At 42.1% G+C, this 288,358-nt stretch overlaps 4 protein-coding genes and 1 long non-coding RNA gene across 21 annotated transcripts; 3 read left to right on the plus strand and 2 right to left on the minus strand.

The window, feature by feature from the left end:
* The first annotated feature begins 17,342 nt into the window (after positions 1–17,342).
* On the plus strand, positions 17,343–24,034 carry LOC122459384. The gene is made up of 3 exons (XR_006280038.1): positions 17,343–19,576; positions 20,931–21,121; positions 22,993–24,034. It is a non-coding gene; the product is annotated as an uncharacterized LOC122459384 (long non-coding RNA).
* A 4,283-nt stretch (positions 24,035–28,317) lies between these two features.
* On the plus strand, positions 28,318–176,157 carry AKAP12 (A-kinase anchoring protein 12). Of its 5 annotated transcripts, none has more exons than XM_043511201.1 (5): positions 28,321–28,659; positions 116,067–116,184; positions 159,999–164,227; positions 164,525–166,347; positions 172,336–176,157. In XM_043511201.1, the coding sequence occupies exons 1-4, from the start codon at positions 28,525–28,527 to the stop codon at positions 166,337–166,339; spliced, it is 6,297 nt and encodes a 2,098-aa protein (XP_043367136.1). In that variant the 5' UTR covers positions 28,321–28,524; the 3' UTR covers positions 166,340–166,347; positions 172,336–176,157. The 5 variants fall into 5 exon arrangements, with proteins under 5 accessions (XP_038252380.1, XP_043367136.1, XP_043367135.1 ...); XM_043511200.1 differs by having other exon boundaries at positions 159,999–164,080; positions 164,171–166,347; XM_038396452.2 differs by having other exon boundaries at positions 28,318–28,659; positions 159,999–166,347.
* Positions 176,158–194,353: 18,196 nt separating this feature from the next.
* ZBTB2 (zinc finger and BTB domain containing 2) lies at positions 194,354–204,325 on the minus strand. 3 transcript variants are annotated; one of them, XM_043511202.1, is made up of 3 exons: positions 204,193–204,325; positions 199,464–199,650; positions 194,354–197,321 (listed from the first exon to the last, which is right to left on the minus strand). In XM_043511202.1, the coding sequence occupies exons 2-3, from the start codon at positions 199,634–199,636 to the stop codon at positions 195,959–195,961; spliced, it is 1,536 nt and encodes a 511-aa protein (XP_043367137.1). In that variant the 5' UTR covers positions 199,637–199,650; positions 204,193–204,325; the 3' UTR covers positions 194,354–195,958. The 3 variants fall into 3 exon arrangements, with proteins under 3 accessions (XP_043367137.1, XP_038253046.1, XP_038253047.1); XM_038397118.2 differs by having other exon boundaries at positions 199,464–199,646; positions 204,190–204,325; XM_038397119.2 differs by lacking the exon at positions 204,193–204,325 and adding an exon at positions 202,822–203,678 and having other exon boundaries at positions 199,464–199,646.
* A 15,539-nt stretch (positions 204,326–219,864) lies between these two features.
* Positions 219,865–270,604, minus strand: RMND1 (required for meiotic nuclear division 1 homolog). Of its 8 annotated transcripts, none has more exons than XM_038394373.2 (13): positions 270,430–270,552; positions 260,955–261,455; positions 249,802–249,910; positions 243,487–243,562; positions 242,320–242,359; positions 231,863–231,963; positions 230,967–231,212; positions 230,529–230,635; positions 229,918–229,982; positions 228,759–228,835; positions 227,463–227,583; positions 220,301–220,417; positions 219,865–219,953 (listed from the first exon to the last, which is right to left on the minus strand). In XM_038394373.2, the coding sequence occupies exons 2-13, from the start codon at positions 261,444–261,446 to the stop codon at positions 219,921–219,923; spliced, it is 1,584 nt and encodes a 527-aa protein (XP_038250301.1). In that variant the 5' UTR covers positions 261,447–261,455; positions 270,430–270,552; the 3' UTR covers positions 219,865–219,920. The 8 variants fall into 8 exon arrangements, with proteins under 8 accessions (XP_038250301.1, XP_038250300.1, XP_043367139.1 ...); XM_038394372.2 differs by having other exon boundaries at positions 270,423–270,552; XM_043511204.1 differs by having other exon boundaries at positions 260,955–261,460; positions 270,430–270,550.
* Positions 270,592–281,189, plus strand: ARMT1 (acidic residue methyltransferase 1). 4 transcript variants are annotated; one of them, XM_043511207.1, is made up of 6 exons: positions 270,704–271,497; positions 272,657–272,731; positions 275,346–275,451; positions 276,240–276,481; positions 278,135–278,300; positions 279,898–281,189. In XM_043511207.1, exons 2-6 carry the CDS (start codon positions 272,727–272,729, stop codon positions 280,663–280,665), a joined length of 1,287 nt encoding a protein of 428 aa, XP_043367142.1. In that variant the 5' UTR covers positions 270,704–271,497; positions 272,657–272,726; the 3' UTR covers positions 280,666–281,189. The 4 variants fall into 4 exon arrangements, with proteins under 4 accessions (XP_038250307.1, XP_043367142.1, XP_038250308.1 ...); XM_038394380.2 differs by having other exon boundaries at positions 270,719–270,763; XM_038394379.2 differs by lacking the exon at positions 272,657–272,731 and having other exon boundaries at positions 270,592–270,763.
* The last annotated feature ends 7,169 nt before the right edge of the window (positions 281,190–288,358 follow it).

A 288,358-nucleotide genomic window follows, 5' to 3' on the forward strand; every position in this document is an offset into this window, starting at 1 on the left:
GGCAACAACTCAGTGATGCTCCTTAAAAAACAGTATGTATGGTCATTCGGGCTTTCTTCAGTCTGATTCTGCCTTATATCAGATTTCAATAACCACTGTTGAATTATTTATTGGTTTCATTTTTTCAAGTGCAGAGCTGTGGATTCTCATATTCAGTCTAGACATAACCAGGAGAGCTGGCACAAACTGAGTAAATATTTACCAAATCCACCCTGCCCTGAGAATTATTCTTCTAACAATGACAGGATATTAAAAGACAAGCATTCCCAGACACCTACCCTTTAGCGTCTATCACCTGGGTAAATTTCTTTGCAGTACAAAAATTAACCAGCTTAATAGGATTATATTTAGTGGTAAGATTCTCTGTTAATTTTGGTCACACAAGTTATGCGGTATGTAAAGTTGAGGAGGGAGATTTTCAAAGTCACAAAATGGAAGTTAGGTGCCCAATTCCCATTAGCTTTCAGTGAGAACTGGATATCGAAGTGACCTGCATGTCTTTGAAAGTCTCCCCTACACCTATTTATTTCTGGGTGTGAATGATCAAATAACTCTGGTTCAGGATACACTGAACACTAGAAATGGAGACATTGTAGAACAATTCTGGACCCAGAACATGGTGGCATTGAAACTAAAATGATCAAAAATGAAAATAAAATATATTTGCAACGTAAAATATCCCTATGTACTGCATTAGCAACAGAATGATCTCTCAGTTTGGATAAGAAATTAGTGTGTGATTCAAAAAGAAACGTTGAACATAGCTGCACTCACTAGAGACTCTGTATTTATGGGCCTGTCAACATTTCCAGTATAAACACTAATTCCAAGAATTTAAAGTTCAGCCCTGAAAACAGGCTGCAGAGTGGAATGCAATATCACATTCAAAATCATAGGGTTTGGGGACAACTTTTATTTTACTTTGACTTTTTTCCCTCTCCTTGCCTCCCAAACATGGTTTAAATCAGCCTGGCCATTTTTAAAGTTCTGAGAGTGTTTAAAATTAAATAAATAAATAAATTGCAGTTTTGGACACAGAGTTTTTATAAATCAAAGTTAGTTCAATATAGATTTAGGTTATGCAAATAATACAGGCTGCTGCTCCAGGAAGTAGACTCATGGGCCCCTCCCCTTTTTAAATTTTAAGACGTAACTGTTTTGTTAAGAGTAAGTCCTAGATTGTCTTTCCTTTGCACAGGTGCTTGGGAGAAGAGGGCATAAGGGGCCTTTCCTCTCTATATATCCGCCACATAAGAATCAGGGACAATAACTTTACTTTTTTATATACTCTCTCTCTCTCTCTCTCTCGGCCACCTTACTTGTTCATTCTTCATTCTCTGCCAGTTTTATCGACCTTGATCCTGCAGTGAGATCTAGGTGGGCAGACTGTTTATAACCATGCAGAGTCCCACTGAAGTCAATGGAGATCTGCACACCCACAGGGGTCCACTCAAGTAGATCTGAATGCAGGATCAGGGTTTTGTCCAAATTAGGAAAACAGGTTTTGTTTAAAAATATGTCAGCTAATGTATTTTAACTAACATGTTTTTAACCACTAGGGTAGACAGGGTTTAACACCTTTAAAACATGTTCAGGAGTTGAGGTCAATGCTAGAGGGGAATAGAAGCTGGGCCTAGCAGAAAATCTGCCCTACTGTCTCGCTAATTGCTTGGGCAGTTTTACTCCTCAGCTTAAGTTGCAAATCATCCTCCTGAGCTTTCTTGTTTCCATATTTATCTATTCACAATATGAGTAGAGGTGCTTATACAAGTTTTGTTTGCAATAAAAGTTTGGATAAGCCTCCATTCACGCAGGAATCTGAAGTGCTGAAATACAGTCTGTAGATTTCCAAGGAATCTTTTACACTACAGATTTTTACCACAATGTTAATCAGCTCAGAGCATTGTTGATTCTGCACAAAGTTTGAGTATTATTGTTAGCACCTTCCTAAGTGCTGACAATGTACTCCATGCTGTACCAGACACAAGATACACACAGGACCTACTCCAATAAGCTTTCAGTCCAAACAGGATAGAAATAGACTGGCCTAGATGCAGTAGGAAATCCATTGGAGGGAATGACTAGGATTTTTTAATTATTAGGCATCAAACATTGTATTAATATTTCAATTATTAAGTATTTATGAATAATGATTAATATTTATATGATTACTAGGGCTGTCGATTAATCACAGTTAGCTCATGTGATTAACTAAAAAAAATTAACTGCAAATAAAAAAATTAATCATGATTAATCACACTATTAAACAATAGAATACCAATTGAAATGTATTAAATATTTTTGGATGTTTTTCTGCATTTTCAAATATGTTTATTTCTATTACAACACAGAATAGAAAGTGTACAGTGCTCACTTTATATTATTTTTATTACAAATATTTGCACTGTAAAAATGATAAAGAAATAGTCTTTTTCAATTCACCTCAGACAAGTACTGTAGTGCAATCTTTTTCTCATGAAAGTTGAACTTAAAAATGTAGATTTTTTTTGTTACATAACTACATTCAAAAACAAAACAAAATGTAAAACTTTAGAGCCTACAAGTCTACTCAGTCCTACTTCTTGTTCAGCCAATTGCTAACACAAACAAGTTTGTTTACATTAACAGGAGATACTGTTGACTGTTTACAATGTCACCTGACAGTGTGAACAGGCATTTGCATGGCACTTTTGTAGCCGGCGTTGCAAGGTATTTATGTGTCAGATATGCTAAACATTCATATGCCCCTTCATGTTTCGGCCACCATTCCAGAGGACATGCTTCCATGCTGATGATGCTTGTTAAAAATACAACATGTTAAATAAATTTATGACTGAACTCTTTGGGGAAGAATTGTATGTCTCCTGTTCTGTTTTACCCACATTCTGCCATATATTTCATGTTAGAGCAGTCTCGGATGATGACCCAGCACATGTTGTTCGTTTTAAGAACACTTTCGCTGCATATTTGGCAAAATGCAAAGGAGGTACCAATGTGAGATTTCTAAGGATAGATATAGCATTTAACTCAAAGTTTAAGAATCTGAAGTGCCTTCCAAAATCTGAGAGGGATGGGGTATGGAGAATACTTTGAGATGTCTTTAAAAGAGCAACACATCGATGCAGAACCTACAGAACCCAAACCACCAAAAAAGAAAATCAACCTTCTGCTGGTGGCATCTGACTCATGATGATGAAAATGGACATGCATCAATCCACTCTGCTTTGGATTGTTATCGAGTAGAACCCATCATCAGCATGGACGCATGTATTCTAGAATGGTGGTTGAAGCATGAAGGGACACATGAATCTTTAGCACGTCTGGCACGTAAATATCTTGCCAGGGCTGTCCCTAGCTATTTTGGTGCCCTATGCAGCCACCATGCAGAGGGCCCCAAGTCTCCATGGGGGTGGGGGGCTGGCCTCAGGCCTCTGCAGGGGGGCTGTGTGTGCCTCTGTAGGGGTGGGGGTTGGCCCCAGGCCTCCATGCAGGACGGGGGGACTCAGCCCCAGCCTGCTCAACTGGGAGCCAGGGGAGCGGAGCAGGCGGGGGCCAGGTCACTCTACTTACCATGCGGTAAGTGCAGGGTTAGGCCTGGCTGCAATCTTCAGGGGGGTGGGGACGGGGCTGGGGCGTGGAAGGGGCGGGGCTGGGGGAAGAGCCGGAGCATGGTCTGGAACAGCATGCTGGTGCCCTACGCAGCTGCGTGCTTTGCATATGGGTAAGGACAGCCCTGTATCTTGCAATGCTAGCTACAGCAGTGCCATGCAAATGCCTGTTCTCACTTTCAGGTGACCTTGTAAACCAGACGTGGGCAGCATTATCTCCTGCAAATTGTAACCAGACTTGTTTGTCTGAGCGATTGGCTGAAGTAGGACTGAGTGGACTTGTGGGTTCTAAAGTTTTACATTGTTTTATTTTTGAATGCAGTTATTTTTTGTACATAATTCTACATTTGTAAGTTCAGCTTTCATGATAAAGAGATTGCACTTATATTAGGTGAATTGAAAAATACTATTTCTTTTGTTTTTTACAGTACAAATATTTGTAATAAAAAATAATATAAAGTGAGCACTGTATACTTTGTATTCTGTGTTGTAATTGACATCAATATATTTGAAAATGTAGAAACATCCAAAAATATTTAAATAAATGGTAGTCTATTACTGTTTAACAGTGAGATTAATAGTGATAATTTTTTTTAATATTGCAATTAATCGCAATTAGCTCTAATGATTACACTTGGTCCCTAAATTTGTAGATGGCCAATGTTTCAACCCAGCTTGTGACAAGAGCTTTATCATATTTATCAGAATGTAGCTGAGTTATAGTATGATACTTCTGCTGTGTGGAAAGAACAGCCTAACTCTGTGTATCCCGGATAGCTACTTTCTGAACTCAAAGATCTCTCTGTGTGAGGTTATCCTGAAGTCTGTTGTCCATGGAGAAAATGCCCTTTTTTCTCCCTTAGCATCAGCATTGTAGCTGATACAAATACAGTTGTGTAGGATAGCATTCAGCCTAGCCCATGTGTCCCTGACATGTAGCTGTGCTAAGAAAAAGCCTACTATGTTACTGCAATGTTCGTTGTAACCATGAATGTGTTGGAGCCTGCTTGTACTTAACAGGTCTCTGTAATGAAGGTTTTTAATCAGTGCTTTAATTACAGCGGGTTTTGGGGTGGGGAGAGGGCCCCATTACTACTTTTAGGGGCTATATCACTTCTGCCTTCTCAGTTGCGAGAAGTAAGTGAGTCCTCTGACATTCAGGGCCCTCCTACCTTTTTCCTCTTAATTTAAGCACTGCTTTTAATTATGTTTCATAGCATGTTCACTTTGGCATCATGCACAATTTATATAGTTACGAATAGTTTACAATCACATTAAGGACTTGTCTCCAAGGGGAAATGGAAAAAAGGGCTCTTATTCCAGAATCAGTGTATCCAGATGGGCACTGCTACCAGCTCTACCAGTAATAATCTGTACAACTATGGATGATACTTGTATGTTTGTTCAGAGTTTACAATCTAGCTGCTCCAGATGTCCATTAACTCTAAATTTTGGGACCACATTCACTGGGATTCTTTTTCACTAGTGCCTTGCATAATCACAGGTTTCAGAGTAGCAGCCGTGTTAGTCTGTATTCGCAAAAAGAAAAGGAGTACTTGTGGCACCTTCGAGACTAACAAATTTATTAGAGCATAAGCTTTCGTGAGCTACAGCTCACTTCATCATCCGATGAAGTGAGCTGTAGCTCACGAAAGCTTATGCTCTAATAAATTTGTTAGTCTCGAAGGTGCCACAAGTACTCCTTTTCTTTTTTCACTAGTGGAGGCTCAGCATAATTTGTTTCGTATGTTTATGTTTGTTGGAGTAAGGAGGAAAATCAATTATGACATTTGCCCCATAATATATATCCTTGTCTTTTTAAAATCACTTTTCAGTCAATCAGAAAAGAAACACTGAAGTACTGGTTCATTAAATCACCACCAATTTTAAACTATTCTCTTATTTTTAGTACAATTACCTATTTTCTTAAGGTAAGGGCTTGTCTGCATAAACTAAATTCAGACAATATTTTATAATGTCTAAGACTGACCAGCCAGATTGAAACAGTGATTGGGATCTTTGACTACCTGACAAATGGGCTTGTGTAACATATATAGTGGTAAGGCTGAATGTCTAGTTACTTTCCTTTTTTGGGATGGAAATGCAAATGTTATATTCCTGTCACTTCTCAGCTCTCATGAAACAGAGCCATAATTTTTACATGAGATGCACTGTGCTGACAAAAGCAGTAGCTGTATCCGGTACTAAAAGGCAACTCTTGCAAGTGACAAGACAAGCTCTTTGTATAGGCTGTCTTCTCTCACTTTTAATGTTTTGTGAATGTAATGTCTCCATACTGTTTATGCTCAGATGAAGATTGTTTGGGGCTGATCTCTATCAGCAACATAGCCAGGAACTGGTGCAATAATTGATTTCTTTATTTCTTTCATTCTTAACAAGAAAAAATACAAAATAAAAAAGCAACAAAAACAGTTTGAGAAAGCTGTTTTGTTGTCTATAACACAAAGAGATCATTGTTCTTTTGCTCCCTCCTAGAATCAAATTATCCACCTCCAGTATTCCCTCTTAGCCAGTGACTCCTATTCACAACTATACCTCTTTCTACTTACAGCTTGCGCGGTGTCCCCCACCTTGCCAACTCCAACAATGTTTGTCTTTTTTTTTTTTTTTTTTAAAGCTTCAGATCCTGGAATCGTGTTTTGATGTGAGAAGCTGAGTTTGCATTTTAAAAGAAGTACAACAGAAGAAGTTCTGGTCCTCAATTTTGCAGAGAAAAACTTGAAAGAGTAAGCCCAAAAGGCAAATACAAAGAACCCAAATCTTACTATTTTTGAAAATCTCATGATTTTTAAGGCCAACACCATGATTTTTGAGAGTTTGACCCATAGTTTTTGAATTAGGTCTAATAATACTGAAGGATAAGCATCCACTGTTTATAACAAAGTAAATGCAACATAGCTTTACAAGTGTGAAGACAGGATAATTGCAATATTATCTCATTAATGCAACACCCTGCGTCATATGAATACCATTCACTAGCAAAAAGCAGAATACAAAAAAGGTTCTTACAGGACTACACTACCCAGAAAGTTTTGAGCTAGGGTTAAAGTTCACACATTAAAAGCAACAGGTCCTGTTTCACCTTCCTGCTATGCAGGGCTCTCCAAGTGCAAAGAGGACCCCCCAAGTAACAGGTTTTCAAGCAGTCGTTACCCATATTGTTACATAAGCAAACAAAAAAGACAGAAAATAAAATTACCTTCTTAAACAGCACAAACATCTTGTACATTTTAATTATCAAACCTCACAGGGTACATACAGGCTCCAATACTCCTCTTAAACAAATGTGAGCTTTCTATAGTATTTTTTCCCAATATGCCTGCTCGTATAGCATTCAGGTTTGTGTGTCAGTGCAACTCAAGGATACAAACAGAAACAAAGAAAATCTTCTAAACAACAAATTAGTAAACTACATTCATGCTCACCCATCCTCATGCATCCTACATTCAGTGTCTCATGTTCATAGATTCATAGATACTAAGGTCAGAAGGGACCATTCTGATCATCTAGTCCGACCTCCTGCGCAGCGCAGGCCACAGAATCTCACCCACCCACTCCTATGAAAAGCCTCACCCATGTCTGAGCTATTGAAGTCCTTAAATCATGGTTCAAAGACTTCATGTTAACTCTTTCATGCAACATTAGCCTATATCTAGGGAAGATATCAGATAACTGAAATTCTCTTATCTCCTAAAAATACCAATTGTTCTTGCAAAGGTCGTAGGCCCCTATAAAGATTCCCAAAGAAAATCTACAAACAAATAACACATCTGGAAGCCTCTAGCTGGGTAGAAGTTTCAAAGCCACAGAAGGAATTGCCAACATAAGAAGGTGCCTTATTTAAGATCCCATCTACACTGTAATTAATGATGTGTTGGGGAATCTGATTATAACTCAGTAGACCCCGGAGGTGGTTAAAACTCAGGCCATAGGAGGGGACTTTTGGGGGGCAGTAATTGATTCCCCTGCGTTATCCTATTAGGGTGGCAGAATTTCTGCCTCCCCACCAGCACCCACCCATGGAAAAGCTACTCGCAAACCTGACTGATCCCCTGGGATCCACAGGAGGCCAGGGTTAGCCATGTGGAAAATCTGAACCCCTGTAGCCCCATGGGGCACCATGTCATACAGGATCTTGGGGCAAGGGGAGTATGCTGGGTGTCTGCTTGCTTTTATAGTGTAGATGTCTAGACAGGAATCAATTATTTCACTATCTTCCAGCCTTGGCATTTTTGCAGAGCTATTGTACAATTTAAGAATATGGTTACAACATGGCTCATGTTATTATTATTATAGCACGGCAGGTAGTCACAATACTGCAGGCTCCACAGCAAATGGCAGGCAGACTGGGACTTAAAAGTTATTTGCAAAGAAGCTTAATATAATTTAGCAGCCAAGGAAATAAAAATTAAAATGATAAAACCATCAACTTTAATACAGGGTGAATAAAATCTGGAAGATTTAACCACCTTTTCTCCAACAGACTTATTTCTGGCATTGCAAAAATAAAATTAGGCCATTCTTCACATATATTTGTATTGGCCTAAAATGAGGTTTAAAATAAACATTATATAGGTTAAAAAATAAATAAATGAGCAATATAAACTAGGGCTGTCAAGTGATTAAAAAAATTAATTGTGATTGATTGCACTATTTAAAAAATTAATCACGAGATTTATCGCACTGTTAAATAATAAAAGAATACCATTTATTTAAATATTTTGGATGTTTTCTACATTTTCAAATATATTGATTTCAATTACAACACAGAATACAGTGTACAATGCTCACTTTATATTTATTTTTATTACAAATATTTGCACTGTAAAAAACAAAAGAATTAGTATTTTTCAATTCACCTAATACAAGTAGTGTAGTGCAATCTCTTTATCATGAAAGTTGAACTTACAAATGTCGAATTATGTTAAAAAAAAAAAAAAACACCTGCACTCAAAAATAAAACAATATAAAACTTTAGTATCTACAAGTCCAATCAGTCCTACTCCTTGTTCAGCCAATTGTTCAGGCAAACAAGTTTGTTTACATTTTCAGAAGATAATGCTGCCTGTTTCTTGTTTACAATGTCACCTGAAAGTGAAATAAGCATTTGCATGGCACTGTTGTAGCCGGTGTCGCAAGATATTTATATTACAGATGTGCTAAAGATTCATATGTCCCTTGATATTTCAACCACCATTCCAGAGGACATGCATCCATGCTGATGACAGGTTCTGCTCAATAACATTCCAAAGCAGTGCGGATCAACACATGTTCATTTTCATCATCTGAATCAGATGCCACTAGCAGAAAGTTGATTTTCTTTTTTGGTGATTTGGGTTCTGTAGTTTCCGCATCAGAGTGTTGCTCTTTTAAGACTTCTGAAAGCATGCTCCACACCTTGTTCCTCTCAGAATTTGGAAGGCACTTGAGATTCTTAAGTCTTGGGTTCAGTGCTGTATCTATCTTTACAAATCTCACATTAGTATACCTTCTTTGTATTTTGTCAAATTTGCAGTGAAAGTGTTCTTAAAATAAACAACATGTGGTGGGTCCTCATCTGAGACTGCTATAACATGAAATATATGGCAGAATGTGGGTAAAACAGAGCAGCGGACTAATTCTCCCCCAAGGAGTTCAGTCACACATTTAATGAATGCATTATTTTTTTAACGAGCTTTATCAGCATGTCTTCTGGAATCGTGGTTGAAGCATGAAGGGACATATGAATCTTTAGCACATCTGTCACATAAATATCTTGCGATGCCAGCTACAACAGTGCCATGCGAATGCCTATTCTCACTTTCAGATTGCTTTGTAATTAAGAAATGGGCAGCATAATCTCTCGTAAATGTAAACAAACCTGTTTCTCTTGACAATTGGCTGAACAAGAAATAGGACTGAGTGGACTTGTAGGCTCTAAAGTTTGACATTGTTTTGTTTTTGAGAGCAGTTATGTAACAAAAAAACCTACATTTGTAAGTTGCGCTTTCACAACAAAGAGATTGCACTACAGTACTTGTATGAGGTGAGTTGAAAATACTATTTCTTTTATCATTTTGACAGTGCAAATATTTGTAATAAAAAATAAATATAAATTGAGCACTGTACACTTTGTATTCGTTGTTGTAATTGATATCAATATATTTGAAAATGTAGAAAAACATCCAAAAATATTTAATAAATTTCAGTTGGGATTTTATTGTTCAACAGTGAGATTAGTTTTTTTGAGTTAATCGCGTGAGTTAACTGTGATTAATCTTCAGCCCTAATATAAACCCTTATTCTTCAAGGCATAAACCAACCACTAACTGACAAGGTTTAGGAAGAAATTTATTCTATGGGAAAGTTATTCCATAATCTTCCACTATTGATTTATTCTTCTGAAATATCGGGTACTGAATGCTGTCAGAGACGAGACTAAATGGACTTTGGGTCTGCTCCAGTATGACAGATCCTCCATTCCCATAATTTCTGACCTATGATTCATCAATTGATGGAGAGTTTATCAATTTAGAGCCCAAACTATAATTTCCTCCACACAGACTGACCTTTGTACCACACAGTGACCAATGTAAGTCAGTTGGGCTGTGTGTGAGCTTAGGCTTTAGCCCACACAGTCACTTGGGGGTTCAGGGCCTTAGTTTTATTGGTATTTTTAAGATCTCAACAAAACGGACAAATTCATACTATTTTTTTCTTTGTGGTGTGCCTAACAAGCTAGAACTGAAAAATATAACTTGATTTTTAAAAAGGCCTTCCTCAGAAAATAAATAACCTCCAACATACACAGGCTAAAATTACCACTCACAAGAAACCACAAACTAAAAAGGAAACCACAAAGTCATGAACTCCCATTGGAAGGATGTCTCAAGATTTACACTTGAGCATGCTGAAGGAGAGAGCATTCCAGAGTTAGATGCCTGTCCTTCCAAGAGTACATCAAGAGAGAGAGTCAGCAGTTTTAACCCTCCCAATTTCAGTAGAAATAGAAGATAAGGCAATAGATGGTACCTCAAGTCGACTGTCCAATATCATATGAGACCTTATCTACTAATATTAACATATTAAGAACTTCATGCTAGGCATTAGGCAATCCAAAGCAGGGATTCCAACAAAACAGGCACAGGGACTGTCTCAAAATAATTTGTGGGGTGGAGAGTGACCCCCATGAAAAGGTTAATTTGAGAAGCTGGTAAGTGCATGTCATGCTCTCAGAGTGTGAGCTGCAAATGAGTCTGGTCATCTGATGTAATGACTCTAATAATGTGTCATTGGCTTCCACTTTAAATCCTGCATTGGAAACCTTACATACGTGCTTCCCTATTGTACAACTCAAGTAAACTCTTAGGATGGAATTTTCAAAATCACTCAGCATTGGCCTACCTCTATCCACACTGAAATCAATGGGAGGTTTACCATTAACTTCAATGTGAATAAAGTTAGGCCAGTGAAAATGTTTGAAAATCAAACACTTACAAAAGCCCAGTTTTATTTTTCTTACTACCTTGTGGACTTTGTATTGCCATTACTCCCAACTCAATCATTTGTAAATTATCAAACTGGGCAAAGTGATTTATTGTGCTTCTGAATTATGTATTTGATTTATGAAGAGTTGGCTGATGCTCAGCAGAACAGTTCCGGATGATGACTGATAATAGCTTTATCACTGCTGTGACATTGTGCTGGACAGACTTTTTTTTTTTAACTTCACAATCACAGGATGGCTCTCTAATTTCTTCCAAGCACTGACAAATGCAACAGTGACTTGTAGACAAGCAAAGCCACTGTTTCTCTGGAAGTAAATTATAGAGTAAAAAGAACAGGAGTACTTGTTTTTGTGTTTTTTTTCCACCAAATGCATCCGATGAAGTGAGCTGTAGCTCACGAAAGCTCATGCTCTAATAAATTTGTTAGTCTCTAAGGTGCCACAAGTACTCCTTTTCTTTTTTAGGAGTACTTGTGGCACCTTACAGACTAACAAATTTATTAGAGCATAAGCTTTCGTGGGCTACAACCCACTTCATTGGATGCATAGAATGGAACATATATACATACACACACATACAGATAAGTTGGAAGTTACTATACAAACTGTGAGAGGCTAATTTGTTAAGATGAGCTATTATCAGCAGGAGAAAAAAACTTTTGTAATGATAATCAAGATGGTCCATTTAGACAGTTGACAAGAAGATGTGAAGATACTTAACTTAAGGAAATAGATTCAACATGTGTAATGACCCAGGCACTCTCAGTCTCTATTCAAACCCAAGTTAATAGTATCTAATTTGCATATTAATTCAAGATCATCAGTTTCTCCTTGGAGTCTGTTTTTGAAGCTTTTCTGTTGCAAAATTATAGAGTGACATCCACACCCCAGAGAGAAATTGTTTATCTTTCCTTAGATGGCTACTTGTGTACTTTGAACACACATTTCTCTGCAGAAGTTTATTGCTTTGTCATAAGTTCTAATCCTGCTAGTAGTGTAGCTTTGCATAATGTGAATGTTAGCTATAAGTGTGTCAGTGTGTATGATAAACCCATTGTTTCATGTTCTCTGTGTGTGTGTGTATATAAATCTCTCCTCTGTTTTTTCCACCAAATGCATCCGATGAAGTGAGCTGTAGCTCACGAAAGCTTATGCTCTAATAAATTTGTTAGTCTCTAAGGTGCCACAAGTACTCCTTTTCTTTTAGCTATAAGGACACACTTCCCAAATGTGGGAGTACAGTAGGATGACCAGTTGTCCCGATTTTATAGGGGTAGTCCCGATATTTGGGGCTTTTTCTTATATAGGCTGCTATTACCCACCACCTCATGGCTGAGATGTGTCTGTACATAGCTGATTTCTGGTTATGTAACAGCCTGTATGGGGGCTCTACTGTATGCTGCACTCTGATATGGTGCCTGGACAGCCACAGGATCATGGGAGATGAATGGATCATGATCATGATGATGGTTTAAAGCAACTTTTGCCCCTCTCACTCTGGACTTTTGCCAAGCAGTCCTTTGGTTAGACTGGAAAACTAGAGTCGTTGCCCCTAAAGTAGCCTTCCAGAAATATACATACATTTGAATCTAAGCGTGCATGTTTTGAATGACCGTGACAGTGCCCAGGATAAACCTGTGTAGTTGGATTTGCCTCACCAATCATTGCAATGGCAGCTTTGAATTGCTAATTGCACCTTTAGTGGCCCTAGCATCTTTAATATTAATAAAATTGATACACATAGGCTTGTAGCCAGCCAGATAAAACAGAATCGATTTCTGTCAGCAATGCTTCCACTCCTCTCCCTGCCCTGACACGCACTCACACGCAGTGAGAATTCGGTCTACTAATCATATTACAAATTGCAGGGACAGAGGCAGACCAATGATTAGCAATTCAACCTGAAAGTGAACACTGGCACAGCATCAAAAGAGATAATCAGCAAGACTGGTTAAACCTCTTCAGTTTACTTTGCATTAATTTTACAAAGCAAATTACGGTGTATTTGCAAAACCCTATGAAAATGACCCCCCCTTCCTCTTTATCCTCCTTTTCCTCTCTCTCGCCTTTCTGTTTCTCTCTGCTTCCATTTCCTGCCTCCCCGACTGCTGCCATATGTCTCTCCTCCTGCCCCCCTATCCTTCCTCATATTTCCCTCTCTGCCGATTTCTTCCCTTCTTCATACTTCTCGGCCTCTCTTTGTACCTCACCGCCTCTTCTCTTCCCTCTCTCCTCAGTAATTCTCCTTCTCCACTGGAGACATATAAAATATTGACTTCCAGCTGAGTGAGGCTTCACACAACTGCTGCCAGTTAAAGCAGGGAAAGCTTCCTGTTGGTTTACCTGCTACAAGGATGCCAGGTTGAGTCTTTACCTTCATAACAAAGGTCAGCTGCACTCCTAAGAAGTCCAATAACCAAATGGGAATCTCTGTTTAATGTTAATCTGCTGTAGCATGTGATGTTCGCACCAGTTGGTAAATAAAATTGTTGTCTTCCCTTCTGTGCTATTGCACATCTTTCCCCAACCACCTCTGATGCTCATCTCTCTCGGCCTTATCTACATTAGAGGTTTTTTGTTCAAAATATCCCACCACTACTACCAGCACTTCAGTTTCACTGCTGTTAGTATTGTCGGGAGCCCAAAAATATACGGACTGCTTGCTGCCCAACAATGTTTTAAGCACTGTGCTGGTAAGATCGGTGCTTAAAACACAGGTCTCCCAACACTGGCTCCCAACACTGGTGGAGCTGGAATTGGTCTTGGCAAAAATGGGAAATTTTTATAAATATTTTCAAATGCAAATAAAGCCAGAGTCAGGATATTTGGCTCTATTCACAGGCTTTAGCACAAATTTCCTTTGTGACCTTTGGCATGCCTCTTAACCACAGTGTCTCAGTTTCATCATGTCAGTGTTCCCAGGCTTTGTTTATAAACCACCTCAAGAGCCTCTTGATTTAAGATGCTGTAGAAGAGCAAATTGTTGTTATTTTTATTCTTTCCCTGTTTCTCTGCTCTATTCCCTGCACCGCTTCTTTGCAGCTATTGGACATTTAAAGAAAACAGCTTCCCAGTGAGCAAGCTCTCTACAAACATGGATTAGATTAAGAGGTAAGAATCCTGAGATTACTCTCAAAGCCAAGTACCCACCTGGCTTCATGTAATGCTGTTGCTGCTGAGTTCCAAGGTTGATTTAGAAAGGAAAAAAAATACATTTTTTTCTAATTAACATAAAAACCAGTGAATTCTGATGATTGTGAGAAGATCATATGGTTTTCCAAATCCTGCCTTTAATTAATAGTGTTTTCAGTTGTGCTTTTAGACTCTGCAGTTTGAATCAAAGCAAGAAAGGGTGGTGAGGAGAAAAAAAAAGATTATAGAAAGAAGATGACCTGCCGGGGCAAATGTTAGTTAATACAGAGAGGCCTTGATGTGTCCCATTCCATAGTTGGTTGAGAGAGACAGAAACTTTTTTTCCACTTGGAGTTCAGGGAACACCCCCAGTTTACAAGGGAGTAATATTTCTGACAGATATGAAAGTAGCTTCTAATCTGCTTTGACCTTGCTCAGAAATTCAAGTCCAAATGTAGTAACATAGAAGCTGACAGGTCAACCAAAATAATTTTCAGGGGGAGGAGGATCTTACCCCATCTTTCTTTTTTCTGCCCCAACACCCGCACTCCTGCTTGAACTCTTATCAGGGATTGCTTGAAATGCAATGGTGGCTCAGCTGGCAGTCGAAATAACACCAGCTATGTTAATTTTTTTTTAAAGCAAGAATAAATAATGTGGAGGGCATTTATTGGATTGATCCAAAATGTACTCCTGCTCTTAAAAGCCATGTACATTTTTACAAACATGTAAAAAAATTACCTTTTTACATGTTAAAAATTGAGAAGTTGAATTGCACATTATTATTGTTACGATGAGTTAGCATCTACACTGAACCATAGCTGTGCAGGATGCTTTACCAGTGAATGGACATTGCCCCTGCCCTAAGGAGTCTATAATCAAAGTGCCTGACGCTGCAAACATTTATGACTGGTTGTAGTGGTTAATAATGTGAATAGTTCAGTGGGATTTACTGCCTGTCATGGTGAAGTCAATCAGGCTACTTATGATAGTAAGCACAATGTCTAGTGTTTGTAATGCTTGAAGCCTTTAGCTGGATGAAACATAACATGACAGAGAAATGGCATCAGGCAAGGGAGGGAGAGTTAGGTTTATACAGTATTCAGTTAGTACTTCCTCCAGCCTTGTATGCAGTGTTTGTTCCATTTTCTTTTATTAAGTGGACATGGGAGTTTGAGTCAGTGCTAGAATCTTGCCATCAACTTTGAGTTCTGTTAACAGAACTAGGTTTTTTGTTTCTCTAGTTAAAGACCAGTTTAAGAACCGATGAGAAAGTAGGAGATCGTTCTCATCATTCCAGTAGTTTTATAATAATAAATAAAATGGTGGCTTCTTCTTGGACTGTCTTGGACAAATAATTTGGGGGCTGTAGAAATAATCCACATATGCCCCCTCTTCTGCTTAATTCCTGTATCATCTACACATATGCACATGCATATAAATACACACACACACATTACATTGGCCCTAGAAACCAAATTTTAATTTACTTAACTGTCACCTTGACACACTAAATTATAGATTTGCTTCAGTAATAATAATTTTAAATGTCTGGAGGTTGCGTCTTCTCTTTAAAAATGATAATAAGGCAGCCCTTTTTACTTCTGCAGATAAACATTTTGACAAGTGATCAAAGGCTGTAAGAGCAGAGGGGAAGACTGGGTGCCTGTTAATGCTTTACCAGTCAGTAATGGTGGGACTGTGCTTTTTGCTAGTCTGGAAAAAACTGTAATGTGGACTACTTCCTCTTTGTTTTTTTTCCTCACTCCCTCTGTCTTTTCCCCACTCCAGAAAATGCTTTGCTGTTCTCCACTAACCTACATACAGCTTGCTGTATCCACTTCCCAGATGATTCCATTTAAGGTACTAGAAATTCAGCAAGTCTGATTCTCAGTTTCCACCACATCAAGAACAGAAAGGAAGATTGGGCCCTTAAAGCCGAAGATACCAACTGCTTCTGCATGGACTGCAGAGCTCCCCAATGCTCTCAGTCCCCAGGACAACACGGTTCCAAACAGTCTGCATTGCCAAAGGCTCTCTCTCGATAGCCACAGTCCTCAGAACCCCACCTCAACGGATTCCACATTTTCAGACAGGGACAGTATTAATTTACCTGCTAAAGTCCTGTGGGCTTGGTGGGGTGATGACATTGTTGAGAGCATTTCCCTGCTGCAAGCCCTCCTTTACCCTGAACCTGAATCCCACAGAGCACCTACTGAAGGGCTTATATGGGGGAAACTACGCAATAGAGAACTCCTACCAACTAGATTCACTGTTCCTCTGGAACAATGTACCAGTGGTTCATCTGTCTTTTCCTCAGGAACAATAAGAAATTATCTTATAGATTAGGTCCAGGACCATCCAACCTTTCTAAGTGTAGTTCCAAGATGCCAAATGATGTCATCTGAAAACTCGCATAGCGTAGAGATGTTTACAAGATGGCACATCAGTTATTCAAATATACAGCCTCTACCAAAGGAAACTTCCATTCAGGCCTAAAATTCAGCTAATACTTCTCTTTAAATTGCATACTTATGGTCAGAATAATTTATTCAGTAATATGTCTCTTCTCTTGAACATTTCAGGAGCTGAAATTAATTGGATTTTTTTTTTAAACCTCTGAAATTTATCTGCAGTAGTTAGATCAAATGAACGAATGGATGATTATCTCACATCTTGTTCTCCAATTTTATTCCTTTCCAGTCATATCCTTCACATGGTTTTGGAGAGTGTTGGCTGCAATCAGATCTTTTATTTTTCTTCACTTTCTTCCATTTACATATTTAAATTCTGCTTCTCAGCGTTTTTGGTTGGATTAACAGACACTTATCAACTTCCTAGGTGCATGTTTGTTTCTCACAGCACTGCATGATTTCTTACCACAACTGGCAATGTCTGCAGGCACCCAAAGCTAACGGTTAGTTGTTTATGACAGATTTCAGAGTAGCAGCCGTGTTAGTCTGTATTTGCAAAAAGAAAAGGAGTACTTGTGGCACCTTTGAGACTAACAAATTTATTAGAGCATAAGCTTTCGTGAGCTACAGCTCACTTCATCGGATTCATTTGTGAGAAAAGTACTCCTTTTCTTTTTGTTTATGACAGCAGATGATCTCTATATTCTGAATCCACATCCATGGTCTGCTCCATTGCAACTTCACCTTTCTAGGGAGTACTTATATGTTATATCTACATCAGACTTTTCTGCCAAAAATATTCCAGTGTCAATACCACCAGTGCAGGTTCACTGTGTATACCATCAGTGTAGATAGGGCTTCAGGCAGCTGCAGGAGCTTTAAGCACAGCGACCCTGATTCTCAAAGGTATTTAGGCCTCTCACTTCCACTGATTTCAATGGGCGTTGAGAGCCTAAATACCTTTAAGGATCTGGGCCAGTGTCACCTAACCTTGCTCATAGACAGTCTAGATGACCTGGTGCTTCAAATGCAGTCAGTGGTTTGTCTTGTTTACAATAGTGCTACCACCATTGCTACCACCGGTGGAGTTGCACAGGTGAAACTCTTAGGAAAAAAAAAGCTGGTGTGGATACATCCCTGTCTGCAATACCCTAACTTTTAAACTAGGTTAAGAAAAATATCATGCTATAGAAGAGTTTATATCTACACTATAAGCTCTAAAAATTTGTTTTCAGTTGTGTGGCAGAGCTATGTGAACCCTTCCATGGGAGTCTTCTGACACATGGGTAATTTGAACATAATAGCGCTTACAATGTGGATTGTACTTTAATTATTATTTCTCTGATCTTCTGTATTACAATATTTGATACCCCTGCCTTTATTTATCGTTTGACCATTTTATTATACATCTCTACTCCAGTTCCTGTATATCACTCAAAAATTTCATTATTCACAAAACTGAACATCTGCTTCCTCACATAAAAGACTTTTATTAAGTAATTATGTTGTGTATAGTTTATTTCTCTCTGTTGTCACCTAAAGTGAGACTGCTCCACTTAAAATCTGCTTTGCCATATATATCAACACAGATATGAGGAGATTAGCGTTATTCAAGACAGAGAAGCCATATGTTGGAACAAAAATGCAAAGATCCAAGGCCTTTAAGAAAATCAAATAATGTGGAAAACATATATGTCTACTTATGGCAAGACCTCAGCTCCATTTAAGATACTTTAAATATTCAAGTAGCAAGGGGTGAGAATAAATTAGCTAATTTGTAAGTAAACCTTGAATTATTTTATTTGGTTTAAACTAGCTCGCTAAGGGATTATAGCTGAAATAAGAAAGGCAGAAAGACTGGGGTTTTAAGACGTATTTTTATTCACAAAATTGTTTTTGTCTGGGGTGATGGAAGCTTTGGAGTGTTGTCTCACAGAGTGTCCTTTAGTAAAGAGAGTCATGGAAGAGCTTGCCAAGGGGATAGTACTTTCTGTTTTGTTAGGGCAGGGCAGACAGAACATTTAGTCCATTATATTTAGGATAAATTGTCCCATCTGAAATGTGGGGACAGACAGTAATATTTAGAAAAGGCAGGTCAAAGGTAGAGCTAGAGACATATAAGGATTTGAGCATCATGTGGTGTTATCTGGTTTTATGGAAAAGGAGCACAATCTGATCCACATTAAAGAGACTCCTCTTCCATACAATGGCCCTGAAACTCTTACATGTATGAGTAAGAATTACTTCCTTGAATGATGACTGAAGGATCTGTTATGTCATGGCTTGTTATGTGAGCCGTCTGCAACATCATCCATGGAAAAAGGTCATCACCAACAGAAACAATCGGGAAAATGTACTGTTGTTAATTTCAGTGCAAAATAAATTGTATACAAATAATCTATGTTAAAAATTGTTGTTTAGATTGCAAAATCAGGAATTAAAAAGTTGGAAAATGCCATATTTACTGTAGCCCATGCAATGTGAAAGCAATTCTTTCCCTTCCAGTTTCCCTGACAAGGCCTTGTGCAATGTCCCACCAATTAGAATGTAGCAGGTTAATGCATATAAAACATCTCCCTTTAAAATATGCTGCTGACTTTTGGGGCCTGATCCTGCATCACTGAAATGAATGGGAGCTTTGTTATTGACTTCAGTGGTGCAGGAACTCCCAATGGACTGAGGGAGACCTTGCTGACATCGCAATGGGCCATCATGGCAATCAGGCTGGAGAGCTCTGTGAGAGCTGTAAAGAGCAGCAGAAGATGGAGAGAAAGCAGCAGTAGGTGGGGGAATAGCGTCTTCCAGCTCCTCCACCCCCAGTGGAGTTTGAGGACAGAGTGTAACCAACAAAAGCAGGCAGGGAAACAAGGTCTGCCAGCTCCACCGTCACTGGTGTCACAGCTGTTTGGGAGTAGGTAAGTGTTGAATTAATTGGATATTGATATGTTCTTAGACTTAATGAACTAACAGGTCTTTCTCCCCCCTCTAGCTTCTATGATCCTAAATTGAATAGGAAGGTCTGATTTTCCATTACTTTGCACCTACAGGAGTCATCCTGCACAATTTGGATGTACGACATTGCCAGATTAGAATGGTGGTGTTTTACATCCACCTTGCACCTTTACACCTTGTGTAAACAGCTGCACAAGGCATAGTGCAAGGGAGAACCCAGAGAATGAGGTTCCCTGGTAAAAGGGGGAAGCAAAAAGTACCTTGGAAAACAGTGATTAAATCACAGAAGAAGGTAGTCTGTGCGTTTTGTTAATAACAATTAAGGGCCCAATTCTGCCCTCACCCACATACTCACATTAATTAGTACCTTCCTACAAGAACAGTGCCACTTATTTCAGAATTTTGTTTCAGACTTGTGCATTAAAGAACTCAGATTAGGCCCAGTCTACACTATTAATATCCATCATGTTGTGCAGTATCTACTTAGAATATCTTAGTGCCTGACAGTTAAAACAAGGGTTCAGCATCTCTCTTATCAAAGGCTCTGGGTTCTTTGCAGTTTATTAGAACTAGGTTATGTGACACATAGGCACCAACATCTCCTGGCGCCGGTGCTCGATCCCCTCCACTCCCAACCCCACCCCGACTCCCCCCTGCCCCCTCCCCTCTCGCCCCTGCCCCGCCCTCATTCCAACCCCTTCCCTAAAGGCTCTGCCCCATCCCTGCCCCATTGGACTCCTTTCCCAAATCCCCGCCCCGACCCCCTCTCTTCCCTGCCTCCTCCCCTGAGCACACCCGTTCCTGCTTCTCCCCCCTCCCTCCCACAGCTTGTTACGCCATGAAACAACTGTTTTGCAGCGGCAAGCACTGGGAGGAGAAGAGGGGCAGGGAGCTTGGCTGCCCACCAATTTTTTCCCATGGGTGCTCCAGGGCTGGAGCACCGATGGAGTCGGCACCCATAATGTCACAGGGATTCAAGCATTCAGTGGTTTAGATACCTTTCTCCAACCCTTCTCCCTGCCTAATGTTCCTGTGTGGCTTATTTTGATGCATGTTGTGTGTGCGTTTGGGGAGTAAGTTGTGAGTCCCAGGGTTGGATGTGTGCTGACAAACACCTAGAAGGGGCTGCCCTCCTGTTTCTCCTTGCTGATTTGTCATTGGAAGCCATCTCCTGTCCTGTCAGCATGTTTCACTGGAAAGTGGCCTTTAAAGTTCAGCAGTACACTTCCCTCTATCATTGGCAGTGCACTTGATGCCATCAGCCTGCCCCATCAAACAGAGAATTGACACTCTTCTCCTCTCTAACTCCCACAACAGCTTCCTTGATCTGCAGTCTTGGAAGAAGAGAGGGTGATGGTAAAAGATTGTATGAGCCCAAACTGTTTCAGCAACAAAAGCTGCTACATCTAAACTACAACACCTATATCTACCATGGGAAGTGATTCTGGCCCCTGACATCACTATTAGGATGACTGAAGGGCATACCCACTTAAAATCAGGAAGAAGAGGTTAGTTTGAAGGGGAAAAATGATTACGGTAAATTAAAACATGGAAACAAATAATTGTTGTTGTGGGGGGAAAAGACCGTGAAAAGCACGGGGGGAAAAGCATAGATGTTGTTGTGGGGGGAAAAGCATAGATGTTTTATGCTATATAGCCAAGTAACATATCTCTGTAGAGGTTAGGATCTACTGAATCTATTAATCCTATTTGTATACATGTATCATTTTTTGTATTCGAAGTTATGAATATTGGCTGTATACTTGTCTGATTCTAAGTAGGTTTTAGTGAAGCAGTTGGTCAGCTTCCTGAGAAAAGACTATTCTCAATAAGTGCCTAGTCAAGAAGCCCTTAAGCCAACAAAGAACTTGGAGACACCAATCCACATCTGAGCTTTCCAAGGAATGTGGCTTGGCTGGTAAGGAACTCAGTCATGCATGGACATTTGACTTGCCCAGGTGACTCCAAACTCCATTTTGTAGCTGGACTTTGCATAGGAGAGAGGAGGGGGTCTCCACCCACAAGAGAAGGTCTATTTAAACCCCTGGGAAACCCCTCCATTTTGTCTTCAGTTGGCTAAAGAGAGAGCCTCTCCACCCCCCAAGGATACCTGAAAGAAACTGGAACAAAGGACAGTAACTACAGGGGGTGTGAGTGATTACTGGATCCAGACTAGAAGGAGACTAGTCTGTAAAAGGAAGCTTACTGGGTGAGGATTTTATCTGTATTCAGTTTTATTACTGTACTAGACTTAGACTTGCGGGTTTTATTTTATTTTGCTTGGTAATTCATTTTGTTTGGTCTGTTACTACTTGGAACTACTTAAATCATACTTTCTGGATTTAATAAAATCGCTTTTTTACTTATTAATTAACCTAGAGTATGTATTAATACTTGGGAGGGGGACAAACAACTGTGCATATCTCTCTATCAGTGTTATAGAGGGTGCACGATTTATGAGTTTATGCTTTATACAGGGTAAAACTGATTTATTTAGGGTTTGAACCCCATTGGGATTTGGGCATCTGAGTGTCAAAGACAGGAACACTTCTGTAAGCTGCTTTCAGTCAAGTCTGCAGCTTTGGGGCATGTGGTTCAGACCCTGGGTCTGTGTTGGAGCAGACTGGTGTGTCTGGCTCAGCAAGACAAGGTGCTGGAGTCCCAGGCTGGCAGGGCAGGAAAGCAGGGGCAGAAGTAGTCTTGGCACATCAGGTGGCAGCCCAAGGCGGTTTCTGTGATCCAACCCATCACAATGGTGTCCCTTGAATAGATATGCAGACAGATTTGGCAATGGGGTTTGTTACAGGGGTTGGTTCCTGGGTTACTGTTTCTGTTGTGTGGTGTGTAGTTGCTGGTGAATATTTGCTTCAGGTTGGGGAGCTGTCTGTAAGCAAGGACTGCAACAAACCCCCTAGCCAACTCTGTTCACATATCTATTTATAGGACCCAACCACATCAGCCACACCTGATGGGCTCGTTCACCTGCACATCTATCAATGTGACATATGCCATCATGTGCCAGCAATGCCCCTCTGTCATGTACATTGAATTGGCCTCGTTAGCACTGACCCCCCACTTGGTAAGGCAACTCCCATGTTTTCATGTGCTGTATATTTATACCTGTTTACTGTATTTTCCACTCCATGCATCTGATGAAGTGGCTTATATCCCATGAAAGCTTATGCCCAAATAAACAGGTGCCACTAGGCCACTAGGACTCCTAGTTTTTTTTAATATATAATCATTCATGTTGTACTAAATGTTGGTCTCCTGCCATTCTGTATAGTATTTCAAATACAGAAAGATGACAGGATAGGATAAAGAGCTTGAGAATGTACATGTTACATCTCCCCTTTATTCCGTCTGTTAACACACACAGGTTCCCCCTCTACCCTGGGGGAACCCCACCTCCCTCCACACACTGAAGGAAGTGCTGGGAGCAGGAATACAGGAGCCATCCTGTCAAGGACTGCCACAAAGTTCAGGTGGAAGTACAGCATCTTGGGAACTTCAGTGAGTTTTGGGGACTGGACTCCCAGTAACTACCTTGGGAGCAAACCTTGAAGGAAACTCCGAGAGTGCTAGGTGTCTTGTTTCTTGCACATAGGAGCATTAAACCCATTAATTTTAATTCTCAAATGCTTTGGGATATGAGTTTAAATCCAAATCCCACACCAAGACTTGGACTCATCATCCCCAGTGCTGACACTTCAGGAGGGTTAGTGTGAGAAAGGTGGACCCTTCACAGTTATAGTAAGTACTGTAAGGGCTTGTTTCTTCTCTAGAAGATGGTCACATCACAGACCTTAGCTCTCTCAATCTTTTTCACTCTGACTGGGGCTGGAGGATTTTGTACGGAGACAAACTTTTTCAGGTGTTGGCCCCTTTAAAACTGGCCAACAGAATGTCGTCTCTTGAAGAGCTGAGGGTTCCAGTTCAGTTGAGACAGGTGGATCAGGCAGTGTCGGGGGGCGGGCTGTGGATCCCTGATCCCACCTTCCCCAGGGGAAACCAGGTGGGGGGGGGGAGGGTGGGCAAGGCTTGGAGCAAATTTACAGTGAAAGGAACCAGAACAAAGGCAAAGTGATAAAGAGAATCCTCAGAGGAGGAAAGACCAAGGAGACGATAGAAAAGGTGACCAAGAGATGGACGGAGAAAGGAAGGCAGGGAAGACAGGTGAAGTGAAAATGTAGATATTATTGCTAGACAAATCCTGTTCACTCTTCTCTAAATTATTAGTATTTATATAATATAAAGTTGTGACCTTGATCATTGCTAAGTTCTGGTCCCTGCTCTGCCACTTACTCCTTGTGTAACTTGGGCGGGGGGGATCAGCCTCCTTATAGTTCAGTTTCACCACCAGTAGAAATGGAAATAGCACCTCTCTGGCTCACAGAGTAGTTGTTAAGGCTGTTTGTAAAGTACTTTGAACTCTTCAAAGTAAAAGCACTATAAGTTTTCATGGTATTATTATTATTGCTATTACATCTGAATCCTTATGCAAACAAAAATTAGTATTTTTATTTACTATCATGCATATTTTATTCTTAATCAATGGTAAATAGATAAAGGAAAATTAACAGACCAGTTACTCATGTTTTAAAAATGGTATTTAGTATTAAGAGTATTTAGTATTATAGTAATCAAGTGTTACATATTTAATAGTTATTTTGAATATGTCTAACTTCTAATGAAAAAGCTGTCTTTTTAGCCATTTTGTCTCATCCAATTGTCAAGATAGCAGATTCCTTTTTGTTAATTATTCTATAGCATTATATTTAAGACATTTTAAAGTAATAATTTAACAATTAGAATATATTACACTTGAGTTTCTCTTAATATCAAGGTTCATGTTGCCCATTTCTTGTTGCTGTGTACACGTTAAAGACTCCTTGCATGACCCTTCTTGAAAATAGTAAAATAAATCATTGCTCTCAGATGAAACAGGTACTAATGTCTAAGGTTCTATTGAAGGGCATGTAATGGCTACTGTGTTTTCTTACACAGTCACTGCAGTGCTAGTGTTTAATTAATTATGCAGTAAAGCACTTTGACGTACCTTGAATATGAAAGGCAACTCTGTAAAACCAAATTCTGTTCTGTTGAATCCAGAGCAGATGAAGAGATTTTTTTTTACTTTCCCTTCAGAACTCGTGAACACAGTTGAGATTAGTTTAATAAAATGTCCCCCTTCCCCATGCATTGTAAAACTAGGGCATATCATTCTGATGGGCTATTTAATCTGAAAAAAGAACTTAAAACAAAAGGAAAAATATATAGGTGCCCTGCCCTCCTCTCCCCCAAAAGCCTCTCATATTCTTGGGAAAATGACAATGCACTGTTACAGTGACACAGTCACTGGGTGCTAGTAATTAGGAACAAAGTGCTGTTAAAAAAATTAGAAGTAAATTTTAGGAGGTGTGGCAGATTTTATGTCCTCCTACATGGCACATTTCACCACCAATGTTATTTCCCCTTGACAGTTGCTATTATATATGATAAACGATCCAATACTAATCCCCTGTTGCCAGAAAAAAAAGGAGAATTAAAAAAAATACTTAATGGAATCAGTTGACGGCTCAGCAGCACAATGAACTCTTGCTACCATATACAAATGTGGAAATAAATGTTGGTATGAAGTGGAGAGATTTTAGTTTGAAAACAGGAGATGCTGATCCCTTTGTGATGATGTAAGACAATTATTTTATTCTATTAAACTCAAATGAAAAGACTGATGTAGATTTTAATGATTATCTAATGGGTGTTGATGCAGTGAAGTGACAGTTGCTTTAGAGATCCTGTACATTGTGAATGATTAAAAAAAAAAAGGACTAATAGGCATATTAATTCAGAGACCAGCTTACTCATAAAAATAGTTTTAAAAATGTATGCCTTGTTTTTATGACTAAGCTAGGATTTAGCTGAAAGAAGATTGTTTTTAACTTTTTACACTGAATAACTTTATACTTTATTCGGTTTATCATTTGTCTGAGTTGGGCAGTAAACTCTTTAGGGGAGTGATCTTGTCTCATATGTTAAAACAGGGCATATACTTACTGTGTTCTATAAATAACATTAATAGTGAGTTTATCCAGCAGGCTATTTGGCAGATTCCATCTGGTATATTTTAATATAAGTATTGTTTCTCTTTTGATATTGATACTTTTTGAAAATACTGAAAGAAGGCATGCTTAAGTATTTAATATGCTAGTCTAGCTGCTGTTGAATGGGAAAGGAAGTTGTGTTTTTTTAGTATCAGGACAGAAAATCCCATGCTCCTTGTTTTGTTCACTGCTGCAATTTTACCTGGCATGAATTAATACAAGAGAACCTGTTCTGCATTGAAAAAAAAATCTGTTTATATTTGTTCTGAAGTTGTATCTAAAGGTTTGGGACCTTGCTTTGTTGGATTTGTTACTAGCTTTCAAAGAAGTAGCAGTTTGTCAACATATCAGGAGAAATTTTACTGTTTTTTTTAAAAAGCTGTGCTTTACCTTTCAGAAGCTCAGCAGAGGCAAGCAGAAAAAAATTGTCTTATTTCAGTAGTTTTCAAAATTTTGTACTGGCAACCCCTTTCACATAGCAAGCCTCTAAGTGTGACCCCTTTTATAAATTAAAAACACTTAATATAGTTAACATCATTATAAATGCTGGATGCAAAGTGGGGTTTGGGGTGGAGGCTGACAGCTTGCGACCCTCCATGTAATAACCTTGCGATCCCGACCCCCATTTTGAGAACCCGTCTTATTTCACTGAAAAATCTTAAAACCGTGAGATAAGCAAATCATGGCTATCTTTATATGGAGTCCCTTTTCATTTACACTGCTTTATTCTGCACAAAGCATGATCTGGCAAGCTGACCCACATGGGTAGATCTCTGCAAACACAGGGAGCCCCTCTGGCTTCAGTGGGGCTCCACATGGCTATAAAGGGCCTGTGCAGATCAGCATATAGGATCAGAGGTTAACCTACTGTATACTCCCTCATTTGATAGCCTATGTTTAAGTTTATGTATTGAAACTCTCAAATGACAATATATAGAGTAGGTTAATTACTATCCAATGTTAACTCACTTTGACACTTTAAAATCAGCAGAAGTTTGGAACTCCTGACCAAGCATCTAGCTTTTTAAAAATACTGCGATAGCACTGTTTCCTTAGCTAATAAGAAACTGAATAATCCCCATTGCAGCCACTGGTTTCTATTGCTGATATTCTACCACAGCTTCCCCCACCCCTTCATTTTTCTGATGTGAAGGGCTTGGTTCAAACTAAAAGCAGCTTTCCCATGGTAGAGGGATCCACTGCCAATTAGATGCAAAGATCATGATTATGTGTCTTACTGAAAACATTATGAATGTGGGATTCCTTCCCTCCTTCAAAGTCTGCAGCTTATTTCAAACCATGAGAATAAAGTTTTCCAAACCCCGATGAAAGGTTTGTTTCCTTTGAACTTTACTCTCCAATTACCTAGTATTTATATTACTGTAACTCCTAGAAGCCCCAGGTATGGCCCAGGACCCTATTGTGCTAGGGTCATCTCTACAAATACCAACTGACATTTACTTACATGGTGTTTTTTCCCCCCAAAGAGCTACCAAAATGGGTCACTGAACATTGTAGTGAGATCACTTCACTTTACCCACTGCTGAAATGAGGTGGAACACAGCAACCATTCTGTGCTAACAGCACAATGCTCCATCATTGTACGTGGAGTACTTTTTAAATTGAAAATGCAGCAGAAATTCAGAAAAGTGTGTGTGTGTATGTATGTGTGTATATATATATATATATATATATATATATATATATATATATATATAATTACTCTAACTGGAATTCAGTCAACACATCTCAAGTGTCAGTTCCTACATTATGAAAAGTACCAGGGGATCTTTTACATCTGCAAGTGAACAAGGTCTCCCTTTGAAGTCCCATCTGAAAGACAGCCTTACCAGCATCATATCAGTAGTGTCTGCTGAGCTAACAGTGCTACCACTGTGCAATTAATCTTTCAGCACCTACATTTTCTTTAGTAGTCTCTCAGCTATTTAATGAGCAGGCCTGATGCAGCATAGTTCAAGGGGCTCTTAGATTGTAAGCCCTTTGGGGCAGGAACCATGTCTTCATATGTGATTGCACACATCCTAGCTCAACTGGGGCCCTGCTCCTGGATGGGTACATTGCAACACAAATGTAAAACAACAAATCATCTGCTAGGATCACAATTTATTAACGTCTCCATGGGCTTGACTGCCTCAAGCTGGTCGTGATCTTCTTGCGCCATAAATTTAGTGCCCCGCTGGCTGATGCCTCCAAGAGAGCAGCCACCTTTTCTTTGCCTTGTCCTTGCTGGAGGGAAGATAAGAAAGGCTCAGAGACCAGGGGCGGGAAGGGGGAGCTGTATGCTTGTTTAGCTGAGAGCCGAAGGTCAGGCACACTCCCCAGCCCCTTTCCTTCTCCTCTGGGGGATGGAATTAAGGCCCCCTACCCCAGTGCCATGGGGGGGGGGATCTTTCATCCCCCACCTTCGCCGCTCGCTGAAGCGATGGCCTAGGAGCCCTGGCTAACCTCGGCGCTGGGGAGCAGGGGCTCGGCCACGGCTGGGTCTTGTCCTCCTTATCAGCCAGAGTGGATGCTGCAAGGCGTGTCCGGGGCTCTGCTCATGTGATGGAGCCAGCGGGAGAGACGGGCGGGGGGACAAGGGAGGAGGTGATTTTTTTAAAGGAGTTGGCAGGAAGCTGGGCTGGCTCCTTCATTCGCAGGCTGGGCTCACCCTGAGTAGGAGCGGCCGGAGCCCGCCGGGGACTGGCCGGGCGGACACCCCCATTGTTACCGGTGCTGGGCGGGCTGCCCCGGGGGCGAGCGGACAGAAGCGGGGCGCCGGGAGAGCCGCAGCCGCACGCACCGACATGGGCGCGGGCAGCTCGGCGGAGCAGCGGAGTCCGCAGGACGCGCCCACTGCAGCAGCGGAGTCCGAGCCCGCCAGTCCGGAGGCGGCGGCGGCGGCGGCGGCGCCGCTTGAGGAGCCCGAGGACCCCGCCAAGGTACCAGCCTCGTCCCTTGCAGGGCGGCGCCGGGCTGAGCCCTCGGGGGGGGGGGGAGGCATCCCCCCCTTAGAGCCACCCGCCGGGGCAAACTTCCCGCCCGCGGCTGAACACCTGCCTCCGGCACCTGCCCCTCCCGCGCGTCGGGGCGGCCAAGTGTGGGGCGCGGCGCGGCGCGGCGCCCGAGGCGGCTCTGGGGCGGGGAGCTGCGCAAGCGGCGGCCTCGGCCGCAGCCCTTAAACTAGCCCCGCGCCTGATGCGGGCCGCCAAGGGGGCCGGGGGCGCGAGTCCCCCTCCTCCCCGAGTCTGCTGGTAAACTCGGGCGGGGCCCTGTGCCGCACGGCCCCGCCCCGGCAGGCGCCTCTCTCACCTTCGCACGCTAGCTCCCGCCCATTGCGTCGGCTGCCTGCAGTGCCGCCGGCTCCGCTCAGCCCGCGGGGCAGCCTCTCCGGGGGAGGGGTTACCACCGAGCCACCCTTCTTCAGCCCCCGCGAGTGTGCGCGCTTGGGGGGGCCCGCGAGTGTGCGCGCTTGGGGGGGCCCCCCCAGTCCCCGCGCTTGGGGGGGCCCCCCCAGTCCCCGCGCTTGGGGGGGCCCCCCCAGTCCCCGCGCTTGGGGGGGCCCCCCCAGTCCCCGCGCTTGGGGGGGCCCCCCCAGTCCCCGCGCTTGGGGGGGCCCCCCCAGTCCCCGCGCTTGGGGGGGCCCCCCCAGTCCCCGCGCTTGGGGGGGCCCCCCCAGTCCCCGCGCTTGGCTAGAGCCGCCTGACTGCGGTGCGCTCCTGCAGTCAGCTCGACGTGGTACCCCGTGCTCGTGCTGCTGCTCTCCGCAGTCTCCTCTCCTCCCCACGGAGGATGCAGGTGGGAGGCGCCTCTGGTCTGTGCGAAGGAAACCGCTACATCTGTGGCTTTTCCAGGCTCTCCTGGGCGGACAAGTTGCTCAAACTCGCCAGCAGCCCTCCCTGGCCTCCCCTGTGTTATGACCGCATCGGTGCTGGGTAAACACCCCTTTGGGGATTCTCCTGCGGTGTCAGACGTGTGTGCGACATGTACAATTTTTGAACGAAAAACAAAGTTGGCCATAATAGTTAGTCCCTAACGGTAGTTTCCATAACCCGTAATGTATTCCCATAGGAAAAACGTAGTAATTAGCTAAGGGCGAACCAGCACAGATGAGAATTTAAGTGTCTTAATAGATGTGTTGGAGAACTGCAAGAAATTATTTTAATGTGTTTGCTGTTTACAGTAAATTTTGAACGACTACATTTTCCCTGTGCTGGAACACTCTCTTGGTTGAAAGGATGATGGGGGCAAGAGGGAAATTATGTGCATCGAGGATGTTTTCATAACATTAGCTTCGTTTTTATATTGTTCCATATAACAGAGGGGAAACAGTACTTTATTTATGCAGAAGTTGTCCAACTTTTCCCGTTCTTCAGAACTGGGGTCTTTAAAGTATGAGCATTCAAAAATTCTTTTAATCTAATGTGTGGGTGTGAAAGCTTGAGAACTGGTTGTGGCTTGGTTTCCTTGACCTTGCGATTCTGATTTTAATTTTCAGCTACAATTTTCCATAGTTCCTGGCCTCCAGGAGATCTTGTTTGCATGTTTTGACAGATTCAGTAGCGCACATTAAACTTGAATAGCTTTAAAATCAATGTTAGTTTATAAGATATTGTGGGTTTAGCGACAGTAGTTTGGTATTCAGAAGCCAAAAGTTACAGCAGGCAAGATGATTGTTGTGAACCTTTTTGGTTGACATTAATGGCAGAAATCATTAAATATTTCTGAAATATCTGACAAAGGTGATTGAAGATAACATTACTTTCCTCTGGAAAGAGGAAAAAAATCCTGAGACGGTCAAGACAGTATCTTTTCAAATTATGTGAAAAATGTGTTTCACAGTCAAGATAATGTTAATATCTGAGAAAGGACATAACATTCATAATCATCATATAAATCCAATTATCAGAATAAAGACAGGATAAAATCATTTTAGGTAATCTAGGTAATGCCCTTTTTGTGGATGGCCCAGGGCTACCTAAAAGTAACTTTACATATATTTTTTAAAATGGTGTTTATCCATTTTTCTCCTTAAGAAAAAATTCTTTCTAATTAATAGAATTAATCTTGTTGTCATTTAGAAAAAGCTATGCAAAAGGAATCCTCCTTTATACTTTTAACTGTTTTTATTAATAATAGTTTTGTTTTATTGATAATAGTTTCATCTCTGTAAAATACTATTTTTTTCAAAATTTAATTTGGGTTTAATTTAACAGCTTTGTCTTGCTTTGTTTTCCATGGCCTGATGGAAGATTTTTTTCATGAGGTTTAGCTTTGTTCCCTTTTGTAACCTCACTCCACTAAAAATCTCACCTACAACATCTTGTTCTGTGCTTATTACAATATAATAGTGTACACTTTTGTACAGTATACAGAATACTACAGCAAAGTAGTATATAAGTGCATAGAACATTTTTTTCATATTCATTCCATTCAACCCTTTCAAACTGGGAAATTACCAGACTATTATGCTTGTATTTCCTTTTGGTTACAACCTCTTTTACTGTTTAAAAATTCATAACTACTAGAGAGCTAGTTTGTTTACTGAAGAGCTGCTAATGTGACAACTTTAAAGGAACGATATTTTTGAGTGTTTTTATTGAAACACATCAACTGATATTTTGCAAACTGCTTTTCAAACTAATCCAAATTGAGTGAGACTTGGCAGGTCAATTACAGGGCAAAGCACTTGGACAGTCAACTCTGAGATCCTGGTTAGGACCCAATATTATTTCAAGATCTGACAGAGGTTTTATTTTAGTTCTTCCAACACTTAAAACGACCCAGAACATTAAGTCATACTTTGTCAGAATTTAGTCTGGTCCTGTACTAGATCAACATTTATCTTGCTCATTTCTAGAGAGTGCCACAATTCATATTCTGGGTTGGGTATATTGTTGCAGGCACCACAGGATATCAGTTTTCACAATATGCTAATATAATAATCTTCAGCAGTGCAATTCAGCCAGAACATGAGTACAAAACCATTATATTGTTTTCAAATGTTAGAATTATAATTGAAGAATTAATAATTAATGCAAATATCATCACTCAGGTCTTCAGTAAGATTTCTGTCCAGTCAAGTAAGTAGTAACATGATAGTGGATGCATTCATCAGCCAGTAGATATTTATTTTGTGTCTTATCACATCCATGTTTTGCATATATTTGTTGATGAATGTAGGAATTTATGGGAACAATTTTGAAGTATTTTAAATGTAACTATAAAATATTAATCTTCCAAAGTCAATAGTTCCATTGTTACTGTGTTTATTTGATACAGTACATCTGCAGGACAGTATAGAGCTATAGTAGCAAAATGTTTGACAGCATAGACAATAAAAAACAAAACCTTTTATTGTCTGTAGTATCCAAAATTTTGCAACTATGACTACATACTAGCCTGTAGATGTATCAAATAAACATGCTACACTATGTGTATGAGGAAAGAGTTTTTAAAATTCTCAAAGGCTTTCTTCCCTTTTTTCCTCCTCCTTCCTTTTCCCTCCCACCTGCTTAGCGGTAGCAAGTTTTTAAAAAGAATCTGCTGCCAGTGGTATTGCTCAGCTTAGTTTTTTGGCAGTAGTATGTTTTCTTGCTGTTTATTCTTTGAATCCCACTACTATTGCCAAGTGGCATAATGTGATCATCAACAGTGAGTTCTCTTTTGAAGTCCAACTATTATCCATTGTTCTGTTTTATAATTTCACTTACAGAACCATGTGCCCATCGCTTATGCCTCATTTATATCACTAAAAGAAAAGGAGTACCCGTGGCACCTTAGAGACTAACAAATTTATTAGAGCATAAGCTTTCGTGAGCTACAGCTCACTTCATCGGATGCATTTGGTGGAAAAAGCAGAGGAGAGATTTATATACATACACACACACACACACAGAGAACATGAAACAATGAGTTTATCATACACACTGTAAGGAGAGTGATCACTTAAGATAAGCCATCACCAGCAGCAGGGGGGGGGAAAGGAGGAAAACCTTCCATGGTGACAAGCAAGGTAGGCTAATTCCAGCAGTTAACAAGAATATCAGAGGAACAATGGGGGGTGGGGTGGGAGGGAGAAATACCATGGGGAAATAGTTTTACTTTGTGTAATGACTCATCCATTCCCAGTCTCTATTCAAGCCTAAGTTAATTGTATCCAGTTTGCAAATTAATTCCAATTCAGCAGTCTCTCCTTGGAGTCTGTTTTTGAAGCTTTTTTGTTGAAGTATAACCACTCTTAGGTCTGTGATCGAGTGACCAGAGAGATTGAAGTGTTCTCCAACTGGTTTTTGAATGTTATAATTCTTGACGTCTGATTTGTGTCCATTCATTCTTTTACGTAGAGACTGTCCAGTTTGGCCAATGTACATGGCAGAGGGGCATTGCTGGCACATGATGGCATATATCACATTGGTAGATGCGCAGGTGAACGAGCCTCTGATAGTGTGGCTGATGTGATTAGGCCCTATGATGGTATCCCCTGAATAGATATGTGGACAGAGTTGGCAACGGGCTTTGTTGCAAGGATAGGTTCCTGGGTTAGTGGTTCTGTTGTGTGGTGTGTGGTTGCTGGTGAGTATTTGCTTCAGATTGGGGGGCTGTCTGTAAGCAAGGACTGGTCTGTCTCCCAAGATCTGTGAGAGTGATGGGTCATCCTTCAGGATAGGTTGTAGATTTATATCACTAAATCACAATTAAGCAAAGTTAATGTCTTGTGTTAGTTTTGCCATTGACGTCAATAGGTTCAGAATTTCACCTTATGACACACTGGTACCGACAATCTCATGATTGCCTTGGTTCCCCACCCATATACTGCCTAGAATATGCCTACACTAAAATATATATATTTAAAGGATACAATAGTGGGGAAGACCAGTTAACTCAGCTTTTAACTCATGTTAGCAGTGCAAGTAAAAGCCTGTAGAGGAAACCTGAGGTTGAACTCAAACTGCTCATCTGAGTTGAAAACTGAGTTGCCATGTCTTCACTGCTATTTTAAACTGGATTAGCTAAACTGAGTTAAGAACACACCTGTCGTTGATGTACCCCTAGTGTAGACAAGGTCAAAGTGAACCTTTGCACCTCACATTTAACAAAACTCTTGCTCTGTTGGACCAAGTTGGGACGTGAATTCCAAAGTCAAAGACTTTCCACCATGAAAGCTCAGCCTCTGGAACACTCATATCTAGATGCTATTGGCAAGAATACCTTTGCTGGTTTCATGGTACATCTACACTATGGAGACTATACTGCCAGCATAATTGCATAGTGTAGATGCAGCCTGCACTGACAAAAGTTTTTTGTTGTTGTTGGTGTAAGAACACCACTTCCACAAATGAAGTTAGCTGCTGGAGAGACAATATCTTTTATTGGACCACCTTCTGTTCGTGAAAACTTGTCTCTTGCACCAAGAGAAGTTAGTCCAATAAAAGATAGTACCTCACCCACCCTGTCTTTCTCATATTCTGGTACCAATTCTGTAAACAGTGAAGCATTCTTCCACTGACATACTACATCTATACTGGAGGTTAGGTCAGCATAGTTGTGTCATGCAGGGCTGTGATTTATTTACACCCCTGACCAATGTTGCTGTGTTGACCTAACTCTTTAAGTGTAGACCAAACCTCAGTTGTGGCAGAGGTACAGAGCAGTGTTTGTTAGAGTACTTGTGTAATGTGCTCTGTATGGTCAATCCCACTAACAAAATGAGCCATTTCACTTTTTACCAGTGGTTTTTAAATGTAGTGCCTTGCAGAGTGCATTACTTAATCCAATTATCTGTTAAATGTGGAAGGGGGAGACACTCAAAGAGATTTTAAATTTCACACATTATAGTATTTGTTTTGATACCACTTCAAAATTAAAATTTAGAATTTACCATTTAAAATGTAACTATTGTTAAATAAATGGTTAATTAAAAATACCCAACTATATGAACGTATCATAGTGATTTGGCTGACTGTGGCTGTATAGTCCAGATGTACATTGGCTAGGAGAGTTACATGGTTTTCAGGACCTTCATCAGCTAACCAGACAGTAGCATTCATCCAAACTGCTGTATAAATACCAATGAAGTAAAACCAATAGGATTATCTTTGGTTATTAGGAATCCTATTAAACAGATCAGTATAATATCAGAAGGTTTGAGTGAAGCCTGTTATAAATCTATTACATATATTGGCTTCTATATTTGAACTGTGTTTTCTGACAATTTATATAGTAAAGAGAGAGAATGCATGTGAAAATATAGGTCTTGTTTAAAATTTAGTCTAGTAATCTCAACTAATCTTGGTGATATGGAGTGTAAAGAATGGGGATTGCAACAGTTTCCTTGGGCCTAAAAGGGTCACTGTGTTGCTCTTGAAATTCAAGCTATACTCTCTTTATATCTTCCATGTGAGTGCACAGTAATTTCTCCGCAAAGCAATTAAACTGTGTTTGAAAGAAAAGTGTATTTTCGTTTCTCTTCATTTTCTTAGTTATCAGACATCTACAGAATTTTTTTTTTTGTTGAAGTGGGATTCTTTGTGGTATAGACTTATAAAACCATTGATTTATGTGAGGCACTCAAGTGGGAGAGGCCAAAAAGAGTAAGAATAGAATTATGTAAACAATTTTTCAGCCTGTTGAGTAGTAATGGAACTTTTTGGAAATTTTAAACTAAGAATATATTATCTGAAGATAAGATAATAATACCTATGTATATTTTCTATCTACAGAGTATATCTTATTTTTATGAACAGTATATTTTGATTCTTTCAAGAAGAAAGAAGGACAAAACTTAAGTGAACTTCATGGGGTGTTATATTCCCTTCACTTCTGAAAAGTATGAAAATAAAGTTACTGAAAAGACTGGAGACTTAAGATGCTGTATGTACTGGAAAAGTATGCAAGCTTAACTATAAATAGATTTAAAAACTGATCTAGTTAAACTGATGCAAACTCCTAATGTAGACTCACTTAAATGGTTTTAACCTTTGCTTATATCAGTTTAGCTTAAGTGTGTCTGTGATAGATTAGTTTTTTTTAAATTGGTTTTAGTTAAACAGGTGCACTTTTCTATGAAGGGCAAGCCCTAAAGGATCAGATCCTCAACAGATGTAAATCATTATGGTTTCACTGAAGTCAATGGAACTACACTGATTTATACCATCTGAGGAGATAGCTTATAAGGGTCTGTTACCCAGCAGATACACAAAACTCTCCATTGATTCGGAGATTAAATTATTTTAAAAAGGAATTTTAACACTACAGTGGCCTTAGAAAAAAAGTCAGTTTGTTTATTTTTTAAAAATATACTTATCTACTATTACTCTGTATGCCACTGGTGTAAATGAGGTGAAATTGTTTTGTATGTGAGATAAAGTCCTTAATCAAAACTTGTTGTTCTTGATTTTGCAGTGAAATAATAATTCTATGTTTGACATTTAAATTATTGTGATGTCACTAACAGAGTTATGACTTACGAATGGATGTATTTTTATGTCAGAAATGTAAAAGTTATTTTCCTCCACAATGGACATATCTTATCGGCCTCTTCCCTGAGCATTGCAACACATAACTCTTAGTCTTCTAGAAAATCACTGGAATGACAATGGGATATACAAAGCCTGAGTTAGGCACTTAGGCTCCCTATCCAATGCAGGGGAGAGAGCGAAGCACATAAAATGCAATTTGAAAAAGCCAGCACGCTAGCCACAGAAAACAGCAAGTACAGAGGTTGGTGGTAGTGCCCACCTTATAACTTTCAGCTCAGTGATTAGAGCACTCACCTGGGACCACGTTCAATTTCCCCCTCTGCTGAAGGGGGAGAAAGGATTTGAAGGGGGTCTCCCACCTCTCAGGAGTTCTAACCACTGAATTTTGTGATATTCTGATGCAGTTCTCTTTCAGTCTCTCTTGTTGAAGCTCTTCCTTTTTGGATAAATAATTAAAGAGTGATTGGAGCAGGGGGACTGGATTCTGAGTCTCCCATCTCCCAGGTCATTGCCTTAAACATTGGGCTGTAGAGTCATTCTCACTGCCTGAGCTACTGACTCTTTAATATTTATACACAGTGGACAGAGTGGTTTTTGGAGTGATATTTTTTCTATTTTGGAGAAAAGATGTGCTTGTCAAAGGCTCAGCATCCTGACCCTTCAAGGTTCTGGACCTCTGCTCCTTGAGCTAAGTTGTAAGAAATCCCGTAAACATTCCTGAGCCCCAGAGAGGCCCTGCAGCAAAATTCCTAGTGGTGAAAAATAAGGAAAATAATTATTAACAAAAAATAAGGCCAGGTCCTCTCCTCCCCTAGGTCTTCGCTCTACATCATAAAAAAAAAACCAAACAAAAACAAGCAAGAGCACAAATCTAAATTTAAAAAAATATTTTTCAGTTTGTCTTTTAAGGTTCTGATCTGAAAAGTGACTAAAGAAAAATGGTATTATAGATTCCATATTTATAGTCATCACTGATTCTGGAACAGGACCAGTCAGTTAACAAGGAAAGAGATTTGTTTTTGTAACCACCAGCCCTGTAAACTCTACCTATCAACATCATTCCTTTGACATCATTACATTTGTGCTGGGCTTTCCATCTGCACACATTGGTAATGTACCCTCATCAGATGCCCTTACCCACTTGATAGGTAAGGAGGCTTATATCTCCAGCAGTCACTCCCTAAGGCTGTGTTTTTTAATTTCACAATATTGCTTTCTCATTTTGGGCCCTTGTTTTCTGGGTATATTGTAGTAGTTGACTTCCTCATTCACCCTACCAAAAAAAATAAAATAAAATGAAGGCAAAAAAAAGTGACAGAGAAAAGAACAAAAAGAATACTGATTTGTACATAGTAAATAATTTGCCATTCCTGTTACAACTATAAAAATAATATGCACAACCCCCCTCCCATTTGGGCACCCGTAGCCACCTCCAAGGAAAGACATGGAAGAGAAAAGAGAGCGTCTGCTCTAGGAATTCCTCTTTTAGGGACCCTCAAGTATAAACTAAGCAGCCTTTGCTCTGAGTGATAGTTCTCAACTTGAAGATCACTTTCTAAATCGCTCACAAATTGCCCTGTTCCTAATAATCTTTCTTTCTCTGTCTAATCATGAAAGGGAGATATAGCCTTCATAGTTCAAAGTTCCTTCATTGGCTTTGCATTGATGTAAATAATAGGTCTTCCTTATGCAGGAAGAAACAGAATCTAGTTTACTACCCCTTGGCTATGTTGGCTAACCTGGAATTGTGGGTGGAGTTACGATACTGTGTCATTGCTATTTTTTCCCCCACTATGTCTTCTGTGCTAGGTAATAACTGTTTCTGCTGGTATTTTATAGAGATGTGTGAAACCAAAACAATTTGAACAAAAGCTCTTCTTCCTCTGAAGAAGAAAAGGAGTACTTGTGGCACCTTAGAGACTAACAAATTTATTAGAGCATAAGCTTTCGTGAGCTACAGCTCACTTCATCGGATGCATTTGGTGGAAAAAACAGAGTAGAGATTTATATACACACACACAGAGAACATGAAACAATGGGTTTATCATACACACTGTAAGGAGAGTGATCACTTAAGATAAGCCATCACCAACAGCAGGGGGGGGAAGGAGGAAAACCTTTCATGGTGACAAGCAGGTAGGCTAATTCCAGCAGTTAACAAGAATATCAGAGGAACAGTGGGGGGTGGGGTGGGAGGGAGAAATACCATGGGGAAATAGTTTTACTTTGTGTAATGACTCATCCATTCCCAGTCTCTATTCAAGCCTAAGTTAATTGTATCCAGTTTGCAAATTAATTCCAATTCAGCAGTCTCTCGTTGGAGTCTGTTTTTGAAGCTTTTTTGTTGAAGTATAGCCACTCTTAGGTCTGTGATCGAGTGACCAGAGAGATTGAAGTGTTCTCCAACTGGTTTTTGAATGTTATAATTCTTGACGTCTGATTTGTGTCCATTCATTCTTTTACGTAGAGACTGTCCAGTTTGGCCAATGTACATGGCAGAGGGGCATTGCTGGCACATGATGGCATATATCACATTGGTAGATGCGCAGGTGAAGGAGCCTCTGATAGTGTGGCTGATGTGATTAGGCCCTATGATGGTATCCCCTGAATAGATATGTGGACAGAGTTGGCAACGGGCTTTGTTGCAAGGATAGGTTCCTGGGTTAGTGGTTCTGTTGTGTGGTGTGTGGTTGCTGGTGAGTATTTGCTTCAGATTGGGGGGCTGTCTGTAAGCAAGGACTGGTCTGTCTCCCAAGATCTGAGAGAGCGATGGCTCGTCCTTCAGGATAGGTTGTAGATCCTTGATGATGCGTTGGAGGGGTTTTAGTTGGGGGCTGAAGGTGATGGCTAGTGGCGTTCTGTTGTTTTCTTTGTTGGGCCTGTCCTGTAGTAGGTGACTTCTGGGTACTCTTCTGGCTCTGTCAATCTGTTTCTTCACTTCAGCAGGTGGGTACTGTAGTTGTAGGAATGCATGATAGAGATCTTGTAGGTGTTTGTCTCTGTCTGAGGGGTTGGAGCAAATGCGGTTATATCGTAGCGCTTGGCTGTAGACAATGGATCGAGTGGTATGATCTGGATGAAAGCTAGAGGCATGTAGGTAGGAATAGCGGTCAGTAGGTTTCCGATATAGGGTGGTGTTTATGTGACCATCGCTTATTAGCACCGTAGTGTCCAGGAAGTGGATCTCTTGTGTGGACTGGTCCAGGCTGAGGTTGATGGTGGGATGGAAATTGTTGAAATCATGGTGGAATTCCTCAAGAGCTTCTTTTCCATGGGTCCAGATGATGAAGATGTCATCAATGTAGCGCAAGTAGAGTAGGGGCATTAGGGAACGAGAGCTGAGGAAGCGTTGTTCTAAGTCAGCCATAAAAATGTTGGCATACTGTGGGGCCATGCGGGTACCCATCGCAGTGCCGCTGATTTGAAGGTATACATTGTCACCAAATGTGAAATAGTTATGGGTCAGGACAAAGTCACAAAGTTCTGCCACCAGGTTAGCCGTGACAGTATCGGGGATACTGTTCCTGACGGCTTGTAGTCCATCTTTGTGTGGAATATTGGTGTAGAGGGCTTCTACATCCATAGTGGCTAGGATGGTGTTTTTAGGAAGATCACCAATGGACTGTAGTTTCCTCAGGAAATCGGTGGTGTCTCGAAGATAGCTGGGAGTGCTGGTAACGAAGGGCCTGAGGAGGGAGTCTACATAGCCAGACAATCCTGCTGTCAGGGTGCCAATGCCTGAGATGATGGGGCGTCCAGGATTTCCAGGTTTATGGATCTTGGGTAGCAGATAGAATACCCCAGGTCCTGGCTCCAGGGGTGTGTCTGTGCGGATTTGTTCTTGTGCTTTTTCAGGGAGTTTCTTGAGCAAATGCTGTAGTTTCTTTTGGTAACTCTCAGTGGGATCAGAGGGTAATGGCTTGTAGAAAGTGGTGTTGGAGAGCTGCCTAGTAGCCTCTTGTTCATACTCTGACCTATTCATGATGACGACAGCACCTCCTTTGTCAGCCTTTTTGATTATGATGTCAGAGTTGTTTCTGAGGCTGTGGATGGCACTGTGTTCTGCATGGCTGAGGTTATGGGGTAAGCGATGCTGCTTTTCCACAATTTCAGCTCGTGCACGTCGGCGGAAGCAGTCTATGTAGAAATCCAGGCTGCTGTTTCGACCTTCAGGAGGAGTCCACCTAGAATCCTTCTTTTTGTAGTGTTGGCAGGAAGGTCTCTGTGGGTTAATATGTTGGTCAGAGGTGTGTTGGAAATATTCCTTGAGTCTGAGACGTCGAAAATAGGATTCTAGGTCACCACAGAACTGTATCATGTTCGTGGGGGTGGAGGGGCAAAAGGAGAGGCCCCGAGATAGGACAGATTCTTCCGCTGGGCTAAGAGTATAGTTGGATAGATTAACAATATTGCTGGGTGGGTTACGGGAACCATTGTTGTGGCCCCTTGTGGCATATAGTAGTTTAGATAGCTTAGTGTCCTTTTTCTTTTGTAGAGAATCAAAGTGTGTTTTGTAAATGGCTTGTCTAGTTTTTGTAAAGTCCAGCCACGAGGAAGTTTGTGTGGAAGGTTGGTTCTTTATGAGAGTATCCAGTTTTGAGAGCTCATTCTTAATCTTTCCCTGTTTGCTGTAGAGGATGTTGATCAGGTGGTTCCGCAGTTTCCTTGAGAGTGTGTGGCACAAGCTGTCAGCATAGTCTGTGTGGTATGTAGATTGTAATGGATTTTTTACCTTCAGTCCTTTCGGTATGATGTCCATCTGTTTGCATTTGGAGAGGAAGATGATGTCTGTCTGTATCTGTGCGAGTTTTTTCATGAAGTTGACAGATTTCCACTCTATACGGCTAAATTCAGTGCCTTGCATAATCACAGGTTTCAGAGTAGCAGCCGTGTTAGTCTGTATTCTCAAAAAGAAAAGGAGTACTTGTGGCACCTTAGAGACTAACAAATTTATTAGAGCATAAGCTTTCGTGAGCTACAGCTCACTTCATCGGATGCATTTGGTGGAAAAAACAGAGTAGAGATTTATATACACACACACAGAGAACATGAAACAATGGGTTTATCATACACACTGTAAGGAGAGTGATCACTTAAGATAAGCCATCACCAACAGCAGGGGGGGGAAGGAGGAAAACCTTTCATGGTGACAAGCAGGTAGGCTAATTCCAGCAGTTAACAAGAATATCAGAGGAACAGTGGGGGGTGGGGTGGGAGGGAGAAATACCATGGGGAAATAGTTTTACTTTGTGTAATGACTCATCCATTCCCAGTCTCTATTCAAGCCTAAGTTAATTGTATCCAGTTTGCAAATTAATTCCAATTCAGCAGTCTCTCGTTGGAGTCTGTTTTTGAAGCTTTTTTGTTGAAGTATAGCCACTCTTAGGTCTGTGATCGAGTGACCAGAGAGATTGAAGTGTTCTCCAACTGGTTTTTGAATGTTATAATTCTTGACGTCTGATTTGTGTCCATTCATTCTTTTACGTAGAGACTGTCCAGTTTGGCCAATGTACATGGCAGAGGGGCATTGCTGGCACATGATGGCATATATCACATTGGTAGATGCGCAGGTGAAGGAGCCTCTGATAGTGTGGCTGATGTGATTAGGCCCTATGATGGTATCCCCTGAATAGATATGTGGACAGAGTTGGCAACGGGCTTTGTTGCAAGGATAGGTTCCTGGGTTAGTGGTTCTGTTGTGTGGTGTGTGGTTGCTGGTGAGTATTTGCTTCAGATTGGGGGGCTGTCTGTAAGCAAGGACTGGTCTATCTCCCAAGATCTGAGAGAGCGATGGCTCGTCCTTCAGGATAGGTTGTAGATCCTTGATGATGCGTTGGAGGGGTTTTAGTTGGGGGCTGAAGGTGATGGCTAGTGGCGTTCTGTTGTTTTCTTTGTTGGGCCTGTCCTGTAGTAGGTGACTTCTGGGTACTCTTCTGGCTCTGTCAATCTGTTTCTTCACTTCAGCAGGTGGGTACTGTAGTTGTAGGAATGCATGATAGAGATCTTGTAGGTGTTTGTCTCTGTCTGAGGGGTTGGAGCAAATGCGGTTATATCGTAGCGCTTGGCTGTAGACAATGGATCGAGTGGTATGATCTGGATGAAAGCTAGAGGCATGTAGGTAGGAATAGCGGTCAGTAGGTTTCCGATATAGGGTGGTGTTTATGTGACCATCGCTTATTAGCACCGTAGTGTCCAGGAAGTGGATCTCTTGTGTGGACTGGTCCAGGCTGAGGTTGATGGTGGGATGGAAATTGTTGAAATCATGGTGGAATTCCTCAAGAGCTTCTTTTCCATGGGTCCAGATGATGAAGATGTCATCAATGTAGCGCAAGTAGAGTAGGGGCATTAGGGAACGAGAGCTGAGGAAGCGTTGTTCTAAGTCAGCCATAAAAATGTTGGCATACTGTGGGGCCATGCGGGTACCCATCGCAGTGCCGCTGATTTGAAGGTATACATTGTCACCAAATGTGAAATAGTTATGGGTCAGGACAAAGTCACAAAGTTCTGCCACCAGGTTAGCCGTGACAGTATCGGGGATACTGTTCCTGACGGCTTGTAGTCCATCTTTGTGTGGAATATTGGTGTAGAGGGCTTCTACATCCATAGTGGCTAGGATGGTGTTTTTAGGAAGATCACCAATGGACTGTAGTTTCCTCAGGAAATCGGTGGTGTCTCGAAGATAGCTGGGAGTGCTGGTAACGAAGGGCCTGAGGAGGGAGTCTACATAGCCAGACAATCCTGCTGTCAGGGTGCCAATGCCTGAGATGATGGGGCGTCCAGGATTTCCAGGTTTATGGATCTTGGGTAGCAGATAGAATACCCCAGGTCCTGGCTCCAGGGGTGTGTCTGTGCGGATTTGTTCTTGTGCTTTTTCAGGGAGTTTCTTGAGCAAATGCTGTAGTTTCTTTTGGTAACTCTCAGTGGGATCAGAGGGTAATGGCTTGTAGAAAGTGGTGTTGGAGGCTCTATATGCCACAAGGGGCCACAACAATGGTTCCCGTAACCCACCCAGCAATATTGTTAATCTATCCAACTATACTCTTAGCCCAGCGGAAGAATCTGTCCTATCTCGGGGCCTCTCCTTTTGCCCCTCCACCCCCACGAACATGATACAGTTCTGTGGTGACCTAGAATCCTATTTTCGACGTCTCAGACTCAAGGAATATTTCCAACACACCTCTGACCAACATATTAACCCACAGAGACCTTCCTGCCAACACTACAAAAAGAAGGATTCTAGGTGGACTCCTCCTGAAGGTCGAAACAGCAGCCTGGATTTCTACATAGACTGCTTCCGCCGACGTGCACGAGCTGAAATTGTGGAAAAGCAGCATCGCTTACCCCATAACCTCAGCCATGCAGAACACAGTGCCATCCACAGCCTCAGAAACAACTCTGACATCATAATCAAAAAGGCTGACAAAGGAGGTGCTGTCGTCATCATGAATAGGTCAGAGTATGAACAAGAGGCTACTAGGCAGCTCTCCAACACCACTTTCTACAAGCCATTACCCTCTGATCCCACTGAGAGTTACCAAAAGAAACTACAGCATTTGCTCAAGAAACTCCCTGAAAAAGCACAAGAACAAATCCGCACAGACACACCCCTGGAGCCAGGACCTGGGGTATTCTATCTGCTACCCAAGATCCATAAACCTGGAAATCCTGGACGCCCCATCATCTCAGGCATTGGCACCCTGACAGCAGGATTGTCTGGCTATGTAGACTCCCTCCTCAGGCCCTTCGTTACCAGCACTCCCAGCTATCTTCGAGACACCACCGATTTCCTGAGGAAACTACAGTCCATTGGTGATCTTCCTAAAAACACCATCCTAGCCACTATGGATGTAGAAGCCCTCTACACCAATATTCCACACAAAGATGGACTACAAGCCGTCAGGAACAGTATCCCCGATACTGTCACGGCTAACCTGGTGGCAGAACTTTGTGACTTTGTCCTGACCCATAACTATTTCACATTTGGTGACAATGTATACCTTCAAATCAGCGGCACTGCGATGGGTACCCGCATGGCCCCACAGTATGCCAACATTTTTATGGCTGACTTAGAACAACGCTTCCTCAGCTCTCGTTCCCTAATGCCCCTACTCTACTTGCGCTACATTGATGACATCTTCATCATCTGGACCCATGGAAAAGAAGCTCTTGAGGAATTCCACCATGATTTCAACAATTTCCATCCCACCATCAACCTCAGCCTGGACCAGTCCACACAAGAGATCCACTTCCTGGACACTACGGTGCTAATAAGCGATGGTCACATAAACACCACCCTATATCGGAAACCTACTGACCGCTATTCCTACCTACATGCCTCTAGCTTTCATCCAGATCATACCACTCGATCCATTGTCTACAGCCAAGCGCTACGATATAACCGCATTTGCTCCAACCCCTCAGACAGAGACAAACACCTACAAGATCTCTATCATGCATTCCTACAACTACAATACCCACCTGCTGAAGTGAAGAAACAGATTGACAGAGCCAGAAGAGTACCCAGAAGTCACCTACTACAGGACAGGCCCAACAAAGAAAACAACAGAACGCCACTAGCCATCACCTTCAGCCCCCAACTAAAACCCCTCCAACGCATCATCAAGGATCTACAACCTATCCTGAAGGACGAGCCATCGCTCTCTCAGATCTTGGGAGATAGACCAGTCCTTGCTTACAGACAGCCCCCCAATCTGAAGCAAATACTCACCAGCAACCACACACCACACAACAGAACCACTAACCCAGGAACCTATCCTTGCAACAAAGCCCGTTGCCAACTCTGTCCACATATCTATTCAGGGGATACCATCATAGGGCCTAATCACATCAGCCACACTATCAGAGGCTCCTTCACCTGCGCATCTACCAATGTGATATATGCCATCATGTGCCAGCAATGCCCCTCTGCCATGTACATTGGCCAAACTGGACAGTCTCTACGTAAAAGAATGAATGGACACAAATCAGACGTCAAGAATTATAACATTCAAAAACCAGTTGGAGAACACTTCAATCTCTCTGGTCACTCGATCACAGACCTAAGAGTGGCTATACTTCAACAAAAAAGCTTCAAAAACAGACTCCAACGAGAGACTGCTGAATTGGAATTAATTTGCAAACTGGATACAATTAACTTAGGCTTGAATAGAGACTGGGAATGGATGAGTCATTACACAAAGTAAAACTATTTCCCCATGGTATTTCTCCCTCCCACCCCACCCCCCACTGTTCCTCTGATATTCTTGTTAACTGCTGGAATTAGCCTACCTGCTTGTCACCATGAAAGGTTTTCCTCCTTCCCCCCCCTGCTGTTGGTGATGGCTTATCTTAAGTGATCACTCTCCTTACAGTGTGTATGATAAACCCATTGTTTCATGTTCTCTGTGTGTGTGTATATAAATCTCTACTCTGTTTTTTCCACCAAATGCATCCGATGAAGTGAGCTGTAGCTCACGAAAGCTTATGCTCTAATAAATTTGTTAGTCTCTAAGGTGCCACAAGTACTCCTTTTCTTTTTGAGAATACAGACTAACACGGCTGCTACTCTGAAACCTGTGATTATGCAAGGCACTGAATTTAGCCGTATAGAGTGGAAATCTGTCAACTTCATGAAAAAACTCGCACAGATACAGACAGACATCATCTTCCTCTCCAAATGCAAACAGATGGACATCATACCGAAAGGACTGAAGGTAAAAAATCCATTACAATCTACATACCACACAGACTATGCTGACAGCTTGTGCCACACACTCTCAAGGAAACTGCGGAACCACCTGATCAACATCCTCTACAGCAAACAGGGAAAGATTAAGAATGAGCTCTCAAAACTGGATACTCTCATAAAGAACCAACCTTCCACACAAACTTCCTCGTGGCTGGACTTTACAAAAACTAGACAAGCCATTTACAAAACACACTTTGATTCTCTACAAAAGAAAAAGGACACTAAGCTATCTAAACTACTATATGCCACAAGGGGCCACAACAATGGTTCCCGTAACCCACCCAGCAATATTGTTAATCTATCCAACTATACTCTTAGCCCAGCGGAAGAATCTGTCCTATCTCGGGGCCTCTCCTTTTGCCCCTCCACCCCCACGAACATGATACAGTTCTGTGGTGACCTAGAATCCTATTTTCGACGTCTCAGACTCAAGGAATATTTCCAACACACCTCTGACCAACATATTAACCCACAGAGACCTTCCTGCCAACACTACAAAAAGAAGGATTCTAGGTGGACTCCTCCTGAAGGTCGAAACAGCAGCCTGGATTTCTACATAGACTGCTTCCGCCGACGTGCACGAGCTGAAATTGTGGAAAAGCAGCATCGCTTACCCCATAACCTCAGCCATGCAGAACACAGTGCCATCCACAGCCTCAGAAACAACTCTGACATCATAATCAAAAAGGCTGACAAAGGAGGTGCTGTCGTCATCATGAATAGGTCAGAGTATGAACAAGAGGCTACTAGGCAGCTCTCCAACACCACTTTCTACAAGCCATTACCCTCTGATCCCACTGAGAGTTACCAAAAGAAACTACAGCATTTGCTCAAGAAACTCCCTGAAAAAGCACAAGAACAAATCCGCACAGACACACCCCTGGAGCCAGGACCTGGGGTATTCTATCTGCTACCCAAGATCCATAAACCTGGAAATCCTGGACGCCCCATCATCTCAGGCATTGGCACCCTGACAGCAGGATTGTCTGGCTATGTAGACTCCCTCCTCAGGCCCTTCGTTACCAGCACTCCCAGCTATCTTCGAGACACCACCGATTTCCTGAGGAAACTACAGTCCATTGGTGATCTTCCTAAAACACCATCCTAGCCACTATGGATGTAGAAGCCCTCTACACCAATATTCCACACAAAGATGGACTACAAGCCGTCAGGAACAGTATCCCCGATACTGTCACGGCTAACCTGGTGGCAGAACTTTGTGACTTTGTCCTGACCCATAACTATTTCACATTTGGTGACAATGTATACCTTCAAATCAGCGGCACTGCGATGGGTACCCGCATGGCCCCACAGTATGCCAACATTTTTATGGCTGACTTAGAACAACGCTTCCTCAGCTCTCGTTCCCTAATGCCCCTACTCTACTTGCGCTACATTGATGACATCTTCATCATCTGGACCCATGGAAAAGAAGCTCTTGAGGAATTCCACCATGATTTCAACAATTTCCATCCCACCATCAACCTCAGCCTGGACCAGTCCACACAAGAGATCCACTTCCTGGACACTACGGTGCTAATAAGCGATGGTCACATAAACACCACCCTATATCGGAAACCTACTGACCGCTATTCCTACCTACATGCCTCTAGCTTTCATCCAGATCATACCACTCGATCCATTGTCTACAGCCAAGCGCTACGATATAACCGCATTTGCTCCAACCCCTCAGACAGAGACAAACACCTACAAGATCTCTATCATGCATTCCTACAACTACAGTACCCACCTGCTGAAGTGAAGAAACAGATTGACAGAGCCAGAAGAGTACCCAGAAGTCACCTACTACAGGACAGGCCCAACAAAGAAAACAACAGAACGCCACTAGCCATCACCTTCAGCCCCCAACTAAAACCCCTCCAACGCATCATCAAGGATCTACAACCTATCCTGAAGGACGAGCCATCGCTCTCTCAGATCTTGGGAGATAGACCAGTCCTTGCTTACAGACAGCCCCCCAATCTGAAGCAAATACTCACCAGCAACCACACACCACACAACAGAACCACTAACCCAGGAACCTATCCTTGCAACAAAGCCCGTTGCCAACTCTGTCCACATATCTATTCAGGGGATACCATCATAGGGCCTAATCACATCAGCCACACTATCAGAGGCTCCTTCACCTGCGCATCTACCAATGTGATATATGCCATCATGTGCCAGCAATGCCCCTCTGCCATGTACATTGGCCAAACTGGACAGTCTCTACGTAAAAGAATGAATGGACACAAATCAGACGTCAAGAATTATAACATTCAAAAACCAGTTGGAGAACACTTCAATCTCTCTGGTCACTCGATCACAGACCTAAGAGTGGCTATACTTCAACAAAAAAGCTTCAAAAACAGACTCCAACGAGAGACTGCTGAATTGGAATTAATTTGCAAACTGGATACAATTAACTTAGGCTTGAATAGAGACTGGGAATGGATGAGTCATTACACAAAGTAAAACTATTTCCCCATGGTATTTCTCCCTCCCACCCCACCCCCCACTGTTCCTCTGATATTCTTGTTAACTGCTGGAATTAGCCTACCTGCTTGTCACCATGAAAGGTTTTCCTCCTTCCCCCCCCTGCTGTTGGTGATGGCTTATCTTAAGTGATCACTCTCCTTACAGTGTGTATGATAAACCCATTGTTTCATGTTCTCTGTGTGTGTGTATATAAATCTCTACTCTGTTTTTTCCACCAAATGCATCCGATGAAGTGAGCTGTAGCTCACGAAAGCTTATGCTCTAATAAATTTGTTAGTCTCTAAGGTGCCACAAGTACTCCTTTTCTTTTTGAGAATACAGACTAACACGGCTGCTACTCTGAAACCTCTTCCTCTGAAGGTGTTTGACAGAGGACTCCCCTTCACCCAGTGAAAGAATCCAGAGACTGTGTTAAGAGGCTTCTGTCTTTACCAAGCCTATACACTGAGAATTACCATATATACTTGTTCATTAGCCCGCTTGTTTGTAAGCCGACCCCCCCAAGATGGATAGGTAAAAATAGCAAAACCTGTATGATCTTTCATAAGCCGACCCTATATTTCAGGGGTTGGCAAACTTTGGCTCCTGGCCCATTAGGGTAAGCCGCTAGCGGTCCTGGATATTTTGTTTACCTGGAGCGTTTGCAGGCATGGAGCCCCTCAGCTCCCAGTGGCCGTGGTTTGCCATTCAATAATTCCATAGAGTTTAAAATAATCAAATTTTGGTGTAGACCCGTTTATAAGCTGACCCACGCTCTTTGATGCTTCACTTTTTTACCAAAAATATTCGGCTTATGAACAAGTATATACAGTAATCTTTTTTCTATCCTTCATTCTCACTACCTCTCTTGAGGCCTTCAAACCTACAATTCTCGCCCAGCACCCAACAGTGATCTAAGAATGTCCTGTCCCCCTTTGGAAGGATGGGCTTTAAAGCGATATCTACATTAAGGAAGCTTTGCAAAAAAATTCCTTCCCATCCTAACACTGGTTCAACTTCACTACTATTAGCAACATTGGAAGCCATAGTATAGATGGATCAGCAGCTGCTAAAATTATTTTCAGCAATGTGTCATCTAAAACTACTTGGAGCAAGTCAAATTGACATGATACTTAAAATGCTGGTAATTTATTCTAGGGCTCCCAATGTTTTTAACACTGGTGGGTTGAACTAATGCTAGCAAGAGTGAAAGATTTTTCAAGGCTTACCTAATAGATCCTTGTTTAAACTATATTTTTCTTGGACAGGGATTTTTCTGTTTATATTGAATATCTTTCTTTGAGAAGATGACACCCGAATTTACAACTAAAAACTCTCGTCGGAGCCAGGATATGGGACAATGTGGTGTCTTCACATATAGTAAATGGACACAGTATAGTTACTTGTAAGCTGTGTTTTGCTGAAACGAAGATGGGTGCTCATTGTAAACTTTAGTACATATGCACTTCTTGAATCAGAACGAAAGAGCCTTCTGTTCTATGTGGAGTAGACAAAAGAACAGGATAATTTTCTTGAATCTGCGCTGAAAGTGTGGCTAGAGATTCCCAGCCATTTGTGTAGTTGCGCCTGATAAACAGTCTTCCATGATGGGGAGGAATGCAAGGAATGCTTAAGTGCTCTTGGATGTAGGTCATGGTTTAATAAAGCTTTGCTTTAGTGAATAAAAGTTCCTCAAAAAGTTCTTGTGATCCTTGAAGCCTGCTATTATCCCTAATCTATGAGACTAAATTATAAATCTAATTGGGGATTTAATAAACTTTATCAACCTCTAGGGATTTTTACCATGAAATAGGAAAATCTGTAATAGGTTACTCTGGTTTTATTCTGCTTTTGCTAAATAATAAATTAAGAGGAATGGTGATTCTCTTATTTCTATTATTTACAAAATAAAAGGATTGAGAACTCTTAGCCAGTATAGAAATGATTAATTTGTTTTGGTGTCTTTTTAAAAATAAAATTACTACTATGCAATAAAAAATAAATCTAGAATGTTCTATAGAATGGTACTCAACTGGGGAAAAAAGACTGTGTGTGTGTGAGAGAGAGAGAGAGAGACAGAGAGAGAGAATGAATACAGGACTGAAAAGAACTGAGTATGTTGGATATGCAAGATCAGTTTGTCATCTCCACTGCAATTCCTATACAATCTTATATTTCCCAGAAGAAAGAAGCAATAATTAGGCCCCAGTTACAAATTACTAGTATCGAATTTACCTTTTAATTTCAACACTTTTATTGTTTTTGTCTGATCTCTTCAGGAGTTTTAAGAAGATACTCAACAGAAGCATTCTCGAATGTTTGTAATGCTTGTAACAGCGCAGCAAAGCTACTCCAAAAATATTTCACTTTTAATGTTTTCAACTAGTGATGTCTTGTCAGTGAAAGTTAACCAGTGTGGTTTTTATCTATTCTGGGGGATAAAGGGAGGCATGGAGGAAGTCAGGAAATCAGAAATGCAAGAACAAGATCTAATGATCTATAAGAGCAGTTTATCACCACCTTTTACAGTCTTAATTTTTAGAGCTAAACTGCTGAGCAAAAACTACTATATCCTTTCAGACTTTCACTATTTATAATCTTAACCATATTTACTGCAGCCAAAGACAATAGGACTACTGTGGAGTTAAATGCTGAAATTGATTTTATTCCCAAACTCTTTCCAGATTCTGCTATGAATACTAGTTGTATTGTAACTGTATCTGAACTCTAATAAAGAGCTGGGTCAGGTCAAATGGCATTTGCATGATCAGAGTTGAAAATTCTTCTTCAACCAAATATTAATGTCATCCATTAGTTTGGATTGTTTGGGCACTTTTTGTTTTTGTTTTGTAATGCTCATGAAGCATAGCAGCTTCGTGGTTGGATGTGATGAGAACACATTCCCTTCCTTAAATCAATGCAAGCGACCATGTCTCTGAATCTCTAATCACTATCTTTTCTGGTAATCAAGCTCATTGGGGTAGGCTTTTAAATTAACATTCCATAGATGCTGTACTAAAGTGCAACAAAATCTGGCAATAAAAGTGTGTGTTGCTTTGGGGAGGGGAAAGGATGGAGTACTTTGGAGGATATCCCATTTTCTTTTAAAGTAAACTGTTAAACTTTATAAAACTTGACTCTTAGGGCTTGTCTACGCTTACATTTATAGCACTCTAACTTGCTGGCTCAAGGGTCTGAAAAATTTCCCCCCTGAGCGCAGCAAGTCTGAGCCCTTTAAAGCGCTAGTGTAAACAGGCTCTGAGCGCTGGGAGCCATATTCCCAGCTCTGGGTGCTAATCACCTCATGGAGGTGGATTACCAGGAGTGCTGGGAGAGCTCTCTCCCAGTGCTCACGCCTGACCACACTCACACTTCAAAGCGCTGCCATGGGAGTGCTTTGAAGTTTCCAGTGTAGCCATGCCCTTAGAAAACCTATATCTTAAGCCTAAATTAACCTACTCTGCACTGTATTTAACTGGTGGTATAAGATAGTTCTTCCCTTGAATGCCAGAAAATGGCTTTTCTTTTTCAGAAGCATTTGTAGGATTTCTAATGCTTGTAATATGTAAATTTTTTCCATTTTTAAGAGGGCTGGAAGAGATCATCAGGTCTTGATGGTTTTAGAATTTTGACAGGTACTACAGAATGATCAAACCACCTTGAGATTCAGGTTCCCATCTTGTCAGTGGCAAATGGCTTAAGCAGCTTTATTACCAATAGAGAGATTAACTACAATGCAATTGCTTTCTTTGTTCAAATCCATTTCAGTTCCTTTCAATCCCTGATGAAGAGTCAGCCTGTAAAGCTACAGGAGTTGTTCCCTTGCTTTTTGCCAGTCAGCCTCTGACTAAACACAAATGTTCATTATGACCAAAGTCATGGTGGCAAAAAAATGAGATTAAATGTTGCTCTCAATACCTCTGCATTTAATGCACATATATTGAAAATTAGGAGATATAATCAGGTATTAGAGAATAATAGGTGATTTGAACTACCTGAATGTAAACTGGTCAAATATCATAACGGTGCAAAGTTTAGAGAAGCAATTTCCCAACACCTTAAACAATTGTTTCTTGGAAGAGTTAGTGCTAGAGCAAACAAGAAGAGAGGTTATTCATTACTTAAGTAATATTCAGGAGTTGGCTCAAGGAGTAACAACAGTTGAGCCACTAAATAATAACAACAGCTGGCCAAACCCTTAGCTGAGCCAGAGATCCTCTCTTTTTTGTGTGTGTGTGGGGGAAAGGGGTCTGAGGAAGGATGTAATCATTGTTGGCTACTGCTGCCACCTGAGTATTCAATATCTAACAAGAACTCTAAAATGTGGATCTGCTTTGCAGTGAGTGACATATACCATCCCAGTCTCTTGTTTCTGCATTTTACACAGAGCTCAAACTCCAGACAGGACAGACAAAATGGATGCTTTTACTGCTCATCAAAATAATTTTTGGCCTACGGAAACATGTGTTGTGGTAGGAACCAGGTGACCATTAATTCTACACTTACTACTTCCATTGACAGGTGTTAATTCTGTACTGCTTACAACCCTTATTACTAAACAAGGCCTTATATCCCACCAAGATGTTACATAAGTTTGGACTAGATCCTGCTCTCTCATATTGCAACCATTAAACCCCAAGCCATTTAGTCACGTCTTGCAAGAAGAACCTGCCATTTCTTTGCCCTTGGCTATGCTGTCTGTAAAATGAATCTACTCATGTGCATTAATCCACTGTTATGCATCCTCCTTCTCTGGCTGGTTCACATGAAATAAAAAACTTCTTCTGGTGCCAACTAACATTGTTAAACTTCTAGTGCAAAGGGTAGAACTGTGATGGAGTGTAGACATGAGGAAGGTGGTTCAAACTCTGTTAAAGATGCAGGAGTGGGTGAATGGTTACATGTAATATAATTTAAAAAGGGTGGGCCTGTGGCTGTCACCTGGGAGAACTTGGTTCTGTTCTTGTCTCTGCCACAAAGTGCTTATAAGATGCTGTGTTGTTAACACCCACAATGTTGCAGGTTGCTGCTAACTGTATATTCTGTAACATGCCCACACAGAAAGCGGCAGAATTAAAGCTGCATGAGCAACTGTAATTCTGGTATTTTCTAATTTTCTAGTGTTTATGACTTTGTTACCTAAATCATTTTCCTTTTACATATGAATGGGGGTTTTAGTGTATATGTAATATATTGGCTGGGCACAGTGGTTAACCAATATTCTGGGCCATGTAGATTTGTTTCCATTAGGAAGAGAAATGGATGAGACGAATAAGGTATTTCTAAAATGCAATCTTGTTTATTTACAAAGAATGTACACAAAATCATGTATCACAGAACTACAGTAGAAACAAACAGCAGGCAGTTTCCTTGCTCAGAAATCCAAATGTGCCCCAAAAGAGCTCTGTCCCTCTGCTCTCTCTTTGGGATGCTCTGTTGTCTCTCTCATTGTCTTTTGGGTTCATACACAGGTCTGCAGCAAATCATCCACTCACCCCAATGTTTGCAACTAGTCCCAGGAAAACCTCTCAGGCAGCTCTTTTATAGAGCACTTCTATAACAGTGGTTAATTTTTTGTAGAATAAATTAATTACATCCATGTTTACAGGCTGACAATTTCTTATTGGTTGAACTTGTGCACTTATAAAAAAAAAAAAGTAATTTAGTTAGCAGATGCATATTTTATCTTGTCAGTTTCTTGATCAATCAAGACATTTTGGAATCCAAGAATGAGTTATTTTATGTCTCAAGGAAATTAATAGATATACACAGTCTATGCTATTCTAGTCTAATTTATGTACATATTATGGCAAAAAAAATGTTAAAAGAATGTTAAGGTTTCAAAGTTTAACACTAGCAACAGATGCCACTAATTTAATTTAAATTATCTGAGCTGTGAGTTAGGAGTTCTGGGTAAATTGTGTATTGGCATTTTAAATGTTCACAGATAAGTTTTAAAGTCAATGGCTGTTAAGCTGATTGAATCGGTGATATTTAGATCACTAATATTTTAATTGTAAGAGCTAGAAACATAGTTATTAGAAATCAAAGAGAGCCTGGACTTGGAGAACTACAGGAAAAGCTGTCTAATTGCATTAAAACTGAAGAAATGGTATATTTATCATGCCAATAGACTTAGATTTTTCAAGCCAAACGTAACAAAAAATTTGAGTGACCTTGTCCTTACATTAGCACTGACAGATTATCAGTCATACTATTAAAAAAGTATGATGGAAGGCTAGTGTATTTCTTACTCCCCATTATGATTCCTTTTATAATAACCATCCTTCTAACAGCACCTCTTCTGAAGACTGACTGTCTGACTCCCACAGATGGTGTTATGATTAGTATGCAGTTAAATGGTTGTGGTCAGATAAAGGCTTTGATTAAATGATGGAACTATTTTCATAAGAGCTGGAAATGAATACAGACAAAAGTGTGCTGCTGATTAGTGCCAATGAAGGTCACCTGTCCCATTTGTTCTAATGTTGGGATTAGTTTCAAAACAGTTCTGATAGCCGAGACTTACTTTTATAAGCATTTTAAAAAATGTACTGGCAACTACTGTTAATTAATTTTTTGTTGCCTAAATAAAGACATTAATTGGTATACAATTTGTTATATGCATGAACAGTGAAATTGTCCCACTATTGATTATATATTTGACAAAGAAGTTTACACTGTTGTGCAAATCTGGTTATTAAAGCCATACTAGGCACATCTTTATTTGCAAGGTAATAGTTCCTGAGACTAATTACAGTTCAATGCACTGTTATTGCACACTAGTTCACTAATAGTTTGTTTGAATATAGCACTCAATAACATTTATTGCTTTTAAGGACTAAAAGCTACATAAGTTGGTCAACATATTCTCTTCACTTCTCCGAACCCCTTTGAAATAAAGCTGTTGTCATGAGATCTTCTATCCGTTACAGGCAAATAGGTTCTAGGTACCAAGAACATAAGCATACTTTCGGATGCTTTAGTTTGATATTGTACTTTGTGTGCTCTAGCTAATCTGTATAGTAACTCTGTGAATCATCACTTAATAAAGACCCATGATCAACTGTGTATTTAATTGCTTGTGTATATAAAATAGAAAGATAATTTTTAGAGCTGAGTGAATTGCTTATTCTTCTACTATTTCACATACTGTCCTAATTTATTCTCAATATGAACAAATATAGCTATTTTGTAGGGGAAATGTAAAGGATAGTTGATAAATTATTAAGTCTACACAGGCATTAAACTAAAAGAGGTATGGTGAGGAGTGGAAGAAGGAAAGCCTCTGGCTCATGGGATTGGCAATGACCTCTCAACTTTTAGTTTTTCCAATTAACCTGAGTCTGCAGTAGTTTCTAAAGTATGCTTGGGTTTTTTTCCGTGTAGGATATTACTGCTCAAGGGCAAGTTGAGCTTCTTTTCTCTTCCCCAGTCTGTCAGTGGTGGGTGAACCCCAGCATTGTGGAGACTAGCTGGCTGGCCCCACCCATTCCACCCAAGACCCTGCCCCTGCACTCCAGAGCCCCGAAACCCCACCCCCAAAAGGAGAAGCTCCCCTCTCCCTCCATGACCAGAGGAGCCCTGGCCCTCCCACCCGCCCACTCCAGCCACATGGGCAAAGCCACTGCCCCCTGCCACCAACCGCCAGCCCCCGAGCTCCAGGAAGAGCCATCAGGCCCCCCGAGCACTGGGCTGGCCCTAGCGTCAGGCCAAGCCACTGCCCCCTGCCCCCACCACTGATGGTGCCCCCAGCCGAGCCGCCAGCCCCAGCACCAGGCCAAGCGGCCAACCCCCCGAGTGCTGGCCCGGCCCCAGTGCTGGGCCAAGCCTCTGCCCCCCCCCCGGCCAAGCTGCTGGCCTCTACTGCCAGCGGGGATGGGTGGTTAGCCCTATTTAGCTTTGCAACCTTAACCTTCTTTTAACATATGTGTGTCTGTATAATGTAGTGCTTTTATAGGTCGAATATTATATAACATTAAATCCTAACTGTACCCATGTAACATGGATGAATAAAAATTATTCCTATTTTACACATGTGGGGTAAATTGACACTCAGAAAAGAGCGTGGTCCAGTACACTGGATTGGAAATCAAAAGACCAGTATTCTGTTCTAGGTTCTGCCACTGATTTGCTGTGTAATCTTAGGAAAGTGGATGAATCACCGTGCCTCAGTTTCTCCATCTCTAAAATATGAAAATAATGTTGACCGATCTTGATAAAGTGCTTTGAGATTTATAGAAGAAAAGGACTGCGTAGATAGTAAGTGTTATTAGTAGGCAAATCCCATAACAAGTCCTTGCCAGATCTGGAAGTAGAATTTACAAGTTTCTATCTACCAGTCTCTTGCTCAAACTACTCTACTTGCTGCTTACCAGATTTCTGCTGAAAAAGATGATTACGTTGCAACACTATTCTGATCCTGTGGTTTTGGAAATTAATATATTACAACTGCTGAAAATCAAGTCTACTGATGAGAGGCTGCTACTAACAATCAACTATTTTTGAATTTTTCTGTAGAGTGCAGTGAATTTTTACATTAAAAGGCAAAACTCTTGAATTGTAGTCTTGCAATGATCTTCTCCTTCCCTTCCCATCCTTCTCCTAAACCCACAGATGACTCATAATTAAGGCCCTGAGAAAATCACAGATTTTAGAAGCAGGCATCCCTGCTTCCATCTCCCTGCTAAGGCACAGTTGCTCTTGGGGGGGTAAGAGAGCCATTCCCATCCTGGAGAGGTAAGGGACAAGGAGGTGGTGGGTTGTCCTGTTTTGCGGAGGGGGAGGGGCAACACTTCTGAAGGGGTGTGTCTGACCACATGGTGACCGCTGATCTAGTGCAGCCCAGGAAGGAAAATAGGGGCTTGTTCTGCTCTCAGCTCCAGCACATGTCTCTGCTGCAGCTTCTTTTCCTGCCAGCCTGAAAAGGGCAGCACTGACAATGCAGCCATTAGGAGCCCTGTTCCAGCCTGCCCTGCTCCACAGCAACCACTGGGAGGTCAGGGGGAGACATTGCAACGGGAGCTGATGAGGAGCTGAGACTAAGATCCACCCCTCCTGCAGCAGCAGCGGTTACTGTGCTGGCTGCGGTGCAGGGATGGATCCCAGTCTCAGCTCCTGTGGTATCTCACCTGGGCTTTCAGGGGGCCACTGTTGAGCCAGCTGGGCCAAGGCTTCTATTTACCACATTGTCAGCACTGCCCTCTCCCTGCAGGCTGGACCGGAAGGAGTAGCAATGGCCTGGGCTGGAGCTGAACACAGAGTGAGCTGTGACCTGATCCCTGCCCTAGGCTGGCCAGCACCATGTGGTGAGATACCCCCTCCATCAAGCCACCGCCACCCACTTCCCCCTGGTACTTCCTGGAATAGGACTGGCAACCACCTTCCTGACCCGCTGTAGGATGAGACTGGCCTGCTAACCCCCAACCAGCAGTTGTGCCTTTAGTGGGGAGGCAGAAGTGGGAATGCTGTTGTTGGAAAAATCATGGTATGGGACTATTTTCATAATTTCCATACAGTCCATGAAATTGTGATTTATACAGGGCCTTATAATACAGATGATTTTTTTTTCTTTTTAAAGAGCACTTTGAGCTCTCACCCTCTCTTTTTTTTTTTTTTTTTTTTTTGCTTTATTTTAAATGGCACTTAGAAGTCAGTGAAAAATGGAGTTAATGCCAATCCTCCATGATTGCTAGGTTGTCTGGTGGAAATAATGTAGAGTTAAAGAATATATTGTAGTTCTTTCAGGAATCACACCACTTGATTTCATATTGTCCTAACACACTTGGTTGTTGTATCATGTTCATGGTAATACTTCCCTTTCTTTCAGGTTTTTCTTTAATAAGAAACTGATACACATGGGGAAATGTTGTCTCCTGAAAAGGCATGCATGCAACACCATGCATAGTGTACTGAATAACCAATGGGAAAACTGTTAATGCTTACTGGAGAAGCAAACTAATGTTTTTGGTCAATCTGTATGGAAATTGAAACTGTGATGCAACTATCCTCTTACCTTTTCTACTAATGACCTCAGAAAATAATATGAGCCAGTATTGTGACCTATTTAGTTGAGGCAGGCAGTAAAAAACAAACAAACTGAAAGTAATGCATGTAAATACAGAATATGTAATATCCTGTATGAAGCAGTACACACACTGCAAGCTTGGGAATAGTTTGCTTAGTCATACATAATGGAGTGTTCAAGTATTCAGCTTTTTGGAAAGTTTGAAGATTGGTTACAGATTATGCTATGGCCTGATACAATTCTGTTTGCTAAGGAAAAATAAAATTTCCAAAAAGCAAAAGAAATATATTCAAATCAGTAAGATGATAGAAAAAGCCCAGCACATTCATTTCTCACTAAAGGGGAAGTAATTTGACAGTTTAAAAAAAACCCAAAACAAAATAGCTTTGAAACCATTGGTGAGTTCTATTTTAATTAAACAATTACTGAATTTTTCAAAACAGTTTTATAGGGCAAATGAAAGTATCTAAAGATACCATTCCTGGGTCTCTGCTACCAAGCATGAGACTGACAGAACTCATTAAGCACTTAGAACTTGATCCAAAAGCCCACTGAAGTAAATGGGAGATTTTCCATTTATTTGGGTGCGCTTTAAATCAGGACCTTAAAGTTATTTTGGCCCCAAAGGGCAATGGTAGCAAGGTGGAGCTGTGAGCCAGGCAGTCTGGTCTGCTGGTGGTCATGTGCTACCTGCTCATCTTAATTGCTGCTCTGGGAACTTATTAGTATGTCCCTTGTTGGCCACTGGAGCCTTGTCTTTACCAGCTGCTGCTGTAGTTCTCCCCACAGAATTACAGAATTGTGAATTCTGTTTCTTTTGTGTTTTGCCACTGTACTGTGGTGCCTTATTTTGTTCTTTGCTGCAGAGCCAGTAACTTTGGCACTTCAGCAACAGTTTAATAGTAACTGAGTTTGTGCTTTGGTGCTATGGTTCTGTTGCTTTGTTTCCATGTCAGCACTTTGGCATTTGTTGTGGTTATAGGACTATATTAGATATTATGTTGCACTCCATGGGTAGTGCTATGTTTTAAGTGCCTCAGGTGCTGTCTTTTGTTCTCTAGCACTTCAGTTCAGTGCACCACCTCACTGTCTGGAGTTTTGTTTATTTTTGTTTTTTCTTCTGGGTTTTTTTTTTATTTTTTTTTTCTGTTCCCCTTGTCATTCCTACCTCAGAAGCAGGGAAGATCACTCACCAACTTCAAACCCTGTTGATAAACAGCCCAGTGTTTGTTGTCTCATTTGCTTCAGAGTAAATCACAATATTGTGAGATCCCAGATAAGTTTGCAGCTGTTTCCCACTCAGAAAACTTCAATGAGACTCCTGTAAGTCTGGTGCAAGGCTGGCCCAAAGAGTAAACTCTTGAAGCTGGAGTCAGCCAATACTGCAAGTTGACTGTGGCAGCACTGCTGTTGCCTACATAAACCCATCTTTTTTCCCCATACTGTGCCATCTTTGTGTAAGCGGGGGAATAGTCCCGTTCTTGTGGGGAACTTTCCTGGCTTCTGCACTACCCCGGTGAAGTGGGCTAGTGAAAGGATCCGAGTCCTCGTTCCCACTTCCTTTACCCAGTGGCCTCGCTGCCCTTGAGGGCTCCCCTTCCACTCTCCTGTCTGGCAGAGTCCTCGGAACCCCTACAAGGCTGGGCCCAGGATTTCTGTGGGGGCTCGACCCCCAACCCTGCTGTGGTCACCTAGGACAGGGGCTAGGGTGTCCCCACTCCGGGGTACTCTCTCTGCACTGAGCACTTCTCTGACCCACTGACCATTACATACAAGTTAAAGCAAATGCAAATTATTTAATCACCCATTAATTTTAAAAAGAATACGGGAAAATGGGAAAGGTTAAAGGAAATACATCAACCCGCTCTGTGGCAGGGAACATCACAAACTGTGTCTCTGGAATGTCAGGGCAGTTCACAGTCTGTTCCTTGTAAGTCCCAGGCCTTCTTCTCAGGTCCTGGCTGTGCTGCAGGGATGCTGTGGGTGGAACACTTGCTCTGGTGGCTCTAAGTGGTAGGACCTTTCTTCCCAGTATCGCCCCCGCTCTGTCGGGGTTATGATCCACGCCTGGCCTACAGAGTCTCTTGGCTGAGGGGTCTCCCTGTGCTGGGCCTGCTGCCCAGGGTCTCCCTTGCTCTCACCACCCAGCTTGCTCACTGCACCCAGCTCCAGACTGTTCCAGACCCAGCTCCACCACTCTGTCTCTGCGCTGCTGCTGCTGCTGCTCTGCCTTCAGCTCCCTGGGCTGCTTCTTTGGCCCCTCTGCCTCTGGTTGCTGCAGCTCTGCTGCTAGGGCAAGTCTGCTCTCTCTGGATCTGGCAGAGCTCAGCTTGGGCCCCTGCTTTCTCCTTAGCTCAGCCCCACTCTGTCTGACCCAGGCAAATCCAGCTCACACGGAGGAGGACGGGACCTCCCTGGCCTCCTGACTCCCTGATTAGCCTGCCCACCCTGTCATTCAGGCTGATCTGGAGCATTGGCCTCTCCCCATTGTTCTGGGGAATGTCAGTCTCAGGGTCCTGATTTCCCATAGACCCTTTCCCTTTTAGTACTGGGAGCTAGCAACTAAAACACCCCCACTGAATGTTAGTAAGGGGGCAACAGTCCCCTTACATTTGGAACAGATGGCTCCGTCAACACTCTTGGAGTCCTGACACTTGAAGCTGGTGGTACTGAGCTCTGGAGTATTGGCCGCAGAGGACAAGACACGGAGTATGAAGAGGGAGCTAGCAGGTCTCTGACACACCACTGTCATAGCCCTGAAATGCAAATGCCTTTGTTACAAAGCCACCTGATTTCTCCCTCTTTCATTTATGGCTTTGAGATGGTGATTCCCCCTACCAGTACATACATCCAAATTAGATATTCAATTAGGATTAGTATTTCACACTCATGGAACTTGTTCTCTCCATGTACAAAACAGATCAGGTCTGCTGGGAGCCTGGGTGGGGGAGCTTTGCATTGCATTGAGAGGAGGAAGTGTGAGGAGAAAGGTTTGGTGAACAGTGGACAGGCAGGCTGGGATCTATGTGAGCTTCCTGATTGTAGACTATCCAGCTAGCCCAACAGTTACAGAGCAGGGAATATGTAATAAACAGGTCTCCACCATGTACTTCTGTTTCTCCCATGCTTCCTTAATAGCCCTGCTGCCCTAGCCTGACTTAATGTCAGGGGTTGGCTGGGAACTGTGAAGAGAGGAGTTAGAAGGAGAGAGTTAGTATACACTGAACCATAGGGCCAGGGAGACAGCATCAGAGAATGGAAATACGTCAAATTCTGTCTCATCCATTAGCTTCTCTTGGCATATGTAAAATTTGGTATGGCAATATGACATGGTGTTATGATATAATGGGGGAATAACTTTTGATCTATATAATTTTTAAATTCCAAAAATGGCTTATTTTTGAAATGTGGTGCTAATGTAATAGCATGTGTACTTTGGCACTCATAGGAACTCTGCTTGTATAGCAATAATGAGGCTAAGTTTCAAAACTGGATGATTTGTTTGTTTCATATGCTCTAGAAATGTTTTATCAAGAAAATGTCTGAGAAAACTCAATTGCCCCTATTGTGAGAAATAGGAAGCCTTGGTTTAATCATTAAATGTGGTGGCAGAGGAGATTTTGATCCTGTTTGAAGAGCCTGATCCAAAATCCACTGAATTCAGTAGAAGATCTGTTGACTTCAATATAAGTTAGGTCAGACCCTAAGTGAACAGCTCAGTGCAATCTTAACTACTGAATTTCCACTGATGTCTCCATACACACACACACACGCGCGCACACACACACACACACACACACACACACACAAATTGGGCAGTTTTCAAAATATTTTTGTTTTACTCTATCACCTCACTTTATTCTAACCCATTTTTCTGTCATTAAAAACTATTTACCCAATACTGAAGAAACCGCTATTTAAGATAGGAGGACTGAATAAATGTTTCCAAATGATTTAACCTTTATCTAGAAAAGGCTACTGTTGGAAGGATTGTCAAAATTGTCAAAACTGGAAAAATAATTTAAATTTATTAAATTAAAATTGATCTTATGGGATGTTAAATATGATCGTGTCAACTACATATATTATACATTAGTTTTTAAGAGAGTTACGATTTGTCACTTTTTTCTTGGTATTTATGTGTGTAGTTGTTGCTCTCTGTAGGATGGTAAACAACCACCACCCTGAGTTCTTAGCAATAAAATCGATGATTTAGGCCCCAATCCTGAAAATACACACGTGCTTAACTTTACACAGGTAAGTAGTATCATTGAACTCTATGGGACAACTCCTGTGCATAAAGTTAAGAGCCTGCATATATGTTTGCAAGATCAGGACTTTAAACTATAATCATGCATAGTGTCCAATTAGAAAATCTCTCAAATTACTGATTCTTACCAAAAATAGGTTCCTGCTTTCTGGTCACCATGGGGGCCAGATTTTCAAACAAATTTAGATTCCTAACAATTTTTGAAAATCGCACTAGGTGCCTATTTGCATTTTTAGATGCCTAAATACATTTGAAAATCTGACTCTCCCCCCATGTCCTTCAGGTTTTTAGAATTCATGGAATTCTAATCCTCTCCCATTTTTTATTAGTCATAGATAGGAAGAGGAAAAGGAGCTTCCCTGCTTTTTCAACTCCCAGTTCATTTCTCAGCTTTGAACTAGTCCAAATAAAGAAAATATTCTTCCTGCACCTACTAGCTAAACTGAAACTGAAGTAATTAAGGCAAAAGCTTTTCTGTACAATGGAAACTGAAAGTACATATATTTGAAACTGAAAATTAGTCACTTAATACAGTAAATGACATTGTGACATATTTATAAACCTTGAGTTGACCTCAGAAGTTAAGTGTCTTCCTCCTATTTTGCATATAATTAAAAAAGCAGCACCCCTCCAATTCATTAATTTGTGGAAGAAGCATTTTTAATTTATTTAGATTACTTTAACAGATTATGTATAATCTTAGGCTTTAACATAGGTTGTCATTTCATATTTAATTTTAAATGGGGTTATTTTTAAAAAAATGTATTTAATGTAAATAAAAAAAATCTGATTTATTTATTTTATTTTGTATTTTAATTACTGATTTTTATCCATGATGGCTTGAAGACCAGCTGAAATTTCTCTCTTTTGTTGAATGGCCACATGGAAACTAACTAAATATAATGCCCTCTTGTCTGTAAGGCTTTTCTTTGTAAAAATGTCTAGGTTTCATTTTGTCAATATCATTATGAGTAATGTTGCCCTTGTCAGGATGAGAATTGCGATAGCATTAGCAAAGTTGAGTCTTCAAGGAGTTTGGAGAAACTCCTGGATGTATTTGTCTTGCTAAATCAAGTTAAAATCCATTGGCTAAGGGCTTGGGTCAGCAACTTTTTAAAAATACATACCATTTGAATTGTTACATCAAACTTAAATTGTAATGGTATTCGCTTCTACATAAACATTCCTACCTTTCCTGCAGTGATAGTGCTGCATATTTCTTTAGCTAACCTCTCTCTTTATAGTTTGGATGATCATGTAGTATTTTTTAGCTAATCTGAGCAAAGGTGCATGATTACAGCTGTCTTAGTAAGCAGTTCTGATCAAGCTGAGGCAATGCAGTTCCACTGTGTCTAGCTCTTCAGCACACCCTTGCAGTTATTCAGTGTAACTCCCTATTGTGTATAGTTTGCCCAGCATCACAGAAAGAAAAAGGATAGCTTAACAAAAGTGGGAGTGGCTGATTTTCAATTACAAAATATGATGAACTGTCCAGGAGTCTTCAATTGAATATTTGTTGTTTGTTTTCCACTATTAAAATATATATGTGCATGAATGCCAGAGGCTCATTTTTATGTAAAGATATTATATAACCATTTTTCTTTTTTTATTTTAAACAACATTTTAAGAATTTTTAAAAAGCAGAAGACATCCTTTCTTTGCTCCTCCCAGCCTCCCCCAAACACAAAATTTTATTCATAGTGTCATTTTTAATGCCTGTTCCTTTGCCAAAGTTAGAAAGAGGGAAGGACAGGGCTGGACACTGGGTGGATCTGTGGGAGTTTCAGTGACACACACTTAGATTTTTTTTAAAAAAACTTGCCTTGATTGTACAAGGACTATAAAGTAACTAAAATCCTGAAAATAGAGAAGAAAATGGATCCTCCTTTTTGTAGTGGCAACTACTTCTGCAGCTGTTTAAAGGAGAATTGGTTCCAAACGTTTGAGACTCAGAGAGGACTGTTGTTTGCAGATTAAGCTGTAAAATATGGTTATTTGTCAGTATTCAGTAATATGCATATTGTGGCAAATTGCCAGTACGGTTATGATGGGTCCTGCTTCCTCTTCTCTGTGTGTGTGGGGGGGGGGTGCATTTTCCTGTTCCTAGTTGTCCCACTAGTAATACAGAGAAAGCTAGTAGAGAGGGAGAGATTCAGGCCCACCCTCTACTCCAGGTCCCAGCTCAGGGGCCCTAGGGCTAGTGGTAAACCATTTGAACTAGTGCTGCCTTCCCCTGGGCTACTTCCCTCTCCTGCTCTTCAGCTTGTGGGGCTTCTTGCCCTCTCCCTCTGCACAAACCAGGTGTCTCTTTATCTAGGGTCTTGGTCTTCTAGCCAGCCACAACACTTCTCCAAACTCTCCTCTACTTCAACTCCTCCAAATTGCACTCTGCTCTAACTCCTTTTCCTGGCTGATTGAAGCTGGGGGTTTTTATCAGGTGACTAGCTTCAGGTGCTCTAATTGGCTTCAGGTGCTTTTAATTAATCTATAGAAACCTTTCTTCCCTCTACAGGGAATAAGGCTTCTCCTCATCCTGGGACTTACATATCTCTCCTATATCACTCTCCTGCTGCCTTCCTGACATGCTGTATTACAATATGCAGAGGTGAGAGTGCTTATTCATCAAACTCCCATGTACGTTTATATACAAAAGCGAGAGTAGAATGTCCTCTTGCACTTGTAAAATAAAATTTATTTTCAGACAAGCACACACATGGGAGGAAGAGTACAGTGGGGAAAAGGAGCACAAACTTCTTTTGGGTGCCTGTTTGTTTTTGTTCTGTTTTCTGTATTAATTTATATCTTTCTTGGTATTTATTTCAGAATTGTTCCAGGTGTGGGTGGGAGAAGCCATTTGAGTTGAGTCTGAAGTTTAATTCAGTGGGTAGGAGACCAAACTGACAGCCATTGGTAGAGGCAGCATTAGAATTCAAGTCTTCCTGGTTTGCATAAGTGATCTTGGTTGAGTCAGTTCACCCCTCTGTGCCTCTGTTTCCCCCACTTCTAAAATAGTCAATGATGCATCGGATGAAGTGAGCTGTAGCTCACGAAAGCTTATGCTCAAATAAATTTGTTAGTGTCTAAGGTGCCACAAATACTCCTTTTCTTTTTGCGAATGCAGATTAATACGGCTGCTACTCTGAAACCTGTCATAGTTTATTCATTTTTTTTCTGAAAACACATATGAAGATATGTGTGGATGGGTGACATTCAGTAATTTTAAAAATATGCCCTACATTTTCCATAGGTCCTCCTTTCTTTACTAAATCTATGCAAGGCTTTTTGGTAGCACTTCAACATTTTATATTCCGTGTTTATTGCAGAAACATCCTCTACATTCAGAACATGGAATGGTAGTTGAGCCTGGACAATACATGCTCAGATTAAAATTTAGTTAATAGTCTTTTGATTTAATATTAAAATGTACATTTATAAATCAGGCCTTAATTTTTTGTCTTCACTGAGTAAAATGGCAGCTACATTCCAAGTACAGTATTCACCAGATAGCCAGCATTCTATCACTTTTGTATTTATCAGAATGTTCTGTTTTAATTAAAATTTTGAGTGAGAAGGAGAAGTTCATGCTCAGCAGCAGCTCTGAAGATAATGCCCTGACAACTGTCAGTCTTCCTCAGGGTGATACATCCATTTGAATGATTGATTTTGAAGTTTGATGCTTCATGCAATCCATGCTAAATAGAAGTGAAGAGATTAAGAGTGTGTCTACACTTTGAGCTGGGGTGTAATTCCCAATTTGAGGAGACATACTGGTTCTAGCCAATGTTCCCTCTAATTTTTGACAGGCCATGTGCGCAAAAAATTTCTTCTGTGCAAATTGTTGTGCTTCTGTGCAAATTTTTGTGAGCACGGTGTTTTGCCATGTGCACGGGGTTTAGGATCTGTGTGCACGTGCACACGCGCACAGCTTAGAGGGAATAGTGATGCTAGCTCTGATTGAGCTAGAGCACTAAAAATAGAATGTAGCTGTGACAGCGCAACTGGCGCGAGGGGCCAGGTGCCCTGAGTACATGCTCATGGTCTTGGACAGTATTTGGAAGGCGAGCCCCTCACACCAGTCACGCTGCTGCAGCTATGCTCTATTTTTAGTGCTCTAGGTTAATCAGAGCTAGCACAAGTATGTCTTCGCAGGCTGGGAATCTTAGCCAGGGGAGGTACACACAGGTGGGTCGGATCTCTTCCCCCAGAATGGCTGTGCAGGGTAAGAAGTCCTATCCCTCCCCAGCCCAGCCTGGCCTACCAACTAGGAGCCTCCAGTGCTCCCAGCAGCATGGGGGAGGTCAGACCCACCTCCGGAAACCTCCCCCAGCTGCAGGAAGCTCCACAGCTCCTGCCTTCAGAACCCAGCTCTGTAGAAAGTGAAGAAGTGAGGGTGGCAATCCAGCACCCCCTTACAACAGCTTTGGGACACACATACCCATTCCCTTTGGATCAGGACCCCCATGGTTACAAAACCTTGAAATTTCAGATGTAAATCCTGAAATTGACCAATTTTAAGACCTTGTGGCCATGAAATTGACCAAAGTGAACTGTGAATTTGGTAGGGCCCTAGTAATGGGAAGCCATCAGAGGTGTTTGTCTGCTTTCCTTCCTACATGCAAGTCAACTCATACCTGAATTAATCCTCCTCTTGAAAGTCATATAAAAAGTAACACCATAACAAACAGACAATACTCATAAAATATTACAGGCAGCTTCCAATTCCTTCACAGTGACCACATTGAGAACTATGATGAAAGGTGCTATAACAGGTCCATAAAAATATACCAGATAACAGTTTGCCTGAGGCTAATACAAAAATATGGGAAAGATCACTAGTAATGTCCAGGGGGACTGTCTGAAGAGAGAAACCCACTCTCCTGACCCCATCCTATCTATTGGGGAAGGTGGTAGGACTGGAGGGAAGAAAGGAAAATGTGCTAGGCTTTCAAGTAGGGTGCTTTCCCTGGATCCTGCTTGGAGGATCTGAACAGCACTAATAAAATTGATTTATTGTCAATTTTACTCTACTGCTGCTTGAGAAAACTATAGTTAGCCAGGCAACACTCTAGCCTCAGTTTTCCACCTTCAAAAAGTTTAATACTACAGTTGTTCACATAATGGCCATAAATGCTCTGTGTGTGTGTGTGTGTGTGTGTGTGTGTGTGTGTGAGAGTGAGAGAGAGAGAGAGAGAGAGGGTTTTCTTTTAAGCTCTGTGTTATAGAAATGCATATTATTACTCTAACAACTTCAGGTGGGGCATGTAACTATAAATATGCCTGAAGAAAAGCAAATATTAAGAGTGGAGGGTATGTATTTAGGGTATATAAAATGAATGAATGAGATGAGATGGAAAATTCATGCTAAGTATCTGGAAAAACTTTTAGTAAGGAGATCTGTTACCCTGTTTAATAGTATTTTATAGGATCTCTGGTGACACTGATGGAGATGTATAAAATGATAGGTAAGATTGCTACAAACAGCAAAATCTGAGTGGAAGGGTTTCTACAATTACACTGTCACAGATGATGCACAACACCCTACTTTGCATTTTATCATGTGATCTGCTGTCTGCTGCACCAGCATGAAATCTTTACCCCTTCATTCATTTTCAAACATCTAGTAGCAGCTATGGTGAGTTACAAATAAAGAAATCAAGGGTGTGTGGTTGTGGTGAGTGCTTTTTTCAATGTGGTATCTGAAATGTGGCTGCATCCCTGATTTTTATGGTGGTTGTGGCTTGTGCTTTAGTTTAATTACTCCATTGGTATGTTTTCAGTTAAAATCTATAGAACTCCACACAAATCTCTTTTTTTTATTAGTTTTTTTGTTTGGAAAATTGTATACCTATTCCTCTAATTAAAACAAAACAAATAAGTCCTCCTTATTTCTCTCTGAATTTCTATCTAAACCAATAAGGTGGGTGAGGTAATATATTTTATTGGCTCAACTTCTGTTGGTGAAAGAGACAAGCTTTTGCATTTACACAGGGCTCTTCTTCAGGTCTAAACAGATATCAGGTTTGCTGTGATCAGACAGAGTGAACAGGTTTCAAGTGGAAGTAAAACATTTTGGATGAAGAAGTTAGGTACTGTGATAGTTTTTTGGCAGTCCTTAGGCAGAAAGTTCTCTGGCTTATACAATGCTTTCTGTATCTTTCCTTGCCCCTCCCATTTTCACTGATGCAATGCAAGTCCCTAGTGAGCTAATCTTCACACTTTAGATCGGAGGTGGGCAAACTATGGCCCGTGGGCCACATCCGGCCTGTGAGACCCTCCTGCCCAGCTCCTGAGCTCCTGGCCTAGAAGGCTAGGCCCTGGCCCCTCTCCTGCTCTTCTCCCTCCCCCATAGCCTCAGCTCACTGTGCTGCTGGTGCAATGCTCTGGGCGGTGGGGCTGCGAGCTCTTGCCGGGCAGCGCAGCTGCAGAGCCCAGCCTGACCCGGTACTCTGTGCTGCGCAGTGGCATGGCTGGCTCCAGCTGGGCGGCGCAGCCACCTGCCCTGGTGCTCCAGGCAGCGTGGTAAAGGGGCATGGAGCAGGAGGGGTTGGATAGAGGGTAGGGGAGTTCGGGATGGTGGTCAGGGGTGGGGGTGTAGGTAAGGTGGCGGGGCGGTCAGAGGGCAGGGAACAGGTGGGTTGAATGGGGGCAGGGGTTCCGTGGGGGCAGTCAGGAAGGAGGGGGATTGGATGGGGCGGTGGGGGGGGCAGTCAGCTGTGGGGGGCCAGGGGATGGTCAGGGAGCGGGGGGGGGTTGGATGGGGCAGGAGTCCCAAGGGGGCCATCAGGAGGCGAGAAGCAGTGGGGTCGGATAGGGGGCAGTGGCCAGGCCACGCCTGACTGTTTGGGGACACAATTTTGGAAACCCGATGTGGCCCTCAGGCCAAAAAGTTTGCTTGTCCCTCTGTAGATCTGATTACAATGGGCTGCATGTGGCTTTGCTTGCCATGAAAAGAGGTATGCTAGGGAGATTGAATTTATTGTCAGCATGAAAATGGGGAAGGAAGAATAGGTTTAAAATGGACATTACCCTAAAATATTATGAGTTTAATACATTTATAGAAATTCAGAGGTTGAACAAAATAAAGCTGTTTGGGAGCAGGCTGAGATTTTAGGCCCATTAAATAACAGGTAAACAATTGTTAAAGTGGCAATGGCAATTTTATTTTCAAAGAACAAAAGGCACTTATTCCCAAAATATATAAAACTCCAACTCTTAGTAAAAGCACATCTTCATATCTGTGACTCAAAGTTATAATTTGAAAACCCACATAGTAGATATTTATTTGTAATATTAAAAAATTGTGTTTTATGGTATAGACATTACTTCGGAGATGTATAGACTTTGTTTTCATACCCCTTGCTATTTCCAAGTTAATGGATCTGTGGTGGGAAAAAAAGGAAGTGTGTGCGAGGACCACAAAATTGCAGACCAGTGAAACAGTGTTATTTAAGTCAGAATCTCACATTTAGATGGAAATCTATATAAGAAAAAACAAATTGAAGCAGTAAAAATTGAATTCTTATCACATAGTAAGTGCAGGTACTTACTGTCAAATGGACATTTGGTCTTGACTGAGACCAAAACTTGACACCCTTCTTTCCCTCCACTCCAACAACAAAACTTTTTATTACACTTCTTCTCTCCACATTCCCATCTAAAAACAAACAAATCCTGGAAACTATCCACATTGTAAAACCGGGGCACAACAGTCTGTACATCCTAGCTGGTGATCATAAGACTTGCAAATTTTAATAAATTCCAGTACTCTCGCCCCTGCTGACATGCAGGGAAGCAAAATAGTGAAGCAATATGAGTATATACTCCATGTCCATGATGGAATGATATCCTGGATTAGCCCAGCTACTCACCTGGGTGCATTTCCCAATTTAGGAACTCAATAGGTGTTTTCCCACCACAGAGTTAGTATGGGTGAGTGTGAAGGAGTTCGCCCATCACGGATGTGCCTCTTCATGACCAGGTGCGGCATAGTGGCTCTCTCACCATATGGCGCCCCCCTGGCAAGAGTCATTGTGTCACTGTAGTCTCTCTTCCTATAACTTGGCCCTCTGGCCAGTTCACAATTTATTCCACTCCTTCTGGGGTTCTCTCTCATTGGCAGTCATATTTCATGAGACAACTATAGTTACGGAGCAATGTACATGCACAAGAGAAAAACATTTCTGGAAAGGAAATAGATTTAACTTTTTCTGTTTCAAATGAGTCTTTATAAATAGGCAGGTTTCAGAGTAGCAGCCGTGTTAGTCTGTATTCGCAAAAAGAAAAGGAGTACTTGTGGCACCTTAGAGACTAACAAATTTATTAGAGCATAAGCTTTCGTGAGTGAGCTGTAGCTCACGAAAGCTTATGCTCTAATAAATTTGTTAGTCTCTAAGGTGCCACAAGTACTCCTTTTCTTTTTATAAATAGGCAGTGTATTTTAGAATGTGTATGTGTGTTTTTTATATATTATGGGTAGGGCTGGTAGCACCGCCTGCTATTAAGATTTTCCAATACTTACCATATAAGACTCTGTTGTCAGTTGCTTATAATTATACTATAACAAGATACTATAGCAAAGGAAAGCCCATGGGGAAATTAATAGGTCTGTCATCAAAGGAGGATTTGAATAGAGTGCAGTAAATAAGGCTTGGGGCCACACCATGAACAATGAGAATAAAACAAAATATTGAATAGCTGCTTATTAAGTGAGCACTGTCCATCCCATACACTGATTGAGGAAGGAGTTTTATGGAAAAAAAATAGTACCTAATCATATAGTTAAAGTCTGTATCATAATGCGTATGCACAAAAGGGCTGAATTATTAATGTATTCATTAATGATCTGGAAAAGAGAGTGAACAGTGAAGTAACAAATTTTGCAGATTATACAAAATTATTCAAAATAGTTAAATCCAAAACTGATTGCTAAGAGTTATAGGGGATCTCACAAAAGTGCCTGATTGGACAACAAAATAGCAGATGAAACACTGATATGTGCAAAGTAATGCAAATTTGAAAAAATAATCCCAATTACACATATGTAATGATGGGTTCTAAATTAGCTATTACTAAGACTGCAGTTCTTTCAAGGAGGTTGCACAAGTTACAGATTCTGTGACTTTCCGTGACTTCCGCAGCTGGCTCCTGGGACCGCGTGAGCAGCAACCGGTGCAGCTGGTCTTGGGGACCACTCAAGCAATGGTCCTGGGAGCAGCCCCAGGGAGTGTCTCAGTAGTGGTCCCAGTGGCTGCCCTGGAGCCAGACATACTGGACGCTGCTCAGGAGGCCCCAGATACCTGGCTCCGGGGACCACGGGAATAGCAGCCAGTGTGGCTGGCTCCAGGGAGTGCCCAAGCGGTGGTCCTGGAGTGTCCTGGGGACCACCCAAGCAGCAGCGGTCCCGGGGTAGCTGGAGCAATGGCTCCAGGGGTGCCCGGAGACCGTCCAGAGAGCGGTCCCCAGGAGCAGCAGCCAGGGGACAGTCAACCTCCAGCACTGGAGGAAGCCCCCTGTGATGTTCCCATGGTGTTATCTGAACTGGTGATCTGCTAGGTCACTCCAGTCCTTGACTCGGGGAGCCAGCCTTACCCTGCTCTGCTGTGAGACCCCACACTGCTGGGCTGTTCATGCACAGCCTCTGGCATGTAAGCTGCTCCTTGGATTGTGCAACTGAATGACACTAGCCAATATCTCGGGTCCCAGACACAACCCTAGGAACTTCTGTCTTGCAGTGTCCAGTTATGCCTGCTAGACGCTGCAAGCTTATATGAGTGTATCAATTTAACAAAGAAATTGATATATACCAGACGTCTTATCCCAAGGGGAACCCCTGACAAGCTTCAAACCAAATGCACTGCTTCAGGTAGAATAAACAGATTTATTAACTACATTTATCATGTTCTTTCTTCCTTCTTTGCTTTGGGCCCCCCCCCCTCCTCATAGTAGTCTGACCAAGTAACTGACCAAGGGAAGAGGGGTGACTCACTGGAGAGTCCCAACAGATTCTTTGTTGCTGCCTAGGCCAGTGTCCTTTGTTTCTGTCAGGCTGGGCTGGGTTTGTCCCATACATTCCCTGATGAGGTGTGAACTGCCCTTCTACTCTTGGGGAGTTTTTGCCTGGTTTTTTTGTTCAGCCTCATAACTATATACATGAAATTACAACCTATAACATCACTATAACAACAATGCTCAGTGCATCATGAGCTTTTCAAAAATACCCAACATGACTTTGCATTAGATACCACACAACCATATTATAAGGATGAACATGGGGTGCTGGGTGTTCCCCCGAGGTACAGAACATCACACACCCCCAGCAGGGGTACCCTGGAGCAGCAGGGGCCCAGAAGTAGTAGTAAAAATCATGGACAGGTCACAGGCTGTGACCTTTTATTTATTGCCCCTGACCTGTCCATGATTTTTATGAAAAATACCCGTGACTAATTCTTAGCCTTAGCTATTACTACTCAAGAAAGAGATCTTTGAGTCATTGTGGATTGTTCTCTGAAAACTTCATCTCAATCAAAAAAGCTAACAGGATAGAATATTAGGAACTATTAGGTAAGGGATAGCTAATAAGACAGAAAATAGCATATTGTCACTATTTAAGTCCCTGGTATGCTCACAACTTTAGTATTGTGTTCAGTCCTGGTTGTCCCTTTTCAAAAAGATTCAGAGAAGGGCAACAAAGCTGGTGAGGGTATGGAATGGCTGTTCAGCTTGGAAAAGAAACTACTAAGGGCGGGATATGATAGAGATCTATAAAATCAAGATTGGTGTGGAAAAAGTGAATAGAGAAGTGTTATTTACCCTTTCTCACAATACAAAAACCAGAGGGCACCCAATGAAATGAATAGGCAACAGGTTTAAGGCTTTGTCTACACTATACAGTTTTGTTGGCAAAAGACAGAGTGAAGGTGTACACTCTACAAAGTTACTTTTGGCAGCAAAACTCTGCTGTTTTGCTGACAAAATAAAACTACATCTCTGAGAGGCATAAACCCTTTTGTGGCAAAGTTAAAGCGACAAAGCATCAGTGTAGACACTGCTGGTCATTATGTTGACATCATTGGCCTCCCCCAGTATCCCACAATGCCCACTGTGACCAGGGCCGGATTAACCTTTTGTGGGCCTGGCGCCAAACATATTTGTGGGCCCCCTGGGGGCAATGGAGCATGGTGCAGGGGGAGGAGGGAGAGAGGGTCGGTCTCCAGAGCAAGGGGCTGGCCAGGGGCATGGCATGGCAGGGATGCCCCCGCTCCGCCCACCCAGTGAGAGGGCACTATTTACCAACTGGCAGTTGCCAGACACACAGTGGCCCACCTGCCCTCTGCTTCCAGCATGTCCCTTCCCCTTGGGGAGCAGGCCATGCCATGCCACATACCCCTCTCCCCCCCGTCCAACATTGGAATACTGCCCCCCTGACCCGCTGTGCCCAGTGTCCCCCCCACGCCCTGCCACAAATGCACAGTGCCCTGCACACCACCACCCCTGTTCAACACCCCTCTGTCCACAGCCCCACCACAACTGCCCAGCACCCCCCACTCCTTAGTCCCCCAACACACAGAGATCTATCCTGCCCCCTCACAGCTTAGCACCCCTCTCCCCCACGCCCTGCCTCCCAGACGCACTCACCGGCCCTCTGGGAGGCGACTGTGTCTGCCAGGCTGAGCTGCCAGAGCAGCCAGGGCTGGTCCCAGCCCCTCTGGAGTGGCTGTTGATGGTCAGAGTAATCCTGCCTGCACTGTCGTGGAAGGCTGTTGTAGTTCGCTGGAACCCGCCCTCCACCCCCAGCCCTGCCTCCCCCCTGTGCTGGGCTGGCATCTCCACTGCCCCCCCCCCACGTTTCTCCACACTGCACCCCACTTTTTAGACAAAAGTGGGCATTTGTCCCGTTTGCTCTTGCCAACTGATCCAGTCAGCAAGAGCAAACGGAACAAATGCCCACTTTTACCAAAAAAGTCAAGACGGCTGGGACAGGGCTTAAAAAAGGGACTGTCCCGGCCAAAACAAGACAGACGTATGGTCACCCTACACAGAGCTGCTGAGGATGCCGCTCCCAATAGGAGGCTGTGGGAGAAAACTAATGTCAAATAGGCAGGCAGGCAGAGCGGGCTGCTACTGGGACGAGGGACGGGGAGGGAGTGCTGTACAGAACTAGGGGCTGATGGTGGGGGAGTGTCCCCCTTCCCCAGGATTGGTTGCTCAGGCTGCTGTCCAAACTTACACAGCATGCCAACACACTCTCCCCCAACTCACACACTTCACCAACACTCACTCTGTCCCCCTCCCCCACACGCTCCGTCTCCCCCTCTACACTTCAGTTGAAAAGCAGCTGGCAATCTAGTAGGAAGCCCATGGAACAATGGGATTGAGAAACCTGCCTCCTGAAGATGTGCCTGCCCCATGAGCCATTGAAAACCCTCCTGAAAGCACCCTGCGGCCAGTTGCACAGTGAGATAGATACCCATAGTGCACTGCTGTGTGTCAATGCAAGAGATAATAGTGTGGATGTGCTCTGCCAACACATGCAACAGTGGTTTAATTAAAGTGGTTTAATTAAAGTGGGCATAACTTTTGTTGATAAAACTCTGTAGTGTAGACATGGCTTAATACAAACAAAAGGAAGTACTTTTTCACACAGTGCACAGTTAACCTATGGAAATCATTGCTGTGATAGCCAAAAGTGTAACTGGGCTCAAAAAAGAATTAGATAAATGCATGGAGAATAGGTTTATCAATGGCTATTAGCCAAGACGGACAGGGATGCAACTCCAGACCTGCAGTGACCCTAAACCTCTGACTGCCAGAAGTTGGGAGAGGGAAACAGGGTGGATTACTCTACCTGCCTTGTTCTGTATACTCCCCCTGAAGCTCTGGTACTCCAATGATTTCATCTATACTGGGAATGCTCCACCATGGGGCTGCAGGTGCTGAAGAGGACTACCTCTGTCATTGGTACTCCTGGCATAGACCACTGTAGGCTGGTACCAGGAACTGAGAACAGGATGCTGTTGTTTAGGGGACCCCTGTCTTTTTGGTTGCAGAAGTTTAATAAATATTTTAAACTTGCTTGGCTTTGCCTTGCTAGCTGAACCTTTACACTCTCCCCCTCCACCCTTGACACTTTTGAAGGTTTGTTTGGAATTTTATTTGGAAATTGTAAGTTATGAGCAGATGACACATTTAAGTTGCTTACAATATTAAACTGCAATTTTTATTTTTATATTTAAGTTTTGAGTAACATTTTTTAATAGGCGAGGTAATTTTCTTGATCTGGGCTCTCATAATTGTATTTTAGCAATATTTTATTTTTCTGCTGTTTTTACTTTTTTATTTATTTGTATTTTAGCTGGTTGAGACTTTAGTAAGCTTAGTGTTATACTCAGTTTTTTTTGACAGACAGGTTTAGCTGTTGTTTTAATTTCTCTTTTAAATTTAGTACAAAATTGTGTGTGTGTGCATCTAGGTTACGGTTTTACTAGTACATTTGGAAGCAGTTAGGCCATATAGACATTTTTATTTTTTCTAGTGATTTTAACTAAATTGTTTATAGTTAATTTAAATTAAATTGGTTTTGTACCTGCAGCAACCAGCACATTTGATTATTTACAGACACATTTATTGGAAACGGCCCATTTCCTTCAGAATGACTGTAAAGGCTTTTTGGGGGTGGAGGAAAGCATAGGGTGATAGTTGTTACAGCCTAACCTCCTCTTTGCATAATTTATTTGATTACTAAGGATTTTACTAGGCATGACTTCACTGAGTTATACTGTTATAACGGATTTCAGAGTAGCAGCCGTGTTAGTCTGTATCCACAAAAAGAAAAGGAGTACTTGTGGCACATTAGAGACTAACAAATTTATTTGAGCATAAGCTTTCGTGAGCTGCAGCTCACGAAAGCTTATGCTCAAATAAATTTAGCTGTAGCTCACGAAAGCTTATGCTCAAATAAATTTAGCGTAGCTCACGAAAGCTTATGCTCAAATAAATTTGTTAGTCTCTAAAGTGCCACAAATACTCCTTTTCTTTTTACGGATACAGACCAACACAACTTCTACTCTGAAACCTGTTTTCTTCCTGACCTTTTAGGATTTTTTTTCAACTTAGTTTGATGTTTGTTTCCTATATTTGTGATTTACTTTTTATGATTTTTGCATTTATTTCTTAAGGTGGCACATTTTGTTTGTAAAGTTTTAGCCACCAGAAATAATTCTTGTAAAAGGACTGCTTTGATCTGGTCTTTCTTTGCCTTAGGATTAAAAAAAACCTAGACACTATTTTTTTCCAGGACTGCCAGAGGGTCCTATATTTTGAGCATTTCAGTGGCACTCAACAGACCTTTGTTGTGCTCTGCCAATAATTTATTTATTGATGACATTTAATGGATCTCTGTCATGCTGAGCCACAAATTTTGTTATTATTATTTAATACCACTTTTTGGAGGTCATTTTTCACTCGGTCCCAATTTCCCTCTAATACTTCTCTGGGGAGTCCATAGGGTCCACCCTTAAATTATGCCCATTTCTCCAGCATGGTACTAACTCTCTTCAATATAAATCTTTAAACCCTTCCAGTGCCATTTCCCTTACTTATAGGTAGTGACTCTCACACAAAGGGATGTGTACTTACCCTACTCTCAACAAGGAGGTCAGCGTCATGGGGTTTTCTCCAAAATCTTTTCCACTCAGCTTATTCAGAACACTTCATCCAGTTTTGGGAGAACACTTTAGCTAGTTCTCTGGAATTCAAGAAATCAGTTCAAATCCATACTCATCGCTGAGATTTCTTTATTGGCATACAATCTAACTACACTTGAGTTGATTAAGCTCAAATATAGGGGGATGGGTACAGGGTATACCACACATCCAAAGTTATACAGCAAACATCTTCCTTATATACATTTACATATTACATGACATTTACTATACATTGCATCACACATGTTGGGATTGGATTGGTCATTTTGTAGGAACCAGTCCCTGTACAATATGCTCTTATCATGCTGCAGCTCCAGTGCTGTTGCACTGGTGCAGCGGTGTAGCTTTAATACTTCAGTGAAGACACTACTAAGCTGACAGGAGAGCTTCTCCCATTGCCATAGTTAATCTACCTCTGCAAGAGGTGGTAGCTATGTCGATGGAGAAGCCCTCTTGTCAACATAATAGCACTGTCTACACGGGGGGGGAGGGGGTGGTTCGGTGTAAATGCATCGCTGAGGGGTGTGGATTTTTGTTGTTCAATTGCCAGTGTAGACATAGCCTTAGTGATGGCCAATTGATGCTTGAGGGAATTGCCACCCCTCCCTGCTTAACTTGTGATGTAATGCAAGGCTCAATTGTATACCATTGCACCATCACAGAACAGTCCAGGGAAAACCATCAAAGACAACTGCAAACAACTAAAACCACTTGGAGGTAAAAAAGGAACATTACAACCTGTGAACAGAGACAAAGACAGAGTTTGGATTGAGGAGTTTGTCACTGAGGGACAATAAGTATCTTAATTAGGTTAGAGCTGAAAACCCCCTAGTTTCTGACTTTAAGATCTCTCTCTTTCTTTCATCTCTAAACTAATTATATATACACCTCTACTCCGATATAGATATAACGCGGTCCTCGGGAGTCAAAAAATCTCACTGCGTTATAGGTAAGACCACGTTGTATCGAACTTGCTTTGGCCTCCCCTGTTCCTTGTTCCCTGACTGCCCCCTCCAGAGACCCCCCATCCCTAATCACCCCCAGGACCCCACCCCTTACCCAACCTCCCTGCTCCCTGTCCCCTGACTGCTCCGACCCCTATCCACACCCCCCACCCCTGACAGGCACTCACCGGTAGCAGCAAGAAGCGGAGCAATGCGGCCCCAGCCTGCTCCACTCCGCCACCTCCCAGCCGTGGCGCTCCGCTTCCTGCCGCCGGTGAGTGCGGGAAGGTTGGGGAAAGGACACCCTCCATACTCACCTGCGGCGGGAAGCAGAGCGACACGGCCCCAGCCTGCTCTGCTTTCCTTGCCCCGGCCCCAGACGTGTCGCTGGGGGAGTGGGGTTGGGGAAAGGTCCCGCACTCACCTGCGGTGGGAAGTGGAGCACCCTGGCTGGGAGCTGGTGGAGTGGATGGGCTGGGGCCGGGTTGCTCCACTTCCACCGCTGCCGGTGAGTGCGGGGAGGGGGGGATCCCTTCCCCCAAGCCCCCTCCCCTGAGCGACATGTCTGGGGCCAGGGTGAGGGAAGCAGAGCGGGCTGTCCCTGGCCCCCTGCTAATTCTCCAGGCCACTCTGGAACTGCGGGGCCCCCAAAAGTGCCCCCCACACAGCTCCTGCCTCCCAGACCCGGGAGGGAGAGCCCCTGATCACCCCCGAGACCCTCTGCCCCTTATCCAACCCCTTGGGCCCAGCCCGGCCCCCTTAACACACTGCAGCAGCGTGTCAGAGCTTTACTGTGTTGTATGCAAACCCGCGTTATATCGGGTCGTGTTATATCGGGGTAGAGGTGTAGAGAGAGAGAGATGTAATGATAACCTTGGATCAGGGTTCAGAGAAGCCCATCAGCGATTAACCAGTATAGAGCTTTATGGGCATGTCTACGCTAGAAATGCTACAGCAGCACAGCTGCAGCACTATAATGTAGACGCTACAATGAAAGAAAGGGATTTTTCCATTGTGGTAGTAAATCCAAGAGACAGTAGCTAGGTTGATGGAAGAATTCTTCCATTGAGCTAGAGGTACCAGGGCTTAGGCTGGCTTAATTACATTGCAAAGGGCATTATTTTTTTCACAGCTCTGAACAATGTAGTTAAGCCAACCTAACTTCGTGGTGTAGACCAGCACTAAGTTTACCGCATGAAGGGCAGAATGTGACTAGAGATGTACCTGATGCAAACAATTTGGTGGCCTAGTCCCCACAGCTTAAGTAGAACACCTTGAGTTACTGAAGTGGATGAGCAGAGAGACTGAATTATTTATAGATAGCATAGAGGAACATTATAGAGCAGATCTACCACAGAATTGGCTGTCCTGATCCTCCCATTGAGAAATCTGGTCTCAGAACTGGAGGGACAAATGAAAAACAGAGGTACTCAACTTCCAATAGTTAGTAGAGGCTGAACATTCCTCAGACACCATGGAGGTCTCCCCCAAACACAGGGTTCCACTTGTGAGATAGACATGCTATGGTGATGGAGGGTATTCAGTTATTAGACATAGCAATAGCTGGGTAGGCGCTCTGAAGAGCATCATTCAGCGATTTGCCCACCATGCAGAAAAGTGGTAGTAGATCTTAAGAGAGGGTTGAACAGATTTCTAATGAGTGTTGAGGAGAAGCCCACCAGTGATGTAAGAGAGAGCGACCTGGAAGCTAAATTTAAATTACTAGGAAATTGCTTAGGTTTAGCAAATGTATGGAAGCTTTCTCTGAAATCCTTCTTATTCCCCATGTTGAGCAACTTTAGAACTTCAGAGTTTCAATACATGGGATGCGAAAGTGTTGTACAGAGGAGAGGTTAACATTTATTATCCACTAAGGAACTTTTTGGAGAAAAGAGAGATTGTCAAAGAGGATTTGTGGAACCAGACTTCTGGCATAGAAAACTAAAAAGGTTTTAGACGGTTATTTAAACTAAGAGCTAATGCCTCCTGTCTCATTCCTAAATGGTCAATTTTCAACATGTAAAATGGGTAATGATGGGGTGCCCAACAACTCTGTACTAGGACTGGTATATTTGATTATTATGGTGCCACAGCACCACTTTAGTTAAGATTGCATCATGACTTTTGTTTAAAGGTCAACCTATTTAAGTCACCTAAAATTGACATGCTTAGTTGGATTCCTCTGATATTTTGTGTGCCTCAGGATGGGTGCAGTTTAGGTCTAGTGACCCAAATTTCGGGTAATTTGAACTAGGGTGTGCGGAGATAAAAGCCCAGAAAAATATAGCTATTTTTCAAAAGGTTTCTAGGTGAGTGTTTGGGGTTTTTTGTCTTTGTTTTTTGTGCAGAGCTAGGGATCGTACTATTGATGTAATGCAGGTCAAAATGGTCTTAATCTGTTGAGATTTACCCAGTGTAGAGCGTGGCACCCACTAAATCTTTGGAGGACCCAGATTGAGAATGGTATTTTTAAAATGTACATTTTTACAGTGCACATGTATCAAAAGAGAAAAATGGCTAAAGGGTTTCTATTTCCCCCTCTCACTTTATATGTTTTAAAGCCTGACTCTTGTAAATGCTGTAAAATCTGCATTGTTACTTGGATTGCTTTGATATTGATAGTGGGGGCTGTGGAGCTGCTGGAGGATTCCCTCTCACCTCCTGCAGCTGGAGAGCTGATGGGGAATTCCCCTGTCATACCCCGCAGCTCCCAGCCACCATGGGAGATGGGGGTACCCTGCAGCTCCCAATGGCTGCGGGCTGAAGTCATGGAGGTCTGTGTAAATCACGGATTCCGTGACTTCTGCAACCTTTGTGACCAAATTGTAGCCGTAATGGTTGGATGACCCCACACATCGAGACTAATGGCTGTGACCTCATCCTTCAATTAGCATAGCTAAGGATAAGTTAATCACAAGACACCACTAAAACAAAAGGAGTTTTGGAGTGAGCCCTGGTCTACACTACAAACTTATGTCGGTATAATGACACACCTGAGCAACATAGTTATACTGACCACACTCCTGGTGTAGATAGAGCTATGTCAATGGGAGGGCGTCTACTGTCGGTATAGCTACTGCGTCTCGGAGAGGTGGAGTGTCTTCACTAACCGCTACAGCAGCTCAGCTGAACTGGTGCAGCTGCGCCATTGCAGTGCTGTAAGTGTAGACAAGCCCTTAGTGGCTGGTGGTTGCTATAATTTGAATCATGGGTGGCAGTTTTATTTTGGGGAGAATGTAATCAAAATATTTTGGTAATAAGATTAGGCATCTGAATGCTTCTTGGGAGCAGAAAGTATTAGGGGCAGAGGAATAGGGAGAGGGATCTGGGGCTGCAGCAAGGGTTATGGAGAGATGGGGAAATGGGGATGGGTGGTAGGGGTGGGAGAAAGGTTTGGGTGCAGGTGAAGGAGGAGTGAGGGTTGGAGGAATGGAGGGATTGGAGAGGGGGAAGGGGGACGTAGGAGTGAGTGGTCTTCCCATGTTTATGCCCACATCTGGGAGGCTCTTGCCTCTCTGTAGGCATCTGAGCCCCTCTCGCTTTGTCCTCTCTCTCTTCCTCTGTGTATGTGTGCCAATATATAAAGGTCCTGTGCTCATCTACAGGGGTTAGACCCCCCACCCCCACCCCGGCTTCTTCATGTGAGCTGGGTTTAGGGACTTGCCCTTTTGGGAAGGTCTGAGGTCCTTCCCTATCTCCCCCCAAACCAGGATCTGGGGAAGTCCCACCCTTTGGTGGAGAGCTGAGAACAGGCCTAGTTCATGCATAGCACTGGCTCTAGAGCACACAGGAGGGGGATGGAAACACCCACTGAAGTGAATGGAGCTGTTGGCATGTCTCAGAGCTATTGTTCTGGGTTTTATTCATTCCCAGGCAGTGATCTCATTCAGCTGAGAAAATCACATTAAAATCAACAGGCCACTTCACACCTTTCAGAGCCACCTAAGATGCAGAGAGATGTGCAGAGGTGCCCTTTCCCTCCACCACCCCTCTGTCCTTCCATTCTAAATGTGCTAAAATCCACATGCTTTTATGGATTTTCTTAAAAAGTGCTATACCTTGTGAGAGTACAGAACACTGTTTTGGCAGTGAATGTGCCGTGTTGTTGTAGCCATGTTGGTTCCAGGATATTATAGAGACAGAGTGGATGAGGTAATATATTTTATTGGAACAACTTCTGTTGGTGAAAGAGACAGGCTTTTGAGCTTGCACAGAAGAGTTCAAAAGCTTGTCTCTCTCACCAGTAGAAGCTGTTCCAATAAAAGATATTACCTCACCCACCTTGTCTCTCTTCAAGCAGTGAAAGCCGGATAGGAAACCAATCTTAGGGTATGTTTACTCTACGAAATTAGGTCGAATTTATAGAAGTCAGTTTTGTAGAAAGCGTTTTTATACAGTTGAGTGTGTGTGTCCCCACACAAATGCTCTAAGTGCATGTAGTTGGCGGAGTGTGTCCACAGTACCGAGGCAACCATCGACTTCCGGAGTGTTGCACTGTGGGTAGCTATCCCACAGTTCCCGCAGTCTCCACCACCCATTTGAATTCTGGGTAGAAATCCCAGTGCCTGATGGGGCTAAAACATTGTCGTGGGTGGTTCTGGGTACATACCATCAGGCCCCTCTTCACTCCATCCTTACGTGAAAGCAAGGGCAGACAATCGTTTTGTGTCTTTTTTCTTGAGTTACCTGTGCAGATGCTGTACCAAGGCAAGCATGGAGCCCGCTCAGCTAACCATCACCGTATGTCTCCTGGGTGCTGGCAGACGCGGTACTGCATTGCTACACAGCAGCAGTTTATTGCCTTTTGACAGCAGACAGTGCAGTATGACTGGTAGCCATCGTTGACGTAGTCCTGGGTGCTCTTTTAACCGACCTCGATGAGGTCAGGGGCGCCTGGGCAAACATGGGAGTGACTCAGCCAGGTCATTTCCCTTTTAAGTTTCGTCTCATGATGATTGAGTCCTACCAGCAGTGCACTGTCTTCTAATCAGCAGCCAGCAGAAGATGATGGCCAGCAGTCATACTGCATCGTCTTCTGCCGAGTACCCAGGAGATGACGATGGCTAGTGGTCGTACTACACAGTCTGCTGCCAGCAAGATGTATAAAGATAGATCAAGTGGCTCAAAACAAGAAATAGACCAGATTTATTTTGTATTCATTTTCTCCTCCCTCCCTCCCTCTGTGAAATCAACGGCCTGCTAAACCCAGTTTTGAGTTTTATCCTTGAGATTTTGAATTCTATCCTTGAGGGAGCCATTCAGTTTCTCGCAAAGCCACCCCCTTTGTTGATTTTAATTCTCTGTAAGCCAACCCTGTAAGCCATGTCGTCAGTCACCCCTCCCTCCGTCAGGGCAACGGCAGACAATCGTTCTGCGCCTTTTTTCTGTGCAGATGCCATACCACGGCAAGCCTGGAGCCCGTTCAGATCACTTCGGCAATTAGGAGCACATTAAACACCACACGCATTATCCAGCAGTATATGCAGCACCAGAACCTGGTAAAGCAAAACCGGGCGAGTAGGCGATGTCACCGTGGTGACGAGAGTGATGAGGACATGGACACAGACTTCTCTCAAAGCATGGGCCCTGGCAATGTGCGCATCATGGTGCTAATGGGGCAGGTTCATGCGGTGGAACGCCGATTCTGGGCTCGGGAAACAAGCACAGACTGATGGGACTGCATAGTGTTGCAGGTCCGAGATTCCCAGTGGCTGCGAAACTTTCACATGCATAAGGGCACTTTCATGGAACTTTGTAACTTGCTTTCCCCTGCCCTGAGGCACAAGAATAACAACATGAGAGCAGCCCTCACAGTTGAGAAGTGAGTGGCAATAGCCCTGTGGAAGCTTGCAACGCCAGACAACTAGCGGTCAGTCGGGAATCAATTTGGAGTGGGAAAATCTACTGTGGGGGCTGCTGTGATGCAAGTAGCCAACACAATCAAAGATCTGCTGATATCAAGGGGAGTGACCCTGGGAAATGTGCAGGTCATAGTGGATGGCTTTGCTGCAATGGGATTCCCTAACTGTGGTGGAGCCATAGATGGAACCCATATCCCTATCTTGGCACCGGAGCACCAAGTCGGCAAGTACATAAACTGCAAGGGGTACTTTTCAGTAGTGCTGCAAGCACTGGTGGATCACAAGGGACATTTCACCAATATCAACGTGGGATGGCCGGGAAAGGTACATGACGCTCGCATCTTCAGGATCTCTGGTCTGTTTCAAAAGCTGCAGGAAGGGACTTTATTCCCAGACCAGAAAATAACCATTGGGGATGTTGAAATGCCTGTAGTTCTCCTTGGGGACCCAGCTATCCCTTAATGCCATGGCTTACGAAGCCATACATAGGCAGCTTGGATAGTAGTCAGGAGCTGTTCAACTACAGGCTGAGCAAGTGCAGAATGGTGGTAGAATGTACATTTGGACGTTTAAAAGTGCGCTGGTGCAGTTTACTGACTCGGTTAGACCTCAGCGAAACCAATATTCCCACTGTTATTACTGCTTGCTGTGCGCTCCACAATATCTGTGAGAGAAGGGGGAGACGTTTATGGTAGGGTGGGAGGTTGAGGCAAATCGCCTGGCTGCTGGTTACGCACAGCCAGACACCAGGGCGATTAGAAAAGCCCAGGAGGGCGAGGTACGCATCAGAGAACCTTTGAAAACCAGTTTCATGACTGGCCAGGCTACGGTGTTAAAGTTCTGTTTGTTTCTCCTTGATGAAACCCCCCTTGGTTAACTCTACTTCCCTGTAAGCTAACCACCTTCCCCTCCTCCATTCGATCACCGCTTGCAGAGGCAATAAAGTCATTGTTGCTTCACATTCACGCATTCTTTATCAATTCATCACACAAATAGGGGGATAACTACCAAGGTAGCCCAGAAGGGGTGGTGGAGGAGAGAAGCACCAGGAGGGGTGGTGGAGGAGGGAAGGACAAGGCCACACAGCACTTTAAAAGTTTAAAACTTTAAAACTTATTGAATGCCAGCCTTCTGTTGCTTGGGCAATCCTCTGGGGTGGAGTGGCTGGATGGCCGGAGGCCCCCCCCACCGCGTTCTTGGGCATCTGGGTGAGGAGGCTATGGAACTTGGGGAGGAGGGCGGTTGGTTACACAGGGGCTGTAGCAGAAGTCTGTGCTCCTGCTGCCTTTCTTGCAGCTCAACCATACGTTGGAGCATATTAGTTTGATCCTCCAGCAGCCTCAGCATTGAATCCTGCCTCCTCTCATCACGCTGCCGCCACCTTTCAGCTTCAGCCCTCTCTTCAGCCTGCCACTTACTCTCTTCAGCCCGCCACCTCTCCTCCCGGTCATTTTGTGCTTTCCTGCACTCAAACATTGTCTGCCTCCATGCATTCGTCTGTGCTCTGTCAGTGTGGGAGGACAGCATGAGCTCAAAGAACATTTCATCACGAGTGCAGTTTTTTTGCCTTCTGATCTTCGCTAGCCTCTGGGAAGGAGAAGATCCTGTGACCCTTGAAACACATGCAACTGATGGAGGAAAAAAAAAGGGACAGTGGTATTTAAAAAGACACATTTTATAGAAAAATGGGTACACTCTTTCACGGAAAACCTTGCTGTTAACATTACATACATAGCACATGTGCTTTCGTTCCATGGTTGCACTTTGCCTCCCCCCAGTGCATGGCTAACCCCTCCCGCCTCCCTGTAGCTAACAGCAAGGAACATTTCCGTTCAGCCACAGACAAACAGCCCAGCAGGAACGGGCCCCTCTGACTGTCCCCTTAAGAAAAGCACCCTATTTCAACCAGGTGACCATGAATGATATCACTCTCCTGAGGATAACACAGAGAGATAAAGAACGGATGTTGTTTGAACGCCAGCAAACACACACTGCAATGCTTTGTTCTACAATGATTCCCGAGTACGTGCTACTGGCCTGGAGTGGTAAAGTATCCTACCATGGTGGATGGAATAAGGCTGCCCTCCCCAGAAACCTTTTGCAAAGGCTTTGGGAGTACATCCAGGAGAGCCACGAATGCCAGGGCAAATTAATCATTAAACATGCTTGTTTTTAAACCATGTATAGTATTTTAAATGGTACACTCACCAGAGGTCCCTTCTCCATCTGGCGGGTCCGGGAGCCAGCCTTGGGTGGGTTCGGGGGGTATTGGCTCCAGGTCCAGGGTGAGAAACGGTTCCTGGCTGTCGGGAAAACTGGTTTCTCAGTGTGCTTGCTGTGAGCTATCTACAACCTCATCATCATCATCTTCCTCATCCCCAAAACCTGCTTCCATGTTGTCTCCATCTCCATTGAAGGAGTCAAACAACACGGCTCAGGTAGTGGTGGCTAAACCCCCTAAAATGGCATACAGCTCATCATAGAAGCGGCATGTTTTGGGCTCTGACCCAGAGCAGCCTTTCGCCTCTCTGGTTTTCTGGTAGGCTTCCCTCAGCTCCTTAAGTTTCATGCAGCACAGCTTCAGGTCCCTGTTATGGCCTCTGTCCTTCATGCCCTGGGAGATTTTGACAAATGTTTTGGCATTTTGAAAACTGGAACTTAGTTCTGATAGCACGGATTCCTCTCCCCATACAACGATCGGATCCCGTACCTCCCGTTCGGTCCATGCTGGAGCTCTTTTGCGATTCTGAGACTCCATCATGATCACCTCTGCTGATGAGCTCTGCATGGTCACCTGCAGCTTGCCACGCTGGCCAAACAGGAAATGAAATTCAAAAGTTTGCGGGCCTTTTCCTGTCTACCTGGCCAGTGCATCTGAGCTGAGAGTGCTGTCCAGAGCAGTCATAATGGAGCACTCTGGGATAACTCACGGAGGCCAATACCGTCTAATTGTGTCCACAGTACCCCAAATTCAACGCAGCAAGGCCGATTTCAGCACTAATCCCCTTGTCGGGGGTGGAGTAAGGAAATCGATTTTAAGAGCCCTTTAAGTCGAAAAAAAGGGCTTCGTCATGTGGACAGGTGCAGGGTTAAATCGATTTAATGCTGCTAAATTTGACCTCAACTTCTAGTGTAGACCAGGGCATAGAAATACAAAGGAAGAAGTGTCAGAGTGTGATGGTAAAGCCTGGATTTGTTAGTAAAGAATAGAAAAGAGAAGTCAATGATAGTGCCAGAGTTGCTAAGCTGTGCGACAGAAGTTGCCAATGATGATTGAGAACAGGAAAGAGGAGAGGGTTTAGGAATCAAAATAGGATTTCAAATTTTGTAGGTGTTTGTCTTACATGTGTTTGGTCTTTAACTGGATTCTAATAAGTGTTCATATTCAAGCATTTTGTTCATCTCTTTCATTAAAGTTAAAAACTTACCACTGATCACTAGAAGGAACCATTAGCTTTTATTATTGTTCACTTGTATGAAGTGCTCACAGAGCTCATATTGCCATTCTGAAAGTTACTTTATTTGACAATAGCTGCTGTTATTAAGCACTCCTTGACAATGAGAGCTATGTCAATAAAGACAGAGGTCTTTCTGATACAGCCGAATGTACATCCCAAGGCCGGGATTATTCTTTAGGTGTCATGTTCAGTCAAATATGTAGGCAGTCAAATTCCATTAGGCATTACTTACACATAAGTATTTTCATAAATCTTCAAATTGGGCTGTATTTTTAGAAGACAAATATTTGTACAAATCCATCAATAAAAAAAAATCTGCATCTGTTTCCAAATATGCTATAAAATATTGCTGAATTCTAGAAATACCATAGCCTTGCTGTGCATTCTTTTGGATGTTGTTAATACCAGAGACAACTGACAAAATTAACGTTTGAGCTTTATGCATGAGCCTTATATTGAATAGTGTCTGTAGCTTGTTTAAAGACCTACACAAACAGATGGAACTGACTGCAAAGATAAAAAATAAAACTGACTGCACACAAAATACTTTCAAATAATACTTTGCAAAAAGTAAACAGTGAAAAAAGAGAAATAAGTTATAATCACTTTCATTTATAGTAATCTTAAGTGCTCATTGTACCAACAGTAGGAAACAAATGTCTAACAAAAGTGTGAATCTTTTTTTCAGATGATGGCATCCTATTTTAAAATTAGGAGTTACCAATGTAGTAATGATAAGATATTTGGCATTATGATATAAGTCATCATTTTATCAATTAATTGCTGCTATCAAGCATACAAAGTGTAAATAGGGTGTATAAAAGAACAGTTTAACAAAGTTCTATTATTGGAATTGAATTTTTAATTATTTTTTAAAATAATCCCACCATTTTGGGCATTATACACTGCTGTTTTATTTTTGTTCTTCATATAAGTCGGAGACACTGAAGTCGATTGACAGGTTTCAGAGTAGCAGCCGTGTTAGTCTGTATTCGCAAAAAGAAAAGGAGTACTTGTGGCACCTTAGAGACTAACAAATTTATTAGAGCATAAGCTTTCGTGAGCTACAGCTCACTTCATCGAATGCATTGAAGTCGATTGGTATCTCTTTATATATCTCTCTTGCTGACATCATCTTCTCTTGATGTGACTGTTTTTTTAGTGCCAAGGCTGAAATAGCATAGTATTATTTCACTGATCATCTTGGCATCCTCGCTGTTGCTTCATATGCAACAAAGCAGTTGAAGTTAAACATGCAAGCCAGGGTGAGGCATTTAATCAATCAGAAAAGCAATTTGCTGCACATACTCTACAAAACATAGTGATTATTATTGGACAACAGGCAGTAATAGGTAAAGTTCCTTCCATCCCTTCCTCCCTTACTTTTAGGTTTTGAAAATGAAGGTATACTGCTGTTGCCATGAAAATCAGACAACAATGCTAAATGCTGCCAAAGGTCTGGAAGAAGACTTAGCTGAAGAATGACCACTGACTGATTCTTGGTCCAGTTAATCTCTCTCTCTGTCATCTAGCTATTCAGCAGTAACTATTCTATGCCACCTGTTCCAGGATTTGTCCCTGTGTAGACAAGCCCTTAGTAACACTAAGAAGTTGTGCAAGCATTGACACTTATCACGGAGGAACTGAAGATATTTGTGGTTTGTTTTAAATATGTTCAGTGAGATTATTTTGGTCAGACACTTGAAAACGGGGTGCTTAAAAAGAGTTAAAATACTAATGGTAAGAGAGAAGTTGTAGATGGCTTTCTATAAACATTATATGTTTGTGCTAAAATAATCTTCAGGATGTAAGGTTCAATTGCAGCTATTTGTTCTCTGCTCTGTTAGATTGACGATGTCCTTTTGCCTCAATTCAACTTGTGTCATGACCTACCTACCTGATTTAGAGTACTCTCAGTTTTCTTCTACATAAAATGAAATCTGTTTTCAGTAACCACCAAAAACAGCTAGCAGAAATAATTTGCCCAGTTGAAAGATCAAACAAAACTGTATTGGAAATCACTGAGGATGCTAAAAGGTGTTTTAAAACAAAGGATTATCTAGTGAAATTTGCCCTTAATACAAATTTCACTGTCTTTTAGAAAAAGTTTGGGAATTTGGTCACTTGTTTTGGTCTGACAGCTGAGAAGTTTCTATTACCCTTTCTTCTAAGTGGGGCTGCCAAAAGGCAGTGGAATAGTCAGATGCCTGTGATGTTGCAGCTATCCTCAGGATTGCTAATTAATAGTCCTTGAGCCCTAGCAGGAGAGTACCCAGGAAAGAAGAACACTGGGAAGTTGGAATTGTTCAGATGGGAGATGGATGGTCTATGGAGGTGATGATCTTGTTAGGTGCTCCTGTGCTATAGTGATGAGATTGATAGTGTGGAGATCCGCATACCACATTAGAAAGCCTTGCTCTAAGGAAGGATTCACTATGAAGTATATTTCATATACCACATCACCCCCTTTATTGGAGAGTCTCCTACCACCATGTTTCTCAACTTCTTTGATACCAGGGACTGACTTGCTGCCTTCCTAAACTGGGTCAGGGATATCTCAGGGACTGGCGCCAGTCTTCGGACCGATCATTGAGAAATTCAGTAGCAGGAATCAGTGGAAGAGGTGAGCTGGCGATCAGGATGTCTAAGGACATGGCTACACTAGAAACTTCAAAGTGCTGCTGTGGGAGCACTCTCACGGCAGTGCTTTGAAGTGCGAGTGTGATTGCACATGATCGCTGGGAGAGAGCTCCCCAACACTCTTGGTAATCCATCTCTATGAGAGGATTAGTTCCGAGCACTGGAAGTGCGGCTCCCAGCACTCAGAGCCTGTTCACACTAGCGCTTTAAAGTGCTCAGGGGAGTGATCAGACTGACTTCTTGTCCACTACACATAAAAATAACATTTTGGTACATTTCCGCAAATGATGGGTCTTACTGATACCACTCCACAGCTTTACCAGAAGGCTGAAGTCAGCTTCTGGCCAACTGGCAGTATGGGAGGAGGATTTCTTAGAGTCATAGAATTTAAGGCCAGAAGGGACCATCAGATCACCTAGTCTGATCTCCTGTACATCACAGGCCTCCACCAGCACTTGCACACTAAACCCAACAACCAAAATTAGACAAAAGTATTACAGCCCACGGGAGACTAGTCTATTATTTGCTACAGGCAGAGAATAAGAGGGACCGAGGTGTACCAATATCCAATGACCCCATAATAGCAGGGAAATGATTAAGTGAGCAGATAATCCTGGCAAGTTACCTGCACCCACACACTGCAGAGGAAGGCGAAAAATCTCCAGGGTCACTGCCTGTCTGACCTGGGGAAAAATTCCTTCCTGACCCCACATAGGTAAGATAGGTGCATGTAGACTGTTTTGTTATGCTTTGATTCCTACTGTTGAGAATAAACAATTGAATATCTTGTTTTGAAAAGGCCTTTTCATAGTGGGGAGTTCCTATTATGTGCTTATAGGACAGGGCCCCCATTGCTATAGTATCTGAGTGCCTCACCATCTTTAATGTATTTATCCTCACAAATTCCCTGTGAAGTAGAATCCCCCTTTTACATTTACAGGGAATTGAGGCACAGAGAGGCTAAGTGACTTGCCACACAGGAAGTCTGTGGTAAGCAGGGACCTGAAACCAGGACACCCAAGCCCTAGGCTAGTACCCTAACCGCTGGACCTTCCTTTCTCTTTCTTCCTATGTCATTGTGTTTACGCTGGTCACTGATCCCAAATGGGAAATCATGCAGGGAAGCCAAACCCAGTCAAGTTTGCTGAGAAATCACAGTTGATACACAGGTGAGCTGTCACCCTGGAGACTCAGTCTAAAGAGTGGGAGAATGGCAGGATTCCACCCCAGAGAGGGTTTGTCACCAAGAGGAGGGGTTGCACTCAGAGGGGTCAAAGGTGCAGATAACCATGAACTGTGACCAGAAAAATCACAGCTTGACTTTCAGATCCAAGGCTGAGTTTGTCAAGGTTGACAGTTTAAAAAAACAAAACACATTTTCCCCTTATAAACTGAGTAAATTTGACCTGCAGGTCATTCAGACACAGTAAATGTGAAACTCCACAATGCTGCTTTACCAGATCATTTTTCATAATAGAAACACACTTCAGGGTGTTTCTTCCTTGCCTCAGACTTACTTAGAGCATCAAACTAACTACTAAGAACTACATAAAACTGGCAAACAAGCCTGGTGTAAATTAGAAAACAGAACTGGTTTTGGAGGTTTATTTTGCAATTGGGCTCGCTAAGCCAATATTGAAAATTGTTTAAGTAGTAATGAAACCTGTATATATGGTATAGTTTCAGAATGAGTGACTGTGACTTGGTTGCATTATCAAAAATCACTTTGATGAATGCCACACAATCAATGGGTATGGAATAAGTTGCACTGATGCACTGTGACAATGCCTATACTGAGTGTCAGAGGATCTCAATTGCACTCAGTTCTCCAGGCTCAGAGTAATTCTAGTGCCTGATGTTAGCAGAAAAACAGTAGAACCATTGGAATGATCTTATCTGAGGAAAGATATGAGGCCTACCAATACTTCCTGCTATCTTCAGAGATCACAGGAATGGTCTATTGTAGGGTGACCATCTGTCCCTAATTGGGCGCAATAGCCCCGAAATATACATTTCAAGTCCTAGTCCCAGGCTGAATGATTCTGGGACATAATTTGTCCTGGATTCCCTGCAGCACCACTCTGCACCTGCCCAAGGCTCTGGGGCAACGCTAGCCTCTTCCCGGTGGGTGGGGCTGAGGTGGGCCTTAGCCCTCCTCACCACGAGGCCCCATCCCCTACTCCTCTTCCCCCTGAGTCCCGCCCCTGGGCAGGCCAGAAATTTTGTTTTGAAATTTCCTTTGGAAAAAAAAAAAATTCCAACCAGTGTTGGAGAGGTGTCCATGAGCAGTGCTTTACAGCCACGTAAAGGGAAACTCTTTTATATGTGGCCGCCAGAAGGAAATGACAGTAGTGAAATATAGGTGAGGCACAAGATACCCCACTACTGGAAACAATGGCTTTAAAACATTGAGCTTCGTACTATCCGGGCTTGGTCATATTCAGGGGCGCAGACCAAAGAATGGGGAACTATTTCAACTGTGTCTTTGAAAAATTACAGTTTCTGAGTAGTAACTTGATTATCCTACCTGTGCTTTAAGACCAGCTCTGCTAGAAAGTAAATATTTGGGAGCTATATCTTTTCCAAAGAGGTTACAGCTGAGATGTCAGAATGTCTTACCCATTTGAGTGCCTTGACAAATAACAGCTGTGACAGCCTTATATCTGCTGTTTAAACAGCTGTGTTCTGGTGACAAAGCTCAGTCTGAAAAAATGAGCATGCCTCCCATTACTGAATGGTAAAACCAAGCTTACTCAAGCACCAGAGGAAAGTCCCTAGACTGTCTCTCTAAGGGCCCAAATACTTAAAGATTAAACTCGACTCAAGTTTGAGGCTATTTGGTGTGAATGGTGTGAGCAGGCTTTAAAAGGGGAGAAGTGCAAGACTGTCTGACTTTCATTTACAGGTCTGAGTCTTCTGTTTAGCCATTTAAGAATCTTCTTGTGTAGTGATTTTTCTTAAGTAATCCACGTTCTAACAGCAGATACAGGCCTGTGCCTCTGCCAAGGCAAAATGTTTTGGGGACTCTGCTACTTTGGGTGCTTCAAGATGATAAAATTCCTGTTGCCACAAAGATCTCTTCCAGGGGTTGTTTGATCTTATAATTCTTAAGTTATATTTTAAAATTACAAATCTTGATACTGGGAATAGATAGTGATGAGTGGTCCCTTAAAAGGCAAATGAGGGCTAATTAGTAGGGCCCTTCCAAATTCACGGCCTTGAAAAATGCATCACGGACCGTGAAATCTGGTCTCCCCCAGTATGTGCTTTTACCTATACTATACAGATTTCACAGAGGAGACCAGCATTTCTCAAATTGGGAGTCCAGGCAGCAGCACAGAAGTAAGGGCAGCAATACCATACCATGCCATCCTTGCAGCTCTGCCTTCAGAGCTGGGCTGCCAGCCAGCAGCCACCGCTCTCTAGCTGCCCAGCTCTGAAGGCAGCACCACCACCAGCAGCTGCACAGAAGTAAAGGGTAGCAGTATCACAGCCCGCTCCTTCAATAACCTTGTGACTCCCTCTCCAACTCCTTTTTTGGTCAGGACCCCTACAGTTACAACACCATGAAATTTCAGGTTTAAAAAAGTTGAAATCATGAAATTTACATTTTTTTTTCCATTTAAAGTGTAAGATCTAATGTAGATCAGACAGAGGCATTTTTACAACCATAACATCTAAATCATAGTGGTAAAGGCAGTGTTGCCAACTCTCATGATTTTGTCATGAGTCTTATGATAATTGTTTTCCTTAAAGCCCCAGCTCCTGGAGTCAAGTGGATATGCGATGATTTCAGCCTTCATCCTTAAAGAAAAAGTAAGTTTCTAGCCCTCATGGCTCTGGAGAAAGCTTCAAAATGTGAACCCAGTGACATCAAGGCTCAAAAAAGCAGAAGGGAAATAAAAAGAACAGCAAATCTATTATTTTTATACAATCTCATGATTTTAAAACCAATCATGATTTTGGGGGCCTCTGACTCATGATTTTTCAGCATTTGGGTTTGGCAATACTGTAAAGATAACTGCACCCAGCCAACACTAGAGCTTCCACCATTAAAGAAAAATGTTTGAGATCTGGCTGAATTTTTTCTATTAAAAGGTTAGTAAAAAATGACCTTTTCTCAAAAATTTCAAGAAAAAAATCCAGTTTTCAATATTTTCAGAGCATTTTTTTATTTTATGCAATAAAAACACATTTTCAAGTTTTGTTTTTTAATTACATAAAAGTATTATCGATTTTTTTATTCCCCCCCCCACCCAACCAACTCTAAATCTTATTTTTTTAAAAGGAAGACGAGTTCTGTGGGCAGAAATATTAATACTAGCAATAAATTGTGGAAAAGAGGGAGATAGGAGGAGAAACGTAGACTCCTGCCTTATGTGTGCACTTAAAAAGAGTCAGAAGCTTCATCAAAAGTACTATCAAGATGCTGGATTGGATTTTTACTCTTTTAGGCACTGATACTGCAAATTCTTACACACCATAGGACTGCTCATTGAAATTAATGAGACTACTCATGGTAATAGAGTTAAGTACCTGCATATGTATTTGAAAGATCATTGCCTTATTTTAGCTCCACCAAGAATCTCTACTGCCTTGAGCACCTTTTGTGAATTATTTTATGCCAAGCCAGGCAGACTGCTAAGAGCACATAAAGTTTGGAGCTGACCTAACTTAATTTTTTTAAATGTTGCTATTTAAGGAGGGGTTTTTTTAATGTGACAACGTATGACAGAACTGCAAATTGAATAGCTCATCAACACGTGAGCTTTAAAAATCAAATTGTGGGGTGAAAATTGCAGTACATTCCTGTTACTTTGGTCAGTTGTTCAGACAGCTGGATCTGGCTATTTTAGCAATCTAATGTAGAATCAGTGTAGAAGGATTAAAAGAATGAGGCAAAATTAACTCTGGTGCTTTTGGGTCTGGTATGAGGAATCCTTGGAATGGGTCTGGGTCTGGATTGAGGAATGTTGGGAATGATGGTGATTAGTAATGGAGAAGGATGTGGTTGCATCCTGCTTCCCCACTGAGAATAATTAAGCTTGCTCTATCACCCAATTCTAGGCAAAGAACCTTTTATTCATTCCTGTACTGTGACATATATACATTTTTTATTTCTGCGTGCGGTTTGTGGAAGAATGTAGTAAAGTCTTAACAATTTGCATTACACATATTAGAAAATAGTGTGCTGATTGTAGTTGGCTGCATCAGGAACTTCAAGGGTTTGTGTGATATCCCGTGTGCATTTTAAGATTCTTAACTTGACATCTGTGCTTTGCTTCACTTTCTGTTGTGGGGTGTAAAGAAAGGATTAAAAAAACCTTGTTGCACATGATGTATTATAGTGACATGAAGCAGAAACATTACATCAGTGAAAATCCTTTGTGTTGAGAATGAATAAATTGAAGGACCAATGAACTGATAACAGGTTCTCTTTAGTTTCTTATATATGTGAGACACCACATTCATGAACTGTTTCGTAATCCCAGAAGAGCCATGAATGGGTGCCTCAGAAACCTGACAGATGTAATAACAACTGCATGTGTTTGTCTCTGTACCTGTAGATATGTGAAGAATTGAACTAATGAGGTACTCTCCAATCCGCTTGTTCTTACCCTTACTTTTGTTTGGGAGGTTCTCATCTCCCAAAACTTTGCCTTCATTTATGTCTAAACTATATAACAATTCCCAGTGGAATTAGAAACACTGCTGACTAAATTAGACATAACTGGACTAAATTGCAGCTCAGATCCCCTCAGAGAAATGAGGCAGTTAATGTGACTGGAAATTGAAATTAGTTTCTCTGAAGTACTAATGCAGTGGGACAGATGGCACTGACCCACAAAGTAAGGACTGTGAGAGAATACATACATAAAAGACCCTATGCAACTTTCCCTGAAAAGAGGATCGGCTTTAAAAAGTGAATGTGTCATTTTATGTCCTTCTTTTTGTCTTTGCTATAGTTATTAGAAAAATATCTATATTCTCACAAGACTCTTTTTTCCCCTCCTTTGTGTGTGTGTGTGTGTGTGTGTGTGTGCTTTTGTTTTGTTTATTTTTTACAGAAGGAATTTTTTTCTTTTTTCTTTTGTTAAGCAAAGCATTTTATTTGAAAATCTTAAAATTCAGCTCTCCTGGTAGATAAGAAAATTAGTTAAGAATGATACATGTGACAACACTCTGAGTCAAAAAGGAGGGGTTGGGGAGAGAGAGATCTGAGAAAGAGAGAGTAAGAGGATAAATATTACACTTGAAGATGAGAGGAAAAGTAGGGGTACATTTAAAATCCAATCAACTTTAAAAATACCAAGTCCATCCTATACTGAGATTTCTTGTTAATTTCTACTTGCTAGAATGATGCTCTAATTCTAAAGGCTTTGAATAGCTGAGATGTTAAGAATGAGAATTTCCCCTCACTCAAGCAAAAGTTACTAATAATCTTTCATTTATTCAGTTCTTCTCATACTGGAGGATCTCAAAGCACTTTACAGATTTAAACTGATATATGCCGAGATCATTCAATGGCCAAAATTCAAAAGCATCTTTGGGGTGAATCATTGCAGCTCTTTATTAGGTATGGTTACACTACCCAGCAGTTTAGGATGGGAATGGAAAAATATTTCCATTTGAAACTTCAGACTTTAAATTCAGGAAGTAAAATGTAATTACCAGAATATGATTTTGGTTGAAACACTGAATTAACACCATTACTCTTGCAGAGATTGCCGTGGATCATGAAAAACCACATGAGGTCACCTCAGTTTTTTATTTTATCCAAAAGACAGCACTTTCAGCATCAGTTTTCCCTGTTATCACACAGTAATATTGATTCTTCTTCGAGTGATTGCACATGTCCATTCCAATAGGTATCTGTGCACGCCGTGTGCATGATTGTCGGAAGTTTTTACTCTAGTGGTACCTGTTGGGTTGGCTGTGGAGCCCCATGGAATCGCGCCTTTGTGGCAGTGAAAATAGGTCCCTGCTAACCTGCTGCCTGCTCAGTTCCTTCTTACCGCCAATGACGATTGTTGTAGCAACTGGTCTCTTGCGTTAGCAAGTGCTTCCTAGTGGTGTTTGCTGTATATAGTTGTTACCCTTCATCTTAGTTAGTTAGTTAGTTAGTTCTTTAGTATGTTTAAGTTGTGGTCCCCCCCCCAATATTTTTCCCTGTCACTGGGGCATGCCGTGGCCCCAGAGGTTCAAGCCATGCAATAGTGTGGTAAGCCTATGCCCAGAAGGGATCCGTACGCTGCTTGTCTGAAGTGTCTGGGGGAGGGTCATTTGTAAGACAAGTGCACCATCTGCAGAGGCTTCAAGCCCAGAACTAAGATGGAGAGAGACTATTGCCTTAAGTTTCTCTTGATGGAGTCTGCTCTCCAGCTCCAACTGGCTCCAGAGCCAGCACGTGGCAGCCTCAGTGCACAGCGCACCGGCCTTAGTGCGGGACATCTTGGCACCGAGGAAGGGCCCACATAAGGAGGATTGGCACCGTTCCCCTGCGCAGAAGGCCGGCTCGTCGGTGCAGCACCGATCACAATCCCCAGTGCCGCATAAGAAGAAGAAGGCGGAATGGGGCTGCTCCCCTCCCAAGAAGAGCAAACAGGACTCCAGCTGGTGCATCCCATGTTGGGACACAGTCGTCTGTCAGTCCCAGCACCGTTGACTTCGGCCTCTAAGGGGGGGGTCCGTCAAGTCCAGTGTCGGTGGACTCTCCATCCGGGAAGTGTTGGAGGAGAACTTGGACCTCCCCTCCACACCAGACACTTTTGAGGCTGTGCGGGACTTAATTGTGATGTCAGCACAGTCCCTGGCCTCCTATTCCCATGCACCGACTCAGGTGCAGGTGGCACAAGAACTGGCTGCTTCACCACTTCTGGCACCGTCTGTGGCACCGATAGAGGCACCTCCTATCCAGCACCAGGGCAAGCCCACCATGATGCGGCGCCATTCCCCATCGCTGCGGTACCACTCCCCGGCACCATCGGGATCCGCACCTCTCTGGTTGGGCTCGGACTATTCATCAGAGTCGGAGTCGTACATGTCCTGACACAGCCTGTACTGTCAAGATCCTGGCACCATAAGGTAGAGGACCACTCGACCGGTACAATAGCCCTTTTGGACACCTTCAGCCTACCACCAGGGGTAAGGGCGTGGTTCCAGGGCAGCATTGGTGGTCTCTGTTGACTGTGCCCCTCCTTCTGTGACATCCGTTGCCCCGATAAGTCCAGGGTTCCCGAGGACCAGTCTTTATTTGATAGATCTCTATCATATCCCCCTCTTAGTCGTCTTTTTTCCAAGCTAAAAAGTCCAAGTCTTATTAATCTCTCCTAATATGGCAGCTGTTCCATACCCCTAATAATTTTTGTTGCCCTTTTCTGAATCTTTTCCAATTCTAATCTTTCTTTTTTGAGATGGGGCGACCACATCTGCATGCAGTATTCAAGATGTGAGTGTACCATGGGTTTATATAGAGGCAATATGATATTTTCTGCCTTATTATCTATCCCTTTCTTAATGATTCCCAACATTCTGTTCGCTTTTTTGACTGCCACTGCACATTGAGTGGATGTTTTCAGAGAACTATCCACAATGACTCCAAGATCTCTCTCTTGAGTGGTAACAGCTAATTTAGACCCCATCATTTTATATGTATAGTTGGGATTATGTTTTCCAATGTGCATTACTTTGCATTTATCAACACTGAATTTCATCTGCCAATTTGTTGCCCAGTGACCCAGTTTTGGGAGATCCTTTTATAGTTTTTCCCAGTCTCCTTGGGACTTAACTATCTTGAGTAGTTTTGGATCATCTGCAAATTTTGCCACCTCACTGTTTACCCCTTTCCCCAGATCATTTATAAATATGTTGAATAGGACCGGTCCCAATCAATGTTTCCTCTAATTTTTGACAGGCCGTGTGTGCAAAAAATTTCTTCTGTGGAAATTGTTGTGCTTCTGTGCAAATTTTTGTGCTCGCGGGGTTTCGCCATGTGCGTGGGGTTTAGGATCTGTGTGCGCGTGCATACGCACACAGCTTAGAGGGAACAGTGGTCCCAATACAGTCCCCTGAGGGACACCACCATTTACATCTCTCCATTCTGAAAACTTGACCATTTATTCCTACCCCTTGTTTCCTATCTTTTAACCAGTTACCAATCCATGAGAGGACCTTCTCTCTTATTCCCCTAACAGATTACTTTGCTTAGGAGCCTTTGGTGAGGGACCTTGTCAAAGGCTTTCTGAAAATCTTAGTACACTGTAGCCCCTGGAATGTTTTTGACATTTTTGACTTTTTATCACTATCTGGGGCAGAATTATTATTTTTTAAAATCTTGAAAATTCTCATGAGATGGGAAAATCATTTCCTGCCCAGCTCTCCTCCTCTCCCCAAGGAGAAATTGTATGTGGGTTTTATTTCTATTTTTGAAAATATATCTACACTGTGCTATGTGTTTATATTAGCAAAAGCAAGATAAAGGAGTGTGCCTTGCACTTGCTACAAATGATTTGTGGTGGTTCTTAATTTTGGGGGGAGTTTGTTCCATGGTGTTGGACTGAGACCCAAGAGCGCTCTGTTTTCTACACAGGCAAACTTTACTCTTGCTGTGGAGAGTTCCATTGTGCCAGAGCTGCTGATGTGGACCTTGTCATGGAGTTTGAGGTGATCTTTTAGATATCCTGGGCCCAAACCATTGAGTGCCTTGATGATGAGCACTTGGTACCTTGAATTTGGTATGGTGTTCTCTGGTAAGCCAGTGTGGGGAGTGGATGACAGGTTTGATGTGCTCATGGTAGTTTGTGTTGCTGAGGAGACCAGCTGCAGCATCGTGTATGAGTTTTTCATTAGGATTGATGTGGTTTCATGACCAGTCTCTGCTTTGAAATTTTTAGGATGAAGTCTTTCTAGGCATTCAGTGATAGGTATGATAAAAAAGCCTAAATATGACAGAATTTTACAGCTGGAACACCTTTCTTACAACTTTGAATAATTTCAGTACTTAATAAGGTTAAAAGTTTAGTGTCTCCTCTTGGAAATGTTTACAAAGGATGTAATGGTTCTTCGCGTCCCTCTGAAATTTCAGAATGAGTAACAGAGAAGTGACTTGTCAAAATTTACATATGAAGTTTGTGGTAGAGCTGGGAGCAGAACCTAGATCTCTGAAATGGTACATCCATTGCATTGGCAAGTTACCTCTAAGCAAACCAACCTCTGAACCAAACCAACTGTAAAGAAGAGAGTAATGTTTAGCTATCTTTGTAAAGTGTTTTGAGAACTACAGATGAAAAATTACTGGGTAAGTACAGAGCATTATTGCTATCCACATTTTTCATCTGGAGTAACTCAGGTACAAAGGCTCTGTAATTAAACATACTGACAGTATGTTCGTTTATTACATGGGCAGTGTAAAATTTATTATGCTGTTAACTAATAATTTTCTTAAGTGGGTTGGGTGTTGTAAATTAATATAGGTGGCAACAATGTTTTCATTTAGCAATCTTAACTTTCAATTAAAGCTCTTTGGTTTTGGAATTGTGGAAATAATTGCATTACTTCTAGTAATCAGACATATCAGAGAAGTGAGAAGGGGAAATTCTTCAGTATTTCTGAAAGTGGGAAAACAAGATAGTTGAATTAAAAACATATTTATCAAAAACATATCTGAGTGTGACTTCAGTTGATGGAAGGAAAAAATATCTTCTGCATAATAGAACTGTTTCTAAATATATGGCAGTTGAACATAGTTGATAGCTCATTCTAATGTAATGTAATCCTTTCACATTATAGGAGTATTAACAATGTGTGCCTGCCAATAACTTAGTTTTCAGCATTTTGGCTTTAGTAAATGACAGTAGTGTTAGTTTGTTTTCCCAGCCCCCTCTCCAAACAGTCACAAACCAGAATATGAATGTTGTATGTAGTGTATCTTTAACTGATAGTAGTTTAGTGATGCGAGTCAGGTAAAGAGAAAAATGCTTTCCCTTGTTTGGTGTGTTAATTAAAACCTTTAAAAAATTTACTTTAGTTCCACAAAAACAGACATGCCAAGATTTAGATTAACATCTTTGTAAAAGGTGTGTGCGTGGTTTGTGGTGGTCGTGGCTATGTTTAATTTTATTTTATTTTATTTTGCTGAATCATGGGAAGATAGCCTGTACGCAGAGAGCAGGCTAGTAGATCCATTCAGCTGATTGGTAATCATAGGTTAGAGCAGTAGTTCTTGGGCTCAGGACCTATTTGTTAACTTTGATAATCTGTTGCAACCCAGCAAATAGTTTCAGTGCAAAAAACATCTATCGTACTAAATATTCTTAACCATAATATATAATACAGAGTTTAACATAATAAATACACGGGGCATGTCAAGGCTGATTCCCCACTCTGGCACTTTGAGTGCAGAAGACGGGGGCCTGCAAGGATTCTAAAAAAATTAATACTGGCCACTCTAGGCTGGTATTAAACTCCCACGGTCATAGCTTCTCTCTCACCTTGGATGGATAGATGCTGCCACCACCCAAGTGCAAAACAGCAACAACCCCTTTTTGAGAACCCAGGAAGAAACATTTGGGAATTCCTTCCTGTAGGGTACCCTCAAGCCCTTTCACTCCCCTTCCCGGGAATAGCTGAGGAAAAAAAACAAAGAAAATCAGCTGTTGCCACCACCTAATTAAATAACATATGCACAAACCTCTTCAAATCTCTTAGGGACACAAAAATCCAATCCTATTATTAAAAAAGGTAAATTTTATTAAACCCAGAAAATAAAGGAAATACATTTGGAACTTAGGCTTTTTGTTAGATCTTAAAAGAAACAATTAACAAAAATTAAGCATCAAGATAGCTCTCTTGAGGTTCAGTTTAAAGGTTACAAGCAAAACAAAAGTATCTCGGGTTAGCACAGAGGCGTCCACAAGCCATAAGAAACAAAAGAAATAACCCTAATTGCATCTTTCTAGACATTCCCTAATTTACTTACATATCTGAGGCTTCAGACAAGTAGGTTTGAGGTATGAATTGATGATCTATGATCATACCTGGCTTAAAGCTGCTTACAGCATTGCTGCTCTGTGTCTCTGCTCTTTCCCGGAGAACCACAACACCTAGACAAAGGGAAGTTTTTCCCAATTTTAAAAAGTTCTAGCCCTCCCATTGGCTCTTTTAGGCAGGTGCCCACTCCTTTTCCTTTACCTGGGAGACTTGGTAAAGCCTTTACAGGTAAAGCAAGCAGAGAACAGCCACCAAGAGGGACTTTATAGCTAACTGGCTGGCTGGGTGTCCATAAAAGGGAGCTACTCCCCACCTGTCTTCATTTATCACAGGGCATACTATAGCAGAGGCTCCTATCTAGCCATTGTTACTTACAGGGTTGCAGCATTACTCCGGTGTGGCCCGGCTTTCCTAATGGGGGGGCCAGCCTAACCTGATCTGTGTAAGTGACATTGCGACCTGGTGCATGGGGTCTCAATACCACTTCACTTTGCCCCTGTAATGACAGGGAGACCAGCTAGGCCAAACAATGAGCAGTGCTGCAACCCCATGAATCCGATTGCAACACCCAGGGAGCCAAGCCCAGCCAGCCCTGCAGGAACCGCAGGAGCAGCTGCCGCAGAGTGGGCTCTGCAACACCAGCCCTTTCTCCCCTCCACAACTAGGCCCTCCCCGCCCCACTTCACTGCAGGTACAACTTGATCTCCTCCTCCCTCCCTGGGCCTACCTCACAACACTTTTGACACTTTGGGGCAACCCAATTTTGGGTTGCAATGCATGGGTTGAGAAACCATGGGTTAGAAGTTGGCAGCTCAGATCTTTACTTGTGATGACAGTAGTTTGCAGATGACACTAAACTGGCAGGAGAGGTAGATATGCTGGAGGGTCAGAATAAGATACAGAGGGACCTAGACAAATTAGAGGATTGGGCCAAAAGAAATCTGATGAGGTGCAACAAGAAGTGCAGAGTCCTGCACTTAGGACGGAAGAATCTCAGGCACAGCTACAGACTAGGGACCAAGTGGCTATACAGCAGTTCTGCAGAAAAGGACCATGGGGTTACAGTGTATGAGAAGCTGGATATGAGTCAGCAGTGTGCCCTTGTTGCCAAGAGGACTAACAGCATTTTGGGCTGTATAAGTAGGAGCATTGCCAGCAGATCAAGGGATATGATCATTCCCCTTTATTCGGCATTGGTAAGGCCTCATCTGGAGTACTATGTCCAATTTTGGGCCCCACACTACAAGAAGGATGTGGAAAAATTGGAAAGAGTCCAGCGGAGGACAACAAAAATGATTAGGGGGCTGGAGCGCATGATTTATGAGGAGAGGCTGGGGGAACTGGGATTATTTAGTCTGCAGAAGAGAAGAATGAGGGGGGATTTGATAGCTGCTTTCAACTACCTGAAAGTGGGTTCCAGAGAGGATGCATCTAGACTGTTCTCAGTAGTAGCAGATGACAGAACAAGGAGTAATGGTCTCAAGTTGCAGTGGGGGAGGTTTAGGTTGGATATTAGGAAAAACCTTTTCACTAGGAGCATGGTGAAGCACTGGAATGGGTTACCTAGGGAGGTGGTGGAATCTCCTTCCTTAGAGGCTTTTAAGGTCAGGGTTGACCTGTTGGGGATTGATCCTGCTTTGAGCAGGGGATTGGACTAGATGACCTCCTGTGGTCCCTTCCAACCCTGATATTCTAAGATGCAAGCTTCGTAGGGACAGCAGAAGAGCAGTCTAAGAAAGTGCACTATTTAAAAAAAAAAAATGGATGAATCAGGGTACTATTCAAATGAACCTTAAACTTTCACTGCAAATTAAATTGTACTTTTGTTTTTTTGTCATGTTTTCTTTTTTAGTATGCCATGAGTGATTGTCTGAAAAGAATGTAGAACATTGTATAACGCTATCCTCTTCCAGGATTTTTGAAAATCCTTTTGCATTGAGTTTTGTCTTTATACTAGTAAGCTATTTGCTACAGTAAAATGACATTCACTGCAGGAACTGGATCAACTCAATTTAGTTAACTAAAAATCTTACTCTGTCAGACTTTCTGGTTTCAATGAGGGCAGAAATGGATGGGGTTGAATTCTGTCTGAAGTAACTCAGGTTTGCTTCAGAGAACACTGCAAGCGCTCTGAAGCTTTTGAGTGGAGATGTGCTTGATGAGGCTTACGTTTGTAAGGGAAAGGAGTTGTATTGAGGCCCAAGTTTTTTGGTGAAGGGTTAGCTGCTGGTTTTGTTCTACTTGTAATTTGTGGCAAAGGTACCTATGACATATGATAGGTGCTTTTGTATATATTTGTAGGAATTCAAATAAATAAATATTCCATAATACCTTTACAGGTGTCCTTCATGTAGGTGTCAAGAAATCTCCTCTTCTGAAAAAAATTCTTCTTTAATAGTTTAAAATAAACACTTACTAAGGCCAACTCTTGTAATTTTTTTGATCAGAGTATACCCTGGTCTTGCTACTGTACTTTCAGAGGCTTATAGTTCATTCTGCCATAAACAGTGCTTGGGCTGAAATTTTGCATTCCTTGGCCAGCCTTTGGAGGACTTGGAATGTGAGGACACAGCTACAGCTCAAATTTCAACCTCTAACTGTGATATCTCATTTCCAGACAAAATGCTTCAGGAAAAAGAGGTCAGTGAGGACCTGTTATTTCTAATTCCAGCACAAAAAACATACTTTCCCTTGCACTTCCAATGTATAACCACAATGAATAATTTTAAGTCATCTAAAACACATTCAAATGCACAGCCATGTCTCCAACCTCATATATTTTTATCTACAAATAAACAAATGGTAGATTTTGAGTGCATGTGTGTCTATAGAGAATATATCTTAATTTAGCTGTGGTTGGAGTTAAGGTTGTGTGTTTGAGTGAGAAAATAAGTGGAAAAAGAAACAGAGTTTGTGGTGGAGGTGAGGAGTCTGCATTTTTTGAGTGTTATAATACATGAATTATTATTGCCTTGTGGTTTCCTTGAAATGTAGAGATGGTGGTGATTGAATTTGACTTTAAGCAACCTTAACTCTGAGGGCCTGCAAATAAATGCATGTGCATGAGTGTAACTTTATACATGAGTAGTCCTATGGAGCCAATGAGTCAGCTCATTTATGTAAAGTTAAACATGTATATTTGTTTGATAATTAGGTCCTTGGTTACCAATTTTATTTATTTGTTATTTAATTTCAATTCTGAATGAAAGGTCTGTACAAATGATATTTAGCAGAACAGATTTAAATTTATTCAAGCAAGCTTGGCACAAAGATAAATTTATGAAAATTCACCTTTTAAACGTGTGTAATATCCTTTGGTAGATTTTTATTGGCAAATCTCAAAGTACTTTACAAACATTAAGTCAATACTCTATCTTTATTACTGCCTTTAGTATGTTACAATGGAATTTAAAAGCTTAAATTAATTCTGTGTAGATTTGCAAAATGAACATATCAAAGTCTGCAGTTCCTTTTACTCAGGAGTACTACTAATTCTAAGGTTTCAGAGTAGCAGCCGTGTTAGTCTGTATCCGCAAAAAGAAAAGGAGGACTTGTGGCACCTTAGAGACTAACAAATTTATTTGAGCATAAGCTTTCATGAGCTACAGCTCACTTCGAAAGCTTATGATCAAATAAATTTGTTAGTCTCTAAAGTGCCACAGGTCCTCCTTTTCTTTTTACTAATTCTAAGGGGCCCTGTGTTTTACATTTGCAAACAAGAAAATGTGAGAAGTAGGAATGTAATCTGAGTGTTGAATGCTTCCCCATTTCTCCTCTTCTATTTAATATCTGGTCTCAGCAGGTAATGAAAACTGTGAAGCCAAATTATTCCATCTGTGGTATTACCGTTATGCTACATTGGTATCAGATTTCATAAATCTTGTAGCTGCGAAGGGCAGTTTTGAGGACCCTAGGAACAACACCAGGTGGAATCAATTTGATTTAATTAAGGGCTTTTCATCAGATTACCATGAACCCTCATACACTTTTTTTTTAGTGAGGAAGCCTGGAGAGTGTGGAGTTTTGTCAGAGACAAGGTGGGTGAAATAATATCTTTTATTGGACCATCTTCTGTTGGTGAAAGAGACAAGCTTTTGAACTACACAGAGCTATTAGCTCAAAATCTCATCTCTTTCACCACCAGAAGTTGATCCAATAAAAGATATAATTTCACCCACCTGGTCTCTCTCATATCCTCAGACCAACACAGCTACAACAACACTGCAAACAACAGGTTTCAGAGTAGCAGCCGTGTTAGTCTGTATTCGCAAAAAGAAAAGGAGTACCCGTGGCACCTTAGAGACTAACAAATTTATTAGAGCATAAGCTTTCGTGAGCTACAGCATCCGATGAAGTGAGCTGTAGCTCACGAAAGCTTATGCTCTAATAAATTTGTTAGTCTCTAAGGTGCCACGGGTACTCCTTTTCTTACTGCAAACAACAGTGGAGCTTTCTCAGACAGAGGTTTGGCAAATAAGTGGGTCATTGAAATAAGAGGCAGATTTAACACCTTTGCCAAGTGCTTTGTATGCTGATTTGAGATTCCACTGCAACAGGATATTTGTTAATCCAAAGAAATAAAACTCTCAATTCAAAAGCTTGTTTTAACTGGAAGGATAATCCAAAGTGCTATTCCTCTCTCCACCCAATTTGGTGCTTCACACATCCAGAGATTGTTTTGTTCTTTATTTTGTTTGAAAGGTGGCATTTAGCAAAGGACCCTTCATTTAATTAGCAGGTCTTCAATGTAGATGTCTATACAGACTAACACGGCTGCTACTTTGAAGAGTGTGACTAGGTATTGAAGGAAATTATATGTGACTAGGGGAATTTTAAACTTCTTCTTTGGGTCTTTTCTATACTACAAACTGACAAAACAGGGGAGATGTACACAGTACAAAGCTACTTTTGGCAGCAAAACTCTGCTGTTACCTCACCCATTTTGTCTCTCTAATATCCTGGGATCTACGCAGCTACAACAACACTGCAAATAACTTTTAAAACAGGAGCAGTTTCCAGTCTCTAACCACATCTCAAAGCTCCATTTCTAAGGCCTTGTTTACACTACAAAGTTTTGTCAGCAAAAGTTATGCTCCCGAAGCAGCCTGCTCTGTCTGCCTGCCTATAGTTCTGTGATTCCCTCTGAGTTCTCCCACAGCCCCCTCAGCTGCTGGGAGTGGCATCCTGAGCAGCTCTGCAAGCTCTACGTGCTGAGGAAAGTCAAAGCAGCAGAGCAGTCCCCCTCTGCCCCCACACACACCACTTCCCTGCAGCACCAGTCTGCCTGCCCCTGTATTCCTAGTGCAGGGCAACAGGAGCATTCCATGTTAATGATTTAATCTTTGAAAAGGGAGGGACAGATACCTGCAGGGCAGCAGAGATCAAAACAGTGAGCAGAGCAGTCAGGACAGGAGCTGTGGGATAGTGGGAGAGGCCAGTTATGTCGAGAAAACAAGCACAGTGTCTACACCAGGGATTGACAACCTTTGGCAAGCAGCCCATCGGGGGGGCCTGGTTTCTTTACCTGCAGGGTCTTCAGGTTCGGCCGATCGCAGCTCCCTCTGACCGCAGTTTGCTGTCCCAGGCCAATTGGGGCTGGGCTGCAGGAAGTGCTGCTGGTCGGGCCACATCTTCCTGCAGCCCCCATTTGCCTGGGACGGTGAGCCATGGCCAGTGGGAGCTGCGATCTGACGAACCTGCGGACGCTGCAAGTAAACAAACCGGCCCAGCCCTCCGGGGGCTTTCCCTGATGGGCTGCGTGCCAAAGGTTGCCAATCCCTGGTCTACACTGACCCTTTGTCACTTTAACTTTGCTGCAGAAAGGTTTATGCCTCTTGTTGAGGTGGCTTTATTTTATTTATTTTGGGCCAATTCCTGTTGGTGAGAGAGACTGCTTTGGTGTGCTCACCATATGGAAGAAGGCAAGGACACTTAGATTATGTCTACTCTAGAGACCTTACAGTGGCAAAGCTGTACCAATGCAGTGCGCCACTGTAAGATCACTCTTGAAGCCACTCTGTGCTGACAGGATGGAGAGCGACATAGCACTGCGCACACTACTGCTTATGCCAGCAAAACATATGTTGTGTTTTTTCACACTCCTGAGTGACATAAATTGATTCCATCTGGTGGTGTTCCCAGGCTCCTCAAAACTGCCCTTCACAGTTACAAGATTTTTATGAAGAAGCTCTTCCCTTCCCCTCACCCCAAAGAATCTCCCTTGGCTGAAGGGAACAACTCACTGACATGGAAGGCCCTGAAAAAAACCAACAGAAGGCTGCCTTGAAGAGAATAGCCTCACTCTCCAAATGATAGACCTAAGGAAGAACCTCAACTAATTGCCTAGGGACCTGCAAGGACACTGGCTTCCTGACATTGCTCCGCACCCCAGGAGCCCGGCCCAACCCTTCCATATCCTCGGGACCATCAATCCACAATAGGGATCCAGACAACCGGCAAACCTGCAGTAAAAGAGCACCCTGGACAACCAGTTAGCTATAGCAAGACCATGAACTGCCAAATTTCTGTTCTGTTCTGTTCTAGGCCAGGGTTTTGTTGTAGGCCAGGCCATGTGTAGACCCTCAGCCCCCCCGGAAACTACTCATGTCGTTGTGTACAGTAAAAAGGTGTGTGGTGCAAGTGCACTCTTGGCAGTGAATATTGATTCCAGTAACCAAGATTCCATAGGCATCTGTTCTAGCACTGCCTTGGCTTCCTGTGCTAGTGCTCTGAATCTGTTGACTTGCAACTAAGGATATGTCTACACTGGCAAGTTTCTGTGCCACAAGTTATACCACTTTTATTAAAACGTTGGAATTAAACTGCTGTTGCATGTCCACACTGTGCTCCTTGTGACGCTGGAGCGCATCCACATTAGCAGCTCTTGAAACGGCAAAGACAGCAGTGCATCATGGTAGCTATCCCACTGTGCAACTGGCCACAGGGTGCTTTGGGAAGGGTTTGCAATGCCTCATGGGGCAGGCACAGCATCACATGATGCAGGTTTCCCAATCCCATTGTTCCATGGGCTTCCTACTACATTGCCAGCTGCTTTTCAACTGAAGTGGGGGGCGGAGGGGGAGAGAGTGTGTGATAGGGAGTGTGTGTATGTATGGGGGGGGGAAGAGACAATGTCTACAGCAATCTCGCTCACGCGCGCGCGCGCACACACACTCTCTGTGTTCAACAGCAGGAGCATTCCACATTAATGATTTGCTTTGTGTCCCAGAGCAGATCAGAACACCACACAAAGGCTGTCAGAAATGGTGCTTTGAAAGGGGAGGGGCACATGTCTCCAAGACAGCCAAGTTCAAAACAATGATCAGAGCGGTCACCTGAGGCATTATGGGACAGCTCCAGAGGCCAATTACAGCGCTGGAGCCTCTGCGCAAATAGCCTTATGACTCTCAGTTGTGGTGTTTTTTTTGCAGCGCTGCAACTGAGGAGTTTCTGCGCACAAAGTGGTTTGGCAGTGTGTATATGTCTGCAGTTTGAGCACAAAAAGTTGCTTTACTGCACAGAAACTTGCCAAAGTAGACAAGCCCAGGCTATGCCATAGTTAAGCCCAGGAACATGCTTGGCAGTGAAATGAATATTGTATGAATGTTTCTGTTTGGTGGTGGTAATTGCTAAACATCTCTACACAGAAGAGAGAAAAGAAAAGGAGGACTTGTGGCATCTTAGAGACTAACAAATTTATTTGAGCATAAGCTTTCGTGAGCTAAAGTACTCCTTTTCTTTTTGCTAATACAGACTAACACAGCTGCTACTCTGAAACCTGACAGAAGAGAGAGTGCTTTGAGAGCCTTAGTCACATTAAAGATTCCATGCAGGTAGAGTCACTACTACCCCTCCCTATGAAGGGCTGCTGTGCCCCATGCTAGGAAGGCAAATCTCGCACTTTCACAGGTGGTGAGGAAGACATGGGAGAAAATAAGCCCTGGAGTCCTGTCCTTAAATCCAGCAAGAGAGGCGTTATATGCATTCCAGCTGCTGTCAGGGAGTACAGAGGAGACAGGCTGAAACAAGCCTCTGTTGAGACCACAATGTGCACATTTGACAAGCATGGACCATTTGGAGGAAGTAGGACTCCATCCTCTGGTGGTTCTGCTCATTTAGCACCTGGTCTGCACTCCCCATGCTCACTTGAGGGCACACAAGGAGAGAGTAGGAAAAAATTTCAAAGTTGAACCATTTCTGCCATTTAGGTATCTGGTAATGAGTGTTCAGTTCATCTAGCGAATGACTGGTGCACTCACACTGTAGCCAGGTCCATGAAACACCCATCTGGCTGGAAGAATTCTTCACTGGTACTGACTGATGTGCTTGAGCAGGAATCGTATTCAAGTACAGATAGATATACTGAAAGCCAGTTAAGGCATAGTCTAATAATTCAGGCATTGGCTACAGAAGGGGGGTTAAGCTTCCACCTACACTAATGCCTTTCCTTGAGGCTACAGTTAGAACATGGGGCTCAAATTCTCCTATTTAACAGACCAGACTGCAGCCCAGCAAAGCTGAATGCTGCATCATGCTTTGGTGACACTCTCAGTCTCATGAGCACTGAGGGACAGAGGTACATCAGGGGCTACCATATTTATCCATATTCACAGAATGGTAGAGATTCTAATGTAGAGGCAGCTCCTAACTTGACAAGCAGAGTCACTTTGGCACTATAAGCCAAGGTTCATTGGAGGGGGATATCTCTGCTGAGACACTACCCAGCTAAGCTAACAATCAGATCAGTTCTGCAGAGTCTCACATACTAGCTCCTTCTGGCCACTGTTTGCTCAATGGATGATTATCAAAGGGCTTTTCAAATATTTTTCACTAGATAATCTATTCATACCTCTATTGTCTTGGTTTCCATTGGACAGGGTGGGGCTCAAAAAGGTGAGGGAGTAGTCATTTGCCTTCCAATTGCAAATGATTGTCCTCCTCCAGCTTGTACATTAGAATTTAAAAGGCTGCATTCTCCTGAACAAAGATTCTTGCATTTCAGGGGAAGGAGCAGAGATAATGAGTATGTTTAGGAGTGGAAATGTCCCATCTTTGGAGTGAGACACATGATACAGTCTCCACCGTCTAAGGTCCTAACCACAATAAGGAAGTTTGCCCTAGAGTGATTATGTAAATGTGCAAGTCTGAAGCAGGGCTTTAATCCATTAAACTGCTGTAGGAAAGGACCTTGAGTCTATAATTGGAGTGGAAATGGACACTCCTGAATAAGTGTCTGATTAAAACAGTCTTGTTGCCCACATCTCATCACCAGCAGCCTCAACACCAGACATACTACTTATGGCCCATGATGGAAGATTTCCATTTTCACATCCAAAGTTTCTGTGTTGTACTTATGTATAGACTACAAGCATGACTAGTGTCTCACAGGAGATTAGGGAGATACCACAAGCACAGACAAATGCACAAATAGAAGGGGGATCTGTACCAGGAGCAAAAACCAAGCCAGGGAGCGTCAGTCCCAGATCAGGACGATCCCAGATCAGTCCCAGTCCCTGATCAGGACGATCACCAGCCACCACACTGCCCTGCTGGAGCAGTTATGAGCCCATGGTAAGAACCAACTAGATTAGCACAGTATAACAGTTACCAGGTAAAATCAATGCCACAGGTAGGGGGCAGACTGGGCTCACTCATACCCAACAGCTGCTGCCACCAACTCAAGTCCCAGAGCCCCTTGTGGGCATGGCCTATAGCCCAAGGGAGCCAGGAATCTCCACCTGGGATCTGCCCAGGTCATGGGACTTAGCCCTGCTGTCCCAAGGAATTCCTAACCCCCCCCAGCCTCTCTGAGACCTGGGAGCCCACAGGGGAGGGGAGGCATCCTTTACCTTGCCCCCAGACCTGGCCCCATAGCAGCTTCGCATGGGGCACCACAAACGTGAATCACTCTGAGGTAAAGTAATACCTGCATACCTGCTGGCCCACCTGCAGTAGCAGCAGGCAGAGTCCAGGAAGATTGCCACACTGAATCCCCATCTGGATGGGCACAGGAGGGGGAGGGATAGGGAAACAAGCAAACAGGAAGTGTTTCTGAGTACATGGCTCTGATCATGGCTTCAAATCTTGTGCCAAATCCCTTAAGATTTTATGGCTTCAAATCCTGTGTTGAATCCTGCAAGATCTCAAGCCTACCCCAGAAGTCCTGTGGAGGCTAGAAATCCCACAGGACCTGGCCGATCCTGTTCTTTGTGCCCTCTCCGATTGTGGGAGCTACCAAAACACACTCCTTGCTAGGCAGAGGGGTTCTCTTTGAGCTTACACAGAGCTCTTCAAGAGACACAATCAGCTGGATATTTAGTCAATTTCAAAAAATGTGTTAAAAATTTCAGGTACTGTCCTAAATCCCTCTGCCAATTTTTGTGCTTTTAATACATTCATTTCATATTTTGTAAAAAAAAAGTCTCTCTTACTGTGGAAGACCCACAAAAACAGGTTAAGTTGCCTATATACAAAATACTGTAAAAATTGAAGAAGTTGAAATATGGAGATTTTTTTCTTTAATTGTGCCATTATAGTAATTTTAGGTGCTATTTATAACAAACAATATTGGGGAAAATATTTCATGCAGAAATATGACTGAGTGACCCTTTTACTTTTATATTCATTCTCTTGTAATTTATTCCTAGACAAAGGTAACATATGTTAATTGTCTTATGCTTAATTAAAAATCAAGCTGTAAACCTAGTTAGAAAGAATATACAGCTTTGGTCATACAGTACTCTATTCCTTGAACTGGTGGATATGCAGTTACATGCCGCTATCATGCGTATCATCTCCGGCACCCTGCGTCCAACTCCATTCCCATGGCTCCCAGTTCTGACCAATGTTGCTCCTCCTCATATCAGATGAGATATGTTACTGGCAAGTTACTGGAGAAAGTGTGTGCCAACTTAAGCCTGCCGCTGCTCAATGACCTTTTTAAACTACTAGCTGCATGTTTGCCGTCACATCGCCCATTCTGGTCTCAGCTGCCACACCAGGATGTTAGGGCAGAAACACTTTGGCGAGAGGAATAGGATAACTGTTATAATCCCCAACCAGTCCCTCGTCGCCGACCCCACAATTTGCTTGCCTGGTTTTGACCTGCTTTGTCATTGATGGTTCCTGTTGAAGAGGTTCTGGACCGGGCAAGGTCTCTGTGCAGCCAACCAGTATCACTGGGGCCTTTGTGACAGCCCTTTGTGCAGCTGCGGCGCAACACAGTCGATGACACACATTGTTGATGAATGCCTGCTGACTAGGCTCAGCGGTGGCCTAGAAGAACTGCATCATGCCACCATAGATGCCATCTCTTGGCTAGACAACTATGCACGCTCTAAATCAATAAATTCCTTGACGCAATATAAATATTTTTTTCAGAGTGGTATAGTCTATATACATGACTGGGAACCAAGCTCTTCTGTTCTAATCCTGGATTTGACACAAAGTCCCTCGTGGGACTTCCCTACTGTAGGAAATTGTGCCCCAATCTTGCAAATACTTAAGTACATGCCTAATTTGACTACGAGTAGTCTCACTGATTTCAGTGGACTGGTTACAGTAGTAAAGTTAAGTACCTTAAACGTGTAGCAACAGTGAAAGTTGTTATGTAGGCATGGGTATTCTTACTACCACTGTGTCATCTAGACTTTCTCTGAGTGTGGTTAGATTAGCTGGTGGAATGAACATATGTGCAATTAATACTCTGCCACCAGTGAGCTGCCTGCCCCAGTTGCAGTGTAGTGGTTGAGATTTCCCAAAAAGTGCAGTGTAGACTCCATTGACATCTTACCTTGGGTTAGTTTTCCTCATTTACTCAACTGCATGCATTGTGCAGCAAGCTGGGTCTAAATTCTGTAGTAAAGCACTTTCGTTTCTCTGGTACTTCAGTGCTAAATTCTACTGCTAGCTGAAATTTCTGCAACAGTTTCAGATAAATTTAAAAGATGGAAAGTTTAGCTGACTGATTTAAATATGAAACTGAATAATACAAGTATATTGTATTTTATTTTATTTTACTCTGCCCGAAAATTTCAATGGTCAATATACCTCATGTATTTGAATTGACTAGTCAAATCTCCATTGTTGATGTTTAAGGCTACATTTTAGTCATGGGTATTTTTAGTAAAAGCCATGGACAAGTCATGGGCAGTAAACAAAAATTCATGGTCCGTGACCTGTCCATGACTTGTACTATGTACCCCTAATTAAAACATGGGTGTTCTGGGGCAGGGAGGGGGCCCAGGGGCACTGCAGGTACTCTGGAGCAGGAGGCCGGGGGTGTTATGGGTACTTTGCGGGGAGGACCCCTGGCACTCATGCAAGGAGACAGGTCTGGTGCTGGGGAAGAAGGGCGGGCAGCAGCGCACAGCCCAGGACCCCCGCTGCTGCTGGGTGGGGGTTGGTGGGGCTGGCAGGTTCCCTAGCTGGCTCTGCACCTCCATGGAAGCAGCGACACATCCCTCGGCTCCTCGGTGGAAGCATGACCAAGGGGCTCCGCATGCTGGCCCTATCCCAAGTGACAGCTCCGCAGATCCCATTGGCCAGGAACTGCGGCCAATGGGAGCTGAGGGGACGGTGCCTGTGGATGGAGGCAGCGCGCAGAGCTAGGAGCTGAGGGAGGGCCATGTCACCGCTTCTGGGGAGTCTCCCTGAGGTAAGCGCTTCTCAGAGCCCTCACCCACGCCCTGAGCGCCCTCCCACATCCAAACTCCTGTGGATGCTAGGGGGCGGTAGTGGGACGAGACTACCCCAGTGGTGGTCGATGCGGCTGGCTGGGGGGGCCATCCGAGCTGCTCAGGCAGCCCCCTGGCCAGCCGTACCAGCTGCTGCAGAAGTCCCAGAAAGTTATGGAATTCGTGACCTCCATGACAGACTCGCAGCCTTTTTGATGTTGTCTTGGAGATGGAGAACAGCCAGTTTTGGCATGTTGGCAAGGATCAGTTGGTGCTCTTGTGATCGTGGAAGGTGTGAGAGTGATTTGTATTTTGGGTATATAGGGATTGGTTGGGGGGTAGGGTTTTTTGAGGGGGCTTTTTGCACTGGCGAGGAATGCAGCACCTTCCCTTCTGCTAATGAGGGTCATATGTGACAAAATCTTGAGGGAAGGGCTTGAACTCCTAGATCACCTCCCAAAAGTCCCTTCCCCAACTGCTGACAGGGCAATAAAGTTGTTGACATTTTAAATTATCATTGATCTTCAGAGTTAACCCCCTACCTTCCCCGAACTGAATGCTGAAAATCAATCTCTGAGCTCCTGTTTCAGGCTGTCTGTAGACCTAGGAAGATACCACTGCATCAGTCAGATTCAGTTCACATTCAGAAGTTTTTCTTCTCAATCATAAGTGCTAAAATCTTAAATTATTTCTTAAATGCAAAGTTAGATTCTGCTGCACAATTTTGTGGCAAGACTGTGGGTTCTTCAGTAAATCCTATGCAGCAGACTAACAAAATATATGATCCCAGATACCTACTTCTCTCACAAAGGTGCTTTGGTGATTGAATGATTTATTAAAGTTAATATTAATATCTTTTAAAAAAGAACAGTGCTATGTAAGTGTCTAGTACTTATATTTCCCCAAATCCATATGTATATAAAAATGAATTTGAATGTGAAACTATTTCTAGAAGAGGTGAATATTTTTTTATTATGTGAAAGAAGAGAAGGAATGATACTATGAGCTTGAAAATTATAATACATTTCATCCTTATCCCTCTCTTTTTTCCCCTTCACCCCATCCCTTGCCAATACAGCTTTTACAGAAGAATGGACAGATATCCAACATTAATGGTATAGCAGACGAGCAAGTGGAGCTGAACCTCCAGCCAGGGGAGCTGAATGGACAGCAGAGAGAAGCAGTTGTAACAGATGGTAAGTAAAAGTCTACAGTGAATGGACTAGGTTACAGAGCATTGAGGATAGCTTGATGGACTGGGAAGTTGAAATAAGAATCTACTGGCCATTTCCTATGGAGCACTGCGTTCTGGTTTTGTATCACCAGTATTTTTAGGGCACACTCTCATGAGAGCTTTGCCTTCACCAGATAACAAATCCCATTACAAATGGAATCCGTGCAAATTTTCCAAGCATCATGTTTCAAGAATGTTTTTTCTCCACTTCTACAAAGAGCACTCTAATCAATCCTTGCAGTTGCACTGCTTCTGACTGCCTGTCCCACAGTACCCGGAACTGCTCTTGACTCAGTGGATTGAGGTAAATTGGGCAAAATATTCTGGGAGATTAAGGAGTTCAACTTTCATAACCTGGTAAGAATCACAGCCATTTCTACAACTTACTCTCACAGGTCGGACAATCTGGTAAAATGCAAGCTAGCACATATGAAAGCATGTTTCCTTTTTATGTTCATTAGCTGGCTATGTTGTAGTCGAGGGGGGAGCTACAACATATATATCATATGTGTTACTATGCATCTCAATGGGGCTTTTCAGTCTTGTTCAGCTAGCACAATTGAAAAAGACACACTTTTTGCCTGTCAAGACAGGCCTGAAAGAGTGCAGGTTCTAATTTCCAACGTGGTACTATTTAATAACCCAGAGGGGCTCATAGGACACGGCTGTGTTTCCAAGTGCCCTGAGTTACTACATTTACTGCATTTTATTACAGTTGCAATGTTTATTTGCACATAACTGCATTACATTGAGGCCTGATACAATTGTGTCTGAAAGCCTGTACATGTAGGACTGGGCTTTTTCTCACAGGATTTCTGTTAGTTGCCACCTGGTTAGAAAGACAGATGCAGTGCCAAAAAATTTTGGGCTATGTCTACACTGCACTGCAGTGTGGACTACAGGGGTGTGAATTGCAGGGCGCACCAAAGTGCTGGGCGCTAACTGCCCCGTGTGGATGTGCTGAGGCAAACTAAATGGTATCCAGTTTGTGTTAACACAGGCATCATGTAAACAAGCCCTTACTAGCTCTAAAGAAGTCCTCAAATCAGGGCATAGTAGATCAGATTTTTTCCACTCAGCTGGAGGAAGCGCTGTCAGTTTGCTTCTCTTGAAGCTAGAAGTTTGTGCTGCCTGGGCGTACATGCTCCTTTCATGGGAGGGAAACTCCTGCATACTTACCCATCAGTTCCATTCATAGCAAGAGGCTTTTCCAAAGTGAAGAGAGGCAAGAGTGTGACAGTCTCTTAGCCCTTTTGACTCTAGAAATATTCTTCAGGCTGCAGGTAATAGTGGACACTCATCAGATTAATGATGTAGCCACAAAGGAGCTCACTCTCAGTTAGGGCACCTCATCCCAATCTGTCCTGTGGCACTTCCTTCTGAACACCTGGTTACTGAGGAGTGTAAGCTCTAGAGGCAAGATTTCAATATACAGTATCTGACTTGTGTCTGCTTGCATTTTGGAGGAAGTCTGCTATGGGTATTTCAGCCGTAAGGGGAAAGGCTTTATGGTATGGTATGCTCAAGGCCATGTATATTCCTTTAACTATATCTGGGCGTGGCAGAATTTTATTTTTATTTTTTCTAATTTTGATGATTAATAACTTTCATTGTTAAGATTTTTCACAGTGTTTAAAAATTTTTAATTTTCATTTTTGTTTCATTTTTTAAACTTTATTTTTACAGTTGCTGGAAATTAAGGGGGGGATAAAATTGGGATTAGGGCTAGGACAGCACTGGGAAGAGGGCTGGAGACAGTTTCGTGCACAGCCAAGGGGCCCAAGACACCAAGGTGCAAGGTGTGGGGAAGGCTGCGGTCCTGGACCAGCAGAGCAGAGACCACTTGCCAGGACTGCAAAGAGGAGGAAGAGTACTTTTTACAATATTCTTCTCATCCCCAATACCCTCCTCCCAGCGGTGCATTATCACCTAGGCCGACAAATTTGCAGGGGGGGCGGCAAATTTATAATAGCAGCCAGAGGTGCAACTTCCCCAGGTGCCGGTGGATGCTCGCGCCACCCCTTCCCCGCCCCCATTCCAACCGCTTCCCCAAAGTCCCCACCCCAACTCTGCCCCCTCCCTGCCCCAACTGGTCCCCTTCCCCAAATCCCCACCTCAGCCCCGCCTCCTCCCCTGAGCACGCAGTGTTCCTCCCTCTTCCCCCCTCCCTCCCAGCTGCGTGAAGCTGTTTTGCGCACAAGCACTGGCAGGGAGCGGGGAGAAGCAGGACCTGGCGGTGTGCTCAGGGGAGGAGGCGGACTTGGAGCAGAGGTGAGCTGGGGTGGGGGTGGCCCTGAGCGCTGCAAGTTTCAGCGCTGTAAAGTGCCAGTGTAGACAGTGCACCAGTGCTGGGAGCTGCGCTCCCATGTAGCTGGTAGCTATTCCCCTTGTGGGGGAGGGAGAACTCTCTCCCAGCACTGGTGCCGACTACACAGCAGCGCTTTAATGTTCCTAGTGAAGACATACCCTAATATTTACCTGGGCCAGTCTCAATGTAATCTTTAAAACAAACAACCAAACAAAAAAAGGCCTTTGTTTGCTTAACATTTTCAGTGACTTCATGACCACACATGAAGACTAACCCTGCTGGTAGTTTTCAGAGTAGCAGCCGTGTTAGTCTGTATTCGCAAAAAGAAAAGGAGTACTTGTGGCACCTTAGAGACTAACAAATTTATTAGAGCATAAGCTTTCGTGAGCTACAGCTCACTTCATCGGATGCATTTGACACCCAAAGTGAGCGAGTTGATATTCAGTTGAATTCTCTCCAAAGGGGGCATCCACTTGATCTGGCTAGCCGTTTTTAAATTACTGTCTCTTCAGCAGGTTGTCATGTCAATCACAGAAGCTCCCATCTCCATTTAGAAAATATAGAAAGGTCTTGAAGATTACACCCTGAAGTATACTAAACTTTTAGGATCTCTACCTTGTTGCTGTTCCTGGACACCAACTTTCAGGGCACGCGTGCCTCTGATACACCAACATCATTAGGAGATAGCAAATTACTTTCTTTACTGTTATAATTAAGGCTATTGATTAATCGCAATTAACTCACGTGATTAACTCTAAAGAATTCATGGTGATTAAAAAAAGTAACGGTGATTAATCGCAGTTTTAATTGCACTGTTAAAAATAGAATACTAACTGAAATTTATTAACTATTTTTGGAAGTTTTTCTACATTTTCAAATATATTAATTTAAATTACGACACAATACAAAGTGTACAGTGCTCAATTTATATTATAATTTTAATTACAAATACTTGCATTGTAAAAATGATAAACAAAAAAAACAGTATTTTTCAATTCACCTCATACCATAATGCAATATCTTTTTGTCGTGAAAGTGCAACTTACAAATGTAGATTTTTTTTTATTACATAACTGCACTCAAAAACAAAGCAATGTAAAACAGTGGTAGGCAACCTGAGGCCAGCACGTGGCCCATCAGGGTAATCTGCTGGCGGGCCACGAGACAGTTTGTTTACATTAACCATCTGCAAGCACGGCCTCTCACAACTCCCAGTGGCTGTGGTTTGCCATTCCCGGCCAATCCACATGCAGCCCTCAGGCCACAATTTGCCCACCACTGTTGTAAACTTTAGAGCCTACAAGTGCACTCGTCTGACTTCTTATTCAGCCAATCACTAAGACAAACAAGTTTGTTTACATTTAGGGGAAATAATGGTGCCAGCTTCTCACTTTCAGGTGACATTGTAAATAAGAACAGGCATTCACATGGCACTTTTTGTAGCAGGCATTGCAAGGTATTTACGTGTCAGATATGCTAAACATTCATACACCCCTTCATGCTTCAGCTGTCATTCCAGAGGACATGCTTCCATGCTGATGATGCTCGTTAAAAAAATAATGCATAATTAAATTTTGACTGAACTCCTTGTGGGAGAATAGTATGTCTCCTGCTCTGTTTTACCAGCATTCTGCCATATATTTCGTATTATAGCAGTCTCAGATGATGACCCAGCACATGTTGTTCGTTTTAAGAACACTTTCACTGCAAATTCGACAAAAGGCAAAGAAGGTACCAATGTGAGATTTCTAAAGATAGCTACCGCAGTCCACCCAAGATTTAAGAATCTGAAGTGCCTTCCAAAATCAGAACAGGACGAGGCATGGAGCATATTTTCAGAAGTCTTAAAAGAGCAACACTCCAATGCGGAAACTACAGAACCCGAACTATCAAAAAAGAAAATCAACCTTCTGCTGGTGGCATCTGACTCAGATGATGAAAGTGAACATGTGTCGATCTGCACTGCTTTGGATAGTTATCGAGCAGGACCTGTCATCAGCGTGGACGCATGTCCTCCAGAATAGTGGTTGAAGATGAAGTGACATATGAATCTTTAGCGCATCTGGCACATAAATATCTTACAACAAAGGTTACAAGAGTGCCATGAGAACATCTGTTCTTACTTTCAGGTGACATTGTAAAAAAGAAGAGGGCAGCATTATCTCCTGCAAACGTAAATAAAATTGTTTGTCCTAGTGACTGCTGAACAAGAAGTAGGACTGAATGGACTTGAAGGTTCTAAAGTTTTACATTGTTTTATTTTTGAATGAAGTTACTTTTTGTACATAATTATGCATTTGTAAATTCTACTTTCATGTTACAGAGATTGCACTATAGTACTTGTATGAGGTGAATTAAAAAATACTATTGCTTTTGTTTTTTACAGCACAAATATTTGTAATCAAAAATAAAGTGAGTACTGTACACTTCGTATTCTGTGTTGTAATTGAAATCAATATATTTGAAATTGTAGAAAACACCCAAAATATTTAAATAAATGGTATTCTATTACTGTTTAACAGTGTGATTACTCATAATTAATTTTTTTAATTGTGATTAATTTTTTTAAATGCTTGACAGCCCTAGTTATAATAAGTGGGACCACAACTGAAGGTCTTATCGTGGCTCTAATTCTGAAGTGGGATTAGTAAAGTTAGTAATCTCGAATCGTAAATAGCTTCATTGTCTCTGCCTTGTGCTTTTACAAAGAGCTATTACTTGCTTTCAGTCTCTGAGCATGAGTCTGGGTCCACTATATATGTGTTCTGTTACATGTTCTGGGACAAAAGTTCTAAACTCTCTCACCACTTAGCCTTTAGCTGTTGTTCACAGGGTATCTTTACATTAGAGGCTAAAATTGGAAAGTTTGTGTGTCTAGGCACAACCCCCCTGGAGGCTTATTCAGTTCTGGGTTCATAGGAGATACTGTCTTTCTCCTTCTGTCCGCATATAGAAAGAAGGATGAGTATCAAGGCAATACATTTGGAGACAAGTAGTCACTGTTCATAAGTAACCATTTCCTCCGTTCTACATAAAATTTATGAAAGCAAGGATGAATTGTTTAACAGATTGTAGACTGAAGAGGTCTCAAACCTTGGTGCTGATTATATGTAACCAGACATGCACCAAAGGTCTGTTATGCCATTCTCAGTACCACGCATGTTACCTTTATTAAAGGTAATCTACATACTTATTTTGGAAATGAAGGGAATATGTGATGTAGTAGTTGTTGTCCAGGAAAATGGTGAGGTTTGAGCCATGCTTAACATACTGTTTGCATTGCAAATTTGCTTTTGCATGGTGTTTGTGGATGGTTTCATTAGTTGCTAGTTACTGTATGTCTCAATGTATTTTGATGGATAATATACATTAATTTATGAGCAATGTTTCTCAAATGCTTATGTGTAAATACAATAGATTCTGAAGGTGACAATAATTAGGATATAGTATCCTGTAGGCCAGGGAATGTTAGGCTTTCATTTTCTGCTTAATGAATTTGATTTGAAGGTTAATAAATTAATTTTGTTTCTGTATCATTGCCAGTATGACTATCACTGTTCTTAATGTCATGTAACATCAGTTTGTCACATAATGTCATGACAAAGAGATAGAAAAGCAACTTTATTTAACAACAAAGAGGCAGCCTGGCTGCAATAACTATGTCTGGCAGCACTAGACCAAAACAAATGTAAACAAAAAACATAATCAATCCACTGTCAGGCACTGTGGCACCCTTATTTTGCCAAGTGCTCTTCCCCTTTAGATACTGAACTGCTGCTGACTTATCTGGCCTGTGATGGACCAACATTTCTGGGTTCCTTCTCCTAGTACTGGTGGGGTCTGAAAAGGAAAAACAGAGCAAAAGATTGAAAGAAATATTAATGTGTGTTGCATTGCTTTTTCAGCAGCATACTTCTTTTTCCTTCCAAAGGAGTCTTAAAGGTTGCAATTCTCAGTCTCTGAGGATACTCTATACAGCCCTTTTTTTGAAAAATGAAACAGCAATATCAAAATGCTGTCTCTTAACCAGTGTTTTTTGTTTTATTTTAGGTTTCAGAGTAGCAGCCATGTTAGTCTGTATCCGCAAAAAGAACAGAAGTACTTGTGGCACCTTGGAGACTAACAAATTTATTTGAGCATAAGCTTTTGTGGGCTACAGCCCACTTCATTGGATGCATAGAATGGAACATATAGTAAGAATATATATATACACACACATACACACATACAGAGAAGACGAAAAAGTGGAGTAAGAGGAGGAGTAAGAAAAAAGGTTTTTTTCCTCATCTTAATTAATTAGCCTCTTACTCCACTTTTTCATGTTCTCTGTATGTGTATGTACATATGTATATATATCTTCTCGCTATATGTTCCATTCTATGCATCCGATGAAGTGAGCAGTAGCCCACGAAAGCTTATGCTCAAATAAATTTGTTAGTCTCTAAGGTGCCACAAGTACTCCTGTTTTATTTTAGAAGTTTAGAATGGGCTGTGGGTCAGTGAAAATAGTCTATGATAAGGTTACTTCTTGAAGGTATCAAGACCCACATAAACAGCCAACAGAGACCATCTGAAAAATGTTTCTTCTAACGCTGTGTCTACGCTGCACACCTCTTGTGGCATTGTGTAGGGTATGTGTAGCTACATGCCTTATTGAAAAGTAGGCTGCATCCTCACTCTTGTGTGTAGCTACGCATCCAGTGGCAGATTTAGAGTTAGTGGGGCCCTGTGCTCAGCTTCATTTTTGGGGGCCCCCCCCAGGGGTCAAGAAAAAGAACATTCTCTCTTCTCTCCCTATCTCTGTTTTTCATTCTTTTATCTCTTCATGATCCTCCTATATTATAAGTAATAGGAAGTAAATGAAAATAAAGTGAAGTACCTTGATTGTTTCTGTAGTCTAACTTTTTTTTCTCAGACCACTTGAAAATTGCTAAGAGTCTCTTAATGATCTTTCCAAATATTGTTTGCACCGTTAGCTAAGAATTGTAAAGTGCTTTGGATAAGAGCACTTTATAAAAAAAAACGTTAAAAAAACATTGGGGTGTGGGGTCTGGCCAGGAGCTGGATGTGGAGGAGGCTCAGGGTTGGGGTCTTGGAGGGAGTTAGGGTGCAGGAGTGGGCTGGGGGTTGGGGTGCAGGGTCTGGCCAGCACCAGCCTGCAGCAGGGGTCCCGGCAGCCAGCAGGAGCCCGGGATGCTGGGCTGCCCAGCCCTGGGGCCCCCTGTAGTTGGGGTTCCCTGTGCCGGGCAATGTGTGTTTCATTGTAAATCTGCCTCTGTACACATCAGTGAAAGGCTCTGGTAGGTGGGAGGAAGCAGGTAAAGACTCCTGCAACAGGAAGCTTCTGGAGCCGTTTCCTGCCACAGGGAAGGACTCCTGCAGTCGGAAGTTGCTGGTTCTGGCAGCTCCCTGTTGCAAGAGTCTTTCCCTGCAGTGGAGAAAGACTCTGAAAGCTCCAAGTGACAGGGAAATTCTCCAGCACCTGGGAGGCAGTGGACCACTAAACTGATAAAAATACCAATGTAGGCAGGGAGGCACTGCTTGGGCATGTAGAGAGTGCATACCCACAGCGTTCAAGAGTGTCTTTACTCCCCTAAGCAGTGCCTCACTGTCTACACTCCTATTTATACCTGTGCTAAGGGAGCTAGCCATGTATGTATGTTACATACCACTGAAAGGAGTGTGCAGTGTAGACGTACACCAAGGGTTCCAGTGAGGGAAGGGAAGGCTCCGACAATTTAAATGGTGGTACATGCTGATTTCTCCTGGATGATGACCAGGAGAACCTTGTTTGGAAAGGTGCAGGGAACTTCAGTGGAGGTGAGGGAAAAGCAGTATTACATCTTTAATTTAATTGCAAAATGAAGGCTGGCTGATAGATAGTGGGAGTTGACTTTTGAAAGCTGGGGGAATATTAGGGCTCAGATTATTATCAATGGCAGATTTCCAGCCCTGAATGTGTTGACTTGCAGTAGGTGCTATGGACAGATACAAGCGTTCCCCCCTCTAACCGTCAAGTGGGCCATCACAATAAATATCATTCACTTTCAAATGTGCAATAGAATGCAGAATGACAGTTTTTATGCCTACTAAATAAGTGCGTTAGTCTGAGTGTCCAGCAGTTGTGGGTGGACAAATTAAAAGACAGAAATAGCAGTTTGATGCCTAACTCCCATGGAAAGCTTGATAGGAGTTAGGCATCTAATTGCCATTTCTGTCTTTCTTCCTCCTGCTCCCTCCCTCCCACCCACTCCCCCCCCCCCCCGCCTTATTTTACAAGCTGCGGCCTGATGCTGATGTTGCTCAGTACAATAAATATCTGGCATTGCAATTTCCACTACCGTGTCTCTTTGTTTTTTGCTAACACACACCACACAACTGGAAGAAAAGATTTTTTTGTTAAAGATTCTGTACCCTGACCCTTGAATTAAAGTTCTCTGAATCCATTAGGTAGCCCCGCAGCAAAACCATGGAAGACAAAACTGGAATTTCTTTATATTTTTAAAGTGAAAAACAAGAAAAAAAATCTGCCAACATACAAACAAACAAGGCTTCGTACAGCAAAGAAAGGGAAAAGTTGGCACAAACACAAAGGGTTATAGGGCAGGGATGAATTTCTACTATGGGTCTGCATCTGTGGCCTCTTCACTGTTAAAAAAGAGTGTATTTTTTAACCTTGGGGTAATTAACCCATGTGAGTTAACCCAATGAAGACCAGACACTTTAGTTTTTCCAAGGATTGAGGTCAACTCCAGGTGTGAGGGCACAGTGCTGAACTTGCCTAGTTTAACTCACAGCCTTGTCTTCGCTATGTTTTTACCTCAGGATAGCTCTCATGCATTAGTTGCCCCAAGATAAAAAAAAAATACATATTTTTTAGCAGCAAAGACGAGGCCTGTGACAGCTACCTGAGGTTCTGTCCTTTTTTTGTCTTATATTTTGGCAACACTTACATAGTGTTCTGACTCTGAATGCAGAAGTCTCCAAGTGGTATTTAGTCTGGGAAAAACTGTATCACCACTGTAAAAAAAAAAAAAAAAAAAAAGTTTTAATTTTAAGATAAACCTTTTAATTGAGCTGACAGGATTATGTTCATGGATGTTCAGTCATGACAAACTCATGGTTAACCCCATGTTTTTAAAAAACAAACAAACATGCAGCGCAATGGCATGTATTTAGTATCAGGTTTCAGAGTAGCAGCCATGTTAGTCTGTATTCGCAAAAAGAAAAGGAGTACTTGTGGCACCTTAGAGACTAACAAATTTATTTGAGCATAAGCTTTCGTGAGCTACAGCTCACTTATCATGCTGTGGAAGAAGGCTTATTCCAAATATTTAATAGGTAATAAGTTAAACTTCAGAGTTTGGTACAAGAAAGTTGTAACCACAAACTACAAGCAATCCAATGTACACAACCTTATAGCACGCGCATCCATGGACTCCAGGAGCCCTTCAGAGATGGCTTCATTTGGCTGCATAGTTTACTTTCCCAGAATTAGTGAGATTATTATTTTTTTTAAAAGTGCAACATATTTAATACTCTGGGCCTGTAAAACTTTTGTTTTTTAAATAGTTTTCCTTCCCCAAGCTAAAATACTTTAATGTATTTCAGAGTGGGAATGTATAGGGAGAGGTTATGGTATTTTGGACAAGGATAATCTGCACAATTTATTCTATGAAGCTAAAACCATACCCACCTTAACCATAATTTGGCACAGAGCCATGACTTGTTCTTAATGTTCTTTTAAAAGAGCATGTAACCAAAGAATAATTTACAAAGTTGATGGGTGAGGAAGGCTAACAAACATACTGTGTTTTCGTTTGAAAGCTAAGGCCTTTCTGCTCTCTTCCTGTGCAAAGGAATGCAGAGGAAAACAAAGGAATGAAAATGAAAAACGTTTATAGCTTCCTTAGTACAGTCCTAGTATCTGTGCAATATCTCCCTCTGGTATGCAGAATTAGCAGAGGTGGGAGTGGAGCCTATCCTGTTCCCCAGTGATTGGCATCTTTAGCAGCAACTGGAGTCAGTCTCTGTTCAGGCTCTGCCTCCAAGGAGGGATATTTGTGTGAGGGTGTTCAGCCTAGTTTACATCTTTATCCATCTCCCCACCCCTACCCCCATTGATGTTCCACTAACAACAACTGCAATCTGTGTTTATAGCAAGCAAACTTTCTGGATCTATGTCTCTTTACAGGTCCTTGAAAGGAGGCTGCAGTATTGCCAACTCCAAGCATTCAAAATTAATGATCTAGGCCAGGGGTGGCCAACCTGAGCCTGAGAAGGAGCCAAAATTTACCAATGTACATTGCCAAAGAGACACAGTAATACGGCAGCAACCCCCCCATCGGCTCACCGCCCCCCGCCTCCCAGTGCCTCCTGCCCACCTGCAGCCCCGCTGGCCTCCCCGCACCTCCCGCTGTTTTGTGGTGTGCAGGAGGCTCGGAGGGGGAGGAGTGAGGGCATAGCAGGCTCGGGGAGGGGGCGGGAAGGGGTGGAGTTGGGGCAGGTCCTGTGGCAGAGCCAGGGGTTGAACAGTGAGCACCTGCCGGCACATTGGAAAGTTGGTGCCTGTAGCTCCAGCCTCGGAGTTGGTGTCTATACAAGGAGCCGCATATTAACTTCTATATTAACTAGATCGCATGCCCTGATTCTCATGGGTGACTTTAATTTTCCTGATATCTGCTGGGAGAGCAATACAGCGGTGCATAGACAATCCAGGAAGTTTTTGGAAAGCGTAGGGGACAATTTCCTGGTGCAAGTGCTAGGGGAGCCAACTAGGGGGAGCGCTTTTCTTGACCTGCTGCTCACAAACTGGGTAGAATTAGTGGGGGAAGCAAAAGTGGATGGGAATCTGGGAGGCAGTGACCATGAGTTGGTTGAGTTCAGGATCCTGACGCAGGGAAGAAAGGTAAGCAGCAGGATACGGACCCTGGACTTCAGGAAAGCAGACTTTGACTCCCTCAGGGAACAGATGGCCAGGATCCCCTGGGGGACTAACATGAAAGGGAAGGGAGTCCAGGAGAGCTGGCTGTATTTCAAGGAATCCCTGTTGAGGTTACAGGGACAAACCATCCCGATGAGTCGAAAGAATAGTAAATATGGCAGGCGACCAGCTTGGCTTAATGGTGAAATCCTAGCGGATCTTAAACATAAAAAAGAAGCTTACAAGAAGTGGAAGGTTGGACATATGACCAGGGAAGAGTATAAAAATATTGCTCGGGCATGTAGGAAAGATATCAGGAGGGCCAAATCGCACCTGGAGCTGCAGCTAGCAAGAGATGTCAAGAGTAACAAGAAGGGTTTCTTCAGGTATGTTGGCAACAAGACGAAAGCCAAGGAAAGTGTGGGCCCCTTACTGAATGAGGGAGGCAAGCTAGTGACAGAGGATGTGGAAAAAGCTAATGTACTCAATGCTTTTTTTGCCTCTGTTTTCACTAACAAGGTCAGCTCCCAGACTGCTGTGCTGGGCAACACAAAACGGGGAAGAGATGGCCAGCCCTCTGTAGAGATAGAGGTGGTTAGGGACTATTTAGAAAAGCTGGACGTGCACAAGTCCATGGGGCCGGACGAATTGCATCCGAGAGTGCTGAAGGAATTGGCGGCTGTGATTGCAGAGCCCTTGGCCATTATCTTTGAAAACTCGTGGCGAACGGGGGAAGTCCCGGATGACTGGAAAAAGGCTAATGTAGTGCCCATCTTTAAAAAAGGGAAGAAGGAGGATCCTGGGAACTACAGGCCGGTCAGCCTCACCTCAGTCCCTGGAAAAATCATGGAGCAGGTCCTCAAAGAATCAATCCTGAAGCACTTAGAGGAGAGGAAAGTGATCAGGAACAGTCAGCATGGATTCACCAAGGGAAGGTCATGCCTGACTAATCTAATCGCCTTTTATGATGAGATTACTGGTTCTGTGGATGAAGGGAAAGCAGTGGATGTATTGTTTCTTGACTTTAGCAAAGCTTTTGACACGGTCTCCCACAGCATTCTTGTCAGCAAGTTAAGGAAGTATGGGCTGGATGAATGCACTATAAGGTGGGTAGAAAGCTGGCTAGATTGTCGGGCTCAACGGGTAGTGATCAATGGCTCCATGTCTAGTTGGCAGCCGGTGTCAAGTGGAGTGCCCCAGGGGTCGGTCCTGGGGCCCGTTTTGTTCAATATCTTCATAAATGATCTGGAGGATGGTGTGGATTGCACTCTCAGCAAATTTGCGGATGATACTAAACTGGGAGGAGTGGTAGATACGCTGGAGGGGAGGGATAGGATACAGAAGGACCTAGACAAATTGGAGGATTGGGCCAAAAGAAATCTAATGAGGTTCAATAAGGATAAATGCAGGGTCCTGCACTTAGGATGGAAGAATCCAATGCACCGCTACAGACTAGGGACCGAATGGCTCGGCAGCAGTTCTGCGGAAAAGGACCTAGGGGTGACAGTGGACGAGAAGCTGGATATGAGTCAGCAGTGTGCCCTTGTTGCCAAGAAGGCCAATGGCATTTTGGGATGTATAAGTAGGGGCATAGCGAGCAGATCGAGGGACGTGATCGTTCCCCTCTATTCGACACTGGTGAGGCCTCATCTGGAGTACTGTGTCCAGTTTTGGGCCCCACACTACAGGAAGGATGTGGATAAATTGGAAAGAGTACAGCGAAGGGCAACAAAAATGATTAGGGGTCTAGAGCACATGACTTATGAGGAGAGGCTGAGGGAGCTGGGATTGTTTAGTCTGCAGAAGAGAAGAATGAGGGGGGATTTGATAGCTGCTTTCAACTACCTGAAAGGGGGTTTCAAAGAGGATGGCTCTAGACTGTTCTCAATGGTAGCAGATGACAGAACGAGGAGTAATGGTCTCAAGTTGCAATGGGGGAGGTTTAGATTGGATATTAGGAAAAACTTTTTCACTAAGAGGGTGGTGAAACACTGGAATGCGTTACCTAGGGAGGTGGTAGAATCTCCTTCCTTAGAGGTTTTTAAGGTCAGGCTTGACAAAGCCCTGGCTGGGATGATTTAACTGGGACTTGGTCCTGCTTTGAGCAGGGGGTTGGACTAGATGACCTTCTGGGGTCCCTTCCAACCCTGATATTCTATGATTCTATGATTCTATGATTCTGAAGAGCCCCAGGTGGCTCCGGAGCTCTGATCTAGGGCCCTAAAGTCTTGACAGTTTGGGTGTTCTTTTTATTTGCCTTCTGGGTTTGGAGCCTTTAGGTTACATTTGAGCCATATTTTCAAGCTTATCTCTGCAGCCACAAGGGCTAAAAACATACTTTTTATTTTTAAATGAAAGCTGAGATTCTCAGATAATCAACATGACTCAAAAGCACTCAAAAAGCACTAAAAGCTTTCTGAAAAACACTTTATGGGAGTTGCCAATAGCTGAGGGGTGGTAGAACCACAAGTTTAATGGTAAAATATAGATAGATTATGGCTCGCTCTATACGGCTCTTTCAACAGAATTTAAGAACTGTGCTTAAAAATGGTCTAAGCATATTTGTAGGCAAACAGCACTCCAAGCCTGATTTGTTTAGCCAGTGTTGGTGGGAGGTCAGACTGGGTTATCACAAGCATACTTTAGCCAGGATCCTAGACTAGGCCACCACAGTTGTTCTAACACAACTGGCTCCTACTCACAAACTGTGCTGGTATCTACCCCCAGGCCTATCACTCTTCTGTCTAGGTCAGTGAATACTAATTTGGTCTCTAACCCTGCCAGTCCATGCAGGCAGATTTGTCCACTAACACAGAGACCCTACTGCAGGGCAGCTTGCAGAGTCAGGGCCTTGGATAGCAGATATTTATAGAAAAATAAAGGAAGGACAAACAAATCTTAAGGCATCTAATTAAGCAAATTATAATGAAGAGATGCAAAAATAATACCTGGAGGGAAAAATGGTCTCCATTTATACAGAATGTATAGAAAACTGCTCACATGTAATTACACTGTAATGATTATATAAAGCACGGTGTTTTGCTTGACAACATTTGCTTTTCTCAAATTAAACAGTGTAATAACAAACTCAGACAAAATTGTAGTGTCAAATATAAAGTGGGACTTGTCCATATTTCATATGTTTTAAATTTATCCTGTATAGCAGAGCTCTGAAGAAAGATATACAGAATGAAATCCTGACCTCACTGAAGTCAAGGGCAAAACTCCCGTTGGGTCCGAGATTTCACCCACGGCATTTTATTTGCTGTATATGATGCCTACATACCATTCTAATTTAAATTTAACTTTTTACATATATAGATAAGCATTAATTTTAGTTGGACAGAATGTTTATAATCCCGTATACCCATGGAGCAAATTGCTCTTCATATTTTAATAAAAAGATAATATTGGATAAAAAAGGGGTTTTAATAGGACAGTGTTCTCTTTATAGATTAATGCTAGTATATTAAAAAAACCAATATCTTTTTGAGATCTTTTTACAAAACAAAGATACTTAGAATTCTTAAAGTTCTTAAAATTACCGTATCTTCCCTAAACTGATTATGAGAGATTTAAGTGCTGTGTTTCTGTCCTTTCTTGTAGTGAATGTATGAAAATTTCAGTCTGGTTTTCATTTTGTCAGCTGTCGCCAACATAACGTGCACACATTTCTATCATAAACGGTATGATTGGTAGCCCTGTAAAATAATTATCCCTAAATTTTAAGTGCTTTTACTTTTAAGGATCAAATTTTCTGCTTCTGTGTGGTCTGGTGCTTGTCTTTCCTAGTTGTTCTGTTGGAATATATATAGAGATAGCATCATATTTGCTTGCTATTCTATCAAAATTATATTTAGAAAAAATGTATTTTTAATTTTTTTAACTTTATTCACTACTGACTAAATGTCCATAACTTATTTTCTGAAGTTGTTCTAAAGGCAAATCTGTGTGCCATGTGGTTGTCTATTCTGGATTATGAAGGAGAAAAAATGAAGCATCTCTTCCATTTTTCAGCCTCTCGGTTGGCTAAACTTCTCTTGTGTGTATATTTATCTCATTCTTCATAGTTCGAGTCAGTGGACTTTGTATTGGGCAACTTGGCTACATATGGATATTTTTAGTATATGTGAAGAATCTGGACAATGAATGGAATATTTCCTTGGGTTCTCTGTATCTGAATGGTTCTGGAAGGTGACGTATTGGTTCAGCTTATATTTTTACAATACCATTCAATAATTTTCACCTATTAGTAAAATTATCCACCAGATTTTAAACAACAAAACTTGTTAAAGTAAACTCCTAACACAGTATTTTTAGAGGAAACAAGGCACTGTGTACATTAAGCCTTTTATGATCAAAACACTTACCATACATTTACATAAACTATAAATTAATCTTAAAATATAGGGTTCACTTTCTTGTATTTCCAACAATGGGGTCTCCTCGACAATACAAGCTGTATGAACATGTTACATGGAGGAAAAGAGACTAAACGTGAAAGCCAAAAGGAATGTCCATAAATTCACCAAGGAAAGAGAAATAAAATATACCCATTAAGACTTGTTTACAATAAACTGCTACTGAAATAATTAAGGACTTTAAAAAACAATTTTATTTAATTCTTAAATTAGTTTAAAACTAATTATATCATTTAGATCATTCCTGCAAATCTACCTGTACAAGTTAAACCAATGTAAATCAAGTTTAAACTGATATAAGTATCAAGCCACAAAACTGAAACGATTTAACTAAATGGTTTAAAAATCACACTTTTAGTTAAATCAGTACAATTTTGTGTCTAGACAAGACTCTTGGCTGAATGTCCATAACTAATTTTCTGAAGTTGTCCTAAAGTGTCTGAAGTTTTCCTAAAGGCATATCTATGTTTCCACGTGTGTTTAACTGTTATCGTCCATAGATGGCAAAAACTTGGTGATTCAGTGTAGCCATTACCTACACTGACAAGATGGATTCTCCTGTCAATGTAAATAAACCACATCCCTGAGAGGCAGTGAGTAGGTTGATGGAAGAATTCTGCTGTTGACCTACTGCTATCTACACTGGGGGGGAGGGAGGGAGGTATAGCTACATTTCCAGGGGTATGGATTTTTCTCACCCGTGAGAGATGTAGTTGTACCAATGTAAATTCCTAGTGTAGGCCAGGCCACAGGATCATTTATTCCCAAACTAGAGGTTGTCTAGATATAACTATCAGGGAAAAAAAATCACATGACCTAACCAATATAATTACACCAATACAAAAACTGTGTGTAGATCAGGCCTTAATCCAAAATAAATGTAATAGATTTTCACCAAAACAAAAAAATTGTGAATTAAAACTGATTTAGTAATTTTGGTGACAGTTTGCGTTTAGAGACAAGTCCTTGGGAAACATTTTTCACACATTGTATTTCAGTGGCTCTCAACCTTTCCAGACTACTCTGCCGCTTTTAGGAGCCTGATTTGCCCCCAAATTTCACCTGACTTAAAAACTACTTGCTTATAAAATCAAACATAAAAATACAAAAATTTCACAAAAAGAAAAGGAGTACTTGTGGCACCTTAGAGACTAACAAATTTATTAGAGCATAAGCTTTCGTGAGCTACAACTCACTTCATCGGATGCATTTGGTGGAAAAAACAGAGGAGAGATTTATATACACACACTGTAGAAGCCCTCTACACCAACATTCCACACAAAGATGGTCTACAAGCCGTCAGGAACAGTATCCCCGATACTGTCACGGCTAACCTGGTGGCTGAACTTTGTGACTTTGTCCTGACCCATAACTATTTCACATTTGGTGACAATGTATACCTTCAAATCAGCGGCACTGCGATGGGTACCCGCATGGCCCTACAGTATGCCAACATTTTTATGGCTGACTTAGAACAACGCTTCCTCAGCTCTCGTCCCCTAATGCCCCTACTCTACTTGCGCTACATTGATGACATCTTCATCATCTGGACCCATGGAAAAGAAGCTCTTGAGGAATTCCACCATGATTTCAACAATTTCCATCCCACCATCAACCTCAGCCTGGACCAGTCCACACAAGAGATCCACTTCCTGGACACTACGGTGCTAATAAGCGATGGTCACATAAACACCACCCTATATCGGAAACCTACTGACCGCTATTCCTACCTACATGCCTCTAGCTTTCATCCAGATCATACCACTCGATCCATTGTCTACAGCCAAGCGCTACGATATAACCACATTTGCTCCAACCCCTCAGACAGAGACAAACACCTACAAGATCTCTATCATGCATTCCTACAACTACAATACCCACCTGCTGAAGTGAAGAAACAGATTGACAGAGCCAGAAGAATACCCAGAAGTCACCTACTACAGGCCCAACAAAGAAAACAACAGAACGCCACTAGCCATCACCTTCAGCCCCCAACTAAAACCTCTCCAATGCATCATCAAGGATCTACAACCTATCCTGAAGGACGACCCATCACTCTCACAGATCTTGGGAGACAGACCAGTCCTTGCTTACAGACAGCCGCCCAATCTGAAGCAAATACTCACCAGCAACCACACACCACACAACAGAACCACTAACCCAGGAACCTATCCTTGCAACAAAGCCCGTTGCCAACTCTGTCCACATATCTATTCGGGGGATACCATCATAGGGCCTAATCACATCAGCCACACTATCAGAGGCTCGTTCACCTGCGCATCTACCAATGTGATATATGCCATCATGTGCCAGCAATGCCCCTCTGCCATGTACATTGGCCAAACTGGACAGTCTCTACGTAAAAGAATGAATGGACACAAATCAGACGTCAAGAATTATAACATTCAAAAACCAGTTGGAGAACACTTCAATCTCTCTGGTCACTCAATCACAGACCTAAGAGTGGCTATACTTCAACAAAAAAGCTTCAAAAACAGACTCCAACGAGAGACTGCTGAATTGGAATTAATTTGCAAACTGGATACAATTAACTTAGGCTTGAATAGAGACTGGGAATGGATGAGTCATTACACAAAGTAAAACTATTTCCCCATGGTATTTCTCCCTCCCACCCCACCCCCCACTGTTCCTCTGATATTCTTGTTAACTGCTGGAATTAGCCTACCTTGCTTGTCACCATTAAAGGTTTTCCCCCCCCCCCCCCCCCCCCCCCCGCTGGTGATGGCTCTTCTTAAGCGATCACTCTCCTTACAGTGTGTATGATAAACCCATTGTTTCATGTTCTCTGTGTGTGTGTATATAAATCTCTCCTCTGTTTTTTCCACCAAATGCATCCGATGAAGTGAGCTGTAGCTCACAAAAGCTTATGCTCTAATAAATTTGTTAGTCTCTAAGGTGCCACAAGTACTCCTTTTCTTTTTGCGAATACAGACTAACACGGCTGCTACTCTGAAACCAAAAATTTCACAGTACACTATTGGTGAAAAATTGCTTACATTTTCATTTTTACCATATAATTATAAAATAAATCAATTGGAAAATAAATATTGTACTTGCATTTCAATGTATAGAAAAAGAGTACTATCAACAAGTCATTGTCTGTATGAAATTTTAGTTTGTATTGACTTCACTAGTGCTTTTTATGTAGCCTGTTGTAAAACTAAGCAAATATCTAGATGAGTTGATGTATCTCCTGGAAGACCTCTGCATACCCCCAGGGGTACATGTACCCCTGGTTGAGAACCACTGTTCTACTTAAACATTCCTTGATTTAAAAAGATTTTAAAAATTGTACTCAGGAATGCCTCAATGCTGTTTCTGTTTATGGTTTTATAATCCTCTAAAGGCAATGATTTACCACAAATCTTGTTCAATTAATGTAATAGGGGGTCATCTGTATTGTATGCTGATGCTTTGTTTTTATTCTGGATCTTTTGGGGGTTTTTTATCTTGATTGATAGAGTCTCTTCATTGTAAACCTAGACACAGTAACTAATCAGATGAAATCCACAGCTTGTCCCTGATTACTTTTGAGAGAATAGATCAAAGTAGACTATCTCTAAATTGAGTTATTTGGCAGTCAGCCATGTTCTGTTTCCATGGCTTTACAAACATAAAAACAAATTAAACAAGCGTTTAACCATTTTCATAAGGGCTACTTTACAACTATGGTTTTTTCCATTGTCTGACTACTAGTACAAGTTCTATCATCTTTACTCTACCTCTTGCTCCTTTATAAAAGAGTAATTATCAGCAAATCCCATCAACTGCCTTGCATTCCTTTAATTATTAAATGGATTGTAAAAGAATGCAAAGTTGTGTGAGTTTGCCTAGCTCCACGATGAAGCACTAAGTATTTGGGGAGATTAATATTTTGCTCCCAAATACAGCAACTGTCTATTTCACATGGATCTATATTGTATTTGGCTCTTTCATTTTATAACTATCTTCCATAGACGGTAAGAACTGTATGTTTTTTGTTAGAGTTTACTTTAAATGGATAGGTTCATCCTGAGGTTGGGTAATCTCTACACCTCACATGATGGAGGGAATAATTACCTTAAACTTTAAGGTATGTCATAAAAATTAAAACTGAAGTAAGATGTAATGAAATCAGAGATCATATAACTGTTCAGGCACTGGAGCTCATGGTTCTAGAAGCAAAACTTTTCTAAAGGCCTGCTTTTTTTTGTAGATCCTAAGCACTAACAACTTTCATTTATTTCATTTGGAGTTGTGGATGCACAGAAACTCTGAAAACCAGGTATTTAAAAGATATGAAATTTATAACACTAGAATGCATGATGAACAACAGACTGGAACTTCCTCTCAGAATCAAAATAGCTATAGGAGACCAAATTGGTCAGCCTTTTCCTTGCTGGAAACTGGCAGCATGAAAATTGTATTTGAGCAGTTTGGCTTATAAATCCTACAAATTCCCTTATAATTTCTCTACTCTTCTGCTTGTGCTAGTGGTGTTCCATTATTTGGACCTAATTAGTCTCTTAATGAAGTCAACAGAAATAGGATTGGGCCTACTTGGTAATAAAATTTGTATTACAGGGGAAACAAACATAATCCAAAAATGTCCAGAGAATTGCTCTTTGGAAGGGAGGAATAGGAGTGGGGTTATGAAAGGTACTGAGAGGAAATAAAAAAAACCCCACACAAAGTGAAAACTATTGCTGCACCATCTTAAAAACAGCTGCATAGCCAACTATTGGGAAGCCAGTTTCTCAAGTAAAAAACTACATTTCTGAAATGTTGATCATCAGCATGCCTGCCCTCTCTCGACTATGTAGAGGGTTCTCTGTGTGACCTGGGGCATATGTAAACAGGGGTGGAGGCAGGGCCTAGCAATACTTTCAAATGTCCCTCAATTTGAGGAACATCACTCATTTTCTTTAAAGTTCCCTACATTCCACACAAATTTGATGTCCCCTTGCTTTTATTTTTGCAAATTATTTAAAACGAGAAATAAAGAACCATGAAACTGAGGTTACAGGTAGGAAGGTTCTTTCGAGTAAATGAATGAATCCCACAGGTGTTACAAGGTTCCTGCTGGATTATTTTTTCCTGTCCTTTATTTTTGGATCTTTTTTGCGCATGGAGTTTACATTTAGGTCATGGCATCTTGAGAGGTTTGGGCTCCAGGCTGTATTAATTTTTCTTATTGTCCCATGTATCTTCAGGATTTTCCATGGCCAGCTGAGAGTTTCTGGAAGGGAGGGCATAGAGGGTAGGGTGCAGTTAAGGGTAGAGGGTGTTTGGTGCTGGAGGTTAGAGCTACCGTGGCGATAGAAGGCCTCTGCATGGATGACCCTGGCTTCTCATGGATCACCAGGATCCATATAGATCCCAGTAAAATAATCAGGTTTGGGGGTTCAAAGATTTCTGCAGGTGGGAAGGGGAGTAAGGGCAATGCCCATCTATCCTTCTTGACAGGACAATTTTACATTTTGTGTCGAACTTTCCAAGTAAAAAGTCTCCTCTGTGCCTTTTAACCACACGGGAGGGGAGAAAACAGCTTCATAGATACTAGCTATACAAAACTATTTTTCTAATATACTTAACCGTAAGATGCACTTGGCTTTTAAAGAGGACTTGGGTGGGCAGGGGGAGAGATCAGGGGTCTGACTATTTTTGTGTTCAATATACTTGAGAAAGGTTTTTTAAAATATATTTCTTCTGCTAAGAAAATGGGTAACAGATTTTATAGCAAATCTGTAGTAGATGTATCCTGTCTAGCAGTCTTTTTCCCAGATACCTAGGCAGGCAGGTTATAGTGAGGAAACCAGCCTGAAAGTGAAGGAAGTATTTTGGGGTTATTTTTTCCCTTTGCACCATTTTTCTTTAAATTGAGGTCATTCTTAAATAACCCAATTCAAAATAGTGTCCACATTTTAACTGCTGCTTTGATATTTGGGCTGGAGAGAGGACTAGAGGAAACACAATGTGTAGCAGACTTCTGGAATTCCCTCACACTTTTTTTTTTTTTTTTGAAAGGGTTCTCTGACATAAAGATTTAAAAGTAGTAAAATATGGGAACAAAATAGTTAAGGTGTATTTCAGCAGCCTTTATTTAAACAATTCCCAGGTCTCCACATGAGGGGCCGGGCAGCTTGCCAACAACGGGAACTGGAGTGGGCAAGGGGAGGGGTTTTCCTTAAAATGAACCACATGGTCTGCCCACCCGAGTCAGTTGCTTCTAGTCCTAAAGCGAGCAGCTGAGAACTGAAAGGACCACAAAGGGTTGTCTATCAAGTAAGAGGGACTGCTGTGACAAGGCCACTTCACTTTGCTTTCCTCACAGGCAGTGGAGGAAGGATTCAGTGCGCTCTTGTTAGCACAAGAGGCTGTTTTGCTGTGTCACTCTTGATTATTATACTGACGCTTCACAGGACAGAAATAAGGGAGCATTAGACTCTGAGGAGAAAATTGATTGTCGTCAGAGTTGTTTTAAAAATGCTGGGGACCATAACGATTACAGGTAGGAAGAAGTGGTGTTGCTAAACTGTACATGTTGACTACATTGATGATTGGCTTTCTTTGTGTTTGTGGCATCCAGGTCATTTTATGCTGCAGATTTGTTTTTCTGCCTACAGGGATGACTCAGAGACTAGGATGTGGCAGAGAGTGTCCTGTGCACACAGAAGTGCTCCTTTAACTTTCACAAACATTGTTTTATTTCTTCAAACTTTCCTGGGTGGGAGGGGGTGCATACTTTTTAAAGAAGTTGACTTCAACATTTGATCCGAATAAGAACCATTGCCAAGTTTAGAGTATGTATGTTGGAATTTCTTGTGGACATGTGATATAGAATTTGTAATACAAGAACAATTAATAGGCTCCTGGGTTTCAGAGAAATAATGACTTTTTATTATGCTGGAGTAGCAGAAAATAATCTAGCTGCTGAATTAATAAGTAAGTGCAAAAGAAAAACTAGCCATGACTGCCTTAATTCTCTTGATAAGTATGAATCAAGAGATAATGTAATACAAAATTATGATCATTCAGACTCAAATTAGTTAAATGGAATTGAAACAGATGTATGGAAGGGGATATCATTTAGACCCTACAAAAACATTAATGCATCTTTTTTGCTTGATAGTCTTTAATTTAAAATGGCAAAATAAAAATTGGTATTTGAGGGTAGCTTACAAAAAAGAAACCTACATTAATTTCATTATAAATTGGCAAAAAGAAAAGGGGTACTTGTGGCACCTTAGAGACTAACACATTTATCTGAGCATAAGCTTTCACTCACTTCATCGGATGCATTCCTGTACGAGTTTTTTCATTAAGTTGATAGATTTCCCCTCCATACGGCTAAATTCAGTGCCTTGCATAATTACAGGTTTCAGAGTAGCAGCCGTGCTGTGCTAGTCTGTATTCTCAAAAAGAAAAGAAGTACTTCATCGGATGCTGTAGCTCACGAAAGCTTATGCTCAAATAAATTTGTTAGTCTTTAAGGTGTCACAAGTCCTCCTTTTCTTTTCGCGAATATAGACTAACACGGCTGCTACTCTGAAAACTATAAATTTGAGTTCAATCACTAGACGTTTTCCTTGTGTACGTAGATTAGTACTTCATAGTAACATTAAGGGTTTCTTAAAGGCATTCTAATGTACTTCTTGCAACCTTGAACTCTTAAGGATTTAATTAACTTGTTAAAACTTTGTTTTATATAGAATTTTATTATGAATGACCAGTTTTGTTATATCAGCTGTTTTCCCATACATCATGTAGTTTACACAGTTTTGATAGGTTTCAGAGTAGCAGCCGTGTTAGTCTGTATTCGCAAAAAGAAAAGGAGTACTTGTGGCACCTTAGAGACTAACAAATTTATTAGAGCATAAGCTTTCGTGAGCTACAGCTCACTTCATCGGATGCATCGAATGCATCCGATGAAGTGAGCTGTAGCTCACGAAAGCTTATGCTCTAATAAATTTGTTAGTCTCTAAGGTGCCTCAAGTACTCCTTTTCTTTTTACAGTTTTGATAAAGTTTGTTGCCTTTGATGTGTTCCCTCAGGCATTTGTTTCCCAGAAAACTTGGATGTTTAGACTTTATATGTTTTATGCAGTCTAGTATTTGTTCCACATTCATACAGTTAAGTGCAGTATAAAAATTTTAAAAAATAAACTCTCTTTTAAAAACTCCATAATTTCATTTTTTTTTAACTTCTGGAGATCAAATGATCATCATGCATTTCACTTTGTTAATTACAAAAGTATATTCCTTGCTCTCAATTGTTTGTCTTTATGACAGTAATAGCTATTGAAAATGAAGTGTTTGACTAAAAATAGTGTGAAGAATGGAACTGTCACTCCCTATCCCTTAAACAATTTGTATTTTAAACTACATCTTAAAGAGATCAACATTTTTGTGGGTGTGTCAGAAAAATACTACAAATTGTTTGCCTTTAATGAAAGGTACTACAGTTTAAAAACTCTGGGGATTTTGAAAACACCTCTTCACAGAGTTGTTTGTGCAGATAGTCCCATTTTACTGTGAAAATTAAAGTGATGAGAAGAGAAGTTTAGCCAGAGTATGAACAAAACAAAATCTTATTACTTCCTGTAGACTTACTTGTTTGCTGTCTCTATGGATTTTACCTTCAGTTGATTATAAACATTTCTTTAGTAATCTGTTCAGCTTCATTTTTCCTATTTTAACTATTTGAACAACTATTCATTCACCCTCATGGCATTTACTTGAGCTAGTAAATGGACATGACAAATACCTGAGTCCTGGCTTTTCATGTTTGAATTTTTATCAATGGTACAGCATTTTTACTGAGGATAAAACCTTCAAAAGTCTAGCTGAGTGAGAATTTGAGTCTGGGTGAGGAAGGTATGTGGTCTGTAACAGCTGGCAGGGTTGGAGGAAAGAAGGGGGGTTCTGTGGCCCAACCTTTACTTGACGTTGTTGTTTACAATGGGGTTTTCATTAAACTAGATGCTTAATGAGCTTATTGCATGCTGAGTCTATCCTCAAGGGCTCTTTTCTTTTATTGCTAGTAATTAAAGGCTAATTTATGTATTTATTTTTGAGGAAACCTTTTTATAGGGTCACAAGAATGATGAAAGAAAGAAAAAGATAATGAACTACCAAACTGACTTGGGTAAATTGTAGAATGATTGCATTTGAACTACATTTTGCAGGCATTTGAACTTGCTCATAGGCCCAGTTACCATCTGAATGTAGAGGTCTACATTTTTTTTTTTTATAAGCAGGAATATGAGCTAACATTTGTGTAAATTAATGTAGACCCATGTGAATCTCTTGTGCAGTTTGCAAGTAATGCTAAAATTTATCCTTCATTAAGATGTCCTGAGAAGAACTTTCAATCTGGTTCCCATTGTGAATTGGCATTATTCATTGTTACATTTCAGAAACATCCTGATTTACATTTATAACAACACTCTAAGTAAATACTATGATATATAACTTTAACTCTTGTTTGTCCCCATGCATCAGGGTTGTTTTTTTTTTTTTTTTTTTTTCAAATATCCGAGTAGTAGTGTTACAACTATATGTCATATTGGGGAAACTAAGAATGTTTTAAAAACAAAAAAAACCAACACCACCTCTGAACATGACGAGAGTAGCCAAGCTTAAAACCCAGATGTCATAATTATTTGTAGCATGTTGGTTTGGTTAACATGCATAGTAGCTGGGCTGACTTGAAAGCAGAATGGTTGTAATAAATTCATTTAGCAAAGAATCTCTAAGTTCACTAACAATTCTTCAGTTACTGTATTTAAAGAGCATCAAAACAACTTAAATACATGTTTTAGAAATATTTAGATAAAAATACAAATATGTTTGATTTAAAAATGTTAAATTGGTAAAGTACAGTACCCCATGGCAGGAATTTCATAAATCAGACCTCAGTCTGGAGCAAACTTTTACAGCTATATCATAAATGTCTGAAAATAAGGTGTTTATGATGGAAGGCAATACCATAACATTAGTAATGCTTGTGCTGTCTTTTAAGTTAGTTGCATATAAGTTAATATAAATTTAATTACCGTCATCAGGACCATGCTTGTGCTTTTTCGACAGAGAAACAAAATGCATGAAAAATGGTAATTGACTTATGACCCTCCCCACCTTTATTTCCTTTATATAACTAAAAAAGTGTGACAGGTTTCAGAGTAGCAGCCGTGTTAGTCTGTATTCGCAAAAAGAAAAGGAGTACTTGTGGCACCTTAGAGACTAACAAATTTATTAGAGCATAAGCTTTCGTGAGCTACAGCTCTAAATAAAGCTTATGCTCTAATAAATTTGTTAGTCTCTAAGGTGCCACAAGTACTCCTTTTCTTTTTTAAAAAAAAGTGTGGGATTACAACTTCCAACTGCTTGACTGTGAATTTATATTTAAATCTCTGAAATGAAATCACTGGAAAGGTCATGGATTACAAGTATTCATTGTGAAATCCAGTGTGTAAATCTCCTTTAAATGCTAATTACTGCTATCTACAAAGAAACCCCTCCCCACAATTAGACACAGTAAATCTGTGCTCAAAAATAGGTGAGTGGATAGAATGGTAAAATGGTGATGGATGTAGTATAGACTTTAAAAGGAGGTATTTGTAATTTGAGGTGTAGATGTAAATATAGCCATTAGAAAGTCTTGAAGGAGAGAAAAGACTTGCAAAATACCTTGTCAAGAATCGGCAGTGCTCCAGACTGCAGTACATTAAGCTTTTCAGTTTAAAATTTAATATAACTCTTGAAAAAGTCATGTCTAAAATGTTTCCTTTAAGTTATTTTATTAGTGAGGCTAACTGACCATCTGATTTATTATTAAAAGCTCTATATCCTCAAATCTGAAGTCCAAAAAAACCAACAACCCTCACACCTGGTGTTATAAAATGTCTAATTCTAATTTTCCATAATGCAAATTGAAATCCACAGCTTATCTTTTGCTTGCTAGAAAAAGTCAAATTGACTAATATCTCCAAATAGCTATCTATCGTAAATAAATATTTGCAAAGTAAACATCTTTTTAAAGAATATTTTTGACACAATAGACCATCAAGAGTTATTGCTTTTACCAACTCTTATAAACTTTGGACTCCTTTCATAATTTTCTTTTCATGCTTCTATTAATAATAAAAGCCAAACAAGTCCAACAAATACACGTAAATAATAAAAGGCGTGAATTAAACTATCAGAAGCAAGGAAATCTGTCCATCCAAATTCATTCTTAAAATTGCCATGTTGTGTGTGGCTGTTATGTGAGTATCAGAACAGTGGGTGATTTTTACATGTCAAATGTGTTGCAACTCTAGACACAATGGAAGCAAAATACTGTTCATATCTTTTATGCCTTGAGTTTAAGCCAGAGACTTTCATTTATACTCATGTAACCCCAATAATCACAATATATGACCAAGAACAGAATTTGGCCCTTAATATTTAAACATTTAATAAACTTAAGACCAAAACCCCCTGTTTGGAGTCTTTCAATGACTAGTGGAGTTTGGAACAGGGGTGTTGGGTGTGTATGACATATATCTGATGGATTTAGAATGTAGGGAATTTATGGAAAAAATCCAGGGCTGTGCTACAAATCCTAGAGGGAGAAAACTCAACCAGCTCCAGATGTTGACATGGTTGACTGCGAGAACATGAAATGCTGCAGATTTAACTGTTGCAGCCTGAGATTTTTTTTCTCTCTTCCAAATACTATAAATGGAATACATTCTCACTCCTAAAGGGAAGGGAGATGGTAGGAGGAGTTAAGAAAGGCTGCCAACAGTATCTACCAACTTAATAGAACATAAATGCAAAAAAGGTTATTAATTCTATATGTTGTTCATTGGATTTTAATGAAATAGGAAATGACTGAAATATGTATGAAAATCTTAATATTATATCAATACTTTAGCAGCAAAATATAACTGAAAATAAATTCTTATCCTTCGGACTCCTAGCTACCATAAATGTTTGTAAAATCAAGCATTCTTGTCCTTAAAGCCCACATAAAATACTACAGTGCCCTTGCAGTTTTATTAGAGTACAGACTATACCATTCAATTAAAAACACTTAAGAGTTGATTTAGGCACAAGAGCAGTAAAGAGCGGAACCATTCTGGGAAACTACTGAGCTGATGCATTGTGTGAGATTACCCATGGTCTTGTCACTCCAGCAGCACATTGTACATGTGTGGCATGTGGGGTGTTTGAGGTAAAGACAGTTTCAGCCCTCATCCTAAAGATTTTTTTTTTTAAATCAAGTTATTTGAACGTGCACTTTTTGTACTCATCATTTCCTTCTAACTTTTATTTAATGAAGTATTGAAATGAGGGGCAGGTATTTAATCCAAATGGCTTTGAAAGCTCTATTAGAAAATTACTTTAGCACTTTTAAAAAGCTTACTACACAGCCCACAAACTACATATAGTAAGAATTAATTAATATTTCTAAATGTCTGTAGCTTTCATAATAAGTATACAGCTCTGTTTTTATCTTCAAAGCATTTTACAGACGTTAACTAATTAATGGATTCTTTGTCTTAGCATGGTATGATTGATAGTACTAAAAAATGAGACGTAAAAACACTTCGTAAGTGATTGCCATGCATATAAAATGGGGGTGGCCAACCTGAGCCTGAGAAAGCGCCAGAATTTCCCAATGTACGTTGCCAAAGAGCCACAGTAATATCGCAGCAGCCCCCCCCCCCCCGCATCCTGCCCACCAGCAGCCCCGCCTATCAGCACCTCCCCCTCCCTCCCCACACTTCCGGATCAAAGGATAGGCTGGTGGGGGAGGGAGGAGCGAGGACATGGCAGGCTCAGGGGAGGGGCTGAGAAGGGGTGGAGTGGGGGCAGGGCCTGTGGAAGAGCCAGGGGTTGAGCAGTGAGCAGCCCCCGGCACATTGGAAAGTTGGCACCTGTAGCTCTAGTCCCGGAATTGGTGCCTATACAAGGAGCCACATATTAACTTCTGAAGAGCCACATGTGGCTCGGGAGCCACAGGTTGGCCACCCTGATATAAAGCAATGCCTTTAGGAACAGCAGTCCTGCATCAGTCAGACTCAGCTCCCGATCTTTAAAACAGAAAAAGCAACTGATTAGTTCACATTCTGGTCCAGTTTCTTGTTAAACTGATTGAAATTAAACTAGGATTATCATACGTCCATATTTTCCCGGACATATCTGACTTTTTGGTTCTTAAATCGGCGTCCGGGAGGAATTTTTAAATATCTAAAAACGTCCGGGATTTTGCCATTATTATTTTCCCCAAAGAAGAGTTGATCATTCAAGAAAGAGAGTGCCCGCTTTTTCTCCCTGGCTCCCAGCACTTGCGCCACAAAACAGCTGTTTTGCACGGTAGGGAGGGAGGGGGGAGGAGGAGGAACTCGCGCACTCAGGGGAGGAGGCGGGGATTTAATGGGGCAGGGAGGGGGCAGAGTTGAGGCGGGGACTTTAGGGAAGGGAGTTGGAATGGCGGCGGGAAGAGGTAGAGTTGAGGCGGGGCACGAGCAAATACCCCCCCGTCATCTTCCCGGTGGAGTGTTCTCTTTTTTGAATGTTCATATATGGTAACCCTAATTAAACTGTGTATTTGGGTTTTAAGAATACTAAAAAGGAACCCAAACTGGTAAACTTGTATATATTTTCTACACCTCTAGCTTTTCAGAACTAAAGAACCAATTTAACCCTTTGAGACAATGGTTAATTCTTAGGGATTCAACAGTTAGCAAGGGTTAAGGAGAGCCATGAGGAGGCCTTGTGCCTTGAGGAACAATTTCTAGCTGCTTAGGAGGTTAGTCTAGGTCAAGTTTCTTGCCTAGAATGAGTCATCACTATACTTATTATCCCTGTTCCTGCTGCCCTTCCTGCTCTAGCACCTCCAATACAAATCTGCATTCCCAACCTGCCCTCAGTCCTTCACTGATTCATCCTTTGATCTGCAAATCATGCAGGAGAGGCAGGGTTTCAGTCTGAGAAAGAACAAGCATGTTGCTTCAAGCATTGCAGATCGAGAAGGTTGATGGAGAGAGCATGAGGCTTTCTGACCTTCAGGTACATCTACACAGGAATAAAAGACCCGTAGCAGGTCAGCTGAGTTAGGAGTACAGGAATCAGGCTGCTAGGCTAAAAGCTGATGTATAGATGTTTGAGCTCAGGCTAGCTCAGGCTCCAGCCTCGGAGGGTCCCAGAGCTCAGATGCCAGCCCAAAGCAGAATACAACTACCGAGCAAATTTCCCCAACCCCACAACCTGAGCTCCATGAATTTATTAGTCAGTTGACTAAGGGCCAGCTAGGTTTGCCAGAGGTCTGATTTTTTACCAGAACGCCTGGTCGAAAAGGGACCCTGGCAGCTCTGGTCAGCACTGCTGGCTGGTCCGTTAAAAGTCTGGTTGGCGGCGCAGCGGGGCTAAGGCAGGCTCCCTGCCTGCCCTGACTCTGCGCAGCTCCCTGGAAGCGGTGGCCATGTCCCTGTGGCCCCTAGGCACAGCGGCAATCAGGGAAGCTCCCTGTGCTGCCCCCACCCCAAGCACCGGCTCTGCAGCTCCCATTGGCTGGAAACAGCGGCCAATGGGAGCTGCAGGAGTGGTGCCTGCAGGTGTGGGCAGCACAAACCACACAGAGCCGCCTGGCCGTGCCTCCGCCTAGGTGCTGGACATGCTGGCCACCTCCGGGAGCAGGGTGGAACCAGGGCAGGCAGGGAGCCTGCCTGACCCCCACTTCACCAGTGACCGGGAGCCACCTGAGGTAAGCGCCGTCCATCCAGAACCCGCATCCCAATTCTCTGCCCTAGGTCTGAACTCCCCTGCCACACCTTAACTCCCACCCAGTCTGCACCCCCTCCTGCACCCCAAACCCCTGACCCAGCCGTGAGCCCACTCCAGACCCCTTGGCCCCAGCCCGGAGTTCCCTCCTGCACCCCAAACCCTGCACCCCCAGCTGGAGCCCTCACCTCCTCCCTCACTCCAAACCCCTGGGCCCCACCCTGAGCCCCCTCTCCTGTACCCTGAACCCCTCGGTCCCAGCCCAGAGTCCCCTCTTACACAAAGTCTTTGTCCCCAGCCCGAGCCCAGAACCCCCAGCCAAAACCCTCACCCCCCTCCCGCACCCTAACCCTCTGCCCCAGCCCAGTTAAAGTGAGTAAGGTGGGGGAGAGCAAGCGACGGAAGGAGGGAGGCCTTAGAGAAGGGTCGGGGCAAGGGTGTTCGGTTTTGTGCAATTAGAAAGTTGGCAATCCCTAGGGCCAGCTGTGGGTTTTTTATCCCTGTGTAGACACACACTTTGGGCCCTGTCTACACTACACAATGTTACCAGGATAGAACATGGTTGTGAAGACTTACGTTACCTGACGCAATGCTTGCATATAACTTAGTGGTCAGCTAACTTAAGTCTTCACAAGCATGTTCTATCCTGGTAACATTTTGTAGTGTAGACATGGCCTTGGAGGGTAAGGAGTCACTTTTGTAGGTGATTGGAGGAGACAGCTAAGCTAGGGAGGCTGAAAGGTCTTATTAAGAAGAGGTTTCAGAGTAGCAGCCATGTTAGTCTGTATTCGCAAAAAGAAAAGGAGTACTTGTGGCACCTTAGAGACTAACAAATTTATTTGAGCATAAGCTTTCGTGAGCCGATGAAGTGAGCTGTAGCTCACAAGCTTATGCTCAAATAAATTTGTTAGTCTCTAAGGTGTCACAAGTACTTCTTTTCTATTAGGAAGAGGGAGGAAGAGCAGGAGGGGCTCCTGCGGAAAGGGGGAGAAAGACTGGCTCTCTCTGACTCCAGCCCCCACAATTTTGCTGCTTGCCACCTTAAACTGAGGTTTTATAATGGAAACACTGTTAGATCTTATAATGACTTTTGTTGTCACAGGTTGGTTTCCCCTCATTTTACTAACCATTTTTCAAATATCTGATACATGCCTCGTATTTGAAGAGCCCAACCCTTTTCCCTTTGGGAAATTCCACTCATACTTTGTGACAAGCTTCCTATTAAACTGTATAGTTTTGTGGAAATGACTTAATTGTAGTATGCTTTCTAGGGCAAAGAATGAATGAAAGGAGTTTCATAGATTGGGTTTCTTTTTTGTTTCCTCTCAGCATGTGAATTGTATGGCTTTAATTTTTAAGATTTAAAAAGCCAGAAAAAAATCAATAAATCACTTATTCATGATATTCATTTTCCGTTGGGGGTTAGAGAGAGGTACACCTGTGTCTGGTAAAGTTAGTTGCACTCAGGCGTTGCTAAGCCCTTCCTACCTGGGTTTCTCAGGTAAATATTTTTGCTTGTGGAATGCACTGAAGTCTACAAAAGGCATACATACCCAAAGGGAGAGTAATCCCAGATTCTTTTAGAAGTGTTTTATCCCAATTCCTGCCCTTGCAAATTATATCGTTTGAACTTTTAATGACTTAAAATGCCATGGGGGCAAGGGTGTTACTGGATGTTTGTGAGTTAGATGAGGTTGTTCAGTCCTGTGTTAATTAAAAGGAAGATTTTTACTTGTCAGATAAATACAATTACCATTAGAGATGCCAGTTGTTGAATAAGCAGTTGTCATTGGGCTATTAAATGTGGATGTGAATACTAGGGATCTCGTAGATGTATTTTTAGGTTTGTTTGTTTGTATTCCAATCATATCTACAATGCACTGTCTAGGCACAAAGATATGCAGCTTCTTCCAGAGGGACTTAAAAGCTTAAGTCACTTTTGAAAGTATGATTTAGGAGGCAGTTTTGAAAATTTTACCTTTTGTGCCCGGTGGGAGAATTACTGCATTTATCCAAATGTCTGGTGAAGAGCAATACTTGTCCTGAAGTTGTTGCCATTTGACTTTGATCTGTTTTTCTTTGTGTATTCTTAGCATTCCAGTCAGATCTACAGAGCAAACGAATGCACATTCTCATCCTTTCTTAGTTTTACCTCTTACACAATATCAGGGGTCTGGTAGAATAATTGATTTCAAGTCTCAATGATTTAAATGGAGCCAGGATTTCACCCTTAATGTCTGCTTGTATACAATATCATTATTTGCCATTTCAGATTCATTGCTCAAGGATCTTTCCCCCACCCCAAAGAAACAAACCAGTATATTAACAACAAACAATCCTAAGTATATTAACTTAAGGCTAATGTAATTTGACAAACCATTAATGACACTTAAAATTTTTTGTATACCATGAACTTCAAGAGAGGCAGACCTGTGTGCCTGATAAACGTGCCTGATAAACTATAGTGATATCTGTAAAAATTTTGCTGTACTGCCATCTGCTGTTCTTTTCAGTAATGTGGTAATTGTCTGGTGTTTCAATTTTACAGTCTGAGGGAAATGATCTACCAGTCATGAAGCATGCTGGCAAAGTTTTTAATGTGGAAATATGTATTTTGATACTTAGCTACTTTAAACAGTGTGGCATTTTTTGTATGTACGCATAATTACTTTGCATCTGCTTTGGCAGGGAAGAGCTCAAATGTTAAGGTAGGAAGTAGCAGCTGAAAAATTACCAGCAGTCGGTGTCATTCCTTTTGAAGACACTTTTTCTCAAAAATAAGTAAAATAAAATAAAAATGAAAAATAAATGTTCATGATTTCCTGCAGAGTTGCCTTCCACTCACAGATGGAAGAGGAGATGCTTCCAAATATTTGGCATTTTTTCCATAGAGAATTCCAGCCATTTTCCTTTAAAATGTCATGAATAATCAAACTGGGCAAATGTAAACTCAGGTTTGATGGATACTAACTGTCACGCTGTCTGGAGTTGGCTGAAAACTGAGTGTCTACCTCAGGGCTGACTGTCAGAAAACAGGGCAGACACCCTAAAGTGGTGGAATGTTCTATAATTAGACTTCACCAAGCCAGTAACAAATGTGAACTCCTGGATCATTCTGGGTTGCTCACAGTCCCGAGAGACCAGTCACTTACCCCAGATCAGTTGGTACTCTAACTTCTGCTTCTTACAGAAAACAAGCTGACAGTGTCACCACACGTGGGCTTTTCCGTGGGCTTTTCTTTTGATGATGGAGAGTGAGGAGTGCATTTTGAGTCTTTGACCTCTGATCATCACATGCACAGTGACCACTTGCTTTGAAATTAGCTCTTTTATCTTAAAATTCCTCATTTGCATTCCACAAGGCTTTTCTTATTTGATGGGGTTATTTAGTTACAGGGGTATCCACAATATAAATGTTTACTACATTATAACAGGATACAGATAAGTAAAAACAATTACATTTAACAATCATTTTGATCTACAGTAGAACCTCAGAGTTGTGAACACCTCGGGAATGGAGATTGTTCGTAACTCTGAACAAAACGTTATGGTGGTTCTTTCCAAAGTTTACAACTGAACATTGACTTAATACAGCTTTGACACTTTACTATAACAAAGAAAAATGCTGCTTTCCCTTTATTTTTTTTAGTAGTTTATGTTTAACAGTACTGTACTACATTTGTATGTATGTATGTATTTATTTTATTCTGTCCCTGCTGCTGCCTGATTGTGCACTTCAGGCTCCAAATGAGGTGTGTGGTTGACTAGTCAGTTCATAACTCTTGAGTTTCTATTGTATACTAATACACAAGTGAATTGGCTTGGGGCTCTGCATGAGCTGGCGCCTGGTCTGCAGTGTCACACTGACAATTCCTTCAAGACCTTGTGCTTCACATACTCAGGGCTTGTCAACACTTGCAGCACTACGGTGGCACAGCTACCACACCCATGGGGTTCTCCCATCAGCGTAGGTACTCAACCTCCCAGAGATGCAGTAGCATATCCAAGTCCAATCCAGACTATAAATATTGGACAAAGTCTCAGAATAATGAGGAAGGAGTAATTGTGCACACGGATTTGGGAGGTTAAATTCTTTTGGCCAACAGTGTCCATTGGACACACCTGTGCCCTAGGTATCCTCCTGCACCCCAGTACACACATGCATAAATGGCAGAGTTGACCCAACTGTCTCTCAGTTCCTTACCATTGTAGTGGCAAGACAGAATTCCTGCAATGTCCACTTACTTTGCACACTTTAAATTTTTCTTACCCTTGTATATAATATTGAGTGTAGCTTTCTCTTTGTATCTGTTTTTATATGTAATATAAAATGTCTGTTGTTCTAGACCCCCCACCCCTAGCTTACAGTGTTTCGCTGGGATTTAATATCTGTCCTTCATGTGATGTTTTGATGCCCATTAATGATGGGCATACCTGGTGCTTGCTTTGTCTTGGAGATATCGTGGGGCAGTGTTCCATCTGTCTGTCTTTCTCTAAATAGAGAGAGGGAAGCATATCTGAACATTCATCCTAGATTAATCAATGCGGGCCTCCTCAGGCTCTGAGAGCTACAATCAGTACTCGGATACTGAGGGCTTGTCTACACTGGCAAGTTTTGTCACCAAAAACTGCCTTTTGGCGACAAAACAGCAAGAGTGTACACACTACACTCAGACTTTTGTCATGAAAAATGCCCAGTTTTGGCGACAAAAAACTTCCACCCCACCCCTACAAGAGACTTTTGTCTTTTCCCTTTCCCTTTATTGTTGATAAAGAGCAAGTGTGGACACTGCTGACAGTATCCCACAATGCCTGCCCTGATTGCTCTGCTCAGTGTTTTGATCTCTGCTGCCCTGCAGGCATGCATTCAGGGAACAAAGAGCAAATCGCTGGAATGCTCCTGTTCTGCCCTAAAGGAGGAACACAGCAGCTGCTGCAGGGGGAGGGGGACAGACGGCTGTGCCACTTTGCCATTGGTCCGCACAGAGAGCTCACAGAACTACTCAAGATGCTGCTCTCTGTAGCTCGGGGCTGTGGGAGAACTCATAGAGAATCCCAAGATGCGCAGCAATCAGCTCTTCCTTTCCACAACGCTGTTTTCAGAATCCCAGTGAATGTCTTCACTATGGATTGAATGTCATAGAGATTTGGTCTTCAGCTTCCACTGGAGGGGATTGTTTTCAGCGAGGAGTTTAGTCCAGGGTTCTTGGGATGCTGAACGTATTACCTGTCCGGTAAACATCTATCGTGTCTGGTAAACACCTGTATTTTTGATGACTCAGTTTAATTTGTTGCTAGGCCAAGGTAGGCAAGTGTAAATAATCGACCAGTCTGTGTAGGTAGCACTCAGCTCTTTTGTGCCCTCAAGAGACAACAGCAAAGGAGACTGGCCCCATCCTCAAAACAACATCATAGCAATTCTCTAGCTGCATCCAAACCAGGACTAGCACCTCCTAGTTGTCATCATTCAAGGTGGAGGGAGGGAAATATAGGAATGGAGATGGGAGTCTGCCTTTACTGGGAGGGAAAGTGGGTTTAGGTGGTTTTGGTCTAACAGAGGGTTAGGCTCAGCTCTAGGGAGGCATATCTGTTATGGCCTCTGCTTGTAGCGTAGGTTCTTGGCCTATGGGCCTGTCTATCTCTGTTAGCTCAAATTTATGGGTTGGGAACAAGGGGAAGGAGAGAGATGCAAATAGGTAATGCAGTGATCATAAGAAAGCAGACTGTCTAAACTCTTTTAAGTATGTGTAGGGGGGAGGGGTTTTTTTGTCTAGTTTTTTACGAAAACTAGAATTTGCGTTGATTTAACATAAGAACTAAGAATGGCCATACTGGGGCAGACCAATGGTCCATCTGTCCCAGTAGTCTGCCTTCTGACAATGGCCAGTGCCAGATGCTTCAGGGGAGTGAACAGAACAGGACAATTTATTGAGTGATTCATCCCTTGTCATCCAGTCCCAGCTTCTAGCTGTCAGAGGTTTAGGGACACCCAGAGCATGGCGTTGCATCCCTGACCATCTTGGTTAATAGCCATTGATGGATCTATCTTCCATGAACTTACCTGATTCTTATTTAAACCCTGTTATACTTTTGGCCTTTACAGCATCCTCTGCAATGAGTTCCACAGGTTGACTATGTGTTGTGTGAAGAAGTACTTTTTTATGTTAGTTTTAAAACTGATGCCTATTAATTTCATTGGGTGACCCCAGTGCTTATTTTTGTGCTGGGAATTGCCAGGGCTGACCCTTGGCACCTCTAGGCTTGGCAGTTCATAGCCCCAGTATGTAATTGCTTGAGCCTGGCATCTCTTTCATTACAAATTAAGCACTGGGTGACCCTTTAATTTTAATGAGTATTGCAAAACTTCCATATAAGTATAGGATTCTCTCTTCCTTTGTCAATGCATGAGAGTTCATGCAGGTATGCAATTCTTGTAAGTGCTAATGAGAACACAAGTGTAATCCCCTCCTCCTGATGGCGTAATAAACCTTTAAGAAAATTACTTCCATTGATCATAGAAAGCATCATCTCAGAATAAAACTTCTTGGCTTTCATATCTAGCCTAGTTTGGTGGTGACCAAAAGCTGCTGCCATTTGATGGCTGTTTGATAGCCTATGTGAAATGAGTGTGGTGGTCTCAATCTTACTTCTAGAGAACTGACTTCTGTAAGGTGCCACAAGTACTCCTTTTCTTTTCGCAATCACTGTAACACTCAGAGCTATTTGGCTCCTTGGTTGGCAACATCAAAAACAAAGGATTTAATGGATGGAAATGCTAAACAAACCTCTCACTGTGAGAAGTGGTTCCTGCATGTGTGGGTTATAGCACAGTAACAAGGCTAGTTTGCATTGTTATTGGTCACCTGTGAATAAATAAAGGACTTTCAGGGATGTCCAGTCATCACCTGACACCAGCACTGAATTCCCAAAACAAGATGTTGGGGAGAAAATGTCTCCTCTGCTCTCAATGTCAGATTTGTTATATAATCCAAAAGTATTCATCTAAATACACAAGATACCTAATATTAATTGAACAACGTTCTGACAAATCTGGTCGAATTACATGATCTAATAAAGGATATTAAGTCATTTCTATTGCAAGTCACTTTACTCCCAAAGTTAATATATTGGAAGCTGTACAACTTTGAATCACCAAGCTAGTTGGCAAGGTAAGGTGCTGCATTTCAGATGAGAGTGTAAATGAAGTAGTTTCTGAAGTCTGTGTATATATCAAATAGTTTATTCTGGGGCTGGCTGGAGATTAAAGACATGTGCATTGAAGAACTGGTAGCCTTGATTATCACTTTACTATAGGTTTTTCTGCTCAGGAAATGAGTTTAATGTAATGCAAAACAAAATTGCTGACAGTTGTGGATGATACAATTGTTAGATTCTAGATTATGAAGAGAGGGTTTTTTATATTGTGGCTTTAATTTTTTTCAAAATAAAAACAAGTTAGAGAATACTTTCTTTCTTCCCCAATAAAACCAATATATTTGCAGATATTCTACTTCCAGACTAGCTGACATTTAAATTTGTTAGTCTGAGATTAGCAATAGTGTTCCCTGACTAGGACAATATATTTAATAGTGCAACCTGGCAGAGATAGCGGTAATATTTTAGTAATATTTAAGACATATCTATAATGGTGGATCTGTAGAAATTAATGAGATTGCATATAGTAAATGATAAATGTTGTGGTTGTAACATTCAACCAATCAGATATCTGTGAATTTAGTATAGTAGAGATTTAAAATTGGTAATTTAAGGATAAACCGGTTTCTGGTTGGAGGACTCTAGATCTGTTCTTTAAGATAGTAAGAAGGAGCAGGTGTGGTAATGGTCTAGTGAAAATCCATTACAGTTGTGGTCCAACTTCCATCAGATAAAACCTTCATCTACTTAGGCCAGTTCTACAATATAAATGTGCATCATAACTACGTTGCTCAGGGGTGTGAAAAATCCACACCCTTCAGCAATGCAATTATACAGACCTAACCCCCACTGTAGACAGCGACCGCCTCTTGCAGAGGTGGATTAACTCTGCAGATGGGAAAATAGTAGTATCTTCACTGAAGCACTACAGTGGCGCAGCTGCAACTTTGTCAGTGTAGACCTGCCCTTAGAATACTACTACTTAGACTAGAAGAAACACCACCATAAAACAGTCCAAACAACTTCCTTCCCTTCCCATTTAGACAAAAGGCTTGAAAAAGCCATTAACCTCTTGGAAGCTGAGGGTGTGAGTAAGGAGTCCTTAATGGGGGGGAGGGGATGTTTTTGTTTTTTTAAATGAAAGTTTAGTCATGAAATGAGCATGGCAACTCCACTGTGAGTCCTGTATGCCTCTCACTTAGCCACATCATCATACCAGGGAAGGGAGCGATAGAGTAATGGCACGCTTCCTCCTCCCGCACCTTCTGGTCACTTTCAAAGAAGCCAGGATAGTAGAGAGGGGAAGGGACAGAAAAATTTTCCCAGGAGCTAGGCAAAAGTGGATTTTCAAATTTTACAAGATCTTTTTTAGCCAAATGCAGATCTGAAATATGGTAACGGTCTAGCAGGGATCAGGGACAATAATCTAATAGAAATACCAGCCCCTTTCACTTCCCAATAGCAATGTGCTGACTGCCTCGCATCTGTAGCCCCTTGATCTTGCGGTGAAACTTCTCCCTTCCGTTGTAGTTGAATTTAGCATCTACCTCTCATTAATGGAAAGAGTTCTCAGAGTAGTAGGTGTCTGGTAAATTTTTCAAACCCTAACAGTTCTTCAACATGCAGCCTCTGGATCAGGAGTGATCTAACAGTTTTTGTTCCATTTGACACCAGTGCAGCGTCATGCTAACCACAAAAATTACTTTGACTTGGGGATTGATTTTTTTATTATTATTATTTTATTATTTATTATTTTGGTCAGGGATGGCAAACTTCTAATAACTTGCCTATCAAAAAGTTGTGTCCCCCCCCCCCCCCACTGCAGCAGAAGGATTGTGGAGCTGATGATATAGAAGTGGGGAGAGGGAGTAGGCATTGGGATGATATCTGGGAGGAGCTGGAAGAGGTACATGGTACTGACCATGCATCCAGGGTTTCAAGGCAGTCCCAGCTCTACTGCTATATCTCCAAGCTTGAGTGATATCTGGGACAACCCTGAGACTTACCAGTTTTCCTCTTGACTCTGACGGGGTAGTGACAAGAGCCAGAACTACCCTTCCTACCAAGTCCAACAAACTGAAATTTGCTGTAAAGGTGGAGAAATTAAGCTATATTCCGAATTGGAGTTTAATTTAGTTTTTAAAGTTCAGGAGGTGATTGGAAAAGATAATGTTTTAAAAGTTGGAAAATAAAAGCAAAATAGGGGGGAGGGTGATTACAGCTCTGAAGGGAAGATTGAGGGTAGGAAAAGAGAAACTTTTGAGTCACTTGCAGCCCCAGTGGGTGGGAAGGAAAGCAGAGTCACTACTACCTTCCCTGTCTCCAGTTGAAGCACTGGTCTAATTGCATCTCTCATTTTGCTCCTTGGCATGCTTACAGCTTCAAGGTCATATTAAGTCTGAGTAAGAGAAATGCCTGCTTCCTACGTAGGATATCTGCCTTACCCCACTAGGCTGGTTTTTCTGCATTCTTTTATAAAGCATTATTGCTTGAACTCATTCTCCTAGCAAGAAACAAAGTTTGACCCTTCTAAGTAAAGCTGGGAGTACTCTAATTTATTCTGTCTGATGGTTTTGATGGATTTTGGGGGTCGGGTTGGAATTTTTGCAATTTATGCCAAAATTTTGAAGCCAGCATCATTTTGTGTACACTGTACACTAGTGTCCAACACCTTGAGTAATCATTTACCCCCGGGCAAAATACTTACTCAAACACCATGATTCTGTTTTATACCCACTTTACGCTGGTATAAATAACTACACAAGGCCCATTTTTTCTAGTTAATCTCCACAAAATAACTTCTGGAAGTTTTGAGTTTCCAGGAGTCAGGAATCTATTCACATAAATTTACCTTCAGAGAACAAGAATTATAGATAAGTAATTTTCTTAGTTGCAGTGGTTAGTTGTGATGTGATAACTCAGCTCACCTTCTCCAGGGTCAGATTTTGTCATTTAGCATTTATATATCTTTTTCATTTTATTTCTTTCACGTTATTTTAAGAAATTAATGAATATGGGTGTGGAAACAATGGAAGACTACAAGCAAATAAAACCTCCCTCTCAACATACTATAAAGATAAAGAATGTCATCTGTATAACTACCACTTCTAGGCAGTTAACAGTTTTAGAATTCCAGCTGGAAAAATTCCCAGTAATCAAATGCTAGAAGCAATGACCTAAGAGTGAGGATTTATTATTATAATTTATCTGTAAATCTTCTCTAAAGGTAAAAAAACTTTCTTCATGTCCTGACACTTTCCCTAATCCCATGACAAGCTGGCTTCAGTTTGGGTATCCCTAATAGCAGTGCATTATATTTGAGCCACCAGATTAGCCATGATTTAACACTTACATATTTGACTTAATTAGTATGTTCTTCTAGGATTATGGGTTCATATGGTGGTTTTTATTTTTCTCTTTAGCCTAGTGCTATAGTTAGTGTAATACAGTAAACTGCAAAGACAATATACCAGGTTCTGGATGTTTTCCCCCCTGTAGGCTAGGGTTGCCAACCCTCCAGGATTGTCCTGGAGTCTCCAGGAATAAAGATTAATATTTAATTAAAGATTATGTCATGATGAAACCTCCAGGAATACTTCCAACCAAAACTGGCAACCCTTCTGTAGTCATGAAATAAGTTTTAAAAAAAAAGTATCGTTCATTCAGAAAATAAAATCTTAACTTCTTCCAAAAAGAGAATTCCTTGTAACTATTTCTATTTTTGCTTTAATTTTTCTTGGCTAGTGATTAACTTTTATATAGTTGTGTGCTCACATAAATACAACACATTTGCTTCTCTTATTGTCTCTTACATAGTGTTTTCTCTTTCATCTCATGAGAGTTATTACAGAACTACCTTGATAAATACAAAGACTATCAACATGCTATTACTAAAATGAAATATTCTAAGCTAGTTCACTTTTTAAAAATACTTTCTAAATTCATAGATCCTTCTTGGATATGAGTGCCAAGGCCCTTCCTTCAGGGTTAAACTGTAGGCCCCTGTTGGAAGTTTCATAGATTGATTATCTGAGTGGGTTTTATACAGTATAACCCCGATCCTACAATTGGATGAAGACAGGTACACCTTTGTGACACTCCTGCCCCAGTGAAGCCAGTTGCTCTTCACAGGTGCAAGGACCTATCAGCCTGTGTTTGACTGAAGGACCAGGGTTGAAATTTGTTGTTTGCAACTTATTCTGTGTGATTGCATTTCTTCAAAGCAAAATAGCTGCAAGTGGTATTGTCTGCATTTAGCAACAGCCAGGTCAGTACAAGGTCTTATGTGATTATATGGAATGTAATAACTGTAACTGTCATAAGTCAGTAATTGTGAGTGGAACACAATGCATTCCTGCATTCATTTCTTCTGTGTGCGTTTTGGAGACACTGAGCTTTTCCTATTACTTACATTCTCTCTTCTCCCCCCTCCCCCCTCCCACACACAAAAGGTTTCATTTTAGTTTTTCTGCTAAATGCATTTGGCCATTAGGTAGCATTATAATCTTATGGTCTAAACGTTAGAGTGCACACACTGCATTTAAGTCCACATTTGCTGTCTCTCTTGAGTTGTTGCTAACCTACTGGCAATATACTAATAAGGACACAGTCGATGGCACATTTTGCCTAAACAACTATAATGTACTATATAAATCAAGAACCCTGGCACTCCACTCAGAATGACTAGAGCAGCTATTAGAATTCTGATTGTACGCTATGTAAGGCTTAAACTAAACTATCTCCACCTAGAGGCCAAATGCTCTTAGTAGGAAAGCTGTAATGAGATTTGCCCCTTTTGACGATCCGTAGGAAAGCAGGAAGGGGGGCTCAAAGACTGACATGCACAGAAGCAGGTGTCAGCATGTGGTGCAGAAAGGTGCATTATAAGTAGAAACTAACCTAAAATGGTAGATGAAAATCTTACTTTTCTTTGTGTATGTTAAATTACAAGGCTCTAGAAAATCTCTTGTGAAGGGGGAAAAAATAAATATCTTTAGTCTGTATTTTTATTTAGGGCTAAATTGTGATTTGTTTGTGTGGCAGTCCAGGGGAGTAAGAGGGTGGAGGGCACCACATTCAGTGTGCACTCTACCATACCTGCACAAGGAGGGAGATGGAGTGAGAAGCTTCCTTGGAGCTTGTTCTCTTCTGCCCACCCCTCTGCACATGGACCTGAGGAAGATCCTGGGCTATCCTCCACCCAATACTGTAACCAGCACTGCTGCACCAGAGGACATGCATTACATCAAGTGCATAATATAGACCAGATGGAGTGTACTTGTTCTCTTTTTCCTTCCCTCCCCAGACTACTGTATTTTTTTAAATCAGATGTCCTCTGCCTTCACTGGGGCACTGCTCTGTCTAATGCGGGCAAAAGCCACCAAAGGAGCACACAGGGAGCAGCTAAGCAGAGATAAAGCTGCTAGGATCTGAGATTAAAACTTGGTTTTTGCCTTCTCATGCATCATCACCAGCTTTGATTCTGTAAGCCAAACTATACTCTTTTTACACCTCTGCAACCTCACTGACTTTATAAGCTGTTGCAATGGTGAGTAGATAAGATCTAGCCGTCAGAATATTTCAATACTGGCGATGTGTGGAAAAGGAAAGAACCCGGTTTGATTTTAAGATCTCAGAGTGAGTTTGCAGGATTGGTGCTTTCATTCTTTGCAGGATTGGTGCTTTCATTCTTGATGCTATGCTCTTCTCCATACTGGGAAGGAGGTTGAGCATCTGCTTCAGAAAAAATTACTAATGTCCTACATATCTTCTAAGTAGAGGCATTTCTGAAGTGAACAGCTGTTACCCACACAAAACCTGAGTATTGAACTTGTTTTATACTCCTGAACTTCACTTGCCCAGAAAGAATGAGAGTGAGCCTAGAATGTTCTGAATGAGCCTTCTATCAAGCAACAAGACCAATCCAGACATGATTTTCTTCACTTACCAATGAGAGGGAAACTAGGTTTATAATAAGAACTACTGATAAATCCTTAATTAGCAGACTTAAGAGGTGCCACCATAATACTGGAATATATATTTTACAAGATCACATTAAAATGTAAATTCATCTCTGTATTAGAAGTTGAAGTATGTATTATCTTTTGAGCGATTTAAATACATAATTTAGTGAATTAAGATTATCGTAAATCTAATTTGTTTCTATCTGATTTTTACTTTTTTTTTTATATACAGTTGGACAAAGAGAACCTGCGAATGTGATTGTAAAAGAAGAGCTAGCTGAAAATATGGAAGCCATGCCACCAGAATCGACTGATAAGGATGGTGTGGAAGACGGACAGAAGGATGTTCAAGAAGCTAATGAACAGTTGCCATCAGAAGAAGAAAAAGTAGAAGAGCTAGAACAGCCCAGTGAATCTCAGTCTAATGATGTCGGATTTAAAAAAGTTTTTAAATTTGTTGGTTTCAAATTTACTGTTAAAAAAGATAAGACTGAAAAGTCTGAACCTGTTCAGCTACTGACTGTAAAAAAAGAGGAAGAAGAAGTGGCAGCAAATGGAGCTGGAGATCATAAAGAAGTCAAGATAGAAACGGTGGAGGAAGCAACAGAAAGTGAAGTGACCCATCCTGCAGAAAAAATTGAAGAAGAACCAAAAAGTGAGGAAAGGAAAGATGAATCTCTTCCTGAAAAGGTAGCAGAAAGCCCAAGTGAAGAAGCTGAAGGAAACAAAGAGACAGAAGGAAAAAAAGAACCTAGCAAGTCACCAGAGTCTCCAACAAATGGATTAGTTAATGAAACCGCATCACCACTAAGAAAATTCTTTACTCAGGGTTGGGCTGGGTTTAGGAAAAAGACAAGTTTTAGGAAACCTAAAGAGGATGAGCAGCAGACTCCTGAGAGAGAAAAGGAAGAGCAAGAAAGGGAAGTGGCAGAGATCCCAGTAGAAGCAAGTGAGAAGGAGAAAACTGAAAGAGAAAAGGAAGAGCAAGAAAGGGAAGTGGCAGAGATCCCAGTAGAAGCAAGTGAGAAGGAGAAAACTGAGAAAGAAAAGGAAGAGCAAGAAAGGGAAGTGGCAGAGATCCCAGTAGACGCAAGTGAGAAGGAGGAAATTGTTATTCCTTCTGAACAGTCACTTCCACAAGAGACCTTTGAAAGTGTAATCAAGGAATCTGAAGTGTCCTTTGAAGAAAAAGTGGACTTATCCCCTGAAGAAAAATCAAAACCAGTGAAAGAATTTAAAATATCCTTAGAAGAAAAAGTTGAAATACACTTTGAAGAGAAATCTGAACTACCAGCTCCCATGACCATGGAAATATTTGGTGAAAAATTAGAAAAATCTAAAGAAGAATCTGAACCTGTAGCTCCAAAGACAGCAGAAGTATTTGGTGAAAAAATTGAGATATCTGAACCAAAAGCTCCACTGGCAACTGAAATCTTTGATGAAAAGTTAGAGACAGAAGAAAAAGTTCATGTTGGCACTACAGAGGAGAAAGAGGTAAAGATAGAACAGATGCCCTCCTCAGCTTCTGAACAATCAGTTGAAGGAGATGGTGAGCTACAAAGAATTCAACCCACTGAGGAACAAGCCAAAGAAACAGTATGCATAGTGGTAGACGACCACATCAAGCAAACAGAACCAAGCGCTGAAGATGCAGCAGCATGTAAGCCTCCAGACGGCATCACAACTGAGGTTGAACTGTTGTCATCACAAGAAAGAGCTAAAGTGCAAGGCAGCCCCTTAAAGAAACTTTTTACAGGAACTGGCTTAAAGAAGCTTTCTGGAAAGAAGCATAAAGGAAAGAGAGAAGAAACTAAGCCAGGGGAACAAGCAGAACAAATTCAACATTTAGCTGATTCCCCAGAAAGTCCAGAAGAACAAAAGGCAGAGAGCTCTGCCTCTTCACCTGAAGAATCAACAGAGCCTCCTTCTGTGGAGAAAGCCATAGATGCAACGCGGGTCACTGAAACCGAAGGAGTAATTTCAGATGTAGAGAGGAAAAGAGAGTGTGTAACTCCTTGGGCATCATTTAAAAAGATGGTGACTCCCAAGAAACGTGTCAGAAGGCCTTCTGAAAGTGACAAAGAAGAAGAAATTGATAAGGCAAAGAGTGCTACCTTGTCTTCTACTGAAAGTGCAGTCTCTGAAAATCAGGAAGAAACTAAAGTAAATGGTGAGGAACAGAAGCTAGAAAAAAGCATAGAAGAGCCAAAACGAAAGGTTGATACTTCTGTATCATGGGAAGCCTTAATTTGTGTAGGCTCCTCTAAGAAAAGAGCTAGGAAATCGTCCTCTTCTGATGAGGAAGTAGGACAGAGGCTTGCTCAAGAAGGCCAAAAAATAGATGAAGTTGGCCAAAGCAAAGAAACTGCACCAGACATGATCCTAACTAGTTCCCAAGAAAGTGATCAAGGACAAGGAAGTTCCTCACCAGAACAAGCTGGAAGTCCATCTGAAGGAGAGGGCGTTTCAACCTGGGAATCATTTAAAAGGCTAGTCACTCCAAGAAGAAAATCCAAAGCCAAAATGGAAGAGAGAACTGAAGAATCTTTGTTAGTTTCCAGCATAGAACATTCTACTTCAGATGGTGAACCTGGAAAAGAAGAAACATGGGTTTCATTAAAAAAATTAATACCTGGTCGTCGGAAGAAAAAGTCAGATGGGAAGCCAGAACAAGCTTGTGTTGAGGAAGCTGGAGAAGAGATGACAGAAACCAATGAAGAAGACTCTGATGTTCCAGCTGTTGTTCCTTTATCTGAGTACGAAGCAGCTGAACAAGAGAAAATTGAGGCCCAACAAGCAACACAAGCTGAGGCAATAAGGGAAGAAACTTTAGATGAAAAGAGAGCTGAAAAATTAGAAGATACCTTAATTATTGAGCAATCTAATGAAGGACTGGTTCATGCAGTTACTGTGACTGTTGTAGAGGGAGAGAGAGCAGTTACCAGTATTGAAGAAAGGTCACCATCTTGGATATCTGCTACTGTGACAGAGTCCATTGAACAGGAAAAAGATGATGAAGAACAAACTGATCAGATATTTGAAACTGAAGTTGTTGTAGAAAAGACAGTGGTGGTTACTAAAACTTTGCCAGAGTTGAGAAAGGATATTAGTGATGATACTATAGTAAGTGAGCTGGAGTTAACCTCAGAAGCATTGACAGCACTGGAAGAGGCAACAGAAGTTTCCCGTGGTGAAGAAGCAACAGAAGTGTCCCTTGCAGAGGAGACGACTGAGATGGTTTCTGCTATGTCACAGTTAACTGAATCCCCAGATACTACAGAAGAAGTTACACCTGTGCAAGAGCTAGAAGGGACTGAGCAAAATTTAGAAGAATTAAATAAACAAACACAGGAAATTCTAGAGGAAGTTGTAGAAAGAGTGAAGCTATCAGATGAAGTACAGATGATTAGTGAAAGAACTGTGACAGGAGTCATTCAGTCAGTGCAGAAAATTGGATCTGAAATGAAAGAAGAAGATAATGAAGTTACAGTCATATGCAAAGAAACTGTATTGGTTGAACAGCCCTTAAAGAAAGAAGAACCTAAAGAGGCTGACATTCAACACATGGAAAGTGCAGGAAGTGTTCAAGGCAGAAATGAAGCTGACAAAAGTGTTCTGCAGGAAGTGTCAGAGATGAGTGAAAAGTGTGCAGTGATGAAGGAACACACAGAAGAAGCTAAAAGTCTGGATAGATTGGCAGATGAAAGTCAATGGCAAGAAACTGAACAAGCATTTATAGAAAGACATGAAGAAACATCTGAAGTAGAAAGGATTCGAGAGAAATGTAAATTGAAAGAGGAGGAATTTTACAGTGGTGTCACAATAACTACCAAGGCAGAGCATGAAGTGAAATCTGAGTATGTTACAGTAGTAAAACAATATGAAATTTCAACTGAAGAGGCCAAAGTGAATTTACTAGAAATAATTCCAGGTGAAATCACAGATGAAGGTGCTCCAGAAATGGATGGATCTGAAAGTAAAACACATGAAACAAAGCTTGAGCTGTCCCAAGAATTTAAGCAAGTGGTGGACATGATGCCTAACTTAGAATCAAAATGCATGAAAGTAACTGTAACAGAAGCCCCTTTGCAGAGTGAGGCAGAAGATGCCATGCTCACTTTGGAATCAAAACATTCAGAAGCAACTGCAGCTCAGTCCCCCAGACCGAGTGAGGGGACTGACATCCCAGTGCAGAGTGAAAGGGAACATGCCAGGGAGGCTTTAGAACCAAGAAGTACAGAAGCACTTGTAGATGAGGCCCCTGTGCTGAGTGGGGTAACTGAGGCTCCTGTGAAGAAAGAGGTGCAAGATGCTGTGCTTATCTTAGAATCAGAATGCACTGAAGCAGTTGCAACTGAAGCTCCAGTGCAGAGTGATGTGACTGAGGCTTCTGTGCAAAGTGAGGGGCTTAGCTTGGAATCAAAGAGCACTGAGGCCACTGTACAGAGTGAGGTGACTGAGGCCACCATGCAGAGTGAGGTGGAAGGAATTGCTACTGAGGGGGTGATGCAGAGTGAGGTAACTGAGGCTCCTGTGAAGAAAGAGGTGGAAGATGCCGTGCTTATCTTAGAATCAGAATGCACTGAAACAGTTTCATCTGAGGCTCCAATGCAGAGGGATGTGACTGAGGCCGCTGTGCAGAGTGGGGTGGAAGATGCTGCGCATATTGTAGAAAAAGAATGCACAGAAGCACTGGCAAGTGAGGTGCAAGATGCCGTGCTTCTCTTGGAATCAAAATGCACAGAAACAATTGCTGCTGAGGCCACTGTACAGAGTGAGGTGGAAGAAATTGCCCCTACAGCCACAGTGCAGAATGAGGTGGACGATTCCATGCTTACCTTAGAATCAAAATGCACAGAAATCACTGCTATAGAGACCACCATGAAGAGTGAGGGAACTGAGATTCCTATGCAGAGTGAGATGGAAGATGCCCTGCTTTCCTTAGAATCAAAATGCACAGATGCAATTGTAACTGGGGACGCCATGGAGAGTGGGGTAACTGAGGCACCTGTGAAGAAAGAGGTAGAAGATGCTGCGCTTACCTTAGAACCAGAATGCACTGAAGCAGTTGCAGCTGAGGCTCCCATACAGAAGGATGTAGAAGATGCCCCGTCTAAATTAGAATCAGAATACCCAGGGGCGGTTGTAAATGGGGCCCCTCTACAGAGTGATACATATCCTAAAGAACTGCCTGTGCATGGAAAGGGAGATGAAGAGGAGCCCATGGAAGCAAAACAAATACTTCTGCTGACTGCGACAAGTTCAAATGACAATCAGCGAGAGGAAACCAAGTTTGAGCTAATGATGGAAGTTGAAAAAGATTTGTTTGAATCTGGAAAATTGGAACTTGCAAGTGGTGATAAACTTTATTCGACTCCAGTGCAGCAAGAGATTTCAGCTGTGCAGTTGGAAGATACTGGCTCACCCATTCCTAGTATTGAAAGCTCGGAGGCTCAAAAAGCATCTGTGCCTGTAACGGCTGCAGCAATTGAAGAACAAATCATTGCAGAAACTGTAACATCTATGGAAAGCTCAGCTCAAACTTTGAAGCCTTTAGCAGCAGTGCCTGAAAAACTGTTTTCTGAATTAGTCCAAGATATTGCCATTGCTCATTCAGGATTTGGGGCTGCAGGCAGTAGGAGTGAAGAAACTGCAGCAATGTCAGTATCAGAGATGACTGCTGCAACCGTGAATGGAATGACTGAGGCAGCAACAAGCTGTACACAACCTGATTTGGTCAAAAAAGATTACGTGGATGACGCAACACAGGGGAAGGAGCAACAGAAGCCAGAGTGTAGGGAAGAAGCTGAGAAAAAAATAGTTTCTCAAGATAAAAAAAGCCCATCTCTAACCCACATAGAATTCGAAAAAGATATTGTTCAGTCTGTCACTATAGAATCTCAGAGTACAAAAATTGTATTAAAGATCATTCAGACTGCTGTTGACAAACTTGAGAGAACAGAAGAGCCAGATGCTGTGTGCATGGCATCTGAATCACAGCAGCAGATTGAATCAGCAGATGGAAGTCAAAAAGGTATAAATATATCTGAAGTTCTGGAAAGCGTACAGGCTCATCAGCAGCTTCTTGTAAAAGGTGAAAAGACAATAGAGGGTAAAGAACAAGAGTTCCAGCAATCAAGTACAGTCAAACATACTATTTTAACACAGTCTGCAGAGAAACAAGCTACTCTAGAACAAACAGAAGATGTGCCATTAATTTCTGATTTGTCAAAAGAGGGAGAAATTCAGGATTCAGGAAAGATTGTATCTGTCCCTGAAGGTGTTTCACATGAAAGTTTAGGAGCTCAAAAATCAACAATACATATGAGTGTTTCAGAAGACTTATCCAAAGAGACAAAAACAGACCAACCAAAGCTAAAAGAAAAAGAAGCCGGGCAGACTGTGGCCACCCAAGAGAAATATATGGTTCAGCAAACACATATAGAAAGGAAGGAAGACAAACATAGCCAACCAGTGGAAGACATGAAGAGACACACAGAGGAAGATGTAAATAATCAAGAATATGCATCTTGTGGGAGTCCACAATCAAAGTCAGAGCTCACCAAATCTTGAGGCCCAATGTAAGTAGCATTTTCATTACTTATTTTTTGGTAAAATTATTCAGAATCTTTTTTCATTTTTTCATAGTTACTGATTTGATACTGTGTAGTGCCTTTTGCACACGTCAAAGACCTCATCAGGATTCCAAACCAGGGCCCAAATTTTTAAATTATTTTGCCTAACTTGAGACACCTAGACCCATATTGATTGAAACTATAGTAAAGAACAGAATTACCAGATACATAGATGAATACAATCTGTTGGGGAAGTGTCAACACTGCTTTTGTAAAGGGAAATCATGTCTCACCAATCTTTATGAGAATTCTTTGGACAAGGGTGATCCAGTCGATACTTAATGACAGGTTTCAGAGTAGCAGGCGTGTGAGTCTGTATTCGCAAAAAGAAAAGGAGTACTTGTGGCACCTTAGAGACTAAGGTTTATTTATGCTCAAATAAATTTGTTAGTCTCTAAGGTGCCACAAGTACTCCTTTTCTTCCAGTGGATACAGTGTACTTGGACTCTCAGAAAGCCTTTGACATGGTGTCACAGGGCGGCACAAGTTTCCTTCCCCTTGTCCCTGCGCCCTGTGCTTGGGCTGGCAAAAGAAAGGGTCTTGGATGCCTCTTGCAGGTGCTTCACCCGTGTTTTCATTTACAGGGGCTGTACAGTCGCAATTTTCCCCAACACCAGTCCCCGCTCCGACCCCTCACTGGGGCCCCTCGCCTTTGAGGCTTGTGTCAGCCAGCAGAGACAGAGCCTCAACCCTCCTATCCTCCTGCTTGGCTAGCCTACCCCTTGAGCTCTTCCCTGGGTTTATATTTCTTCCCAGTCAGCAGCCCAGCGGGTTCCACTTGTCTCAGCAGATTACACTGAGCCTGCCCTCATTAGGGTCTGCAGCTGGGCTCCCGGCTAAGGGTCTTGGCCCATGTACCTGGCCACCCTACGGGGGAAGCCGGCTCTTTAGCAGGGCATCCAAAGGTTTTATACCACTGCCCTGCGACACACGGTCTCTCACCAAAGGCTCTTAAGCAGAGGAAGCAGTCATGGGATAAGAGGGAAGGTCCTCTCATGGATCAGTAACCGGATAATAGAAAACAAAGGGTAGAAATAAATGGTCAGTTTTCAGAATGGAGGGATCTGTACCGGATCCAGTGCTGTTCAACATATAAATGATTTGGGAAAAGGGGTAAACAATGAGGTGGCAAAATTTGCAGAAGGTACAAAATTACTCAAGATAGTTAAATCCAAAGCAGACTGCAAAGAGTTACAAAGGGATCTCACAAAACTGGGCAACCAATTGGCAGCTGAAATTTAATGTTGATAAATGCAAAGTAATGCATATTGGGAAAACAATCTCAACTATACCTACAAAATGATGGGATCTAAATCAGCTGTTAGCACTCAAGAAAGAGATCTTGGAGTCATTGTGGATAGTTCTCTGAAAACATCCACTCAATGGGCAGTGGCAGTGAAAAAAGCTAACCGAATGTTAGGAACCATTAGGAAAGGGATAGCTAATAAAACACACAATATCATTGTGCCATTATATATTTCCATGGTACGCCCACACCTTGAATACTGTGGGTAGTTCTGGTCACCACATCTCAAAAAAAGGTTTTTTAGAATTTTAAAAGGTATAGAGAAGGGCAACAAAAATGATGAAAGGTATGCAACAGCTTCTGTATACAGAGAGATTAAAAAGACTGGGTCTTTTCAGCTTGGAAAAGAGATGACTAAGGGGGGATATGATGGAGGTCTATAAAATCGTGAATGAGGTGGACGTGAATAAGGAAGCTTTATTTACTCCTTACTTAATAATAATAATAAAAACCAACCGGAGTCACCCAATGAAATTAATAGGCAGCAGGTTTAAAACAAAAGGAAGTACTTCTTCACACAACAGATAGTCAACCTGTGGAACTCATTTCCAGGTGATGTTGTGAAGGGCAAAACTATAACAGGGTTCCAAAAAGAATTAGATTAGTTCATGGAGGATAGGTCCATCAATGGCTATTAGCCAAGATGGTCAGGGCAACCACATGGTCTGGGCGTCCCTTGTCTCGGATTGCCAGAAGCTGGGCGTGAACAACAGGGGATGGATCACTCATTGCTTGCCTGTTCTATTCATTCCCTCTGGGGAACCTGGCATTAGCCACTGTCAGAAGGCAAGCAACTGGGCCAGCTGGAGCATTGGTCTGATGCAGTATGGCCATTATGTTCCTATCTAGAAATGTAAATAAGGAGCCTTATTTTTCAAGATTGTTGAGTAATCACGGGTTCCACTGTCAACAAGAGAACCTGCACCTCTGAAAATGAGGCCACTTTTATTCAGTAGAAGCAACAAATCTTTTTGGATGAGATGTAAAGCAGAGATCTTGAACAGCTGTACTAGTCAACTTCCTGGATAATTATTCTCCACTTGCCTACTGTATTATCCTTCACCTGCTGTCCCCCATCAGTGCCAACTGAAGCTGTGCACACTCAACACCTTGGAAAATCAGAACACTTTTATTCAGGTGCAGCACAGCACTGTTTCTCTTCTAAATGCAGTGAGAGAGCTATTCCTCCTCTTTCTGCCTTGGGGGAGCCGTGCTCTCCTCCTTGGGTAGTACTGTGAGAGTTTGCTCCACTTCTTGCTTTAGTCTTCGCTCATCAGTGAATAGGGGGGAATTCCAGTAATAATCCTGGCGGTAATATGGGACATGCAGCTATATTACTGTCATCTTACAAGCTAAGCAAGTTGATCCGTATCTAGTCAGTAGTTGGATGGGAGACCTCCAAGGAAAACCCAGTTGCTGCAGGAAATGCTGATAATTCAGTAGTGGCCATCTTTCCTCTGGCTCAGTACTAAACTGTTGGTGTTGAATGAGACAGAAAACAGAAGTTCTAACCGTTTCTATTGCCATTGTCATTTTGCCTCTGAAAATTAGAGGCCAAATCATCAACTGGTGGAAATCAGTGTTAAGATGTCCTAATTTATGTTAGGATCTGATCTTAGATTTCCAGAAGAATGTAACCAGGGAACTGGCTAATTTCCAAGCTTAAGAGGTAGCCACTTGAGTGTTGGACACCTAGGAGGAGGGTAGGCCACTGGAAGATGGGTCTGCTTTCAGGACTCTTGAAAGGAAAAACTCGCACCTACTCATCCTTTGCTGGGAGTTTCCTCCTTCTCAGCTTGTGTTCCTAATATGACCCTGCTTACCTTGCTACTGGTACCCAGCCATCCGGTTTGGCTGCAAACCAGCGGCGCAAAAACCAGTACAAACTGTGAAGCAAACTGGGATGATGAGGCTGTGATGCCACCACCTTCCTGTTGTATTAGAGTTCTGTGGAAGTGAGAAAAGTATTCTCTTCAGAGCAAGAACTCCGAGTGAAGTGGGGATTCTGCTGGGAAATGAAAACGAGGGATGAAGTACTGAAAAAGAATCCCTTCAGTGTAGGAAAAACTCTAAAAGCTCTACAAACACAGTAGGGAAATACAGCCACCTCTTATGTAAAACTCCAGTCAGTGCTGGATAATTATGAGCAACCTGATAATAACAAATCAGTGCAGCCATGTCATTTAAGCTTCTGTGATGTGAGAGTTAAAAATAATTAACATGTAAAAATAGCTTTCAGAATTTAAATGCATCCGATGAAGTGAGCTGTAGCTCACGAAAGCTTATGCTCTAATAAATTTGTTAGTCTCTAAGGTGCCACAAGTACTCCTTTTCTTTTTGAGAATACAGACTAACACGGCTGCTACTCTGAAACCAGAATTTAAACAGTATCTTTAACTAGAATAATCCAGCTATATATACCTGTGTGTTGACTTGCCTTTCGACAAGAACTGAAACAAACTAGAGAAGGTGAAAGTTCAAGTTCAGCTGTCTATGCCCAGAAAATTTGCATGGATTCTAGAATGGTTTAGCTCACGGTTAAGCATTTATTTGAGTTTCCAGGGTAATTTGGCAGGGGGCCCATTTATCTGTCTCCCCCTCCTTCTCCTCCCCCCCCCCATTTAAATTAGTCTGCTAACAAAGGAAAATATGTTGGGTATGTCGGGAAGAAGTAGAATTTTTCTGCCAAATATGAAGTTAGTTGGACAAAGAGTTACTGAATTATGATATCCTAAATTGTATTCATCACTTTTTGCCATTTTCATAAAAAATAATGGAACAGAAGAGAGAGAGTTTAACTGATTTTTCAGATCTCCTATTTCTGATGTAGAGTACAAGACAAAGTTTTGGTGGTTACGTTCCAATTTTAAGTCTTCAGATTTAAATTAATAATGTCAGAATGCTACCTCAATCCAGAAGAGGTTAAAATAGCCTGTCAAATGACGGCAGGAGTCTAAGGTCACTTATAATCCAATCACTAGGGTAACATCAATGTAGAAAAGAGAAAGTTTACCTATACTGAAGTTAATCAGACACACGCTATTGAAAACAATGAAAATGTAGTGATCATCACCCTTGAAAATTCTTCTAACTCTCTTTTTTTTGCCAGATTCTAGATTTAGAACATCTGTTTAGGTTGTGCCTCCATGTTCTGCTGCTCCCTCATGTCTCCTGCTACTCTCTCCCTGGATTTCCTTAGGTGCACCATTTTGATGAATCTTAGGAGTTCTGCAGGAGGGGTGTGTGAGTGTGCATGTAATGAGGGTATTGTGTTGTGTTGCGAGTGGGCTGACCAGGGTGTGGAGCTCAAGGAGGGCTGTGAAGAAGATGGTACAAATGTTGTCAGTGGGGTGTGGAGAGTGTTCACTGGAGAAAATGGGGCAACTGAGAGAATAGTGAAGAAGATTTTGTGGAGGCAGCAGAATGGGGGGCATGCAACAAGGATAGAATGGGGGTCTACGAGGCTTGTCACTGTATTCCTGTATTTCCCCCTCAAGTCTAAAGGCTCTCAGGGCTTTTAAAAGATGAGCCTGGGAGCTTAAATTCCTAACTCTGTTAGTTGGTAAAAATCATGTACTGAAGAGAGACACTGGATTTATGGCTTTTTACCTAGCCTCAACCCACTAACCTCCTCTTTTTGTCCTATGACTGCAGAGGTTAATGGGCCACTCTACCTTGAATGGTCTCTTACACTATGTGCTAACTACTTATGCTAAACAATCTGTTCCACCTTGCATTTGGCTCTGTTGCTCAGTACCTTTCACAGACCTGAAGATGAGCTCTTTGTAAGTTCGAAAGCTTGTCTCTCTCTCATCAACAGAATAAAAGATCCGATAAAAGATATTACCTCACCCACCTTGTCTCTTTAAAATGGTTAAGGGAACCCAACTCCTGTGCACCTCCTAAGGCCCCTCAGGAGTCCGGGCACCCTTCATTTTGGGCTTTGGGAGATGCACAGGAAGGAAAAAGGGAAAACTCCCATGCTGTGTTGCCCTCTAATCCTTTTGCTTTCTCCATCTGGCTCCCCCCTCCAGCACATCCTAAGATGTTGCTCAGTACAGCCTTGTTCCAGCAGAAAGGTCTGACTTTTGATTCAGTGGAATCCCACTTAAACAATTGCCACTTGTTGGCTGGTATAACAACTTCCAAGATAATGATTTAGGGCAGTCGTTCTCAAACTTTTGCACTGGTGACCCTTTTCACACACCAAGCCTCTAAGTGCGATTTCCCCCCCTTCCCCCCATACATTCAAAACAGTTTTTAAAAATATTTAACACTATTATAAATGCTTGAGGCGAAGCGGGATTTGGGGGTGGAGACTGACAGCTCACAACCCCTCATGTAATTAGGAGGTGAAATTTTTCTAGGTGTTTGGATTATCAAGTGAATTTTCTTTAAGGGGAGGTAATGGTCACAGGTCATCTTCACCCTTACCGTCGGTTGTGTTTAGCTCAGCATTTTCTTTTTAAACTGGAGGATGTTAACTGGGTTGCTGAGGTCTCTCTTCAACACCACTCGTGAAAAACAGCCTCACCACTTAAGGAAATTCTGAGGGAGAGTAGAAATTACTTGAAAGAGAAATTTGTGATTGATAAGGCTTTGTTAATATTTTTGTTCTTTTATTTCAGCCATTGTGTTAAATGTGTGTGTTACATTTGGAGAGACCAGAATGTGAAGAAGGCAAGAGCAGAAAGTGGAACCTGCTGATTGGTCTATAGACCAATGTTTCTGAATTGTGAGATTAGACCATCAATAGCTGAGAGCAGCTGACAATCCTGAGGCAATATCAGGAGCTTTAGTCATCACCCTCTATTTTTGGATGTTAACACTTCCTCTTTTCAAGACTTCTGTATTTTTGTTTGATGAAATGATTGAAAAAAAGTGATGTCTTTGGTTTAAATGATTTCCATAGCCTATTGGCAATGCCCAGTTTCTGTTGTTCCAGATTTCCCCCTTCTAACATGCTTCCAAAACTGGAGTGTAATTCTTGGTGTATTTATATGTATATCATAAACCCAGTTCTGATTTTAATGTATATTTTCTCTATCTTACGTTAAAATACATAATGATATACATTTGCATCACTATATGAGACTAAGTGCATGTGACCATGGTGAAGCACTGTGTGTGAGCTACAGCTGGCCACAAATTATCTTCATGAAATTTAGGCAGGTTTTCCTCGTAGTGGAATGGTGTAAGAACTGATATTTAAGGCATTATGCTAGTTGTTGTTACTGCTTCCATAAAAGAACATTCATGATCGAAAGGTACAATTCCTATTTGGAAACCTACTGATGGAAATTATTAGGCAGAAGTTAATTTTGCATCACTTCTTCTATAGGAAGTGCACTATAATTTTGTTGAAAACATTTAAAGTTCACTTTATTGCAATTTGATTTTTCTGACAACACCTGGTGGAAGCTGGAAGTCCTTAAGAGTTACACATTTATCCATTTCAAATTGTTGAGCAACCTTGAAATGGTGATTTCAAGAAATTATTGTGCTTAAATCTCTGAGACAAAATATTTCAGCGTTATGAAGAAAAGGATTAACTGTTCTTATTTTTTCATTCTAATGTTACCCCTTGTCTCCTGGACCACACAAGTGCCATGAAATGAGACATGTTCTTTTAAAAAATATATTTTGATAGATACTGGATTATGTCCGCTCCATATTTATGCCCACTTCTTTCAGAACAGTGTGTTTCATTATGCTCATGTACATTTGGCAGATTGTGATTTCTGAAAATGATTTAAATAAAATCTTTGCTTATACTTAGCTCTGTTGGTTTTAATTAAGACTTGGCAAACCTGGAACAAAATATTTCCCAATTTTGTCAGGTATAAAGTTACAAGTATAAATCAGTGCATTCATAAAACTGGGCAGGCTTGAAATATTAAATAACTGGTAACTGAACAATTATTAAATGTCTAAAGTATTCTGTAATCGACCTTCTAGGCACAGAACAAGCATGATGGGTCGTCAGAAGTTTTAGATCTGGTTTCTAAAATAAATGTTATACGTTGCACTTTGTGAACTTCACACCATTCTGGTTGAGCAAGATGTTGACCAATAACTTCATTATCCTATCTGTATAGTAATTTATTTTAAAATGAACTATTAGTGTACCAAATGCTCTTGTTAGGGCAGGTGCCTCCCACTCTCTGGGGCTGCACAGTGTGCAAGCAAAGAAATGTGATGGATTACACTGTTGTGATTGCACCATCTGGTGGTAGTTTTCTGCAACTTGCAGCTTGTTACTCAGAAAAAGTATGTTAGTCCACTAATTCACCTCTGGCAAGCAGATATGGGTTTCTCCTGAAATGTGTATAAAATAACACATCTTGCACAGCATCTGCTAACAAAATACGGCCACGTCTACACTTACAAGCTTACAATGGCACATTTGTTGCTATAAGATTGCTCGTGTAGCTGCATTGTGCCTATGGGGGAGAGCTCTCCCATTGACCTAAAACCAGCTCAACGAGTGGCGGTAGCTATGTCGGCAGGACATAGTGCTGTGTACCCAAGCGTTTATGCTGGCAAAACTTACATTGGTCAGGGGTCTGTTTTTTTTCACACCCCCGAGCATCAAAAGTTTTCCCGACGCAAGTGCCAGTGTAGACATGGCCTTAGTCTTGAGCCGAAAAGTGACAGGATCCTTGTGCTGTAATTGCTAAATGAGAATTCCAAATATCAGGTTGTTGGTTTATGCCAAATACAGTGGGAATATGCTCAAACTATCTCATCACAATGTATTGGAGCAGGGAACTATTGGTCATCAGAAGTTAGTAACACAGAAAGTAATTTCTGCAGAAATATCCAGTTATGTGAAGTGTTTATAGCTATCTTCTGGACATTTTAGGGTACATGAGAAAATGGAGGGTTGAATGTATTTTTGTTTAAAAGATTAGTTTTACTTTTCTTCATTTTTACCATCTTTCCCCTCACCCCCTTGCTACTCTCTGTAACAGCACTCAAAGTGCTTAGCCCAGGAACTCTGTTTAAAACAAAACAAAACAAAAAAAACACACATTTAATTATCTACTAAAATTTCTCTGAAAGTCTGTCTTTTTTTTTTTTTCCTTTTTCCCCCTTGAAGGTTTTAACTGTAGTTGAATATCACTTCAATCCTAAAATTGGGAAACTATTCTGAGTTAAGAGCAGGTCTTTAGTAACTTGTACTACAGGCAGATGACGCTGCAGTAAAAAATTTAACCTAGGACACCTTAACCCTAAAGAACAACCTAGTGCTCAGAACCTTTGAATCCCTTCTTTCAGCTCACTCATATTTTAACAGAAGTTAGTCATGCATGTGAGACTCGAGGCTTCATATAAATGTTTCTCCAAGACACTTTGATACTGAACTTAAAATGAATCAGGATCTTCACTCTGCTATGGGGACTTTGATTTTACCTGACATAATGAACATGCCTGCACATACACTGTGTGTGTATAACAGTGAAAGGAGAGGCTGGTATAATTAACAGATGGGACTCTGGGGATGCACAGAAAAAAGCAGTGTCTTTTAGCTGTCTAAAAAAAGGCAATATTCTCCTACAAAGAGCATAGCAGGAAGGGCCTTATTTTTGGCCCAATTATAAATGACGCCAATCTGCATTGTCACCAGTGTAACTTGCCAGAGTACTCCCATTAGTGCAGAATATAAAGATTTTTCTTAACTCACAGAAGAATTTTAGTTTAAAGTTGAGAAATGTGATATCAAACAATCCAGTCTCTTTCCTCAGTGGCAGCTTTCCCCCTTATCTTTGGGCATGAATTACAAAAGTAATTCTGACAATAGCTGTCAGTTCCCAGAGGTTATGTTGCTTGCGTTATTTGTGCTTTTTATAACACCATGCAAATGTGAAATTGGTTAAGTTTGTACAAAATTATATACCTATGTATGTTAAGCCATATTGCAATAACTGCAACAGGTAAAACAATAACAATAGCATGACCTGTGTAATCCTGAGTCTAACATTTGTAGTTCCAAAGCTGTTAATAATATGTAAAGTTATTTCTTGTCTAAACATCATTTAAAGAAAGCTAGCTTTTATCAAAATGTAAATTGTCTGTTGGTAGAAGCTGAGAAGCAAGTGCTTAAATCTTGCTTGTTTTTTATATTAATCTTGGGTCTAGCTAAGCAATGCAACAAATGTTAACTGTATAACCAATGTTTCTTCTTGTAACAGACATCTATAAAATATGGCACCATTAAGACCTTCCTAATGATGCAAGGAGCATATCTCTACATCCAGATACTACTTTGTTCCAGCGTATTGCTTTGGCCCCTGAAATACTCAGGCTGCAACCTGTAGCTTGTGCTTAAACTCCAAGCTTGCAGCTTCCTCTAATCCAATGTACTGAGTTAAAAAAAATGTTGATTTTCTATTTTCTGTTTTTAAGGTAGATTTTCACTGACTAAATAAAGTACAACCACAAGTTCATTTTAATGTGTGTACATGTTTTGTAGTTTCAACTTCTTGCAAATGGTTTCCCTGTTTATTGATAAATCTCCAGACAAGAGAATGAGTTTTGCTTCTTGACAACTGCCAATGTTGATTGACATCTTCTCATTCAGCTTTAGATCTGAATTAAAAAAAAGTAATTACATGATTACACTGAAGCTTCAATTGTGTGATTGTATGTATTAAGCTATTTGAGAGGATTTTGAAGAACAATTTCTAGATTGAATTTGGAATCGGTGATTATATTCAATGATCAGGAAAGGCTATGGAATGAATTGTACACTTTCCTTGTGTAGCTACTGAAGTCAGGCGAAAATAAGGCATCAATATGCCTAAAATCCCATCATAATACTGACATTGAATTGCCACAGCAAATATGCAAAGCTCTCTGCTCAGAATTTTCAAACCCTTTCCAATAGCAAAGGATCAGCTTCTCCCTTGAGATGATACAAATAAATAAAAATTACATAAAAGATTTAAACCCAAACATTAAAAATCGGGGCTATCAAATTATAGAAGAAAACTTGTTGGGGGAAAATACTTTGACTCCTGTCTCTCCTTCAGCCTATCCTAGCAGTACTGACTTCAAAAGGAAATTATAATTGCATCTATAGGGAAGGCAGAATCAGGCCTTACATTGCAAGGGCCTCCCTTTTTAGAGCACAGCAAGGTTTGCATCCTCCCAGTAAGTCTTACGTTGACATTAGTCTGTAGCCTGTCCTTCTCAATTCAGTTTTGAAACCCAGAGTAAAACAACATTGCTATTATGGAGTTTTACAGATTGGTTTGTGTGTTTTTCTTTTAAACTGAGATGATTTAATTGAAAAAAAATCAGGATGTGGTGGTTATTTGGTTAATAAACTCTGCCTTTGGCCCCACTATTTCTGCTGGTTGTACATGTCCTTTTGTGGCCCTCATCACCACAGTGTCTGAGCCCCAGGCCAGGAAACAGTTATTACCTTATCAATAGCAAGCATCCTAATTATTAAATGGAAGTGCTCAGTAAATGAGATGCTATTAGACTGACTCCTTGCATCAAAGGCCAGTGTTGCCAGTTTCTAGCGTAATAGGCTGTGAACAGACACCATATTACCTTAATAGGATGGTGCTGTTTGGTGATGGTGAGTGGAGCTACATCACTTCACAAAGCTGAGAATTTGATCGAATGCTGTCTTTACTGTAAACACTTACATTGTACCTTAGCTGATATATATACTATAAAACATCAATTCTACTGCCCATATGAACTAATGTATAGAATAGACTATATAGATTAAAGCTGTACTAAGCAAAAATGTATAGGCAAAGCTGGATTTAAATATAACCTGAACATAAGGAAAATACTGCTCCCGTGGCTCTGAAGACTTCTTGGGGAACAAAACCACCATGGTGACACCTCATAGGGTGGGAGCAGGACTTTGGAGTGACAGAATTGGGATGAAATTCAATAGTACAAAGCACATAGTCATGCACTTAGGGTCCAATAATAGTTGCTTTGAGCTGCAGGGATATTTCAGTTGGAAGCAATGGAGGAGGACAGACAGACCTAGGTCTGTTGGTCAATCACAGGATGCCAAGCCACCAGTGTGATGCAGCTGCAAAAAGGCAAATGTGCTCTTAGGCTTTATCAGGTGAGGCATTTCCTGCAGAGCTAGAGAAGTATAATGCCATTGTACAAGGCACTGCTGGTGTCAGACCTGATTTGGAATACTATATACAATTCTGGTCACTTGTGTTAAGGAAAGATGAATTGCAGTAGGAATAGGTGCAGAGACGAGCTACTGGGATGATCAAGGGAATGGAGGGCCTGTCTTAAGAAAATGGAATAGCTTGGCTTGTTTGGGTAGCAAAAAAGGCTGAGAGGAGATATGATTTCTTGCTATAAATACATCAAAATAGTAAATGGGTGGGGGTGGAAGAGGTATTAACCTAAAGGCCAATGTTGACACACGAACAAATGGATATAAACTGGCCATGCTTGAAAAGGAGTGAGGGTCTACAGTAGCCTCCACATAGACATTGTGGGGGTGAACAACCTAGTTTTAAGAAAGAACAGGACAAATTTATAAGTGAAAGTGTATGATGGGTTGCTTTTAATGGAGGGAGTGCAGGGCTCACCAGTACTGGGGCTCACTTCCAGTTTATGCTTTATATTCCTAAAAGCTCATGCTTCCGGGCTTCAACCAGACTTGTAGGGGTCACGAAGGAATTTTTTCTCCCTCCCCCCCTGCAATGTATTCTGGAATTATTTTTTGTCTCCTTCCTCTGAAGCATCAGGGACAGCTATGGCTGTAGATGGGATACTGGAGTAGACCAGGGATTTGAGGTGGCACCAAACATTCTCTCTGAGGTGTGTAGCTCTCTGGTTCTTGCTCACATGCTCAGGGTCTAACTGATTCTCTCATGTGGGAGTGGGAAGGAATTTCTCTCCAGGTCAGATTGACAGGCCCAAGTCTATGATAGTAAGTGGTGAGCAACTTAACTATAGGTCTCACTACCTTTATGACCTATAACATTTACACATCTATAGCAGCTTTCAGCTGAAGATTGCAAAGCCCCAGCTGATACTGGCAAGGAGGCTTCTGCTATTGGTATTGTTGGAGTGTGCTGGACCTGATTCTCCACCCCCCACTTGCACCTGCACCTTGCAGAGTCAGTCCCATTTGTGCAAAGTGAATACAAAACATGAGCAGATCTGTATGATAGTATTTCTCACCACTTTTCCCCAAGTCAAGGCAGTGGAGTATAGCCCACTCCCCACCTCCTCCCAAAGTCTGAAAGGTCACTCTTAGCTGAGTTGGGCTTTAGACTTCACTACTTTTCAGTCCAGGAGAGCAAGAATCTAGTGATCTGCTGGACAAGATAAACGTATGTTTAGCATTTCATTAATTTTTTGTTTGCATTTTAATCTCTGGAATTAAAGTTCTTACTGACCATGGTTACAGGCACTGTAGAAATTAGCAAAATAACAGCTCTGAACCAGTTTATCTGAGGTGGTGCCATTATGCAGAAAGACACAGAGTACAGAGGATAATATTTATTTGTTGTTTGAATTCCTCTCTCCACCAGCATAGTATTTAGTCTTTAAGTGGATCAAATGACTGAAGGATAGCTAATATGACATCAATTTTTAAAAAGGGCTCCAGAGGTGATCCCAGCAATTACAGGCCAGGAAGCCAGACTTCAGTGCCAGGCAAACTGGTTGAAACTATAGTAAAGAACAAAATTGTCAGACACATTGATGAACATAATTTGTTGGGGAAGAGTTAACATGGTTTTTGTAAAGGGAAATCATGCCTCACCAATCCATTAGAATTATTTTGTGGCGGGGGGGTTTTAGTATACTTAGATTTTCAGAAAGCCTTTGACAAGGTCCCTCACCAAAGGCTCTTAAGCAAAGTAAGCTGTCATGGAATAAGAAGGAAGGTCCTTTCAAGGATTAGTAATTGGTTAAAAGATAGAAAACAAAGGGTAGGAATAAATGGTCAGTTTTCAGAGTGGAGAGAGGTAAATAGTGATGTCCCCCAGGGGTCTGTACTGGGATCAGTCCTATTCAATGTATTCATAAATGATCTGGAAAAAGGGGTAAACAGTGAGGTGGCAAAACTTGCAGATGATACAAAACTACTCAAGATAGTTAAGTCCCAGTTTGCGAAGAGCTACAAAAGGATTTCCCAAAACTGGGTGACTGGGCAACAAAATGGCAGATGAGATTCAATGTTGATAAATGCCAAGTAAAGTACATTGGAAAACATAATCCCAACTATACATATACAATGATGAGTCTAAATTAGCTGTTACCGCTCAAGAAAGAGATCTTGGAGTCACTGTGAATAGTTCTCTGAAAACATCCACTCAATGTGCAGTGGCATTTAAAAAAGCAAACAATGTTGGGAATCATTAAGAAAGGGCTAAATAATAAGACAGAAAATATATTGTCTCTAAATAAATCCAGGGTACTCCCTCACTGTGAATACTGCGTGCAGATGTGGTCACCCCATCTCAGAAAAGACATACTGGAATTAGAAAAGGTTCAGAAAAGGGCAACAAAAATAATTAGGGGTATGGAACGGCTTCCATATGAGGAGACATTAATAAGACTAAGGCTTTTCATCTTGGAAAAGAGACGACTCAGAGAACTATAAAATTATGACTGGTGTGGAGAAAGTAAATAAGGAAGTGTTATTTACTCCTCATAACACATGAACTAGGGGTCACCAAATGAAATTAAGAGACCGCAGGTTTACAACAAACAGAAGGAAGTATTTCTTCACACAATGCACAGTCATCTGTGGAACTCTGCCAGTCGATGTTGTGAAGGCCAAGACTATAAGAGGGTTCAAAAAAGAACTGGATAAGTTCATGGAGGATAGGTCCATCAATGGCTATTAGCCAGGATGGGCAGGGATGGTGTCCCTAGCCTCTGTTTGGCAGAAGCTGGGAATTGTGTGACGGGATAGATCACTTGATGATTACCTGTTCTTCTTCGAGTGATTGCTCATGTGTATTCCACACTAGGTGTGCGTACTCACCACGTGCACCGGTGCCAGAAGTTTTTCCCCTGCAGTACCTGTAAGGGGGGGAGTACCCCCCGCGACTCCTGGAGTGGTGCCTGCCTGGTGCGGTATAAGAGGAGCTGTGTGCCCCCACCACCCTCAGTTCCTTCTTGCCGCCAGTGAAGGTGTGTCGGAACTGCTCTGCTTCAGCTTTGCTGTAGCTTGGCCCCAGAACTGTTTGTTCATTCAGCATTAATACCTGTAGTTAGTTAGCTGTTTAGTTACTCAGTGAGCCCATGCCAGGGCATGCCCCGTGCCACGGGGTTTAAGTCATGCGGCTCTTGTAGGTGCTCTATGCCAAGAAGTGACCCATATCAGCGAAAGGTGCACGACTTGCAAGTCATTTAAGCCTTGGACCAAAAGAGAAAGGGACATTAGGCTCCAGGCCATCCTGATGGAGTTGGCGCTGACCCCGACTCCAGCACGCTGCTCCGAACCAGTACCCAACACCGCAGCATCGGTACGCAGCGACCCTCCGGTGCCATCAACCAGTCGAAACTGGTCCCCGTCCATAGGGCACGCCAAGAGGGCCACACCAAGGGAAGTCTGGGACAGAGGCTAGGCCCATGTCGGGCAGTCCTCAATCCCCACTGGGCCCCAGGCCTCCGACTCACGTTGAGTGGAATAGCCTGGCCCCTTTGGAACAGGCCTCTCCAGATGTCCAGATGCTGTCCACACCTGAAGCCCTCTAGGCGGCCTGGGACATTACGTCCACGCCAGTGCCCAGAGCGCTGCCGATGTCAGCCCCAAGCTCCGGAGGCAAGCTGCCGCTGGGATCTCCACAGTTGCCTCTGACCTGGTACCGGTCTCGGTCAAGGGAACATTCCCGATGCCAGTCACCACCCAGCGACCGTTTGGGGCAGAGTCCATATGGATTGCCCTCGACGCCGACCAGACTGTCTGGCTGGGTTCCGTCCAACTGGGAATCTCGGCACCGCTTGTCTTCAAGAAGCGAATATCGACGGGACCACGGCAGGCGTCGCCAACAGTCTTCATCTCACAGGGGGTACCGCAGTCAGTCACGGTATGGTCATCGACGCCATTCCCACTCGGACTCCCGCTCCAAGTCTCCGCCAAGACATTGCAGCCCTAGACGTCGATCGCTGGCGTCTTGCCATCACGGGTCCACCCATCAAGGCCGTTCACGGACCTGTTGTTACCGTCGGTGCTGGTCTTCCACATTAAGATTGCAGTCCGGTGGCCGACGTAGAGCCTGGCACCGCTGCTCCTCCCGGTCCAGAGACAGCAGCAAATCTTATGCCAGCCCAGCCTCCATTCTTAGCCATTCTTCGATGGGCCAGGCCACCCAACCCAAACAGCCGGCCCCGCCGGTGCCAAAGCAGCTGCAGTTGCACCGAACACTGTGGCTGGCCCAATGGTACCAGTGGGCACCGTGGCCTCCAGCGCAGCCCCCGGTGGGAGCTTGCTCAGTGGCTGGAGCTTCGGAGGCACTGTTGGCCTCCCACTCCAGACCCCCAAGAAAGTAGTCTCTGGGATGTACGTCCTCGGCACTGTGCCCAGAGTCCAACCAGGTGGTGGACCCTCCGGTGCCAACTGATACCCAGAGCACCACACTGGCCTCCTCACCCTGCCCGGAGGAGGAGATTGCTGCCCCACCCACCCCCCCGCCATGCAGGAGGACTTCAGGGCCCATCAAGAACTCATAAAGAGGGTGGCAGCAAGCCTCCACCTCCAGGCAGAGGAGATTCATAGATTCATAGATTCATAGATACTAAGGTCAGAAGGGACCATTCTGATCATCTAGTCCGACCTCCTGCACAGCGCAGGCCACAGAATCTCACCCACCCACTCCTATGAAAAACCTCACCCATGTCTGAGCTATTGAAGTCCTTAAATCATGGTTTAAAGACTTCAAGGAGCAGAGAAGCCTCCCTCCAGTCAACCATGCCCCATGCTACAGAGGAAGGCAAAAAAACCTCCAGGGCCTCTCCAATCTGCGCTGGAGGAAAATTCCTTCCCGACCCCAAATATGGCAATCAGCTAAACCCTGAGCATATGGGCAAGATTCACCAGCCAGATACCCAGGAAAGAATTTTCTATAGTAAATCAGATCCCATCCATCTAATATCCCATGTCAGGGGATTTGGCCTATTTACCCTGAATATTTAAAGATCAGTTACTTACCAAAATCCCATTATCCCATCATACCATCTCCTCCATAAACTTATCGAGTAGAATCTTAAAACCAGATAGATCTTTTGCCCCCACTGCTTCCCTTGGAAGGTTATTCCAAAACTTCACTCCTCTGATGGTTAAAAACCTTCGTCTGATTTCAAGTCTAAACTTCCTGGTGGCCAGTTTATACCCATTTGTTCTTGTGTCCACATTGGTGCTGAGCTTAAATAATTCCTCTCCCTCTTCTATATTTATCCCTCTGATATATTTATAGAGAGCAATCATATCTCCCCTCAACCTTCTTTTAGTTAGGCTAAACAAGCCAAGCTCCTTAAGTCTCCTTTCATAAGACAAGTTTTCCATTCCTCGGATCATCCTAGTAGCCCTTCTCTGTACCTGCTCCAGTTTGAATTCATCCTTTTTAAACATGGGAGACCAGAACTGCACACAGTATTCTAGGTGAGGTCTCACCAGTGCCTTGGATAATGGTACTAAAACCTCCTTATCCCTACTGGAAATGCCTCTCCTGATGCATCCCAAAACCGCATTAGCTTTTTTCACAGCCATATCACATTGGCAGCTCATAGTCATCCTATGATCAACCAATACTCCAAGGTCCTTCTCCTCTTCCGTTACTTCTAATTGATGCGTCCCCAACTTATAACTAAAATTCTTGTTATTAATCCCTAAATGCATAACCTTACCCTTCTCACTATTAAATTTCATCTTATTACTATTACTCCAGTTTACAAGGTCATCCAGATCCTCCTGTATAATATCCCGATCCTTCTCCGAATTGGCAATACCTCCCAGCTTTGTATCATCTGCAAACTTTATTAGCACACTCCCACTTTTTGTGCCAAGGTCAGTAATCAAAAGATCAAATAAGATTGGTCCCAAAACCGATCCCTGAGGAACTCCACTGGTAACCTCCCTCCAACCTGACAGTTCGCCTTTCAGTAGGACCCGTTGCAGTCTCCCCTTTAACCAATTCCTTATCCACCTTTTGATGTTCATATTGATCCCCATCTTCTCCAATTTAACTAGTAATTCCCCATGTGGCACGGTATCAAATGCCTTACTGAAATCTAGGTAAATTAGATCCACTGTGTTTCCTTTATCTAAAAAATCTGTTACTTTTTCAAAAAAGGAGATTAGGTTGGTTTGGCACGATCTACCTTTTGTAAAACCATGTTGTATTTGTCCCATTTACCATTGACTTCAATGTCCTTAACTAATTTCTCCTTCAAAATTTTTTCCAGGACCTTGCATACTACAGATGTCAAACTAACTGGCCTGTAGTTACCCGGATAACTTTTTTTTCCTTTCTTAAAAATAGGAACTATATTAGCAATTCTCCAATCATTCGGTACTATTCCTGAGTTTACAGATTCATTAAAAATTCTTGCTAAGACGGAGGAGCCCTCAGACTCCTTGTTTAATGTGCTGTCCCTGTCAGCACCGAGTAGGGTGGCCTTGCCTCTCCATGAAGGGGTGGCTAAGGTTTCAAATGCCCTGTGGCAAATACCGGGCTCATTGGCCCCCATCTCTAAGAAGGCGGAATGCAAGTACTTTGTACCTACTAAGGGGCATGAGTACTTGTATACCCACCCGGCGCCCAACAACCTGGTGGTTGAGTTAGTCAACCACAGGGAACGGCAGCCCCGACCCCAAAGAACAAAGACTCTCAGAGACTGGACTCTTTCGGAAGGAAAATTTATTCGTCTTCAAGCTTCCAGTTATGAGTGGCAAACCATCAGGCTCTCCTGGGCCGGTATGAATTCAATCTGTGGGGCTCCCTGCCCAAGTTTGAGGATTCCCTCCATGAGCGTGATAGGAAGGAGTTCAAGGCGCTAGTGGAGGAAGGGGCAGCAGCCGCTAAGGCGTCCCTGCAGGCTAGATGCTGTGGACAAGGCCGCACGATCCATGGCCTCTGCAGTGTCCATGAGACAGGTGTAATGGATCCTGCTCTCTGGGCTGTCCAGCAAGGTGCAGTCTTCCATGTAGGATCTCCTGTTTGACGGGAAAGCTCTGTTTGCGGCGGAAACAGATACAAGGCTGCATGGCATGAAAGACTCCCGCACGATGCTCCAGACTCTGGACCTTCATGTCCCAGCTCCGGCAAAACCTAAGTTGAAGCTGCAGCAGACTTCTGCCCAGGCCACCCTCCCGAAGTACGAGGCCACCCATAAGAAGCAGCGGGACTATAAGAGATGCCTTCAGAGGCCCTCTCGGCCTGCCCCCCAGCCTTGGTCCTCCAAGGGCAAGCAGGCAGAGAAAGGGCGCTTTTGATGGGATGCTCGGGGGCACCCCACCAGTCCTCATCAGGGATCCACCCCCAATAAAGCTCCCCTTTTCCAACCAGTTGTGTGCTTTCCTCCCGGAATAGTCACGGCTAACCTCGGACCGATGGGTCTTCAACACCATCTCCCGGGGTTACACCCTCCAGTTTACTTCCTCCCCACCCAACCACCTGCCACTCCCATCCCTCTTGGGGGACCCCTTGCACAAAGCTCTGCTTGAACAGGAGGTGGGGCAGCTCCTAGGACTAGGAGCGATAAAGGCGGTGCCCGAGGAGTTCATGGGCAAGAGGTATTACTCCTGTTATTTCCTTATCCCGAAGGCCAAAGGGGGGCTCAGGCCCATCCTTGACCTGCGAGGCCTTAAACACTACATGGTGAAACTGAAGTTCCGCATGGTTTCCCTGGCCTCCATCATCCCCTCCCTGGATCCCAGGGACTGGTGGAAGTACGCTGCCCTCGATCTACAGGACGCATACTTCCACATCCACATATTCAAGGGACACAGGCACTTCTGCCATTTCATGGTGGGACAGAATCACTACCAATTCACGGTCCTCCCATTTGGTCTGTCCACTGCCCCCGGGGTGTTTACAAAATGCATGTCAGTGTTAGCAGCCTACCTCAGATGGCAGGGGGGTCCAGATATTTCCCTATCTGGACGATTGTCTTGTCAAGGGCACCTCCTGGTTGCAGGTGACTGATTACGTGGTGCTCCTCCTGTCCATGTGCACCACCTTGGGCCTATTGGTAAACAACACCAAGTCCACGTTAGTCCCGGCCCAATGCATAGAGTTTATCGGGGCGCTCCTGGACGCAGCGTCGGCCAGGGCCTCTCTCCTTCCAGACAGATTCGAGACCCTGAAAGATCTCATTGACTCGGTCACAACGTTACTGGTGACAACAGCCAGCCACCCATTGTGAGGGCACACTGGACTCGGGCGCAGGCCTCATCAACTGCTTTCGTGGCCCATGTCCCCATCCAGGACATTTGTAGGGCTTCCACATGGTCTTCGGGTCACACATTCACCTCACACTATGCGATCGTCCCCCAAACCAGGGACGACGCCAGGTTCAGCAGGGCTCTCCTCCATCCTGGGAACTTGTGAACTCCTACCCACCTTCAACAGATATAGCTTGGAATCACCTATTGTGGAATACACATGAGCAATCACTCGAAGAAGAAAAGACTGTTACCTTTTCCATAAATGGTGTTCTTCAAGATGTATTGCTCATGTCTATTCCACATCCCGCCCTCCTTCCCCTCTGTCGGAGTTGTCTGGCAAGAAGGAACTGAGGGTGGGGCGGGCGCGCAGTTCCCCTTATACCATGCCAGGCAGGCGGCTCTCCAGGGTTGTGGGAGGCACTCCCCCCCCCCCCACGGGTACTGTTAGGGGAAAAACTTCCAGCACCAGTGCACGTGGCAAGCACACACACCTATTGCGGAATAGACATGAGCAACACATCTCAAAGAACAGCAGTTTCAGAAAAGGTAACTGTCTTTTCTGTTCATTCCCTCTGGGGCACCTGGCATTGGCCGCTGTCAGAAGAGAGGATACTGGGCTAGATGGACCTTTGGTCTGACCCAGTATAGCTGTTTTTATGTTCTTATGTTTGATCTTGGTGGCAGGCAAAATCAATTGAGACATGTATGGCTCTTCCACAGAGAAGCACTAGGGTTTGCAGAAGCCCCACCATTACATCTGAGTAGCCTAAGGACTGCCTCTGCTCCAGGGCCTGGGGGGGGGGGAGACACATTTCCCCCCATTAGAGATCCCCAGTGTCCAGCACTATTACTTAGCCTCAGATATTACAGTAATGGGACCCCATATAAATAACTAGAAAGACAGGTGCTGGGGAGAAGGTTTGCCCCTATAGATGGAACCCTCATTGAATAAGTAGACATACCAGCTGAGGGGCAGCTGCAGAATGAAGCCATTACATAGTAAAGCGAATGGTGAAAGACTGGTTCACTTACTGAAACAGCCTTGATTTCTGACCCTGCAAAGATTTGCACAGGGACTTACCTTTAGGCATGTGAGCAGTCCCATGACTTCAACAGACCGACTCACACATGTAAGTTTATGTACGCACATACATACATAAATTCTTGACAGGTTGGGGCCATATTTGTTAAATAGTTGAAATATGGCTATATAAGTAATGAGCATTCAGCAATGAATTATTCTGTTTATTTGTTCCCCTGACGTAATAAATCACAACAAACAAATATACAAATTTGTTCACGTAAGGATTTAGATTTTGTTCTCTTTTCCCCAAGGCAATTAATCAGTTTCCGGTGGCCAAGATTCCACTCAGTTAAGCCTAGAAATATCAGCTGCTGAGGCAATTGGCTGGCAAGCTCCATTGCTGGTAAGACCACTTAGACTGTCAGCTTTCTGTCTGTACAGCACCTACAAACAAATGGGCCCCTACTCCATGACTGGGGCTTCTCAGTGCTACTGCAGTATAAATAATAAATGATAATTCCTGTTCCTGATGTTGGCTCTACCTACTTCTTCCATGTCCACCAAGAAAGCAGCTGGGGAGTCCATCTGCGGGTATCCATGATGGCCTACATGATGAAATTAGAGCCCAAACTGTGCACAGGGTTCTATACCACTAGCCTATCAAATAAAGAGGCTTGGGGAAAAGCAGAGAATTCAGTACAGGTTTAATAGGATCAGGAGAAGAAATAGCCAGAATCTCACATCTTTCTTTATGAGAACCAGTTGTTTAGGGAAGTTATGCAGACAGAAATGAAATGGTTAATTATAATTCAGCCCTTAATTTCAAAAAGGGTAAAAGAATTGGATGAGGAATTGGAGTGACAATCTGACAACCCAATGGGGGTAGATTGGAATTCCATAAAGCTTTATGTAGGCAAACCTTGCTGTCTTTTATTCTGCCCTCAGTAAACGATAAGAAGAAACCAACTACAGCTAGAAAAAGAATTTAAGTGATTGAGAATAAGTAGAGCCTTAACTCAGAGCCAGAAAGAAGGAACCATGTATACTACTAGTGGTGGCTAGGGTAAAGCATAGAAGTTATTTAACCATATAAAAAATTCCAAGGGAAAGTGAAAAAAGATGAAAGAAATAGAGACCAACTTCGGGATCTGCAGATGTTATTGCTTCAATGTGTTTATAGTTGAATTTACCAGAAATACCAACCAGAAAATTGACAGCTGGAAGAAATTCAACAAGCAGAGACTTTCAACACCCAAAAAGGAACTAATACCAGGTGCAAACCAAAGTGTGTGAGTAAAATTTTCCTTTGCACTTACCTGGGCAAGATTTACATAATTTCCTATGCTCTTTTATTCTTTCATTTTGACAAATAAGTTACAGAATGTGGTTTTTGTCTTTTACATGCAAGGCCTTACTGTGCAGGCTTTAGTCATCTGAGTAATACTAGCTCATGCCAGTAGCCTCACTGACTCCAGGGAGACTACTCCCTTCATGAAGACTTGCATGATCAGGCCTATAGTTAGTTCATGCTTCACAGTGATTGGTGGAATAATGGTAGTGGGGGGAGGGGGGAATAATTCACCAAGTGTCTATGGAATCGTTCTTCATTGTCAGGATTTTCATGTTCGGCTACAATAGGTTCCCCAAAATATTTCCAAAATATGCAGCAGCATAAACAATTTTTTTCACTAAGCGGGTCCACAAGGGGGAACCCAGTTGGAGTTTTCTGCTTCCTTAGGCAGTAATTTTGCTCACATTTCCAGGGGATTGCACTGATTCAGAAAGATTTTCTCTTCTTGGCATTCTTCATTTTTGTAGCGTAGCCCCCCTTTTCTTTTGCTGGTTTGGTAGTAGAATTCGATTTCACCATCCCAGATTGGATCATTTGGTGCACCTGTGATTGACGGACTGAGACAACAGCCTGCTATACAGGGCAAATATTGGTACAAAAAAAAACCCTCCAAACCTTTATCGTCTGGAGAAAGCTAACTTCCTTGTGTAGCCTACAGGGATTTTAAGGACAGCATAGGTCATAGGATTGTCAATAGGAGAAGGAGAGAATAGAGGTCAAATCCACTTGTGAGTCAGCAAAACTAGGGGAGGCTAAGCTTGTGTACTTTATGCATGGAAGGGTCAGAAGGAAAGGGTATAGATCCTAACATAGGACGGGGTATGGATTTGGAGGTTCAAGTACAGTCCTTTGTCTTCCATCCATTGGCAAATAATTCAATCATTTAAAATCCCCTTAGTAGATCAGATTCAGAAGTGATGTATAGGGGGATATCAAATATACATCAATAAGCCTGCGTGAATCTAACAGATCTTGAGTGTAAATTACACACAGATGAAGCCAGACAGTGTAAATTGCCTGCGGGTTGGCTACACCAGGTAGTTATTCTGCAATAAGGTAGGGTGTGAATTTAAAGCACTATGGATATTTTGGAATAATTTTGTGTATGGACATTTTTATTCCAGAATGTTCACACTATGAGCTATTTTGGAATACCTATGCCAGACAATTCCCCCATGTAGACAAGACCTTAGATTTGTGTCAGATTTAGCCCCTGTCTAACCATAGAGGTGGAATGGTATGGCTTTAAAACAAACTGTTTCCACAGACCTTCCCAGTTCCATGCTGAAGGAAACCCCCATCAAGTAGCACCCTGCCTCATCATCAGTTACCAGGGAAGCGTTTAATGTATATTAGGGAGTGAATTGATTCTTGCTTCAAAGGTCTGCTTTTATTGAGAAAAAGTGTGGATTAAAAAAGAAAAAAATTCCTGAACAAGATGGCTCTTCAAGGATAATAAAATTTTAATCACAGGATACCCAAGATCTCCTAGTGCTAAGGGGATGGACTGGGATCCTGTCACACTATGGATTCCCTGTCCAGTAAGTAGAGGGTCACTTACTATGTACTTAGACCCATGTTAGCCCATCTTGTGCTTCTCTTCCCTCTCCCCATGGAGCACAGTTTGTGAACACTTTGTAATTATTAGGTACTGTTTATGCAGTAAAATCAACAGTGTCAAAGGTCTATGTTACAACATGGGAGTTCCCCAGTGCTTAAGGTAGTTGGGACTGCAGCATGGTACTGCCATGTCTCCAAACGTTACAGCCTTGGACATAGCATAGAGTTACAGAGCACTGTTAAGATATGTTTTGGTCCTGTCTAAATTGGAAATCTGAATAGTATATTAGCTGCATCTGGGAACTTCTGTTGCAAAAGCCCCTCTGATTCTTATGATTTTTCAGCAGAGGTGAGATGTTAGATGAGAACACAAACCATCTAAAAAATGTGCAAGGCTGTGATCATGTTTGAAAATGGCTTTAAATGCAGAGCTCTAGTGTGACACAGAATAGATGATCTAATAGGTCTCTTCCATCTTTAATTTCTGTGACTGGGGTCTTGGAGGAGATCCAGACTGCCTTTCTCAAGAATGCAAAACAAACTAAATTGAGTAAATCTTGGCAACAGGTCTACAGGAGCTGGGGCATACATAGGCTTTTCCTTTGTCTTCTACCAAAGTCCACTAACAGGACACAGACTCTGAATGAGAAAGAGAGGATGGAAATGTAATGAATTGATTCACTGAGAATAAATTTTACCACAGTATATGTTTTTACTGTTAACCAAATATCCAGCAAATTGATAAAATGCTGGATCACAATGCTGTAATCTTGTCTCCCGTAAACCTCCTAAACTTTTCACAGCCTCTGTGAAACTCAATTGTTCTGAATCCTTCTGTCCTGATCATGATCAGTTCATTCCAAGCTGACCGCTTGCTCGTCCGCTCATGCCTAAGGTTGATAAAGGAACATATAAGGAAGCAAATGGATTGTTTGTGGTGAATGGAAAATAATAATGTACGAAAAATAGAAGCTACCAGTTCAATACAGAAGAATGTCCAAGGAAAACATCCTGTCTCAAAAGAAAGAGACCAAAGAGACTGACTAGTACGATGTGTCTAGCGGTTACATTCAGCCCTTCAAATCTTTTTCATACTCCTTCCCCTGGCTCCCCCTATACTTCCCTAGATGCTCCTACAAGGATCCTTAGTCTCTCTTTTTCTAAAGAATAAAAATACCAGTACTGCTGTTTTATTCTGATGCTCCTGCCTTTCAAGCTTGGCCAGCACCACACAAGGTGCTACGCCCTTCGGATTGCCTCTTATAGCTAAATGCGTCTAGGGACTGACCCTGGCATCACTGAATGGTGTGCATCAAGCTGAATATAAGTGGAGAAATTAAGTAGATGATTTTGGGATGTTCATATTTAATTTCTAGTAAAGCATAGGGGAAAGGTACTCAGGGTAGTGGTCTAGAGTCTAGACAAGAGCAATCTGGGTAGTGACATGAAAGCGGAAAGAGGGATTAACATAATGCCCTTGTGCATGTTTGGAATTCTTGCTAACTGCAGCAGGGCCACATTTTCGAACTGTAATGCTTTACTTTGTCTTGCAACAGAGCTGCACTTCAAAGAATTAAGTGAAGTGAGTCGGGTGGCTTCCGTCTAGTTCCATAGAAAGCTGTTCACACAACCGGCCTCTCTTGCTGGAGGTCTCAGCAAACACCAAAATTTAGCATGGATAGTGAATGACTCCGCTAGAGGTGCTCACTGCTGACCAGGCTAAAGCACATTAGTGGGGAAGGATGCCAAAGATTCACTGCCCTTTGCCCGTGCTTTTCCTGTGTATGACTGGAATTTCGTTATCAGGATCGACAGTCAGGCAACTCTTACAATCTTAGCTAGATAAAAAAAAACCCACATTAACGTGGACAGGCACCCATTGCCTTAGTAGGACAATAGCCTACTAATATTTGGGCTAATTTTTTATACAAACTGACTGTTTTTATCAATAGCAGTCTTTATTAGATATAGCCCATCATTAAAATTGTGAAATCATAAGTAATTTTGTTGTCTGGGGTACATTCCTGAGATCCAACTCTTCACACCCAACATCTCCCAATATCTTCTGGCTATGGACAAAAGTATATTGTGATCTAGGAATATCTTTTGATGTTCACAGACCAATAATTAAATTACATAATTCCAGTATCTTTACCAAGGTTAACTCCTTTTTAGCTACAACCTCATTTATTATATTAGAACAGGTGCCTAATGATGGGGCATCTTGCTCCTACTTAGTCTTGTGCTAAGGATGAACAACAAAGAAAAGATATTTAACTGTCCAGAAAGCAATGAAAAAGGTATCTATATAACTAGCAGTACATATTTTGGAGAATAGCAAAATATTTTCTAAGTGATAGTGAATCTGATGCTTGTTCCTGAGACACCAACTGTTTTATAGTGTTGAGTGTTACTGAAATAAACTTGAGGACTTTTATAATATTGAAAAATTATTTTAAAATAACATTTCACAGAACAATTAGTTTCTTTTAGACACTATTATATATTTATTAAAATTGAACTGAAAAGCAGAAGACTTTCTAAAAACCAGGGCTGTGATTTGTTGTGTTTATATGCAGCAAGCACCACCAGCAGCAATGCTTGAACTATTAGTACATAAAGTGTTAGTAAAACTAGCTTTTTCCAATGAAGTATCTTCTCTTGCACAATTAGAAAGGTTATTGGGAGGCTAGAAGACTATGACCAAAAAGAGACTTAACAGAAAGGTGATAAAAGAAGCTCTTTACTTGTACTGTACACAATGGTCTTAACTTTCAGAAGTGCTAACCATCCACTACTTCCATTTGCAACTGGAGTTGTGGGTGCTCAGCGCTTCTGAAGTCAGGCCATAATTTTGTTTTATTTTTTAAACACACACCACCAGCCGCACTTGCAAGTTATCATTTTGGCTTGGTCTACACTTAAAATGTAGGTCAACATAACTACAGTGCTCATAGGACTGAAAAATCCACATCCAAGTGCTGTAGCTATGCCAGCCTAACCCCCTGTGTAGCTGTAGCTAAGTTGACGGGAAGAATGCTTCCATCAACCTAGCTACTGTTGCTTGGGGAGGTGGTGTTCTACAACTGCTGAAAAACCCCTTCCATTGCGGTAGGCTCTATCTATGTTACAGGGTTATGCTGGCATAAGTATGCTGCTATAGTTCCTGTACTGTAGACCAGGCCTTTGGAAATGCATTGGAGAAAACTCCTATTGATTTCAATGGAGCCTGGATTCCACCCAGCACACTTAAGATTTCCTGCAGCATTGTTTTCTCTAATTTGGTGATCTCTTCAATTTTACCACTTAGGTAGATTTAATGAAGAATTCAGTCATAGCCTTCCTTCTATGTAAGAGACTTATATAAAACTTTAAGTTTTATCTTTGTCTAAAAAGGTTAACTCGGATTGGATTTAATATACAAAATGATGAAGAAAAATGTATTTACACTGAAAACCAGTAGTACGTCAACAGAGTTTCATAGTGCATTTATAATAGCTTACAAACTATTTTTCAGCAATGATCCCATGTTTTAGTGATCCTGTAGACTGGAACGTTCCTGATCTGAGGTGAAGGAAAAAAACAGACCAAGCAGTAGCTCTAGTGTACTGAGACTAAAAAATCAACAATGTCATTATTCTGTTTCAGACAATAACATGGTATTTAAAAATAACTGTTATAATGGGTACACTCACACAAAACATTCTTCCTCTCTCTGTCTCCTTTTAATGGCCAAGTTTTCCTCCCTCCTTAAAGAAGATAGCTCATCAGAATGGGTGTGAACACCCAAAGATATCTATATACACCACTTATTGGTGTGTAAGGAGATTTAATTTTCCTCCTTTGGGTGCACTTCAGATAGTGACCACCAGAACCAGTGAAGATCAAATTACATAAAAGTCATAATATCAGCTGAAGCCCCAAAATGAGACTTAAACTGACAGCAGTGAAAGTAGAGAATAAACAGTAAGACATAGCATCACATTATTTTGATATAGTAAAGCAATTCATAGGGGCATTCATCCTTGAAGGTTATACTGTGCAGTAAATTCTTAGTTTATTTTAGTTCTGTCAGTCTATCACAGCAGTACTAAACTTAAGGTTCAGATGGTATTTTTGCTCTGAATCCACTATTTTTAGGCAGTGTAATTTTCTTAAATAAGCCATTTGTCCACTTATATGAAAGAATTTTATTAACATCTCATGCTGCATGCTTCCCATAGCTTTTATACTGCTTCAAAAAGAGTCCTACTGAACAGATCACAAGCCAATAATCTTTGATCAGACTCAAAATAAATCACATTCCATTTAATTCAATTTTTATTCAATGAAATGATGTATAAAAACTTACAAATCTGAGAACTTAACTATACACAAAATAGGATGATACTCAGTTTAAACATATACACAGAGCAGAGCTATGGTTTGTGCCCCGCCCCGCCCCCATTTATGGTGGGGCACTTACTCTGCCTACATAAGCCTTCCTATTGGCCCAGTGACTGATCAGTGGGCTTCCTTACAGCTGTCAGTTTTTAGGCTACTGGCAAAAAATCCAGGCATCTATAAAAAATTAAATATAAAAATCAGCAACTTGATTTTAAATACAAAGATGCAGTGCTATCCTGAGCAATAGCTAACGCTATGGTATTTGCTCTCCCAGCGTTTGCATACTTTGCCTTGGAGTCTAAAGTGATGGGAATCCCTTAAACAATAGAATTCACTGGCCAGCACTGCAGCTTCACTTTTAAAACAACCATGATCCATAGCCACCTTTCCCTCTGTCTGCTGCTAGAAGGTGACTATATTAAACAAAGAGCCAAATCTTTTCCACCTTAACTCATGCAATTAGACCCACTGAAGTCTGAGACTACTTGTGTGAATAAGGTGATCAAGTCTCCCCTCTCCTCTCATATCAGGAATGACTCGGATCTATTGTTACAGCACATGTGAATGCAGCACTGATAACTACACAGTGCTCACTAGTATGCAATTTCTCTATTTTCCTCCATGTCTTGGGTGACAGCACTAATTATATTAGTTTCCATTCAAACACGATAATAAAAATGCACACATCCTGGGGCAGTTTAAATTTAATTTAAAAATAAATGTTGTTTAAAATGGTTAGTCTATCAAATAACTAAAATGTATGGACCTTTTTGGTTGAACTTGAAAGCAGATACCCAATTCTTTAAATAGGGTGTGTGCATTAATTTACCTGTATATACCAAACACACACACACACACACACACACACACTTACACACTTTCTATATATACATATAAAAAGATTGCCATCACATTATTATTACTGCTACTTTAGTCAAAGTTGACTAAGTAACTAAATTTTCTTGAATGGACATAATGTCAATGATGATACCTGAAATATATACCCCAGGGAATACTTGAGAAAAAACTAAAGACTAAAACCAAAGTTTCCTGGGTTCATGGTGAAAAGTTTTAAGCCTTTTTTAGTTATCTTACAGAGTTTGTACATGTAGCTCTAAAAAGCACGCTGCATCATCTGCTATTTCTTCTCAAAAGGAAGACTTGTTACCAGAGAAAATAATTATAATTAATATATATATATTCTTTGTTACCAAATGGTATTTTATTTCTCATTACACACTTCATTGCATCTAAGTATGCATTTAAATAATCTAAAATCTGTTTAAAATCTATTTAAATTTGAGTTTACTAGTACTATTGACAAAGTTAGCTTAATTACCTTTATACACTTTCCTTTGTATTAAAATCAATTATGTTGTGGCTTGAGGCAAAAGCCTTTTATTTATTTATTTGTGGGAGGGGCAAGATCCAATTTTTTACCATGCCAGTGTAGTTCTGGTTGCAGGGGGAATATTAATTTGATACAAATGAATAACTTTAAAAAATTGATAGGTTTCACCTTCAGTCTAACAACACTGCTTCCTGCTCCTTTTTGATGGAGGTTAACACTGAATTATCAGTCTCTGTAGCTTCTGTGTCCTCACTACCAAGCAGAATGGATCTATCTTCTTCTAGAGCAAAGACAGAGTTTTGATTTTGGCACGAATGTTTGACCACTTCATTGGGAGTTGAAAATGTTTTGTCACACAAGTTACATTTGTAGGGTTTGTTGGTCTGTACTAACATGTTGTCCATTTGACTGCCTTCCTCAAAAGTACAGAGTTCCAGAGTCTGTTTGTCCACCATAGTATATGTGTCCATGCTCTGATTTAGGCACACATGTCTGGCTGCTTGGTTGGCCCTGCAGAAGCTTTTGTCGCAAGTGCTGCACTTGAAAGGTTTGCCAGTATGTATGTACATATGCTCCCTCCAGTGGCTTTTTTGAATAAATTTACGTCCACAGATGGAACATTCATATTTCCGTCTTTTAACTTCTCTTTCTTGATCTGCCTGCTCCAAGTTGTCTATGTCTGCAATGTCTGATGGTGGTGGTGTTTCTGCCTGCTGCTGTCCATCAATTATTGGGGAATCTGAGATCTGTTGCAGCTCACTGTCACTAATCATTCCCGCTTCAGGCACTTCCATGGCATCTTTTTCAGCTGCATTATTACAAAGAGACAGGGAAATGCTACTTTCTCCCTGCTGGCTTGATGTGAAGGGCACTCCTGTATGAATCTGGAGGTGCTCACGCAAACTGCTTCGCAGATTGAACCGACGACCACAGAGGTGGCAGGCATAGTATTTTGGGAAGCTTCCATTCCTTTTCATAATACTTGGCTTGACATGTGCTATTGTGAGTGAAGCAGGCTGTTCATCCGAAGAAGATGCTTCCATGTTGGCTTCCTCCTCTGGAGGAGAACTATTACCAGCAGTGGAAACCAGTTCCGGAGACAGTGAAGACTGCAAAGGGTCAGAAGTGGTCATATTTGTCCGGCTCACTTGTGGCAGACTTGAAGCCATCCGTGAGAGCTGTGAGCCCGCAGACACGGGTTCTTGGCTCATCCTGGAAGGCTGTGGCCTTGGTTCTCGCCCAAGTTTGTCAGTTGCTGAGGTAACCTTAGTGGGATGTCTTGTCTGGTGATCTGCAATTTGAATGCCATATAAAGAAGAGGCTAATGGAAAAACTTGATCTGGATGAGAAAAGGTACCCTGACTGGCAAGGCTGGCCTCCTGAATCAGTGGATATGCATGCAGAAACTTTATTCCCTGTTCTAATCGAACTGGGTCAATGAGCTGAGGTGCCATCTTCCCAGTATACATCAAATGCAAGAGATAGCTGAAGATATCCGGTTGTATGTCAGTTGCTTTCAAACGGACACATTCACTGAAAGAAAATAATTGTTTAGTAAACAATGGATAAGTCTCTAGAATCTAATCTAGGTCATTCAAGTCTGAATAAAAAATAATTAGTGTTATATGCTTGAAATATAAACATAAAATTTATTACAAAATGTACTTGCTTTTAAAAATGACCTCCTCATTTTAACTGAATTTTAGGAAATACTAGCAGTCATCTGTCATCCTAACACATTAAAGAAAGAAAGCTCCAATCAATAGACCGTAAGGTCATATGTGCAGGAACATTTATGCAGCACCATCGCTAAACATAACACTTCTGCAAGTGCCATGCAGAAACATAGGGAGATTTTTGAAACATAGGGGGAATCACATTTGTTGTTGTTAAATTATAAATGTATGAATGCTAAAAGTCCAAGTGTAAAACAATGACCTATAATCCCCACAGCTCATACGAACCTGCAATTCCAGCAATGATTAGTTTTGCTTGGAAAGAGAGGGGGGATCTTGTCATAAGAGACATGGTTTGTAGATGGGGCAAAAGGCATTAATTTATTTGGCCAGTTGAAAAATGGCAATCTTATTCTAAGTAAACCAATTGCTTTGAAACATAAATGTGTTCTGACAGACCCTAAGATAATAATTCTTTTCTGCTGTTATGAATTTGCTGTCCCATACAATATATTCTGCAAGTTACAAGGATTCCCTTCACTGCCCCCACCCCGTCTTATATTAAAATCTTGCTAATGGCTAAATTTAGGCCATAATCTTAAGAAGTTGTTTTCACATGTATACAGCGCAATATTACAATTGTTTATAGGTTTACCTACTGCAGACTCTAGGCAGAGGTTGGGGAGGAGACAGCAGGGGGCATGATAAAGGGGCAATGGATTAGAAGGGGTAGGGCCTGATGGCAAAGGACACTGGCATAGAGCTGTGCTATTGGGATGAAGGGCTTTGGAGAAGGGAAGCAAGAGGTTAGGAGTAGGGGGGATGAAAGGAATGCAGTGGACTGGAGGGACAGCGACAGGCAGAAACTCTTATTCATGGTAAACTTTAAATGCTTAATTTTCTAGATAGAAGACATTAACAATTTAATCAGGGGTACAGTCCTGTTTTTTGGGGTTTTTTTAAGTGCAGGTACTCTGTCACTGCCATCAGGAAGCTTCTGTATAAAATGGTATCGGACATGTGGCATGACCTCACCCATACAGTGAGTGAGGTCAACGGTGCTACAGAATATGGGAACACTGTTCCCACAGGCTCCAGCCCCACTACCTTCAATCTGAATAAGAGGCTTCCCTCTCTCCACAGTCCTCCACTCCCATTTTTTCCTCAGGTATAACTTCCTCCTCTCCAGCTCTTGTTAAAATATGCAGGGAGGGATCACCACCTTGATGGGTGTTAGAGCTATCTGAGTTGGCTCTCTACCTGTGGACCTTATATACCAGATTCAAAATTTTAGTCCTAGTTCAAAAAGCGTTTAAGAGTTAAGGTTGAACTTGTTCACTACAGTCCAGCTAACACCCAATAACAATACCTGCTTTCCACAAATTCTACCCTTAAAAAAAAAAAGCCCCCCTCCCCCCAATTTTTTTTTTACAATGTCTGGAAATAAACAGCTAAGGAATGCAGCTTTTGCTCCACTGCAATGTAATCCTTCATTGTTTACAATCACACCACCAAATCTAAACTTTGTAGTATTTTTGCAATTTTTATGGAGCAAAGATAAAAAACAAACGTCTAACAGATTTTACTCTCCTAGTAATTAGTTACTGGCTCTTGGGTATTCTTTTGCAGATTTGAGGAAATAAGGTTAAGTTTGGGTGGATGACAGTGACCAAGAACTACACAGAAGTGGAGACAAGGCTGGCTACCTTAACTATTCGCTTTGAGATATTCTAATGAGTGTTTGTTTTTTGAAGGTGAAGAATTTTTGTTCAAGTATAATATTAGTTTTGGAAGTTAGCTGGACTCCAATGAAACACAATTTCAACCTTACCACTTCTTGAGGACTTTCCTTGTTTGCAAACAAGAATAGATTCAGGGTTCTCTATGAATATTAACAAAAAAATCAAATGACCGCTTTTTTAATGCTTCAGAATGCAGCTAGAGTTTTTTAGCCAAGTTAAATGAATAACATTTTAACAGTCAACCTTTCTATAGTTACCTGGTCTGATGGACAAACAACATCTTAAAGTAGTTGGAGAAAGAAGCAAGGACAGATTTGTGTGCCTTGAAGTAGACATCACCAATAGCAACCGTGCAGTCACACAGGAAACCAAACTCCCTCTGAGCATTTAGCTGCTGCAGCAGTATAAGTCCGTGGTTGGCCAGATCCATTTTTTACACTCTGAAAAGCAAATGACATTTATGTAAAAGTATTTACTTAACAGTAGATGTACATGAAGATTCTTTTTCAATATACGTTGTGCTTCTACTGCACCTTTCATGCAAGAGTATCAAGGTGCTTTATAAACAGTGTCTTATAAGTAGGTAAATATCCTCATTTTATAGAGGGTTGACTGATTTGCTCAGGGTCACATAACAATACAGTGGTAGAAATAAGGTATTAGAATAGGAGATACCTAAGAGATAAATACACACAATCCAAGAGAAGGGAAAGAGAGACAAAAGAAAGAAGATGAGTAAGAGACGAATGAGTTTATTTTTAAGGGGAAATTGTATTGAAGGTTTTTGCTACTAATTTTTTATATAATTATAGTCTGGTCACTTGGTAGACCTTTACTTCCTCAGGATTTCAATCACCTCCATCAATACAATTCAGCGTGGGTAGAGGAGATCACTGACAAACATGTGTAAAAGTAAACACCTACCTGCAGGGCAACTGAAAATTCAAACAGGGCTTGGAAAACCTCAATAATTTGGAGCAGGCAACAGTAGCCAGGGGTGCTATACTTGCTGACTCTTTCCCCTGAGGGCAAACCTGTGAGCAGAAGCAGCTCAGAGATTGATGCTGTATTAAGGGGGAGGCCGAACAGGAGCAAAGCTGTCCAAGGGTACCATTACTGATTTTGTTCAGGATTAAGGAGGTGAATGCAGGAAACAGTGCAGTAGAGAAGCAGCTCAGGAGCTGCTACTACTTTCTCAAGAGTTGGAGGCAGAGTAGGGAGCACAGCATCCTCTACGACCTGTTATTTTTAACTTTTAGGACAGGGTCAAGAAAGCCTTTGAGTGGATGAGTGCGTGTGTGAGTATAAGTGAGTGCGTGGGTAGGGCAGGGATGATAATGGGAAGAAGAAAATGAGTAAGGATAAAGTACAGAAGAGAGACTTTGGAAAGAAGGGAGAGATGGAAAATAGAGAACAAAAGACAGTAGGAAAAGGAGGAATGGGTATAAAGCAGTGGAAGGTGTAGGAAGGAAAACAAACATCCACAACAATTAAGAAAAACATACATGATCTATAATAGAAAACAAAAATACGGTGAAGCCAGAAAAGGGGAAGTGTAACAAGACCAAAGGACATACAGAAAGTTGTTTTCCAAAGTTTAATAGAACATTTTAAACAATATTACAACAATGCAAAACTGCATTTTCCCTTTCAGTTACAGGAGACGGATGGTGGTGTAGGTATTTCACCTTAGCTAACAGATTAAGTCATTGTAGTAGTAGGTATTAGATTTTTTTCAAACCTGCTGAAGGACCAAGGTATTATTACACTTTGTGACTGCCATTTGTCACCAGGCTGCTTCAATACATTGCTCTGATACAGACAGACATTCATATGAAATATGATCACCCCATAAACAAACTAGGGAAATATAACCTAGATGGAGCTACTATAAGGTGGGTGCATAACTAGTTGGAAAACTGTTCCCTGAGAGTAGTTATCAGTGGTTCATAGTCAAGATGGAAGGGCATTATCAAGTGGGGTCCCACAGGGATCAGTTCTAGGTCTGGTTCAGTATCTTCATCAAAGATTTAGGTAATGCCATAGAGCAGTGGTTCTCAAACTTTAGCAACCCAAGGACCCCCATTTTGATTTTAAAATGTTCACAGACCCCCAAACCTACCCCAGCCCCAGGCCCTGTCCCCACTCCACCCTTTCCCCATAAGGCCCCACCCAACCTCTTCCCACACCCACTCAATACCTTCCCCTCTTTTTTCCACCCTCCTCCCCCAAGCACGCCCCCTTCCTGTCCCGTCCAACCCCCAGCACCTTCTGCACCCCGCTGAGTGCAGGAGATTGGACTAGAAGACCTCCCAAGGTTCCTTCCAGTCCTACAATTCTAAGTGAGTCAGGAGCAGGGAAGAAAGAATGCAGTGTACAAAAGCAGTATTTTGTTACAAAAACTACTACTTAATGGGAAAAAATTACTTTTCATCATCATAAAGGCCATAAAGCACACAAGCTGGCATTTGATATTTATGGCTCTGCAAATATTATGATAAATTCTCAAAAGTAAATATTTGATCTATCAGCAACAAAAAAGCACATTCACAGTTCAGGTTCCAATCCTGTTATGTGGGTGCTCCACTCAAGTAGACTCTGAGAACATGGAAAATTTTGCAAGATCAAGCCTTCATTTTTATGCAATATTTCTGAGAACATCTCAGGATTTACAAACTAATCAGGGCTGGGTCCAGTTTGTACTTGGATAGAAGACCTTTAGGTGAAATAGGAGGTAGTAATGATTCAGGTGGTGCTAGCACATGTTAAGAGGCATGGTTTATTTACTTTCTACTGCCTAAGCTTGTCCTGGATACAGTATTGTTTCCTTTTCTAAACTGCAGAGTCAATGTGGCTATTGAACGGCAATTATATTCCATCCCAGAGCTGGATTAATTACTATCCAGGATGACATGATCTCAGTACGCATGTACACCTATCACATTTATGGGTACTCAAAAATGATAAAGTCTTTGGAATCAAAGGCACTAAAAACTAATTCCATCTTCACACTCACCCTGGTGAAGGGGAAAAGAGTGAGGGAACCACCTACCTTATTTTATTTTAGAATATCTAAGTAGTTTTCAGCCTAAGAAAATTCTTTATTATATGACTTTGTTATACGATCATTAGGTTGAAGTATTAGCTAAATAAGGTTAATATAATAAATCAGTCTAACAATACAATTTTGTATTGAAAACAAATTTACCACATGGAAATATCACTGTGCTTAGTATTATGGAGAAGATCCTATTGCTAAGTTGCTGGCAGCATAGCTTGGATGGACTACTTTGTTCTGCCGGTGATCATTTCTAAAGATCAGTTTTTGAAGTCATGTAAACTGAGTAACAGATAAAAACCATAATTCACTGAACTGTCCCTTTGCAAACATTTAGAAGTCTGTTACGGAGAGCCAAAATATAAAAGTGAAAAATTAGGCCAATTTAATCAAAAAAGAGACAATCATGACAAATAACCTTAAAGAAGTGAAAAGGAGGACTTGTGGCCCCTTAGAGACCAACGAATTTATCTGAGCATAAGCTTTCGTGAGCCACAGCTCACTTCATGGGGACTGGGTAGTTCGGGTAGCAAGTTAGGACGTGGGAAATGTCTCACCATAGGAAGGGTTGGGAGACTGGAGACTTTCGAAAGGTGCCATGGGGTAGGGCTGGTTTGCTATACTAGCCAGAACACAGTACACGCCTTATTAAAACCTGGCCACTGCCCGAGCCCCAGCGCAGGCCGTGTGCCGAGCCGCGCCCCATGCCTGCCGAGCTGCGGCCGGGCTGGAGGCGAGCGAGCCCCCGGGCTCACGCTGGCGGGGCGCGGCGCGGCGCGGCCTCCAGCGCCAGGTTGGTGCTGGGCGAGTAGGGACACCAGCCGCTCCCAGAGCGGAGGCAGCGGGGCTCTGGCTGGCGGCTGCGGCTGCGCCCGCCCCACCCAGCCAGCTCCCTGTCACTGCCCCGTCCCCGGACACCGCAGCTGCCGACAGCGGCTTATTTCAGCCACGGGGGGGGGGGGGGCGCCAGACCCCCTGGGGCAGAGCGGGCCAGGCTGGGCGCGGCCCGGCCCTGCGGCGCGGAGCTCTCAGTAGGGCTAGGCCCAGTTGCCGTGAGCTCAACGACACGACACAGCCCAGCCCTCCCTTAGCCCAGCGGGCTCTAGCGCGCGGCGGGGGGGGGGTGGAGTCTCGCGGCTGCTCCTCCACCCCCTCAGGAGCCACGCTCGGCCTGTGGCAGCGGGGACTGAGGACGCGCTCTGATTGGTCGCCGAGGCGGAAGGTTGAGTGGCCGCGCGCCGATCTTACTGGCTGGGCCCCGCCCCCTAGCGCATGCGACGCGCCCTCCACGCGCGCACGGACGGGACGGAGCCGGCGCAAGCAAGACGCAGCGCGAGCGGAGCCGCCAGGGCGCGCGAGACGGGATCCACCGCTGCCGCCAGGGCCGCCCAGCCTGCTGAGGAGAACCAGACGGAGCCGCCCCCTCCCGCTTCGCGCGGCTCCCTCAGCCCTCGCCCCTCCCCCACGCCGGATGCCGCCGCAGGGGGCCGCTCCGCTTCGAGCGCGAGGGGCGGGGAGAGAGCGCGAGGGCGAGTGGGCCCCAACCGACCGAACCGAGCCCCCGCGCGGGCCGGAGGGGGGAGGGCGCGCGAGAAAGGGGTCTGATTCTCCCCACCTCCCCGCGCGGCCCCCATTCCCCTGGCCCCGCGCGGCCTGGATGGAGCCGCCCAGTCGGGAGGCGAGGGAGCCCCGGCGCCGCTGCCGCCGCCGCCGCCCGGTCCCCCGCCAGCCCGGCCGCCGCCGCCCGCTCCAGCACCCGAGGCTCCCGCGGCCGACCCGGGCCCGCTCCCCTCACACACAATAGCGGGGGCCGGGCCCAGCCGCTCCGCCGGAGCCCGCCTTCTCCCGGCTGGCTCGGTGCGGCGGGGATCGGGCACGTGGGGGCGGCCCCGGCCCCCCTGCGGTCCCGGGCGCAGGGCGCTCACCTGGGGGCTCGGGCCGCTGTGGCGCCTGGTCCCGCTCGGGCCGCCGCCGTCTCCGCGCCCAGCAGCAGCAGCAACAACGGAGTCAGCGCGGCGGCGGCGGCGGCGGCTTTTCCTGTCCGGTTACGTTAGGGTCACATGACCGAGAGCGGAGCACAGAGGCTGCAGCGAGGAGCCCCCGCCGGGGGGGGGGGAGGGGAGGCGAGGCGAGGCGGCGAGCGCTGGTGGCGGCAGCAGCAGGAGCCACCCCGCCCCTCCCCTCCTCTCTCTCTCTCTCTCTCTCTCGCGGCGCCGAGCACAGGCCGCACCGGGCCGGGGCTCCCCGTGCAGCCCCTGCTCCGAGCCGCCAGCCACAGCTCCCCCTCCCCCGGCGGAATGGAGCCCCGGAGCCAGCCCTCCCGCGCGTTATTGTTGGGGAGCTGCCCCTTTAAAAATCGTGGGGGAGGGGGGCGCGGGAGGTGAAGCCCGAGTGTAGCTTCCCCCAGCCGTAACCACATCCTGCTGCTGAGGGCGCAGCCTGCTCCTGGGGAGGGGGATCCAAGGCCTGGCTCATGTTGGGGCCTGTTTCAGGCATAGCAGACCAGAGTGGCCTGTTGGACTCGGGGTGGAGGATTGCATAGCTGCCTCCGTGCGGTGCCCACACGCCCACTGCATACTCCAAAACTCTCTGGACCTGCCTACTTTGGGCTTTGCTCTTTCTTTCTGCAGTGCTCAGCCAGTGAGAGCACCTGGCACTGCTCAGGAGTGCCCCTCTGCTAGGGTGGCATCTTCAAAATTATACTTGAAACGGGGTGTAGATACTAAACAAAGTTTAAAATGCCATTTAAAACGTCCACTTAAACCTTGTCTACATTATTAAAAATACCCATTGTCATCACTGGGCAGAACAGATCCAGTGCTGGATGTGGTTTAACGGTAAGGGTAGCCAAGGACTGTCTGGTCAGCACCATTTCTGAATCCATGGTAAAGTCTTAGTCTGGTTCTGGTCATCAGCGACAGGCACCTTTTATGATAAAACAAGGCTTTAAGATGTGTCTAGATGGTTTTGTCAGTGCAAGTGGTTGTGCCCTTGGTCAGGTCGCACTAGTTAATGTGGAAGTTGAAATAAGGTCTGTTGTAAAGGGGATGGTAAAGACCTGGCAAAGCATAAACTGCAGAGTATAGTAGGCTTTACTTTAGTACTGGGTTTTAAAGGTACATCTACGTAGCGGTTAAATACCTGTGGTTGGCCTGTGTCAGCTGGTTTTGGCTTGAGGCTGGAGTCCAAAAGCCGGGATTCCAGCCTGAGCCCAACTGTCTACACTGCAATTTTATAGCTCTACAGCCTGAGCCCCGCAAGCCCAAGTCAGCTGACACAGGCCAGCCTTGGGTGTTTAACTGCTATGTAGACCTACCCTAAGAGGTTAATTTAGGTAAGACAGCTTTTACATTTTACAGGACCGTCAAATATATAATACATAAACTCTGCAGTCTAAAATATTAAGTTAAAACATTGCTCAAGTATAAATGCAGTTGAAATGTCTTTGTTCTTCCTACTCTTTGCCTGTAGTTTTAAAATATTTCTAGTTTTAAAAGTTTAGAAAATCTTTCATAAAAGTTTGCTCTGCAGCTTTCACACTTGTGACTATGCCCATTTCTTGTAGTGGAAGGAAAGGGAGGAGCAGTCCTGGAGTGAGATCTCATCTTACAAAGATTTGATATATTGTGCAGAAAACTTGTGTATTACAAAGTAGCATAAATAAATTTGAACAAAATACATTGATGTTTGATGTGATCCTTGGTCTTTGAATTGTTTACCTATTTACAAATATCAATACTTTGCAATTGGCCGTAGACATTAATGTGAATTGAGGGTGGGCTTTTGCCTTTGGAGAGGGCAACAGGAAGTCATCTGAGAAATGGAAGTATCCCATCTTCTCCGCAGTCTACATGTATTTTTCTTTGCTGCACTTCTGTAGTCTCAAAGTCCAGACCTGAACTTTAACACTTGTGTGTGTGTGTGTGTGTATGTATGTATGTATGTATATATGTTACAAATAGAGCTGGTCAGAAAATAGATTTTCTGCTGAAAATTTCAGGTTTTTTGACTGAAAAATCAAAAGTTTTAAGGCAAAAAGCAAACACTTTTCACCAAAAATTTCAATTAGTTGAAAAACCTAATTTTCCATCAAAACAATTTGGTGGAAAAATCTTTGACCAGCACTAGTTATAAAACTTTACCCTCTAGGGGGCTTGTCCTGATATTATTAAAATCAGAGGAAGTTTTTCCATTTGACAGGAGCAGGATATAACACCATGTCAACTGTTTGAATTTGATCCATGTTATGGACTAAAGAGAATTTTCTGATGGCTGTTAAATAGCATGGTGGGTGAACTTGCTTGTCTCAGCTCAGTTCTTAGGGGACAGGTGTTCACATCACTAACTACTTTTTGCAGTCTGCATAAAAAAAGAACATGTGGAGCACAAATAACAGAGAATAAACAAACTTTTCACCTGTAGAGCCAGTCATGATTGAGACACAGTGGGCAAATGCAGTTTTCAGGGCTGTCTGTCATCCCATTTTACGAGCACTAAATTGATAGAGGGGTTGATCCTGCAAATGAATCTGTCGAGATGTGAGTATAAGCTTGTAGGAAGTCCCATTAAAGTCAGTGGGTCTCTGCATTTATGCAGGGGTGCTCTCAGTTTGGATTCATAAGGAGAATCTAGCCCGTAAAAATTTAAATACTTTTAAAATCTGAATTATCAAACAAAATCTTAAATCAGACTCTACAGCTGATAAGTTAAAAAAAAAAATTTTCAGTTGGTTTTGTGCTCATCAAACTCAGAGTTGGTAGTCTATAATGTGTACTAGTGTTCTGGTATTGTGAATAAACAGTATCCTATCCCTATATGTATGTGTGTGGTTGACTGCAACAGCTTTGACTTGTTCAATTCCATGAGTGAATGTGTGATTTAAAAAAGTTTCTACAGCACATACTTAATTAATAAATGGGAACGTTTCTGATCTACTCGCCAGAATGGTCTGTGTTCCTTTTGACAGTGTTTCATACTAGATTTGACTATTTGAAATATAAATTAACATAGCTGATAAGCCAAATGTTTTAAATTAGGGAGTTTACACAAAACACTGAGAGATGCTACTCTCACTGAGAACAGCAAAACCATAATTTTAAAGTGAAATAATTCTAGATAATTCTCTGATTGGGCTACTCAGAAGAGGAAAACAAATATGTTTCTGACAAGCTTTCTATTTGATTATTAAAGGCTAGGGCTTTGAGTGTCCTATTTAAACCATTTTATACTGGTATAACTCCAGTGGCTTCCATGGAGTTACTCATTCACATCAGCATAAGAGAAGGAGAATCAGGCTCTAAAGTTGGAGGAAAATGTAAATAATTGGATTTAATAGTTAGATTTACATCAACAGTTTATAAACCTGTAAACTTCAGTTCCTAACATTTTGTAAATCAATGGTAATCTGATACCTTGATGTAAAAGGACCCTTGGTCTGATCAAAGCCCATCAGTCAAAGGAAAGATTCCCATTTGAATCTGAGCCAAATTGTATTTGTAAAAGCAGATTTCTTCCCCTTTGTCATTGAATACTAGATGAATGAAATGGTTTTACTTTCCTTGTACAACTTTTGACAGGCACAATCAAACTGACTAAACTACTGGACTGATCCTGCAAGTCTTAATTATTTGAGTACAGGACTTGAGAACAGGAATGACTATTCGTGTGACTATGGGCTACAGGCTCCAACCCTATCATAACAGTAGACCTTATTCTGTCCTGCCAAGTATCCTGCACCCAGATAAAAAATATATTACAAGTACCACGTACTATGATTTAGATCAGTGGACACCAATGGTGGTACGGGTGCTGCGGGGATGATGAAGATGCATGTTAATCCCATTGTCAATGCATGCAAGTAAGAATTCAATTTAGCAGTGGGAGAAGCCTGGAATAGACACCCAAACCCCTCAAGTGATTTTTTAATTTTTGGTAAATGTAATAATTAGTACTAACACTAAACTAAGAGACTACAGCACAGCTCTCAGTGCCAGTCTTGAGTCTGCTGTGGGGTGTCTAGAATCAGATGGCCCTATTGACTTCAATCTAGTTCAGGCTGACTGATACTAATTATTGTTTCCAGGGGTGACTTCAAGAGATGTTTGGCCCCTTTAAAGTTAGTCCCTGCCCTGAATAACAACTTGCCTTCCTGCTCTTCACAATATTTCTTTTCCACTTAAACAGGACAGTTGTATCTCTTTCAACAAAAACCCTGGCCAGTTAGAAGCAGATGGATTTAGTACTTCTCCTGGGTGATGAGTGGTAGTAGTTCTGTGCAGATTATAGCTCTTGCATTTCCAGGTAATAATGAAAAGGTGTTGCATCTTTCCTCCTTCCCTTGAGAGTGTTACTGGAAGGCACTAACCTCAGTTGGGTGAACAGCCCCTGTGGCTGTTGCGGCCAGAGCATACCTGAGTCTGAGAATACACCAAGTACAGAAGTAGCTTAAATCACCTCTCCTATATCCTGTGTCAAGTGGAAGACTGGAAAGTTGGAATGCAGGTCTCTATCTCCAGACTCAGCCTCCTTCCCAGTTCAGCTTCATACTTGAGCCCAACTTTAATTGTACTCAAGCTCAGAATATGACTCTGCACTCCTGCCTAGTGTATGACATCTTTCTTTTTTTTTGCATCCGATGAAGTGAGCTGTAGCTCACGAAAGCTTATGCTCTAATAAATTTGTTAGTCTCTAAGGTGCCACAAGTACTCCTTTTCTTTTTACAAAAAAAAATATCTCGCTCCAGAGACCAGCAAAAATTAATTGCTTCCTAAACAATATTCTGGAGATTTTTGGAATAATTTTAGAGTGGTTGCTTATATATAGATGGTGTTTGTGTAGGTTTCACTGTAGGTCAAATAATCCTTATATTTAGCAGGTTTTTGTTCTGTTGTTATGTGTATGTTTTCTTCAGAAGAGATCTCAGCATCCTTGCTGATTGTGTGGAAATCTCATATTTTAAAATTTTTATAATCGAGTGTCTAGTTTAGTTTACTTCTCACATCACAATCTGTCATTCTTTAGTAATGAATCTTGGGGGCTCCTGTGGTGGTGGGTATAGAAATTGAGGAAAGGGAGGCTGTATTTTCTGGGCTCTCAGTGCTATCTCTGCTGGTCCCCATGCAAGGTAGAGGGGCAGGAGCAACAGCCTGGCTTACAATGCATAGGGGGAGGGGAAAGATACAGGGCAGGAGCAGAGGTGGGACAGAAGATAGGAGAGAGGCAGGAGTGGGGGGGGGGAGAAGAGTGGGAAATAGGAGCACAGAGGTGCTGGGAGAGAAGATTGACAGGAGGGGAGCAGGAGCTGGGGAAGGGCAGAAGTGGGGGAAGATAAGGACAGGAGAAGAGGAGGGGAGCAGGAAAAGGAAGGGCAGGTAGGATAGGAACAAGAGCTGATGGGGACAGCAGAGGCAGGAATGATCTGTAACCACTAGACACTTCCTTTCAGAGCCTGGAATTTAACCATTCCTGTGCTGTCTAGCAGCTAGCTGTGAAATTAACTGGTAAGGTGTGTCCCCTCCTTTCTAGAGGAAGAGCTATATAGAAGATAAGAGCTTTCTATTACTGGGGTCATTTACTCCCTTAGCTCAAGTGGCAGAGGATGTGTTTATGCATTTAAAAATCCCAATCTTGCTGATGACCCATGTAAGAGTTTAATATGGTTCCATATAATATTTTTTCTTCAATTTTTGTTTTTTAACAAACAAAAATTACATTAAAAACTACATTAAACATTACATCTGCAAAATCAAGTCCTCAAAAGGTAGTAAATGACATTTTAAGTTCATGCAACCTTTATTTGGCTGCCTTCTGCATATCTATTTATAAACCTTTAGTTATATGTAATTTGCTATTTTTCCACAGGACACCTGCCTCATTCAGGGCAAAAGATGGATGATGCTTGGGGGATTAATCAGGGTTGTGTAAGAATAAGACTGTTGTCTCTAGGACTCTCCCTCGTTTGTTCCAGAAACTGGAAGGCACATAGTAAAGGAGGCAAAGAAGAGGCAGGGTAGTCTCATGGTTGAAGGAGTTGAATGCTGCCCTACAGAACTAGATTCTACCCCTTCCTCTGCCCCAGAGTTCAGGCAAGTCAGCATGGGGCCTGGGTCACTTGCTGGAGGATTCTGTGCACCTAGAAGTCTTTAAACCACGATTTGAGGACTTCAGTAGCTCAGACATAGGTCAGAGGTTTGTTACAGGAGTGGATGGGTGAGATTCTGTGGCCTACATTGTGCAGGAGGTCAGACTAGACTATCATAATGGTCCCTTCTGACCTTAAAAGTCTATGATTTTAAACCAAAATTTTGGCTGATCCTAATGTTCTGGTGACCAAACTTGAGGCATTTGGTTTAAAGACGTGCTGAATATTCACAACTGCAACTGAGGTCAAGGGGAGTTCTGTACATATAATGTGCTATAAAATGCTAGGTTCTCTGAAAAATCAGGCCCAAGGTTTCTCAAATTGGGTTTCAGACACTTTTATTTCACATGTCTTGCTTTCATCTCTGTGCCCGCATCCTCTGTGTAATACTCTTGGAGATAATACTCTTCACCCCACAGGAGTTTTGAGAACATAAATTCATGAATGGTCCATAAAGAAAGTGGATACTATTATGTGAGTACCATAACAAAGGCTATGTGGAAAATCTGTGTTCAGTGCAGCTTGGATGATATGTAAATAATGCATAGGGCCATACAAAGAATGATAATTAAAAAAAAAATGTAATAGCTACCCAGTTAGTATTGTGCATCCTATGCACTGTGAGGAAAAGTTAGCACACAGTCATGTCATAGACCACTATACAATGCATACGTTCATGCAAATGGGCTGCACTACGATTGCACAGTTAACCTTAATTCTGGCATTTCCTAATTTTTAAATGCTTGACTTTGCAACTTTAATGTTTTCCTCATGTAATACAGTATAATTGTAGGACAAACCACTGGGACTATTTAACAGTTAGGAAGAGGTGACCAAACTAGCCATTGTTTGACACTGTGTGCCCTTCTTGCTTGTTTACGTATTTCAGAAAGGTGGTTAAATCCACCAGGTGGAGAATTAGCAATTTAGCTGAAACATTAAAGTATACAGACTTAAAATGCATGGGAGGCTGGTAGGCTAATGGATAAGAATTGAATTTAGGAATGGGAAAAAACAGGTTGCTGATAAAAGAATGAGATCATTCAGTTTACAGTTAAAACACATACTAAATTTAACTTCTAAAGTTAATAGTTTGTCCCTTACTGGAATCAAATGGTGTCTAGTTAAGTTTATTATTAATATAGGAACAACTCAAGGCTAGGTTCTTCAGCCATATAGAAAGCAAGATCCCTGCACCCGAGCGGTTCTGGAAAATTTTATAGGCTGCCAGTGTAGCCCTCCAGTTGAGTAATTCATCTCTGTGAATGCTCCTGTGATCATTCAAACCTTTCCCCAATCAAAGGTCTTAGGTAACAGTAGCTGAATTGTCCCAAAAGCAAAATCCTCAACTACTGCATATTCATTATAAGTGGGTGATTTCTGTACTGGTGCAAAGGGCATAGGATAGAAAAACTGCCCAGAAAGCACAGAGACCAGTGGTTTATCTGGAACCATGGGAGTACATTCTTAGTAAGGCAGAAGGGTGGATCTGATGTCGTGTAGCTTTCCCTGTCCCTTGGATAGTCTGGCACCCTCCCAGAGAAGCCCACACCCAGGTTAAGAAAAACAGCTTTAGAGGGGTAGCTGTGTTAGTTTGTATCCACAAAAACTACGAGGCGTCCGGTGGCACCTTAAAGACTAACAGATTTATTTGGGCATGAGCTTTTGTGAGTAAAAAATCCACTTTTTCAGATGCATGGAGTGAAAATTACAGATACAGGCATAAATATGTACACTGGCACATGAAGAGAAGTGAGTTACCTTGCAAGTGGAGAACCAGTGTTGATAGGCCAATTCAGTCAGGGTGGATATGGTCCATTCCTAATAATTGATGAGGAGGTGTCAAATTGCAAATGGGTGCTTTTTACAGTAGCTTATCAGTTTGACTCCAGCCTAAATTTAGTCCTGCGCAAAAGCTTTTACTAGTTGATAGTAGTTGGATGGTTTACATTAAAAGAATTAATTTCAGTCCAGTTCCCAGAAGACTTTTCATACCAGCATATGTATGGTAGCAAGAAGTCAAGAGAAGGAATGAGTAAACAAGCATGGGTAAAGATTAAAAATGGGACAGGGATAATTCAGGAAATGAGGATAACTTTAGGTTTAAAAATGCTGGTAAAACTGAGGTGATATGGTCCCAATATCTGGAATAGGATTATGCCTGTGGATTCTCAATACAGATTTAGATAGTAGGGCTTTAGGCAGACTAAATTAATGAAAAGACCCCATAAAAAAGGTTCAATGGAGGCAAGATGAAGGAATCATAGCTGTATTTTGGAGATGGTGAGTTGGAGATTGAAGATCCAGAAAGGAAAAGTGAAGGTTACTTATTTGTAACTGGAGTTCTTAAACATGGTTCTGCATATTCACACTTAAGGGATACTGCGCGACCTTGTGGTAGAACCCTATTCTAGCGATGTCAGCTAGTACCCCTGCCCCTCCCTTCAGCATCCCATTGTACGGAAGACAAGGCTAAATAGGGAGTGATAGTGCCCTCCCACCTCCATTTCTTCCACCACCATGCCAGACTCAAGAACATGGACTAGAGGAGGAGAGTTGGGAAGTGTGATGATGCAGAGACAGCTTGAAGTTCAGTTACAGGACTTGTGGGAAAGATTGATAAGCAGTGCTGAAATTAACCTAGAGGAAGGAAGAGTCCTAGAACATAAAAATGGCCCTACTGAGTCCAAAGGTCCATCTAGGCCAGAGGGAATGAACAGAACAGGTAATCATCAAGTGATCCATCCCCTGTCGCTCATTCCCAACTTCTGGGACATGGTCCTAGTTGAATAAAGACTAAAGCATCTCCTTATACCCGCTCTAAAAGCCAAATCCAGAGCATAGTGCTGAAGGTGTGTACCAAAGTCCAGGTTACAACTCTGCAGGTCTCAGCAAATAGTATCTGCCTCACACTAGTGAAAGATCCAATGTGGATAGCTTTGAGAAAGTCTCAGATGGAGTGAAAGCTGTTAAGAAAGTTGAACAATCCTATAACCAAGTGGCTGTGTTTGGCCAGCTTGTTGGGGAGACAAGGTTGTTGAGAAAGGAATGTCTCCATGCTGATTCTGTAAGTGACCAGTCTGTGTCTCAGGTTCAGAGGGAAGACTGGGTAGCTGAGTCTGCAGAGCAGAACAGCTCTGCAGCTAATCTCTTAAGAACGCAGGGGATGGCAGGTATACTCTCATCTCTAGATACTTTGGATATGACTTGTAGTCTCTCAGTGACCTTAATATCTAATTCTGTGTGGAAGTAGATTTTGGTAAGGAAAGGACAACAGAACTAGTGAAGGAAGTAAGCACAGCTCTACAGGAATGTGGTCAAACTGAAGCAGGTACATGAACTTTCACTAGCCTGTAACATTCACCAATACATTGCTTAATCCACCAGGAAATAGTCTGGGAAGAAACTGTATGCCCCATGTTGGTCTTAGCATACAAAACAAACAGGTTAGATGTTTTAAGAAAACTCTTAGTTCTGTTCAAATAATAGGCAAGAGCCCTCCTAGCATCCAATGTACAGAGAACAGATTCTCCTTTATTAGAATGTGGTTTAGGTGGGAAAAATGATAAATTAATAGACTAATGAGAAAATCAGACCCCATCTTCAGTACGAACCAAGGATCAGTCTAAGGACCTTGTCCTTATGCAAAAAAGTAAAAGGTGGATCAACCATTAGTGCATTCAATTTATTTATTCTCTTGGCTGATATAATAACAATAATGAGGGCTGTTTTGATTGATAGATGAGATGAGATGATTAAATGAACACTCAACCCCTGGCTTGGAAATTTTGCCAATGTGGTCAAAACCAAATTGAGGTTCCAAGAAGGGACAGAGCATCTAAAGTGAAGATATGCTTTTCTTAAACCTTTCATATACTTTGTAACCAAACATGAACAAACAGCAATCTACCATCAACTAATGTATGATAGGCAGAGAGGACTGCTAAATGGACATTTAAAGATGAATTAACTTACCTAAAAATCCAGGGATTGTCTAAGTATTCCAGAACACAAGGAATGGAAGCAATTATAGGAGAATCAGACTTCTTCTGCATCCATGCCTGCAATCTGGACCACTTCAGAAAACAGTCAACTAGAAACTGCTATTATCTAGGGTTAACTAGTATGTCCTGCATACAGAGAAAGATGATGACTACTCAAGTGCAGAGTCAAAGTCTGATTGCTCATGCCATTAGGTGAGGAACAGTCCCCGCTCCTGGGACACGAAAGCTGGAGAGAGAGGAGGTGCATAAAGACACTGCTGGATAGCTTGAGATCAGTAAGCCACCTTTGACATAGCCACAGCAAAGCAATGAATATCATCCTTGCCCTCCCCTGATGTATCTTCCTTATCACCTTCTGTCTCAAGGGAAAAGGAGGAAAGATGTACATCAGACTCTTCCCCCAGTGCAGCAGGAAAGCATCTGCTAGAGATAGACTGTTCTGTTGAACTTCACTGTGAACAGTCCACAGTTGGTCAACCCCATCTAGAAAATATGGTCTGATCAACTGATCCTTCAGGGCATCTAGGTGCTGTCTCTGCTGAGACAAATTGCATACCCTGAAGCATGTTCTTCCTGCTTGACCGCTAGTGTAGTGAGACTATAATGTTCTGAGGCATGGTGATCAATAACTGAAGACTGTCCCAACCTGGAGTGTAGACCTGGGACATCCATTGCTGCACAAGTCTCATGGTTAGCTGGGAAGTCACATAGGTAGTGGCTGCCATATACCCCATGAGATCCACAAGAAGACTCTTATCCTTGGTGTAGGGCCACTTTGCGTCTTTAATAGGCATTGTCTCATAGATTCATAGATACTAAGGTCAGAAGGGACCATTCTGATCATCTAGTCTGACCTCCTGCACAGCGCAGGCCACAGAATCTCACCCACCCACTCCTGTGAAAAACCTCACCCATGTCTGAGCTATTGAAGTCCTTAAATCATGGTTCAAATACTTCAAGGAGCAGAGAAGCCTCCCTCAAGTCAACCATGCCCCATACTACAGAGGAAGGCGAAAAACCTCCAGGGCCTCTCCAATCTGCCCTGGAGGAAAATTCCTTCCTGACCCCAAATATGGCAATCAGCTAAACCCTGAGCATATGGGCAAGATTCACCAGCCAGATACCCAGGAAAGAATTTTCTATAGTAACTCAGATCCCATCCATCTAATATCCCATCTCAGGGGATTTGGCCTATTTACCCTGAATATTTAAAGATCAATTACTTACCAAAATCCCATTATCCCATCATAGTTTTCTCACATTGAGAAATTTCTCCTCTGGCAGAAAAGCTCTCCCTTTTACTGAGTTCAATATGGCGCCTATAAAAGGAATCCTTTTGATGGACTTTGGAAGGTTGAGAAAAAAGGCTAGGTCTGAGAAAAGGTTGATCATGGAGCACGTGGCTCAATGGATCCTTGCGTATAGTGGCCTGCAGCTGCCAATCATCAAAATAAGTGTAAACAAAAATACCCTGATTCCACAGATACATCGCTACCACAGAGAGGCATTTTGTAAATACCCTGGGTGCTGGGGAAAGGCCAAAGGGGAGCACCTGGTACTAGAAATGGTGCTTAGCCACCGTGAATCAAAGTTACTTTTGATGATTTTAGCAAATTGGAATATGGAAATACACATCCTTTTGATTGTCATGAACCAATCCAGGATCGACAACAAAGGGATTATGGAGGCCAGAGCAGTGTACAGAACCAAAACTTCTGGATGTACTTGTTAAATTCCCTCATGTGTAGCATCAGCCAAAATGCCCACCACCCCAGTCCTTCCTTTTAACCAGAAAATATCAGGAATAAAACCCCTGAGGTAAGCAGGAAGCTCTTTGACTGCTCCTATCAGAAGCAACTTCTCCACTTCTGTGAGAATCGCCTCATGAGAAGAGTCCCTGAACTGGACAGGTAAGGGCATTTTGGAGAAAGCCGTCTTTCAAATGGTACAGCATAGCTTTCATTTCTCTAAGACTTATTGGTTTGATATAATCTGTCTCTATGTGTTGATGAAGTGGGCTAGCCTGTCTCCAAATGCAGAGGTAGAACAGTGCTGGTTGATTGGCTCCTAACTCTTGAACATCTTGTCAAACCGAGGCTTAATTTTCTGGGGTGAAGGAGCTGACAAGGAAGTGAGCTGTTTGGATTTGGAAACTTGTTTGAAAGGCCCTTTTCTACAATGGCTCTGAGGGACTACAGGCTGTTGGTGGTGTTGGCATTTTTGACATGATAAAAAGCAGAAACACTAAAGATTGGGGGTACTCTGCATCTAGTATCAGAAAAAGGGAGTGAAGGGCCTTCTTTGAGTAGATGGAATCAAACCCAGAGATTGACTATTAGAAAAGCTAAAGGACACAAGATTGATAACTCGGTCTTTTCACTGCAAAAACCCCTCCCCTTCAAAAGGGAGATCCTCCATCTTACTTTCTAATGTCCATAGATTGAAGAGGAGAATCTAAGCCAGGCATGCCTCTTAAAGGTCACAGCTAACACCAATGTTCTAGCACAGGGGTGGGCAAACTTTTTGGACCGAGGGCCACATCTGGGTGGGGAAATTGCATGCAGGGCCATGAATGTAGGGTTGGGGTGTGGGAGGGAATGCGGTGTGTAGGAAGGGGCTCAGGGTAAGGGATTGGTGCAGAGAAGGTGTGTAAGGTGTACGAGGGAGCTCAGAGAAGGGGGTTGGGGTGCAGGAGAAGTGCACAGTGCGGGAGGGGCTCAGGCCAGTGGTGCAGGGAGGGGTGTGGAGTGCGCTCAGGGCAGGGGTTGGGGTGTGGCATGGGTGCAGGGAGGGGGCTTAGGCAGGGAATTGGGGTATGGGTGCAGGGTTCAGGGTGCAGGCTCTTGCCTGGCACTGCTTACCTGGAGTGGCTCTGGGGTGGCAGCAGCATGCACTGGGGTCAGGGCAGGCTCCCTGCCTGCCTTGGCCCTGGCCCTGACCCCGCACTGCTCTGGGAAATACCCGGCACAAAGTCCCTGTGGCCCCTGAGGGACGGGGGGGCAGATGGCTGAGTATGCTGCCCTTGCCTGTGGGTATCTCCCCCAAAGCTCCCATTGGCTGCGGTTTCTCCATTCCTGGCCAATGGGAGCTTCGGTGGAGGTACCCATAGGCAAGTGCGGCACACTCAGCCCTCTGTCCCCCCCTACCCAAGGGGCCGCAGGGACATGATCCCGGCCGCTTCCTGGAGCGGTGTGAGGCCTGGGGCGCCACAGGGGTGGCAATCCTGTGGCCAGATCCAAAGCCCTGAGGGGCCAGATCTGGCTCACGGGCCGTAGTTTGTCCACCCCTGCTCTAGCAGCAGAGTCTAAAGCATTGAAGGAGGCCCTGAGGGCATGTTTGGACACAATCTGACCCTCTAATAAGACAGCATTTGCCAACCTTCTGTCATTAGGTAAGTCCTGGAGAAAAAACAACACTTTCCCCCCATAGATGGAACTGGTAAGATGCCATGTCTGCCTGATAATTTGCCACCCTGATACCAATGGATGAAGAGGAAGAGGAGAATGCCTTTCTCCCTAATGAGGCAATTTCCTCCCCCCTTTATCATGTGGATGTGATTGTTCAGACTCTGCCCTGTTGCTGGGTATTGAAATAAGAGAACCCTTCACAGAGTATCTGGTATAATTTGCCTTCTTACAGACAGATGGACAAGAGGGGGGATTGGACCACACAGATTTGGCTGGCTGTAACAACCCATCCAGGATGGGGAGTGACATTCTACTCGACAGTAGCAGTGAGGATATCAAATGTGTGAAGTCTCTTCACCAGTACCAACGGGAGATTCAAAATGGACATCATATGATCCATCAAATTGTGGACCTACATAGCATCCTCAGGAGAAGAGGTTGAAGCCACTGCATGTTAGTTTGGTGATACGTCAGGCTCAAGGTCAGTTTCTAAATCAGCGTTTCTCATATGCAGCCACTTGGGGCTTTTCATGTGGCCACAGCCTGCTCGGTAGTGATGGGAGGGAAGGAGAGGAAAACAAAACAGTGGCCCCTCCCAGGGCTGCCAGTCGGGGTTGGGCCCTATCCCCCTCTGGAGCCACAAATGCTGGAGGAGCAGGCAGGTGGTGGGGCTCAGGCTTCAAATCTGGGATGGTGGGTGGCAGGCTCCAGGCTCCACCCCCTGGCGACGGGCTTTGAGCCCTGACCCTGGGCTCACCCCTTCCCCACACCCATGGGCTCTGACTGTGTGCTCTGACCCCCACTGCAGGGTTTGGGGCTCTACCCATAGGACCACACAATCTAGCCATGTGGCAGTAACCAGACTGACAGAGAGACTGGATCAGGAAATGACAGCAGATCTGAAGGTTTGGACATCATCGGATCCAATGATATGTGGGCTCATCTTCTTCATTACTGAAGCTGGGGGTGATACATGTCTCCACTTTGCAACTACAACTCCATCAGAATTGTATGGATCTGATAACTCTGATGCACAGAAACCAGCACTGCTAACATTGGCTGTCTTGCTTTTTTCTCAGTGCCACAGCATCTGAAACCAAAGGCACTGCTTACATCCATCTTCCAGGATCTGGAAGAGGCAGTTGGAACTGACCCATGTCCTGCAGCTGCAGGGGTTACATCAGGATCAGATTGCTGTGACGCATGAGGTTTGGTACTGGCAGGGGTGGCTGAACTGTTCATTGACCTTTCTTCCAGAACTGGGGCAGTGGGATCCAACCACACACCTCTTGGTTCAGCCTTGTATCATTCAGGGGCTTGATTGTGGGAGCCGCAGGAACCAAGTCTGGCCTGGATAGGGGCTGCAGCTTCTTGGATCCCTTTAGAATTGACAGAGACCACTGGTGCTGAGGCTGACTCTTTAGACCTTTGAACCAAAGTCTGAATGGATTCAAAGGGTCTAGCCTCAAGGGCTTCCTTAAGCAAAAGTTGTTGCAGACAAATCTCCCTGGGGTGAAGGTCTGACAGATTGAACACCCAGAAGGTGAATGGCCTTCTCCTAGATATTTCAAGCAACAAAAATGAGAAAGGAAGAGAAGCTTTCACCAAAAATGGAAAAGAGGGGGTAGGTGTATCAGCATCTTTTCAGTGCTCAAAGGGAGCAGGCAGCAAACACTTCAGTACAAGGGGGGCAGGGAGAGGAAGTAGGGGTAGCAGTAAGGACTTTGGTATCCATGAACCAGAACAGGCTGAGTGAGTCACCTCCATGATAATTGAGGCAAAACTGTCACCTTGGAGACATTTATTGACATAGCATTTCCTACTCACTGCAGAAACTTCACTTAAAATGCATAAATGCTATAGATTAGTGTTATATCAAAAGATCAGTTGTCTAGTAGTACTGAACCTAACTTATGATTTATTCATTAAGTTCATAGTTTATTTGAACAGATGTACATTTATACATAACTATATTTATTTAGTAAGACAATTACAGCATTTTCCAGAAATGTACAGAAAATAAAGAGGTGGGAGCAAGGAACTTTTTTCGGTTGTGAATATGGTCTGGTCATACTTTTTTCAGATGTTCTTAGCTTCTGCCATGGTCAGAAAACTACTCTGGCAAGTTCAAACATGACCTGCGGAGTAATGAATACAAGTATTAATAAGTATTTGCATAGTACAAGTTCTCTTTAATACTACAAAAAAGGTAGAGGGTAAACAAAATAATCTGAAAAGGTGGACTATAGCTGCAAATCAAAAGAAAAGGCTGTGATGATACATGAAATAACCAAAACTGAAGACTTATTCCTACACACAGGCTGCATAAGCAGAAACTATTCCAGGATATTTCAAATCATGCCATGTAAAATATACAACTGCTTATGTGACCCTGCAACAGTGGGCGACTCCTGCATCATATTTTCATTATTTAATTTTTTCCTTCAGAGTGATTAAAAGCGTGGCAACAGAACACCAAACTCACCTCTATAGTGATAAGTATGACTATCATCCATTCCAAGCGCAGGGCACGTTTTTCATTCAGGTGATTTCGCATCAGGTCCGTCAGCTCCATGCAGTGCTGAAGCTTCTCATTCATTACCTGCAGCAAAAATATATGCTTTCAGTTGAAGAGTCTGCACTTGCACAAAGCCTGAGTTAAACAAATTCTATTAAATCATTAAGGAAAGCTAACCAAATGCAGAAATTATCTAACTTAAACATGACTGTTTGGTTCCCAGGCTGATAGAGATTTTTCCCTGTGCAAAAGTGTACAGCACAGCCCTTTGTTGTACCACACAGCCCCCCCCTTGGCTATATGAGGCAATGCCTCCTTGACCCTCTCAGTTCATTCACACCGAATGCCCTGAGACTAGACTGATACACAAGGGATTGGGTGGGGGATTGTGGAATACATGCCTGCATCACATCTCGAGGAACCATTTACAGTAAGTAACTTTCTTCTTCAGGTAGATGCAGCTGTGTATTCAACTTGTGTGACTCAAGCAGTATACACCTCAGGAGGCTGGGCTTAGAGTTTATCTAAACCAGGAGTGCCACATAAGCCTAAGCACAACCTTGTGTGGCCAGACAGATTCTACATATTTTAATAAGATTTAAAGGCACTTGTATTGATTTATATTTTAAGTTCAGCTTGTTTTGTATGTATAGATAGAAACAACCTAGGTACGATATTGTCTATTTAAAAACAAAGAAATCAGTGCATAAAACATGCATCAGATGAATTATAGTAAACAGGAAAAAAAACCAGTAATGAATCGGCCATTAGCATATTGTGTTGAAGCAGTCCGTGGACCTTATGAAATGCTCTGGTGGACCGTGTATGGCCTTGGGCCATAGGTTGGGCACCCCTGATATAAACAAAAACTGCAGGACTGCCCCACTAACATTTGCGTCTGTTCTGGATGATGTGGTAATGGCAGAATGGTTCGAAAACGTATGTACTGATGACTATGTCAGCCTCGCGAATGTCCAATATTGAGACATCACTGAGGAACACTATTGACGTAGCTTGCGCTCTCGTAAAATGAGCTCGCACCCACTTGATGCTTTTATAGCACTTTTCATCCAAAATCCTCAGAGTCCTTTACAAACACTAATGATTTAAGACACTCAACATCCCACCATTAGGTAGGTATAACTTCCTTAGCTCCCCACTATCCCCAATACTATCAGGTCCATCATAGCCAGAAACTTTTAAACAGATTAATAGGTCAAAGATTAAGTAAGCAATAGGCAACGTCTGTGACACATCTTTGGGTTAGTTCGCCAGCTGATGCAGTTCAGGGCAGTACTGAGAACAGTGAACTGAGTGATTTACTGGAGCAAGGTGAGATGTTGCCTTCCAAAAAATTCTGGAGGGAGGAGACTTCTGTAACTTGAGTTTCCCTATCACCGACAATGTATGAATCTAGCCTATTCAGTATTCACACAGTGAAACCTGTCTTGACTTTGTCACTGTCTTTTTACTTAAGCAGCTGTGTAATACAGTTTCCAGTTGAGAAAAGATACCCAGCTCTTCTTCACAGGACTCATAACACCCTTCTTGCCCTTTGGTGTCCACTAAAACTCCTTTTATGTCACAACCAATGCTGTTGGGGAAAAAAGGTTCCTCAAATGGTAGTTACTTCATGTATTCCAAGAATTCAGAGACTTCTAATATTAAAAGGCTCTGATTTAATTTTCTGTTGCATCTCATTCATGGTGGTTTTTTTTTTCTTTCTGTGACAGTCAATAATTGGATTAAGAGCCTGTAACTTCCACTGAGATCAACAGTAGCTGACCTCTGGTTCAGGCCATTAAATAGGTAACTTAACCTAAGACCTTGTCTGCAATACAGAGTTTCGTCAACAAAATAGTGGAGGTGCACACACTACAATGCTCCTTCTGCCAACAAAACACTCCTGCTTAGCCAACAAAACAAAACCACCTCAACGAGAGGCATAGAGCTTTTTGTGCCAAAGTTCTATCGACAAAGTGTCAGTGTAGACGCTGCACTTGGTTATGTTGCTGTAAATAGCCTCCAAGAGGTTTCCTACAATGCCCATCCTGACTACTCTGGTCGCCGTTCGAACTCTGCTGCCCTGCACCCAGGTACACAGGCATCTGCCGCTCCCCCTTTAAAGGCCCAGGAATTTTTGAAATTCCACTTCCTGTTTGCTCGGCATGGACAGCTCACATCGCACCTTCCCAGCTGACCATTGCAGCTCCACGCAGCAAAGGCTCTCCTGTTTGGAGCACACCTGAATTGTTGGATCTGCTGGCACTGCGGGGAGAGGAGGCTGTGCAGTCCCAGCTCCGCTGCAGCCATAGGAACTTCGATACCTATGGTCAGATTTCTCAGGGCATGTTGAATAAGGGATACGAACAGGACAAGCATCAGTGCCGTGCGAAGATAAAGGAACTGAGAGAGGTGTACCAGAAGACAAGGAAGTCAAACCATCATGCTGGTGCTGCACCGAAGACCTGTTGCTTCTATAAGGAGCTGGACGCCACCCTCGGTGGCAACCTCACCTCAACCACCAAGAGCCCCATGGATACTTCGACGGGGGGAGACAGCAGACAACCACAAGGACAAAGTTGTGGACAAGGAGGCTGAACTGGAAGATGATGTGGAACACATGGCAGAGTGATCCAGTGGCGAGTCAGGACCTCTTTTCCACTCTGAAAGGGTCTAGCCAGTCTCAGCAGTCTGTCTCTGGCTCACATGATGCAGGAAACGAGAGCTCTGGTAAATGATCTATTTGACTTGATGCTGCTTGGTTATATGGAGTAGAGCTGTCCTTTGCTTTGTACATTCTAGAAGTGGGTGAAGGGATAGAAATGTAAAAGACTAGCTGAGTTTGCATGTGCTTCCCATTCCCCTGTGCAGCTAAGCAGTGCAGCGGAACAGTGTGTTAATGAATACCAAGATTTCACAGGAATCCTCCAGAGATATCTCTAGGAAACATTCCTGGAGGTACTCGCTAATCCTCTGCTGAAGGTTCCTTGGCAGAGCCGCTTTGTTCTTCCCCCCATTGTAGGAAACCCTCCTGCGCAAATTGGCAATCACTTGTGTAGGGATCAAAGCAGCACACAGGTAAGCAGCATAGGGACCAGGTCTGAAGTCGCATGCGTGCAGGAGATGCACCCTTGTTACCCTCAGGAGGCCAAAAAACAAGAACGCAGGGCATGGAGAGAGACTTTAAAAGAAAATTATAAAACAAGACAGAAAGGAGAACCAGGAGTGAATTTTAATGGGCCAGGAGGGGATGATGAAAGTGATGGAGGAGCAAACGAAGATGTTGAAGTCCCTAATCATGCTACAGGCAGAATTCATGCATGCTCGATACCCCTTCAGTCAATACAGAACTGCTTTCCATGCCCTCCCAAACTCCTCCCACATATTCCTTGCAACTTCCCAGCCCATGTTGGTATCTTGTTCACTCCACCCCTTTGGACAACTTCCAAAATGATAGCTGAATGAACACACACCTACAAGAGGCTACACTGCCCTTCATTGTTATCTCCTTTCCCACTAAGCCTTTTGTGTGTGTTGTTAATTGGTATTTAATAAAAACATACTCTCTGAAAGATAACCAATCTTTATTTGTCTCTTATACACAGTGGCTGCTGCTGGAATTAAGACACAGTTGCAACTTGATCATTTGCTGATTACAAATCACGATCAGGAATCATCAGAATGTTCATGAAAGATGGCAAATTAGCAAAGCACGGCAGACGGTTGTATAGAAGGACACATTACTGGTGCTCATTGTCAAAACAGTGCCTCAAAGCCTCCTTGATTCAAATAGGCCCCCCATTGTACCCCTCTAATAGCCTTGGTAGCTGGCTGCTCAAGATCAGCCACAAGGCGATCCACCTTCACACTCTACCTCGGGGAAAACTTTTCACCCTGAGCCTTACAAATATTATGGAGCACACAGCAGGTTGCTATGACCCTGGGAATATTTTCCTCACTGAGGTCTAACTTGCCATAAAGACAACACTAGCATGCTTTTAATTTACCAAAGGCACACTGTATGGTCATTCTGCACCTGCTCAGCCTATTGTTGAAGTGCTCCTTGCTGATGTCCAGGTTTCCAGGGTAAGGCTTCATGAGCCATGAGAGTAAGGGGTATGCTGCATCTCCCATGATCACTATGGGCATTCCAACATCCCCCTCTGGAATCTTCTGGTCTGGAAGTAAAATCCCTGCTTCCAGCTTTCTGTACAGGACCGTGTTTCTGAAGATGCGTGTGTCATGCACCTTCTCGGATCACCCCACATTGATGTCAGTGAAATGCCCATGGTGATCCACAAGCCCCTGCAATATCATAGAGAAGTACCCCTTCTACTGATGTACTCCGTCACAAGATGGTCCAGGGCCAAAACTGAGATCCGTGTGCCATCTATTGTTCAGCCGCAGCTAGGGAATCCAATTGCCGCAAAGTAACCACCCTTACAAGCACATTGCCAAATCACAGTCCTTTGTAGCAGGATGCGATTAATGGCCCTGCATGCTTGCGTTACTGCAACCCTAACAGTGGACTTACCGACTTCAAACTGATTCGCGACCATCTGGTAGCAGTCTGGCTTTACCAGCTTCCACACGGTAATTGCCGCGCACTTCTCCACTGAGAGGGCAGCTCTCATTTTGGTGTCTTTGTGCCACAGTGCTGGGGCAAGCTCCACATACAGTTCCAGGTAGGTGGCTTTCCAAATCTGAAAGTTCTGCAGCCACTGCTTGTCACTCCAGACCTGTATAATGATGCGATCTTAACATTCAGTGTTTGTTTCCTGAGCCCAAAAGCAATGGTCCACTGTGTGCAGCTGCTCTGTGAATGCTAAAAGTAATCTGGTGTTGTTTCTTTCCATGGCACACAGCAGGTCAGCCATCTTTGATTCCTGTTCATGATACACTGAATGACCAGCTGCGATGTGTTCATAACAGTGACCACAACAGTAGAGAGCAGTGCAGGATCCATCCTTTGAGACAGAGATAGCAGGCACACAGTAAACTGGGGCCGTTGAAAAATGCTGCAAAATGCAATTGCAAGCCCATGGAATGATGGGACAGAAAAAAACTGCATCATGAGACGTTGAGCCCACATCCATGATACACTGTGATACACTCCGTCTTCCCACAGCTCCTAGATGAAGAAGGTGGCAAGTTGCACAGTGGGATAGCTACCCACAGTGCACCAGCTATGGACGTGCTCTGCCAACAGAAGGAGCATTGTGTGAATATGCACAAGCAATGTAATTATGCCGGTTTTCAATCGTCAGCATAACTTGTATCGACAAAACTCTGTAGTGTAGACAAGGCCTAAGCAGCATGTTCATTTTACTACAGCTCATTCTACCAATTGATTAAGGTGTCACAGGAACCTTCTTTGGTTTAGCTAAAAAGATTGCTTTGCACCTCAGTGGCCTTTTAACTCCTCTGTTTCTTTAAAACACTTTTACTTCATAAAAAACCCCAAAAGCAGAAGAAAAAAAATTTATTTGCTTCTTTACATAATGTCTGGTATTTTAGAACAAAAGAAAAGCTCTTCCTCTTGAAAACTTTATTTAAAGTCTTAGAAAAAATACTCTTTACATGTAAGCCTGAATGATAAAGGTTAGCTGTTTGTCATGGCCAAAAATGGGGAAGTATCATGAATCTGTCACAGAAAAAATGTAAATAAAGAAAAACTTATAGAAGAGGATGCAACTTACAGGCCCCTATTATTTTGTACAAAATATCTTTGTGCAGTAAATAATATTGAACTTTTATTAATTAATAGTTTAAAACCATTAAAAAATCCAGGTCACTCTCAGTCTCTGCTTCACTGGACAGAGTCAAATTTATAAAAACTCATGGAGTAGTCTTGCTCAGCAGAAGACTAACCAGAGTCTGCCATAGGATAAGAGGGAAGGTCCTCTCATGGATTGGTAACTGGTTAAAAGATAGGAAACAAAGGGTAGGAATAAATGGCCAGTTTTCAGAATGGAGAGAGGTAAATAGTGGTGTTGCCCAGAGATCTGTACTGGGACCGGTCCTATTCAACATAGTCATAAATGATCTGGAAAAAGGGGTAAACTGTGAGGTGGAAAAATTTGCAGATGATACAAAACTACTCAAGATAGTTAAGTCCCAAGCAGACTGAGAAGAGCTACAAAAGACTCTCTCTAAACTGGGTGACGGGGCAACAAAATGGCAGATGAAATTCAATGTTGATAAATGCCAAGTAATGCACATTGGAAAGCAATCCCAATTGTACATATAAAATGATGGGGTCTAAATTAGCTGTTAACACTCAAGAAAGAGATCTTGGAATCATTGTGGATAGTTCTCTGAAAACATCCACTCAGTGTGCAGCGGCAGTTAAAGTGAACAGAATGTTGGGAATCATTAAGAAAGGGATAGATAATAAGACAGAAAAATATCATGTTGCCTCTATATAAATCCCTGGTACATTCACATCTTGAATACTGTGTGCAGATGTGGTCACCCAATCTCAAAAAAGATAAATTGGAATTGGAAAATGTTCAGAAAGGGCAAAAAAATGATTGGGGTATGGAACAGCTTCTGTATGAGGAGTGATTAATAAGACTAGGACTTTTGAGCCTGGAAAAGAGATGATTAAGGGGGGATATGATAGAGATCTATAAAATCATGTGGTGTGGAGAAAGAAAACAAGGAAGTGTTATTTACTCCTTCTCATAACACATGAACTAGGGGTCACCAAATGGAATTAATAGGCAGCAGGTTTAAAACAAACAAAAGGAAGTATTTCTTCACAAAAAGCACAGTCAACCTGTGGAACTCTTTGCCAGAGAATGTTGTGAAGGCCAAGACTAACAGCGTTCAAAAAAGAACTAGATAAATTCCTGGAGGATAGGTCCCTCAATGGCTATTAGCCAGAATGGGCAGGGATGGCGTCCCTAGCATCCGTTTGCCAGAAGCTAGGAATGGGCAACAGGGGATGGATCACTTGATTCCTGTTCTGTTCATTCCCTCTGGGGCACCTGGCATTGGCCACTGTCAGAAGACAGGATACTGGGCTAGATGGACCTTTGGTCTAACCCAATATGGCCTTTCTTATGTAATTACAAAGACTTGTTATGGGTGAGGGAGAACCTCCTAATTGCAAAACACTTACCTTAACTCTGCGATTAATGCTGAGAAACTGACAGGTTTTGTCATAAAGCTCTTCAAGATTCTCTCTGTCCCAGTAGAAGTCAGGAGTTATCAGCAGGTCTGAACTCAGATTTATACAGTGCCTAAAGAAGGATGGTTATGGTAGTTAAAATTTTTTTTAGGCAATTAAAGGTTCAAATATTTATATTGCTATTTCAAAGCAATGATTAAAGTTTATTCAGTTTCCTACCAATTTCTACAGTGTTTATTTTAAAAATATCAACTGTCACTGTATGAAGTATTTCCCCTTATTCCCTATAGAAAATACAAATCCAAGGACAGGAGACTAACACTAAACAGTAAGAATTGCTTAAATTGGTTGTTCTGAGAATACGGAAAGTCACTAGACCCTCATGAATGAGTCACTTTTTGCGATACAGCAATATCAGTATAGACAGATAGGTCTAAAATAAACAAACTTATTGTAACACAATGCTTAGGACTGAGGTGCTGAGCATCTACAACAATAGACTTGAGTGTGAAGCACCTTCCTTCCCAGGCCTGGCCTTTTGTCACAACAGCATCAAAGTTACTTTGTCATATCTCCCACCTCCAGCACAAAACAGATACTGAATGCTGGGAAGGTTATCAGGATCACTAACAATAGCTTCCCCTAGCCCACAGGCAATAGGCTCCTCTAGGTGTGGATATGAAATCCAGAGCCTTAGCAGTGTTCATATTATAGCTGTGTGTCTTCATAGTCCTTTTTTCCCCTTCCACCTGTTAACGTACTAAATTTAGTTGTATGGGTCATATATAATAATGTGTATTACAGTCAGACTTATGTGATTTGTGAGAGGGACACAACAAAGGAATCATTTTTATCACAGTAAAACTCCTCATATCTTGACTTAAAAATTGCCAGTTTTGGAGAATCCAGCACAAACCCTGCTAAACTGTTCCAATGGCTAATTAGCCATACTGCTCAAAAAGTACACCTTATTTCCAGTCTGAATTTGTCTAACTTCAACTTCCAGCCATTGGATTGTGTTATACCTTTCTCTGATAGATTGAAGAGCCCATTATCAAATGTTTGTTCCCCATGTAGACACTTATAAATTGGCTTCAAATTATCCCTTAGCCTTCGCTTTGTTAAACTAAAATAGATTGGGCTCTTTGAGATTATCACTATAAGGAATGTTTGCCAATCCTTTAATCATGGGTCACAGAAATTCTTTCTTTCTGACTTGGGACTCTAAGAATCTATTAATATACTTTTTGAAATGATAGGGTGTGAGCCCTTAAAAAAAAAGTTTACCGTAAGGCAAAGAGTTCCCCAATTTTCTGCATTACATCAGCATGAGAGAGTTTCACTTTTTTTCTTGATTTTAATATCTAAAGAGAAGTTAGTGATAACTCGTTAGCCAAAGACATTCCATAACTGCTTATTTTATTTAAGCTCGGTTAAAAAACAAACAAACATGAATCCTACACCCTGAGCATTGTACCAATTGTTCAAACTATTCCTTCTAATGTGCACTACTGCACATTTATCAACACTGAATTTCATCTGCTGCACTACTGCACATTTATCAAACACTGAATTTCATCTGCTACTCTACTGCCCATTTAGCTTGCATTGTTAGGTCGCTCTGGGGATCCTTAGTCTTCTATAGTCTTGATTTACCTAAATAATTTGGTAACCTGCTGTGTCACATCCAACTGATCAACCTTTTCCTAGATCGTTGATTAATATATTAAACACCACCACTCCTAACACAGACCCTTGGAACACCCCTTGTTAAACTTTTGTCAGGCTGAAAATGGACCACTTATTCCCTTTTATACTGTTTAGTCTCTATTCAGTTTCTAACATATGATAGAACTTTCTCTCTTATCCTGTAACTACTGAGCTTTCTTAATTTCTTCTTTTGAGATGCTTAAAAAAGTGAATAAATTGTTTTTAAAGAGACAAGCTAAGGATTTCCAACCCTTTCCCCAGAGAAAGAAGTCATTGAGTTGTGCTTTCAATGCTGTGGTTTCCACATAGGTGATATGGGACATTGCAATCTTGATTTAATTAAAATATCAGAAAAACTCTTTACTTGAGTTATTCACATATGAGATTTTAATCAAGTTCATGTTGATTTAGATTTTGATTTAGATCAGGGATGCTGCACTATTCTCTGACCGAATTTTGAAAAAGTGGATACTTTATTGTACATGCACATGCATGTTCTAGCAGTGCACCTGTGTGAAAACATTTTTGCATGCAGACAATCACCTCCCTTTAAAAAAAGGTTTTAAACATCTTTCCTTATTCCACCCAGTGCAGATGCTCTGAGCTTCTATACCTGCTTTGGCTTTACAGTCAAATCTATTTGCCATTCAAATGCTTTCCCAATATTTCTTTCCTGATAAAATTAATTCTTTACAAAGAATTTAAAAAAAAAAACCCAAGTAAACAGAAATTTCACCTCAGGAATTGACTGGATAGATTCCACAAAATTATCCAAGGATGATTCCCAAATGGCCAGTTTTACTGCAACAAAAAAATTAACAAAATAGCACAATACATCTCATGTGTTGTCTCAGATTTCAAGTAACCATAAAATACAGTGCCTATCGGCCAATGTTTCAAGATTCCATTGAACTCTATGTGCGTCAAGCATAAACTGCTGCTATCTTCTAGTTAATCTAATACTAGAAGAGTATTTAGGGTTTGGTAAGGGAAAAAGATGTAAACTAAAAAAAACAAGTTTCCTCAAGCATGTTGTTTTAAAAGATTTACCTGTGATTGAAGTAGGGCTCCAATTTACAAAACACAAGTTAAAAACTATGAGAGTAATCCTCACATTTAGCCTCTGGCAACTTACGTGTATATCTCACTTTCATGAATGAGAGTAACCCATGTAAAAACAGCAGGTACCCAACAGGGAAAACAGACAGACATTCACCATTTAATACATATATAAAGTTTGCTTATGGTCATCTTCTCCCTCCATCCCTGTTATTGTATATGTCCAAATTTGTGATGGCATTTCACAATCTTAAGTAAAACTGGACACTACATAAAGTATTAGCTTACCAGAAAGGCAAAGAGCATTTGAAAAGGCAAATTTCTGCAGAATTACTTCATCAATATCCAGATCAGAATTTAACAAGATTTCTCCTCTGTGGAGCTTTGACTGGCTTCTGTAAAAACAGGATTGAGACATCTTCATTGACTAAGTCACCTCTAAAATGAACAGTCAGGGTAGAATCCTTTACACAAGGAAATTCCTCATGCATCTTTTTAAAAATTTAAAAACATGGAGCAGTGTATATGACTGCTCCATCTCACTTCCTTGCATTTTGCTCTCAATCACAATTAAAGCGAGAGAAAACCCACCAGGAGCCCTTTCTTCAACCTCTACACCAGCAACTCTTCTGCAAAACCTAATATTAGTATCTTCTACAACAACTGCAGCACTACTGAGAAAATTCAGAGAAACAGCAGGACTAAGGACTTCTCTTTCCCACTCACTTCTCCTCCCCTCTTGCGCTTTCTCTTTCTACTTCATTGTTCTTGTTTTCATCTCTCCTACTCTGTTCTGTCACTCTATTTCCGCTCCTTTCCCTTCTTGAATTGCGATACTCCTCCCCAACAGCTCTCTTCAGCAGCAAAGTAGAAGTCATGAGTCCTGCAAGTTTCAAGGTGCCTTGCATAAGTCCCAACTCAGTGTCTGCGAAGCATCCGAAATGTAAAGTACAAATGCTGGTGAAGGAGAAGCTAAAAATAATGGAACAATTCAATAGTTACAGATTCCATAATTTACAACACATTCAGTCTTCCATGGGCTATGAAAAATTGTACTACAAATGACTAAATACAATGTATTCTATGAAATAGCAATGATTTGCAATGAAAAATCTTTCTGAACAAGAACTTTAGCTCATCATGATCTCAAGATATGATTTAACAAGGAACCAAGTCAAGGAAGGTCACACATCTTCTTCCATGATATGCCAGTTTTACTCCTATTAGAAACTGTTATGTTTTCAGTGTACTTCAATGTAGCTAAGGCGGCAAGATACTCCTTGTGATGACCATTCTGTATCAGAGCTATCTCAATATGCACCTTTCCTTTATATCTGCCCTCATGAGGTGTGAGTTTTTCCATTTGAGACTGCTGAAGAACACTTACTATTATGAAGCCATGGAGATTACTCTACTACTTTAGTAAGATCAGTAAATAATCAAAATCACAAGTAATGATGCAAAGCCATATTTTTAAAAAAACATTAATGCATATTCTATTAAGACTGATGTATTTAGTGTTTGTAGCCCATACTATTGACCCCTCAAAACACTTATCTTACTCCTTTGAAGGAGAGGTAGGGAAGGAATGTTTTGGGTAAAGGATGCATAAAAATGCTTACTCTCCTCTCCTGTAGTTAATTTCTTCATTCTCCCAATGAACCAGTGCAACTTCATAAGGCTGAATTTCATGCCGCTCCAGCACTTGCATTATTTTCTTCATCTAGGAAAAAGACAATTGCACATTATTAAAATGGTTAGCAAATACTACACAATTGCCCCACATAAGTCTTCAAATATCTAATGCATAAAATTAAAGCAGTACGCTAATGCTTATTTAAATAATGTTAAAGGTGTGGTAAAAATACCTTCTTGCATTAGGATAAAGTAACCATTTTATTTTACATCCCATTCAGAAAATCTTCCATAGTACAAGACTTTCTGACACTGTACATTTTAGAACAGAAATTCTAAACTAATTTGGCCAAAAGATTGTGCCATCTAGGCACTTGTACTATACTCACTGCTAGGGTACCCACATTTTAAAAACACTTATCTCTTCAACATAAGGAGAATAGTGGATCTTTCAATACAAAATGTTAGCTTAATCAATTTCTAATAAAACTGTTTCCAAAAACAGGTACTTTAAAATCAGTTAGATCCCACACAAGACTATAATTTTCTCTGTGGTGTTAGCTTTCTTCATTGCTTTCATAATATTTATTGACAGTATACATGATGCTGTAAGAGTCATTGCCATATGTTTTTATGGAGGACTGCAATTTCTGAAATATTGCCGTATCATTTTGAATTAAATACTGACGTGTCGAGGGCAGTGGTTCCCAAACCTGTTCCGCCGCTTCTGCAGGGAAAGCCCCTGGTGGGCTGGGCCGGTTTGTTTACCTGCTGCCTTCGCATGTTCTGCCGATCGCGGCTCCCAGTGGCCACGGTTCACTGCTCCAGGCCAATGGGAGCTGCTGGAAGCGGCGCGGGCTGAGGGACATACTGGCCGCTGCTTCCAGAAGCTCCCATTGGCCTGGAACAGCGAACCGCGGCCACTGGGAGCCATGATCGGCTGAACCTGTTGATGTGGCAGGTAAACAAACCGGCCCAGCCCGCCAGGGGCTTTCCCTACACAAGCCGTGGAATAAGTTTGGGAACCACTGGTCTAAGGTCTGCCAAGTATTCCAAGAATTACTGCTAAAAAGAAATTCTTTTTTGCTGAGATAAAGTATTTTTCATTTTTATAGCAGTCATAATATCTACGGCTGTGATCTCACAAGATCCTGTAGGCCAAGCAGGATCAGGCCTGATCAGCATTTGTATAGACATGTGAGGAGAATCCACAGTGCTATAGGACTTTGAATATTAGTGATTCAGTAGGCAGCATATCTTCCCCTTAGAAACTACTGAATACTTGGGCCATGAAACACTCTGCTGCTGAACTTAACGGCCTTTATTTGTTTAGCTAGAAATCATAGGCTTGTTATTTGCTGAAGCTATTGTCATTTACATGAGAACAAAAATCCAGGTTCTAGCTGAGACAATCATTAAACTTTCATGGCACTATACTCAAAAAGTAGGGCCGCTAGCCTTCATTCTCTGGCCATTCCTATTTGGTTAATTCCTGTCTGCCTAGCTAAATGCCCTATGCAGTTTACAAATTGATGCAGGTTTTCTTTTCATTTCCTTCATTGATGCAGTTTTCCTCTTAATTTCAATCATTTCATTTCCAGCTGTCATGCATCATTGCTGTATGCCAGGTGAACCCAGGCTGGCAGTGGGCTGAGTGGGGCCAGCGGCTGGGACCCTGGCAGGCAGCAGCGTGCCATTAAAAATCCTGCCCGCCCCAGCCCACTCTTCTCTGCCCCCCCCCCCACGCAGGGGCAGGGTGAAGAAACTTGGTCCTGGTGGCTGCTGCTGCAGGGCAGGCAAGCTCCCCCCTCCCCTGCCGTGCTGGGTTCCTGCCCCTCCTCCTCTCTCTCCCTGTCCCCGGTCAGCTAATGGCCCTTGAGAGGAGGGGGAGAAGAAGAGCCGCTGCTCGGAGGAGGAGGTGGAGAAGAGGTAGGGATGAGGTCTTGGGGAAGGGGGGTGGAATCAGGGCATAGCCCCTCCAGTCTCCTGCTGTGAGCCACTCTGGGCAGGGAGCTGGGAGCACCCCCAAAACCCTAGCCCACACCCTCTGCCCTGACTCCTTCACCCCCCCATATCCCAGCCCCGTCCTGACCCCTGCACTCCCCCCCACACTCCCAGCCCTCTGCCCTGACCCCTGCACCCCGCCACACTCCATGCCCTGACTCCTGCACCACCCTCACATGCCCCCAGCCCTCTGCCCTGACTCCTGCACCTTCCTCACACCCCACCAACCCCCTGCCGACTCCTGCACTCCCCACACATATCCAGCCCCCCCATGCCCTGACTCTTGCACCCCCACATTCCCACCTCCACCCTGAGCACCAAATGGGAGCTCCTGCACCCCCCCTCACACATTCCCACCTGCACCCCTCACACCAAATGGGAGCTGCCCAGGTAAGCGCTCCACACCCAAACCTCCTGCCCCAACCCTGAGCTCCCTCGCTCATTCTAGCTCCTGGCCAGACCCTGTGCTCAGTGCACTCCCACTCTCAGCCTGCTCCTTCAGCCCCAGCCCTGTGCTCAGTGCACTCCCACCCTCAGCTCAGTGCAGAGAGAGAGGAAGAGAATGGGCTAGAACCAGGGAGAAGGTAGGCACCCACTCTATGTGGGCAGGGCTGGAATCCCAGATCGGCAGCGGGCTGAGCGGGGCCCTGGCTGGCAGGGGCCAGTGGACAGAACCCCACACCGGCAGTGGGCTGAGCTGCTGGGGTCCCGGATGCCAGCCCCGCTCAGCCTGCTGCTGGCCTAGGTGAATGGAACCCCAGGCTGGCAATGGGCTGAGCAGGCCGGCGGCGTAAGATCAGCATTTTGATTTAATTTTAAATGAAGCTTCTTAAACATTTTGAAAACCTTGTTTACTTTACATACAATAATAGTTTAGTTATATAATATATAGACTTATAGAGAGAGACCATCTAAAAACGTTAAAATGTATTACTGGCATGTGAAACCTTAAATTATAGTGAATAAACGAAGACTCAACACACCACTTCTGAAAGGTTGCCGACCCCTGCTGTTTGCTGTTGCGTTCCATCCCGGAAGTGGCTACACTTCACTGGCAGATTGCTTGTATCTATTTGGGGTCTGATCCAAAGCCCACTAAAGTCAACAGAAAGATTCCCATTGACTTAAAGGGTATGTCTACACTGCAGCTGGGAGTGAGCTTTCTAGCACGCTAGCATAGCTTGAGTTAGCATGCTAAAAATAGTGATTGCAGTTCAGGCTAGAGCCTGGGCTCGCAAGGTTTGGCTCAGGCCCATAATGATTTTATACAAGTACTGTAACTATAAACTACTCTGTACATACATGGAAGAAACTTTGTTGGGATTTTTGTTTACCCTCTGGATAAAAGGCATTACATAGATTCATAGATACTAAGGTCAGAAGGGACCATTCTGATCATCTAGTCCGACCTCCTGCACAGCGCAGGCCACAGAATCTCACCCACCCACTCCTACGAAAAACCTCACCTATGTCTGAGCTATTGAAGTCCTCAAATCGTGGTTTAAAGACTTCAAGGAGCAGAGAATCCTCCCTCAAGTGAACCGTGCCCCATGCTACAGAGGAAGGCGAAAAACCTCCAGGGCCTCTCCAATCTGCCCTGGAGGAAAATTCTTTCCCGACCCCAAATATGGGGATCAGCTAAACCCTGAGCATATGGGCAAGATTCACCAGCCAGATACTACAGAAAATTCTTTCCTGGGTAACTCAGATCCCATCCATCTAATATCCAATCTCAGGGGATTAGGCCTATTTACCCTGAATATTTAAAGATCAATTAATTACCAAAATCACATTATCCCATCATACCATCTCCTCCATAAACTTATCGAGTAGAATCTTAAAACCAGATAGATCTTTTGCCCCCACTGCTTCCCTTGGAAGGCTATTCCAAAACTTCACTCCTCTGATGGTTAAAAACCTTCGTCTAATTTCAAGTCTAAACTTCCTGGTGGCCAGTTTATACCCATTTGTTCTTGTGTCCACATTGGTGCTGAGCTGAAATAATTCCTCTCCCTCTCCTGTATTTATCCCTCTGATATATTTATAGAGAGCAATCATATCTCCCCTCAACCTTCTTTTAGTTAGGCTAAACAAGCCAAGCTCCTTAAGTCTCCTTTCATAAGACAAGTTTTCCATTCCTCGGATCATCCTAGTAGCCCTTCTCTGTACCTGCTCCAGTTTGAATTCATCCTTTTTAAACATGGGAGACCAGAACTGCACACAGTATTCTAGGTGAGGTCTCACCAGTGCCTTGTATAACGGTACTAAAACCTCCTTATCCCTACTGGAAATGCCTCTCCTGATGCATCCCAAAACCGCATTAGCTTTTTTCACAGCCATATCACATTGGCAGCTCATAGTCATCCTATGATCAACCAATATTCCAAGGTCTTTCTCCTCTTCCGTTACTTCTAACTGATGCATCCCCAACTTATAACTAAAATTCTTGTTATTAATCCCTAAATGCATAACCTTACACTTCTCACTATTAAATTTCATCCTATTACTATTACTCCAGTTTACAAGGTCATCCAGATCCTCCTGTATAATATCCCGATCCTTCTCCAAATTAGCAATACCTCCCAGCTTTGTATCATCTGCAAACTTTATTAGCACACTCCCACTTTTTGTGCCAAGGTCAGTAATCAAAAGATTAAATAAGATTGGTCCCAAAACCGATCCCTGAGGAACTCCACTGGTAACCTCCCTCCAGCCTGACAGTTCGCCTTTCAGTAGGACCCGTTGCAGTCTCCCCTTTAACCAATTCCTTATCCACCTTTTGATGTTCATATTGATCCCCATCTTCTCCAATTTAACTAATAATTCCCCATGTAGTACGGTATCAAACGCCTTACTGAAATCTAGGTAAATTAGATCCACTGCGTTTCCTTTATCTAAAAAATCTGTTACTTTTCCAAAAAAGGAGATCAGGTTGGTTTGGCACGATCTACCATTTGTAAAACCGTGTTGTATTTTGTCCCATTTACCATTGACTTCAATGTCCTTAACTAATTTCTCCTTCAAAATTTTTTCCAAGACCTTGCATACTACAGATGTCAAACTAACTGGCCTATAGTTACCCAGATCACTTTTTTTCCTTTCTTAAAAATAGGAACTATATTAGCAATTCTCCAATCATTCGGTACAACTCCTGAGTTTACAGATTCATTAAAAATTCTTGCTAATGGGCTTGCAATTTCAGGTGCCAATTCCTTTAATATTCTTGGATGAAGATTATCTGGGCCCCCCAATTTAGTCGCATTAAGCTGTTTGAGTTTCACTTCTACCTCAGATATGGTAATATCTGCCTCTATATCCTCATTCCCATTTGTCATGCTACCATTATCCCTAAGATCCTTTTTAGCCTTATTAAAGACTGAGGCAAAGTATTTGTTTAGATATTGGGCCATGCTTAGATTATCTTTAACCTCTACTCCATCCTCAGTGTTTAGTGGCCCCAAATGTAAGACTCTGTAGACTTGGACACAAAACATTCCAAGTACACTCAGAGAAAGTTTTCTCCGAATACTTTCAGCACACGACACTCCTGAAAGATTTGTTGCTGTCACTTGTATGTTGGGATCTGCAGATGTGTTTTCTTTTGTCTCTTCTGAAGAATAACTGAATAATGCTTTTCATTATTTTTATGGTAGACTTGCACTTCCACCATAAACATTTGATACGCATCAAATACCAGAGACAAAAGAATGGTTTGATCAAGTTTTCTCTAACTCATACTCCCTGCTTCAGGAAGACATAATTTAGTGTGTTCTTTTAGCTATTCTCATAGGTTAGGTGTAAACATGGGACTTAGCTGCGCTTTGCATTTTCTATGCAGCTCCTTGAATAAGTACAGTTAGGAGGATATTTATTTTTCTTCTGTCAACCTCACATGGTAAAGGTTTCAGATTCTGGACACAACGCAAGACTTTGTCCACTGTGCTCATTATAACATGTATTCATAACAAGCTAAATTGATATTTCTATTCATCGCCCTTTTAATTTTTGATAACTTTTTGATAAATGTTACTTTGGGGTTGCGCCTGTCATAAAACAGTAACGCCATCTTTACACTGAGATTGAATAGAAAATCTGAGCTAACCTGGCTTGCCAACTGTTACAGGCTGGCTGGTCCTTTAAATCAAGCTGGGCTTAGCCTCACTTGTGATCTACCAGTTTACCCTTAACTGACAATGATAACAATTTAATGATAATTATTGATCTCAGCTGCAGAGAATTATATGGGACTACTTAAATAGAGTTGTAATTCAGCCTAGAGTGAGAGACTGCAGAGGAGGAAGGACAATTCTACAGGAAAAGCCCAGCAAGTTGGGGCTGACTGTGGCTTGTGAGCTGAGCCACAGAGTAAGCAAACTCCTGTGGTGAGCCTCTGGAACAAGAAGCCAGTCTTGGGGCTGGTGTCCTGGAAGAGATCCACAGGAACAGAGTAGGCACCCTGGGGGAGTCCTGAGATAGGGCTCTCCCAGCTACCTGTAGCCCTTAAGTGAAGCTGCCAGTGTCCCTTGGGAAGGGAAGCTGTGGGGGGGAAATCTGGCTGGGGAGGAACTAAGACAAAAGAGAAGTTCTGCAGGGGCTAGGAGTAGGGACCAAGAAACAGAGGACTTCAATGGAGCCTGAGAGGGGCAGAAGAACTGCAAGTTTGGGTATTTGTTGTGGACTTTCACTTGGACTTCTTGCTACCTCAGAAGGGGAGTGAACTTCTATAACCTGGCCATCTGGCTAAATCACATAAAAGACCCAGACAGACAAGCTATCACAGGACTGAGGGGGTGCCTGAAACTAGGGCCCCAACAACACTGCAAGGACACACAAGGCGGAGCTACTTCAAGGTGAGGACATGTTATAACATCACGTCTCAAGCTGAATGGGAAAAAAAAAACTACACTTTTCCCCTCAAGAATATTTTCCTGTCTCTTTTATGTTTTTAACTCAAATGACTGAAAGAGTGAACTTTCAACTTGGCATGATAGAAATCCTTCTTGAGGAAGAACAATCAAACTAAGTTTGGTGGGATAGGATAATTTTTAAATTTTAAAAGATTTACTCCTAATCTAAGGGTGTGTTGTTGTTGCACAACAAAGATATTGCATGCACTCTAGAACACATCATTGCTAAAGTGCAGTCATTGTTTTGCAATGGCATTTCTGTAAAGTGCAACAGTATGAGTGTTTTAGAGAAACAAAGGGATTTGAATTTGTGGCAGGCAAAGTGATATGAACTGTGTTCTGCACCAAATCAGTTACAGCTCATGCAATCTCTCCAAATTCATAGCTAATGTATATCTATCTTGGGCTCTGGCTACGCTAGAGACATTACAGTGGCACAGCTGTACTGATGCAGCTGTGCTGCAGTAAGATTTCTCTTGTAGCCACTGTATGCTGATGGGAGAGACTTCTCCCATCAACATATTTAAACCATCTCCAATGAGTGGTGGTAGCTATGTCAGCGGGAGAAGCTCTCCCATTGACATAGTGATGTGCACACTATCACTTATGCCAGTGAAACTTATGTCACTTGGGATGGGGGAGGTGTTTTGTTTTTCACATCCTGAGTGATACAAGTTTTGCTGATGCAAGTGATAGTGTACACATGGCCTTAGTAATTACTAACTTTATTCTGCTTCATTTGTGCATTTCTTTTGAGCAATGTGCTTTATCTCCGAGTCATGTGGTGCAGAAATGGGGCAACTATCGGCCATTTTCTTTTTCTTTTTATGGTACTCCAGCCATCTGCTGCTGCAGTGGACACTAATTTGAAGATCATATTTTTAACCTTTAAAAATGAAGCAGATTCAGCCAAAGAATCTTCATTTTGAGTTCTGTCTTTAAGTCTGCAACCTTGATTTGTTAACTATTTTCTTGACTTACAAAAACAAACTGCTATTTTAAATCTGGCTTCTTCAAAAGCTGATGCTTTTGGGTTAAGTTTATAGACCCCAACTCAAGGGAAAACTGAGCAACTGTCCGAATCTCTCCTCTCATTTGCCAGCCTAATAGTTCTTCTAGATCAACTAGCAGTTCAAGTTCCAGATGGCACACAGACCATTAGGTATGCTACCAATTAGATATTGTTTGTTGAGAGACTTAGAACTTAAGATCAAGAGAATTCTTCCTTGTACCTGAAATCTCAGAAAGATTCTGTACTAGAATACGGGAATGTGAAAACAGATTCTTTAAAAAGAATGTTTATTACTTACTGAAGCTATATAATTTGATTGTGGAGAGCAGTTTAAATGTTGACTAAGCAGGAAACTAAACCAAAACAAACAAAAAACAAACCACCCAGTCTTTTAGTACGAAGCCGCATCTGGAGTGAAATCTGTGATAGGTCTTTTGAAGTCTATATGGTCTTCTATTGCTTTCAGCAGAAGATGCTGCAGTGAACTGAAGAGTAACGATCCTTTTTGTCAGATCTCTGAAAATGTAGTGTGCAATCTGGAATAAGTAGAACTAGAACTGACGGATCACAGACTATCTGCAATCAAGGTGCTGGGTACTGAACATCATAAAGTAAATAATCCATACCATTATCCTAACTCTTTGACATGAAAGCTTGTCTGTTTATAGTTAAGAATTATGAGGACATGGACCTTATTTACAATGGCCTTAAAATTGAGGATTTTTTTAAAAACAAAAATCCTCAAACATGCTTTTAATTTGACTGTGGTCAAATGGGAATCTAAACACTGTTTGGGTGGATGCTATAGTTGAGCCAAATCATCTTAAAGTAGTTCTAAAGTGTTTAACTTATGTCTTTACCTTGATTTGAACATCATGGTTTTGACCCTGTTTGGCCCTATCAGTACTGGCCAATCAAAGTGTGTTAGAATTCTGTTTGGCAGGACTTTAAATCTATGCCTATCCCAAGTTGTGAACTGTGGGTAGCAGGAGCCCAAAAAGTCTAAAACATTCATTCACTCAAAGAACAACATTGATTTTACTTTTAAGCATGTGCAATGACTTGTACACCAAAACAAGTTTCTCTCCCCCTTCTACTGGTGGCCCTATTAAAAACACCAATAACACGTAGAAATTTAGCAACAGACAGCTTACATATTAGCATCTGAGCAAAGGTTTACAACAATACCATGCTAGATGTAGTGCTTCAACTTTCTTCAAGGTTTTCTCAGATTTGAAACAACTACAATATTCTCTGATTTGGCTAAAAATGGCAGTCAGCACATTATAAAAAAGTGAAATGGTCTTCTATTTTATTCAAGTGTATCCACCACTAGTGAAGCAAGTGTTGAGCAGATGAAACACTGTTCAAAGCCTCACTTGAATGTAACAGCCTAGCTATAATCTTCCTTGTAGACTTCTCAACAGAAATCAAGAGGCAGGTGCTAAATCAGTCATGGGAAATTAAAGACCGTACAAGGGACTAAGCAAAACTTCCAACAACCTCCAAGGACCATGTGTAATATTGAAGGTGCCCTTCAGTTATACTGGCATAAAGCCACTTATACTGGTGTAGATTATTCCAGTAGAATAAGGGAAATAAACTACACGAGTAGGTGGCACTGTTATACCAGTGTAACTGCATTTCATACTAGGGGTTGTGCAGGTATAACTAGTTTGGTTTAAAAACAAAACAAAAGAAAAACAAACAAACCCCAACTGAGTTACACCAATACAAAAAGTGTGTGCAGACCAGACGTTATGTCTGCTTCTCTGTTATCCTAACCCTTGTGTAGTTTAAAAAAAAAACAAAAAAAAACTAGTGAAAAGTAAATTAGAAGTAGGTATAAAATGCTCCCATTCTGCTCCATTGATATTTTACATCCACTTTGTACTGGTGTAAATAACTACAAGGTGCACAGCAACAAAGAATCAGTTCCACTGTACCCAATTCCAGCTGCAGGGGAAGCTTCAGTTGGTAAAGGCCAGGATATGGGATCTGCAGTGATTGCAAGAGATGAGGGACCTCTGGTCTAAGATGACATATCCAACAGCACAGTGCCCCAAAATATCATCCAGCTGCAGTTCAGTATTGAAAGAGAGGGAAAGGCATCACATACTGAAAAATCATCTAGAGGTTGCTTGTTGTTACACTGCTATACTGACCTGACTTGACTCCAGTTAATTTATGAGATGTGACTGGCTTTCAGCACTAGGTGGCATGGTCTGCAAGGATCCTGCATCTTAGAGCTTCTACTTTGCTATAACTGGGATATTTTCTAACAGTAGCACTGTGGAAGACTTGCCCACCTTATGCAAGCAGGCAGGATATGAAGATTACACAAAAGCAATCCACACTTGTCTGATACAGCCCCAAGTGACTGCCTTCACTGAGGAGAATAATTTAATCCTCCCCTCACCTCCATAGGTCACCTATGCAAAACCCATCTGCTCAGGCTTTGCAGAAATTTTACCTTAATCAGTTTTGATATTTAAATAATACAGCTTCTTTTTCTACTTACAGTTTTCTCTTCCACATTCCAAAATACAACAGACCCTTCCCTGTATTAACAAAACATAAGGATGCATTAGGCTTGAGGGTCAGATTACATTGTTTTGTACTTAAAAGTGCTTTAATGCTACAGTCACATTGTCAGGAATTGCCTCTGCACAAAGTGAATCAAGAAAATTTACAATGCTTATTCTTCATATGAGCCCCATTAAAAGATGCTGTTAATCATGCTTTAATTTTTAATACAAAAAATACCCAAATATAGTTTTAAAGTCAGAATTATTTAATTATTTAACACATAAGTGGTTGCATGGTGTTTCCTGGATCTCCAGAAGGAAACACTTTTTTTTTTGTTTTTTTTTTTTTACCATAATTAAAATAAAATACATGTGAGATATGGCAATTTCCTGCAGTAGCCTGGACTCACTTTAATTCAATGAAGTTTAACTTATTGAATTAAGTTTCAGTATCTTACAAGTTCATTGTATTAAAAATAAAAATGTGTAGCGTTATTGGGAGATTGTTTGTAATGTCCTAGGGGGGAGACATGATTAACATAAACCGTGGGAAGTTTTATTTGCGTCAAAGGACTATTTGAACCAATGGGCTAGACAAGAATGAATTTTAAAATTGTGTGTTTCCCAGGAAATCTCTAGGGGAAGGTGTATGCAAATGTACCCCTCCAGTTGTGCAACAACTCAGCCTTTTGACGCTTCACCCTGAGAAGGGGACTTTTGTCTGTTCATTACCTATTACATGAGGACAAGATCAGAGGCCTAACAATGAGGAACTCAGATGCATGGGGTGCTTGTTCTGCACTAACAGCTGTTATGAACTTGTAACCACAGAAAACCCCTTGGTGGGGATGAGAGGGCTGCTCACCTGCCAGAGCCCCGTTGGAGTTGGGATGATCTCTGGTAAACTTATTAGCATGTGTACACATTTATAGCTTCTGAGGAGAAGCAAAGCATGTCTGCTAAGCCAGTCTGACTTTCACACTGTAGAAAGACGTGGGGCTCTATCCAAGTGAGGTGACTGCTTGAGGAGCCTGAAGCCTAGAAAGGGTACCCTTGCCAGACTACGAGAAAGAAATACAGGTGCAATTGCCCTGAACTCTGACAAAGTAGCTTGCTACATCCACATGTATCATATGTGCCAGGCTTGGTTTGCAACTTACCTGAAGAAAAAGATCATACCAAGATCATATTCTTTTGCAGCATTTTCTGTGCCAATCACCAAAACATTTGCTGCATCTAGTTTAAAAATAAGAGGAAGGGAATAACACTTTAGGAGGCACAATAGTTTCTGTATTTTATACCTGTAAAACATTTATAACTAATTCCAGTTTTAACAGTCTTTATCTGGGAACTATTTCCCCATGGTATTTCTCCCTCCCACCCCACCCCCCACTGTTCCTCTGATATTCTTGTTAACTGCTGGAATTAGCCTACCTGCTTGTCACCATGAAAGGTTTTCCTCCTTCCCCCCCCTGCTGTTGGTGATGGCTTATCTTAAGTGATCACTCTCCTTACAGTGTGTATGATAAACCCATTGTTTCATGTTCTCTGTGTGTGTGTATATAAATCTCTACTCTGTTTTTTTCCACCAAATGCATCCGATGAAGTGAGCTGTAGCTCACGAAAGCTTATGCTCTAATAAATTTGTTAGTCTCTAAGGTGCCACAAGTACTCCTTTTCTTTTTGAGAATACAGACTAACACGGCTGCTACTCTGATATCTGGGAACAGTACTTCCAAAATAAAAGTACTATATTTTTTTAAAATAGAAATGCTTTCAAGGAGGGAGTATAGGAAGCAATTACAATATATAGAATTGCACGGGTTCTCAAAAATGCACATTCATTCCTGACTTTGATTTTTTGCATTCCACTAGCCCAGTTCTCTTAAAATTTTTTAGTGAAATATAGTACTCATGAAGAATATAGGACATAGGATGGAATTGATGGCAGTGGACAACAAACGAAAAATAGGAAGGGAGTGAGGTCATAGGTGTAAACAAGGAAATCGGATAGGGGATATCAAGCAGAGAACCCTGGAAAGTATACACTGCTCTATGAAGGAGACCCAGGGGTCAGTAGATGCCACCCAGAGGAATTCTGACTGATGTGTAAGGAACAATGGTATGCCCCATAGTTGCAGACAACCTCCCTGTTGAGCTTGCCAGCCCAGAAGATTGAAATCCTCTTTGTCCATACAGCAAGGACAGCAAAGTCCAGGTCTACACTAAGTTTTGCCAGCATAGTTATGTTGGTTAGGAGTGTGAAAAATCATACCCCATAACAGACATAGCCAGGCTGCCAAAAGCCATAATGTTGATGCAGTTTTACCAGCAAAAAGTGTTTTTGCTGCTATGGTTTATTTAATTTGTGAATTGGGATAAGTTGTGAGGGTTGTTGGTGTAACTATACCAGCAAACCCTTTTTAGTGCAGACAAGGCTTAAGATAGCAGTCAAATGTGCATCAACCCCAATGTGACCCGAATCACTTCTAGGGCTGGGGTGAAGTGTTAAATTCAATGTCTGTAGCCCATTTCCTTTGCCTTATTGCAAACTTACTTGGCAAACAAGTATCTATTAGGGTTACTTGAGGTGGTGACTGTGATGTGGATTCATTTCCAATGTAAACTGAATTGACCCCACCAACTGACTTAACACCGGCCACTTAAAAGCCAGGACTTTTATCCACTAAGGCAGTACAGAATTGGGAAAGTTGTTGTAGTGGTTGATCAAATGATCAAAAGTCTCAAATGCTATGCAAAACTATTACAATGCATCCGATGAAGTGAGCTGTAGCTCACAAAATCTTATGCTCAAATAAATTTGTTAGTCTCTAAGGTGCCACAAGTACTCCTTTTCTTTTTGCGAATACAGACTAACATGGCTGCTACTCTGAAACCTACACTATCCTCAGCGTTCTTTGATGGAAGAGAGCACTTATCAGCATATACCTTCATTTTCCCATGTTAAAATATCACAGCCCAGTTATTTCATCTGTATTTGTTATACTTTCATCATGGTTAAAATATATTTGACATAGGATGAATTTGGCTAACATGTAATATCATGGCATAAGTGGGCACAAATCCCATTACATTTAATGGGAGTTTTGTCCACTTATATCATGCCAGAATTCTGTCCACTGTGATTACCAGAAAACTGCATGAACAGAATGAGAGAGAAGATGAAGAATCATTTAGTAATAAATTACTAATTAGGTAGGCATTTCAAAAGTTTATATCTAGTTAGGATAAGCCATAACTTCCCATCTCCATATCCCACCAAATACTTGTTTTCCTCCTGTCTGTGGCCTTCTAGGAAAATCTGTGGTACTGTTACTTACCACCTTAGAAATACTATAGTGACAATCAGCATGGATTTGTCAAGAACAAATCATGTCAAACCAACCTAATACCCTTTCAAAGAAAGCTAACAAGCCTTGTGAATAGGGGGGAAAACAGCAGGTGTGGTATATCTTGACTTTAGTAAGATTTTTGATATGGTCTTGCATGACCTTCTCATAAACAAACAAAGGAAATACAACCTAGATGAAGCTACTATAAGGTGGGTGCATAACTGGTTGGAAAACTGTTCCCAGAGTAGTTATCAGTGGTACACAGTCAAGCTGGAAGGGCATATTGAGTGGGGTCCCACAGGGATCAGTCCTGGGTCTGGTTCTGTTCCATATCTTTGTCAATGATTTCAATAACGGCATAGACAGTATGTTTATAAAGTTTGCAGACGATGCCAAGCTAGGTGGGGTTGTAAGTGCATTGAAGGGCAGGATTAAAATTCAAATTGAAAAAACTGAATAAATGGTCTGAAGTAAATAGGCTGAAATTTAATAAGAACAAATGCAAAGTACTTCACTTAAGAAGGATCAATCAATTGCACACATACAAAATGGGAAATGACTGCCTTGGAAGGAGTACTGCAGAAAGGGATCTAGAGGTCATAGCGGATCACAAGCTAAATAGGAGTCAACAGCGTAACACTGTTGCAAAACATCATTCTGGGATATGTTAGCAGGAGTGTTGTAAGCAAGACACAAGAAGTAATTTTTCCACTCTACTCCAGCTGACGTCTTATCAGCACAGAGTATTGTGTCCAGTTCTGGGAGTCGCATTTCAGAAAAGATGTGACAAACTGGAGACAGTCCAGAGGAGAGCAACAAAAATGATTAAAGGTCTCGAAAACATGACTGATGAGGAAAGACTGACAAAACTGGTTTTGTTTGGTCTGGAGAAGAGAAGACCGACGGGAGACACCATAAGTTTTCAAGTACATAAAAGGTTGGTACAAGGAGGAGGGAGAAAAATTTTTCTCCTTAACCTGTGAGAATAGGACAAGAAGCAATGGGCTTAAATTGCAGCATGGGAGGTCTAGGTTGGACATTAGGAAAAACTTCCTGTCAGGGTACTTAAGTACTGGAACAAATTGCCGAGGGAGATTGTGGAATCTCCTTAGTCACTGGAGGTTTTTAAGAGCAGGTTAGACAAACACTTGTCAGGGATGATCTAGACAATACTTAGTCCTGCTTTGAGTGCAGGGGACTAGACTAGATGATTTGAGTGCAGAGGACTGGATTAGAAGTCCCTTCCAATCCTATGATTCTATAGCTGCCAAATGAAATAACAATGCAACCAGTGCACTTTAGTAGGCAGCGACTAGGGACCTAATTTCCAGGTTTGTTACTTTGTGCTTATATATGCTCAACATTTTACTCTCCAGTGTACAAGATTGAGCGAGTTGTTATCCAACCATTGCCATGTCAGCATGCCATCTGACACTACATTCAGCATGAGGATATGAGTACCCACAAAACATCCTAGCTGCTAGCACAATCACATTTTGAAAAAAACAAGTGTTTTAAATCTCCCTTCAACCCAATAGAAAACTAGCATCTATGAGAGAAGAGAAGTCAGAGCAAGCAGTGAGAAAATAGAGATGGCAGCTACAATTGGGGGGATGGCACCAGCAACAACAATAATAATATTTATCCTATGATAAAGGCCCAACTGGGTTAGGACCCCATTGTGCTGTATAAAACAGAAAAGACAAAATTACTGCCTCGAAGTAAAAAGCCAGTACTCATATGGAAGCGTTGCCTCCCTTGTTCTAATACACATAGACCTGTTGACAGTGTTTCATTCTTCCACATTAATCTTTCCAAGCAAAATATGCCCAAAAGTATCTTGTGTTTGAAGCCAAAGGGCTAGATTCTGTTCTCGTTTTCAGTAGTGCAAGTTATCTCTGCATCCCCATCTGTAATATGAGTTAATATCACTTTCTTTCATTACTGGGGTTTGGCCAGGCTTAATTTATTAATGTTTGTGAAACACCCTGATACTATGCTGAGCACTGCTGAAATGCCTATTAACAGTATCTTCCATCCCTCTTACCTTCACATACATTGTTAGTTTAATTAATGTACTCTCCACTTCTTCCAAGATAGTAAACTGTTCAAGAGCCAACATTTGTGGAAGCCCACTTGTGGTCTTCCAGACCAACGACGATTCCAAGAATTATTCTCTGGTTAGTACCCTTCAGCTAATTCAGGATTCATCACACAATATTCATATCCAAGCCACTGCTTCCCAGATTTTCTGAGAAATCTCAGGTTGAATCATTGCCAAATATTTTGTTGAAGGCTTGCTGTAGTGGACTCTTCAACAGTTACACCAGTGATTAAATTTGGCCCACTATATCCACTGTATTTTCTTGATCAGAAAGGTATCCTTTCACTTTTGTGTGTTTGTTTTAAAGGGTAAAATTCAACAAGCTTCTCTCTCCTCCTACTAATGGCCAGCTTGCAGTATTCAGGGGACACATCTTAAATTCACAATACAGATCAGGGCTGGAGAAGTTTATCAGACACGAAAGGGACAATAAAGATCAGGAAAAGAGCATCAATGATTAGGGAAAGTGCCCTGATGAGAAGTCCAGTCAGCTGCAAGGAAAGGGGAGATTGTTGGGATTCTAACCAGGCTGCTCTCCTAGGATCTTGTTCAGGGCTTTTAAGATCAGCCTCACACTAGAATGCCCAATAAATATGAAGCCTCTAAACTTTCTGGCTGCTGGAAAGAAACAGCATCCCCTCCATTTCTCCCCTCCTTTCCACCCCAAAGACCCCTGCAGTGGGTGGGTGGATTGAGGATATCACCACTGCTCTACTCAGCTTCCCAAAAAAGACGTCTTCACTATTCTATTCCCATCCCAAGCTTCCTCCCCAGTAAAAAGCAACCCCTCTTAGCTTTTCCAAGCAAGAGCAGAGCAAAAGATGTGTTTTTACTTTTATCTGCAGGGCTCTGACTAACAGCTGTGAAACTGCCAAGACTGGTCAGCTTTCATTTTGCTGCAGATTGGTAAAGTTATGAGCAGCTATAGTAGAATTAGAATTGTCTGTAGACTAAAGATGACAATCTGCATGTAAACTACTGCTGTGCTATATTCATAACTATAATATCTAGAAACCTTCAGATGAAAGCTTAATTCTGCCGAATTTGATGGCAAAGGATTACTTACTAGAAAAAGCTTCATACTTGCCAGTGACAAGTAGGTTGCAGAACAGATGGTATATTACTGCATTCTAGTTTAGACCTTTCAAAGTCAATATATAGGTTACAACTTATTGGTTATGTTATCATCTTAACAGTTACCAGCTACTTTCTTATATTAGCATTACTCTACCATAACAGCTAGTCAAAAAACTTTCAGACTAAAAAATTTCATAGTTGGAAAGTAGGGTTTTTGTCAAAAGATTTGAGAAATTTTCATTTGACAATTTTTTTTCTTACATTTTTCAAAAATGAAGGATTTTGTTTATCAAAAACCTCAGCATTTTTTATTTTGTTTAAAAGCTGTGGGACAACAGCTAGAATCTGTTGCGGAGGAAAAGGATGTCTGGTCCTCCCTGCTCTCCATGCTGCCACTGCAACCCTCACCAGGAAAAGTGGCATAAAGGAAGAAAAAATATGAAAAACTTCATTTTTGTTTTTGAAATGTTGATTAGAAACAGAACAACCTTCCATTTGAAAATTCCTGCAAAAATAGAAATTTTTTTATCAAACTTTCAAAATGATTTTTTTGGGGCAATTTATTTTTGGTAGGGAGGAGGGATCCTATTTTCCAACCAGCTCTATTATGTCATTTCTGGAAAATCATAAGTTATTTGCAAGTGCGGAGAATGTTGCTCTGCCAAAAGTTTGTTTTATTTTGTCTTCAGTTTTTGTTTTATTAAGAAAATTGTGAGAAGGCAATTTTGTTCGAAGGTATCAAAATATTCCGATACTATGTCAAAGATAAAGTATGTATGAAAGTGTAGAAAATTACTACTACTTTTCTATATAGTGTGTGTATATATATATATATATATATATATATATATATATATATATATATATATATATAAAAAACTCACCCATATTTTGTTCCCAAAATAAGATAAAGCTGCTCAAAATAGGTTTTAAAAATCTACCTCTAGGCAAACTTGTTATTTCAACATATCCATATGAAGTCAGGTCATGACATAGATTACCAAGATGATATTCATCTGCTGTTGCGAAGGCTGTGCACTGCATCAGATCCTGTGCCAAAGGAATACAAGCTTGGGTTAAAAAAATGCTGAAGTGACATGTTTACAGGATATTTGTCTGGCTCTATAGCCAAGTTTGTTATATGATTTGACATTCATTTAATTATTAGTTTCTCTATGGTGCTCATCACCATAATATCAGAGCACCACACAAACACTAATGAATGTATCCTGTCCCTAAGAGATAGTGGAGTACAATTAGCCCTATTTTACAGATAGGGACTGGAGCAACAGATAAAGTGATGTGCCTTAAGTCACCTTGTGACAAAGCCAGGAACTGAACTCAGGTCTCCTGAATGCCAGTCCAGTGCCTTAACAGAAAGACCATCCTTCCACTCTTACTGCTACTTAATTTTGTGCATGATTTAGGGCTTGCACCCAAGTGAAAACAATGGCAAAGCTCTCATTGAGGATCAGGACCTTAAGAAACTAAGGTAATAGGGCCAGTTCCCGTCCACCCCATGTCTCCTGAGCAAGGGCTAGTCAGAACGGCAGGCCCAGTATTCTTGGGAGTGCAGAGCCTACTCCCCATTTGCAATCCCTGGGATGTAAACTACCTCAAAAAGGGCTGGAGTGCAGAATGGGCCATAGTCCTGCCCTGCTTTGCAGCAATCAATAGAAATGGACAACTGTAGGGGATACAATACATTTCACGCTGCAGAGAGCTAGCACAGTATCATGATAAAACAGTGCTCTCCATTGCTCCTAATGCAGGACAGCAGACAACTGCCATAATCTTTCAATATTCAAAGAATATATGTTAAATACCTAAACCACCATATTGAAACAAACTGTAGGCACAATGTAATCGATGAAAAAAGTGTATTGCCACACAGTTGCAAATGAGATACACCAGCACATCACCTGAGTAAAGAATCTCGTGATGAATCAACAAGCCACAATAAACTAGTCTACAAACTCTACCTATCTGTACCCTGAAAATTGCCTCCCTTGTTCTTTTACTACTCATGTCTCTCATTAATGGATTTCTGGTACAATATAATGTAGCTAGCCATAAAATAATACACTTAATATTTCTCATTTCCCAGCTTTTTATAACTTACACATAACAGGAGATCTATATTGCCCACAAATAAACCTAGAAATAGATCCATTTGGCAGCACTTATGTCCAAAAGAGGTTTCCTCCTCAAATGCAAGTGACTCTCCCACAATGTTCTCACTGGCAATCTGCAGCTGATTATAATACTACTGGAAAAGGCTTTTTACTTTTGGGGGTGGATTTCATGTTGTACGCAAGAGTCACTCCTGGTATTTATCAAACTCCATGTAACTTGATGAGAATCTACTTTCTCACAGAGATACCTATACTCAGTTACGTGAATGAATGCCCATATACTAAAACTTTATTTCCTTTTAATGTAAGCCTTTTTCTTATCCCTGCCATAATCTTATTATCTCATCAATTCAATGATTGTTACAATTCTACGTTTAACACAGCCTAGAAAAATTCTACTTCATCACTCATCTGGGGTAAGGAGCTTATTTTGAGAAGCAAATAAAATATTTATGTTTAAGATCACCCTTATATTAAGAATGAGTGAATGGTTTTGTACCTGGGCTGGTAAATTTTCATGACCATTTTGCAAGGCTAACTTAACAATGGAATGTATTTGTTGCCAGTTCACTTGCTAGAATTGTTTAAATAAAGTTCTGGTTTTAAGAGTATTTCTTGTACAACTATACACTCTTGTGCTGATAAAATCCATGTCTTTACCATAAGTTTCTAGAAAGCTTAGGTTATTGGAATTGCAAAAATGGTCCCTCATGGTCCCAAACATTTGGGCCCAAGGTTAGAGAGAGAGCAGGAGCGCTATCCCTCAGTTCCTTCCAGCTAGCTGTACACAGTCAGAAACCCTCAGCCTTCCTCTAGTTCAGGGGTGGGCAAACTTTTTGGTCTGAGGACCACATTGGAGTTCTGAAACTATATGGAGGGCCGGGTAGGGAAGGCTGTGTCTCCCCAAACAGCCTGGCCCCTGCCCCCTATCTGCCCCCTCCTGGGACCCTCCACCACTAACTACTCCCCTCCCACCCCCAGCACCCCACCACCTATCCACACCCCTGTCCCCTGACAGGCCCCAACACCTATCCAACTGCTCCCTGTCCCCTGACTGCCCCCTGGGACCACCTGCCTCTTACCCAACCCCCCTGCTCCCTCCCCCCTTAGCATGCTGCTCAGAGCACCAGGACTGGCACACCCGGCAGGAGCTCGCAGCCCCGCCACCCAGAGCGCTGGCGGCACAGCGAGCTGAGGCTGCGGGGAAAGGGGGTAGCCTACCTGGCTGGTAGCTCAAGGGCCGGGCAGGATGCTCCCATGGGCCGGATGTGACCCGTGGTCCGTAGTTTGCCCACCTCTGCTCTAGTTGCTTTCCATCTTATGCAGTTCTTTGTCACTTGTTTTAGACTAGAAGCTCCATAGCACGGTTTTCAGTTTTTCCATTTAAATTTGTTGTTTTACTCTCTTAGCGCTATGGATGCCTCCATTTGGCACTGAAGGATGGCTGGTAAGGTAACCAGCTTCACATGTGCCCTCTTTGTGTAATGCAGAGAGGTCAATGCGTGCACAATGGCTCATCTTCCTCAAAGGCTCACTTGCTGGGGAGGTGTTGTGCTGTACTACCTTTACCTCGTCCTCCCTGGTTGTGCAGGCTCTCTGAGAAGCTCAGACTGATCACTAGGACCCTCTTCGTTGGCAAAAGCCAAGCAGAGGTGTAGATCCATTAAGACCTTGGACTGAAGGGGAAGAAGGAAGTCAGTCAGTCTAAAGCACCAGGGTGAATGAACTGCTGTTCATCACATTATCCCTATGGAACTAGCAGAATGGTTTGGACAGCCTTTAATATCAACACCTAGAAAAAGGCCCTGTAACAAAGTTGGGGACTCTGGTTCTTAAATGTAGTTCTCCAGTTTCCATTGAAGACCGCATCCTCTGCCCCATTAGCTGAAGGATTTGAATCTTTAAAACAGGAAACCTGGAAGAAGAACCTATTCCTTAGCATCCCTGTAGGGATTCAGTCTTCATGGGCTCTTAGGAACGCAAGAACCACCTCACCTACTATGTTTGCGCTTAAAATTCAAGTTCTTACTAGCCTGCATAGCTATCACTTTAGACAGCTGAATAGGAGGCTGTTTCATACTTTGTGGCCACAGCAGCTAGACAGAATAGTGGTACCACTAATCACTGAGGACTTGTTTGGTCAATCCAAGGACTTGCAAGTAACCCATCCACTCATCCTAGTTTCTTCCACAAAAACTGACAGACTACCACAGACAAATCTGCACTGCCATGGCTGGGATATTTCTGCCAGCACCCCGCAGCAAGTATTCAGTAGTCGCCGAAGAAATACTAAAATCCTCTCCTAATGACAGAGTATAAGGAAACTGAATCTCCTTGATAAGAAGGCTTATTCCTCATCTACTCTGTGAATGAGGATGACTAACTGTCTAACTCTTCTGGCCAGACTACTTCCAGATGACTCTACTTCCAAAAGAATAAGCTGAAATCCCTCATGGATCACCTGCCAGAAGACCTAAAGAGGGAACCTAAAGCCATCATTCCAAAAGGCAGGATGTAGTCAAACACTTTCTAAAGGCTACTTATGATAATTCAGATACAGCACTGTGCTCTTTTACAACCGCAGTGATAATAATATAGCCTGCATGTTTGAAGAGTTCTGGGTTAATTGAAGATATGCAAAGGAAGAGTAGCTTGTGCTTTTCAAGGACCGGAGGTGGTGATGGGTAGAGAAAAGCATTTTCAAGAGTTTACGGTCACAGCACAGTCTCCACTGGTGGAAGGTACACATTCAAAATTAGTCAATTTGGTTCATAGTTTAGGAGTATTCTTGGATTCCTCATTGATGCTAAACTGTTCCATAGAAGCATTCACGAGTAATGCTTTCTATCACCTCCAGTAGGCTAAGAGATTCTGTCCCACCTTGGCAGATGATGGCCTGGCCTCATTTATACAAGCCTTAGTCACTTCTCAGCTGGAGTACAACAATGTAATATACCTGCGCATAAAACCTTCAGCACTCAGGAAACCCCAACCAATACAGAATGTTGCAGTGTCTCTCTTCAGCCACACAAGCTACTGTGAGCACTGTCCCCTGCTCTCTACATTGATTTCCCATAGAACTGAATCATATTCAAGGTGCTCCATGGTGTGGGGCCAGGATATCTAAGACTGCCTAAAACTCTGGGATGAAGACCATGGTTGACAACCGCACTCCTCTGGCAGTGGAACTCTCTACAATAAGGGTAGAGCACAAAAGCTCATCTGTGCAGGAGACAGAACTTTCTCAGGGGCCAGTCTGAGGCCGTGGAATGAACTCCCCCAGGAATTAAGGACCATTACAAACATTACCACCTTCTTTTACAAGTGCAAGACACACTTCCTTTGCATTGCCTTCTCTAAGGAACATATAGCAACGTGTATATATATTTTTTTGAAAACAGTTCTAAAAAAACCTTACAATATATATGCTCCTCCCTCTGGGGAGATTGAGAGAACAAACAACACATGACAGAGTTGTAGTCAAACTGTTCAATACACTACTGAAAGGCACTCAGATACCACAGTGCAAGGGCCTATGCACAATAAAAGTTAGTGAGGAAAACAAATGACACCTTGGAAAAATACCTCAAAGATTTTCCATTTCAGGGTGGATAAAAACAGAGTTAAGAACTCCACAAAAAACAGATTTTTTTTCCTTTAAATAAGTTTATATTTAAAAAGAAAAATGTATGGGAAATTTAAATTTGAAATTATGATAACCTATATTAAGGCCTAAACTTACTATAATTTATTGAAATAATATAAATAAAAATATTCAAGCAGTACATGTTTGCTGCCAAAGTTTTAAAGAAAGACAACCGACTGGCTAAGCACCTGGAACCAGACTTTGCTGAAGTGCTAAACCAGCTTTTAACAAGAGTAGCCTCTTCTGCAGGTAAAGAGAAAATATTTTCTTCCTTTTAGTTTATTTAACTGGTCAGTTCAATGACTAGCTCATTCTAAGTTGAGAAACTCATTGGAAGTTAGATCAGTAAAGCTCATTTCCCTCTTCCAAACTATGATGGTGTAAGGATGAGATCTGCTAGTTCTAAAACCTTGCAAGACACGGTGATCAGAAAAGGTTGAATCCCTAAGCATGGATACTTTGTTTAATAAATCAGTTTTAAATGCAAAACATCTTCTGATAAATTTTTCTTCTGTGTCCAGCACATTTAAGGTAGCTTTATTTAACTAATGAACAGCAATTTTAAAATGCTGCTGTTGTGCATTTTAATTGATTTTCAATTTTTCAACCAAAGGCAGCTTGACATCAATCACAAGAAAAAAAATTAGTGATTCAAAAATGATGAATGACACATTTCTTAATATAATAAAAATATAAAAATTAAGAATCTGAATAAATGTATGTTAAGCTATGTAACTGCCTAAATATGTGTAGGTATAGTTTATCTCCATGGTTAGCAAAAAGAAGTACCAAATTTAGTGGAAAAAAACCTATATGTTGCAAATCAACATGTTTCAATGATTAACCAACCAATAAGAATCAAACTTTTAGGAAAATAAATAAATAAACAGAAATGCAAACCAAGATTAAAATCAATTATTTAAATCAAGGTTTCCTGCTTGCCTATTTAAATCAATTCATTGATCTGAATCAATTCACCCTGCTCCATTCATTGGGACTACATCAGTCATCTTGCAGAAGTCATAATAATGGTCATACTGAGTCAGATCAAAGGTCCATCCAGCCCAGTATCCTGTCTGCTGACAGTGGCCAATGCCAGGTGCCCCAGAGGGAGTGAACCTAACAGAGATCTAGTGATCTCTCTCGTGCCATCAATCTCCACCCTCTGACAGAGGCTAGGGACACCATTCATAGAATCATAGAATATCAGGGTTGGAAGGGACCCCAGAAGGTCATCTAGTCCAACCCCCTGCTCAAAGCAGGACCAAGTCCCAGTTAAATCATCCCAGCCAGGGCTTTGTCAAGCCTGACCTTAAAAACCTCTAAGGAAGGAGATTCTACCACCTCCCTAGGTAACGCATTCCAGTGTTTCACCACCCTCTTAGTGAAAAAGTTTTTCCTAATATCCAATCTAAACCTCCCCCATTGCAACTTGAGACCATTACTCCTCGTTCTGTCATCTGCTACCATTGAGAACAGTCTAGAGCCATCCTCTTTGAAACCCCCTTTCAGGTAGTTGAAAGCAGCTATCAAATCCCCCCTCATTCTTCTCTTCTGCAGACTAAACAATCCCAGCACCCTCAGCCTCTCCTCATAAGTCATGTGCTCTAGACCCCTAATCATTTTCGTTGCCCTTCGTTGTACTCTTTCCAATTTATCCACATCCTTCCTGTAGTGTGGGGCCCAAAACTGGACACAGTACTCCAGATGAGGCCTCACCAGTGTCGAATAGAGGGGAACGATCACGTCCCTCGATCTGCTCGCTATGCCCCTACTTATACATCCCAAAATGCCATTGGCCTTCTTGGCAACAAGGGCACACTGCTGACTCATATTCCTTCCCATCCTGGCTAATAGCCATGAATGGACTTAACCTCCATGAATTTATCTAGTTCTCTTTTAAACCCTGTTATAGTCCTAGCCTTCACAACCTCCTCAGGCAAGGAGTTTGACAGGTTGACTGTGTGCTGTGTGAAGAACTTCCTTTTATTTGTTTTAAACCTGCTGCCCATTAATTTCATCTGGTGGCTCCTATTTCTTATATTATGGGAACAAGTAAATAACTTTTCCTTATTCACTTTCTCCACACCACTCATGGTTTTATAGACCTCTATCATATCCCCCCTTAGTCTCCTCTTTTCCAAGCTGAAAAGTCCTAGTCTTTTTAACCTCTCCTCAAATGGGACCCATTCCAAACACCTAATCATTTTAGTTGCCCTTCTCTCAACCTTTTCTAATGCCAGTGTATCTTTTTTGAGATGAGGGGACCACATCTGTACACAGTATTCAAGATGTGAGCATACCATGGATTTATATAAGGGCAATAAGATATTCTCCGTCTTATTCTCTATCCATTTTTAATGATTCCTAACATCCTGTTAGGTTTTTTTGACTACTGCTGCACACTGTGTGGATGTCTTCAAAGAACTATCCATGATGACTCCAAGATCTCTTTCCTGATTAGTTGTAGCTAAATTAGCCCCCACCATATTGTATGTATAGTTGGGGTTATTTTTTCCAATTTGCATTACTTTACATTTATCCACATTAAATTTCATTTGGCATTTTGTTGCCCAATCACTTAGTTTTGTGAGATTTTTTTGAAGTTCTTCACAGTCTGCTTTGGTCTTAACTATCTTGAGCAGTTTAGTATTGTCTGCAAACTTTGCCACTTCCCTGTTTATCCCTTTCTCCAGATCAGTTATGAATAAGTTGAATAGCATTGGTCCTAGGACCAACCCTTGGGGAACACCACTAGTTACCCCTCTTCATTCTGAAAATTTACCATTTATTCCTACCTTTTGTTCCCTGTCTTTTAATCTGTTCTCAATCCATGAAAGGATTTTCCCTCTTATCCCATGACAACTTAATTTATGTAAGAGCCTTTGGTGAGAGACCTTGTCAAAGGCTTTCTGGAAATCTAAGTTCACTAGGTCCACTGGATCCCCCTTGTCCACATGTTTGTTGACCCCTTCAAAGAACTCCAATAGATTAGTAAGACATGATTTTCCTTTACAGAAACCATGTTGACTTTTGCACAACAACTTATGTTCTTCTATGTGTCTGACCATTTTATTCTTTACTATTGTTTCAATTAATTTGCCCAGTGCTGATGTTAGACTTACCAGTCTGTAATTGCCGGGATCACCTCTAGAGCTCTTTTAAAATATTGGCGTTACATTAGCTATCTTCCAGTCATTGGGTATAGTAGCTGATTTAAAGGATAGGTTACAAATCATAGTTAATAGTTCTGCAATTTCACATTTGAGTTCTTTCAGAACTCTTGGGTGAATGCCATCTGGTCCCGGTGACTTGTTATTGTTAAGTTTCTCAATTAATTCCAAAACCTCCTCTAATGACACTTCAATCTGTGACAATTCCTCAGATTTGTCACCTACAAAAGATGGCTCAGGTTTAGGAATCTCCCTAACATCCTCAGCCGTGAAGACTGAAGCAAAGAATTCATTTAGTTTCTTCGCAATGACTTTGTCGTCTTTAAGTGCTCCTTTTGTCTCTCTATTGTCCAGGGGTCCCACTGGTTGTTTAGCAGGTTTCCTGCTTCTGAACATTAAACATTTTGTTATTACCTTTTGAGGTTTTGGCTAGCTGTTCTTCAAACTCCTTTTTGGCTTTTCTTATTACATTTTTACACTTAATTTGGCAGTGTGTTTCTGTTTGGCATGCTCCTTTCTATTTACCTCACTAGGATTTGACTTCCACTTTTTAAAAGATGCCTTTTCATCTCTCACTGCTTCTTTTACATGGTTGTTAAGCCAAGGTGGTTCTCTTTTAGTGCTTTTACTGTGTTTTTTTAATTGGGGGTATACATTTAAGTTGGGCCTCTATTATGGTGTCTTTGAAGTGTCCATGAAGCTTGCAGGGATTCCACTCTAGTCACTGTACCTTTTAATTTCTGTTTAACTAACCTCCTCATTTTTGCATAGTTCCCCTTTCTGAAATTAAATGCCACAGTGTTGGGCTGCTGAGGTGTTCTTCCCACCACAGAAATGTTAAATGTTACTATATTTTGGTCACTATTTCCAAGCAGTCCTGTTAGTTACCTCTTGGACCAGATCCTGCGCTCCACTCAGGACTAGATCAAGAACTGCCTTTCCCCTTGTGGGTTCCTGTACCAACTGCTCCAAGAAGCAGTCACTTAAAGTATCGAGAAATTTTGCATCTGCATTTCGTCCTGAGGTGACATGTACCCAGTCCATATGGGGATAACTGAAATCCCCCACTATTATTGAGTTCTTTATTTTGATAACTTCTCTAATCTTCCTTAGCATTTCATAGTCACTATCACTGTCCTGGTCGGGTGGTTGATAATAGATCCCTACTGTTATATTCTTATTAGAGCATGGAATTACTATCCATAGAGATTCAGGCATGCCTTTAAGAGAGCTTTTTGTACAATGTAAGGAAAATATGTTGACATTAAAAAAAAGCGTGTTCTTGTTGCAGTTGTTCTGTGTCAGCCTTTCGCTGGGTTACAAAATGTCAGCATTCCAGTAGGTGGAGCTATAAGTTAAGAAAAAGCACAGAAGTTATTTCTGAAACAACAAATGTTTTTATTAGGCTTGAGTTTGTGTGACCTCTGGCATAATGTTTTGAAATGTGAAAGCTTCCTCTGAAAGAAGTACTATCTCAGTATGTCAGACAGTTTGCTCTGCCTTTTGACAATGGAAAAATCACAGCTGCACTACATATTTTTACATGAATACTCTGCTTATGGAAGTGTCAAAAAATTAAGCAATTTGATAGTTTTGTATAGTGCCTTTCACAAGCCTCAGAAGGTATGCCCAGAGTTTGTGGGACTCAAGTCAGCCGAATTGTGTTGGGAACCCTAAGCTTGAGCATCTACGTTGTATTTTAACCCTACATTAAGACTTTTCTAACCTGTGCTTGAACTTAGGGCTTTGGCGTCCACATGGCAATGTGCAAACCCGAATCAAAGTAACCATATTCCAGGCTCAAGCATGGGCATACACTGTAGTGTAGACATATGCTTGAGCCTCAGCTCAACGATAACCCCCTCTTGGTCATTTAGCAAAATATTAAGTATAGTCCAGTATTCGCTGCGAAATGGGTAGCAAAGATGTCTATAGACTACTGACAGTTGTTAAATGGATTTCTTGATTGATTTGTTCCGATTGAATCCCACAAACACACACTATACTGGCATACTACTCATCTTTACCCCAAGATGGTTTCTTGAGAGCATACAAGTTTTTCCTTTTGAATGATTCAGTCCTCCTGCTCTATTGATGCAGTTTCTATCCTCAGCCGTCATTTGGGAGTTATTTAACCAACAGGTCTGCAGGGCTTTGTGACAAACGCTACCTTCATTTATAAATGTCAGACCAAATCTTCCTCACCCAACTTATTCAAGTAGTTCTATTGATTTCAATGGAACTTCCCACATGAATCAGGGAAGCAAGATTTGTCCTGTCATTAACTGTATCACAAACATTAAGTGCAATGAGGTGCTTATTCTCAGATCCAGAAACTAGCTATACAAAATGTATAGCTGTCCTTCTCCAATCCCTAGGGAAATGTACATGCAACAACTATGCACTAATTCAGAATTGATTATAGGAAAATATCGTGAGCTTCCAATGAAAGGAACATTTTTGCATAATTTATTTCTCTTTAGCTTGACATGACGTAACTATCCCTTTAAAGATAAGAATAGCAAAATCAGACTCAAAAAGGAAAAAAATGTTATACTTCTGTTGTCTATTTAAACAAACTTCCTACATATTTTTGCTTATTTCTTCCCTGAACTGAAATTTTTTTAAACAGATTTGGAAATTTATTCTGTATAACTTCATATCTCTTTCTTAAGAGAAGAAAAATGGAGAAGAATAAAAGCCTTTTAAATGGTAACAGTTGATCACAGAGGCAGAAAGAGAAGAGTGTTCAAGGATTAAATGATTCTAAAGAGCAGATTTTGTCTTTCAACACCTCAAGAGAGGGACACAAGCTAAATCCATTAAAAAACCCACTTTTATAGCTTATTCTGTTCTAATAATGTTTTCTTCTCACCATTTGTGCAGTTTGCTTGCTGCATCTGCATCATTTTAGACAATAACATTCTTATTTCTAGTGAATTTCACTTTGTTTTTCTTCTATTAGCATAGTCCTACTGTTCGTGTTCACAATCACATATGTGAATGTTTAAATCCTCCTCCTTCCACCAAAAAAAGAGTTCACTTAATTTTATGAAAAGTATGTTAAAAAAATCGGAACCTAAACTAAATTGACAGTGTTCCTTTAACATTCCACAGACAACATAAGTTTTATACTTTACCTCAGTTTCTGACACTAGTGGCTGGTTAGCTCTTGATGGCTGTTTGGTCCTAGGTGCTTTCGGTGGTCTCTTAGTTGGCAGAATACTTTGTTTTGGCAGTATTTTACTAGTTGATACAACTGAGTAAGGTCTTGTTGGTATTTTCATAAACTTTCTAGCACAACTTAGTCCATGCTTGTAGTTTACAGTCCTTAGAGTATCAAAATGGTCCATGAATGGAGGATAAACTTCTCCGATCTGGTAATTCACAATCTTTGCTTCTGACATTTGCCAATTCTTGAGTCGCACACACAGATTTGTCAAGCAACAGGTAGAAGTTTCAGGAATGCGCAAGTTCAAGTCTTTGTTTGGTGCTAGAATTCTGAATGATGCCCTAACATCATTGCTTAGTTTCAACACTGGATGCCTCGGTTTATGAAGGCCTTGGCATTCACATATTTTCATTAAAACATGGGAACATCTAGCCAGGAATCCAAACAGTTTTACTGTCATCGCTTCACTCTGAATTGCATAAAAAAAAATATTAAAAGATCAACTCTTGGAAAGAAATCACATTATGTTCAGTTGTATTTAAAGAGAAGAGCTATCAATACTCCTCTTGCATTCTACATAAAAAAATACTGATGGTTCTGAATACGGTTCCCTCACATTTGATATTCTTCCTGAATGAACTCAAAATGCATTTCTTGCCCAGCATCCTCAAAGACAGGGAAAGATAATGCAGTGGTTCTTATGCTAGCTGATAGTCCAGCACTTTCAGTTACTCACACCCTTACTCACACCAAGTAGCACCTTATTATGGAGTAAGCCCCATTAGCTTCAACTCATGGATTAAGATGCTCACATTGACTAGGACATCAAACTATACAGACCTTATCGTCTGAATACTGATCTCTAACATTTACATTAGTTAGTGAACACTTCTTAAAGAAAGGTCACCTACAATACATGCATGTTGTCCAACAATACCAATTACCATGCCTCACAAACAGCTCAACACAAATACAAGTGTTGTGGTTATTACTCTATCATACAGAATCCCATGAGAAACTGATACCAATTAGGTCAGTAAGACCTTGATCCTGCAAGTTATTGCAGAAGAACTGCTTGAATTCCACCCCACTGATTTTGACAGGAGTTTGACATTGTCCAGTAACTAGCACTAGTCAAAATAAAATCAGTTATGCTAGAATGAGAGAGAGTTCCTGAAGATTTTGGACCACATTATGTGTGCCAATATAAATAAGCTGCCAGAGTGTTCCAAAGGTGGTAGATTTAACATGCTGCTAACACCTCATGAAGCGCATTCCATTTATAAACACTTACGCAACTCTAAATCTTTCCCCACCTGCTTTTCATTATGTGGAACATTTGCCTGAAAACAGAGGAGCTGTTTTCAGGCAAATAACCCTAGTAATAAAAGGCAGACAGAAACACAGCAAATGTTTGATTATGAAAAAAACTGCCTTTTTGGAGAACATTTTTTTTGAAAAACCTTCGGCGTAGAGGCATCTTCAGGGGGTCTTTAGGTGAGAAGGTATGCTTTTCCCTCATAGGGATATAATTCACAATGAAATTAAAACTGCACTTGCTTAGGGTTTTTCGTTTTTTTTTTTTTTTGGAATGTGCTAAGTTTTTCAAGAATGGGAGCATTCCTAATGAAATATGCAAATTAAAATTACAGTACATCTAACAAGAACCCAATTCCTAATCCTCCAACATGTATTCAAAATAATACTTTAAATTGTCATGTTCTTGTGTATGAAGAATAATATACAAAAACATAAAATTGTAACAAGACTTCAATTCTGAAAGGAGCATCTAGATACCAACATAATACAAATAACAATTAAACAAAAACATCACTACAAAGTTAAATCCATCCGGGGGGGGGGAAGGGTAACTCCACTAACTTTAATTAATCATCCCAAGAATGCTTTTTTACTCAATAGTTTTAAATAAAAAACTTGCCATGACCCAGTTTAAGATTCACCAAAAAGGTCAGAGCTGATGTCAGATTTATAACAGCAAATGAAATGTACTATAAAATCATGTCCTCATTCCTCCTTTAAGAAATAATCAGGATAGTTAGTGCACTACATCTTACATAACAACTAACTGGGATAAATGTCCATCTGTTGTTTTCTGATGTCTTTACAGATTCCAGAATGCTGCTGGCACTATATAAGTACTAAATACAAATAATAAGTAGATTTCAGAGTAGCAGCCATGTTAGTCTGTATCCGCAAAAAGAGGACGACGACTTGTGGCACCTTAGAGACTAAAATTTATTTGAGCATAAGCTTTCATGAGCTACAGCTCACTTCATCGGATGCATTCAGTGGAAAATACAGTGGGGAGATTTATATACACAGAGAACATAAAACAATGGGTGTTACCATACACACTGTAACGAGAGCGATCAGGTAAGGTGAGCTATTACCAGCAGGAGAGTGGGGGGGGGAGGGAGGAGAAACTTTTTGTAGTGATAATCAAGGTGGGCCATTTCCAGCAGTTGACAAGAACGTCTGAGGAACAGCAGGAGAGGGGGAGGGAATAAACATGGGGAAATAGTTTTACTTTGTGTAATGACCCATCCACTCCCAGTCTTTATTCAAGCCTAAGTTAATTGTATCCAGTTTGCAAATTAATTTCAATTCAGCACATCTCTCATTGGAGTCTGTTTATTCCCCGCCCCCCTCTGCTGTTCCTCAGATGTTCTTGTCAACTGCTGGAAATGACCCACCTTGATTATCACTACAAAAGGTTCCCCCCCCTTCCCCCACTCTCCGGCTGGTAATAGCTCACCTTACCTGATCACAAGCTGCCAGGTCTACAAAGAGCTGGATGCAATACTTAGCTGTGACCCCATCTTCACTATGAAAACCATGTGAAGATCACTGTGGATACTTCGGTGGCTCACATGCCAGTTGAGAGTGGACTGAGCCAGGAGAAGGAAATCCTGGACAAGAATGTGGAGGCAGAGGATAACTCAGAGGTCAGAGATGCATACAGCCAGGAGCTCTTTTCTACCCCAGAGGAGGCTAGCTAATCACAGCTGTTGGATGTTGGCAAAGCACAAACAGGAGAGAAGGCCCTTGGTAAGTGGATTTGATTCTGGGAATCTCTGAAGCGAGGAGTTGGGGGCAGGAGGTTTGCAGAAAGCAGATTTGTCTCCCACCACATGCCTAGTCTGAGCGGCGGAACAGGCTGCTGATTTGATTCCCTCACTTCACGGGAATCTCACTCAGAGATCTCCAGGAAACTCTTGTGGAGATACTGGGCAATCTGCTGCCACAGGTTCTTTGGCAGAGCTGCTTTGTTTCTTGCCCATTAATGGTAACTTTCCCGCTCTACTGTGTCACGGGGGGAGGGAGTACCATTGCTGCACAGAGGCAAGCTGCATACGGGCCAGGGCAGAAGCAGCAGTCTTGGAGAAGACCCTCCCTCGATTCCTTGCTCACCCTCAGCAGCGAGATATCTTTCATAATTATCACATCCTGTAGAAAGTGTGGGGACAGGAATGATGATCAGGTCCCCCCTACAGTGCTGGCTCTCCTCAAGAGCCACATGTCCAGTGTACACCAGGGGCGGGAAGAGTGATTTACCCTGCCCCTACAGCTACTTGCCATTTTGGGGGACTTGTAGCTCATGTGTGCTTGCCTGGCATCAGCCAGCTAGTGACAGCTGTGAGAGTACTGGCTGTGTTTTAAATCACTGATTCAGTGTTCTCCGTGTTGCATTGTACTCCAAAGGAGAAGGTTGGGTATGATCCCTGGACATACACAAATCTTTAGCCAGCCCTGGGCCCCTCCTCCTGGAAACTTCCCTTCCCCCATCCCCCTCACTGCTGTTTTTTTTATTTGACTCTCTCCTCCAGTTGTTGTCTTTTAATAAAAGAATTGTCTTGGTTTGAAAGCAATCTTTATTCTATTAATTGAAAGCAAAATGAGCCCTACAAAGCAACATACAATTATGTTAAACCCACATATTGCATCAAATCACCTCTTAGCATTACAAGCACTGCAATCCCGAGCATAGCAACAAACGTTAGTGGTGCTCAGCTTCAAGTTGCTGCCTCAAGGTATCCCTGATCCTTATGGCTCCATGCTGTGCCCTGCTAATAGCCCTGGTCTCTGGCTGTTCAAACTCAACCTCCAGGCACTGAGCCCTCTGAAGTCCAGCCCTGAGTGAAGCTTTCACCCTTCCACTCACAAATATTATGGAGCGTACAGCACACGGCTATAAGCATAGGAATATTGTCATCGGCCAGGTCCAGCTTCCCACAGAGGCAGCGCCAGCGGGCCTTTAAACTGCCAAAAGCACACTCAACAGTCATTCTGCACTTGTGCAGCCTTTTGGTGAACTGCTCCTTGCTGCTGTCAAGTTGCCCCGTGTATGGCTTTATAAGTCCTGATATTAAGGGGTAGGCAGGATCTGGCAGGATCAAAATGGGCATTTCGACTTCCCCTCCGGTGATCTTCTGGTCCGGGAAGAAAGCCCCTGCTTGCAGCTTCCTGAGCAGGCCAGTGTTCTGAAAGATGCATGTGTCATGCATCTTTCTGGACCAGCCTGCATTATTTGTAAAACACCCATGGTGATTCATAAGTGCCTGGAGAACCACTGAGAAATACCCATTGTGATTAATGTACTCGGTGGCTAGGTGGTCTAGTATCAGAATCAAAATATGCATGCCATGTATCGCCCCTCCGCAGTTAGGGAAGCCCATTTGCGCAAAACCATCTACATTGTCATGCACATTGCCCAGAATCACGGTCTTTCGGAGCAGGATGCAATTAACGGCCCTGTACACTTCCATCAATATGAGTCCAACGGTAGATTTTCCCACTCCGAACGGATTAGCGACCGATCAGTAGCAGTCTGGAATAGCCAGCTTCCATAGTGCAATCACCACACGCTTCTCCAATGGCAGGGTAGCTCTCATTCTTGTGTCCTTTAGCCGCAGGGCTGGGACGAGCTCATCTCCCATGAATGTGGCTTTCCTCATACAAAATTTCTGAAGCCATGGTAGATAAAAATCAAGGATATTAAAAAAAGGATCAGATTTTTCATTTAAATCGGATTTTTTAATAAAATGCTTTTTGAGGAAAAGATAGTTTTAATTAAGATACATTATAGTTCAAAGATATCTCATCATAGAATAGAGATTATAAATTCTAATTCTATAGTATGAGACAATATATTCAAGTAATGTTTAAAAAAGTTTTGTAAATGTGTTCCAATAGTTCATGGATTAGGGACCCAAATCTTATGGGGTTCCAGAAGCTTCTGTATAGATTATTTAGGTTAATCTTTCTATCTACTCAATGGGACTCGGTATCTTCTAGACTGAGCATCAGAGATGCTTAGTTTTGCAGTTCTCCAACAATAGATTTGTGTCTCCAGAGATAGCATGCTTGTTAACAGCAAAAATGTTATAAATAAAATAAATATATAGAGGTGAGAAATAACAGACCTCAACGCTACTGTCCCTCTGCAAATTTGTGTACACAGAGTCATTCTCTTACCTCTCTCTAAAAGTGCAAAGTTTCAAAAAGTTCAATAAATAGAAGATTGTTGGGGCGGAATAGATCTGGACAAGGAGAAGAAGTCTGCAGATAAATGTGAGAAGGGAGGGACAGGCAGCAGAAACAAAAGTGAAACTCTTTGAGCAGCATATTCCAGAAGTCTTGAGGTCTTTCTGAGTGTAGCCTTCATTGATTTGAGATCTACCATACTATTCTCTCACTAGAAGGGAAAACCTATAATAGCAGCAGGCCGTAAAAGAGACCCAGCTTGGGAATATTTTAATGAAGTTCCTCTACCTGTGGGTAAGACAGGCATGCGTGCAAAATGCAAACAGTGCAACAAAGAAATGCAAGGCCTGGGTTGCCTCAATGAAACAACATCATGAGAAGTGTTTCTTCTCAGGAGGAAGCTGCATTGAAACAATGAAAGGAACATGTCTGAACTAGCACGATCTTCAGGTTGGTAAACTTTTTTATTTCATACTTTTCTTAAGGACTGCCTGTCTTCCTTCTGGACTATTCTTAAATTCTCATGTTTGAGCAACAAATATAGTTGTTACTCTATGGTACTATCATTATAGATGCAGTTGTGATAAATAAAAAGCTGAAATAGGCACATCTTCCTTTTAAAATTTCACCTTTAAAGTAGTACTGAGTGTCAGTGAATGCAATGAGCAGTATAGTAATAACAAACAAAATAAGTTAATGCAAATATTTAATTAGGAGAAACCATCCTCAACATATAGGATTCTGAAGACTATCCACCTTCAAGATCACCATCATTTTCTATGGTTTCAGAGTTATCTGCCAATGATAGGTTTCAGAGTAGCAGCCGTGTTAGTCTGTATTCGCAAAAAGAAAAGGAGTACTTGTGGCACCTTAGAGACTAACAAATTTATTAGAGCATAAGCTTTCGTGAGCTACAGCTCACTTCATCGGATGCATTTCGATGAAGTGAGCTGTAGCTCACGAAAACTTATGCTCTAATAAATTTGTTAGTCTCTAAGGTGCCACAAGTACTCCTATTCTTTTAACAGAATACTTAGAAGTAGTAGCAGCAGTAAAAGCTATAACAAACTGAAAAAAAAATTCAAATATGTTGTAAGCGGCTTGGTCACAGACAATGCTGCAAATGTATCCAAGATGAGAAGAAATAATTTAGGAGAGTGTGAAAAGAGTCCCAAGCTAACAACATATCGTTGCAGTGCTCATTTCATGCACTTCTTAGCCAGACTTCAGTGTTCCAGAAATAAAGGCTAATGTTGTTGAAATTGCAAAATACTTCTGTAACAACCACCTTGCAGCAGCTGCTCTGAAAAAAGTGGGAGAAACCAAGCTAACTCTCCCACAAGACATGCAATGGAACTCAGTAATGGACTGTTTTGAGCACTATATCAAGAACTGGCCTAATCTTAGGACAGTTTGTCAACAAAATAGTGAAAAAAATAGATGGCGCTGTCACAGCCAAAGTTCAACACTGGACTCAAGAGAAATGTTGAACACATGCTGAGTACCCTGAAGCCTATTTCTGTAGCCTTGAACAAAATGCAGGGAAATAGCTGTTTTATTGCTGATGTTGTTGAAATCTGGAAAGAACTGAGTGAGATCTTAAAAAGAGAAATATGCAATGACAGAGTTAAATTACAAGCATTAAAAAAAAAAAAAAAAAATGGGACAAGCACCATCTCCAGCTCATTTTCTTGCAAATATTCCTAATACTCGTCACACCTTAACTGCTGAAGAAGAGGAGTTGGCTATGACATGGACATCCAGCAATCATCCCTCCATAATGCCAACTATAATAAGCGTGAACCATTCAAGAAATATATGTTTGCTGATGATGTTTCAAAGCAAGTCACACCAGTGAACTGGTGGAAGTCACTTAAACACTTGAATTCAGAGACTGCTAAAGTGATAATCTCACTTTTAACAGCAATTGCTTCCTCTGCTAGTGTAGAAAGAATATTTTCTTCCTTTGGACTAATTCATTCCAAATTGAGAAATTGTTTGGCACCTTTCCCAGATTATGAACACACAGGAAAATGAAGGTGAAGACGACTGAGTTAGCAGCAGAAGCCAATATTTTAAGTTTCTCATGTTGACCTGGCTGACATATTTTAAAAAAAATTAAATCAACTATTTCGTTTAACTATTTTAGTTAAACAATTTTAACAAAAACAAACTTGATTTTAAAAAACTTGAATGTTTAACTAAATTCAAAAATTCATATGCTTGTTTTGTTAAAATATTACATTTGCTGTTGAAGAAAAAAATCCAGAATACATAAAACGTTGTTTTAGTTAAATAAAACAATTTAACTGTCTGATGATGTACTCCTCCTAATACAGCATGGCAAGAAACTCCTCCAAATATTAATGATTAACCTGTTGAATTGGAGATAGTTCACCTCCCAATAACTTCATAAATATCTGCTTTAATTACTTTTGGTAAATGAAATAACTAATCATTCATTTTCTGATATAGCTGTAAAACTAATCTGAAAAGTTTTCAGAATAATTCACTTTAAAAATGTATAGTGTATACCTTCTAACAATGAAACTTACATCTATCTGAGTTGTGAAGAATATGTATTAAGGTTATAACAACCGATAAGAATGCACTTTTACGTAGAAAACCATGATTGAATAGAGTCTTCCTGACTAGTGATTTAAATCAAATTGATTTAAATCACATTCACCAACCGTAGCCACGGCTCGTCATCCCAGATGTACATCACGATGTGATCGCACCACTCAGTGCTCGTTTCCTGAGCCCAAAAGCAGCGTTTCACTGTGATCAGCACTTCCATGAATGCCACAAGTAATCTTGTGTCATAGCTACTATGCGTGGCGAGATCAATGTCACATTCCTCTTGCCTTTGTAGTTTAAGGAATAACTCCGCTGTCACTTGTGACGTGTTGGTCAGAGCGAGCAGCATACTAATCAACAGTTCGGGATCCATTCCTGCAGCCCGAAGAGGCAGGATGCACAGTACAGAAACCATTGAAAGATGGCGCCAAATACAGACAGAAGCACAGCAATTGCTGGGATGCAAAGCAATGCATCATGGGACATTGGGACGGGACCCAGAATGCCCTGCAACCCCTTTCACCTTCCCACAAGTCTTAGCAGCAGAAGAGAAAGAGGTGCTCTGTGGGATAGTTACCCAGAGTGCACCACTCCAAATACCGCTGCAAGTACGAACACGCTATTGCACTGGCAGCTGACAGTGAGAACACACAACAGCGGTTTCCCTTCAGCACTCTCTGGGTGGCACTGTAACTCTGCCAGTGTAGACATGCCCTGAATTGCAGCTTGGGGCACTGGTGATCGTATCTGAGCACTGCTGCGATGTAGGAGTAGCTGCAGAAGCCTGACCTACCTCAGGGTCCTGAAACGGGAAGAGCCCCGTTGGGCCGGGCACCTGAAAAGTTTGTACTAAGAGACCCCTCCCCCCTCCATACATCAGTCAGGAGCTGGGGCCTGTGCTTCCTACCAGCCGGCTGAACTGGCACAGGCCATGGCAGCCAAGGCCTAGAACAGAAACGCATGTGGTTTTGCCCGCTCCCTCCAGGCCTGGACACTCTCCGGGCCTCAGTTTCGCCATCTATAAAATGGGGCGATGACACCGACTCCTCGGTAGGGCGCCCTGTGAGCTACAGGGAGAGGAGCGCGGCTGCGGGCGGCAGCAGAGCAGCCGCCGGGAGCCTGAGCCGGGGGGAAGGACGGCGCCACCTCCAGCCTCCCCTTCATAAGGCCCAGCCCGCAGCGCTCATAGCCCCGGCTCAGCGCCTCCCCCCAGGCGGCCGATTCTCAGCGGCAGCCGTGCCGGGGGCCCGCGGACCCCTCGCGCACGGGGGCGGGCTCGCGCCCCGGCACACTGGGAAGGCCTGACAGCCGCGCGCGCCTCTGTTCACAAGGGGCGGGGGTCGCACCCTACCAGTGACCTGAGCTTCCGGGGGGGGGAGGAGGCGGCGGCTCCTTTCCCTGGCGCGCGGGGAACGGCAGCGCCCAACTGCCTGTCCCTGCACCCAGCTCCCGACCTTCAGTCCCCGCCGCACTGCGCGCTCTGACCCTGGAACCACGCCCCCTCCTCCACCAACGCCGCCCCCGTGCGGCCCCGCCCCGCGCGTTTGTTCCTCCTCCTCGCGGCGCTAATAATGCGTATTGACGATGCAACAAGGCGTGCTTACGTCATTTCCGGAGCGGTGCCGCAGTACTACTCTGCCGGGGGGGGAAGATGGCGGCGGTACCGGCTTCGTTGGCGGGCAGCTTCAAGGGGTCCGTTACTGCTCGGCGGGGGTTCGCAAGCGGGGTATCGCTGAACCGGGGCGGGGCACATCACAGCCCATCCAGGCGCCGCTCTGGCAGCGGCTCCCCTGAGAGCGCCCGACACCGGGGACTGGGCTCCCGTGGGACGAACCTGTCCTGGGGGGCTGCGTCCAGCAGCGACCTCCGCAGAGCCCCGCGGCTGGAGAGGGCGGCGGAAAGTCGAACCCTGCCCCGGCTCGTGGCTCCCCGCCGGTCACGGCTCGGCAGTGTGCGCGGGCGGCCGTTGGGCCGGTGCGCTGAGGGGGCTCCCTGACCGGCGGGCGGCCAAAGCGCGGGGGGTGGCCGTGGAGTTCCGCTGTAGCCCGAGCTCCGCCTCCGTGCGCGGGGACACAGCGCGCTCAGACCGCTTGGCTCCCTGTGCGGTGCCGGCCAGGCTGTCATGGGCCCTTCTTACCCCCACTCAGCTGGGGCGGCTGTCCTGGGTGACTCGCCCTTATCGCTGGTCTCCCTTCTACACAAGCCCTGCGGGCATCCTTGTCAACCCGCGCTTCCTGCATCCTAGGGGGCACCGCAAACGCTGTTTTGGTAGCAAGGCAGAGACACACAGACCTGCCACTGGAAGTGAAACTGCTCCTCTGGCCAGACTTCACTCGCCCCCCAGTCGGTGCAGTTGTGCTGGGGGCTCCAGCGCCGGTATATCGGCATGTATTCAGTACCCATGGAGGTGTTCCTCCAGCTGGATGGTTAGTACTAGGATTATGATGGTTTTAGTCTCTATTAAAATTGTAGTTTAAGGTTGTTGTTGTAGTTTTTGTGACAAGTAACTCAGTGTTAATGTAAGTTGATGCACTGTGGTAGATACCCGCCCCTTTGTCAGCCTGTCATCTCTCTGTATTATTACTGACATTTAGTAAATGGAGGTAGGTGCCTGGTAATGACTAAAATTGACTTAAAATATTGCTTGAATTCCTATTTTTCTCTAAAGGTAGGTGGTTTATTGAGGTGAAATTTCACACAGGATTAATTCTTCTGCCCTCTGGGGTTTTCCCTGATAGCTCTTGTTTGGATTGGTTTTTAATAGGAAGTCTCTGAAATTGGGTTCTGGCAAAAAAATTTTTTTTGAGAGTTTTACCTTTTTGTTGTTGACGAATATCTCTTCAAAACATTGTCTGGCTACAAAAAAAAAATTGGTAGAGAGGTGTGTATTCGGAGTAAATCTGGTGTAATGAGTGGTTTAAAAAAAAAAAGATTGGATTTAGGGTAATACGCCTGCAAAAGCTACACTTTTCTGTCAGATTTTATTCTCCAGCAGCAGAGAGAGACTTGTATGCAGTACAGCAAAGACCATGCATGACGACCTTAATTTTGTCCTGTCATGACAGAAGGCTGGACAGTCTCCCTTTAGCAATCTTTCTGCATCTAACCCTTTACCTTACACCTGATATCCATAACTAATAGTATTGGGGGAAGAGGTGAAGGAGGAGAAATGTGGCAAAGGGGTATGTGCAGAAACAAAAGGGGGGAGACAGAGTTGAGATTGCAGTGCATGGTCTGTGTTTGATATTTGTGGTGATGATGAAGTGAGAGTGGAGGAACAGAGTCTATGTACTTTAACAGGTTTCAGAGTAGCAGCCGTGTTAGTCTGTATTCGCAAAAAGAAAAGGAGTACTCTCTAAGGTGCCACAAGTACTCCTTTTCTTTTTATATACTTTAACATACCCTAACTTCTCCCTGATATTGTGAGTTTGGGTCAGGTTTGTTGTGGGGTTAGCAGTCCTGATTGCTTCACAGTGAATTTTTTGTGTGTATTAAAGTAACCATATGTATAGGATTGCATATCACTTTATCAGTGTACATACATTGTAGCACTAGCTTGACAGTATTATATTATCATCTGAAAAGGTGATGCAAGTGATGCCTGTCAAAGAAGATTTGTCAAGAACATAAATTACCAGAGTTGGAAAAACACTTCATGGGGTGAGGATCAGACCTATGGAAAGATGGCAGTGTTATTTTGTAGCAACTCTCAAGGTTTTGAAATTTGCTTTTGTTCCTTATTGAAACAACACCACCAAAAATATTCCTTTTGAATTTTTTTAGAAAAGCAGAATTGTAAAGGGGATTGTGCCTGCATGTCAGTTGCTCTACAGCAGGGGTCGGTAACCTTTCAGAAGTGGTGTGCCGAGTCTTCATTTATTCACTTTAAGATTTCATGTGCCAGTAATACATTTTAATGTTTTTTTAGAGGGTCTCTCTCTATAATATATAGACTTGTATAACTAAACTATTGTCGTATATAAACAAGGTTTTCAAAATGTTTAAGAAGCTTCATTTTAATTTAATTTTAAATGCTGATCTTACACCGCCGGGCCGCTCAGCCCATTGCTGGCCTGGGGTTCTGTTCACCTAGGCTGGCAGCGGGCTGAGCGGGGCCTGCGGCTGGGACCCCGGCTGGCTAGGGGCAGGCAGCCAGAACCCCAGATGGACAGTGGGCTGAGCGGCTCAGCCCGCTGCCAGTCAGCCTGCTGTTGGTCTGGAGTTCTGTCCGCCAGGTCCTGCTAGCCAGGGTCCCGGATGCCGGCCCCGCTCAGCCCACTGCCGGTCTGGCATCCCGGCCCTGTCCACATAGAGTAGATACCTACCATCTCCCTGGTTCTAGCCATTCTCTTCCTCTCTCTTCACTGAGATGAGGGTGGGAGTGTGCTGAGAACAGGGCTGGGGGAGAAGGAACAGGTTGGGGTGCAGGGTCTGGCCAGGAGCTAGAATGAGGGAGGGTGCTCAGGGTTGGGGCAGGAGGTTTGGGTGTGGAGCTCTTACCTGGGCAGCTCCCATTTGGTGTGAGGGGTGGAGGTGGGAATGTGAGGGTGTGTGTGCAGGAGCTCCCATTTGGTGCGAGGAGTGGGGATGTGGGGGGTGCAAGAGTCAGGGTGTGGGGGGTGCAGGGGTCAGGGCAGAGGGGTGGGGGTGCTCCCTGCCCTGAGCGGCTCAGGGCAGGGGGTAGAGGGGATATGCCTTGATTCCACACCCTTCCCCAAGGTCCCTGGAGTGTGCTGCGGCTCAGCTTTTCCCTCTCCCCCTCCGTAGCAAGGGAGGGAGAGAAGGAGGGGCAGGAACCCAGCACGCTGGGGGAAGAGGTGGGGGGAGGGGGAAGCTTGCCTGCCCTGCAAGGAGAGGGTGGGGGGCAGAAAAGAGCGGCCGGGCAGGATTTTTAGTGGCGTGCTGCTGTCTTCCCGGGTCCGGCAGATAGCAGCGTGCCATTAAAAATTGGCTTGCGTGCCGTGTTTGGCACGCGTGCCATAGGTTGCCAACCCCTGCTCTACAACTTGATAGTTAGGACACTGGTCTGGAATGTGAGAGACTCTGGTTCAAGTCCCTGCTCTGCCTGATTCAGAGCCAAGGTTTTTCATCCCTCATCCCGGACCCCAAAACCTTCACAACAAAAGTTTAGTGAAAACAATGTCTTCATGAAACGTTTTAATTTTGACAAAACATAGTTTGCTGAATTGAAATTTAAATGAAAATGTTCTGACTATTTATAGTGAGCAATTTAATGCATGTAATTTTCTTTTACTTATTGCCAGAGGTGAAAGTAAGCTGGTACAACCCAGTACGGCATATCAGGACCGGCTTTCAGAGAGGGCAATTTAAAGCCCTGGGGTAGCAGCGGCTGGGCTGTGGCTGGGATTTAAAGGCCCTGGAGCTCCAGCCATTGCTACCCCCCCCCCCCACGCCCCGGACCCTTTAAAGCTCTGCCAGAGCCCTGGGGTAGTGGTGGCAGCCAGGAGCCCTCAGGGCTCCTCAGTGATTTAAAGGGCCCAGGGCTCCGCTGCGGTAGTGGCAGCTGGAGCCCTGGGCCCTTTAAATAGCCCCCGAGCCCCGGGGCTCCCAGTTGCATCTGCATCTGGTAGCTCATGGGTGATTTAAAGGGCCCCGGGCTCCCAGCCGCCACTACCGCAGCTGGAGCCCTGGCCCTTTAAATCAAGATTTAAAAGGCCCGGGGATTTGAGGCCACGCCTCTTCTGTTTGAGGCCATGCCCCCTGCTCAGGACTCCGGCATACCAGTAAGTCCTCTAACTTGCTTTCACCTATGCTTATTGCCATTCTTCAAATCTGGTTTTGATTCACCAGGTAAATTATTTTAGGAACTGGGTATGTTGTAACATAAATGGAAGTGTACAGTAAGTGTAAGGTTACTTTACTTTTATTAGCCGGGGTCAATAAGATACAAGGTTAAAACAGTGTACGTTTCTAATGAGCCATTTGGGCACTTGAGCCTACCTCCTTTGATTTCAACATCTGATAGCTGAGCATGAAAGGGTGTCTTACACTGGAATTCACTGGTCTGCAGGACCAAAGTATTTCTTTAGTCCATTAAGGATATGGTGAAATGAAAAACTAATTTTTCACATTTGCTAACTCCTCCCTCTAACTTCAAAAGCAGCTAGCAAAACAGAAATTACTACATTTTATATACTATCCTTAAATGTGATAGATTGCACTTGAAAATAAAGTAATGAATAGGGAAAAGGTATTAAATCTGTTCATGTTAGCGTGAGTAATTAATGTAATGCTTTGATTCTTTTCTTGTTAGATCTTTTGCGTATTTTACAATTAAGGACAGGCTGCCTCAAATCCTAACTAGGGTTATTGATACTTTGCACCGGCATAAAAATGAATTTTTTGAAGAACATGGAGAGGTAAGAATACTGTTGTTTCATACTATTTTTCTTATACTGAAACTTCTTAGAGATCTTTTTTCTGTCTTATTTTTATTCCTGTTTTCCTCATGTTGTCTTCCCTCGTAATTTTTCTCATGTCACCCCTCTTTTCTCTCAACCCCTGACTTGTCTTTTTCCTCTTCTTTCCTGGTTATTTATGTTGTGTCTCACTTCTATTAATGTTTTTTTTTTCGTTGTCCTTCTGGCTCCTGAAACTTCCTCAGTTTTCTCTGTTCTTTGGCTACATGGTGGTATCTGGCATATCCATCTTGGCCCTTGTGGGGATGGCAAGGTTTCAAGCTGCTGTTCTCATAGACTTGTAGACTTTAATGTCGGAAGAGAGAATCATGATCATCTAGTCTAACCTCCTGCACATTGCAGTCTACAGAACCTCATCTGTCCGCTACTGTAATAGACCCCTAACAGTTCTCCCCAGTGAACCAGGCATTTTGTTGAACCCAATGGATTATGAGCAAAAGGTCCTGCCTCAACACAGAATCAAATAACTTTCATGGCATATGGGGATTCTTCTAGCTTGGAAGGTTTGAAACTGCAGTGAATGTCAGATGTAGAACAAAAGCTTCACTGAACATCATTGAGAATTTTGTCTTTGTTCAAGTGCAAGAACCTGAGATTGACATTTTTGTTTGATTTTTAAGATTCATAACTTATTTCCCTTTGCAGTAAAATTTATCTATCATAGAGTGTGTGGCTATACAGAAATGTATTTTTGGACTAGGGACACTTTATTTTCCATTTTATTTCAGAAAGGCATTGAGGCAGAGAAGAACACTATATCCATCCTCTCTAAGTTAAGGAATGAGCTGCAAACAGACAAACCATTGGTTCCCTTGGATGATAAACTCCCTGATGTTCCACTGTGGAATCAATACCTAGAATATCAACAAAATTTATTGGATGGAAATGAACAGCCAAGCTGGTTTCAGTCCCCTTGGTTATATGTGGAGTGTTACATGTATCGCCGCATTCATGAAGCACTAGTTCGTAAGTAAGTATACACTCTAACATGAAATGTTACCCTGTGTATAGTTCTTCTGATTTTGTGCATCTGAGAGGGGGAAGAAGAAGAGTAAGCTTAAAATGAAGCAATTGGTTTAAAATGAAGACCTTTCTTACAAATGTAGAGCAGTAGTCTTTTTCGATTTTTCTACTAACTCCACTGCTAGAAGTCTTGGCAACAATTTCCCTGGTTGAGGTACTAATGAGGCTTTGCTTCCTTTGCGACATAGCATAATTCAAACTCTGATATCCTTCCCTTAATTAAGTAATATGCAAGGTTGAGCTAACGTTTTCTGTGTGCCCTCTAAAAAAGTTAAACTGGCTGGTGTTTTTCATTTGAAAACAAAGGGCCAATCCTGGCTCTCATTTGAAATTAATGGGAGTTTGGCCATTAACTTCAACAGGAGTAGTAGCAGGCACTAAAAGATGAAAATGTGGTGACAGTAGGGTTAGTTGTAATTATGCATACTAATAAACTTCTTACCTCTGATATTTTTGTGTAAAATTTTCAAAAGAGCCTAACTGATACTTAAACATTTCCAAAAATTGTACCTTTTTGTTTAGACAAATATTGAGTGATTTATGTAAACCACAATGCTAAGAATTCAGTTCTTCAAAAAAGCTTCACCCCACACACGGAACAAATCATGAAAAGATCAAAGTGTGAAAGCAGGCTTCTAAAATTTTCATTTGTTCTATGTCACGCAAAGATCTTTGTAAACTAAATGGGTAAATTGTTTTTAGTTTCCAAAATGAGGTAGGGGAAAGAACATTTTTCCAAACCAGAAAATGTCAGTTTCCATGTGAGTTGCACTTTTGGGAATCCATTCATTGTATTTCCTTTTATTTTGGAATTGTGTTCTCTAAATCTCCCTCTACACCAAAAGTGAAGAATTCTTTTGTAGTCTTAGAGAAAGTCAACAACATGAAGGGCTTTTTTGTTCAGCAATTCAAAATACTGGAGGATCTTTGACTACAAAAAAAAAAAAAAAAACCTTTACATTTATAATGTATTGGAAAAGATAAATACAATTTTTTTTAACAAATGACTCAGTACACCATGCAAATAAAAGTTTTAAAGTTTAACAGAAGAATTATGCTAATATTTAGAATGGCCCAGATGAAAACTTCCACAAGACGAACCCCTTCCCTTTAAAAAAAAAAAAAAAAAAAAAAAAAAAAAAAAGTGGGTTAGGTATGTCCATGTGAAAAGTTGCCACACAACCGTAAATACAAATGTATTGAAAAAAACTGGATCAATTATTTAACCTTAGTTGGCTTGTCACCCTTCATCAATTTGTCTCTCATAGATTGAAAACCCTCAAGGGCAGCCAAAGTGTGTATACAGTGCCCCATATAATGGGAAGAGAAGGGGTCCATCGTGATTGAGACGTTTGGCCACAACCATAATATATATGGTTATTGTTAATATCTGTATGTGCTACTTAAAATAAATGAGACCGAATACCAGGCAAAGTAAGTATTACTGGAGACATGTAGGAGTCTGGCATGCCACGTTACTGTGAAAGTTCAGATTAGGACCCCGAGTTCAACATTCATCTAAATAAACAAGTTGTGTTTAACACTTTTGCTGCTGTGAGAGAAAATGGAAATCATATTAATCTTTTCCCTTCTATTTTAGTCCTCCAATTGATGACTATGATGTATTTAAAGAAGCAAAGGTTCACAGCTTCTTTGAATCCCAACAAGCTATTGTTGCCTTATGCACTTACTTGCAGGAACTTCTTAAAAACGTTGAGGACCTAGATGAAAAACAACTTCAGGAAGAATTTTTTAAACTGCTGCAGGTAAACTTGGCATTTCTTATTCACAGTTCCTGCCTGTGGAAAGTTACAAAATTTGAGTTCTGCAAAACTTAAACAAAATTCTGTGGCCTTATGTTTGCAATTACACCTCTACCCCAAGATAACGCCACCCGATGTAACACTAATTCGGATATAACATGGTAAAGCAGCGCTCTGGTGGGCAGGGCAGCGCGCTCTGGTGGATCAGCTTGTCTGGCTCTGACACGCTGCTCTGAGTGGCGTGTTAAGGGTGCCGGGCCGGGGCCGAGGGGTTGGATAAGGGGCGGAGGGTCTCGGGTGGGGGACAGGGAGCAGGGGAAGGATGGTTCTGAGGGCAGGGCGGTCAGGGAACGGGGGCGTTGGATAGGGCATGGGAGTCCTGAGGGCCTGTCAGGGTGCGGGAGCGTGGATAGGGGACAGGGAGCAGGGGGGTTGGGTGGGGTCTTGGGAAGGGTGGTTGGGGCGGGGGGGTCTCTGGAGGGGGTAGTTGGGACGAGGAGCAGGGGGGGTTGGATGGGTCAGGAGTTCTGAGGGGTCAGTCAGGGCGGGAAGTGACTATTAATAATGGAAATGCTCGAGGTCAAAGCAAGTTCAATATAACGTGGTAAGATTTTTTTTTTTTTTTTTTTTTTGGTTCCCGAGGACTGCGTTCTGTCGGGGTGGAGGTGTATCCTATCATATGTTGACTGATGCAGTTTATTGCTGAGTCTGCAAACATTTCTTGTGCCTCTGCTGCTAGTTAAAGATCTGAGCAGCAGAGTGAAACTAACAAGACTCTGGTTAGATATTTGGTCTTATTCAAAAACCCTATGAGTTGCCATGTGATTGACAAGAATCGTATCAATTTCGTGCTGCTGGTGGTCTTACATGTTCCAAGCCCTGCTCATTCTTTTTCATGTAAATCCAGTGTTGCCATCCCTGAGCATTCAAAAGTCATGAGATTTGCTTTGAATCTTGATGTAAACAATAACACCACAATAATTTTTTTAAAACTTCAAGCTTTTCTCTGTAACCATTAGGGATAGAAACTTACTTATTTAACTGAAAGTTGAAGTTCTCACAATCTCCTTGCCCTAGGAGATGAAGCTTTAGGAAAACACCAATTACCATGAGGCTTAATAAAATCATAAGTTGGCAACACTGCATACCTAGCTGTTTGTTGAGACTTCATAAAAGAGCACATTTTCATATTCTTGCAATATAGACCAACTTATCAAACTCCAGGTAATCAAAACTCACTTATCCTCCCATTATTAGTCCTATGTGTACTCCTGCCAAGGCTTTTTGGAGTTGTGTGTGTATATAATGTAAATTTCTTTAGCTCTGTTAGTGTGTTTATACCAAACCTAATCTGTCATGAGTCCAGGATAAAGATGGGAAAGGCTTGTATTTCCCCCTTCCAAATCATTTCTTGTGTCTCTTTGGAAGTGAAGAGTATTGTTTTGGTTTCTCTTCCAGAAATCATTCTGAACTCTTTATGTACAAAATGTTGAGCTATAATAGGGAGTATGTATGTGGAGTCAGGTACCACTGTCTCTAGAACAATACAAAAGACTACAGAATAATGAGATTTTAGCAAAATGGATTTTTTTCTCTTCAGGTTTCATTGTGGGGGAATAAGTGCGACCTCTCCATTTCAGCTGGTGAAGACAACTCTCAGAAAGCCAGTCCCGTAAAATCACTGGACAACTTGAAAACTTCCATCTTAGTGGATGATATGGAAAGCATTTGGTCACTGCTTATTAACAGCAAGAAAAGAAGAACTTCAAAAGAAGTTACTAGAGTTGACATAGTCCTGGATAATGCTGGATATGAACTTATTACTGATCTAGTACTGGCTGACTTTCTGTTATCATCGAAGTTAGTTTCTGAAATCCATTTCCATGGAAAGTGTATTCCATGGTATGTATCGGATACTACAAAGCAAGATTTTAATTGGACTATTAAACAGCTGCAGTCAGCTAATAATAGGTGGATGTCTAGATGTGGGATAAACTGGGAGGGTAGTATTAAAAAAGGAGTTTTGGTTTACCATGATCACATGTTTTGGACTCTGCCACACGAATTTTGTAGTATGGCTCAAGTTGCTACTGACTTGTACACTGAGCTGCAGAAGTCCCATTTAATTATTTTTAAAGGTGATCTGAACTACAGGAAACTAACTGGAGATAGAAAATGGGAGTTTACTGTTCCATTTCATCAAGCCTTAAACAAATTTCATCCTGCACCTCTTTGCAGCTTGAGAACTCTAAAATCTGATGTTCAGGTTGGTCTGAAACCTGGACAAGGTGAGCAGTTTGTGAATTCTGAACCTGACTGGATGATATGTGGGAAATATGGAGTAGTTCAGTTTGATGCATCTTTGTGATTCGGCTGTGAGGTTGATAGTTTACCTAGGGATAGGTTTAATTTGCACAGAGAGTTGTGCTTTTGCTGTTACATATTGGGCTCTTCGTTTACCTGTTTCCTATTTCTGGCAAGTGGCTTGTTACTCTGATTTACAAAAGTTAAAGATGTTGTGCAACAGTTTACAAACTTTCCTTTTAACACTCAAGTTATTAAATTGTAGATATTTTATGATCTAAAATGTCAGATGTTGCAGATGAACACGACTTCAATTGTCCCTAAGAATACTTTATTTTTCAGTAAGTAAAGAGAATTAATGGTCAGTGGAAGTTACAATTTACTTTAGGAACTGGATCCACCTTGGCATGCATTTACTGTTCCAGTACTGTTTGGCATTTTCAAGCACCATATGTTGCATGGTACTTAGATTCATGCATTCAAAAAAAATTAACTTCTGGGTTTTCTGCATCACTGCAGCAGAGGTCTTATTTTAAAGCTGTTTGATTTGTCTCTTACAAAGAGTATTTTACATAAATTGACAATGTTTGCTCATCTGTGTGGTCAATATGTGCATGTAGCTCTTTTTTTAATAGTTTTTTTGCCATTCTGAAAGTTAAGTAGGTGTAGTCAGTAGTGGGTTAAGGAAGAATCATTTGGGGTGAGACAATGGTCCTGTAAAGAAGATTTGGATACCCAGCTGAGTCAGAGCAGTAAGGCACAGGTAAGTAGTGCCAACTAGCTGTCTGCCAAGTGGGGTAGTATGTCATGTTCTCCTCCCCCCCCCGCCCCACACAAGGTCAGACTCTGAAATTGGGAGTAAGAGTCATCTTTAAAGATGTGTGAAGAATTTATTTGAGACTGCGACAAGCCAGGGGTGTGATTTTTCTCTCCTCCCCCCACACCCTCCCTGGGTTTGTGAACACCTACTCAATCTTGCTACACAGCTAAACTGTGCCTTTACTGCTGCTACCCTGTATGACTGCAACTACACTGCTGTTTATACTTGCACTAGCATGATGAGAGCTAGCACGAAAATGTGTAAGTGAGCAGGGAAATCACACCCTTACCTCATCTGATGTAGCCTGAATATGGTTGTGAGGGAGTAGATATGTTGGTAAACTCATTCAGGATTTATGCTTAATCCTTCTTTGTAGTAGAGATGGCACAGGTAGCAATATGTACAGTTGCCTGACTTTCCATTAATGATGCAACCCTATTTTTAGGTGCTTATAACACTGCCAGATCTGTTTCAGCTGAAATTTCTGTGGTGGGTGTCTGCCTCCTGCTCAAATTTTTTTTTTAAGTTTCAGCAAAAATGGTTCAGCTGTTCTCAGAACAAGGTTAGGGGAAAAAATATTGAGCATTCTCCAGCCCAGGGCTGCTGGGTTGAGAAGGCTTTTCCCGAGAGTTCTTCCTTCCAGCAACCAAATGTTGGGAGCAGAAACTGAGAGCAGTGGTATTTTCTTTTCTATGCTATCAGAGTCCATGCAGTGAGTTGGTGGCAATGGTCTGATTGTAATACAGAGGGGTGAGAAGCTAGTCCTAGGGAAGGGGTAGGGCAGGTGGGTCTCAGATGAGCTACGTGTAGTGAGGGAGCTGCATGTATTGGGGGGAGATACTGGAACAAGGACAGACTGGAAGGGCAAGGGAAGAAGGGTCTGGTGCGAGGGAGGAGAAGAACTCTCTGGGGTCTAACCATTATTGCACACTCCCCTCAAAGCATGGACTAAATCCTGTGCTGTCAGCAAATAGTGCAACCTGTGCCCCATCCCCTCTAATAGAGAGTGCATATACAGGGTGACAGCCTACCACTGCTGTGAATTACAGTTAGCTCAAGCAGTAGATATTTGTGAGGTGGGTCTAAAGGTTCCTGCTCTGCTGATGACTGCTTTGCTCTCACGGTGAGCCACATGTTAGAATTTTTTTCCCCAATTTTTTTTTTAAATTAGGAAATTACAAACACAACATCTATGAAAAGAACATTAAGGTTTAAAAATGAAGCACTCAACAACTAGGAAATACCAAAATACTTGGAAGAATTGTCCCGTGGCTAGGGTGCTTGCTTGTGACTTTGGGTGTACAATTTAAGACGCAGAGGGGCTGACTCTTTTCGGAAAAGTTAGTATTTTATAGAACTTTATATATTCAGAGCACAGCTCCCATTGACCTCAGTTGCAGCTGTGAGTGTTTAGCACTTCTTCAGTCGGACCCCTGGGTAGCCTATTGGCCACCTGAGAAATGAGGAACACAGTGACCACCTGTAAAAAGTTTGGTTTAAGTGTCTTGCCCAGCATCACCCAGGAACTCTATAGTAGAGGCTGTGAGAGACTCCAATTCTCCAAGGTGGAATTCCATCCTGCCTAAACCATGAAAGCAGCCTCTCTTCCTGCATTCCCCTGCCTCATTCACTACACACCTTCCAACTTCTGCAACAAATGAGGCAGGGATCCAACAGCTAAGAGCATCATTAGCAACACAACCACAATTCATTCTCTGGACACATCCTGTACACTATATGGCATGGTGGAAATAATGGTATGTGGTGATGTAATTAAAGACTCCATCATAATTCACACACTAAAGTAGGCCACAGTAAGATTGCACAGGTTTCAGAGTAGCAGCTGTGTTAGTCTGTATACGCAAAAAGAAAAGGCATACTTGTGGCACCTTAGAGACTAACAAATTTATTTGAGCATAAGCTTTTGTGAGCTACAGCTCACTTCATCAGATGCATTCAGGGGGGAGATTTATATACATAGAGAACATGAAACAATGGGTGTTATCATACATGCTGTAAGGAGAGTGATCACTTAAGATGAGCTATTACCAGCAGGAAGGGGGGGGGGAGAGAAAACCTTTTTGTAGTGATAATCAAGGTGGGCCATTTCCAGCAGTTGACAAGAATGTCTGAGGAACAGCTGTGGGGGGTGGGGTGGGGGAAATAACATGGGGAAATAGTTTTACTTTGTGTAATGACCCATCCACTCCCAGTCTCTATTCAAGCCTAAGTTAATTGTATCCAGTTTGCAAATTAATTCCAATTCAGCAGTCTCTCGTTGGAGTCTGTTTTTGAAGCTTTTTTTTTTTTTTATTGAAGAATAGCCCTCTGAGGTCTGTAACTGAGTGACCAGAGACATTGAAGTGTTCTCTGACTGGCTTTTGAATATTATAATTCTTGATTTCTGATTTGTGTCCATTTATTCTTTTACACAGAGACTATCCAGTTTGACCAATGTACATGGCAGAGGGGCATTGCTGGCACATGATGACATATATTACATTGGTAGATCGCAGGTGAACGAGCCTCTGATAGTGTGTCTCTACGTAAAAGAATAAATGGACACAAATCAGACATCAAGAATTATAATATTCAAAAACCAGTCGGAGAACACTTCAATGTCTCTGGTCACTCAGTTACAGACCTCAGAGTGGCTATTCTTCAATAAAAAAAAAACTTCAAAAACAGACTCCAACGAGAGACTGCTGAATTGGAATTAATTTGCAAACTGGATACAATTAACTTAGGCTTGAATAGAGACTGGGCGTGGATGGGTCATTACACAAAGTAAAACTATTTCCCCATGTTGTCTCCCCCCCCCACTGTTCCTCAGATGTTCTTGTCAACTGTTGGAACTGGCCCACCTTGATTATCACCACAGAAGGTTTTCTTCCTCCCCTACCCTGCTGATAATAGCTCATCTTAAGTGATCACTCTCCTTACAGTGTGTATGATAAAACCCATTGTTTCACGGTGTGTGTGTGTAAATCTCCCCATTGTATTTTCCACCAAATGCATCCGATGAAGTGAGCTGTAACTCACGAAGCTTATGCTCAAATAAATTTTTTAGTCTCTGAAGTGCCACAAGTCCTCCTTTTCTTTTTAAGATTGCACAGGCAACCTTAATTCTGATACTTCCTAATTTTAAGGCTTGACTTTCCACCTTAACCATCATTTAAGGTAGTTTTTATATTCAATACTGAATACACAGTAGAACCCTACTGAATTGCTATTGGGCTTGCAGACTAACTATCCTCTCCTAAAAAACTAACAGTGTTGTATCCCATGCAAACGTGTCATAGTAGACCCTACCTATTACAGTAAGATACTTCCTCAGAAAAATGTGCTTAGTTGTCAGGAGCAAAGTATATTATGAAGTATTTTCCTGAGTGTTTGTCTATCATTTCTTTGTAATAGTAACTTTCAGGATGCCTATGTCATTAGGGGGAGCCTACTAATTCTTTTTATTAATGTAGGAACAAAGTAGAATAAGGATATACTTTTAATACCTCTGTTTAGGGAAATGCTTCCTGCATGCTTATGTTTTATCTATGTAATTATTCTAACATTGGTTGCATATTATAATGACCTAACAGCCCAGGGGATTTCTAAACTAATTTCATGGGCTTTTTCTTGTATGCCATTTGAATTTTCATAACATAAGGGCATTTATAATCACCTCCAAGATGATCACCAGGAGATGGGCATTTCCATCCACCTTCTGAGTAAGTGTAGCTCTAACTCGTACTTCTTGAATTTTGAACTACAGTGGTGGCTCTTACCTACAAACACCAGGAAGATCATTTGTTACACACACAGTTTGCAGCCTCTGGAAATCAGCAAGTCAACATGAATGTATAAAAAGTTATAAACTTATTTCTTAAAAGACACAGCAGGTATTATAAAATATGCAATATTTACAAACTTTAAACTCAAGTATGGGTTTTTTCAGTGAGAATGATTTATGCTGAACTATAATTTCCCTTCCATCAAAATAGATATTGTCAAATGTTAAAAAGACTCTTCAGACAGACAACCCTAACCTTTGAACAAGAATCTTACAATACATTTCCATTTGTTTTGAAATGTTAGTCTGTGTTCCTTCCACTTAATTATGAATATTTTTGAATGAAAAAGCAGACCTTTTATATAAGCACAGGATTAAAGGTTTCTGCAGTTCTATCTTTTCAACTTCTATTTGTTGTTTATAAGCTTTTGTACTAAAACTTGATTTAAGGAAAGAAAAGGTAGAATTAGGGTGTGGTCAGTCTCAAATTTACCTTCAAGTTTTCCTCCACGAAATCCTGTCCTAGCTTAGTAAAGCTTCTATATTTCTCTTATTTTAAGAATTGTTCCATGTAAAATGTAGGGCATGTAAAGTTATGGGCAGTCCTTTTGCACCCTATGGTGGTGTTGTAGATGTGCCCTATCTTAATTTCCCCTGGTTGGGTGGCAATAGGTTTTCATTTTAAAAGCCTAAGGAAAGGAGAAGCTAACACAAAAGAACAAAATGGCATTTTTAAATAAGGCTTGTGGGCAGCAGCAATTACAACAAACAATAAGTCCTCACCTCCAGACCCCGGTTGAGAGCTCCCACCTTAAGTCCATAACACCAAGTCTCTGAGCCTTGGTCTACACTACCAGCTTATGTTGGTATACCTGTCATTCTACACCCCTGAGCAATGCAGCTATACTGACCTAATCCCCACTGTTGATAGTGCTATGTTGACAGGAGGTCTTCTCCCTTCAGCATAGACACCGCCCCTTGGGGAGGTGGAGTACCTATGCTGATGGGAGAAGCTCTCCTATTGACATAGGTAGCATCTTCATTACATACTATAGATGCAAGGGTGCAGCTACGGCACTGTAAATGTAGACTAGCCTTGAGTGTCATAGGGCTGATCCTCTGGAGCCTGAGTGAAACCATCATCCACTGCAGCATGCACATATTCTTCACTTCCTCTTCCTTTTTATATAGCCCAGCCATAGGGCAGGGCTTCCTTAATTACACCCTAGGCTGTTCTAAATGTTGGCTCCAGCCTGTCACTTAAAGGGGTAGTACAGTCCTTCACAGGGCATAACCAAAAAAGAGAGAAGGGTTCCTAAATAAATATAAATATATATATATCTCAAACCAATTAGTCTCCACCCAACAGCTTTTAATGTTAATTCATCTTGAAAATTAAAATATTTAAGGATGTTGTGCACTAGCCCTAAACCTCCTCCAACTGCATATGTGCTAATGACTCTCTCTCCCAAAATATAATACCACATGCCAAATTGCTGCTGTTTTCTTAGCAACAGTGTTTCCCAAACCCAAAGGAATTCCAAGAACTTAAGAGAAAAGCAACTTAATATTTTCCCACTAAGCATAATTGAAGAATCTTCCCCAATAATTCTCTTAAAATGTACTAGACTATTGTTGTCATCCTGAAGTCTCTTATGGGTATATATATGGTTGGAGTTGAAACAGTTCCTTGCAAGTTCAGACAAAACTTCCATTTATGCTTAAACCACTTAACTCCTTCCTCACTGACAAGTTAGAATCCTTCAGACAACATAGAACTTTTTTCAGAGTAGCAGCCGTGTTAGTCTGTATTTGCAAATAGAAAAGCAGTACTTACATTTGTTAGTCTCTAAGGTGCCACAAGTACTGCTTTTCTTTTAGAGAGAACTGATACTAGTCAGCTCTGTGTTCTTGGGGAACCAGGGCGCAGTATCCAGCCTCTCTGACTCATGAAAGATGACGCCCCCCCCCTCACCTTGGCTTGACCAAAATCGATCAGAGAAAAGACTTGCAGAGGGCAGCGAAGGGTGGTCGGAGAGACACCTAGACCCCTCCTGACAAGGGTGACAAGATTAAGACAACTCCTCTAGCCTCGTCTGCATTGAAGATGGGACTGGGAGGCATCTCCATTAGCATACAGAATGGAGAACAGAGATTCCAAAGCAAGAACTGCACTGAACTCTGGGACCAGAAGAGCAGGGAAGCACTCCATCATGGGGGATCTCTGCTCCAGATGTTAATGAACCTATGCCTGCAGACACCCAGCTCAGCAGTTATCAGATCAATTCTAGTAATAAATCCTTGATTGATATCAAAATACTGAAGCAGCCTAATTGCATTGTGAGCTCCCTGGAAGAACACCACCCATAGCCAAGAGCGATCAGCTCGTATTATCTAGCCTAAAGAAAACACTTGAGTCATCAGTTTACCCATAAACAAATCTAGTATTCTCCTTTGAACCATTGTTGTTTCCCTACAAAAACCTCTACTTATGCTCCAGTAAGTGTTCTGATACATGGATCCAAACTCTGAATCAGTTCCACTGGGATTTCATCTTCTCCTGACTGACTGTGCTAGGGGCTCTGCCTGTCTCCAGCATTCAGGACCCTGAGCTACCACCATCACTTGGGAACCCCGACCAGTCCAAGCTTCATGGAGCGGTGAGATCCTTCCTGCTCTCTCTCTCTCTCTCTCTCTCTCTCTCCTACCTCAAGTATTAACCTTTAATAATGTTGGTTTAGGCTCTCTTTGTGTAGTTATTACTATTATTTAATAAATAACTTTTATGGTTAAGCTGGTTGCCTCTCTCTCTCTCTCTGAACTTTACTCTTTTGTGTTTTTTAGCTTCTCCATTTACTCTGCAGCAACGCTTCTTTTACCTAAGCTAAAGATCTCTGCAGTGCCCAAAAATACTGTGGGGTTTGCTCATCAAGTGGATTACTGCCAGTGCAATTGTGACATGAAAGTGGGGATAGGGACATGCTGAACCTGTGACATATGAAGGTGGCAGCTTGGAAGTGCTGCTCAACCCAGACTACTGAGTCCAGGGGCATATGGGGTGGCAGCTTGAAAGTACTGCTTGACCCAGTCTGCTGAGTCTAGGGGCACATAAGGGTGGCAGCCTGGAAGTGTCATTTGAGCCAGTCTGTT

Source organism: Dermochelys coriacea, chromosome 3, assembly GCF_009764565.3.
Source record: "Dermochelys coriacea isolate rDerCor1 chromosome 3, rDerCor1.pri.v4, whole genome shotgun sequence".
Classification (NCBI taxonomy): Eukaryota; Metazoa; Chordata; order Testudines; family Dermochelyidae; genus Dermochelys; species Dermochelys coriacea.

Excerpts from the sequence above, each read along its gene's own strand:
- ZBTB2 (XM_043511202.1), bottom strand. The coding sequence starts at position 199,636 with ATGGATCTGGCCAACCACGGACTTATACTGCTGCAGCAGCTAAATGCT. Across the intron at positions 197,322-199,463 it reads TTGTTTGTCCATCAGACCAG|TGAATGTGTCCGTTTGAAAG; the intron begins GTAACTATAGAA and ends ATTTTCTTTCAG.
- ARMT1 (XM_038394379.2), top strand. The coding sequence starts at position 270,723 with ATGGCGGCGGTACCGGCTTCGTTGGCGGGCAGCTTCAAGGG. Across the intron at positions 270,764-275,345 it reads TTGGCGGGCAGCTTCAAGGG|ATCTTTTGCGTATTTTACAA; the intron begins GTCCGTTACTGC and ends TTTTCTTGTTAG. Across the intron at positions 276,482-278,134 it reads CATGAAGCACTAGTTCGTAA|TCCTCCAATTGATGACTATG; the intron begins GTAAGTATACAC and ends CTTCTATTTTAG.
- AKAP12 (XM_038396452.2), top strand. The coding sequence starts at position 28,525 with ATGGGCGCGGGCAGCTCGGCGGAGCAGCGGAGTCCGCAGGACGCGCCC. Across the intron at positions 28,660-116,066 it reads AGCCCGAGGACCCCGCCAAG|CTTTTACAGAAGAATGGACA; the intron begins GTACCAGCCTCG and ends TTGCCAATACAG. Across the intron at positions 116,185-159,998 it reads AGAAGCAGTTGTAACAGATG|TTGGACAAAGAGAACCTGCG; the intron begins GTAAGTAAAAGT and ends TTTTATATACAG.
- RMND1 (XM_038394373.2), bottom strand. The coding sequence starts at position 261,446 with ATGACAGTAAAACTGTTTGGATTCCTGGCTAGATGTTCCCATGTTTTA. Across the intron at positions 243,563-249,801 it reads AATAACAAGTTTGCCTAGAG|ATGCAGCAAATGTTTTGGTG; the intron begins GTAGATTTTTAA and ends TTTTTAAACTAG. Across the intron at positions 242,360-243,486 it reads GGTATGATCTTTTTCTTCAG|GGAAGGGTCTGTTGTATTTT; the intron begins GTAAGTTGCAAA and ends TTGTTAATACAG.